The sequence below is a fragment of the Zalophus californianus genome, chromosome 8 (genome assembly GCF_009762305.2).
Source record: "Zalophus californianus isolate mZalCal1 chromosome 8, mZalCal1.pri.v2, whole genome shotgun sequence".
Taxonomy (NCBI): domain Eukaryota; kingdom Metazoa; phylum Chordata; class Mammalia; order Carnivora; family Otariidae; genus Zalophus; species Zalophus californianus.
In genome coordinates, this window is record NC_045602.1 from 123,967,871 (window position 1) to 124,211,663 (window position 243,793).

The 243,793-nt window shown below is 49.2% G+C and overlaps 2 protein-coding genes across 12 annotated transcripts; one reads left to right on the plus strand and one right to left on the minus strand.

Annotated features, from left to right (window-relative positions):
- Nucleotides 1–36,967: 36,967 nt before the first annotated feature.
- On the plus strand, nt 36,968–170,131 carry TOX2 (TOX high mobility group box family member 2). Of its 8 annotated transcripts, none has more exons than XM_027620428.2 (10): nt 36,968–37,117; nt 88,573–88,638; nt 123,313–123,558; nt 161,563–161,802; nt 162,783–162,953; nt 164,242–164,469; nt 164,920–165,000; nt 165,669–166,064; nt 166,752–166,882; nt 169,151–170,131. In XM_027620428.2, the coding sequence occupies exons 1-10, from the start codon at nt 37,019–37,021 to the stop codon at nt 169,185–169,187; spliced, it is 1,695 nt and encodes a 564-aa protein (XP_027476229.1). In that variant the 5' UTR covers nt 36,968–37,018; the 3' UTR covers nt 169,188–170,131. The 8 variants fall into 8 exon arrangements, with proteins under 8 accessions (XP_027476229.1, XP_027476230.1, XP_027476231.1 ...); XM_027620429.2 differs by having other exon boundaries at nt 169,213–170,131; XM_027620430.2 differs by having other exon boundaries at nt 169,237–170,131.
- Nucleotides 170,132–176,072: 5,941 nt separating this feature from the next.
- Nucleotides 176,073–243,550, minus strand: JPH2 (junctophilin 2). Of its 4 annotated transcripts, XM_027624159.2 has the most exons (7): nt 243,235–243,550; nt 241,138–241,824; nt 220,162–220,957; nt 183,805–183,923; nt 180,806–181,512; nt 179,899–179,993; nt 176,073–178,568 (listed from the first exon to the last, which is right to left on the minus strand). In XM_027624159.2, the coding sequence occupies exons 2-6, from the start codon at nt 241,514–241,516 to the stop codon at nt 179,913–179,915; spliced, it is 2,082 nt and encodes a 693-aa protein (XP_027479960.1). In that variant the 5' UTR covers nt 241,517–241,824; nt 243,235–243,550; the 3' UTR covers nt 176,073–178,568; nt 179,899–179,912. The 4 variants fall into 4 exon arrangements, with proteins under 4 accessions (XP_027479960.1, XP_035584943.1, XP_027479961.1 ...); XM_035729050.1 differs by lacking the exon at nt 243,235–243,550 and having other exon boundaries at nt 241,138–242,021; XM_027624160.2 differs by lacking the exons at nt 176,073–178,568; nt 179,899–179,993; nt 180,806–181,512; nt 183,805–183,923; nt 243,235–243,550 and adding an exon at nt 204,957–206,313 and having other exon boundaries at nt 241,138–242,015.
- Nucleotides 243,551–243,793: the final 243 nt, after the last annotated feature.

Consider the following 243,793-nt stretch of genomic DNA (forward strand, 5'->3'; position numbering starts at 1 on the left):
CCTCTCTCTCTGCCTGCTGCTCCCCCTGCTTGTGCTCTCTCTCTCTGTCAAATAAATAAATAAAATCTTTAAAAAACAGTATCAGTGCAGCAGGGAATATTCTTGAGCCCGTGTATGAGAGTTACTCTAGGGTATTTACCTGAAAGTGGAATTGTTGGGTTATAGGATCATAGGGCATACATATCTCCAGCTTTACTAGATATTGCCAAATTGCTCTCCAAGGGAAGAGTATCCACACCCAGATTATACAAGACTTCCTGTTTTTCCCACCTCCTCTGTACTGTTAGATAACCACCCCCCACCGGTCTAGTATTTATGAAACTTCTCTTAGTTGTTTTAATTTGCATCTCTGGTCACCAGTGAAGCTGAGCATATTTTCATATATTTATTGGCCTTTAAAGTTTTTTCTGTGAATGTCTGTTGATATTTTTGTCTTCTGATTGCTTCTACTTCTTCTATAAAATAACAAGCAAGGTCAGCAGCCTGTGAGTGAAAGGTGGTGGGAGTTGGAGATTTGAGGGGAGGGGACATGGGGAGAGTGGTTTATCTTACTTTGGGCTGCTCAAAAGCAGACCCTGAGACAAGGATGTAGTGCATGTAGTTTATATGGAAGGTGATCCCAGGACACACAGGTGGGAGAGGGGGGAGGTGGGGCAGGGAAGAGGAGAAAGCCAGTAAGGGGTTCATGGTCAAGGTCATTACCATGGTGGGCAACTGAAGGTCAGTCCTACTGGGGAATTCTGGGAGCTACCCTTGAGGGGAAGAGGCTGGAGTATCTATATATCAACTCAGGGTGGCTTTTACAAGAAGGCCACTCCTGTTTGGGGATTCCATGCGTCCCCAGCACTTAAATGGCTGCAGTGGTGGAAGGAGACGTGTGGCCGACAGAGAAAGCCCTTAGGCAAAGACATGCAGATAAAGGCAATTAAGAGTTGGGTCAGCACTGAAATGGTCACTGACCCGGACTCATGGATAGGAGAGTGAATTAACCAGCAACAGGTAGTGGGCTGGCTGGGCAGTACCATAAGGGCACTTCAGGGCTAATGGTGGTAGTTTAAAGGGAGCCATGGGATGCCTGGCTGGCTCAGTCGGTAGAGCATGAAACTCTTGATCTCCAGGTTGTGAGTTCAAGTCCCACGTTGGGGGTAGAGATTACTTAAAAGTAAAATCCTAAATAAATAAATAAAGCCAGAGAGCATGACAGGTGCCCAAAAGGATCTTAGCCATCACCAACCCTCTGGCTTACAGATGAGGAACTTAAGGTCCCCCAAGGAAAAGGGACTCTCTCAAAATCACAAAGGACTCAGTGCAGGAAAGTTAAAATAGCTTTTATTTTACAAAAGTAAAGCATGATTATTGGAGAAAACTCAGAAAATATAAACAGAAAGAAAAGTAAAAATCACACCGGTAACTGTCAACAACGTGGTTTGTATCTTTCTAGGCATATACATATCCATATAGGGTTTTTTTCCATATAGTTTTTCTTCAACAAAATTTCTTTTTTTAAAGATTTTATTTATTTATTTTATTTTAGAGGGCGGGCGAGGGAGAGAGCAGCACAAGCTGGGGGAAGGGCAGAGGGAGAGGAAGAGAGAGAGAATCTCAAGCGGACTCCTGGCTGAGCTTGGAGCTCAACTCGAGGCTTGATCGCACAACCCTGAGATCATGACCTGAGCTGAAATCAAAAGTTGGATGCTTAACTGACTGAGCCACCCAGGAGCCCCCCACCCCAAATTGCAATCACATTATACATGCAAAACATACCTGCCTATAACAGGATTTTTTTCATATTATGGTATATCATGTATGTCTTTCCATATCATTGAATATTCTACATAAATATTAAGTGTTCCACAATATTCTATTGTTAAACACTTAAATTGTTTGCATTTTTTTCATTATTATGAACACCATTGCAATAAATTTCCTGGAAACTAACTGTGAGCATGACCATGATTCCTAAGAATAAATTCCTAGAAATGGAATTGCTGGTTAAAAGTGTAAGCACTTTTTAAGGCTGGTACTACATATTGCCAGTTTGATAAACTTTGTTAATTTTGGGAACTGCACAACTATTTGCTCAGTTGCTTAGGCCAGGATCCTTGAGTCTTGCACGTTGTAATTTTTTACTTTCTTTTTTTTTTTAAAGATTTTATTTATTTATTTGAGAGAGAGAATGAGATAGAGAGAGAGATCATGAGGGTCAGAGGGAGAAGCAGACTCCCTGCTGAGCAGGGAGCCCGATGCGGGACTCGATCCTGGGACTCCAGGATCATGACCTGAGCCGAAGGCAGTCGCTTAACCAACTGAGCCACCCAGGTGCCCCTAATTTTTTACTTTCTATAAGATTTCTGTATGGTCCCTGGAAATGGGTTTGCTGAACAAAAAGTTATGCTTGTGGGCGCCTGGGTGGCTCAGTTGGTTAAGCGTCTGACTTGATTTCAGCTCAGGTCATGATCTCATGGTCTTGGCATCAAGCCCTGCATGGGGCTCCGTGTTCAGCAGGAAGTCTGCTTAAGTATTCTCTCCCTCTGCCCCTCCCCCCGCTCTCTCTCTCTCAAATTAATAAATAAATCTTTAAAAAAGTATGCTTGTTTGCCATTTTGATATACACTGCCAAATTATCTTTTAAAAGTATTTACACCAATAGAATATTCTTATCCAAAGACATGCTGTTCTTCTCCCTTTTCTATTAAGTATTTGGGTAGAATTAAGTAGTTGTTCCTTTTTCGGTACAGATCATGTACATTTTTAAAAGTTAATTTTAGATCTGTCTTTTGCTTTTTACTGCCGGAATGAATGCAATTTTTTAAATCTGCTATATTTTCTAATTGGTCATTTCTGGAAATCTAAGAAAACAATTGATTTTAGTACATTTATTTTAAACCATCTACTTTACTGAATCTATTATTATTTCTAGTAAGTTTTTAATTGATTTTCTTGTTTTCTTTCCCTAGGTAGAAAATTATATAATGTGTGAATATTGATCATTTTGGTTTTTTTCCCCAAATATCTATACCTCCTGTTTTATTCTCTTGATTTCAGAATAGAGGGCAAAATGCATGGTAATAAGTTGTCTCTTTGTCTTTCCTCATGATTTAAGGGGGATGCTTCTGAGTGTCTTCCCATTGAACATGATGCCAATAGTCATTTAATGTGCATGTGTAATTTTTTAAAAAAGATTTTATTTACTTGAGAGAGAGGGAGAGTGAGCATGAGAGAGAGTGAGCCCCAGCAGGAGGAGAGGCAGAGGGAGAGGGGGAAGTAGACTCCCCGCTGAGCAGGGAGCCCGATGTGGGGCTTGATCCCAGGACCCTGAGATCATGACCTGAGCTGAAGGCAGACGCTTAACGGCTGAGCCACCCGGGCGCCCCTGGAATAATTTAAATGGCAGTAGACTTCTATGATATTTGAATGTTTAAGAGAATTCTGCTTTGTCTGATGTTCACATTGTGGCTATGCTTTTTTCTTGTTTGCATTCCCTAGAACCTCTTTGCTTTTCTTCTTACTCATAATCTTTCTGAATTATTTTGTTTACTTAAGTGTTTTGTAGGCATTCCCGAGCTGTATTTTGTGTTTTAATTTAAGTAAGTTTTTAAAAATATCTGTGTTTAACCCTTTTTCATTTATTGTCATAATAATTTCTGTTGTTTAAAAATGTTCGATTATTGGGGCGCCTGGGTGGCTCAGTCATTAAGCTTAGTCTGCCTTCAGCTCAGGTCATGATCCCAGGGTCCTGGGATCGAGCCCTACATCGGGCTCCCTACTCCACGGGAAGCCTGCTTCTCCCTCTCCCACTCCCCCTGCTTGTGTTCCCTCTCTCACTGTCTCTCTCTCTGTCAAATAAATAAATAAAATAAAAATCTTTAAAAAAATAATAAAAAAATAAAAATGTCCAATTATTTTGTTTTTTGTTGTGATTCACTGCGGTATTCTCGCTTTATATCTTTTGCTGTAACATTCACAATTTTTGAAGAGTTTAATAACTGTAGATTGTTTTTTAGATCTGCTAATAATTGGATGATTAATCCTAGATTCTCTAATCTATCAATTTTAGAAGCAAGACCTTGTCTTATGTCTCCCTCTATGAAAGGGGAGGACAATTACACGTTTTTACTTCTCTTTACCCCCTCCTCTGTCGATCTCAACTCCAAATCTACTGCACCAGACTAGTGTGTCCTAAATTTTTGTCCCACTGTATTATAATGAAATTATTATTGATAATTATATGATGTGCCTTTCTCTATTAAGGAATTGAATATTTCCATTCTGTTTTATAACCATATTTCTTGCAGTTATTAAGTCTTAATTTCTATGCTTAGAATTGGGGTGGATTTGGCTCTCTCCGATGACACAATTTCCATGTTCAAAAGTATTTATGTATTCAGCTAGTTCTTGGGAAAAAAGTGTTTGTGATCTCCTCCTCAGATTCTTCAGTGTTTCATAACATCTTGTCTATTTCCTTACTGGGTGATTGGCACCTTGACTGGACTTAAAGTCTGGGGCCATGTTCATTTTGTTCCTTCAAACCTTGTTTTGTTTCTGGCAGTGAATTGTGTGGCAGAAAAGTCAGGGTCCTGCTTCTACATGGATTCTTTTTTTTAAGATTTTATTTATTTATTTGAGAGAGAGAGAATGAGAGAGAGAGAGAGAGAGAGCACAAGGGGGGGGAGGGTCAGAGGGAGAAGCAGACTCCCCGCCGAGCAGGGAGCCCAATGCGGGACTCGATCCCAGGACTCCAGGATCATGACCTGAGCCGAAGGCAGTCGCCCAACCAACTGAGCCACCCAGGCGCCCTCTACATGGATATTTACATAAAGTTTTATTTATACATAAAAATGAAATAATTTTATTAGAATCTTCCTTGTTACTGTTTCTTTGACCAATTTGTTCTGGCCTCTCCTTTAGGAATGCCAACCATCCTACACTGAATATCTGTTGTTTTTCCTAAATGGGTTTTTCCATTCTTTTGTTCTTTGCCCCCATATCCTGCGTTATTTTTCTCAAGTCTATTCCCCACCTCGCTGGTTTGGGTTTCTTCAATGATGAGTCTGTTTTTCATTGCTTTGTATACCATTTTTTTAAAAAATGTTGGAATAGCATTGTTTATTTCCTTCATGATTTTTCTTAGCATCACCTATTCTTTTGTTAACCTGATCTGTTGTTATAAGGATCTCATTTTTTATCCTTTTTTCTATGGAGTCCTTGATGATTTTTTTCCATTCCACTAAGAATGGAAAGTAGATTTACTCCAAGTTTTCATCTGTTTTATGGGTTCAGTTTTCAGAAACATAGTCTTCATATCTCCATCCTGCTGTGTTTACTTCATTCTCTTTTGTTGGCAAGTTTTGGCTTATGTCCCCTTTTGTCATCTTTGAATAGGATTCTTTTTAGGATGTTTATTTGCCTCAGACTAACATGGACAGATTTTCCTTGATGATTCCCCGTACCTCACACTTCACCCCTAGGTATTTGAGTAGCTTTGGCATCATCTGACTAGAACCATATAAGTGTCTGTATATTTTGGATGCATTTGGAGAAAGATTTAGAAGGATATAAAACTAACAGAAAATATTCGTTACTTAAAGGTAGGTTTGGAGGGAGAGACTATTAACTTTTTCTTTAAAAATCTCTTTTTAAAAAATGGACAAACACTATGAACATCAGATAAAATTTATGTGACTAAATTACCATGTAAAAAGATGCTTAACTTTGCTGGTATCCAGTGAAATGCAAATTAAAGCAACACTGAAACATCATCCCTTACATATCAGATTGGAAGAAAACCATTAAAATTTTATAATATTTAATTGGTTAAGATATGGGAAGAGATGAACTATTTCAAAAAAAATTTTTAAAAAGGAAACTTGGTGACTGTATCATAATACTTAAAATACTATTTCAGGCATTTAAAATCCAGATAGAAATGGGGCTATGGACAGAGTGGGTTAATTTAATCTTTGTGTATTTTGACTAAAGAAATATTTCATATCCTTTTAAGAACACTATGAACAAATTCAAGATCAGACTTTATTTTGCATTAGGATTGCCTTTAGTTTTTCTGAACTGTTATGTTTTGCCTAAAATGGTGATTTCTCCACTGCGTTATCAAATACCAAATACATCAACATTATAAAACAGATATATGCAGAGCCTGAAGACTTCAAGTTGTTGTCAAGGTGACCTTGTAGCCCAGGTTGATGGCTCTTGCCCTCAAACTCTACCCCAAAGAAATGATAGAAATGGGAGAAAACATGGATTTGAGGAATTAATAAAGAACTGATAGAAATCCTTGGGGAGTCTGCAGGCTGCCTTGAGCTGGAGTGTGTGTATGCACATGTGCTGTGTGTTTGGTGTGCTGATGCATGTGATGTGTGTGTGCACGTGTGCTGTGTGATGGTGTGTGTTTGCATGTGGTGTGTGTGCGCACATGTGCTGTGTGATGGTGTGTGTTTGCATGTGATGTGTGTGCACACGAGAGCTGTGTGATGGTGTGTGTTTGCATGTGATGTGTGTGTGCACGAGAGCTGTGTGTTTGGTGTGCCATTTGCATGTGGCATGTGTGTGCACGAGAGCTGTGTGATGGTGTGTGTTTCCTTGTGGTGTGTGTGTGCATGCGTGCTGTTATGTTTGGTGTGTGTTTGGTGTGTGTATGCATGTGGTATGTGCATGCACATGTGATATGTGTTTGGTATGTGTGTTTGATGTGTGTGTGTGCATGTGTGGTCTGTAGTGGGGGGGTATGTGTGCATGTTCACGTATGTTGAGGGGTAGGGAATAGGCAAGCAAAGGCAATGGTGGGAAGATAGATTAGAGTGGTGGTTCTCAAGCCTGGCTGCACGTTAAAAATCATCTGAGAAAGCTCTTAAAAATATTCACACCAGATACAATGATAGGTAGGAGATTTGTGTTGAAGTACTAGGGATGAAAAATTATGACATCTGCAATTTACTTTCAGTGGTTCAGCAAAACAAACACCCTCACCCCCACCAGAGAGAGAGGAAGCGACTGTGGCAACATTTGGCAAATCAAGGTAAAGACCACACCAGTGTTCACTGTACTATTTCTTTCAACTATTTTATAGGTTTGAATTTTTTTTTTTCCAAAATACGGTGTTGAGAAAATCTATGCTCACCTCTGGACCTCATCCCAGGTATCCTGGTGAGGTGGCATTTTTTTTAATCTTTTTTTTTTTAAAGACTTTATTTATTTATTTGACAGAGAGAGACAGCGAGAGCAGGAACACAAGCAGGGGGAGTGGGAGAGGGAGAAGCAGGCTTCCCGCGGAGCAGGGAGCCCGATGTGGGACTCCATCCCAGGACCCTGGGATCATGACCTGAGCCGAAGGCAGACGCTTAACGACTGAGCCACCCAGGCGCCCCTCCATATACAATTCTAATGCTGAACCAGGATTAAAACCTGTTGGGTTGGAGGAAAGCTTTGAAAAGTTCTGCTCTTACTTCTCCTCCTGAAATCCCCTGATAGTGTCCCTGACTGCCATTTCATAGATGTTGGAAGGAACAGCCCAGACCTCCAGTGTCAAGGAAGTAACAGAACAGCTGGGTGCTGTGCTGGCCATTGTGGAACCTTGAACTCACAGGTTGAAGTATCTAGACACTGGAGAAGTACACCTCTCATGAAAGGAAGGCAAGAAACAATGCATCCCACCTGAAGCAGAATTATTGAGACCAATGGATCTAGAATTTAAAATATACATCGCAAAAACCCTTAAGGAAATAAGGAAAGATGTTAAGAGTATGAAGAAAAAATTTCAAATTGTTTAAAAGAACCAAGTAGAAATGTTAAGCATGAAATATATAGTAGTCAAGATAAAGAGATACAAGACGGAATTGATAGCAGGACGGAAACAGCTGAAGAGCAAGTTAATGAAATGGAAGATTAGTTTGAAGAACTTGCCCGAGAAGCAGCAGTAAATGATAAAGAGAGAAAATATATACTATTAAAAATGCTTTGAAATATATGAAGAATAGAAATAGAACTGCCAACAGTCAGAAAATAAGAACTCTAGGAGAAGAGGAAGAACGGAGGGGATAAACTATTTGGAGAAATAGTAAAAATTCAACTTTCTAAAATTAAAGACAAAAGGTCCTGGCTTAAAAACGCTTATAAAACACCATGCAGAAGAGATAGGGAAAAGCCTACACCTGCTTTACAGTGAAACATGAGAGCATCAAAGACATATTCTAAATGTTTCTGGAAGTGAAGCAGACTGTCAACAAACAAGAATCAGACTGAAATCAAGAGGACACTACAAGTAATATGTAAAACGAGGAGTAGATATAAATATTGTCAAGTTCAGGAAATAAGGGAAATTCAACATGAGTATAGGCTTTAAATTAGAGGCTACATAGTGGTTACTACTAACCATAACAAAACCAAAAGCAGAATATATAACTTTTGAACCAGCAAAAGGAAATTCTGCCTAAACAATGGAAACCAGGAAAGGAAGAAAAAAGAATCTTTATCAGCTGTGAAATATGTTTTTTTTTAAAGATTTTATTTATTTATTTGACAGAGAGAGACACAGCAAGAGAGGGAACACAAACAGGGGAGTGGGAGAGGGAGAAGCAGGCTTCCCGCCAAGCATGGAGCCTGATTTTGGGCTCGATCCCGGGACCCTGGGATCATGACCTGAGCCAAAGGCAGACACTTAACGACTGAGCCACCCAGTCGCCCCAGCTGTGAAATATGTTCTAATAAAACAATAATTGCAATAAATGCAAATGAACTAAGCTTACTTTTTATTAAAAGACACCTAAGATTAGACTTTTTAAAGAAAGAGTCAATACAGGGGCACCTGGGTGGCTCAGTCGTTAAGCGTCTGCCTTCGGCTCAGGTCATGATCCCAGGGTCCTGGGATCGAGCCCCACATCAGGCTCCCTGCTCGGCAGGAAGCCTGCTTCTCCCTCTCCCACTCCCCTACTTGTGTTCCCTCTCTTGCTGTCTCTCTCTCTCTGTTAAATAAATAAAATCTTTAAAAAAAAAAGGGTCAATATTATTTTTTTAAATAAGAAATATACTTCATATGAATATGAAAAAACATAGAAAGTGGGACAAAGCCTGGATTCCAGGCAAATATCAAAAGAGATCTAGGATAGCAATTTCAGTATGAGACAAAATAACATTTAGTGTAAAAGTATAATAATGCAAGAGGTTGTATACTAGTAAAAGGAACAGCATAAAAGAAAATATAATGGGAAAAATCATGCACTTAAAAGTATACAAATATATCGAGCAACAATTCACAGAATTCCAGGGAGATGTTTGATAATCATAATTCGTCATTGGACGTTTTATCATATTCCTCTCAGAAATGGACAGATTAGTTAGTGGTTTAAAATAATTAGAAATATGTTTTTTAAATTTTATTTTTTTTAAGATTTTATTTATTTATTTGTCAGAGAGAGAGCGCAAGAGGGAACAGCAGAGGCAGAGGGAGAAGCAGACTCCCCACTGAGCAGGGAGCCTGACGCAGGGCTCGATCCCGGGACCCTGGGTTCATGACCTGAGCCGAAGGCAGATGCCTAACTGACTGAGCCACCTAGGCATCCCAATCCAAAATATTTTTGGAAAAATCTCTTTGCTACTGGTGTTTTGAAATTTCATGATGGTATACTTTAGCATGAGTCCATTTTTTGTCTATCTTGCTGGGTACTCATGGGCCTTTTCACTGTGGCAATTGATGTCCTTCTCTGTGGGGGAAATTGTGATTATTTTGTTGCTGACATACTGTGATACTGTGAATTATAATAAGAAGGATATATTTGGTCTTCAACCAATTCCTGGCAATGAGCTCCTAAAATCCTTGACATTACTGGTGATTGGAATGTCTTATCATGTTAATGAGGTGGCCTTTAGAAAGCCCTTAGGTAACCTAAGGATGGGGGCTGGTTGTGGGGGGACCAACCATGTGATCAGAGGTTTGGAACTTTTAGCACCCCAGCCCCCCAACCTCAGGGAAGGAGACAAGGGCTGGAGTTTGAATCTATTGCCAGTGGCCAATGATTTAACCATCTTGACTATTGCCTCCGTAAAAACCCAGAAGGAAGGGGTTTGGAGAGCTTCCGGGTTGATGAACACGTGGAGATATGGGCAAAGTGATGCTCCTGGAGACATCCTGGCAACTCTGTGCCCCTTTCCTAGACCTTTCCCTATGCAATTCTTCCATCTGGCTGTCCCTGAATTATATCCTTTTATAATAAACCAGTGATCTGGTTAAGTAAACTGCTTCTCTGACTCCTGTGAGCCACTCTAGCAAATTAATCCGACCCAAGGAGGCATCATCAGAACCTCTGATTTACAGCCAGTAGGTCAGAAGTACAGGTTACAACTTGGGCCTGTGATTGCTGTGTGAAGTGAGGTAGGGAGCAGTCTTGTAGGACTGAACCTTTAACCTGAGGAATATGATGTTGTCTCCAGGTAGGTAGGGTTGGGACTGAGTTGAATTGTAGGACAGCCGGCTAGTGTCCAAAAGTTGCTTGTTGATGTTGGAACTGGTACCTGAACCTATTTACATACTGCCCTCTGTTTCTCTGGAACTCCTTGATTTGGACGTGGTATCTTCTGGATAGTTCTTATCTTTCCTTGCCTATTTTCTCTATCTTTATGATTTGATCTACTTTCTGGGAAATTTCCTCATCTGTAACTTCCAACCCCGCTATTGATTTTTTTAAAAATTTCTCCTATCTTGCTTTTAACTTCAAGAGCACTTTTTGTTGTCAGAATGTTGCTTTTCTATTTATCTATTTATTTATAATATTTTATTTATTTGAGAGAGAGAGAGAGAGAACGTGCACGAGCGGGGGGGGGGACAGAGAGAGAGAGAGGAAGAAGCAGACTCCCTGCTGAGCAGGGAGCCCGACATGGGGCTCGATGGGGGGCTCGACGTGGGGCTCAGTCTCAGGACCCTGGGATCATGACTTGTGAATAAGGTAGTTGCTTAACTGACTGAGCCACTTGGGCGCCCCAGAATGTTGCTTTTCTTGAAAGAGAACCCTCTGCTTGCAATACTTCATTTCTTTGAGATATGAATGCTTTAAAAAAAAAAAAAGATTTTCCTCTTCCTGAAACATACCTGTTTCTTGAAATCCCTCTGTATTTGTTTTTTATTGCTGCTATAACAAATTAACACAACTAAAATGTATTGTCTTACCACTCTGTAGGATAGAAATTCAGTATGGCTTTTACTGGGCTAAAATCACGGTGTCTGCAGGATTATGTCTCCTTCTGGAGGCTCCAGGGGACAATCTGTTTTCTTGCCTTTTCTAGCTTTTAGAGGCCACCTACCTTCCTTGACTCATGCCCCCCCACCCCCCCTTCATCTTCAAAACTAGTAACTCACATCTCTCTTTGCTGGTTGTCACATGTCTCTCTGACCGTGCCAGGAAGAGTTCTCCATTTTTAAGGATGCATGTGATTAGACTGGGCTCATCCAGATAATCCAGGATAATCTCATCTCAAAGTCTGTTGATGAGTAACCTTAACTGCATTTGCAGCCTTCGACCTGCAAAAGTGCCATGCAACATAATACATTCAGGGGTTCTAGGATTAAGACGTGGACATTTTGCAGAGGCCATTTTCCTGCCTGTCTAATCCCCCCCCTTTTCTTTGTTTTGTTTTGCTCTCCGATTTTCACATTAGAGAATTTCCTCAGATGTCTGGCAGTCCTTAGTTATCTGAACATGGTCGTCATCATTCACCCTATGACCATGGCCTCAGAATGCTGCCTATGTTGGGAAATGGGTCTCTGATTTTCTCATGGCCCATCCATGTCTTTCTCCTCATGCCTCCAAATTGGAGATAGCGCCATAACTCTGTATTTTATAGCCATAGGAATATCCAACAGCATATATGCTTAAATCGAGGGCAACGCAGAATATAAAGCACCTCCAGGGGTGCCTGGGCGGTACAGTAGGTTAAGCGTCTGACTCTTGATTTCGGCTCAGGTGGTGATCTCAGGGTCGTGAGATCGAGCCCCATGTTGGGCTCTGCGCTCAGCTTGGAGTCTTAATTAAGACTCTCTTTCCCTCTCCCACTGCCCCTCCCCACCTCTGTCTCTCAAATAAATAAAAATTAATCTTAAAAAAAATAAAGCACCTCCATTCACTTTCCAGTTTAGAATAGCCTCCAAATTCTTGACCAGCTTACATATAACAACCACTGGGGCAAAATTGAAATAGATATTTACTTCTAGATTTTATTGGGTTAATTTCATTACATATACACATTTACAGTGATATAAAACAACTTAGTGTACTGTTTTTTTCCACTTATATTTTAAGAAACAACGGTAATCAAACTCTTCACCAGCATCTTGGACATTGGTGTCTTCACCATCAGTAAAGCCATGTTTTGAATCATCCCGAAGTTTTCCACAGTCCATTGTCTTTACTCCCATTTGAGGCATTTGAGATGCATTAATGTTTGAATCTGTATTTTTGCTGTCACCGAAATTTGTATCCCAAGCCACAATAACTCATGTCAGGACAGGGTTTTGGTTGTTTAATTTGTCCTAGTGGTATATGTGCCTGACTTCCTAGACAGCCATTCCTTGTATTGATTTTAAAGTGAGCTTTAACAGGCTTGTTTACAAAGACATCTGACACTTGCAATTGTGAGGAGCTACCTCCAGCAATAATTACTAAATCTGTGTCAAATTTCTTTGCCTTCCTTATTTACTGATTCTGTCAGGTGCCATCCCTAATCATCCCAAACCAACATTGATTGAGGTCATTTCAGGTTGATGTTTCTTCCCCAAACAGGACTTTTGTTCAAAATAAAGAAATTAAGAATGTATTCCCATAATGTGAGAGATTTTGTAAGAACTCAAATTTAGGACAATTCTTTTCTGGGTTAATGTTTAGAAATATATGATATTTGGGGTGAATTCCATACAAAATCAGTTTTCTTGCTTATTCTCACTTCCCTTTCATCGCGATCTTCTCATTTCTGGTCCCACACTTTGATCCAACAATTAGCGACCTTTAAGGATAGGGGTTTTAAATATCATTTACACACTCTGTTGTCTATCTCGAGTCCTGACATACCCTTCATGTTCAAGTATATATTCTCCCGGCAACTCAACACCTCCCACTGATGTGATTGATGTCTCATAGGCATCTACAACTTAAAATGTCCAGAACAGAACACGGAAGTAGCAATGGGCTTCCTCACCCCCTTCCAGGACTGTTCCTCCTTCTGTCTTCCCATTTCAGTTAAGGACTCCATCATTCATTTTGTTGCTCAGGTTCAAACACCTAAAAGGTATCCTTGATTCTTCTCTTTCCCTCATCAACTCCCACACCTGATTCTTCGCAGTTCTATTAACCCCCTTCAAGACCCACCACTGGCCTGACCACTTCTGACCTCCTTCACCACCCCCACCCTGGTCGCAGATCTCTCTTTCTTTGTCTCTGGGACTATTGTGAAAAACATCAACACTGGCTTCACTGTTTTCACTCTTGACCCCAGACAGCTTACATGCCACGTAACAGCTAGAGGGATCCTTTTAAAAACATAAATCCTTTGCTCAAATCCCTCCTGTGGATTCTTTTCACTTGTAGAATAAAATCCAAAGCCTTCAGGTGGCTGGAAACAGTGCCTCTCCATTTTTAACAGGCATACAAATCATCAGGGGATTTGTTAAAATACAAATTTTGATGGTATAAGTCTGGAGCAGGGCCCGAGATTTTGCATTAAGCTTCCATGCCCGGGCTGCTGGTCTACTGATGGCACGTGGAATGGTAGTGGTCTTCAAAACCGTTCACAACCTGGCCCCTGTCTTGCTGATTTCAACCTACCACTCTTCTTCTTCCTCAGTTTGTACCAGCGATCCTGGGCTTCTTCCTCCTGCATGAAAATGCCTTTTCCTGTGCTATTTCCTCTTTCTGGAATATTCTCCCTCCAGATATGCACAGGACTCTCACTTCATTCAGGTCTCTGCTTAGATCTCGTCTTCCTAACTACAACCTGTCATGTTTGCGTTTTTTTCACATTGAACTTTTCTGTGACCTTTTATTTTAGATCTATCTCTTGTTAAAGAGCCTATAAAAAGAGTTTTATACTTTTTATATAGTCTATATTTGTCTCTTATTTTGGTCATTTAGCCCAAATGTATTTAATGTAATTGTGGGTATACTTCAGTTTATATCTACCATTTTACTATGTGATTTGTCTTTTTCTCTTTCTTATATGTTTTTTTTTTTCTGTTGGATTTGTGTATGTATGTGTTCTCCCCCTCTGTTATTTTAGTAATTATACATTCTTTTACTGTTCTTTCAAAAGCTACTGTAGAGATTATAGCATGTGACCTTGACTTATCAAAGTCCAATGTTAGTGGGTACTTTTATCTTCTTCCCAGTCAATGCAAGGACCTTAGAACATCTTAGCACAATTTATCTCCTCCCAGCCTAAATGCTGTTATTGTCACATATTTTTTAAAAAGATTTATTTATTTGAGAGAGCGAGATCATGAGTGATAGAGTGGGGAGGGCCAGACGGAGAGGGAGAGACAGAACCTCCAGCAGACTCCACGCTGAGCGTGGAGCCTGACACAGGGCTTGATCCCATGACCCCAAGATAATGACCTGGGCAAAAACCAAGAGTTGGATGCTTAAGCCACTGAGCCACCCAGGTTCCCCTTATTGTCACATATTTTATTTCAATATATATCCTGAGCCCCACAAGCCATTATTATTGTTGTTGTTGTTATTATTATTTTATATTGTCAATAATTTATTTCAATCATCCATATATTTATCCTTTCCATTGCTCTTCTTTCTTATATCTCTGAGCTTTTATCTGGGATCATTTTCCTTCTGCCAGACCCTTGGTAATCTCATTTGTGTGAGTCTACTAATGACAAATTATCTACATTTTGTGTTTGTTAAGACTTCTGAGGGGCGCCTGGGTGGCTCAGTTGGTTAAGCATCTGCCTTCAGCTCAGGCCACCATCCCAGGGTCCTAGGATCAAGCCCCTCATTGGGCTCCCTGCTCAGTGGGAAGCTTGCTTCTCCCTCTTCCACTCCTCTGCTTGTGACCCCTCTCTCTCTGTCAAATAAATAAATAAAATCTTAAAAAAAAAAAAAGAAGACTTCTGAGACAGAATTCTATGTTGGAACTTTTTTCCCTTACAGCATATTGAAGATGCCATTCGACTTCCTTCTGCTCATATTGCCAGTTTTAAGAAGGCAGTTGTAAGTAAGTCTGTCTTGCTCCTTTGAAGGTAATCTGTCTTTTCCCCCTTGCTGTTTACAAAAGATTTTCTTTGTCATTGGTTTTCAGCAGTTTTAGTCTATTGTGTCTAGGTGTGTATTCTTTTTATTTATCCTGCTTTGTGTTTGGAGTCCTTCTTGAAACTATACGTTCATGTCTTTCATCAGTTTTGGAAAATTCTGAGCCATTAACTTCTCAAATATTATTTAAGCCCCATTCTGCCTATTTTTCCTTCTGACGCTCCACTTACACATATGCTAGATCTTCTCGCTCCATTCTCTGTGCTCACTCTTCTCTTTCCTGTGTCTTTCCTCCATTTTTCTCTCATAGAGTGAATATACTTCACTCTGTGTATTTTCTTTTGTTGTATCTTCCAGTTTACTAATTCTGTGTTCAAGTGGGTCTATTATGTTCTTTAACCCCATCCATAAGGTTCCTCCTCTTGGTAACTGTCTTTTTTAGGTTCCAGTATTAATATTTAGTTCTTTTACAAATATTTTATTTTTAAAAATGTTCAGTTCTGTAATGAAATTCTTCACGTTTCCTTTTATTTTACATTTGTATCTGATTACTCTAAAACCTGGAGCTGTTGTGGGGCCATTCCTTTGTCTGTTGTTTCTGCTGGTTTTATGTATGTGTATTATTGCTCAGCTCTTTTAGAGGTCTGGGTTAGCACCAAAAATCCATTACACCATTGTTCAAAAACCTTCACTGGCTTTCCATTGCATTCTAAACAAGAGCCTGAGTTTTGGTCTAGCATCCATATCTCTCTAGAATTTGGTCCCAACTCACCTGTTCAGTCTCCTGTGTAATCCACCCCCCCAGCATCTACTATCCTTCTTTGGTACAGCTGGCCAAACTGTACAGTTAACCAGGACTTCTCCTTTGTGCATCTAACATGCCATTCCACACAGTGCAGCAGAGAGCATGGATTCGGGATAGAGGGAGACCTGCCACTGACTAGCCACGTGACCTTTAGAAAGTCACTTCAGTTTTTCAAGTCGTAGTTTTGTCATCTGTCATAATGGTGAATAAGTCCACCTATCTCACTCAGGTTGTGAGGCTGAAGTGGAATAGGGTATGGGAAGAGCTCCAGAGGACAGATTTTGCTTAGTCCTGCATTCCTTTTGTTGGGGGAGAGGCTTCCCACTCTTTGGTTATGTTGGCTGTCAATCATTGCGGCTTACTTCCCTGGACCAATCAGAAGCCTTCCTGGGAGTTTTTAAATTAGAGTTGAGGGAAGAGAAGTAGCATCTTCCAGATGGGAGAGCTGGGAAATGTGAAGCAGGGAGTGGGTGGTGTCCAGGTGGCCCAGACAGCCTGTGTAAGAGTGAAGCCTAGAGAGAGGTCTGGTGGCATTTAACTTTGGGTTCTTGTTATTTCTGAGGCCAGCTGCAACCCCTTCCATATTAAGCAGACTCATCCATTGGTTTTTCTTTTTTTTAAGATTTTATTAATTTATATGAGAGAGAAAGAGCAAGAGGGTGGAAGGGGCAGAGGGAGAAGGAGAAGCAGGCTCCCCACTGAGCAGGGAGCCCAGCGCGGGACTCGATGCCAGGACCCCGGGATCATGACCCGAGCCGAAGGCAGACGTTTAACCAACTGAGCCTCCCAGGCTCCCCACCCATCTGTTACTCTTTTTGCCCAAGCTGGATTACTCTAAGTTTCTGACTCTTGCATGAAGTCACTTGATGAACTCAGGGGTCAAGGGTCAGCGGACCTTCTGATGAGGTCATTGTCCTCCTTCATTCTCTCCCTCCCTCAGGCCCCCTCACCACACCGGTTTTGTTTTGTCCTCTCTGATTCTTATCTTCCCTCCAGATCCAAGGCTGTATGTGAGCAGAAAAATAGTCATCTGACTCGGTGTTCCTAGTGAGCTAGCTTGAGGTTCAGTCAGTGTTTGTGGATGAGTTTGCTAACTCACAGGCTCAGACAACAACAGGAGGGCATCAGAGTCCTCGCCAGGGGGATATTTAGAAAGCCCCATTATGGTTGCCCGGACCTTTGCCAGCTTCCAAAGAGGGCTGAATTTGGATTTCTATGAATCTCACTGGCTAAACTACCTTCATTTCCACTCAGACTCACCAAACCCAAGTTTCTAGAAGTGGGGCTGAGAGTCTGCATGTTTGCAAGCATCTGGGACATTTTAATGCAACCAGAACTAGAGAATCTCTGAGCTGAGTGTTTTTCTGATGCCTTGAGTTGATAGTTTTACTTCTTCAGACTCCTGAGCAGAGCAGTTTGGGGAAAGTTATGACCAAAACAAGCCAGTGAGCATAGTTTCTTATATTAATGGTCATAGAGGCCTCATAATTACAGGACAACAGAAGTGTCCCATAATTAGCGTCTGCTCTTCTGTTCCTGGGGGTCAATTGTTCTGCAACAATGGCCATGCTCAGCCCTGGACAGCCCGCAGCTCAGTTCACTCCCCTCCACATTCCATTCCCGTGACAGAAGAGTCCCTGGGTTCTCAGGACTTTAACCCTCTCCTGCCAGGACCCCAAGGACCAGCGCCAGGTGGGAGAAGTTCATGATCTGGCCTGGGCATCCAGGGAGGTGGGAGAAAGATTTTGCAGAATGACTATTTTCGTGTGTTCCTCAGACCCAAGAAATTCACTTTTATGATTGAGGCCCAGGGATGCTCTGGCTGTGGCAGGATTTGAGACACGCTGATCAATTCCCTACCTCTTCCATGCTGAAGAGCTGGCTGAAAGGGCAGGGTCTCACTCCTGACATATATCTGTCACTCAGAGTGGAAGTGAATAGCCTTCCCCCTTCTCAGCGGGGTTATGAGTGACTAGCAGCAGCCTGGTGCCCTGCCCCTAAAGCCCGTGTCAATTCCTGGCTGCCAGCCACCAGCTGCGTGATTTCAGTAAAGTACTTTAATCTCCGAGCTGCAGGTTCCTCATCTATAACACGAGGCTAAGAACACTCATCTCTATTATTTGCATATTGAGCTTGTTTCCATTTTTTTCCCTTCTTTTACACTATTCTGGCATCATCAGTTTAGCATTCAAAGTTCTGGCCGATGGGGTCCATGAAAATCACCTGGGGAGATTTACAAAAGAAAGACCTAGGTCCATTGAGTTGAAATCGATGAGGACACAACTAACTCAGGAATGGGTCCTTGGAGAAAGCTCTGCAGGTCCTCCTGATGGACACCAACTGTCGAAACCCATCGGACTGTGGCACGTAGAAAGTGTGTGATTTTGCAGAGGTGCTAGTTTAAATTGTGCACACTCATGTTGGAGCAAATTAGCAGGGAGTGCGCCTAGTCACGTGCCCAGCATTGGCCTGTCTGTCTCTTTCCAACACTCACAGTGGCTTAAACACTTTACTTGATTCCCTTAATCTAAAATTTCTATTGCTGGTCTGGGCCACTCCCCCGAGCTCCTAACCCTTGTATCCGGCTCCCTGGCTGCTCTCTCCACTTGGAAGGGAACAGACGTGTGCAGTGGAGTTTGTCTCAGCAGAATTCCTGATCTCCCCCAAACCTGCTCCACCCTCTCTCTCAGTGACAGCTTGCTTCATGGCAATTCTTACAGTCTCTAAGGCCGAACATTCTGGTCTTCACCACACTCATGGTAAGGTATCTTTACCATCCTCGTGGCTCCCACTCCATCCTAAGCCACCATCACCTCTCTCCTGGAAAAGTGCCATAGCATCTGAACACTCTCCCTGTTTCTGCCCTTGACCTGCTCCGGTCAAATGTCACCTTACCAGGAGTCCGTCCATGAATACTCCACCTCAGATGCAACCCCCTTCCTCCAGTCCATACTCTTGCTTTATTTTTCTTTTCTGCACCTACTACTAGCTCTTATAATTCTGTTTATTTTGTGATTTTCTTTTTTTTTTTTAAGATTTTGTTTATTTGACAGAGAGAGAGAGAGAGAGAGCACAAGCAGGGGGAGTGGCAGGCAGAGGCAGAGGGAGAAGCAGGCTCCCTGCAGAGCAGGGGGAGCCTGATGTGGGACTCGATCCCAGGACCCTGGGATCATAACCTGAGCTGAAGGCAGTCGCCTAACCAACTGAGCCACCCAGGCGCCCTATTTTGTGATTTTCTCAACTCTCTCTAAGTTTCACAAAGGCATGGATTTTTGTCTGTTTTATCAGCACGGGGTCCCCAGTATGTTAAACCATGCCAAGTGATAGACACTCAATATATATTTGTTGAATGAATGAATAAATGAATTGCCCGCAACATCTAGGCATTATCATCTGCATTTTATTGACCGGGAAATGGAGGTTCAGAAGATAAGTTATTTTTCCCAAGGCCACACTGTCAGTTGAGAGAAAAGCCGAGTTTCGAAATTAGGACTGACATCCTCCAGAGATCATTTCTCCACATGTGGAGGAGGGGCCATTTTTGCAATCTACCACAATTTCCTTCTAAATGTAGCTCCTGCTTTTGCATTTCAAATCAAGATTGCTGTACTAGTAGAGCAACGTGAAAGCTTAACTTGAAGACAAAGGGGTGTTCTTGCCCCAGTCCCCTGAAGCTCTCTGCGCTGGGCTGAGCTAACCCTGCAGGCAACCAGACAGCTGTTGTCAGTACTGACGTGATAAGAAGGTGGACCCTCCATGGCTCTTGTGCCCCCTGTTCCCACTGGTGAGGAATCATAGGGAGGAAAATACACCAACCATGGGGAGACCCATTTGCACAACCATATTTACCACTGAATTACTCAGAATCCTTGAGAGTTTCAACTCTGAGCTCCAGGGTCTAATGCTAAGAGGTTCTGGGAGAAGAGAAGGCGCCAGAAAAGATACCAAAAAGGAGTGACGCGGGAGGCAGGAGGGGGAGCAGGAAAGTGTGGTATCCTGAACGTCAAGTAAAAAGTGCCTCAGGGAAGATCCTAGAAACAAGATCAGGAAATGGTCTTGTGTGGAGAGAATAGTGAGTTTGCACTGAAGGATATAAAATAGGACTTTAATAAATATAATAATAAGTAATAGGACGTCCTATCCTGGATAAGATTTAGTATAGCAAGGATGTTCATTCTTCTTAGATTAGCCTTTAATTCAATGTAATCCCAATAAACACACATGCACACCCTCAAATTGATGGGATTTAATAAGATTATTATAAATCTGGAATAATAGGTTATGAAAGAACAGAATGAAATTTTCTGAAAAGGAAGCATAATCAGTGGGACTTACCTTACCCTTTTTCCAAACCATGTTGTAAAGTAAAGTAATGAAAACCACAAAAGAGATGCGGAATCTGAGAACAGGACACAGAGTGGAGGTATAGACCTGAGGACCCTTGGCTGGTTGGCATACAGCGAAGTTGGTGTTTCACATTTGGGAAGGAAATGATGAATTATTCAGTAAGTTGTATCTAAACTGGCTAGTCGCTTGGATTAAAAAAGTCAGGCTAGAAACTATCCTCAGGTTTTTACTACCAAATAAACTTCCGAGCTAGATCAAAGATGAAAAGAGAAAAAAATTGATCTGTAAATCCATGCAGTATGGAAAAAAACAAGAGGCTATTTTAGCAAACTTTAGAAAAACTAAAGGAAAACGCAGGCAATTTAATTGCCTAAAGATAGATTTCTATACAGCAAAAGAAGTTGTAAAGTTAAAAGATAAGTATCAATGTGGAAGAAAAACTTTAAAAATGTGTATGAGGGAAAGGGTTCATATCATGACTTTTAATTTGGAGTAGGGATAAGCTTGGGGGTTAAGTAAATACTTAGGTGGGGGAGGAAGCACCTTAGATTCTGTCCACTCCCATTTCCTGCAGGTGTCCACCTCTCTGAACCCCCACTAGACAGCAGCTTCCAGGTGGGCAGGCTGTGCCATGGGGATGTGCCCAAGTACCAGGAGCTGAATGCTGCCCCCCCCCGCCCCGCCGCCCCAACCAATCTACCCCAGAGGGCCCACCTTGGACCCTCTGGCTCTGTTCCCTCCCCCAATGGTAATGATGGGGACCAGGAGGAGTCCTGTGAATCCTCTTCCCAACAGACGGTGCTCCTATGGAACTTGAGGCCATCCTGGGCATCTGAGCTTGAGGGGGCGGGGCTAGGCCTGGTGGGTGGGGGATGAGATGGGGTGCAGAGTCCCAGGGTGGGGCGTGGTGAGGAGACCTGGAAATCATGAGCAGCATCTAGGAGGGGAGTCGAGGGAAGGAAGATTTGCGGGTAGGGGCCCCAGGCAGGTAAGATTCAGGAGCAGAGCAGAGGTGGGGGGCAGAAAGGGGTGTCATAGGCCCCAGAGCTGTCACTTTGTACTTCCAGTCCTCCAATTGGCAGTGAGTTCCCTTTGCTATGGGGAAGTTACCCTCATGTCCTGTTTTTAGGAAATAATGTGATGTGTGAAAGCCCATCTTGAGACATTACTTACTTCTTTGGTTCATTCATTCAACAAATGATGTATTGATTATTAACTCTGAGCCACAGGGAGCCAGGCTCTGGGATAGTCTCCATTCCTTTGCATTTATAAATTTTAAGGCAATGTGAGAATGTTTGGATTTAACATGGAAAAATCACAAATAACAGTGTTCTCTGCCAGCTCTAATTTGCTGCCTTTCATGGCGGTCAGACAAACGCAGGGTGTGAATTTCCATCTTAAGTTTATTGTACCTGCTGTGTGTGCCAGATGCTGGGTGAGGCACTGATGATCCTTAATCCTCGCTTATTAATTTAATATGAGACCCCCCAAACCAGGGTCACACAGTATCCAACATGAAACAACCTTTGGAAGACACAGTCTGTTCCAAAGCAGCTGAGATCAGTTGCCTTTTTGGTATTTGATTTTTGGTGCTGGGCCAAAAAAAGGGGGGGGTTTGGGGAGACTCTTACCATAAAGGCAGCTGTTTAATACACTGTCACTTTGTAAGGGTCCCACTGAATTTTTGATGGAGAAAATGTTTTTGTCTGGGTCCAACTTCAGGACAAAGGGAAATGTACCAAATGCAGGGCAGAGTTGAGATAGTGTTTAAAAACATGTTCAAAGATCTTATACTTTGTAACTGAGTTGATGAGCAATAATGGAGGAATTCCTGACACAGCAGGGTGAGCCTGGCTAAGCGGTACCCACTGACAACTGGGAGGAGGGGCCTTTATTCCCCAGTAGAATGCAGGCTGGATTTCAACTCCGCTCACCTCCTTTATGCAGTACACAACCTATACATCTGTGCATGGTCGCCTTGGCTTTGAGCCCCTAAGTCTGGGTAATGGGGTCCTCCCTCAAGCTTTGCCTCTCCAGCTGTATCCAGACTCTCTCTGCCATGCCCTATATTTTCTACCAGTAACTAACTTCATGGGGCACTCTGCACGTAACAGGCTACTTCCCACCATTCTACCCTTGCAGGGAGGGTCTTTATCCTGAAAGTCCATCTGTACTCCTTCCATCCTCCCTTCTTGCCTCCTGCAGCCTCCACCTCCAACACCTGCAGCCCCTGGGCAACCCCCTTTGGCACTCATTGCCCTCCACTGTTGTGTCTGCCCCACACATCAGTCTAAACGCAGCCACTCTGTGGTGGGGACCACATCTGCCATCTTGGTAGCCTGCCCCAGCCCTGGACCTGGCCACAGAGGAGAGCAGGAAATAGAATCGGATGAGGGAATGGCTTCAGCCTCAAAAAGTGGTTGATAGGATGGAATGAATCCCTACTGATAGATTCATTCAGCATGACTTGCTGGTTCAACAAATGCTCTCCGAACACATGCACTGTGTGCCAGGCCCCGTGCTGGCCCCTGGTGCACAGGGAATAACAAGACACTGTTTCTGGCTCTGCCGGAGCCCCCGGCCTTAGCTTCCACACACATCACTGGAACAGAAAGAGAAGTGTGAAGAGGTGGTTCTGGTTGGAGCCGTGACAAAGGGAAGAAAAAGGCCTGTAGAGCCTCCAATGGACCTAACCTGGCAGGTGCGGGGTGAGGAGCCCATGGCTCTGGGAGCAGAAGCAGCAGCCTGGGCCTGGGGCCTTCTCTACCCTCCGGGAACCTTTCAGAGCCTAGGCCTTGGTCTCAGGTGACCAGCTCAGCCAGCTTGGGCCAGGCACTGCACCCCCACACCCCCACCTGCCAACTTCACCTTTGAGGAGGAGGAGCCTCCAAGGCGGAATGACACTGGAGCCCCAGATGTGGTCAGAGTACCTGGGGGTACTTGCTGTCAAGTGCAGAGGCTGAACCAGAGGCAGGGGCAGCCAGGATCACTTTCTGGGCCAGCGCTAGGCTGCTTGCTAAAATTTGAAGAGCCCATCTGCTCACCCACTGCTGCTAGAGTTGTCATTTTAATAACCAAGTTTAGGAGATTCAATTAAGATTGGGAGCCTCATCCCTCTTCCAGGTAGGCCTTACAATTGGTGTTTTTCTTTGCGAGAGCGCGAGTGGGGCCCTTTGCAGGGGTTTTTGTACAGCAAGCAGCGCAGAGAGAGAAAAAAGAGAAAAACAACTTTGGTTCAAAGATGCCAGTAATAGGGGATTTCTTCTCTCGGGCTCCCCATGGAAGGTTGTCAACAGTGCAGGCGTAATCAGGCCAGCGGCTGCCCTGCTCAGAGAGGGGGACGTGTGCTCCTTTGTTATGATGGACTGAATAGGATGTCCCTGCACCCAGACCTGGCCTCCCGGCTAACAAAGGGCCCCTTTGTCACCCCGGGCAAAGAGTGCTGCAGAGGTTGCCACAGCAACTCAGGGACACAGACTTAACGTGCAAGTGACATTTCAGATGGGAAGCGGGTATTCAAAAATTCAAATTTCTTTATGTATAGTGGTTTCCTTCTCTGGGTATTTTTAAAGAAACCATATAGCAAATGGAAAAAAAACGCCAATGATAAATATAAAACCAAGCAAACAAACATCACAGCAAGTCAGCATGCTGGTTCTTCCTCTCTCAAAGGGTAAAAAGCCATCACTGGGGCCCCTGAGTAAGCTGTAAGTTCTTCTTACCCAAAAGACAATTGGACATCATTACAGAAAGTTTGAAGGAAAAAAAAATCATCTGGAATTCCATCTGCTGGACCCAGGACACTTTTTCCTTGTCTTTGTGTGAGTGTTCCCTAAGTGACTGTGGATGATCCACTTCACGCCAGGCCAAGAGCTGGGGCAGGAGATGCAAAGATAAACTGGGTTCTTGTCTGCAAGGCTGACGGTCTGGTGGGGTTCCTGTGTGCATGTGATCTCCATACAAGTCTACTCTCCTCGGCCCTTAGTTGGGGTCCAGACGGTCCCCATCAGAGGGAGTAACCAATGCTGTATGGGGAAAGGGGGTGAGCAGAGCTTGCAGGAGGAGGAGGAACCTGAGAAGTGATTTGCTGCCAACAGGCACTTTGTTGCTATTTGCTGGATGAAATGAGGGAGGAGTGGGGGGAGGGAGGAAGAGGGGGGAAGGGCTTTCTCTGCATTCTGTTAAAGGGGAAAGCATACTAAACAGCAGCGTGTGGGCAAAATTGTCAGACACAAATGTCCTCTCAGAGTAGCCACCACGATGCACAAGACATTTCCCAACACTTTATTATGACAGTTTAACAATGTTGAAAGAGTATTACAAGTGAACACCTGTATATCCACCCCTTGGATTCAGCCATTAGCATTTTATTCTCCTGGCTTTATCATCTATTCATCTATCCAGCCATTTCTCTATCCATCCATCAATTCATCTCATTTTTTTTGATACGATTCAAACAATTATCCTTTAACCCTAAAACACATCAGTATGATGTCATTAATTAGAGTCCAAAATTTGTTTACATTTTTTCTTTTGATTTGAAATATACATGCAATGAAATGTACAAATCTTAAATGTACATTAACTGAGGTTTGACAACTGCATCTGCCTATGTAACTCAAGTCTTTATCAAGATATAGAACATGGTGATCACTCCAGAAAGTTCCCTCAGGCTCCTTCCCAGTTAGTCCCTGCCAACACAAGCTCTCTGTCTCTCACACACACCATTTCATCATTTGCTTTTCATTTACTATTACAGTGCAATTAATTTCCATGTTGCTTCCTAGTCTTCGTGGTAATTCATTCTTCTGTCCATTCACTCCATCCTTAAGTCACCCAGGGTCTGCTCTGTCCCATGTGCTGGGGACATGAGCCCATACGACCTGGTGTACAAGGGCCCCAGAGCCAGGTTGTTTGAGTTTGAGTCTCAGGTCCAGAGTTGTCTAGGGCTAACCTCACCTAACCTCTCCAAGTTTCACTTTCCTGATAGCCTAGCAATGGGGAGAGCAACCTCCCACAGGTGGCTGGGAGGATTAGGGCAATAATTCTTGTCAAACACTTAGTATGTAGTAAGTGCTCAATAAACAGTTTTCTTGAGCGAGTCCACAGTGGGGTGGTTGCTGTCAGCACATCAGGACTATTGAAACCCTTCTTTTCTTTTTTTTTAATTTTATTTATTATTCTATTATTTATTTATTATGTTATGTTAGTCACCATTCATTGTGTTCATGATTCATTGTTTGCATATAACACCCAGTGCTCCATTCAATACATGCCCTCCTTAATACCCATCACTGGGCTAACCCATGCCCCCACCCCCCTCTCCTCTAAAACCCTCAGTTTGTTTCTCAGAGTCCATAGTCTCTCATGGTTTGTCTCCCCCTCCGATTTCCCCCCCCTTCATTTTTCCCTTCCTACTATCTTCTTTTTTTTTTTTCCTATAATGTATTATTTGTTTCAGAGGTACAGGTCTGTGATTCATCAGTCTTACACAATTCATAACACTCACCATAGCACATACCCTCCCCAGGGTCCATCACCCAGCCACCCCATCCCTCCCACCCCCCACCACTCCAGCAACCCTCAGCTTGTTTCCTGAGATTAAGAATTCCTCATATCGGGGCACCTGGGTGGCTCAGTCATTAAGCTTAGTCTGCCTTCAGCTCAGGTCATGATCCCAGGGTCCTGGGATCGAGCCCCGCATCGGGCTCCCTGCTCAGCGGGAAGCCTGCTTCTCCTTCTCCCACTCCCCTTGCTTGTGTTCCCTCTCTTGCTCTGTCTCTCTCTGTCAAATAAATAAATAAAATCTTAAAAAAAAGAATTCCTCATATCATTGAGATCATATGATCTTGTCTTTTTCTGTTTGACTTATTTCGCTTACCATAATACCCTCTAGTTCCATCCATGTTGTTGCAAATGGCAAGATTTCGGTTTTTTTGATGGCTGCATAATATTCCATTGTGTAAGTCAGGAAATGACAGATGTTGGCGGGGATGCGGAGAAAGGGGAACCCTCCTACACTGTTGGTGGGAATGCAAGCTGGTGCAACCCCTCTAGAAAACAGTATGGAGGTTCCTCAAACAGTTGAAAATAGAGTTACCATACGATCCAGCAATTGCACTACTGGGTATTTACCCCAAAGATACAAATGTAGGGATCCGAAGGGGTACGTGCACCCCAATGTTTATAGCAGCAATGTCCACAATAGCCAAACTGTGGAAAGAACCAAGATGTCCATCGACAGATGAATGGATAAAGAAGATGTGGTATATATATATACACATTGGAATTTTATGCAGACATCAAAAAGAATGAGATCTTGCCATTTGCAATGACGTGGATGGAACTGGAGGGTGTTATGCTGAGTGAAATAAGTCAATCAGAGAAAGACATGTATCATATGACCTCACTGATATGAGGAATTCTCAATCTCAGGAAACAAACTGAGGGTTGCTGGAGTGGTGGGGGGTGGGAGGGATGGGGCGGCTGGGTGATAGACATTGGGTAGGGTATGTGCTATGGTGAGCGCTGTGAATTGTGCAAGGCTGTTGAATCACAGATCTGTACCTCTGAAACAAATAATGCAATATATGTTAAGAAAAAAAAAAGAAGAAGATAGCAGGAGGGGAAGAATGAAGGGGGGGAAATCGGAGGGGGAGACGAACCATGAGAGACGATGGACTCTGAAAAACAAACAGGGTTCTAGAGGGAAGGGGGGGTGGGGGGATGGGTTACCCAGGTGATGGGTATTAAAGAGGGCACGTTCTGCATAGAGCCTTGGGTATTATGCACAAACAATGAATCATGGAATACTACATCAAAAACTAATGATGTAATGTATGGTGATTAACATAACAACAAAAAAAATTTAAAGAATAAAAATATTCCATTGTGTATATATACCACATCTTCTTTATCCATTCATCTGTTGATGGACGTTTTGGCTCTTTCCATAGTTTGGCTATTGTGGACATTGCTGCTATAAACACTGGGGTGCACGTACCCCTTCAGATCCCTACATTTGTATCTTTGGGGTAAATACCCAGTAGTGCAATTGCTTGGAAACCCTTCTTTTTCAGGGCCATTAACCAAACTGCTGTCTCTGTCCAATTTAGGACATTATAAGTCCCACTCCTCTAGACTAGGAAATTAAGGCTTCTGTAGAATGATTTCCTTGAGATCCCAGGGAGGAGTTTTGGAGGGGAGTGATCAGAAAGTTGTACATCTTTTATTATAGTGTACTTGTTCTGATGTTTCCCATAAGGCTGAGCCTGTTTACAAAGCCACCAGTGGTCGGGGAGTAGCTGTCACTATAAGGAATTTTGCCACCTGTCTTCCTCAAGGTGAGAAGTAGCAACCAACTCTATCTTTATTCTTTTTGCCCAGGTCTGTACACAGCTGAGGCCCCTGTAAGTGATGGAGAATATCAGGTGGGTCAGCTGAAGATGGGCCCAGGGGTGGAGCTAAGAAACACCCATCTTTTTCACTTGCATAACTCCTACTCATCCTGCAGTGCCCCGCTCAACTTCACGTCCTTCAGGAAGTTCTTCTTTGTGTTCCCATTCTGCTTTGTACTCACTTCTGTTGTGTTCATCACATTAAATGACTATTTGCTTGTCTGTCTCTCCAGGTCAGCTGTAAGCAACTTGAGAACACAAATTATGTCCCAGTCATAGTTGAATCTCTAGTCTCTGGCATGTGCTCAAAAATATTTTTCATATATTAACTTAATGAGTATTTACCAAATCCTAAGTGCCAGGTACTTTACAAATAGTATCTTTGTTTTAAAAAATGTTACTATTTTAAAAAATCCAGTAACTGTAGAAAATCTGGAGAGTAGAGAAGAATATAGAAAATAGAAAATATAGAGAAAAAATATAGTGACATAGACAAACCTTGAGTATAATTGATATTTTAAAAAGGGGAAAAAAGCATTGATAATAGAATAGAATTTTTTTATTGAAGTATAGCTGACTCACAATGTTACATTAGTTTCAGGTGTACAATATAGTGATTCAACAAGTCTACAGGTTATGCTGTGCTCACCACAAGTGTATCCACCATCTGTCCCCATAAAATCCTATATGATACCATTGACTCTGTTCCCTACACATGCCTTTTATCACTGTGACTTAATCATTCTATAACTGGAAATGATACAGTAGAATTTTTAAACCTGTAAAATAATACTAAAAACACTTTTACACCAATACATTTGAAAAGTTACAGGAAATGAACAACTTTCTAAAAAAGTATAGTTTACCAAAATTTACTGAAGAAAAATATAAGGCATAATGATCCAATTTTAATTTAAGAAGCTGAATCAGTTATCCAAATTCTTCTTCCTCAAGTCATTAGGCAAAATAATTATAACCTTGACACACAAAGCTTAGCAACAACAGCATAAAAAAATGTAAGTCCAATTTTGACTGTTGACATAGTTATAAAAAAACCTAAATGAAATAATTGCAAATGGAATTTAGCAGGATTAAAAACCAAATTCCAGCCAAATATAAGTTCTAACAGTTTTTTCCAGGAATTCAAGGATGGTTCAATACTAGCTTTGAAGATAAAATCCAGATGATTATTTCAACAGATGCTCAAGAAGCTTCATAAACCATAAATAATGCCAGAAGAAAATCTCTTAACAAACCAAAAATAAAAAGAAACTATTAATTGATAAGGAGCATTACCAAAAACTTACAATAAGTATCTTACTTAATAGCTTCATTGTAAATGTAAGCAATGTGTTTACTGAAGTAAAAAATAAGACAAGAATGCCTGATACCCACACTTTTATTTAATTTTGATCTGGGAGGTGCTGGACAATGCAGTAAGAAGAAAGCAAGAAAGTGGTAAGATGATCGGAAAGGAAGAGCCGAATCTCTCTCTCCCTCTGCAGATTACATGATCATTTACCCAGAAAATCTACAGAAGAGAAACCATTGGCACAAACAAGACAATTTGCTAAGTTTCCTTTTTTTATTAAATATTTTTATTTATTCATTTGACAGAGAGAGAGAGAGAGAGCGCGCGCCAGAGAGCACAAGCAGGGGGAACCGCAGAGGGAGAGACCAGCAGAGGGAGAGGGAGAAGCAGGCTCCCTGCTCAGCAGGGAGCCCAACACGGGGGCTGATCCCAGGACCCTGGGATCATGACCTGAGCCGAAAGCAGATGCTTAGCTGACTGAGCCACCCAGGTGCCCCAATTTGGTAAGTTTCCTAGGTACAAGATAAGCATTCAGAGTTTTAATAGTATTCCTATACATCGATATATGTGTATATACACACACACACACGTGTATCTATATAAATTTATGTAAATCTATGCAAAATGTATATTATATTGGATATATATTAAACATATTATATTAAACTTACATTATATAAATTAAATATATATTATATTAAATATATTAAAATACAAATTTATAAATATATATAAAATCTCAATGGATTGAAAGACTATTAAAAGTTTTAATTCTCCCCAATTTATCAATTAAATGTGATTCCAATAAAAACACTAACAGGGTTTTCTTTTTTGCTTAAGCTGAAATTTGTATGTAAGATCAAAGAGGTGTAGTGAGGTCTAGTGGTCATGGGTGTGGGCTTTGGAGCCAAACTGGCTAGTTCCAAATCCTGGCTATACCACGTACCAACTGTACGTAAGTTACTTGGCTTCTCTATGCCCAATTTTCCTTATCTGTAAACCAGGGATAACAGTAGTACATACCTCATGGGGTTGTTATTGAGATTAATAGAGGTACTAGATGTCCAGCACTTAGCACAGTGCCTGCCACATGTGTAGCCCTCAGGAATTCTTAGCTGCTAGTAGTGCTTCTTTTTATTTCCTCCCAGATAGCTGGACATGGTGATTTCTAATTTCTTTTTTTTTAAGATTTTATTTATTTATTTGACAGAGAGATAGAGAGCACAAGTAGGCAGAGTGGCAGGCAGAGGGAGAGGGAGAAGCAGGCTCTCTGCTGAGCAGGGAGTCTGATGCGGGACTCGATCCCAGGACCCCAGGATCATGACCTGAGCCGAACGCAGACGCTTAACAGACTGAGCCACCCAGGCACCCCTCTAATTTCTTTTTTGAGTGGGGTTTAGTCACATTTAAGGTTTTTAATTTTTCTCCTTATGTAACCAGCACACACTACTATACAGGTTGTGCATAGGGCCAACAAAGGTAAGCCCTTGAGAGTTCTCAGGGAGCATGTTCCAGATAACTCACCCATTACAAACTCCTTGAATTGTAAGGCAGTATGCACCACATAATTTAAGCTCGAGTGGAATGTGGGGTAGAAGGAGCATGGATTTCAACTACGAATCCCAGTTCCAAGACGTCCTGGCTGTTACAACAGCGATGTATTGGGACAGACGACAGCTGCACTGTGGTGAGCATAGCAGAATGTGTAAACTTGTGGAATCACTATGTTGTACACCTGACACTAACGTAACGTTGTGTGTCAACTATCCTCAAAGAAAGAAAAAGAGAAGAAGTCTTGGCTCTGGCCGTGTGACTGGGGCTCTGGGATGTGTCCCTAGGGCTCAGTTTCCTCATTTGTAAAAAGTGCTTTGATAATAATGCCCACTTTGAAGGCTGGTGAGAGGACCCCAAAAGCTCAGGTGCCGGTTCTCAGCAGGTGCTCCACGAACTTCCCGTGGACTCTCCCACCCTCCCTCCTTCCATCCAGCCCCCACTTCCTCTCCCCAGGGAACCGCAGGGAGTATGAAGTCTCCCAGATGGACCTTGGCACTGCCTCTCTGGAGAGATGGAGAGGGATTCAAGGGGCATCAGGGAGAAGCCTCCTCCTTTTGTGAGGGGACTTTGGAATCCTTCACTAGGAAAACATCATTTAATGACTCACAATTTAATAGTGCTTCAGAATTTTAGAAGTGCTTTGCTATCTCATCATTGCTTGTCACAACAAACCCATGGAGTAGGCATTACCACCCCATGTTGCAGAAGTGGAAACTGAGGCTCAAAGAGGTGCAGTGATTTGGCTAAGGTCAAACAGGATGTTGAGCAGAACTTAGGACTTGAATTCAGAGCCCATGGCATCTGCTTTTTTCTGTGCAGGGGCCTGAGTGAATCATCTTGTGTCAAAGCCTTCACCACACGTGCATTGGTCCATTTGGTCTTTGGTCCAGCAGACATTTGGAGTGGAAGCTGTGGACTGACTTGGCTGGTTGTCAGAAATAATGGACAGGCTGGAGTGCCATTGTGAGAATACAATGGCCAGGGCACTAGGAATGCCCAACTACTGCCCCAGACAATAGTCACCCACCTCAACCAGGTTCCCAAAGGAGATGCATATGTGCACACACACACACATATATAGAGTGAACGTGCCTAAGGAAAGCAGAGTTCTGCCCTGTTATGGGATGGATCTGAGCCCTTTTGCAGACACTCTGGTGCTCCACCCACATCCCCACAGATCTTACCATTCCAGCACACGACACCCCAACTGCCGACTGCCGGTAGCTGCGTCTCTTTGTCTAATGGCTTTCTCTGGTTTCCAGAGCCCCATTCTGCCGGCCAGAAGGACCTAGGAAGGTCCTTCAAAGCTCTGTCTCCCCTGGAGGAGGGCATGGCATATCCATGCTGTCTTAGCTCCTGTTCTAGTCATTGGAAGCACCAAGATCAGTGAGACATTGTCCCTGCCCTGGAGATACTCATGGAACAAATGTATTACTAAGGTTTGGTGAAATCGTTCTGTGTGCAGTTATTGGAGCAGCAAATTTGAAACACTGAGTTGGAGTCTTGGAGAAGTCTTCACCAAAGAGCTGTTACTTAAATTGGGTCTTAAAGGAGGAGTTGGAATTTGTTAGGGTTTTCATGGTGGACAGAAAAGAGAATAGAGTAAATTATGCCCAGATCCTTAAACTTCCTGGCAGGAAGTGACAAATAACATTTCCATTTATGTTCCCTTGGCTAATGCAAGTCACACTGTCATACCTAACTTGAAGGGGAGGGGAAGTATAATTCTACCAAATACCCATAAGACTGAGACATAATATTAATGATGAGACCGAAGGACTTCCACAGTTGAGTATTTAGCTCCTTGGCCACAGGTGTATCTAGAGAGTTGGCCATTTTGATTTAAAGCCAGGACATTCCTCAGGTGTAAAGGGGCCATAGTTGGAGCAGGACTCATTTCTCTCTGGGATCCCATGGATAAGTGAACATGTCTTGTATTAACCATGTCTTTTCTGTATTTGATGCTTTGATAATCTGGGGCCTTGTAGACCCTGGACGGACTGCCCCTACTAGAGTTAGCCAATTCCTAGAGATAGTAAACAGCTCTCCTGTGCATGTGCTTTTAAATGTAAACCAACCAATCTGGAGCCCATACCAGCAACCACCTCCTTTACTGAGCTCTCACACTCCAGGCCACTCTCCACCTGCCCTTGTCACCCAGGGCCAGTACCAGACAATTAACGTCAGTCCCTAGGCCTGGAGCCCGCTGAAATTATTTGAACTAGCCTATCCTAAATCTGCTTACCCCACCTCGTGTATTCTTTTCCACAGAAACCACAGTAAACACTTTTGCCCACATTTCTCCCCCCTCCCTCTGCCTCTGAACAACGCATATGCTTCTCTGTGTGCCCCACCCCCTCCCACCTCCATGACATGGTGTGCCTCCTTCTCTTGGTAACTGTGAGTAACAAACTATCTTTTCGATGGCAATTGTCTCCTGATCTGTTTGCCTCACCATATCTAAATAATAAGACATATTAAGACATATCTATATTCTGATATCTCAGCTGTTTATATGATACCAGAAGCTGAGAACTGGAAGATGCACAGGCTGATATTCTGGGTCCCCAAACTGGGTTGAGCCAGCTGGTCACTGGCTAAGACCTGAGACTCCCCTCTCACAGATTCTGTATGGAGTCAAGAGGAAGAGAGGAAGGCTCAAGTTCCACTCCTATCCTGAGGACAACAAATGAGGCTGGATATTTCTTTGGAAGTCATAAACTTCCTATCTGGTCAACTGCCAACATGAAAGGGCAAGTCCAAGCTTTGGATCTGCATGGCTTCCTTGCAGGGCTCCCTGCTGGCCTCCCCGGAGACCTCCTTGGTGCCCACCCTCTCCTCAGGGAAGGGAGTGGACATAGGTAACAGACAGTGCTGGTGTTGCTACTGCCTGCAGCTGACCCATTGCACATGGGCCGCCATACTGTGGTGGCTGTTGTTATATAGCTCTGGTCAGAGTTAGTGGGACCAGGACTGTGGAAGTAAGGGAAGTAAGTGGGAAGTGCTCCAGGTGGGATTTCTAGGCTTATGTACTGCTAATGAGCCCTGCTATTAACACTGTGATGTTGAGCATTCCTCTCTGGGCCTTATTCTTCTCATCCGCAAAATGGCCACAGCAGTCTTATTTCCTGACCCACAGGATTGCTGTGAAGATTGACCTCCCCAATCCACAGCAGAGGTATCGACAAAAAGCAACGAAACAACATAATGAAGTTAAACAAAACACTATAGCAAGCACTATAGTCAATGGTGAAATGCTGATAGCTTTCCTTCTGAGATCAGGAATGAGACAAGGATGCCTGCTATTATTACTTCTTTCCAACATTGTACTGGTAATACTAGCCAGTGCAACAAGGCAAGAAAAAGAAATAAAACGTATAAGGATTTGAAAAAGAAAAACTAGAACTCTCATTTTTACAGATGAGATAGAATATGGTGTATTTTTTAAAAAGCTAAAGAATCTACAGATGAATTGTTAGAATGAGTGAGTTTGGCAATGTTGCTGAATACAAGGGCATTGTACAAAAATCTATATATGTTCCACATCTATATTGCCAAGTAACAAATCACCCCAAAACCTCATGGCTTAAAACCACAATAGTGTTTTATTATCTCTCATGGTTTCTGTTCATTTTGGATTCAGGAAGGGATCAGCTAGGGTTTTTCCAGGGTTTTTCATATGGTTGTAGTCAAAGAGTAGATGGAACTGGAACAGTAGGGGGCTGATCCAACTGGGGACTGGTGAGTCATCTTACTCTTTTAGTCTCAGGGTCTTTGCATATGGAGTCTATGTGTAGGTTACTTCAGACTTCTTTAAAGCACAACAGCCTAGGACTTCTTACATAGTGGCTTAGGGTTTCAAAGACAAATGTCCAAAAGAAGGAGCCAGGCAGAAGTTGTATCAACTTTTACGACCTAGACTCAGAATCCAAGTGTCATTTCCACCATATTTTTTTTATTAAAAACCATTCACTAAACCCATCCCTTTTATAGGGGAAAGTTATTAGATTTCACTCCATGTAAGAGTGAGGGAATTTGTTGACTTGTTTTAAAACTACTGCCCTGTACTTACAACAAACAGGAAGATAAAAAGCCATATAAAGAAACCATTTATAATAGCATCAAAGACTCAGGACTAAATCTAATAAAAGATATGCAAAGGCTCTACAAAGAAACTTAAAAAAAAAAAAAGTGAGGCATGTGGGTGGCTCAGTAGGTTAAGTGTCCAACTCTTGATTTCAGCTCAGGTCATGATCTCAGGGTCATGAAATGGAGCCCTACATCAAGCTCCGTGCTCAGTGGGGAGTCTGTTTGAGATTCTCTCTCTCTCCCTTTGCCCCTCCTCTCGGCCCTCTATAAATAAATAAATAAATAAATAAATAAATAAATAAATAAATAAATAAATCTTTAAAAAAGAAAGAAAACTATAAAACATTGCTGAGAGAACTTTAAAATGAAAAAATCTAAATTAATGAAAGGACATACCATGTTTATGGATAGCAAGACTTAATACTGAAAATGTCGATTTTACCCAAATTGATCTAAAGATTCAATGTGATAGCAATATAGCAATCAGAATCCCAGCAGGATTGTGTGTGTGTGTGTGTGTGTGTGTGCGTGTGTAAACAGAAGCTGATTTTAAAAATGTCAGTGGAAGTGCAAATGTCAAGAATAGCCAAGACGGTCCTGAAGATAAAAGTGTGTAGACCTCTTCTATTGGGGCACTTATTATAAAGCTACAGAAATCCAGACAGTATGACAATGGCACAAGGAGAGAAATATAGGCTAATGGGACGGACTTGAGAATTCAGAAACAATACACATATGGATAACTTGATTTATAACAAAGTTAACACTGCAGAGAAGTGGGGGGAAAGGTGATCTTTTCAATAAATAGTGCTGGGTCAGCTGGATGTCCAGATGGAAAAAAAAAAGTAGAGGGGCCAATGGGAAATTCCTTCTGATGAGATATGGCAATGTATTTCTAGACACAATGACTGCTGAAATCTATTTGGAAGTTCTTTCCTTTCTGAGCAGTAATTTCCCTCTGTTGTTCCCAAACCTTTAGCAAAAGCCTGTTTCCCACACCAGTCTTGTATTAGTGGATCTTCATGGTCACAAATAGTGGGTCATAGCTCGAAGTCAGGACCAACAAAGCTCAAGTAGCAGTGGGAGCTAAGTTCCAAGCTGGCTCCTGAGTGGGCAGAAAAGGGAGTGACCCTTTTCTCTGAATAGCATCGTGTCCAGCTGCCATCTACCAATCCCATTCTGACCCACTTCTGCCTCCTGGCCTCCTGGCACTTCCCAGCTAGGCATCCCAGTGTGCCAGAGCCAGGAACCAGAGGGCGGTGGTGCAGCGGTCAGTAGAGGTGAGGGAGTGGAGACTGCTAGCGTAGACAATTATGAGAAGGGGAGGAGCAACAGGTCAGCTGCTGCAGGTGATGTGAGGAGTTTGGGGGCTCTTTTCCTGTGGGAGAAGGAGCCTGCTTCAGTCACCTTTCTGCTCCACCATGGGAACCATCCCATTTCTGTTCTTCTCTGTCTCCAGGAGAACTTGGGGGTAGGGGTGGTGAGGGTAGATTCCGGACCCTCAGAACTTCAGTTTCTAGGCCCTTTCTATGGCCCTCTCTCTCCCTGTCATTAAAGGGGTCAGGGCCCTCTGACTGCTCCCAGTTGTCTCAGACCTGGATCCTCTGGGGGCGGTGGGCCCACTCACTTGGAGCTTCATTACTGAAGTGACTGTCCTTGCCTCAGTTTCCTCACACGTAAAGTGAGAGTTTAAGCTCAGCAACTCCCAGAGCCCTTCTCAGTGATTCTGATCAGTGGGACAAGGAGGGAGGGCCTCCTAAGATCAGCCGCAGGCGCTGGGCCGTGGTCCCCCTGGGCAAGGCAGCACCCATCTTCGAAAGTGTTCCTGTCACCGCCCTCCTCCCCCGACCCCGCTTTCTAAATATTCAGGGTGGGCAGTGTCCCACTTCTGGGAAGGGGTGTCAAATGGGCTTCTCCCTCCCCTTATCCTTGGTGGGGAAGGCGGGACGGGAAAGGGCCGTCTGGACAGGCGCGCACCCCTCCCGGACCCCCGGGGGTGCAGAGCCCGGCGAGAGACGCCGCGGCGGCCCGCCTCGAAGGAGGGGCCCCTTCCCCTGGGCCCGGGCCCCCGGCTCTCCGCGGCGCCGGAGGCCGGAACAATAGCACGCGCGGGCGGGGCGGGGGCGGGGGCGGGGCGCTCCGCCGGGCCCCGCCCCCGGCCCGCCCCCCGCTCTCGCACACCCGCTCGCACACTGGCTCCCACCCGCCGCCCGCCCAGGCACTGCCCGCGGGAGCCGCCGCCGCCGCCGCCGCGCCCGCCATGGACGTCCGCCTGTACCCCTCGGCACCCGCGGTGGGCGCGCGGCCCGGGGCCGAGCCGGCCGGCCTGGCGCACCTGGACTATTACCATTGCGGCAAGGTAGGCGGGGGCCGGGGGTGGGCGCCAAGGCGGGCGCGGCCTGCCTGCGCCTTCGGACCCCGCGCCGCGGCGGGAGCGTCCCGGGCTGGAGTGCGGGACAGGAGTCACCTGGCGGCTCGGGACGGGACACTCTCGGAGGCCCACGGGGGGAGGTGCCGGCGGTGCCAATGCGCGGGGACCCGCACGCATCAGCCCCGCCGACGGGCACATGCCACTCACATAGATATCCTCGCCGTTACACTCACGGCTTGAGTTATTCCGTTCACAGGCAGAAGTCACCTCGACAGTCACTCACACGATGACACAGTGACACGCTCGGCCACCTCCCCCGACAACCCCACATTCATTCACAGGCTGACACATAGTGACCCACTGTCACACACATAGGCGGCCAAGCACCTACTTACACTGTCTTACCGTCCCACACAAGTCACCCTAACAGTCATTTATACACAATGACTTGCAGTCACTCGCCCACATACACTGTCACATCGCCACATACAAGTCACCCATTCACACAGTACGATGCCTCACACTCCGTTACATGCCCCCCTCGCCTGTCACACCCAGTCGCAGCTGGGGACGGTCACACAAAGAAGTTGCTCCGACAGTCACACGCTCACACCATCACTCACACGGGCGCACAATGTCACGCATGCACAGCCACCCATGTACGGTGAACCTGAGACACACTAATCGCCTGGCGGTCACACAGCCACACGCGGTCACACCCAGCCTCCGCGCCGCCCCAGCCCTCACCCTGGTCACCAACTCGCGCGTCGGGGCTTTAACTTTCCGGCGCCGAGGCGCACTAATTGGCCGTTCACTAATTGGCCGTCACTGCCTGCCGGGGCCTGGGATTCCGAGTTGGCAATGGCCAATCGAGGCCTGTCCCCTCCCGGGAACGGTGAGCGGGCGTCCCTCCGGCCTGGGGCTGCAGTGAGGGTCACCGGCCCCCTCCCCCCACCCCAGTCTTTTCCGAGATCGCCGCCCCCAGCCTGGTCCCAGCTGCGCTGCCGCGGCGCGTCCTCCCGGTGGAAGCTCACGTGCCCGGCACCCCGAACAGGGACCGGCCGACCCCGGCTCCCCACGCCGGGGCCGGCCCGGGACGCTTAGGTGCAGCTGCACCGTCCGCGTCTCTTCCCTCGCTGGGGAGGGAACTTTCAAACTTAGTTAGCAAGCCAGACGGGGGTGAATCCGGCAGTAGGCGCGGGGGTCCGGGGCTGGCCGGAGCCCAGCGCGGCTTTTCGTCACTCGGAGCCCGGATTGAACGGCGCGCGTGGGTTTCCCCGCGGCCCTGGCGCAGACGCGCGGGCTCCGTGGCGCTACGTGGTGAGTGCGCGTCGGGTGGTTGGATGGGCGGCCCTCCGGGGTCTCAACCTCACCCCACCCACGGGCTTTACGCGAGCCCCTTGCTGTGTGGATGCTGCGGGAAGGGGGCGTCCCCGCCCGGAACGCGGGGCCTAGGGGCTGGGCCTCGCTGAATGCGTCCTCAGGCCCTGGGGAGCGGCTTCTTGGGTCGCAGGGCAAAGCCCTCCGCAGTTCTCCCCGGGTGGGGAGTGGGGTCCTGGGCCAGTAGAGCCTGGGCTGCATGCGGATGAGGTGGGCGGCAAGTGAGGTCTCGCAGCGGGTGGGTGTGATTATCTTTGTCCGGAGACTGGCAAAGTTAGAAGCTGAAGAGGGGGATGGTGTCCTGAAGAGAAGGCGGTTCTCGGGCTCTTTCCGGTGTGTTGGAGGGAAAATTGATTAAAAGTAGCAAGTGGAGTCTTGAGGGAGAAGATCATTGGGTGCGGGGGCAGCAGGACTGTCTTCTGCCCCTGGCTTTATTTTTTGTTAAAATACTAAGTTGGCAAGGTTCCAGCCTCTGGTTTGGGGACGTGCGTGGGAATCGGGGATTTGTGCCTCAAAGTCTGGATCGGTGGGTGGGTGGCCTTTAGCCCGGAGTGTTCCTTTTGCTGGTGGTGTTTCTGTAAACCCCGCCAGAGTGGGGTGGTCCCACATGTGGGCCTTCTGGGGGGGGGCACTCAGCTGAGGCCCCTGCTTTATTCTGATGCTCTGTAAAGCTCTGACTCAGCACCAAGAACTAGTGTGAAACCTGGCCAGGGAGGGACCCACTCGGGGAATGAGAAGCTGGTGATTTCTGGTTTCTGTCTGTGATCTAGAACCCCTGGCCCAGAGCCGAGGGTGTGTCCAGGTGGAGGAGGGTGGCTGCTGGGCCACCAAGGTAGGTGAGAGAAAGGTCTGACCTTGTGCTTGGATGTGAGACCTGCTTCTCAACCTTCAGGCTTGTGGCAGGATGGGGCAGGGGAAGTCACTTGGCTCAGCTAGGGGTGGGTCAGATGCCTGTTGGTGGCAGATCCCAAGTGGGCAGTCATCTTTAGTGCTGGTGGTTGGGAGGTAGGGCACATTGTTACCAGGGTCTGATGGTGAGGGACTGGGGAGGGAAATGCCCATGCTCCATTCTTACAACTGATCACTATCAGAACTGGAGCAGAAACAGGCCCAAGGTGCAGCCATGACCACAGCCCAATTTATAGGGCTGCAGAACCAGGACACAGCCTGCACACTGGGGGCTTGGTCCTTGCAGTCCACACAAGAGGCTTGTCCCCACAGGGACCTAGGCCTGAGAAACAAGGGCAAGCATTTGCCCAAGTGATGCCGGACAACTGTGGGACAGTTGACCCGAAAGGGCCCTTGGCGACTGTTCCCTTGGTGACTGTCCCCTTAGTGATACTCTACACAGAGATTCCAGCCACTTTAAACCAAAGTCATGATCAGTGGCTGTTCTTTTGGTATCTTTTGTTTGAGAAAATACATAATGGCAAAAACTGCTATGGTTTCATTTTTGCTTTGAAATAGATGTTATTTTATTAATCACAATAATATTAACATGCATTTGAAAAATAGCTTCCCAGATATGAGGCAGGCACGTTACTCATTTCACGTAATAACAGTGCCTAGTGAGCATAGGAGCTTGTGGCCCTGTGGCTCCTAGGATCTGTGGCCCCATGCTGGGAACCAGATCCTCTCCTTCTTCGTTGCTTCACAGAAGGGGAAACTGAGTCACAGAGTAGTGTACTCACAGGTTACATAGCGTGTGAAGAGCAGAGTTGAGGCCTGAACCCAGGTTTTCTTGACTCCCAGCTTGACACTTATATGCCCTCCCCTCAAGTCTCTGTCATGGTTTAGGGGCTAGGGGGAGATTGTGACACTCTTCCTTGGGTATCTGTGAAGTCCCTTCATTCTGGCTTTGGTAAGGCACTTTACCAGGCTCAGGGCATTGCCGGCCCCCCCCGCCCACACTCAACTACGGCAGGCTAGTGTAAACTGGCCATTGGAATTGGGCAAACGTGGGTTCAAATCTCCAGTTGTGGCTTTGTGATGTAGGGCAAATGATTTGTGGCTCATTTTTTTACTGAGATATGATTGACAAAATAAAATGCAAATTTCAAGTGCATAGTTCCATGAGTTTTGACAAATATAAACACCTGTGTAACCACCGTCCCAATCCAGATTTTGCTCATTTTCCATACCCCAGAAAGTTCCCTCGTGCTCCTTTCCAGCCCAGAGTCTCCATCGCCGCCTCTACAGGAAACGACTTATCTGATTTCTATTATCAATGCTTTATTTAAGTTCAGTTTCAGTGTACTAAGTATACTTAAGTTCTAGAATTTCATACACAGCATATACATCTTTGCATCTGGTTTCATTTTGCTCAACATAGTATCAAGATTCATCTGTGTTGTGTGTGTGTGTATATATATATATATAGTTCTGTTTTATTGCTAATATTACATTGTATGGGTATAGCTCAAGTGGTTTATCTGTTCACCTGCCAATGGATGTTTGGGTTTGTTTCCAGGCTGGGGCCATTATAAATAAAGCCTCTGTGAACATTTTTATACAAGTCTTTTCGTGAGAATTTGCATGTCTAATGAGCTCCCGGATGATGCTGCCGGCGTGGTCCAGCGACCACACTTCGTGTAGCAGTGGTTTGGTTGTTTGTGTACAGGTTTCTGTGGGCTCCCAACACCTGGCACAGTGCCTGACCCAGAACTACTCAGGAAATATGTGCGTGGGTAAGTGATGCAACTCCCCACCCATACAGCTCTGGGCACAGCATCTTGTATCTTGATGGGGATCAACACAAGCTCGGCTAGTGAATGATTGGAGCCTCCTTGGTACGAAAATCCAAGAAGTGGGAGTTGCTGTCCCCACCTCACCTGTACTTGAGATTTGTGAGGCCTCCTTAGCATTTCTGGTGGGTGAGGTCCCCACTGGTTCTTTCTGCAGGGGCACAGGTGGCTGTAGGTGGGACCTGTGGGTGGACCTGGGCCAGGTGAGCGCTGAGCTGAGATGGCTGGTCCCGGGGACTCTGGAGGATGTGAAGAAGCTCTTCTTTACTTTCCATCTAAATGTGTTTTCCATAGCCCCTCCCCTAGTCTGTCCTGAAGGGTCCTTACGACCAAACTTCTGTACCTTATAAATGTCAGGAGCCACAGCCCAGGCCTGGCACTGCTGCCTACCCCCCCCCCCAAGTCTGCTGGGCAACCTTAAGCATGACAGTGCCCTCCTCTGGGCCTCTTTCCCTCTTGGGAAAGGGAAAGCAAATCAGTGAACATAGTCTAGTGAGATGGGGAGCTAGTGTGGAGATACAATGAATGAAGCCTCGGCATATCCTTTATAACTGTAAAGTGTAATACACCCAGGAAGGTTGAGGATGATGCTTTTAGAGGACTTGTGCCCTCATATACTTCAGAGGGCAGGAACCACTGTGTCTACCTTTACTTTTGTGTCTCCCCCCCCCCCCCCAGAGCTGGCCTGGCACATAGGTACTCAATAAATATTTGCTGAATGAATGAATGCATGAATAAATTCAGGGCTCACCAGTTTTCCAATGTAGCTTGAGGAACTTAGCATCTCTTTGGCTGTTATAAGATTTTAGTGAGCACATCAAATCCAGGGCAGAGCTGGGGCCAAGAGTCTCTTGGCTGACCTGTCATTCCTAGAGGAGCTTACCCAAGCAGGCCCAGAGGACCGAGCCCGCACAGAGAGCAGCCAGGAAGCCTGGAAGAGCAGCTGAGTCTGTGCCTACAGGACAAGGAATCCCCCTGCAGGACTGCCAGCCCGTGTGATTCCGTAAGGCCAGCTATTTTGCTTCTCTGATTTCCTAGAACTAGTCTCAAGATACGAAGGCAGTATAAGTTCTGGAACCTGGCAGAACTGGGTTTGAATGCTGCCTTCACCATCATCAGCACAGGCAAATTACTTAACTTCCCTATGCTTCTGTCTCCTCTGCAAAATGGGTACAGCAACACCTCCCCCATGGGGTTGCCTTGAGGTTGGAAATCATGCATATATAGCATGTGGCCCCAGCAGGAAACGCTTTCATTTCTATTCATAAAGAGCTGCACAATTGAAAGTTACAAGGCAGGGGAAACTGTTTCAGCCCTGGGTGCTGGAGGACTGACCATCCCAGCTGGTGCGGGGGAAGTGTCCTCCTAATATCAGGTGTTTCCATGCCTTGGTCTCTGGATCTGATTTTTCCCGAGTCCTGTTGGAAGCAGTCTCTAGTTGGACCGTTCAGCCTAATGAATTAACAAAGAGCTGCTCATTTCCTTGGCGTCTGTTTCCTTCTTGAATCTGTGTGGGAGGGGAGTTGGGTTTATCAGGCAGAGAAGAATGGTTCAAATTGCAGCTGCACCCTTTGCTGGAGTGGGCTGGTGACCTTGTGCACATCATTTAACCACTCCACATCTCCGTTTTCTCATCTGTGCAAGGGGACAGTAATGCCTTCCTTATACTGTTGCTATGAAGCTCACATTAAAGAAACATTTATGGACGTTCCCTTTGATCTAGAATAGTGTTTCCCAGCCTCGGCACTGTTGACACTTTGGACCTGATAATTCCTTGTTTTGGGGGGACGGGCTGTCCTGTGCATTATAAGATGTGTAGCTGCATCCCTGCCCTCTATTGATCAGGTGCCCGTCACGACAGCCAACAAAGTCTCCAGACTTTGCCAGGTATCCACTGGGGGAGCAAAAGTGCCCCTGTTTGAGAACCATTGACCTGGAGAATGTGGTGCAGGTAACCTAGAGAGTCATGGGGATGAGTGTAGTGGAGCTTTAGAGCTTGTGCTTTCTGTTCAATATTTTAGTCCCGCGTCTCCCTGTCAGTAAGTTCTGTATCCACGTGGTTGGTAGTCATCCTATTTAGATGGACCAAAAACCTGCACAGTGATTTTTCAGTGTGGTTTGGGAGCAGCAATAAAAACATATGGTAAGTAATTATTAACTTAATGAGTCGTGGTAAATTGTAATTTTATCTCTTAGTGAAAACATGCTGTATAAACACGGGCTAATAAATTTTGATCAATTATCCTGATGCTTCAACTTGCTACTGTAGAACAGCAAACTTCTGGTGCCTGCTAGAATGAGCAACAAGACTGGGGTTTTTCAATATGTAATGACCTGTTTTAAAGCTGGGCTTCTCAGATGTTCGGCAGCTTTTTATTGAGTGCCTACTGTGTGCCAGGAGACCCAACCTTGTCCTGAAAGCTCAGCCACTCAATGGGAAACTTCTATTTACTAGATGGAAGGCTATGTGGATTTGTAACATGGCTCAAAATGGAGAGTCGTAATTAAATATCTAATTGTCTGGGACAGTGCCACGGGTGTAGGAAGGCCTCACGGGGCAGAGTGTTAAAGGAAATGCCGGGTGGGCTATGTGGGGGCATGTAGAATTCCTGGATGGGTGTCCTAGGCAGAAGGAAGAGCCACTTCAAGGGCCGCTGGAGGGTGGTTTGGGGATCCTATCAGCCTAAGGCAGGGAGGCCTGCCTTCAGGGGAGCTGGGACACCAGCAGAGATTGTCATAAAGAGTGTCACGTCCCAGCTGGTTGGGTTATAAGCAGAGGAGTGCCTTGGAGCCAGATGTGTGGCGCAGAGTACAGAATGTTTCACGTTGCTGGATCAGACTGCTGTCAGCAGCTGTCTGTTGGTCTTCTGCTGATGGAAAAGTTTAATGTCTTGCGTTTGATTTCACCCAGTAGTCAGGGATGCTCTGCTTCTCAACCTTCAGAATCACCTGGAGGGCAGTTGAAACACAGATTGCTGGGTGCCCTTCGCAGAAGTTCTGACTCAGTAGGTCTGGGGAAGGGCTGAAAAGGTGCAGCGCTAACAAATGATGCTGATGTTGTTGGCCCGGGAAGTACATGTAGGAGAACATGGCTCTAGACTGGGATGTGGGAGGGTTTTCCCACCTTGGCTTAGGACAAAGGGGACATATTGCTGGCCTGGGCTATGTAGCCTTGGCTCAGATATGGTCAGATATCTCAGAGACCCCCGAGTTCTTCAGGCCCCCCATAGGTTATGGGGAGAGTCTTCTTCACCTTGGAGAGAGTCTTACATTGGCTTGCTTGGAAACAGACTCTGAGATGGAGAGTTGCCTGTGGAAGGTTTATTTGGGGGGAAGTTCCCAGAAAGTGTACCTGTAAGGGAGTAAGGGAAGCAGAATTGGGCAGAGGGAGAAGCTGGCCTGGAACATGGTTACCGATCTGGGCTGGCTCTTCAGAGTTGTCCCAAACTGGGGCAAGGGAGCTGCTTGTGCCTTTTGATTCTCGTGACATCCAGTCATTGGCATCAGGGCATCTCCTTGTCCCAGGTAGAGAGGTTCCTGTGGCAGAGAGGTTCCCAGTGCGAGGGTATAGCAGTGACTTTGCCAGCAGCTGGGGATGAATGCATAGAAAGGGGAGCACCAAAGTGCCTGTTTCAGGGAGCTGCATCTTAGGGAGAAAACTCATCTTCCCTTTGGTTCCCAGGAAGTCAAGGGCCGGCATGTTGATGATTTTTAGAGTCTCCGAGTCACTTGCTGAGGTTTCATCCTTATCTCATGATGTGAGAGAGAGCTGCAGGATAATTGTTTCTTAGGTCGGAGTGAAGAAAAATGATAATTAATGGAATTTTCTGGGGCCCAAGGAATTTTTCTTACTTGAAATGTCACGCAATTCCTTGTGTGGTGGGGAGGACTCCACACTGATTTCTGAGAAGCTGCTGGGCTGTGCCTAAGAGAGTTGGCTCTGGGCAGGGGACCGTGGCTTTCTCCTTGGGCTGGAGTCCTGTCACAGCTTCAACAAGAGGCTCTTCACCTGGTCCCTGCCTCAGTGTTGGCCATTGTCCATGGCTGTCCTATCGCCGTTGTCTTCAATGGCTCCCAGGAAGCTTGGAGGTAAATGAGTGGGTCCCTTGTAGCTATAACATAGGATATCACGCATATCTTTTGCTTGTTAACTTCCAATTTCATTTCAGTCTTCTGTCATTTTCCCACTTTATCTTGAGTCCTGCCATCTTTTTTTGAAATTTGTTTTTATTCTTTGTAAGATACACAGAAATATAGTAGGATATAAAGGAAAACGTGGGGGGCCCACTTATTTTCATTTCCTCTCCCCACTCCCCAGGGCTAACCCCTGAGGGGAGTTGGGTGGGGGCACTTCTAGTCATAACCATTCTTCAGTTCATATCTAGTAAGTTTATTGTGACTTTTTCATTTCCCAGAGTTTTGTATTGTTTCTTGATTGATCTGGTATCAGAGTATCCCATTCCTTTTGTCTAGTGGATATGTGAATGTCTTGAGTCTTTTTGAAGATTATAATACAGTTAAAAAGTTATCTTCTGTTTCCTCCATTAATTCTGTTTTCTTGGTGGTTAGTTCTTCTGTTCACAATAGGCCTCTTTTTATGCCGATATTTTCTACAAATGCCTGGTGATTTGTGATTGACATTTACTTGTAAACAGAGGTCTAGACTCATCTGCCCTGTAGTTATGAGTTCCCTTAGTGCCTGTGAGATCCACAATTCTGTGGGTAAGCAATGTGAATGTTGATTTTGGGTGCCCTGGGTATGGTTTGTGGGTGGACACTCGAAGCTGGGGACTTCTCTTAGCACATGGGACAAGCTCACTTGAGGTTGGGGCATCTGTCTCTCATGTAGACCAGCAGTTACCCAAGGGCACTGGTGCACTTTGTTTTTCCTGCCCCATGCCTACCCACGGGGGGGAATCCCTGAGGCACATCTCTCATTTAACTGGAGTTCTTCTCCCTGGCTTTAGCCTGGAGGCAGATCCAACAGTCAGCTTCCCCGAGGTCTGTAGGCTAACACAAAGGTCCAGTCACGTTCCTGGCCCACGGCTTCCTGCTGCCTCTCTTTGGGGATGTTCTGGGGTTCAGCTAGGATAAGAGCTTCTCCAGAGGTCTTGGGTTGTTGTGCTGGTGGCTTGGAGCTGATAGGCTTCTTTGGCAGTGTGACTGCTTACTTCCCAGTACTCTTAGGATTTCTGATCCCCAGCCCTTTCTTGTGTTTCTATGGGGGCTTTCTTGGAGTTATTCCATTTTAATCCATCTATCTGAATTATGGATATACATGTATGTGTATGTTTTGGTGTGTATCTTTTTTTTTTTTTTTTCCGTTCTAGTGTTGTTTAGAGGAGGGGAGAGGCAAAAAGTCTATGTCTGTCTGCCATCTTGAACAAAAGTCCCCTCTCACTGATTTTTATTTTTAAATTTTGTGCTATTTTGTGGAGAAAAGTAGGGTGGAAATAAGCACAAATTTATTTGCTGTGCACTTACTGATCTTAGGCTCATTCTCATATCATCTCATTAAGTCTTCATGAGAACTCTGCCAGACACACGTGTCCTTGTAGGTGAGAAAACTGAGGTCCAAGGAGGTCATGTACAAAAGGCAGCAGAGAAGCTGGTTGGCTGAGCTGGCGTTCAGAGTGTGCTCTCTCTGCTCCTCTCTCCTGCAGCCTCTGTGGTGCCACGTGGAGCCCCAGCCTCTGCAGGGATGGAAGAGGGGATCAGCTTGCCCCTTGGTTTTACTGTTAATGCATTGGCTCTTCTAGAGGCCAGGGAATTCCCAGCTGGGCCTTCTGCCTTGGTTTTCAACTTCAAACATCACTTGGAAATAGAACGCCTTTATATTACAGCTAATTAAAACGTGCTTATCTCAAAGTTGGGCCTAATTTGCAGGAATGATTTAGAAACTTGTTGGAAATGAATCCAACTCAGTAGTATAACCCAGGGTCAATCTCATGCATAAATTTTATTGTTCCATTTTGCTGTTTTGACTTGAACTGAACTTTTTAATGTGGAATATGGGCCCTGGGCCTTTTGTTGCTCATTTATTTTGCAAATATTTACTGAGTGCCTAGTGGGCGCTACCTACACTATTTAAGGAGGTCCTTTCACCCCAACCCCCATGCTTGGTTCTATTCTATACATTCACCTGAGCTGTAAGTGAATTTTTTTGCAAAACCAGATAGTGGATTCAAATGTGATTTTGAATTCAATGAAAGTGCCTGGCTTCATATCCTGCCACTTAGAAGCTGTGTGACTTTGGACCTGTCACTTAACTTCTCTGATCTCCAGTGTTCTCACGTGACCATCATTGCATCTCAGGTTTGTAGTGAGGCCTCTGGGAGATCATATAAGTCATGCCCTCCCTCACTCCTGCTGCCGGCTGCATTTAGATCACCTGGGCCCTCTGTAGCATAGGCTCCATCCAGGTTTTTGGTCTTTTATAAATGGTATACATAGTAGAGTCTCAGGAGCTTTCCAGTTCAGAATAGGGTTACTGGTGGTTTTGGTTGGGATGGTTTCCTTTCTCTCTGGATCAGTTCCCTTATTTCTCATTGTTCTCCCACAGGGACTCTGTGAGGTTCATTTAAACATTCAGACTCACAAGACGCACATGGGCAACACTTGGTCCCTGTGTCCTTGAAAGAGGTGGGGAGTACCCAGCACCTGCCAGCAGGGCACAGGATCGGCTCCTCTTCCACGGGAGGAGTTCCAGCCTCAGCCCTGCCTTAGTCCACAGAGGTGGCCACCAGCTCTTCTCTTGCCTGCCCCCCCCCCCCCCGCCGAAGATTTTAGTGTAGGTGCAAGGGAATGAGCCCCACGATGGGTGGGTTTGGAAGCCACCCTGGCTCAGAAGCCTTATTCCCCAAAGGACCCGTAGCTCCTGTAGCAGTTCTCTCTTCCAGGGTTTCTTGCAAGGGGCATGTCAGTTTTAAGAGTCACTACACTCAGGAAAATCTAAAGTTTGGTTTCTTTATCAGATATTTATAATTTATTGAGAGTTACCTCCTGTCCAGATGCAGCTTACCAGTCAGGGGTCATTTTTACCATAAGCAGAGTTGCCAAGTAACGTAGTTAACATCTTACCTTCATCAGGTTTCCAAAGGAGTTGTGCTAGACAATTAACATAGGTGAAATTCTCTTGCAAAGGGGAAAAGGATTTGCTTAACCCTTTACCCCCACAGACAGCATCTTGTTTTCCCCAGAGAAGTGGGGATCTCTTTTAGAGGGATGAATAAAGTCCTTGGTATGGTTATACTATATTCCATGTTTGTTTATGTTTTCTGATTGATCTGTGTAAGACACAGACATAAACTCTGGCCAAGAGATATATGCTGTGGAGTCATATTGGCTTGGGATCAAATCCTGGCTTTGCAATTTATGAAGAGTGCATCCATTCATCCAGCCATGCAGAGAACATTCACTGCCTGTCGTATGCAGGGCTTTTTTTAGATTCCAGGGAGGAACAGGTGTTTCAGACCTGGTCCTTGCCCTTGAGGAGCCACAGTCTTAGTAGAGAGGTAGGCAAAAATAAGCAATTCCAAATGGGTGTGGGATTACCAGACCAGGCTGGGGTAGTCAAGGAAGGCTTCCCAGAGGAGGGTACACCCGGTCTGTGCTTGAAGATGAATTGGCCAGGTGAAGAAGGTAGAGAAAAGCATTCCAGGTGGAAGGGACAACGTGTACAAAGGCATAGGAGAGGTCCAGAGTGTCAAGAGATGAAGCTGGACAGGGGAGCAAGGGCGTTTAGAAAGCTACTTAATACCTCTGGGCCTCAAGTTTCCTCATCTACAAAATGGGGCTACCAGTGCTTACCTGCTTATGAAATTAAACGAGATAATAATGTATGTTTAAGCACTTGGGAGAGTTATTTTAATTCCCTTTCCAAATCTGTTTGTGGATGCCTAAGAGCCAAACTTGGACTTTAAATGCGAGACAAGAGACAAGGAGTAAAAACAAACAAACAAACTGGAGGGCTTAGCCACCCACCTGTGCGATGCATTTCCTCCAGTGGCTCTTCTGTTGGTTGTTTTACCTCTTTTTTTTGGATGAAGCGCTAAATGTTTGCACTGTGTCTCAGATTATGTCTTAGGGTATCAGTGAAGCACATAATTGTGTTTTCCTAATGGCTCGACATTAACAATAAGCCACGACCCTGTTGAGGCGTTCTCTGGGACAATTTTCCATCTGCCAACAGCCTTGTGCCCATCTGATGCTCTGTCAACACGTCCTGTCATTTGCTGCTTTGTCTTGCTTTCCTGAAAGGCGGCCCCCTCCCACATGCCAGCTGGGGATGCTTCGCTTTTGGGGACATTTACTATCCAGTGACCACAAGTCACACATCAGGATGAGCCGAGGAGCTATCCCGGCCAAGATCAAGATCTTTCTGATGTGTAAATTGGATCCTGTCATTTCTCTGGGCAAAACCACTCAATGGCTCTCTGTTATGGCTTAGTGAATTCTTACCAACTTAAATCAGATCTCTGCTTAAAACCTTCCAATGGCTTTCCCTGGTGTGTAGATAACATCAAATGCCTTTTCTGGCCCATAAATCCGGGGTGATCTAGCCCTTGCGTTCTCTTCCAGTCTCACTCCCAGCTGCTCTGTCTGAGGCGCCAGTCTTCATGCTGGGGGTACGGTGGTGAGCAAGGCCAGCCTCCCCCTCCTTGGCCCCATTCTAGCCACCCTGGCCTTCTTGCTGTTTCCCAGCCCCCTCTCCTCCCCAGTCTTCCCTGCCACGCTCTTTTTAAGCTGAGGGGCTTTGCACATGCTACGCCCTTTGCCTGGAATGTTCTTGCCTTCGTCCTTCACGTGGCTGGCTCCTTCTCATTTTTCTTTGCCTTCTCAAAGACTCTGACCTGATCACTGTGCTTACCCTATTATTCTCCATCACAGCCTCGAGTGTATTTTTTCCCCATTGCATGATGTATCTATGAGGTGACTCTCCCACCTTTCCGACCACTGGGGGTCATGTTTGTTTTCTTTACCACCGAGTCCCCAGCACCTTAGTATGGTGTCTGTGTAGTAGGTGATCAGTAAAAAGTTGTTGAAAGAATGAATGAATCAGTGTGGAGGCCGCTATAACCCGTCCTCAGCTGTTGTGTCCGAGAATAAATCACTCATCGTCTCTGAGCCTTCCTTGTTTTACTTGTATATTGCTGTCAGGACGATTAAACATATAAACGTGAGAGGCAGTGTCTGGTGCCTGCAAGTGTTTTGTTTTTACATTTGTATTTGTTTATTTAAGTAATCTCTACACCCCACATGGGGCTGGAACTCATGACCCCAAGATCAAGCATCGCATGCTGTATGGACTGAGCCAGGCAGGCACCCCGGGCCTGCAAGTGTTAATAAATCTGAATTCCCATTGTTACAACATGCCACCCTCGCCTGCAGCAGAGCCCAAGAAAGAAAGTTGAAGTGGATTTTCATCAATGTTTGGCTTCTGGGGTGAGGGCTGGCAGACCTCAGCCCCCTGTTTTGTCCACCTCCCGTCTCCCTGCCAGTGGTGACCTTGCTGTGTTTAGGAGGGAGGTGTCGCTCCCAGTTGCCTGTGTTGGGGTATCTGGGGCACAGTCGGTCTGGCCTTCAGAGATAACAAAATCTCCAGCTCGTGGGAATATTTCTGTTGAGCAAGCAGGAATTTTCTGGTGACTTCTCTCCTGGAGTTATTACCCCTTTCTTTTTATTAAACTGTAAATTATGAAGATGATGTTACCTGCCAAAAAGTAATAGGAGGGGGGGCTGGGTGGGGGGCGATCCCCTGCCACTATCCCACGAGGCAGACTCAAGAACAGTGTTGATTTGGGTACTTTTCTTTCTGAAGATTCAGCGCCACAAATTGTTCTGCCCCACCCGGGTCCCCCGGAAACCCCTTGCCTGTCTTGTCTTTTCTCTTTTCATGGGGTATAATATGCCTGTTCATGATGTTTATTGTTTATGTCCCACCCGCACAGCTAGAATACCGGGCTTCACAAGGGCGGGGGGTCGATGGGAGCACCTCGAGCTGCTCTGCCTCTGGTCTGGGCGTTCCCCACCTACCTGGCAAACTCCGACACACGTGTCTTTTAAGTTTTTCCTCACATGCCTGGGCCTCGGCGAGGCCCTCGCCGCTGTCCCCTCCGCTGCTGTCATTGCTCCTCCAGCACCTGGAACCGCTCAGGCGCCCTGAGAGCTGGGGTGCTTTCTGTCCCCAGGAGGTAGGGCCTTGAAGGCCATGTCCAGGTGCTTGGACTTGATCTCAAGGGCAAGGGAAGCATTTTTAGAAGAATCTTGGTGGCTGTCTTATGGGGAAAACATTGGAAGCGGGGCAAGAGTGGATGCAGGAGGACAGACAGAGGTGATGATACGGTTTAGGAGAGAATCCACGATGGCTTGCCGCACTGTCCAACATGATAGCCACTAGCCACGTGCGGCTATTTCAGTTTAATATCAAGCCAAATAAAATCAAACTTAATTCCTCAGTCACACTAGCCATATTTCCAGCCCTCTATAGTCACTGGGCTTGCAGATAAAGAACATTCCCAACCATTACAGAAAGACCCAGGCTGGTGGCTATGGGCCAAAGTAGAACCCCTGGGTCCAAAGGAATGAGCATTTTTTACGGCTCTTGATTCAGGTTGTCATGCCACTTTCCAGGAGGGTCATCCATGTTCCCCGGCAGCACGAGAAAGTGCCCATTTTGTCACACCCTCCTGACGTGGCTTATTGTTTTTTGAAGAACCTTCAGTTGTGTATGTGCCTCTTGTCAAATCTGCCTTCGCTTAGGGTCTAACATGTGGACCGTGAGGTCTTTGTGATCAGGGAATTATATGTATATTAATGCATATTTCAATAAAAAGAGTTATGTTTGCCATTGTGGTACGGTCTGATGCTGTTTAAATGCCTTTGGTAATATCTTCAATCAGATGGCAAATAGAGAACAGGAAAGTTAGTAATAAAAAATGAATTAGGACGATTAGCAAAAGGTGAGCCGCTTCCCTCCTCAGGCAACAGGCAGCGTTGACCGAGCTTTGCAGGGTGCTCCTGTCCAAACACACGTCTGGATTATCGCAGCCTCCAGGGCCGGCCCTGGGGTCCGTTCAGCACATAGGACTTGGTTATTGCCTTTAGTTTTGCAAAGGTCATGGACGTCCCCTTAGAGGGACTTTGAGGGGCTCACACCAGGATGAGGGGCTCATACCCTGTGATGGGTGGAGTGGGGCCTCTGAAGAGGGGTTTCTGACCCAGGGCGGGCCAGCAATTTCTTCTTCCAAGGCAGAGATATCTGCATCTTTGTCCCCTCCCTAGATCCCCCAGGGCCCTGGAGAATCCTGACCACCCCTCTTTCTAGCATCTTCTCCCAGGGTGCCCTTGGGGAACCTTTCCTAACTGTCTGGTGTTGGGGGTGGGGTCTCCTCCTCCAGAAGGGGTAGAGGCAAAGGCTTTAATTGACTAATGCAGACGCTGGACTAGTTCCAAAGTGAAAGAGAATTCTGGTGACCGAGTAAGGTGTGTGGGGTTGGAGCTCAAGCCCGAAGGACATGGAACTTGCACTCACCAGAGCATGGGCCATGGAGATGACACACTGGTGTTCAGGGTGCTTATGTCCACACTACCTGGCTCACCTCCGCATTCAGTAATCAGGGTTGGATAACGCCCACATTAGTTGTGTGATTGCTGCAACAGATGGGCACGTTTTGTTACTACCTTGCTCACTGGATGGTCGCCACAATTGGCCGGTGACAACCGACTTTAAGCCAGAGCTTCTCAAACTTTAACATGCATGCAAATCACACAGGGCCTTGTTAAAATGCAGATTCTGATTCAGGAGACCTGGAGTGGGGCTAGAGAGTTTGCAGGTCTAACAGGGTCCGGGAGATGCTGAGCTGCTGGTCAGTGGACCACAGATCGAGGACCAGGGCCTTTGTGTCAGGCTGAGCTCCCTAGAAGCAGAGCCTGAAACAAGGATGCTCATGAGAGAGTGCTCTCCTGAGAAGGGGCATGGGGACCCCAGGGCAGGGCTGGGGGAGGAGGTGAGCAAGGAGGTGGTCTCAACTGGAGAACCTGCTTCAACCTGATCCCACGGGGGGTCCTGGAGCAAGAGAGGTACTCCAGAGGTGGTCCCATCTTGAGGCCAGGGCTGGGGGTGGCCCTTTCACACCCTTGTCAGTTGGTCCCTGGCCATGGCTTCCTCAGGGAGTGTTGGGGGGAGAGGTGTCATGCTTCCTGTGCTTTTCTCCCATCAGCCAAGGGCATTTCTGCAGAGGAGGGGGCATTAGCACCCCCAGCCACTGGGGGGTTGGATGCACAGTCTGCAAAGGGGGATCTGGGTGGGACCCCCGTCAGCATCCACACACCGTATCCTTGTCTGAGAATAGCCTTGAGAGTGCGGAAGGGGACGCAGGACTGTTGACTCTCGTTTGAACTCTGCTGTGTGACCTTGGGTAAGCCATTTCTGCTCTCTGGGCACTGTTTGTGCTGCAGCCTCCCACGGTTCTGGTCATGATTGGTCCTTTGTCCTGTCTTTAGGTTGTGATGGAGCCTGCATATAGGGATGGGTGGATAGGTGGGGGTCTGCACAGGGAGGACAATTCTTACTTCAGAGCCTAAGGAGGGGGAGGGGAGAGGGGGCAGAGAGAAGAGGAGGGAGAAAGGAGAGTGGGGCGGGGGGAGAGAGGGAGAGAAAATCCCCGAGACCTGCAGTGTTCAGGGAGGGCTTCGTGGCAGACAGGTATTTAGGCAGAACCTCAAAGGGGAGCAGGATGGGGACATATAGGGGAGGGGAGAACAGAAAGGCCGTTAACTTCATGTCTATCATGGGATGGGTGTTTCGCTTATGTTATTTATTTAATCTTCACAACCACACTTGGAGTAGAAGTTGATCCTTCTGTGCAGATAAACCGAGGCGCCGGAAGTCAGGTGACTGGGCCATGGTCACACTGGACTGGAACCCAAATCTGTTTGCTAGGACTCCCATTCTCGACGTCCATGACCTCATTCAGCAGGGAGGGGGTGTGGCCAAGGCCAAGGGGTGGCGTGGGGAATTGGGGCACAGCTGTCTGGATGGGTACAGGCTAGTGTGGAGGAGGGGGCAAAGGCTGCAGCTTGGGAAGGGCACTGAGTGCCAGGCCCTGGAGTTTGGGTCCTCTAGTGGGGAGCCCCGGAGGGCTTTGGGGCAGGGGAGTAATCCAGTGTTGCACGCCTCTGCTCCGGGGCCCTTCCCGCCCCCCCACTGAGCCCTCTTCCCCACATGTCTGTCTTCCCTGATCAAATTCTTCTTCTGTGTGTGTGTGTGTGTGTGTGTGTGTGTGTGTGTGTGTGTGTGCGCGCATGCGTGCTAGGCTGGGGGCTGGAGTCCATCCTGGACCATCTCTATAGACCACATTCTTGGCATTTTGGGTCCTTGGGGCAGAGGGGCTTCCACTTTTGCTGTAGGTGCTTTGTGGGACAGAGGCCCTGGAATCACGCTGCTGTCCAGCAATCTCAGCGTAGGTAAGAGCTGGTTACCTTACCCCCGCGCTGAGCCCACCTCTCTGCCTCCCTCCTTCCTGCATGCGGGGGCCTTGGAGGTGAAGGGAGGAAAGGCCGCAGTTATCCCAGATGAAGCCGGATGGGGGCTTGGGTGTGTCAAGACTTTGAGGCTGAGGGTTCAGGTCTGGATCATCTTCACTCTCTTATCCGTGGCCTGAAGTTTTCTCGTCCATCAAAGCTGGCAACATCCTGGGCACCTGGGTGGTTCAGATGGTTAAGCATCTGCCTTCGACTCAGGTCATGATCCCAGGGTCCTGGGATCGAGTCCCGCGTCGGGCTCCCTGCTCCTTGGGAGCCTGCTTCTCCCTCTGCCTCTCTCTCTCTGTCTCTCATTAATAAATAAATAAAATCTTAAAAAAAAAAAAGCTGGCAACATCCAGGTCTTTCTCATTCTTCAAGTGAACCTCCTCCCCCCCCCCCTCGATGTTATGTAAGCTACAGTCACAACCTGGCAACTGGCAAGATGCTGATATCAAACTTGGAAACTGTTACTGCCAAGTGGGGGTGGCGGGGCTAAGATGGTGATGTGAGAGGTCCCGCTAGGGAGGCGTGGCCACGGAGGAGGAGCTGCTGTTTATTGAATACCTACGATGTGCCACGTGTCTTATGTACACTGTCTTCTTCAACCCTCACAATAGTCCTGCAAGTTACATATTATTACTACCATGTCACAGACACCTGACACCTGGTCAGGTGACACCAGAAGCTCAGAGAGGTTGAGAAACTTGTCTAAGGTCACACAGCGTGCAGGTAGCAGAGTGGATCAGGAACTAGAATCTGTCCAGCTCCAAAGTCATGATCTTTATTCTGCAGCAGTTTTCTTCCCACGTACAGAGGGTCTCTAGCTTCCTTTGGGTTGGGGCAGGCCTTTCACACATGTTCCCTGTTTAGACTCAAACCATCCCAACCTAGAAGACTTGGCATAGGATGTGTTACTCCCACTGCAGACAGAGGTGAGTGCCTGCCTCGTCCAGGCGGAAGCCAGAGTCATAGGCCAGTAGGGTTCAAACCCACGGGCCTGGGCCTCACCCTTCAGTGGCTTCCCACCGACCAAGAGGCTTGTATTGTTCTCAACTTGAGGTTGTATAGACCAGACGCTTGTTCTTCGGCGGTGAGCGTACCATGGCCAGTGTTCTTCTGTTAGCTCCTGTTAGTTGCTGCATTAACAAGCCACCCAAAATGAGTTGTTTAAAGCAACCACCATTTTATTTAGCTCACAATCTGTGGGTGGGCTGGAGGCCTCTCTGGGCCGGGCTGGCTGGTCTCTGCAGGTGCGATCACTTGGCTGGTTCCCTGACAGCTGGGTGGTGTAGGATGGCCTCACTCACCTGGGTGGCACTTGGCCGGCTGCTGGCTGGGGGCTGGCTGACTGTTGGCTCGGCTTTCCCCCAAACCTCTTCCTCCAGCAGCTAGCTCCGGCTCCTTCACTTGGTGTTCTGGGGCTCCTGGCGCAGCAAGGGCGAGACGCTCTGGCGCACGCATGCTTTTCAGGCTTTTCCTTGTGGCCCATTTGTTGCTGTCTCAGTGACCAAATAAATTCACGTGGCTAAGCCCGGCTTCAAGGTGGGAAGAAAAAGACTCCATCTCTTGATAAGAGGAGCAGTGACATCACTGTGCAGAGGGCACGCAGGTAGAAACGGGGGGACCTGTGGTCATCTTTGTAATCTACCATGGCTGACAGGGAATACTGATGGAGCCCCCGCTGTGTGCTAGGCACTGTGGTGGGAACTCCAGGGTGAACAAGAGACGTACAATGACATAATGAAACACAAAATGTGAGCATACCAGGGCTGGTTAGGAGAGTTGCACAGGTACTACGAGGCCAGTTAACGGAGGGTCAGAGGGAACTTCGGGAGTCGTAGGAAGACAGGTTGCTACGTGGGGCAAGGGAGGCATTCTAGATAAAACAGCATGTGCAAAGGCCCTCTGGAAGGAGAGGCTTGGCACACTTGAGCACCCGTTGAAGTGCCAGTTCCCTTTAAGTGTCAGCGTGCTTGGTCTGAGAAAGGAATTTTGGTTCATAGATGTCCCCTGAGCAGTCCCCATGTGACCTAGTCTCAGGAGGGAGGTGGGGAGAGACCTTTCCATGGGCAGCTTATACACAGGGTGGCTGGGCGTGGTGGTCTTTGGGGCAAGGGAGAGATTGATGCTCACGTGGGCACCCAGGAAATCCTTGTGGAAGAGGAAGGATTTGAGCATTGGAAAGGGGAGGAGGCAGTGAGGGAGAGGTCAGATATGTAGAATTCAGGGGCGGGTCTGGGGTGCTGGGTTGAGTAAGGGGTTTGGATTTAGTTCTGTTGGCCAGTGATCTTTGAACCATGAACTGGGAATGTTGTCAGATCTCGTGTGGGGATCTGAGTTTCCAGCCCCCTGGGGAACTGCCTACTTACTCCCGTGAGCTGCCTCTGATGTCCCCGAGCCTTCAGCAGGTTCCCTCAAGGCATCTCAGGGGGGGCCGTTTTAGAAAAGGCCTGAGGTCTCTGGGAGCCAGAATAATGATCATAAACGAGCCAGCACAGAATTGGAAAAATAGGACAAGTCAGGCAAATTCAAGTTTGAATTCCTGCTCCTTGTGGCATTGCCATGAAACTCTGGGCAGGTGCCGCGAGCCTCAGACCTTGGTTCTCTCATCTGAAAATGGGGCCTGGTCCCCGTCCACCCCGGGTCGGGTGGGGAGGGGCCCGTGGGGCTGAGTTAATCTGAGTGCCTCTCTTCTGGGCATGTGGGCTCCTGCCTGTGTGCAACCCAGCACAGTGCAGGGACCTCAGCGACTGCAGGTCGGAGTACAGCAAGCACTCCTCTTTGCCAGGACCCAGAATAAACAGAAACCATGGTAACCGGAATGCATCGCATGGGCCGGCAGCCCATCCTGCAGCTGATGGCCTGGAAATGTTGCAGATGCCCCTCCAGCGGTGGGACAAGCCGTGGGGACTCCCCTAGCCCCTCCCTCCCTGCCTGAGGTAGGACTGAGCAGTTCTAGCAAAGTCAGTCCTGACTTTGGGGTTCTATTCAACCTCACATTTCATTATTTAATTTTATTTTTCTGTCTTGTCCCAGAAAGCATGTCCCGAATGAGATAAGTTGGAGCAAACCTCCCTGCTCTTTCCTTCTTCCTGTCACCTCCTGATCGATGCCCTGGAGGGAGTTGCCAGGATGATGCTGGAGGCAGGCACTGGAACAGCACCGCGTCTCCTCTGGGAGGGAGGGCACAGGGCCGGTGGGCTCTGCGTCTCCACGCAAGGTGGTGGCATCAACACCCCGCTTTGCAGAGAGGCTCACCCTTCCCTGGGGTTCACGGCTAGTAAGTGGCAGAGCTGGGATTTGAACCTGGGTCTTCACGCTTCAGAACTCATTTCCATACTGCCTTTGGCTGAACTGGGGGTCAGACAGCAGTGTGGCTAGGAAGAGTGTGTGTTTGTCAGCTCGCCGTGTGGGGCTGGCTGGCTTGCAACACCTGTCCCACCACGCAGGGGTCCAGGGTGGTCGTGGTGGAGGGCCAGCGGAGGTGGCCTTGGAGACCCCGAAGGTTTCTGCCTGGCAGCCTCCTTGTGTACCTCTGGCCGGAGTGGTCTTGCATCCTTGCCTAGAAGCATGGCTTTGCCTTGGCTGGACCTTGAGAGTGGGGCTTCCTAGAGCCCTTGGCTTCTCCATCTACAGCTGTAGCCATCTAGAGCTGATAGTCAAAGTCCAGGCTTGGGGGAACACCATGTCTCTGGACAGAGCACGTGCTACTCTTAGCGTTACCTCACGTTGAGAAGTGAGTGTGGGTGTAGCAGGACGTGTTCCCTGCTGTTGTGCTTGGCAGGAAGCGAATGTGCAGAACCTGCTTTTGGTTGAGGAGGGGCAGAAGCAGCTGGGGCCAGACAGTAGTAGGAAGAGCACCGCTGGGCCTGCTGTGGGGCCTGGGGACACCACCTAACCTCCCAGAGGTTGGTGGTTTTGGTGGTTGCTCATTTATTTTTGGTTATTCAGTGACAGGAACACCTATGAAGACAGAAGTGTATGTAATACGCTACAAAATTAGAGCTGATGAAAACATAAAATAGAACGAATTCTAGGTGAAAAATGAAAGCAGATATGTTGGCCCTGGGCTCTGCACTTATTGAAGCTGGCCTGCGAAGCTGGCTCTGGGCTTCCTGGCAGATGAGTGAAAAGGGAAATAGGTTTATTCCAGGGTTTCTTTGACTAGGGGGAGGAGGCTTGGCAGCTCCTCACGAGAAGGGCAGCCTTAACTGGTCTTTGGAACTGAGAACAGTTCCTCTCACCAGCCTCATGGAAGGCCTCAGACCTCAGTTTCCCCAAATATAAAACAAGGGGACGCGCCCCTGCCCCCTTGCTGTTGGCTGATGGTGGGGATTACATGAGTACCAAGTACCTGGTGCGCGCCCGGCCAGTAGTGGGCGCTCAGAGGGCACAGTCCTCACCCCTCTGCTCCTGCCAGTTTCTGGACAAAAAGTGAGGTCTGCACAAAGTCAGGCCAGACAGGCGTGGCAGCGCCCGGGAGTACAGCTGTGCTGGTGGAACCCGGTCAGGGGGAGTCGTGTGTGGGGGAGGTGGGGGCTGCTTCATAACAGGACAGATGCCAAGGCCAGTGGGGGCGCCGTGACAAAGGGAGGCTGGCACGTGGTGTTGTGCTGAAGCCCCACAAAAGTGCACCTGCCGCACCGTGGGAGGCCGTGTGGGGGCCATTTGGTGAGACTCTGCGCAGTCAGACATGAGTTCGAATGCTGACAGGGCTGTGGGAGGGGTGGGGGGAGCGGGAAGCACCTACAGAGGAGGAAGGGAGGCAGGGCGAGGAGGCGCGTGGGGTTGAGCAGCCACATCGTCCCGGTGGGTGCGAGGACCTAGCCAGGCCCCTCTGCGGTGCAGAGCGGTTTTAATCACTTCCCTTGGGTGAGATTTACTTCACAGCAGCCGGAGCTTCTCAGCACTTATAGGTGCTGACGGGGGCATCACAATATTGTGAAACGAAGCGGGGAGCTGACTTCATTACAGCTTACCTGGCACGGAAGCCCCCGCCTTAGTTAGCAGCGATGGTTGGACGTGACAGAGCTAAAATTGAACTCGGCAATTATGCTCCAGAGAGGTTCTCGGCGCTGTAAAAGGAAGTTCCATGGAAATCAACCCTGGTAATCACAGGGTTTACAATTAGTCAGTTACTATTAAGGTTGCCCTGTCAGCATGTCCTTCAGGGTGAAGCAGGGGAAGGGGATGGAAAGTTACATGTGTTAGCCTGCATTGGCCTTTTTTTTTTTTTTTTTTTCATTTGTTCCAGGACAAAAGTTTGAGAGACCCTGTGTTCATGTCCTGATGCAGGGTGGCCATTTGATGACGGGTCATTTTAAAGTCCTTTTCTTTTTTATTTGCCTGAGCTTACGCCTCTTTCTCATTTTGGGGTTTTCGCCTGACTTGTGAGGGTGTTTTCCCAAACAGCTTCGTGCCTGTCCTTGGGGTATTGTACATGAAGAGCTCGGTGTTTTGTTGACGCCTTGTCCCAGAGGAAAGAGTGATGTGATGACATTGAGGGTTTCTAAGCACCTTCATGGCATTATTTTTATTAAGCCGTGACTAGACTATTTCAACAACCTCAGAATATTGTCCCCATTTTGCAGATAAAGGCGTGAGGAGCTGGTGTGCATTTGGCTGCTGGTGCAGAGAGAGTCAGATGGGAAGAAAGAGCTTGTACAGATTCATTCCTAAGTCAGCCTGGTGTGTGTGCACTGACCCTCTTGAATGGGAAGATGGAAACACAAGTCAGCTCAAATGAGCCCCAGTTGATTCACCCGCAAAATGGGACCTTGTGCTTGGCAGTGTGTAAGGAGTAAGTGAGATAATCCAGGCACAGGAGAAGCTCAGGATGGGGCGCTGTCATTACTAATAGGGATATTTACTGTACGCTCACTTTGTGCCAGGCATGGACTGGACCCTTTCCATGAGTGATGGTGGCTTGGCACAAAGACCCCGCAAGGCAATCTTAAGTAAACACGGGCTCAGAGAGGGTATAACTTTGTCCAGATCTTCTGAGTGAGTAAGGGGTAGCGCCAGGATTTGGACTCAGGCAGTCTGGCCCCAGGAGCCCGGCCCTCGTCCCTGGGAACAGTTGAATGTCAAGAAAACAAGGCAGCCTGGATGAGCTGCCTCTGTGGCCGAGAAGAGAGAAGCATTCAAACGGAAATATCTTTTCCAAAAGGCTTCAGCTCTCCACATGAAGCTGAGTCATCTCTCTTTGTTTTGAACCATAACCATCAAGCTGCCTCAAAATGCCCCAAATAAAAGAAAAAAAAAAAAACTAAACTAAAAAATGCTGAGTTCCGTCAGGGTGCAGCAGTCCCTCCCTGGCTCTACCCTAGAAGGAGTTGACTAAGCAGAGGGTTTGTAGAGCTGGGACCCCCTCCACCCTGCACTGGGTACCAGGGCTTGATCTCATGACCAAGATCAATGTTTAATGGGGCAGGCACTCTGAGGGTGAGTGAGTCAAGGTCGGGAAGCTGTTCTGTGACCACACACACCAGGGGACAGCATCGTCACAATCCCAGAATTCCTCTTTCTAGCTCATGAGTGGCAGAATCAAGTCCAGAATCTTCTGGACCCAGGCTCAGCTCTCAGATCCCCTTTCCCACCCATGGTGGAGTTCAGTGTTTGATGGAGAATGCAGGGACTTTCTGCACCTGCCCCGTGTTGCCCCACCTCTGCCTCTCAACATGCTTCCTCCCTTCTGTATACCCAACAGTGCCCCTCCTTCCATCCCCAGCTCGGATGACACCTTTTCTGGGAAGCCCCCCTGCGGCCCTTAGCCATGAGCACTGTCTCCCTTATGTACTAGTTTCTCACCTACATATTTGAGCTGAGCTGTCTTTGAGGACAAGGACAGTGTCCTGATCACACACAGCCCTTCTGTCTGGAACCCTGCCCTACATAGAGTAAGGACGAGGCACAGGGAACAGAGAATGCTGTTGAGTGAATGAATTAATAAATGATAATTGAAGGCTTTTAGCTTCACACTTTCTCTGTAACAATCAGTTACACCTTTTGCTTATTGGAGCCTCTCATTTCCAATTAGAAAGTTCAACATCCAACAAGCAATATGGGCTTCTTTCCATATCAGAGAATGCAGATCATTTGTCATGGCTGCATAGTATTCCATTGTACAGAGAGTTGTGATTTATTTAACCAATTCCCTATCAAGGGATTTTACTGTTTTTTCAAACAGCAACAGCATGACATTTATAGATTTTTATTTATTTATTTGAGAGAGAGAGAGAGAAAGTGAGAAGGGGGCAGTGGAGGAGGGAGAGGGACAAGCCGACTCCACACTGAGCATGGAACCTGACACGGGGCTTGACCAAGATCCTGACCTGAGCTGAAACCAAGAGTCGGATGCTCACCTGACTGAGCAACCCAGGCACCCCTCAATGGATTTTATTCTTGTTTCCATTTTCTTATAAATAATGTTGCAATGAAGAAATAAATGTCTGTGTGCAAATGAATTTGGGCCTAGAAAGTCCTTTCCCATCTTAAGCCTATAGAAGCATTCATGGATGGGCTTTTCTAGCACTCTCCCAGCTTTGTGTGTGTGTGTGTTTTCACATCTTCAATATGTCTGAAATTTCCATCTTTCTGTCATAGTACAGAATCTGTATTTTCCCTTCTTTCACACAAGCTCCATGTGCTGGGATCTGGGCCTTTGATCTACAGATTGTGTGTACTTTCTATTTGTTGGGCATCTGCTGTGTGTCAGGCCCACTGCTAGGAACCAAGACCCAGAGATGAGCAAGGCTCTAGAGGGTCCTGGTCATCACGGAGCTCACAGCCTATTGGGGAAGATGAACAATAAACAGAAATGGAAGCCATCGAAACAAATAAGCAGAAACCATTGGCTGGAGGGGTGTGCTATGAAGAGAGTAATCCAGTGTGGGTGATTCAAAGGAGCCCTCGCTGGGGAGGAAGGAGATCTCCAAGCAGGATGTGAAGTCAGTTGTGTGAGGGTCTGGGCAAGCATGATCCAGACAGAGGGAAGAGCATGGGAAAGGTGCAGAGGCACAGATGCAAGGCTCTTCCTCTCTGGAGCCCTTTCTGATCCCCCCGCCCCCTCCTCATGCAGAAATCTGGGCATCGGTCCCCTATGTCACCGTTACCCAGGTCCTTCTTGTCGCTTAGTTTATTATTGCTATAAATGTTCAATAATGGGATGATTCTCAGAACTCCTCTCACTGAGTCCTGGATGTCTTCCTCTCTGTGAGCCTTCCTCAGCAGTCTCTAGTATTTCTGAAATGTCCAAAAATTAAAATTGGTTTAGCAGTGCCCAGCATGGTACGTGGCACTTAATAGGTACTGCCATCCTGATTTACAGATGAAGAAACTAAGGTTCAGGGAGGCTAACCATTCCAGCAGGCACAGCTAGGATTTGAACCCAGTTCTGTCTTATTCCAGAGTCCACATTCTTCATGGAGCCCTAAGTTAACTGCACCTGTGTGAAAGCTAATGAGCCTGCAGGGGGATCCATAGTGCCTCCAGCCAGCCCTGTCCCAACCTGATCCAGCCTTGGGGTGGGTGGCCTTGGCCCTTAGTCTGCTGGTGTCAGAGGAGTGGGAAGGAACCAGGGAGGCTCTTCTGTTTTTTTTTAAATTACAAATGTCATACTTGCTTGTGGAAGAGAAAAGAAAAAAAGAAAAAGAAAAACAAGACAAAAAAGAGAAAAGTGGCAAATGAAAATACCCCCTTCTCCTACTCCGCAGGGTGACCACTGTTCACAGTTTGGCATCTTTGACAGGGCATATCCAAACACACACAGACACACACACAGAGTTATTGTTTTTATAAAAATGGGGATCATGTCCTTGACTTTTTCTCCCAACCAGTCCCAAGGCAGCACCTGCAGACCTTTCTCATTCCGTCATATTACACAGAATGTATATATTTTAATCCATTCACCCCGACCGTGGTTTTAGACATTGAGCATGCCCCTCATTCTTGTCTGTAATGAGCAACATCTGTGGGCATGCACCGTGCACACCAGAACGGGGATGTCTGCAGGACGGATGCTAAGAAGTCTGATTGCCAAATGAAATGGCATGCAACTCTCACATGTTGACAGGTGCTGCCAGCCTGCCTTCCAGAAGCCTTTCCAGCTCAATACCTGCTCCTGAGGCAGTGTGCTTGAGTGGGGAAGGCTGCCTCCCCTTTCGCTCCCCGAGACCTGGTGTGGAGACCAATGCCAGGAGCTCCGAACACTCAGGCCCAGATTGGGATGGGAGATAGATTTTGATGAAAGAGGTTAAATAACAGGTTTTTCCATTTCACCTTATAGGAATGGGATGGGGGGCGGGGGTGCCGGGCCTCCAGCCAATAGAGGACCAAGACTTGTCAGGAGGGCTTATAAAGCTTGCTATTTCTGGCATTTTTTTCTCTTTCTGTGCTGATTATGCAGCAGAATCGCACAGAGGCTGTCGCGGGCGCGTTCTCTCACTGCCAGGGCTTCTGTGGAATGAGACTCGGGCTCCTTCTACTTGCAAGACGCTGGTGCATTGCAGGTGTGTTTCAGCAGAAGGTAAGCAGCGGGTGGTACCGCCACCTCCTGCGGTGGAGGTGGTCAGGACGTCGCTGCGGGACGAAGACAGACGGTGCCTCGTGGGGGGGGGGGGTGCAGGCCGGGACCTGGACTAGTGCTTGTCTCCTTGTGGAATGAAAATGCTCTGGAGGGTCCAGGAGACCGGCAGTTGGCAGCCCCTTCTTGAAAAGGAATTCTGAAAGTGGCTGGGATTGGTCCCTGGAGGGGCAGGTCTTGGCGCCCTGAGCCTCATAGGTGCCCAGTGTGCTCTGGAAGCATTTGTTCATTCATTCATTCATTTATCCATTCAGCACCCCCTGCAGTGGGCCTGGCCAGGTGTGGGTGGGGGGTCTGGCCAACTCAGACCAGAAACAAGGATGGGGCTAGCACATGGTATGGTAGGAGCCCAGAAGATACCTAGGGTGAGGAGTGGGGAGGGCTTTTCAAGGCAGGAGGGATGAGGAGTAGCTGGGGCTGTCACTAGGAACAAAGTTTGAGCTGCCTCCTTCCACTGGATTTTTGAGTTTGTGGAATAAATAAAACTTCCTCTCCAAATTTGCAAGTACCACCTTTTCCTTTTGTCCATTAAGAATATGGAAAAATAACCAGTTGGGATTGCCAGTTGCCATCCTGTTGGAAAAGCAAGGACAGCCAAAGATGAGGGAGAACATTGTCACAGACTTAAGGGCAAACACATACACACATAACAGGTGACAGATTCTGAATGCAGAAACCTAACACTGATGGCATTTTCTAGCTGTCGCTGGGGAGATGGTCTTTGTGGAGGGAGTTGGCTGAGTTGGGGGTGGGGCTGGTTGCAGGTGACAGGGCTGCACCCCGATGAGCAGGAGACCTGACCTCTCCTGGTGCTCTGATTCATCAAGGTCATTGTTGAAAAACTGGCTTTGTGCACGTGTGTCCCAGAAACGGAAACCGCCCTCAAATGCGTGCTTTCCCTTGCTTGGAATGTCCCAGGTGAACTGAGAGAGACCAAGAAACAGAAGCTTCTGTGCCCCCTGCATGATCTCCAGTTTCTGCATGCTGAATCAAAGGCAAGAGGTCACAGGCCCTCAGTCTGCTGAGGGAGGCTTTGGAGCCAGCCAGCCACTGAGGAAATGGCCATGGCGTGCCTTCTGTGTACCAGAGTCTGGGCTAGGTACTGATTTCAGATCTCAACTCTGCCACAAATACAATCTGTGACATAGGGCAAGTTTCTTGAGTTTGCAAGTCTCAGTCTCCTTATCCATAAAATGGGGACACTGATACTTCCTTCCCTGTATTGTGATGATTGTGTGTGTGCATGCACACACACACTGCCTATAGTACTTTGCCTTTTATGTGGTAGGACCTCCATAAATGTTGAGTGAGTGAATGAACAAATGCTCCAAACCCTTAGCCCTGCTCAGGAGAACTTCATGGCTAACACTGTGTGTGTGTGTGTGTGTGTGTGTGTGTGTGTGTGTGTGTGTGTGTGTGTGTGTGTGCGCGCGCGCGTGCATGCAGACGTGCCCATATGGGCATAAGACCTGAGGAACTCTCCCCCTTGTGTTTACAGCTAGAGGCTCTGTGTTCTGGTTCCCTTCTTAGGGAGCTTGGATTCAGAGCCACATTCTGCTACATAGCCCTGTCTGGGACCAATTTCTCTATGTCTCTGGTTACATTCACGGGCTCTTGACTGGGAGAGGAGTTAATTACAGGGACTTATTGGCTGTCTTGAAACAGAACCGACTCTTATTTTTAACGCTTCCTGAACAGCTTTCTGAATACTAGCCTTGTGTTGGTGGGGTCTCGGCACAACAGCCAGCCAGTAGGCCAGTGCTAGCTGAGAGCCCAGGGTCGGAGAAAGGCTTTGGAAGGGCGGTGGGAGTGGTCTTAGAAGGGAGGGTGTGGCTGGAGTATCACCACCCCTGAATCCCCCCCTGGACTTGGAGAACAGGAGCTGAACCCAGGTTTAAGACTTGACTTTGAGTCCTGGCTCTGCTTTGTGTTTGCTGTGTGGTTTCTGGCAGGTCACTTTACCTGTCTGAGCCAGTTTCCTTACCTATAAAATGGCAGATTATTAGAATTAAATGGGGCTAGATATATAAAGCACTGTGTTGGCGCTCAGTGAATAAAAATACTCTCCTCTCTTGGGGGAGGACCCTGGGAGCCTTTGACTGGGGCCCAGGGTATCTGCTGGCTCATGGAGTCTGACACACAGCAGACACCTAATGAATATTTATGGAGAGGATGAAGGTGCCCAGGGAGTGGGAAGCCAGAGTTATATGTTTATATTCTTCTATGTAATTGTTTTGCGATCCTGGGTGAGTTTCTTTGCCTTCTTTTGGTCTCTGATTCCCTTAGAAAAATAGTTCAGGCTGGTCCTCCCAACTCCTACTCTTCTATTCCATGTTGGAAATCAGGGCTGTATGTGGAACCTCCAATGGAGGATGAGCTTCATGTTTGAAATTAATTTCCTTTCTGTGATTAGTGGCACCCATGATGACTCTCTCCCTCCTGCTGCCTCCTGTATGCACAAACCAGTAATTAACGAAATTGGGAGCAGAGGCAGGGATGCGAGGTTTCCCGAGGAGGCAGCTCGAGCATAGCTGGGGCTCCGTCTGTGGCACCCGCTGTGATTGCCTCAGGGGGCCCGAGGGCTGTCCAGGATCACCATCTCTGTCCAGCCAGGGGGCCTGGCAAGTGTTCACATGAGTGGATCACAAATGAAGCCCTGAAATACCGTAGATGGGAAGTGAGTTCTCCAGCTTCTCCCAGACCCTGGGGTGCCATTTTCCAGGGAGGGCGTGGGGGCCCTCTGCTTTGGGTATCTGTCGAAATGGGCATTGATACAGAAATCAGTTGGGCCTAGATTTGCAGGCTTCCCTCTCTTGATTTTTGGCTGGGACTTCAGGCCACGTACTCACTTTCCCTGGGTCTTACTTGCTGTGCGGAGCAGTTGAGGCCGTGGGAGCAGCCACCTCTTATGAATGGGGGGACGGTATAGAGAAGCCGCTTTGGTTTGCACACCTTTGCCCCAGAGGGTTCATCTGAAGGAGACGGTGACTCTAAATGGTCCCTGTCTTGATTCATCCGCCCCCACCTCCACACACGCCCATCTTGGTAAACACTGTGCTGTCTACTCCTTGGCTTATATCATCCCTGGCCTTTCTCTCTGCCTCACTCCTGGGTGGCTGCCCCCGCGGGGTACAACTCCACCTCCCCACTTCACTATTACCTGGCTGATTGTCTGGGTGATACGCGAGCCTCCGCTTGGGCCTTCCTGACTCCACCTTCCTTGTGGAGTTTGCTCTCCTCACACAGCTGGCAGGATCTCTGTGAACCACTCCCCTGCTGAAAGCCTTTTGTTGGATGGTTGCTTGGAACCTGTTGGATCTGTTCTGATACCTTAATGTGGCCACTTGGGGGGCTGGGGCACCTGTCTGATCTCATTTTTTGCAGTCAGCAAGCTAGCTTCTGCCTCCTCCCTCCCAGGCAGAATCATCACTTGCTGGGCAGCTTTCTGAAGCCCCCTCCCGGACTAACCAAGCTGTGGTGCTTCTGGATTTTATACATGCAGACCTTTTTGTCCAGAATGTTTCCTTTACCCCTTGAACTCCTGCTCATTCTTGCAGACAGAGTTGTAGCATCATTGCTTTTCGGAGGCCTGCTCTGATTGCTCACTCCTCCCACCCCCCCAGCAGTCTGGGCCGGGGACCCATCCCTGCAGCCACCCCATCGCAATCTTCCGCATCAGTGCTGTGATGCTCTGGGGGGACTGACACCGGGTATGATGCACCTGTATCCTCATGCTCTCTGGAAGGACGTATAGCACAGAGCAGCTGCTTGGGAAACATTAATTTAGGTGCAAAGGCAAATGACTCCTTGCAGATTAGGGGCCTTCAGACCTCAGAATCCTCAGCCTGTGGTTTGGTTTGGCTGTGTTACCCTGGATAAACCATCTAACCTCTCTGATCTTGGAGGGTCATGAGGACGGACACAAGGACACGTATAACAGATTTCCTCTTCTTTCCCACCTGCTGGACAGTAAATATCCCCAAAGACACTTGGAACATTTAGATGGCTGAGCAGAGCAAACCCAAAGAGGGGCCAGGCCCAGCAGCCCCCAGTACCAGGCACAGAGGAGCCCTGCACAGAACCCCAAACAGGAGCAAAAATAGCCCCCACTGGGGCAACCTGCGTTGCAGAAGCCACAGGAAGAAGCCGCAGGCCGAGCGGATGTCAGCTGCTCTGGGGCCCCACTGAGGCCCCTCGGATGTGTTGAGCTGTTGCAGCCCTCACGCCTGCCCTTACTTGCTCCTCTGACCGCAGCCATCAGATAAGGCCGCGGAAAAAGTGATGGCTTCCTCTCTCTGGGGAGGAGTAATCTCAGTGCCATCTGTGGGGTACACTCCATCCTCTGTTGCCCCACCCCCGGGCCTTTGCACGGGCTGTCTCCACCCCCCCCACCCCCATACTTGTCTGGCTTAGTCTCTTCCCTTCTTCCAGTTTGCCCAACTGTCCCTTTCTCAGGGAGGCCCGCCTCTGACCACCCTGTTTAAACTCGCATACCCTCCATCCCGCTATTCCTGGTTCATCTCACCCGCTCACCTTTTTCTTCTTTCCATAATTCTTAGAACCTTCTCACATACTAAATAAGTGACTTGTTTACTCTGTTGAATGTTTGTTTTCTGTCTTCAAGGTAATCCAGCCCAGCAATCAGAAGAGGGTCAGGCTGGATGTGTTTGGATTCTTGTTTTATGTGCACACTCACACTCACACGTGTGCTCACACAGATGTCCTCAGCTGCTTTTTGAGCCTCTCCATGTTCAAGACAGAGTTGGCGTGGAGTAGGTGCTCATCAAATGTTCATAGGAAGGAAGGGGGGACTAACAGGGCCAGTGTGAAGGAGGCCTCGTGCTTTAGGGAAAGGACGTTGGCGCGTCCCAGGAGTGGTTCAGCTGGCAGCTCGAGAGAGGTCCAGTGGGAGATGATGGGGGATGGGGCTGGAGAAAGTGGCAGGAATCAGGTCAAGCAGGACCACAGAACCCAGGGAAAGAGGTGGGAGCCTCTGAAGGATTTTAATCAGGGGAGTGATTTATGGATGATTTAGGACTGGGTTCTCCTGGTTTGTGATCAGGTGGGAAAATCCAGTCTTTGCTCTAAGTCAGCTGTATGCCAGACACCTTTGGCTGTGCTTTTTATGAGGTTTCTCATGAACCCATGATGTAGATGAGAAAACTGAGACTCATGGGAAGGAGCCTCACAGAGGCCATCCTCTTCCTATGACAGCCTGAGTCATCTTTTAAAATGTAAATCAGAGCATGTTACTCCTTTGTAAGAACTTCTCCCAAGGGCTTCCCATTTGGGATAAAATCCAAATCCCTGCTATGGCCCCAGGATTTCACCTGCTTAGGCCCCTGCCGCCCACTCTGATCTCAACCTTGTCCCTCCCCTGAGCTCTAGCCACATTATTTCTCCCCTGTGTGACATTGACAGCTTTCTGCTTGCTGACCCCAGGGACTTTGCACTTAATGCCTCTGCCCGCAGGGCTTCTTGTGTGGCAGGCTCCTTCTCCTCCTGCAGGGCTCCCCCAGTTTAACCCTAGAGAGAGATCTTTTCAAGTCTTTCCATCTTCTCTCTCTGTAGTTCCCTTGTTTGCTTCACAGCATTTATCACGATTGTAGCCATGTTTGTGTGTTTGTGTGTTTGTTGCCTGCCACGCCCAGTGGGCTCTGAGGTCTGTGGGGGCAGGGGCTGTGTCTGTGGAGGATGCGGGGAGCTCTGGGCCTGTGTGGCCTGGTTGGCCGCATGCCCCAGACTTGTGTGAGGAGACAAACGTGCCTTCCCCCACCGAGGAGGAGCAATTCAGTTCCTGTTGCACCTGATCTTGACCCCACTCCCAGTGCTGCCCACATTCCCCGTAATGCTAAATGCTCTGCCTGGCATTTCAGCCACCTGGAGAATCCATGAATACACATGGAAAGATGTCAAGTCTGGGCTCGAATCTCAGCTCAGCCACCTAATAGCTGTGAGACCTTGAGCAGTTTCCTTTACCTTTCTGAGCCTCGCTTTGTTCATCTATAAAATGGGCACGTGGAAGGATCGTCTCTCAACAAGGGCCTAGCACCTGTGTGCCCCATGCTTGATTCAGCTCTAAACTTCCTTATCTGAAATCCAAAAAGCTCCACCACCAAATATTGGTCTGTAAATATGCTGCAAACTCATTTGGCCCCAGAACCCCATCTGAACTGACATGAAGCTCTTCCTAATTTTTATTTTTATTTATTTTTATTTTTTATTTTTTTGGATTTTTTTCTTTAAATTTTTTTATTGTTATGTTATTTTTTAATTTTTTTTAAAGATTTTATTTATTTATTCATGAGAGACAGAGGGAGAGAGAGAGAGAGAGAGAAGCAGAGGGAGAAGCAGGCTCCCAAAGAGCAGAGAGCCCAATGTGGGACTCGATCCCAGGACCCTGAAATCATGACTTGAGCCGAAGGCAGACGCTTAACATCAGAGCCACGCAGGCGTCCTATTGTTATGTTAATCACCATACATTACATCATTAGTTTTTGATGTAGTGTTCCATGATTCTTTGTGCATAACACCCAGTGCTCTACACAGAACGTGCCCTCTTTTTTTTTTTTTTAAAGATTTTATTTATTTATTTGAGAGAGAGAATGAGAGATAGAGAGCATGAGAGAGAAGAGGGTCAGAGGGAGAAGCAGACTCCCCGCTGAGCAGGGAGCCCGATGTGGGACTCGATCCCAGGACTCTAGGATCATGACCTGAGCCGAGGGCAGTCGCTTAACCAACTGAGCCACCCAGGCGCCCGAACGTGCCCTCTTTAATACCCATCACCAGGCTAACCCATTCCCCCACCCCCCCTCCCCTCTAGAACCCTCAGTTTGTTTTTCAGAGTCCATCGTCTCTCATGGTTCGTCTTCCCCTCTGATTTCCCCCCCTTCATTCTTCCCCTCCTGCTATCTTCTTCTTTTTTTTTTTCTTAACATATATTGCATTATTTGTTTCAGAGGTACAGATCTGTGATTCAACAGCCTTGCACAATTCACAGCGCTCACCGTAGCACATACCCTCCCCAATGTCTATCACCCAACCACCCCATCCCTCCCACCCCCCACCACTCCAGCACCCCTCAGTTTGTTTCCTGAGATTAAGAATTCCTCATATCAGTGAGATCATATGATACATGTCTTTCTCTGATTGACTTATTTCACTCAGCATAACACCCTCCAGTTCCATCCACGTCGTTGCAAATGGCAAGATCTCATTCCTTCTGATGGCCGCATAATATTCCATTGTGTATATATACCACCTCTTCTTTATCCATTCATCTGTCGATGGACATCTTGGCTCTTTCCACAGTTTGGCTTGTATGCATAGTCATAGGATTCACTGCAGAAATATGAATGTGTTTTACTGCACGTGTGGCTCTGGACCCCTACTGAAGGTACTATGTAATTGGTGGGATTATCTCTTCCTCTTCAGAAATCCAAACAAATTCCGAATTCTGAAATCCCATGAGTTCTGGCTAAGGGGCTTGAACCTGTGTGTGTGAGCTGGCACTGAGGACCCTCTTGGGGCACGGGCGGGTTGGGGGGCTTCTGACAGCTGTCACAGCACTAGAAACCTCTTGTTTCCTCTCGGTTTCTTGGCAGCCAGTGTCTTTTTAGCTGCTTGGGGTTAAGTTGGGGTTTGTTTGCTCAGGGGCAGAGGTTATAGCTTGGGCAGGGTGAACTCAGGTGCTCAAGCATTTCTGGTTTGAATTTAAAAGGGGAAATTTTTTTCTTATGAATCATCAGAAAAAGAAATCAGAAGGAAGTATGTGACCAAGGAGAGGAAATTAGGGTTTGCGACCTGCGTGAGTCACCCCCTTTCTAACTCCTGGGTGATCCCTTGCTCTTGGCAGTTTTCATTCATCTCTGAGACTCTTGGTTCTGTACTTTGGGAAACACACTGGGGACTGCCGTGGTTTTATTCTGGCTCCAAGCCCGCTTCCCTTTCTAGCCATCAACATAAATGTCTCTTTTTGAATCACTGCCACACTGGTTTACTTACTATTGCTCCATCAAATGTTTCTTCTCTGCCCAGGCTCTGCTCAGGGTCCTGCTTCCTGGTCCCCACCCCGCCGATCATCACAGCAGCTTCTGCCTGGCTTCCTGGACAGGCTTCAGTCTTACCTTTTCCAACCCATTCTCTGTCCCGAAGCCAGAGGCCAGCTTTCTAAAATGCAGCTTCCGTCGCAGGCTTCAGCTGCCTAGTATAGCCCTGAAAGCCCCATCATGACATTTCAGCTTGCATTTCAGCTCTCACTGTCTCCCTGCTAGGTGCCTGGGCCCCTTCTCCAGCCCCCCAGCCTTGGTGAGGGTTGTTCCTATGCTTTCTCCTTTCCATCAGGTGCCTTCTCTCATCACCTGGCCAATTATGCTCATCCTGGGCAGAGAGAAGCCATCTCCTCTGTGAAGTCTTTTTACGTGGCCCTTCCCTAGGCTCCGATGAACTCTGGCTCCCACCCAGTACACACTCATCACCCATATTACAATTCCTGGTCCTGTCCCCCTCACTACAGTACAAGCCCAGGAGGACAAAGACTGTGTCCCACCCATTGCTGGTACCATCTCCAGCACTCAGAACAGAAGACCACTTTAAGCAAGAGTAGGTGTACTCGAGACAATGGGCAGGTATGGTGAGGGGGTGACTCCTGAGGCAGGAGACAGGGGTCTTGGGTTTTCATCTACCCTGCTCCCAGCTAGCTGTCTGCCTTGGGAGTGGCTGCCATGTTGCTTTCCAGGAGGCTGGAAACTGTTTTCCTTGTCAGCAGTGGTGTGAAATATCCCTTTCATTACAGTAGGTGTGTTTCATGTACATTTCTCCCCTGTCATCCAATCGAATATACATTTTCCCTATATATTTGTTTCTTGGTAAATTGCCTCTTGCCTGACTTTCCTGTTTGTGTCCTGTGTTCTTTTGTCTATCAGCATCTTTCTGTCTCTTTAATTTGACTGAAGTGTTTCTACATTGTATATATTAACTGTCTCATAGTTGGTGCTGATATTTTCTTAGTCTGATGTCCTTTTCATTTTGGTTTTATTATGCTTCCTTCTACAGAAGATATTAATGCATATATATTTGAATCTGTCAATCTCCCTTCCTCTGTGATTGCTTCAAGGGCTGAGGAAGTTACCCTGCTGCCATGGATCTGATAAACATTCTGTTCTGTTTTCTGATATTTCCCTATAACGTGACTTTTTACACTTAACTGTTTAATCTGTTTAGAGTACATTTTGGTGGGTGGCTTGCAGTGGATATCTAGTTAAGTGGTCCTAAATAGGAACAGGATAACCCTGTCATCCCCATTCTGTTGTTGTTGTTGTTGTTGTTTAATAATTGGTCTTTGTCTCTTTGTTTTCAAAAGGAGAGACAAAATAGAATAGTTGTTATGAAGGTGAACCTTGGCAGAGTGAAGATTCTGGCTTTGCCACTTTCTAGCTGTGTGACCTTTGAGCAGTTGCCTAGATTGTGCCATGCATTTTCCCCTCCATAAAGTGGGATAATATCTCCCTCATAAGCTCGAGTGAAATACTCTATGTAAAGCATGTCACGTGGTACCCAGCATATCGTTAAGTGACCTCCTTCACCATACGTTTTCATACAGAGTCGGGTCTAATTCTGCACTTTCTCTTCCGTTGCACTGATTTTAAGTTCTTCTTTGACATCACTATCACACTCCTTCAGATGTTGGCCGCACAGAAAGTTTTAGTCTCTGGCCAAACGAGGCACCCCTCCATTACTCTTCTTTTAAGAATATTGAGGCAAACTCTCCCCATTTTTTTTCAGTGAATGTTGATTCCTCCTGTCCACTCTGCACTGCAGTCCCCCTCAGTGGTTTGTAGACAACCCCCTCCACCACTGTGCACACACACCCAGGGTTTTTTTTTACCCTCTGCTCACTCTGGTCCCTCTACCTAACAGGTGTGCATCAACTGTTCTCACCTGGCTTATCTCCCCCTAGCGCCTTGTCATCCCCAGTGTCATCAAGTGCTGGTGTCTGTATTCCCTCTGGACCCCAAGCTTCCCCGGAGGTCACTTCTGTGTCCAGTCCCCAGCACGTGGCTGTGTACATCATAGGTACTTGGGTTAGAGATTGGGGAAGACGGGATGCTCCCTGTGACCTCCGGCTTTGATGGCAAGTGGGCTAACTCTGGCTTCTTTTGGAGGCCCAGCAATGTGGTGGTTGTAACCCTCACTGTGCTGTTGCCAATAATTGTGGGTCATCTCCCAGCCTGGGCCTCAGTGTCCTCCATGGGGTAATGAGAAGATCTCTGAGCCCCTGATTTCTCTTACCCTGGGTGGCTTTAAAGCAAGGATGAGGTAGAACTCACTGGCCTGTGCTGAGCCTCAGAGTGCAAGCTGTTCTCTCTCTGTGTTCTGGGGAGAAAAGTTCTGTTAGGACCAAGGTTCCTCCATTGCACTCCTGGCCCCTGTGCTGCAGAGTCCTCAGGGAGAGCCCAGACTCGGGGCATAGTGGTTCGATTATCAAGAACAGAGGTGTGGAGGGTGGGAATCCACCTCACACAGGGAGGTGGCATGCCCAACACCCCCCCCCGGGGGTTCCATTCCCGTTTTCCAGGGGAGGAGTCCCAGGATCCCACAGGCGAGGACCTTGCCTTGGCCACCGGGCCACACTGGGCGTGAGCAAGTCCAGGTCTGCGGGCTTCCAGAGCTGCGCTGAGCTCCCAAGTCCAAAGGCTGGTTTTAAGACAACATTTAAAAATATAGCAGCAGTGTTTACAAATATTATTTCCTGTGTTATCTGGCACTGACAGAAGGAAGTGAACTTGGTACTTTGTGTTAGGTTTTGGGGTTAGATGCCTAAATGCCAAGTTCAGGTGACCTAGAAAACCTTTCTAGGTCAAATTACTGTTTCAAAAGATTTTTTTTCTTTTCTTCCTTTTTTTTTTTTTTTTTAACTGTCCCACGATGGAACGCTGTCGTTGACATATTTCCCTCCCAACAATGCAAGCCCTTTGTGGCATGATTGAGGGCTTGTTTTGTTGCGCTGGGAGAAAATATCTCCCAAATCATCTGCTGCTCATTGTCTCAGGCACTGGCTCACCCCGCCCCCCACCTCATGCCACAGTCCCCCCCGACGCTTGCTCGTGTGGCCTTCGGTTAATTGTCTTTGGCAAGGATCAGTTTTGGGACGTGTTCCCAACGGCGGAGGATAGAGAATTGTTAAGCACGAATACTTGGCAGTCCCAGCAACCTGAGGCTCTAGACCGCTGACCGCAGCCCGGCCTCTGGGGGGGGCGGGCGGCTGGGATTGGACAACTGTCTTTCCTGACCCGCTGTGGCCCCTCTCTGCCAGATCACGTCTCTGCAGGGTGGTAGGGCCAGACCGCAGACGCAGGGTAGCCCAGTTGGAGCAGCGCCCCTGCCGGTGGACTTCTGGGTTTGAGTCCTCACTCTACCTCCTACCATCTGTGTGGCCTTGGGCAAGCCACTTCACCTCAGTTTCCTCATCTGTACAATGGGGGCCTGAGTAGTAGTCACTTACCTCGGGGTTGTTGAGAAGATTATAGGAGCAAACATTTACAAATCAAAAGGAGTGCCTGGCTTTTATGCAAGCACGGTGTACATGTTGCACCAATTAGTTAAAATGAAAAAATGATCGCAGCGGTAGTGGATGCTATTGTGTCACCCAGATCCCTCCTCAACTGAGACACTCATCCTGCCAGCTGTTCAGAGTGTTGGCTGCTGTTGGCTGGCACTGAGCCTCTCTGGGTATTGCCTTTGGTGGAAGGAGAGGGCCTTTCCCAGGTTATCACCGCCCCCCCCCCCCGGGGGTCTGGGTCACGTGGCTGGCCCACCTGGGAATGCAGTGGCTCCTTGCCTTAGTCTGGGACATGGCTCCAGAGCTGCCACCTCTGATGTGACTGTATCACAGCTCAGCTTGTCCCTCTGCCCCTCCTGCCTCCCGCCTTTCCTGTAGTGCAGCCCCCTGAAGTGAACTTCCCACCTTCACTCTCAGAACCTGTTCCCAGGACCCTGCCCTAAAACCACAGGAAGCCACCAAATGCTGAATGGATCTTGACATCCATTTTTAAAACACATTTATTTCACTTGCTTGCATTTCCAGAAGCTCGTTGAGGAGCAGCCTTGGGGGTTCTGCACCATCACCATCCCCCCATCTCTGGATGCACACCATAGACCTGCCTTGGCAAACTCCCCCTGCTCTGTAGGGTTGTGGGGGTTTGAAGGGGGGTTGGTGATTTCAGGACCCTCTTCTGGTGGGAAGAGGGAGGGCTAATTCTGGGACAATCAGCAAAACTTAAAACTGACCAAATGGGGGTGCCTGGGTGGCTCGGTCAGTTAAGTGTCCAACTCTTGGTTTTGGGTCAGGTCGTGATCTCATGGGTCGTAGGATCGAGCCCTGTGTCGGGCTCTGCACTCAGCGCAGAGTCTGCTTGAGTTTCTCTCTCTCTCTCTCTCTCTCTCTCTGTCTACCCCTCCCCCCGCTCACTGTCTCTCTCAAAATAAATAAATAATCTTAAAAAAACAAACAACTGACCAAACCGCTAAAGGACCCAGAGAGCCTCACCCATTCAACCTCTTCATGCACAAAAGAGGAAAATGAGGCCCAGAGTGAGGAAGGTATTGTTGAAGGCTACGCGGTGAACAGGCGCCTCTCATTTTCCCTCCCAGAGGAGATAGTGCTTTGGGGAAAGAGCGGGACAGGCTGGTCTCAGGAGTCAGACATGCGGCAGGCGGGTATGACGTTATGGTCCAATAAATGCTTTCATGGTGCCCCCAAGCGGAGGGACAGCCAGTCTCAGCAGGGGCTTCCTGGAGGGGGCAGCATGGAGGGAGTGGGAGTTAACTGCAAAGAAAGGGAAGGGAAAGGGGGTGCGCAAGGGGGTGGTGCAGAGCTGCCCAGGCCTGGATGTGTGTGTGTGAGACCTTTTGGAAAGGCAGAGCAGGAGGGGAGCCTAAGTGAGGGACAGGAGGCCACCAAGAGAGTTGGGTTGGCTGGGGGCAGGTTCTCAAGTGCTTTCCAAGACTCTTCCCCAGTGGCAAGGATGGGACTCGAAGGAGAGGGTCCTGGGCAGAGCCAGACAGGTGCCTTGTCTTTCCTGACCCACTCTGGCCCCTCTCTGCCAGATCAGGTCTCTGCTCAGGAAATAGTTGTGGAATCAATGAGTGAACAGATGAGGGAAGGGAAGATTGTCCTGGAGAAAGACTGTTCCACTGCAGTGTCGGGGGTGGCAGCAGGGACAAGCTGGAGGCTTTGAAGACACCGGCTCCTGGAGGAGTAGGGCTTATGGCTCGGAGCTGGGAATGTAGGTCCCTACCCTCCCTCTTCCCACCCCGGAGAGGCCCATTGGCGCCAGCTGAGATGAGACTGTGGGTACACTAGGGGTGCAGGTGGGACCAGCTGAGAACACACATGCTGGCGTCGCCTGCCATGGAAGCCCGGTGGAAGGCCATCAAAGTCTGCGCCGGATCTGCTGGGGTCCCTGCTCTGCTCCTGGACAGCCTCATTGGACCACACCCTGACCCACTTCCCAGCCTGCTCCCTCCAGCCGCAGGCAGCGTCTGCAGTCCCCTTGGAAACATTCCCCCTCACAGCGGCCAAATGAAAATGTTTGTTGAAAACAACATGTGCATAATTAAAGCTTAATGAGCGCTTGTCTGTTTGGAATGTGCAATTAGATTTATAATCGGGGATGGGAGCGAGCTCCAAATGGCTTTAAATGGAGCTGAGAGAGAGGATAATTTTTGCCATAAATCTGCGGTAGTGTGGATGGTACATAAGCTGCCACCGACCTGCCAGGCAGCCATGCTCTGCCCACTGGGCTGCCCTGCCTATCAGCCTCTCTTGGCAGCTGCAGCTGGCTAATGGCCTGTGTGGGACTCACCAGGGGTCTTTGAGGTGGTTCTGCTCTGGGTTGGAGTGGGAGCTCACCTGAGCTGTGTGATCCGAGCTCACTGTGGGGAGAGGAGGGTTGGTGCCGGGTCCAGCTGTGTGGGGGCCTGGTCAACAGGGAATCCTGCATCATCTCCGTGTTCCCCCTGGGCTGGGAAGTGGCTCCACATTTTGTTCTCCACTGCATCCCAATACCTAGAACTCAAGTAACATTTGTCCAATGAGTGCTGTGCCTCTGATTCAACCTCTTGCCTCAAACAAGTCACTGTCCCCCTCTGTGGGCCTCGGTTTCCCCATATCTCTCACAGAGAATTCTTCTATTCGCCTGGGACCGCATCTCAACCAGTGCTGTCCAATAGAAATAGAATGCAAGCCACATATGTAATTTTAAGTTCTCTAGCAGCCACATTAAAAAAATTTAAAAAGAAACAGGTGAAATTAATTTTAATAATATATTTTAGTTAACTTCATATATCCAAAATGTTATCACTCTGGCATGTAATCAGTATAAATCTATTGATAAGGCATTTTACATCCTTTTGTTGTTCTGAGTCTTTGAGACCTGATGTGTATTTTACACTTAACACACATCTTAATTTGGATTAGCTCTGTTGCAGGTGCTCAGGGGCCAAATGTGGCCGATGGCCACCCTGCCGGACAGCACGGGTCTAGAAGGAGAATGGCTGGAGCCAGTTGAGAAGGTTCTGCCTCCCCATCTGTAAAATGGGGATCATGACGCCTGTCTCCCAGAGGAGGCAGGTGCCTGGTAGCACTCCACTGCGGGAGCTGTGGTGATCTCTGTCTTTTTACACTCCCTCTCAATGTATTTTATGACTAAAACAGGCAGCACCGTCCACACCAACTCTTGTCAGCAGTGGGACGGAGGATCCTACAGTAGCCATAACACTGGGCTTGTTCACAAGGCCTGCTCCCAGCCCCACGGGCAGGCATTGCTCCCCCGTACTGGTCGATGAGGCCCCAGGAGCAGAGTTGTGAGGTCACCTGCTCTGGTTTGCAAAACTTGGAAATGGTGGGGGGTAGGAAGCCAGTATAGGCCTTTAGGGGACCAGCAGCCTGGACTGCAGACTCAGCTCTGCCACATCGTGGCTGTGTGGCCTTGGGCAGATCCCCTAACCTCTCTGGGCCAGTCATAGCGTTAGGTTTCTCAGCGGGCAGAATAAGAATGTGCATTATGCATGATAAAGCAGGTGCACCAATAAAGAGAAAAGCTCTTTTTGGAGAGAAGTTGGTATTTGATATTTAGGAACAAAGCATGAAGGTCATCATCATGGGAAAAATCTGCTCTCACTTGGACTCTTATGAAGATTTTAATTTACAAATTTTATTTCAAATTATATATGGCAGGTAGAGGCATCGGGGTCTTTCCCGTGTGTAAGACCTCAGAGGTTTGCATGAAGGCCCACTCAGTTTCTTCACCTACGGAAGAGGGGTAGTTATAGTGACCGAGCAACCTCTCGGGGTTGTTGTAAGGATTCAATAATAATATAAGTAATAGCTAACAATTATTGAGTGCTTGCTGCATACCAGGTGATGTTCTAAGTTACCTTCTGTTTATTAACTTATTCAGTCTAAATGGTAGTCAAACCCATTTTCCAGATGAGGAAACTGAGAAATAGTAACTTAGTTAAAGTGTCACACAGCCTGAGAAGCAAGGCTGAGATGTGGACCTAGGGAGCCTGGCCTCAGAGCCGGTGTTTGTAACTATCATCCTTCTCTAAGTGCGCTTGCGCCTGAGGCTCGGTCCCTGGCCCCCGTCCATCTGCGCAGCGCCTCTCTGCCCCTCCCCCATCACCCCCTGCTCCTGATGTACTGCTGTCTGTGACACCGCCACATAAAACCGCACTCTCGGCAGGGCCCAGGGCGCAGTTGCCACATTCACTGCCTCTAGCCTTTGAGCCGTGTTTTATCTGTGCAGGCATGTTCTCACAGCCCGACGTGGGGATAGGCAGGCGCGGTGTATGCTGCTTTGATTGTTTCCTCTTTAGATCTCTGTGAGGTGCATCTCTCAGTGTCAGACACTGGCTGCGCTGGGGGCTGTGCATCCTTGGTCTTTGATCTGTGTCTCTGTGCCGGGGCGGCGAGTAGGGGAGGGGGGAGCAAGGGGAAGCAGATTCAACAGAACAACTGTTGCTTTGGTACCAGGAGTCAAGGCCAAGCTCAGAACTGGCTGGGTGGATTCAGGCAAGCTCTCCAGCCACCCTGAACCTTGCCTTGCTCATCTCTACAATGGGGCTGGTCCTGCAGCCTTGGCATTTCTGGGAGGGTTCCAGTGAGATGACCAGGCACAGCTCTGGGATGAGGTCTGGTATATGGTAGGTGCTCCCTGGCCTGAGCTCACAGCAGCCTTGAATGCCCTGCCCTTTGTCTGGCCAGCCTCCTGTGTGTCCTCCATCATGGGGCTTCCAAGTTACCTTTTCAGGATGCCTCTCTTGAGAGGCCCTCCTCCTTGTGTCCACGCCCCTGCAATAATCTTATCCTGCCATTGTCACATTTGTCAAAGAAGAAGCCATTATTTGATATCTGAAATGCTAAAGTCATTGCTATACTTTGCAAAGCTGGTCTCTCCAAATCAAGCATGAACTGAGCTTTGTAGGGTTTGGGAGGGGCGTGGAGTCCTAGGGTAGAGGGACTTTCAGAAGCAGGAGGTTCTAGGACTGGCTGAGCCCCAGAGGTGGACATATGGCTATTGGAGTTAGACTGTTATTGATCGCTTGACTTTCAGAGGCTTGAGTGAATGGGGAGCTGTCACTGACCAATTGGGACGGGCTTTGAACAAGTTTTGTAGTTACTTGTTTCCATCTTGGGACTATGGCCAGAGAACTGCTTGTCTTTCTCAGATGTGGAGAATAGGAACATTTTATTCTCTGAAGCTTCTCCATAGAACTGGGGGCTCCTTGAGGGCAGGGACTGTGTCATAATCATTATGCCTTGTGTCAGTACGATGTTGGGCACACAGTACACACTTGAGATATTGTTCAGTAAACAACAGTTGCCTTCTCTGTAACCTTTGCTTTTATGTTTCTGTGCCTTGTGACAAATTTTATTTATTTTAAATTCCCAGTGGTTGTGAGTGCATTACTGGGCACGTTGTAGGTCTTTAGTAGGTCATATCCAAGGGCATGGACTGATTTCATTTTGCTTCTGCATATTTAAATTAGATCCTAGACCCCAGATGGAGAGTGAGAGTGAATGAAGGGAAGATGTGAGAGGGGTGGGGTCAAGATAAATGGGTTGACCTTGGGAAATATCTCAGGACTGAGATGTTTCAGCTTTTCAAACAAAAGGGAAGGAGGGCAGGATGGGTGTACTGTCGACAGTGTAGGGGAGGGGAGAGATTTGAAGGGATAGCTGACAACCTCAGTGACATAAGAAACATGGTCCTGATGGAGAGGGTTGCCAAGGCTGATGTGGGGATAAGAGTTTAGCACATAATAACAATAAGAGGTTAAATCCAAGGTCACTCACAACTGTTACTGGTGGAACCAGTACTCTAATTCATGAATCCATGCTGTAGCCCAGGACATCACACTACATGTAGAAGTTGAATTGAATCCAGAGCCGATTTGGGATGGAAGCTTTAAACTTGGGCCCAAGAACGCAGGTCTGTAGAAGCAAGCAAGACTGCCAATGGTGCATCACATAGCCATAAACAAAAGACCTGGGGAGAGTTGGATTTCGGTGGGTAGAGAAGGGGAGGAAGATGCTCCAGGCTGATCATGGGACCATGTGTGTAAAGGCAGGGGCGCTGGAGGTTCCTACAACCTTGATGTATGCCGTGGGAGCTGAGGCTCAGGGCCTGTTGTCATGGAGGGTCCTGGATGCCAAGGCTAATGATGTGGTGTCACAGCAGGGTTTTGATCTGAGCACTGAAGTAATCACTAGTGACGGTCAGGGTAGAGGATGGATTGGGGGGAGCGGGAGCTGAGCACAAAGCCTCTGTGGGTGTTTGGGAGATGTAGGAGCGATGGGGTTGAGTCATTCTGGAGGTACTGCCTGGGTCCTGTGTAGGTGACATCTTCTCTCATGATGGCGGACCCCTGGAGGAAGAGCAGGTCCACGCATGTCATGAGTTCAGTGTGGGGTATGTGAAATTTGCGATATGCATGGACCAGATGTCCAGGGAGAAACTATACATTGGAATCTGGATGTAACTTAGTTGAAGATGAACATTTGAGAGTCAGTGATATGTTGTAACCCTAAGAAGCCGTGACATTGTCCAGGGGAAGTGTGACTAGAGCAAGAAGGAAATATCAGATATAGTTATCCACTCACCTGTCCATCCCACTCACCTACGCAACCCACTGCATCAACCCAGGCATCTCACCCATCTGTCTGTCTCACCCACCATTCCAGTCATCTTCTCATCCATCTCTCTCTTCATTCTCATCCAACCATCCCATCCATCCATCCATCCAACCATCCATCCATCCATCCATCCCACCTTTTTTTTTTTTAAGATTTATTTTTTTATTTGAGAAAGAGAACATGTGCGCATGCAAGTGCGAGTGGGAGGAGGGGCAGAGGGAGAAGGAGAGAGAGAATCTCAAGCAGTCTCCTCACTGACTGTGGAGCCTGATGCGGGGCTTGATCTCACGACCCTGAGATCATGACCTGAACCAAAACCAAGTGTTGGACGCTTAACTGACTGAGCCACCCAGGCACCCCCCTGCCATCCCACCTTCTAAACCTGCTATCCAATCACTGAGTCATCTGTTGATCTACCTACTGGCCCATCTAACCCATTCATTCCTCCAAACCACTTACCTTCCGCACCCACTGATGTATCATCCATCCGTCCATCCATCCATCCCATCCATACACCTACCTACCATTCATCCACTCATTTTACCCATTACAACTATTCCCTTCTTTATTCACTCTGTCAACCACCAGCCACATGTGACTTTTGAACACTTGAAGTATGGCTAAACCTAAACTGAGATGTGCTAGAATGTAAAATACACACCAGATTTCAAAGACAGTACCAAAAAGAAAAAAGACATTAAACCATCTCATTCACAGTTTTTCTGTTGATTACATGTTGCAATCATAATGTGCTAAAAATAATGGGTTAAATAAAATATGTCATTAAAATTAATTTCACCTGTGTATATTTGCTTTTTTAACTGTGGCCACTAGAAAATTTAAAATGACATATGTAGCTTGCATTTGTGACTTGCATTATATTTCTGTTAGACTGCACTGATCTCTACATCGGTCACCCGTCCATCTAGCCATTCATTCACCCATCTGTCTCATCCTTCACTCCCTCCCTCCTCCCATCCATTCATCCATCCAGTTACCTCATTTGTCCATCCCCCAGATATTTAATTTACACCTATTATGAATCAGTGATTCTGAGGGTCGTAGGAATGAGGAAACCGAAGCATAGAGCAGCTAAGGCACTTCTCACAGTGGTGCCCATGGAGCTGGCATTGTCTGATTCTAAGATCAGGGCTCTCACCTTTCACCTTGGCTACCTATTTGCTAAGTTTCCTTAAAGGTAAAAATGGGATCTAGGTTGGGAGGGCCGTTGGAATAGGGGTCCAGGAGCCCCTTTTGCCAAGGGGACCACACGGCGTGGGGGAGAGACAGACCCTTCAGAAGCCTCTGTGAGCAGGGTCCCTGGTGGCCGTCATGAAAGGGTTATCCCCACACATTCGGTATTTGCAAAAATGTGGGTTCTTTCAGATTCCAACACTCATTTCCATGACAAAACTCTTGGGAAGAGAAGATGAAGGTCTGGCTTTTGCAGAACAATCTTCCAGCTGTAATGAGTACTGAAGATGACGATGGGAAAAGGAATTATAATTAGAATATGAAATGGGGAAAATTAATCTATTCCAGTCAGTGGTAAGAGGATGTTCTCCTGGCATTTCACAGAAATTCTTAGGCCCTTGTTTCCCCTGCATTTTACCGCCCCCCCCGATTTTAAAGCATACAGAAGGTTGTGTGGTGTGAAAAAATATTTTTGGCCGAGGGACTGATAAATTGTGAGATATGCATGGAATTTAAGCTCCTGTGTAGGTCTGGACGTGCTCCTGCCATACATGTTTGTGGGCTCATTTAGGTGAGTTCTGTTTATGTAGCTGCAGAGGAGTGGTCATCCCTTCCTTTCCCTGTGCGTATGCTGTGGGCATTGTGAACCAGTCCCATAAAGGGTCTGTGACATGTGCATACTCAGGCTTGTGCTGTGGACGCCTTTGTATTGGCTTGTGTTACCCATAGGTGTGGTGTGTGTGTGTGACTAAGTGCTGTCATGGTCCCCCACTGCTTTGTGGTGTGTATGTAGTCACCATGCTTGGGCACATTGCATTTGTCATATACATTTGTGTCCACATACACACTCAGCATTCGCTGTGTGGTGGGTACAGATGTGGGCATTTGTGATCTTCGCTGTGCACATGGAGGAGGAGGGGGGGGCCCTGCTTTGATTTGTGACTTCTCCCCTTGGCTTACAAGTTCTTTCCTCCAGAAAGCAACCTCCCCAAAAGGGCTGAGGAGGTAAGCTCCAGGCCTTAGGACCCTGGGGGCCAAGCCAGGGGAAGCCTGGGACCCTTAGGGTCACCCTCTCTCCCTCCTTCCCCTGGCAAGGGCTCTGTTATGGTGAACAGAGAACAGACCCCTCCTCCCCACCACCACCACCTTGGGTTCATGGCTGCTCAGTAGCCAGGTCCCAAACCCAGTGTGCTCTCAGGACACCGTGTAAGACCCCTGGGAGTAACCAATCAGAGGTTGACTCAGGCCTGGCCTTGGGAACCTCTGCCAACTTCTCAGGTCCTCCTCGAAAGCAAGAAGCAAGCTTTACTCCATTACATGGCAGCTTTTCTTGGTTGAATAAATGAGTGAATGAATGAGCCCACTAGAGGCAGTCTCTGGTGACCTCATGTGGTCACACTGGCAGACCCCCTCGTGTCCTCCAGCATACACACATCAGAATTCAGAATTTTCTTTTCTCATATCCCCAGAGCCATCCCCCCGCTGCCCACCGCAGATAATGCCTCCCTCCCTGAACCGCTAACGCATACTTACCAAACACCTATTATGTGCTAGCCCCAGGCTAAGGGTTGGTTCTATAGTGGGGTGCACCAAAGCCTTGATCCCCACTCCTAAGGGGCTTCTGGCCTAGTGGGAGAGACCAAACCAAAGAAGCAGGCAGCCCACTCTGAAGCCCAGCCTGCCTGTAAGTGTGCAATTTTGGGCAGCTGCTAATCCTTTCAATCTGTTTCCTTGGTTTTAAACAGGGAAAATAATAGCTGCTTTGCTGGGTTGCTTTGAGGCTGAAATGAGATCTTTTATGGCAAGCATTTTGCTCAGTGCCAGGTATATTCATTCATTCCCCAGATATTTGCTGAGTGCCTGCTGTGTGCATTGGAGAGAGCAGACAGGGGTCCTTGCTTTTGCAGTGGTTCTGTTCTAGCCAGCAGTTGATCGACGGGCTGTAACAAGGGGTTTGGGGGACATCTTTCCATCTGCTTCTTTGATACATGTTCCTATATTTTTAACCTATGCCATACTGTTTGATTACTATTGCCTTATAAAATGTTTCAGAGACCTGACTAACATAAGTCCCCCTCCATTCCTAGTCATTCTTTCTTATAAAACATATAAATTATGTGTGGCTTTTAAAAAGGTTTTACTTTTATCCAAGTAATAAATGGCCACGGTGACACATCAAATAATACCCAGGAGTTTTTGTTGAAAGCTCCCCACCCTGTCCCATTCCTAGTCTCATTTCTGATGCCAGACTGTTCCAGGTGCTGGGGGGGGGCGGTTGGAAATGACCAGGACACAGTTCTGGCCTCCATGTTGCTCCCACTCTGGGGCAGAAGACAGATGTGAAGATAATCTGTGTTGTAAGAGGGGCAGCCAGAGAAGGTGAGAACATGGCAGCCTCTTGGAGGAGGTGGTTTCTGAGCAGGGCCTTGAAGCATGATGAGCTCCAGGCACAGTGTGGTGGATGGACCCCTGCTTTGGGGGCCAGTGCCCAGACTCTAGGCATGGTGCCACCTTTTCTTTTGTTAATACAGCAGTCACTGAAGGCCTCTGCCCATCCCTGTGCTGGCAAGGTATTTGGGTATAGCCATCAATCCTACTGCCTTGATGGGAAGACTGGCCTAGTAAAAGACAATGTGAATGGTGTCATGCTTGCTTCATTCATTCATTCATTCATTCACTTAGCCAACAAGCAATTATTGATTATCTGCTTTCTGCCAGGCACTATTCTAGGTGTTTGGGAGGCAGAGAGACTGAGATCCCTGACCTCCAGGAGCCTCCGTTTTGACAGGGGAAATCCACTCTAAGCAGTGAACGTGGTAAAATAAGCAAAGGATTTAGAATGCTAGGAGGTAAAAGGGCCTATGGAACAAAGAACAAGGTAGAGCAAGGCAAGGGAATCGGGAAGGGTGGTGGGGGTGGACCCGCAGAGGGGGTGGGCTGGCATCCGAGCCTCTCTGTGTGAAGAGGTTCTGGATGAACAGACATCTTGTGCATGATCATGGGAGAGTGGATTTTTACAACCTCCCTGAGGATGTTAGGTGATGCCTATCAAAATTACAAATGCACGCCCGTCTGGACCCAGCGATTATACAAACTAATCCTACAGATAAACTCACACCCAGGTGAAATGATGGACGTACAAAAATGTTCACGAGAGCAGTGCTGGAATAGGGAAAAGACTAGAAACAACTCAATTGCCCATGAACTCAACTAGTTAAATATATCTGTTACATCCACACCGTGGAATACCAGGTACCAGAAGACAGAATTATGTTCTGATATAAAATACTTCCCGAGATGTGTTGCTAGGAGAAAAATGAGGTGCAAAACAGGGTGTATAGTATGTTGTCATTTATGTGAAAGAGACAACTATAAAATGTATATATGTGGACCGTCTCTGAAAGGATATAAAGGAAGCCAGTAGACTCAGTAGTTGCCTCTGGAGAGAAGCAATGGATGGCGGGGAGGTGGGGTGGGAAGGAGAATTTTCACTCTGTTGCTTTTTGTGCTTTGGAAATTTTGAATCATGTGAAGATAACCTAATAAAAAAAATTAAATTTTCAATTAAAATGGCCGGCTGCCACTGGGGCTTCACCCAGATCCCTTTACTAGCCTCTACAGCCAGCTCCCATCTGCTAGGACCACTGGCTGCAGATGGCACACAGTTGGCACAGTTCTCTGGGGAACTGTCCCTGGCCGGATGGGGGCCACCCTGCTCAGAAGGTTATGCCTCCCCTTGTCCCCTAAGGGCAGCCTGCAGCCAGTGACTGACTGAACTCCATGGGGCAATTCATGCCCCATGGCTCCTCATGGGACCAGGCTGCAGCGGGTCCCCAGCTGAGATCACATCTTCGCTGAGCTACTCCCGCTGCCCTGTCCTGCTTCCCTTCCTCCGTTACAGATTTTCCTAAAGAGCGCTGTTTAAAAATCACACGCATTTGAAAATCCTGGTCTCACACTCTGCATTTAGGGAACCTGATCGAAAACACCTGTCTCAAGGGAAGAAAACTTACTGGAAATGAGCTGAGTGCTCTACGTGTTTTGGTACAATACCCCATGGAGATGGGACCACCGTCATTATCCTCATTCAACTGATGAGGAACCTCAGAAATTCAGACACCAGCTCAAGAATACACATCATGGAAAAAAGCCAGCGACCCCAAAGCCCAGCGACCCCTTCTCCCATAACACCTGCTTCCTACTGCAGGGAGATCTTCCTGTATCCAGACTGACAGCTTATCAGAACACAGGATTGTGTGTCTGTGCATGGTTTCTACCACAGCCCTCCCTGCCTGTGGCCAGAGGTGGCCCAAGGGGCAAATGTGAGGGGGCCAAGCTTCTTAGGATGGTAAGACCTGGAGGGCATGTCTGGGGCAGGTGTCCCGATCCCAGGGCTCTGAAGATCTCAGCCTCCCTCCATCATGTGGAATTCTAGCTCTAGCTGATCATCTGATGGCCTTTTGGCCAGGAGAGATCTTTGCATACTTCCAGGGTTGGGGAGCCCGGTATCTGACAAGGACCATCTGCCACATCTATGGACAAGGCATAAAGGGCAGGAAGGTTTTCCTTTCCTTGCCCTGTGATTAATGGTGCTAATCCAAGCCCACAGGGGCCACAGGACAGGGGCTGCTCTGTTCACCCTAGAGGGAATCCTGCTGAAGTTGGATTTGGGCATCTTGGGCTCGAGCTTTGCTTCTCCGGGCCCCGCAGACTTTTCCGCTCAGTGCGTTCAGTCTCCTGACCTCCTCGGGCATCTCCTGGGGCCTTCTTGAAAACACCTTACTCAGACCCGCTTCTCTCTCTTTCTCTGTTCTAGTTTGATGGTGACAGTGCCTACGTGGGGATGAGTGACGGGAACCCAGAGCTGCTATCGACCAGCCAGGTGGGTGCTCCGTCCTCCCTGTGGGGGGTCCAGCCTGGAGCTGGCTGGAGCTGAGCTGCTTCAAGGTGGTGCTGGGATGGTGCAGAGCAGTGGGCAGGGCCCACTACTATCCTCTCTCACAAGGATCAAGAATATCAAATAGTCCCTTGAAAGTGACAGTCCAACTGGGACCACAGTGTTTTCTGTAAAGCACCTACTTGGCTACAGTTGGCTGAAAATGGGCACCATTGAAAACTTGGTAAAACTGCAAATGTGTTGCCCACATTTCCCATGCGCAGAGGACAAATTTTCAGCAGCAGTGAGTAGAGATGTCACAAGCTCCCTGGTACTCTCTGCCTCTTGCCATCACATAGCACCCATGGGATCTACACTGGCACAGAGGCGTACATGCCCGTGCAAAGGCATGCACAGTTCTCCTGCCCATCTAGAGTTGTCTAGTACCCCTGCAGAGGATTGTGGATGTGGCATACAGGGAGGAGAGCAGAGGCTTCCTGTGCGGTCCTCCCTGAGAAGAAGACTGGATCATCCCTGGGCAAGACTATCCCGGTCCCTAGCCCTCTGGGAGTCCCTGATGCCAGCTAGAATCTGAATTTCCACTGAGAGCCTGGTCTCCGAAAGTTAAGTTTTCTTTCAGCTGGGAGCATCCTCACTGCAGATTGGAATGCTGGGGAGGGTCCTCACTGCAGGCCGGGATGCTGGGGAGGGTCCTCGCTGCAGGCCGGGGTGCTGGGGAGGGTCCTCGCTGCAGGCCGGGGTGCTGGGGAGGGTCCTCGCTGCAGGCTGGGACGCTGGGGAGGGTCCTCACTGCAGACTGTGGCAACCTGGAGGACGGTTCCTTAAGGCAGGGGTGCCTACAGGGTGGCAGTAGCTCAAGGTGCAGAGGAACTTGGGGAGCTGGAAGACAAGCCTGTCCCTGGAGCTGACCTCCATCCCCTGTCTGTGCAGTCATGATGGTTGTGGCAGTCCAGATTGGGTTGCTGGGCCCACATTTTCCAGCTCGGGAATCAGAACCCTATTAATTCGCAAACACTTACGTGCCCTTCTATGTGACAAATCCAGTGGTGGACATAGATGAATAAGGCGTGGGCCTGTGGCCCCCTTAGGGCGCACTGCCAGTGAGGGCAGATCCTGTACTCTCAGTGCAGTGCGTAGGCTCCGCTGCGGGGTGCTGCACCCCCCTCCCCTGCTGCTGCAGGGGTGCTCGTGCTGGGGCCCTCATGCCACCCACGCCCCTTTGCTGGCCTGTGACCATGTGAGCATCATGATGCTGCTACAAAGCTACCTTTCTATGGCACTGACTCGTGCCAGCCCGAAAGACACTCTGGTGGGCAAGACTCCAGGTCCTGGAAATGCTCATTTTGGAAGAGACCACTGAAGTCGTTAAACTGTCCTTAATCAGCTTGGACATGTGGTGTCTCACAAGACCAGAGCTTCCTCCCGAGCATCTCATCTGAGCTCTTTCAGTGTTTAAAGTGCATTTTGTTAACATGCTGAGCCTGGCTCTCAGAACCGTGGCAGGTGGAGTCGGCGTGGCTCAAACCGTGATGGAGAGTGTGGCCACCATACTCCAGGGAGAAGGGAGGGTGGGGCTTGTGGGGCTCCGTGTCTGCCCACAGTCCTTTGCAGAGGAGATGCAGGGCAAATAAGCGTCCCCACAGGCTGTTGGCCGCAGCGCCCTCACCTGCCTACCCAGCACATCCCCACAGTTGTAAAGCCTTTTCCTCAGTGGTTATTTCAGCTGATCTTCACCAATCTTGAGAATTAGTAGGTTGCCACTAATCCCATTTTATAGATGAGAAAACTGAAGCTGGAGGATGTTGAGTGGCTTATCCAGGCAGGGGAACAGCTGGGGCTCAGAGCTCCACACATTACTTTGCTCCGTTCCCACCTCAGGCCTGCCCCCGACTTGCTTCAGCCACGTGTTCCTTTGTCAGAGAGCTGTTGGTGACCCTGAAATCCAAATTAGGTCCCCTCCCCTTGATTCTCTCTCGTGCCACCGTATCCTTTTAATTCATGGCATTTGTCACTGTTTGGGGTTGCCTGCTTATCTGTGTGAAGACTTGGTTAGCATCTGATTTCCACACTAGAGCAGGATCTGGTCCCTCATTCGCTATTGTGTCTCCCAGTGTGTTACAAAGCCTGGCATGTGAAAGGCACTCAGGAAAGACTTGCGTAATGGGTCATGTGGCCCCTTCTCTTCTCTGGACTTCATTTTCCTGGCAGGGAAATGGGGCAGTTGGATTCCCCAAGGGTCCCTTCAAGTCTCTTGTGCTGTCACTCAGAGAGTCTCCCTAACTTAGCACTTTATAAAGAAAACATCAGGATTCCCTGAGATTGACCAGGCGTGAGCCAACCTGGATGGGAACAGATTTAGCAATTACAATCTAGACTTCTTAACAAGGTACCAGTTGATTTTTGTTGCGTAAGAAGCATGTCAGGGGGCTCCTGGGTGGATCAGTTGGTTGGGCGCTAGACTCTTGATTTGGGCTTGGGTCATGATCACAGGGTCATGAGTCGAGCCCTGCATCAGGCTTTGCACCCAGCACGGAGTCTGCTTGAGATTCTCTCTGTCCCTCTCCCTCTGCCCCAATCATGCTCTCTCTGTCTAAAATAAATAAATAAATAAATAAATAAATAAATAAATAAATAAATAAATAAATAAATAAAATCTTAAAAAAATAAAAAACCCAAGCAAGTCAAAACTTAGTGTCTTAAAACAACAAGTATTTACATGGTTCAAAATTCCACGGGTTGGCGGTTTGGTTGGGTTCAGCTGGGTGGCTCTTCTGGCCATAGCTAGGACCTCTGTAAGTGGCCACTGTAACCTGCCAGGTCAGCTGTGGCCTGGTTGGTATGGGGACTCGCTTCTCTCCAAACAGTCTCTTGTCCCCCAATAGGCTAGCCTGAGGTTGTTCACATGGTGGGAAAAGGGTTCCCAGGACAGCAACAGCAGAAGTTGCAAGACCTGTTGAGGTAGGCTTAGAACTGGCACATGAGTACTTCCAGCACATTCTGTCACTCAAAGCAAGTCAGAGAGCCAGTCTGGATTCAAGGAATGGGGAAGTAGACCCTGTTGTTGGGAGGAGCTGCAAAGTATTGTGGTCTTTTAACAAACCCACGGGAATGTGGGATGTTGTTCATGCTGATTTTTGTTGAAGAATAACAGACGTGTCTAGGACATGCAGCCCCTAGTGGCTTGGTGGGGCTCCAGGATCCCTACTTCTTGTTTTTTTTTTTTCTACTTTTTTATCGTTATGTTAATCACCATATATTACATCATTAGTTTTTGATGTAGTGTTCCATGATTCATTGTTTGTGCATAACACCCAGTGCTCCACACAGAACGTGCCCCCTTGAATACCCATCACCAGGCTAACCCATCCCCCCACCCTCCTCCCCTCTAGAACCCTCAGTTTGTTTTTCAGAGTCCATCATCTCTCATGGTTCGTCTCCCCCTCTGACTTGCTCCCCCTCATTCTTCCCCTCCTGCTATTTTCTTCTTTTTCTTTCTTCTTAACATATGTTGCATTATTTGTCGCAGAAGTACAGATCTGCGACTCAACAGTCTTGCACAATTCACAGCGCTCACCATAGCACATACCCTCCCCAAGGTCTATCACCCAGCCACCCCATCCCTCCCACCCCCCACCACTCCAGCAACACTCAGTTTGTTTCCTGAGATTAAGAATTCCTCATATCAGTGAGGTCATATGATACATGTCTTTCTCTGATTGACTTATTTCACTCAGCATAACACCCTCCAGTTCCATCCACGTCGTTGCAAATGGCAAGATCTCATTCCTTTGGATGGCTGCATAATATTCCATTGTGTATATATACCACATCTTCTTTATCCATTCATCTGCCGATGGACATCTTGGCTCTTTCCACAGTTTGGCTCTTGTGGACATTGCTGCTATAAACATTGGGGTGCACGTACCCCTTCGCAGGATCCCTACTTCTTAATGTTTTCTTCCAGTCTTTTCCCTGAAGTGCTTGCCTGAACCCCCTTCCCCGCCCCACTCTACACACACATGCACATTAACGCCCTGTCATGATGTGCTGCCCCACCAACCACAGGGATTGTATTTTCCCAGTTCCTGGGGGGCTGACATAAACATCTGGGCAAAATGATGGTCTCCTTGCCAACAGAGGATTCAGAGTACAAACACTCTATATGTTTTTTTTTTTTTTTTAAGTAGGCTCCTTGCCTAGCGTGGAGCCCAATATAGGGCTTGAACTTATGACCCTGAGATCAAGACCTGAGCTGAAACCAAGAGGCAGACACTTAATTGAGCCACCCAGATGCCCACAGAGTACAGTCTAAATGGCATAAAATGCATTTTATAAATACAGTTAAATATGATATTCACCTATTGAACAAATGGGCACCTATTATGTGCAAAGCTCTCGATGTAAGTGGGAAGCCATTTCTGGAAGATGTTTGCTTCCAGAACATACCATTTCATCGTATTAAAAACCTGCTCTTGGGCGCCTCGGTGGCTCAGTTGGTTAAGCGACTGCCTTCGGCTCAGGTCATGATCCTGGAGTCCCGGGATTGAGTGCCGCATCGGGCTCCCTGCTCAGCAGGGAGTCTGCTTCTCCCTCTGACCCACTTCCCTCTCGTGCTCTCTATCTCTCATTCTTTCCCTCTCAAATAAATAAATAAAATCTTTAAAAAAAAAAACAACAACCTGATCTTTAATGTAGTCTTCTCCTGAAACACCATCTTCTTTATCTAGAAACTTCAGTGGAGACACAGGTTCCTATGGGATATATACCAGCCAACTGTGCCCCCTGTTAAAAACTTTCAAACCAGCTCTTATGGGCTTGCAGTTTCTTTTGCAAATGCATGCTTTATTGTTTGGTTTTTACAAGTTTCCACAAGATTCCTGCCTGGCTGCCTTAGCTTTCACACAGAATCCCCTTTCCCCCTCCCTGGACCTTGTGTTTCTTTTGCACCAGATTTGTGTGGGTGGTCCAAAACCGAGATGCAGTTCTCAGACATGGCTTCTGGCCCATCAGCAGCTTCTGGGAGGGGAGGGCCTTGTAGAGATAAGCTCTTCCCCCTGTTGAGAACAGACCCTGGCCAGGAGTTACAGGGATAATATTTCCTGGTTATGTGACCCGGGGAAGAGTCTCCTTCTTGCTGGGATGGGGCTGAAGAGGAAAGGAACGAGGCCGTGGGCTCAGCAGACTTGGATTCAAATCCAGCTCTTGCACATCCCATCCAGACGCGCACTCTAACCCCGTGCAAGTTGTGTCAGCTTTCTGTCAGATGGGAGGAGTAACGTCTGCTGCCCAGAGTATGACGAGTAACCATAGGTGAGTGGTGTGGATTCCCGTCACCAGGCCAGGGCACCCGTCCTCCAGCTGTTGTGAGTGCTGGCTGCTAACGACTCACAGCTGCCCCTTCTCTGGAGAACCGGCCTCTGCCAAATGAGAACCATGAATGGGGAGGGGTGTGGGGGATGGTCCAGAAGGCCAGGTGGGCATCTTGTCTCAAGCGGGGAGCAGTTCTGCAAATCTCCACGGAGCGCCAGCTGACGCGGCACCCTTGCTCAGCTCCTTCCCCTGCCCTGTTGCCTGTCCTTCCCTTCTGAGTCACTTCTCAAGGGGAATGCCAGTGTCATAGGAATCCCCATCTCAGGCTCTACCTCACGAAAGTGTAAACTAAGATACTGTATAAACCACCAGCACGCCATAAAACTAGCTGGGACTTATTTCCATATTTTTCTTATCATAAATAATGCTTTGGTTACGCAGATGACTGACTCTCTGGTCGCCTCTTGTGCTCATTTATAGTTCTGTGCCTTTGTATGCACTGTTCCTTCTGATAGGAATCCCCTAACTATTTTCACCCAACAAATGCCCATTTGTCCCTTCAGGGGCAGTGCAGATGTCACCTCCTCAGTTTATCCTTCCTGGCTGTAGGTAGAATGTTCCACTCTCATAGCTGTAAATACGCCTTCTGCTGAAGATTTCTGACTTTGTCCTAAGGATTATTGAAAGGGTGTGTGTGTGTGTGTGTGTGTGATAGAGTGAGAGGGAGGGAGCGAGGGAGGGAGAGAACTGGCATATGCCTACTTCCATCACATTCTGTTAGTCAAAGCAAGTCACTAGGCTTTGTCAGTGAGAAAGAGAGAGATTGAGATTGAGTAACATGATCAAATAGTACAGTTTTAAGAGCTCTCAATGGCAAGAGCAGATACAGACAGACCACACAGGAGGGTAAGTGAAGGATGGTATTGTCCTCTATTGTGGTAGAGGCAGAGGCGATGGAAAGAAGTGGATGGATCTCAGATGTGTTTTGGAAATAAAGTTGGTAGATCTTGATGATGGATAGATCTAGGGTGAGAGAGAAATTAAGGAGTAAAGGATGACGCCCAGGCTTCCAGCATAGCCCATTCTCTCCAGCATGGTGGTATCAGTTTTCTGAGTTGGGGAAGGCCTGGGGAAGTGCAGGCTTGATGAGGTCAGCCTTGGACCCATTACATTTGAGATGCTCATCCAAGTGGAGATGTCCAAGTGGGGAGATGGCTATACAAGTCTGGAACTCATTGGGGAAGTCAACTTAGAAGTTCTTAACCCATGCTATTAAAACCGTGCGAGGAGGAAATTTGCGAAGACAGAAAAAACAGTGAGAAGAAGACCAAGAAGTCTTAAATGTTGAGCTGCAATATCTGGAAGCAAAGTGGAAGAGGAGAAGACCATGAAATAGGTTGAGAAGCAGTGACTAGAGAGGTAGGAGGAGAACATGGAGTCTTAGATGGAGGTAAGGGATCTGGGGGAAAATGATGTTGGAGCCACAGCTTCTTCCTTGTCAAAGGATAACTTTTAAATAAATCAAAGATTTATATGTACTCATGGGAACGATAAAGGCACCAGAAAAAAAAAAAAACTTTAAGGTATATTTTACAGGGGCGCCTGGGTGGCTCAGTCGGTTAAGCGGCTGCCTTCGGCTCAGGTCATAATCCCAGGGTCCTGGGATCGAGCCCCGCATCGGGCTCCCTGCTCAGTGGGGAGCCTGCTTCTGCCTCTCCCTCTGCCTGCCTCTCTGCCTACTTGTTCTCTCTCTGTATCTCTCTGCCAAATAAATAAAAAAAATCTTAAAAAAAAAGGTATACTTTACAGCTTTAGAGTGGGAAAGATATTTCTATGACTCAAAGTCTTAGAAGAAAAGACTTAAAATTTGACCACAAATAAAAAAGAAAAACAACTTTTGCATGGCTAAAACAGCATAAGCAAAGTCAAAAGACAAATGAGTAATTGGGCCAAATTATTTTCAACTCATAATATTAATCTCCCAAATATATAAAGAGTTCCCAGAAATCAGTTCAAAACCCTGGTAGGAAAACAGGTGGGAGACATGAACCAATAGTTTCCAGTACAGGAAATGCAAATGGATTTTAAGTTTGTGAAAAGATGCTAAAATCAGTTCCTACAAGAAACAAAACTACCGTTTTCACCTCTTAGATTGACAAAAATGCAAAGGTTTGATAGTAGACTCTGTTGGAGTCCCTTTGGGGAAATAGGCATTTTTGTACATTGCTTGAAGGCGGGGTAAGTTGGTGCAACCCCTATGGAGAGCAAATTGGCAACATCTATCAAAATTACAAACTCATTGACCTTTAACCCAGCAATTTCCCTTTTGGAAACATATCCTACAGATATATTTGCTCACATGAGAAATGAGAAATGAGTAATCTTCAAGATCACTCATTTTGGTATTGGCATAATGGCAAAGAATTGGCAACAACCCAAATATGCAACAATGTGGGACTAGTTAAATAAATTATGTATATTTATCAAGTGGAATACTGTGCTGCTTGTAAAGAAAGAATGAAGAAACTGGAGAGAAACAGAAGTTCTTTAGCTACATTGTTTATTGAAAAAAGGAGGGTGGTTAACAAGTAAGTATAGTATCTTACCATTTGTGAAAAAAGCTAGGGAGACTGTTTCTTTCTAGGTGCTTGTATTTGATTAAAGCAACTCTGGAAGGATATACAGGAACTAATAACAGTGGCTTTGTACATTGTGTGTGTACATATATGTGCGTGTGCATGTTTGCGTGTGTGTGTGTGTGTGTGTGTTATGGAAACTGGGCAGGTAGACAGGGATGGAAAAGAGACTTCTCATTGTACCTTTTTATGTTTTAGGGGTTTTAAACTATAGGGATTTATTATAACTTCAAAAAGTTGACTAAAATGTACACAAGAAGGAGAGGGTCAAAGGCTCCTGACAGATTGGTTGGGATAAAAATTGAAATGTGTCCAATAGTTTTAAGAAACAGAAAGTCATTCTGGATCCCAGAAAAAGTGGCTTTGGTGGGGAGTGGACTTTGTGCAGGTCTTGGGGTGGATCCAGAAGGGAGTGTGTGGTAAGGTAGACAACTTGTGACTTGTGTGTGAAGTCTGGCTGTGCAGGACAAGGGCCAGGGCCATAGCTCAATGAGATGGGGACTCCAAAGGAGGGATTTTTTTTTTTTTTAAGACGAGAGAATCTTTAGGATGTTTAGTTGTCGATGGAAGGCATCCGAGAGAGAGGATAAAGCATGGGGTTCAGGAGAGGGAAGGGTTAAATGATGGTTTAAGGTTTGGGAGGGGTTGGGTCCTGTCCAGAGATGGAAGCTCTGGCCTTAGCCAGGAGTGGGGACACAGGGGGAAAGGAGTGTGTCACTGTAGATTGTGCCCCGGGAGCAGAGGGCATCTGCACCTGAAAGCATCTGTCTTCTCCGAGGGTTGGTGGGCAGGTCACCTGCTGAGTCAGGGCACCAGAGGTCTGACGGGTGGAGAAGGTCTGGGATATTTGTGTGGCCTGTGGGAGACTGAGCTCTTGGTGCAGGTGCTATGGGGGCAGACGGTTGGATGAATCCACGGTAAGGATTTGCCAGGCAGGTGTGCCAGAAGGACGCTCAAGCTTTTTTGTGCAAAAGAGAGACTGAAATGAAGAACCAGGGAATCTAAGCTGGGTAAGGAGAGAAAAGAGGGGGACCAGGCCCTGAGAGTCCCCAAGTGGGGTGCTGGGCAGTGAGGACACCTTAGTCATGGAGTTGGAAGTGGGTGGTGATTCTGAGAGAAGCAGCTGTGGGCACTGATGGGGTCCTGGGTGCATCCGGAGAGTGGGCAGCTGACACAGTGCTGCAGAGCCCAGCATCAGCGTGGTGGCTAAGTTGTAGAGACCCAGAATGATGCTGAGGTGGGGTGGATGGGAAGCCAGAGCCCAGAGCCAAAGGCTGCGAGCATGGAGGGGTAGGGGGAAAAGCACGTGGGGCCAGACGCTGATGGAGCTGAGTAAGGTGCAGTGGGAATTGTAGGAAAAACGGACAGTGGTCTAGGTGGGGCAGCGGAGAGGCAGGAGGATGTCAAGCCTGCCTTCCATCATGAGATATGTGAACAGTGGGGGAATGCGCAGCTCATCCACAGAGGAGACAGGAAGTGAATGGAAGGCATGTTCTAAGGAGCTCTGGGGAAATAGGGACTTTTTTCTTCTTAGAGTAGGAATCCCAGTGGGACCAGGGACTATTTGCGAGGGGAGAGGTTCAGGGGGCTCACATTTGAGGTGCTCCTTGGGGAGGAGCCTAGGGCCTACAGAGCATGATCAGCACCACCAACTAGGAGCCCTGCCAGGTGTGAGCAGGGTCCAGTGTTTTTGCGTCCCTTGCTAATGTAGCAGCAGAACGTGGGCTGGACTGGAGTGATAATCATAAAGGCCAAGATTCCCATACTACACAATTCCCTCTCAGTGCCTCACACCACACCTGGCATGCACAGGCATGCAAGGACTTGGAGTTAAGCAGATTCTTGCTGTGGGGTCTGCACACCACTGAGTGTGCAGCGACCTTCCTTCATAGATCCCCAGGGATGCCTGGTCTATTTCTCTTACCATTGGTTCAAGCATTGTCCTAGGGTGTGTGGATGGTATAACCAGGAACCCAGAAGCCCAGAGCTGGTCAGAGTCACACCTGCAGTTCCTGGGCACTGTCTTCGCGCCTTGAAGATGCAGCCTCCTTCCAGCAAGGGACCGTGTAGGATGCCCAGAGTGGGGAAAAGCCCAGAGTTCTGTGTTCCAGATTCTGTCTGCTCCATTTCCTTCACCTGGGTTGGTATCTATGCCAGCCTATTCCTCATGTGAATTATGAGGGTAGATGATCTGTTGGATTTTCCCAGCCCAGATACTGATGATAATGGACATCTACAGTGCACTTCCTTGGGCTCCGACACTGGAGCTAAATGTTTCCCATGAACCCTGTCAGGTAAGTACTGTTGTTGTTCCATCTTACAGATGAGAAAACTGCAAAGCAGAGAGAGAGAGAGGTGGTTGAGTCTTTATGAAACAAACAAACGGTGCACTGGGGATAAATGCATAAACAGTTAAATGCACCGGGAGACCGGAGGCCCTCCTGTCCTTGCTGCAACCAAAGATTCTGGGCTTAGTAACTCTGGCCTCTGAGTCTGTGTACATCGCAAAGGGCAGGGACGACATGGCTTTTATTGCTTTAATTAAAACCTGGGTGAAGAGCTCGCGATTCATATTAAAATGAAATTGTGTTTCGCTGGCCGTGGTGCCTGGAAGGGAATGGCAGTGATTACTGCTAAGATTACCAACAATCAAAGAGAAAAGGCCTTTTGCAAGCATTTCCTATTAAAGCCACAAACATCACACTTTAAAAATAATTATGGTTGTGTTATCCGAACATGATTCATGAATTCTGAATAAATATGAGGGAGCCTTGAAGGAAACTGTTTCAAGACCATAGATTCTGTTCAAATCTGATGATATTTAATATCATTTCACAGCTGGAGAATAAAATGCAAGGAGGGAAAAAAAAACCCATCCTATGTGTATGGAGAGAATTGAGTATATGTCAGACGGAACTAATGAGCTTTCCTTCATCAGTCCTACACACGTGCTTAGAAAAATGGACGATCTCTCTTGTTTTCATTGAGAGAAAACTGCTGAGAAGGAGTTGGTACTTACACCTCACAGATCTTCATTTTGCATTCCGGTGGCTAAAAATATATTCACTTTAAAGCTCTACGTTCCTGGCTGTGAGATGTTTAAATGTTCAAGGGTGCAGGCATGGAGGTGTTGGGGGGATGGATTTGGGGGTGGGGGATCTTGGTCTGCGTTAGCTCCACCTCCCCTGTGGTAAAGATCTTTTCCATACAATGCAGCGAATGTTTACAGCATATAGTTTTGTTTCCTTCCAACTATTATGAGAGAAATTGAATCCCTGGAAACGTTCCCTCTCTCTAAATGGGATGGAAACAATGAAGATGATGCAGGAAGTTTATGGGTTGGGGGAGGGGACAGCAGTGGGTTGGAAATGTAATTGCAAGGATTTTCTTTACAACAGTACCCTTCTTCCACTCTCAGCCACCTTGAACTCAGCATATTCGACAGGGCCTGGGTCTTTGCTGGGGAGTGTGGGAGAGCCGTCTGCTTTAACACATTTGTTCATTGCTACATGAAAGGTAGCATCAAGAAGTAGAAATGAAGCCAGATGTGGGACCTTTCCAAAATGGTGCTGGGTCCTTAGCTTTTGGAGGGTTGTGAGCCTGGGTCTGGCCCTTTTCAGCCTCCTTCACCATGTACCCTTAGGTAGGTCATTTGCCTTCTCTGAACCCTGTGTATTTTTTGGGTTTTTTTTTTGCACCTGTGAGTGGGGGCTGAATCGGTGTCTCTGAGAGACCTTCTGGGTTATAATCTGTGGCCAAGGGGTTGGTTTCATTCCCTACCCCCACCCCCCACCCCGCCTGAGTCTCTAGGAAAGACAGTAGTCTGTCCAACATGCCAGAGACTCATCTCCCCCACATAGCTGAGTTGCCCGCAGTGCTGAGGGGGCCTTAGAGGTCAGTGACTCTGAGTGAGGTTCTAGCCCACCACTGGTGACAGTAAAGAGATGCCAGTGATCGGTTGGGTAATAAGGGTAATGGCATGAGAAGACAGACCTGGGCTCAAATTATGGTCTTTGGGTTTTTTTTTTTTTTAAGATTTATTTATTTGAGAGAGAGAGAGTGCACACACACTCTGGACGGGGGTGGGGGCAGAAGGAGAGGGAGAGAGAGTCTTTTTTTTTCTTTTTACTATTTTTTTTTATTATGTTATGTTAATCCCCATACATTACATCAGTAGTTTTTGATGTAGTGTTCCATGATTCATTGTTTGCATATATCACCCAGTGCTCCACACAGAACGTGCCCTCTTCAATACCCATCACCGGGCTAACCCATCCCCCCGACCCCCTCCCCTCTAGAACCCTCAGTTTGTTTTTCAGAGTCCATCGTCTCTCATGGTTCGTCTCGAGGGAGGGAGAGTCTTAAACAGACTCCTCACTGAGTGTGGAGCCTGACACGGGGCTCAGTCTTACAACCCTGAGTTCACTACCTGAGCTGAAACCCGAGTCGGATGCTTAGGCGACTGTGCCACCCAGGTGCCCCTCAAATTATGGTCTCTGTATATCATGACTGGGTGACCTTGGACAAGTGAGCAAGCTTTCCCAAACCTCAGTTTTGTCTTTAAAAGTTCCTCAAAGTGATGCAGGGAGAAGTAAATAAGATGCATTTATATCCTAAGTTTTGGTACATGGCAAATGGCAAAGTTACGTGAGGTGCTATTAAAGTATACATTTTACAGATGAAAAAACTGATTTTCAGGAAAATAAAACAACTTGCCCAAGGTCATCCACCCAGGACGTGATGGGCACAGGAGTCAATGAGGCATCAGAAATACTAGCAAAGGGAGGCCAGTCAGCTATTTTTTTAAAAAGGTTTTGGGTGCCTGGTGGCTCAGTTGGTTAAGTGACTGCCTTCGGTTCAGGTCATGATCCTGGGGTCCTGGGATTGAGTCCCACATTGGACTCTCCCTGCTCTTCAGGGAGCCTGCTTCTGATTCTCTCTCCCTCTGCCTCAGGCAGGCAGAGGGAGAGAGAATCTGAAGCAGACTCCTCGCTGAGCATGGAGCCTGACACGGGGCTCGATCTCACAACCAGGAGATCATGACCTGAGCCAAAACCAAGAGTCCAAAGCTTGACCGACTGAGCCAGCCAGGCGCCCCAGCAGTCAGCTGTTTTACCTGATGCAAATCAAATTGTGTGAAGGATTGGAATTGAAAAGATGATATTGGAACTATCTTGTTTTTAAAATGTGCCAAGAAATGTTCCCCCTCAAATAACAAAAATAGTAGAAAATGCCTCCTGCCAATTTCCAGCTCGCTGAAGATGGGCAACCCCTTCCCAGCCCCCTCCACTAGACGGACCTCCAGCCCAGTGCTCCGGGGAACAGTGGGGGCTGTCAGGCCTCCTTCCTTCACACTAACATTAAAAGGCCTTCATGGGGCCCAGACAGCCCATTTCTCTGTCTCTCAGATACTCAGAGCCCACGGCTCTGGTGGGGAACAGAAGTCCAGGCGTGAGGTGGTCGCCCCTGCCGGGCCTGCCAGCCCCTGGGAGAGTGTGAAGCACAAGCGACTGGGTGGGAGTGAGTGGCAGGTCGGTGGTCCGTGGGACCCCTACCTACTTCTGCCTTGTTCTTGCTCTACGACCTTGACCCAATTACTCACCCTCTCCTGGCGGCGCTTTCTACCTCTGTCAAATGGGACTATTATTACCTTCCTGGCAGTTTAAGCCAGAAATAGGTGTAGCTTCGTTAAGTAGTTTAGTGTAGTTAGACTAGTTAAGTGGGTATAAGCTAGTTGAGAGGACTGGTTAAGTGGTTTTGAGGTAACCAACTTGGCCAGGGCTGATTATGATAGGCGCTTGGTAAAGTTTTTGTTGTTGTTGTTTTTAGAATTTACAGTTTGGAGAAGAAAAGCAAAACAGTGAAGGAGCTAGGAGAATGTTCTGTAGCTCTATTACGTGAATGCTTGTTATGTAGACTGGTGTGGAATGAATAAGATGAGGTTTGTGCTTCAGGTAAACAGAAACAGAAATCTCACCTCAGGCCAGCACCGCGGGCCCCCGCGATGCACCTATTTGCCTGGTGGCACAGTCTGAACCACCACCCAGGGCCACTGAGCTGTTGGGAGGGTGGTTCACAGGAGCCTGGGGTAGCTGGGGTACATGGCCTCAAGTGGAGCTGGGTCAGGCTGGGCGAGGACGGGGAGGTGGGCCACGTGAACGACTGTTGGCTTTGGAGATGGGGAAGGAGGGCCTTGGGGAAGTCTGCCTTTGCTTTGTGAGGTGGGATGGTCTTTGGAAGTCCCCTTGAGGAAACCTTAGAGTTCTCTGTAACAGCACAGGCCTTGGAAGCCGATCCGGGCTACTTTTGGCTGTTTACCGGGCTAGGGTGGCCCTCAGGGATGGGTGGCTTGTGGCTAGAGGTGGTGCCTGTGTGCGACATAAATGGGCAGCTCTAAGCTTGCTGCTGGCCTTCATAAACAATCACCAGAGACAGCAATGCGAGCCGGATGGCAGAAGGGATGAAGAGGCATTTTGAAATTTGTTAAATACTTCCCCCATGCCACCAAATGTAGAAAATGGGAAAGACAGGAAATACCAAGTTAGCCAGAATGTGGAGGAACCAACTTAGCCAGAATGTCTTCATATGTTGTTGTGTAAATTGGCACAGCCACTTTGGAAAACCATTTCTTGGCATCTAAAGCTCTGTGACCCTGCCATCCAGCTACTAGGTGTTCACTCAACAGAAATGCATTCATCTGTTCACCAAAAGACACCTGTAAGAATGTTCATAGTGGCCTTTTTCATAAACACACAAAACTGGAAGCAATCCAAATGCCCATCCACAGTAGACCGATGAACGATGGCAGGATATTCTGACACCATGGAATAGTATGCAGCAACAAGAAGGAGCAGTTTATCACTGCAGGTGGTAATACCAACGAATCTCACAAACCCCAGGGTGAGGGGAAGAAGCCAGGCCCCCAAACAGAACATTCTGGATGATTCCATGCACTTAAAGCACATGAACAGGCAAAACTAATCTATGAAAAATCTGAATCGTGGTCGCCCTGGTCGGGGCTTGGGTCATGAGGAGTTGAGGGGCTTTGGAGGTGCTGGTATGGTTTTCTGTCTTTATTTAGGTGCCGTTTCCATAAGTCTATTCACTTTGTGAGGGTTCCTCCTTGAGCTGTATACTTATGACTTGTGCACTTTCTGTTGGTTACCCTATGCTGCAATAAAGAGTAAAAAAAAAATTTCAAGGTATTTGCGCAGATGTCTCCATTTTTAGAGACGTGGCAAGATGGGGAGGGGGACCTAGCCAGATGTCTTGTGTCATGTGTTCCTAGTAGGGGTGTGGGCAGACTAGCCCTTCATAGCCTGGGCAATTTATTTAACTTGCTGGGAAGGGAAGGACTATTTTCGCCTCGTAACGGATGATGAACTGTGAAATTGCTCCAGCCGTGGCTCACCCCAGGGAAACAGGTGGTATGGGCTTCCCCGGATCAGCTCAGTTCTGCGGGGCCCAACCTTCACTCCTATTTCTCTGTGGACAGAGCTTTAGGAAATGATTGAAAATATGAACACCTGAAAAAAGAAAGTGTGTGTGCATGTGTGTGTTTTTGTGATGCTGTGTTGTGGTGCCAGGAAATCTTGTTTGTGGAATATTTGAATATGTCTGGGCACATGCACAGATACACACATGCTTGAATGCACACACGGTCATGCACAAATACAAACGTGCACATCACGCTCATATAGGCATGCTCACTGACATACACCTTTTCACGTATTAAGCATCACTTTGTGACTCTGAGCAAGCCACTTAACCTCCCGGTGCCTTAGTTTCCTCAATGAAATGGAGGTAATGATAGTATCTAGTTCTTGTGGCTGTTATAAACAACACACACACACACACACACACACACACACACACACACACAGAAATTAGATTTTTATTTGTGTTTGTTTGATGGCTGCCTCCCTCCTAGACTGTTGGTGTCCTGGGAGCAGGGACCTCGTCCAGAGTAGGAGCTGAGGGAGTGAGGGAGGGAATGAATGAAGGGACAGCTCTCACAAATCCACGGGCACATGTGCTGATGTGTAGACCTGTTGACGCACACATGGGTGCATGTCTGCAGACATATCCATTCACATGTGTAGATGTGTATAGGGATATGCACACACACACACACACCCAGACAGACATGTCCAGACCCAGAGCTCAGGAGGGTAGGTTTAGCTGCAGTTTTAAGACTCTGGACTGGAAGTCAGAACACAGGGTTCTGTTTGGGGCTCCAGGTAACTGTCATTTATTATCTGACCTTGGGTAGGTCTTTCCACCTCTCAGAGGTTAAGGACTTCTAGCCAGGATGTGACAGAATTGGAATTTGAACCATGGTCTGTCTTGGTCCAAGTCTATGCTTTTAATGCCTAAGATTTTGCTGTCCACAGGGTGCCCACAGACCAGTGGCCTCACCTGGAGCTTGTTGGAAATGCAGCCTTTCAAGTCCCACCCCAATCTCCTAAATCAGAACCTGCATTTTCACAAGTTCCACAGGTGATTTGTGTGCACGTTACAGATTAAGAAGCGTGGCCTGAGGTACGCTACCTTCCCCAAGCATTAAGAGGAATTCGGGTTCATAAGGTGGGTGGAGCGCAGGTACATGCCCACCCTGGGAGCAATCAGAGGACAGGAGAGGGGGGCAGCCAGGAGCTGCCTGTGGAGACACAGTCAACACGGAGGCTCAGCATTGCTCATAAGGGCGCCCAGTCCCTACTGTTCATAAAGATGCAGAATCACATGGTCATTAAGGGTGCCAATTCATGAGCTAAACTTTTAAATGTAAAAACAACACATATTAATCATCTTGTAGTTCCTGAGGGTCAGACACCCAGGTTTGGCTTCACTGGGTGCCTCTGCTCAAGACCTCTCACGAGGCTCCAGTCTGTGTGGTGATCAGCTCTGTAGCCTCACCTGAAGGCTCAACTGAAGGGAGATTTGCTCCCAAGCTTATGGGTGGTTGTTGGAATTCAGATCTCTTGAGTGTGACTTCTGAGTTAGAACCTGGCTCTGTCCCTTCCTAGCTGCGCGACTTCCATTGAATTTCACCTCAGTGCTTCTGTTTCTTTCCCTGTGAAATGGATATAATAATAGCACCTGCCTCATAGAGTTATTGTAAAGACTAATAAATTCATATATGAAAAGTCCAAAGAACAGGGATGCATTTAGCACATGGTAAGCACTATATAAATTCTTGCTGGTATTATTGTTATTTGAACAAAAGTGCAGAGAAGCAGGACTGCCCAAACTTGACTCCCAGAGGTCACTCAATAAGCCTTAGGGGAGTGGATGAGCTCTGGGTTGCAGTTTCCTGTTGGGGCTTTGGGGCATATTAACAGGAGTGTGGGGTCTAGGCTATAGGAGGAGGCTTTGCTCCATTCTGCTCAGAGTAGACTTAGAGTACTGAGCCCAGTCCTTGGTCCTACCACCTCGGAAGGCACAAGGGTGTTGTGGTGATCCTGAGCATGAGCAGATGTCACCTGGGGGGGGACAGTGGCCCAAGCAGAGGGTCTAGCACATCCAGGGGCCTGGTGATACCAGAGTGTGTGTTGTCTGGGCGGGGGTGGGAGGGCGGGAGGGCAGTGCAGTGCAGTGGCCTCATTGTGCCTGGTGTTAGATGATGTTGCAGGATCTGGTCCAGGAGGTGTCATGCGCTAGACAGATACTGGGACCCTACTCTGAAGGCAGTGAGCCTTGGAAGGGTCTGAGCCAGGCAGTGTCCCTGGAGCAGCATGGACTGGGGGACTTGCCTACTTAGCTGTATGTCATGGGACCTCAGAGCACTCACAAAGGCCAGGCTCTGAGGACTTGGGCATCTCAGCTGGCTTTGCCCCTTTTTTAGATGATGCCACTTCTATAGTTTTCAAAAGGTAGAGATAGAAAAGAAAAAAGACTGCAAATAGACAGTTCCCCCTCCCCCCAGAAGCTATTTTAACACAGAAACAACCGGAGAGCCTACTTATCATTTTAAAATGCTTTTAAAATTAGTACTGCCTCATATCCGCCCGTGTACCTGCAAACCAGTGGTACATACATGGATTAAATTTGGGTTTAAAAATCCCTTGGTCCAACTCCATCTTTTCACATGTGGTGTAACTCAGGGCTAAAATGGGGTAGTGATTTTCCCAAGGTCGCACAGCCCATCCGGGGCAGAGCTGGGACTCTAGCACCTTCATAGGAAGATGATTTCTAAGATGAGAACAGGGAACCGGGAGACCCTCACAGGTGAGGTGAGAATTATTTCATCCTGAGAAGCATTTCTAAGGGGAAGGCCACTTCAGACGTTTGCTGACTTCTTAGAGCTTACAGGGAAGGTGGTGAAGAGCCCAGCCCTGTATATGTAACAGCAGGCCATCAGTAAATTCTTGCATGCGTGCATGCATTCAAAACAATATTTACTGAGTAGCTAGCTGCCTTGTGTCAGGCAATGTTCTAGGTGCTAGAAATACAAGTGTGAACACAGCAGTCCAGTCCCCTGATTCGCATTCATTCATGTATTGTTTCATTCAGCAAATGTTTATTGAGGGCCTACTATGGGCAAGGCAGTCTTCTTGGTCTTGGGATAATCAGTGACCAAACAACGGAATTTACATTCTGGTGAAGGGAATAGGCAATGCGTATTGTTTTTAAAGTCACGGATGTTGTGTGTTAGATGGGAGAAGTTTGATTGGTTCGAAGAAGAACCAACTCTAGGACAGGGCCCAGCAAACCATGGCCCATAGGCTACAGTTGGTGCTTCACTTGTTGTTTGTAAATAAAATGGAACACAGCTGTATTTGTTCGTTTAAATACCGTCTTGTGGCTACTTCCATGCTACAGCAACAGAGCTGAATAGTGACAGAGACTGTATGACCCACCAGCCAAAAAGATTTATTATCTGTACCTTTGCAGAAAAAGTTTGCTGACCTCTCCTCTAGCATACCCAAGGGAAGGTGTCAAAGAGGCAGTTGGGTATATGATTACAAGAGATATGTTATTAAAATAAACAAAACTCTGCCACTTATTGGAAAAGTGGACTTCCTTATCTGTAAAATGGGGTGGTGCCCGGTGCTCAGGCCGCCCCCTCTCACTGGAATGCTGTGGCCCCAAGTTATCCTCAGCTTTGCTACTTGCTGGGATTGTTTCCTCCTAAAGGGGAAGGGAACTCCACCACTCATGGCTCATTTTTCCAGAAACACCGCCCAACCCCCAGGTGTATCAGTCCAGAAAGCTACCTGAACCTTAGAGTGACAGAATTTCCCAAGCAAAAACGCATGGGAATAATCATCATGTTTGTTCCCAGGTATAGTTTTAGTAAACAAAACTCACGGCTAATGTGACTGGCGGCCCTGGTCCCATTGTGATACCTCCGGCTGCTATTATCTAGGCTTTTCGGGGTCCAGGCCACCAGCGGGGCGTGTCTACACTCCCTCTTCCACCCCTGTTGCCGGGGCTTGGGAACTCCGCTGTAAAGAAAGGCTTCAAATGGTATTGCATTCCTCCCATTCCTCCCCAATCCACATTTAACTTTAACTATATGGCTTTTTCATTTCCATTTTGTTTACATATGGTGTGAGCTTTTATTGTTTGTTTGTTTGTTTGTTTTGAAGAAGCATTGTGAGTCCAGGGAAAATGATAGCCCAACAAGAAGGCATAATTGTACTGATTTTCAGAAGTGCCGCCCGTACTCCAGCTCTGATGTACTGCGAGACATGAATCAGAAAGATTCTATTACACATCTCGGGGGCGGGCGACACAGGGGTGTTATCCAGGATGATTAATTTGACTTGGTCAGTATGGACACAGACAAGCCTGACAAAATTGCATTTCATTCCCCACTGAATTCATAAAATCGCTGTCCACATAATCAGTTACGGCGCTGGGTGCCCTGCGCCAGTCGATGGGATTTCAGGTTTGGATAAGGTACCATTTTCCTTGTTTCCTTGTTTTGAAAACAGAGCCAGGAAACACTGAATTGAATGACAGTCTTTTCACTGAGATGTTCTCACAGGGTGTGGATTTTACTTGCGAAAATGGGAGGGTGGTAAGGCGGCTGTATCATTTACTGTCCCGACCAGGATAATTTTAGAGTAAAGGAGGGTATGAAGACCCTGAGTAGTACCCTGGGACATGAGGCATAAACTGGGACTGTCCCGGGCTAGTCAGGATTAATGTGTGTGCTGGGAGGGTGCGAATGGTGGTAGAGCATGCGTTGGCTCCAGATAGGGCATCTTGTCCTCGTTCCCATAAATGCTGCCTGAGTGACCCTGGGTAAGTCATTTTGCCATTTTGGACCTCAGTTTCTTCAGCTGTACAGTGGAAAAGATATTTAACACTTGTTTTGCTTTACCACCTGACTTTTTTTTCCCCTCCCTGTGCATGGGGGAGGGGGTCGTGTTGATTTTCTGTTCGTGTATTTTCACATCTGTTTCCTTACATCATTCTCTCAGCTGTTAGGTGGAGTTTCACAGATAAGGACACTCAGGAGTAGACAGTTTGGATAAACTGCCAGAGATCCCTTAGCCTGTAAGTGGCGGGACTGGAATTCCCCCAGGTCAGAGTAATTTCAAGGCCAATATTCTGTCTGCAGATCAAAAAAAAAAAAAAAACAAAAAACAAAACAAAAACCCAGTACTCCCTGATTATGTGTTCCAAGAAACGGGAAGCCTTTTTTGGGAAAAATATTTGAAATACATAAAAGCATCTGGAACCCCGAAGTCCTGTGTCAACATAAGGTACTATGCTGTCCCTCGGGTTATTTATTCAGCAGCCTGGATTTCTACAAGAAGGCAGAGGTCCATCCCTTGCTCTTTCCTCCCGGCTCATGGCCTTGGGGGCCGGCAGTGGGGATGAGGGCGGTCTGTCAGCTCTGTCCACCCCCATTTCCTCTGCTGCTGCTGGAGACCCTAAGGTTGGGCAGGATGAGGTGAGGTTAAAGGAGTAGAGTCAGAACCTCTTCCTGAAGGATGTCCTACCATCTGTGGCCCCTGATTTAGCAAATTTTTTACATACTGGTTCTTTTCCATGAGGCACCTGAGCTTGGACTCAGGCCACAGCTCACCTGTTACGGCCTGCTCCACAGCTAGTCTACCTGTGGTTGGAATTCCTGCTGCCGAGGCTTCTGTGTCCTCCTAGGCCACTGTCTTGGGTGGGACCCTTTTAGATACCTTCAGCTGGCTGCCTTCCTTAGCTTTCACTTGCTCCCCGGGACCGCCCATGCATCCTTGCCTTGCCAAACCACGCACATGCAGATTGTTCTCTCTCTCTGTCTCTGTCTCTCTCTCATGCTCTCTGTCTCTCTCTTCTGTTCTCTCAGTCTCTCCTGGCCCTGCCAGTTCAGGCAGCTCCAGCTATCTTCCCATCTCCCCCAAACCTACCAGCGCCAGTGTCCTCCTGAGCCTCTCAACTCTGGGTACACGAGCTGGGTCCCCCTGAGAGCTCTTTCTCACGGGGCTTCCCCAGGGAGGGAGGTGGTGCTACCTCCTGTCTTGTGCTGCACCCTGAGTCCCAACCAGCTGTGCCACTGGGGCTCGAAGGTGGGGCTTCTCTACTCCTCTGGTTCCCCTCCCTCTTACACAGCGTTGGGGTGGGTGATGGAAGTGGAGTCCAAATGTCAGTCTGAGAACCTTAAGGAAACATGAACTGGATAAAGTAGGAAACCATCAAATTGTGAAAGGTATGCTTCCCCAAGAAGATATCATTAACTTGTAAATACTTAATGACATAGCTCTGAGATAGATGAAGCAAAAATGAACAGAAATATGAGAAGAAATGGATCAAATCACAATCATGGTAGACGTTTTTTACCTCTCTCATAAACCAAGGATCAATCAGAAAAAGAAAACTAAGGTTATTTAGAAGATTTAAACAACATAATTAAGCTGGAAATAATAAACATGGATGAAAATTAGCTTTATACTATATTACAAAGGAATATGCATTGACTTTCAAAGAATCAACATATTTTTCATCCCCTTTTGGGTATTCTCTCTTTTTTTATTTTTCTTGTCAGTGGTTTTGGCATTTGTTAGCCTTTTAAAATTCATTAGCTGTTTTATTACTCTTTCTTCTACTGACTTTTGGTTTATTTTGTTTGTGTCTAGCTTCTCAAGTTGAGTATTGAGTTTATTTTTTTCTTTAATAAATTCGCTTAGGTAAATCGTTACAAATTTTCCATTGTTCACTTCTCACGGGTTTTGTCAGGTAGTGTTCTCATTGTCTGTGATTTCAGTTGCAATTGCCTCTTTAACCCAAAAGTTATTTAGAAGATTGCTCTTAAAGTGTCCAAGGCTTTAGGAGCCTCTGCCTACCTCCATTTTTTTTTCTGCTCCTCCTTCCTCTACCTTCTTTGTTTTTCTGTTAAAAACTAGGCTTGTGCATTTAGACAGTAGAGTGTGGTCTATATCATTTCTTCCTTTTGAGAAATTTGAGATCATCTATGTAGCTAGTACATGGTCATGTTTCTTAAGTGTCCTGTGAACATTTGAAAAGAATGGGTGTCCTTTATTCCCCTCTTTTTTTTTAAATTTTTTTATTGTTATGTTAATCACCATATATTACATCATTAGTTTTTGATGCAGTGTTCCATGATTCATTGTTTGTGCATAACACCCAGTGCTCCATGCAGAACGTGCCCTCCTCAATACCCATCACCAGGCTAACCCATCCCCCTACCCCCCTCCCCTCTAGAACCCTCAGTTTGTTTTTCAGAGTCCATCATCTCTCATGGTTCGTCTCCCCCTCTGACATACTCCCCTTTTCTTCCTCTCCTGTTATCTTCTTCTTTCTCTTTTTTCTTAACATATGTTGCGTTATTTGTTTCAGAAGTACAGATCTGTGATTCAACAGTCTTGCACAATTCACAGCGCTCACCGTAGCACATACCCTCCCCAATGTCTATCAGCCAGCCACCCCATCCCTCCCACCCCCAACCATTCCAGTAACACTCAGTTTGTTTCCTGAGATTAAGAATTCCTCATATCAGTGAGGTCATGTGATACATGTCTTTCTCTGATTGACTTATTTCACTCAGCATAACACCCTCCAGTTCCATCCACGTCATTGCAAATGGCAAGATCTCATTCCTTTTGATGGCTGCATAATATTCCATTGTGTATATATACCACATCTTCTTTATCAAGAATGGGTGTCCTTTAAATAGCAGAAGAAATCAAGAGGGTGACTTGTGTTTTTCAACTCTTCTACGTTACGGATGGATTTGTCAATTTTTGAAGAGAGGTGTTAGTGTGTCATTGTATTTATGGTTTTGTTGAATCTTCTTTGTACTTCTAAACAGTCTTTTACATTTTATATTCCTGTGGTTTATCAGCCTACATAAAAGTTTACATATGTCGTTTCTTCTTCATGGGTTGTTATCATTTATCAACTGAAGTATTCTTCTTAGTTCCTTCAGTGCTTTTGCACTGAATTGTACCGAATTTGTTATTAATTTTGCCACTTCTGCTTTTTATTTGCCTGATATATCGGTTTACTTTTAACCTCCTGTGTCATTTTATTTTGGGCATGCCTATTATAAATGTCATGTGCTGGATTTATTTATTTTAACCAAAATATTGATCTTTTATCTTTTAATAAAAGAATTAAAATCATTCATATTTATTGTGATTAGTAACATTTAATTACTACCGTCATCTTATGAAGGTTCTTTATTATCAAGTTTCATAGTTCATCCCTATTTTATTTTTTTCTTTTCAGATTTTTGTTAGGTTGATCCAATTCTAGTTTCTTTTCCTTTGTTTTGGTTCCTCCAACAGTGTGGAATTTCTGCTTTCCCTTAAAATTATAAACAAAAATAGCTAATAAATGAACTCAGGAAACTTTCAGTGTAAGATCAACACACAAAAAGCAGTTGTGTTCCTATATACAATGCAATGAACAATCCCAAAAGGAAACCAAGAAAACAATTCCATATATAATAGTGTCCAAGAGAAGAAAATATGTAGAAATAAATTTAGCAAAGCAAGTGAGAGACTTGAACATTGAAAACTACAAAACATTGCTGAAAGAAATGAAAGAAGATCTAAATAAATGGGAAAGACATCCTGTGGTCATGGATTGGAAGTCATAATTTTGGTAAGATTGCAATATCATGCAAGCAAAGCTACAGATTGAGTACAATCTCTCTATCAAATCTCTACCAGCCTTTTTGGGCAGATGTGTCATAGCCAATCCTCAAATACATATGAAATTGCAGGGAACCCTGAATAGCCACAAAAAATCTTACAAAAGAAGAACAAAGTTGGACAACACACAATTCTACAAAGCCACAATAGTTAGAACAGTGTGGTACTATCCTAAGGAGAGATATACAGACCAATGGAATAGAATTAAAAGAATCTAGGAATAAACCCCTACATCTGTAGCCAAATTGATTTTTGACAAAGGTGCCAAGACCATTCAGTGGGGACAGAATAGTCTCTTTACCAAATAGTACTGAGACAACTGGAGAGCCATGTGCAACATAATGAAGTTGGACTCCCAACTCCTGCCATATGCAAAAGTTAAGTCAAAATGGACCCATGACCTAAGCCTCAGAGCTGAAAAAGTAACAATCTTAGGGGAAAACATAGGGGTAGCCCTTCCTGACGTTGGATTTGGCTCTGGATCCTTAGGTATGACATCAAAAGCATGAGCAACAGAAGAAAAAATAGATGAATTCGACTTCATGATAATTACACACTTCTGTGCATCGAAGGACATTGTGAGGAAGGTGAAAAGACACTCTACAGATTGGGAGAAAAATATTTGCAAGACATATATCTTATAAGGGTCTGTATCTAGGAATACGTAAAGAACTCTTTAATACAACAACAAAAAGACAACCTAATTTAAAGATGGGCAAAAGACTTGAATAGGCATTTCTTCAAACAAGATGTGCAAGTGGCCAAGAAACACATGAAGAAGATGCTCACCATCATTAGTCATTAGGGAAATACAAATCAAAACTGCAATAAGATACCATTTCACACCCCCTAGGATGGCTATAAAGAAAAGTAGTGGAACATAAATGTTGGTGGTGAGGATGTGAAGAATTTGAAACCCTCATACGTTGCTGGTAGGAATGTAAAATGTGCAACTCCTGTGAAAAATAGTTTGATGGTTTCTCAAAGTTAGACATAGAATCACCATAGACCCAGCAATTCCACTCCTCGCTATATGTGCAAAAGATCTGAAAACAGGGACTCTAACAAATATATGTATACAAAGCAGCACTATTCACAATAGCCAAAAGATGGAAACAGCCCAAATGTCCGCCACTTGATGAATGGATAAACAAATTGTGGTATTTACATACAATGGAATATTACTGAGCCGTAAGAAGGAATAAAGTGCTGATACACACTACAATATGGATGAGCCTCGAAAACATCATGCTAAGTGAAAGAAGCTGGAAACAAAAGGTCACATATTATATGGTTCCATTTATATGAAACTATCCAGAATAGGTAAATCCACAGAGACAGAATGCAGATTGGTGATTACCAAGGGTTGAGGGGCCAGGGAGAATAGAAACTGCTTAATGGGTATGAGGTTTCCTTTTGGGGTGATGAAAATATTCTGGAACTAGATAGAAGGGGTGGTTGCAGAACACTCTGAATGTATTAAAAGCCATTGAAGTGTTAATTTTTATTTTAATTAATTTATTTTTAATAAATATATTTGTTAAGATTTTACTTATTTATTTGAGAGAGAGAGAGCACAAGCAGGGGGAGCGGCAGAGGGAGAGGGAGACAAGCAGACTCCCTGCTGAGCAGGGAGCCCGATGCGGGACTCGATCCCAGGACCCTGAGATCATGACCTGAGCCGAAGGTAGACGCTTAACAGACTGAACCACCCAGGTGCTCCCTTCTCAAACCATTCTCTAGGTTTGAGCTTTGAGTATTTGTTTCAGAAAGGACTATTTAAAAGAATATGTATGTATGTATGTATGTATGTATGTATGTATTACTTTCTATGGATGAATTTTTGATTCGTTTGTCATTTTATTTTGTTGTAGTAAGTGAAAGAGTATTTTTTTTTAAGATTTTATTTACTTACTTGAGAGAGAGAGAATGAGAGAGAGCACGAGAGGGAAGAGGGTCAGAGGGAGAAGCAGACTCCCCGCTGAGCAGGGAGCCCAACGCGGGACTCGATCCCGGGACTCCAGGATCATGACCCGAGCCGAAGGCAGTCGTGCAACCAACTGAGCCACCCAGGCACCCGAAAGAGTATGTTCTGATAATTTCATAGAACATAAGCTTATCCCTGCAGCAAGCTTCTGGCCCATTGGATACTCTTAGATTCCTTCCTCTCTGTCCCCTCCTCTGTCCCCTCCTCAAGGTCTAGGGACCTCCCTTTTGCCCCCTGCTTACTCCCCTGCCTCAAGGAGTCATTACCTTAGACGTTTAATGAAGACCTTTCCTCCTAGAAACTCCAGGAGAAGGCTTAGGCCTCCCTGACCAAAAAGGGCAAGCCACATGTTGGAATCAGCCTAGCATTCTTCCGTTTCTGGTGCGCGAAGAGCATGGCAGTCTGTCCTTCTGCCTGCCCCTTCTACCCCAGCCATATTGCTTTGTTATGAATTTCCATTCCTTAGTTATTTGGAAAGAGAAGCACAAATGGAGGAGTTGAGGAACAAGGTGATTCTAGCAGCCTCATAATCCACCTCTGCATGGTTGGGGGGCTCTACCCCTTTGCGTGTTGCTAAACTCCACATCCTGGCCCTGCCATTTGCCTCGATGCTTCCTACCTCCACTTCTCCCTCGAAAGGACAATCAGTTACAGTTTTTCATGCACCACTTCTGGGGAGGGAGGAACGCTGGACTGATTGAAACCACCTGTCCTACCCTTGGGTCCCAGCTAAGACAAGCCTTCTCCCAGCAGGGGGATCTTCGTGGTCTGCCAGTCTGTTCATTTCCTTCCTACTCTTGCTTATGGCATTTGATGAGAAGTTCATCTGTTCGGGGCGCCTGGGTGGCTCAGTGGTTAAGCGTCTGCCTTCAGCTCAGGTCATGATCCCAGCATCCTGGGATGGAGCCCCGCATCGGGCTCCCTGCTCAGCAGGAAGCCTGCTTCTCCCTCTCCCTCTCCCTCTCTCTGCCGCTCTACCTACTTGTGCTCTCTCTCTATCTCTGTTAAATAAATAAATAAAAATCTTAAAAAAAAAAAAGAAGTTCATCTGTTCATTCTTCCATTCATCCATTTACTTTTTGAACACTCATTACTGTTGAAGAAACTGGGGATACAGCAGTGAACAAAACAGATGAAAATCTCCTCCTTCGTGGAGCTGGCATTCTAGTGGGGTGAGATAGGTAATAAATCAATAAAATATGAAGAATGTTAGAAGGTGACAAACACACAAAAGTGATAAAAACAAACAGAAAATGGAGCATGGCTGGTGGTTTGTGATTTTAAGCCAAGCAGTGAGGTCAGAACTCCTTGGGAAGGGGATATTCGAGTAAACATGAGCAGCAAAGGAATGAGTTGTGTGAGTATTTGAGAGAAGAGTGTTCCAGAGAGTGGAAACAGTCAGTGCAAAGTCTCTGAGGCAGAATCATGACCAGAGTGGCGTGAACCAGGAGAATGGTGGGAGATGTCTGGAGGTAAGGGAGACGGAGGTGGGAGTGGGGGCACTAGACCACACAGCATGGGGTAGGAAGCCATTGTAAGGGCCCCGTTCTTACTCTGAGTGACAAGGGGACCGCCGAGGGTGGTGAGCAGGGGAGTGACGTGATCTGACATTTTCACAGGATAACTCTGGCCCCCGAGGGAGAAAAGATCTTAGCAAGAGTGGAGGTGGGGAAGCCCATCTCTTAGGGGGAGTGAGAAAGGAATCTTGAAGAAGCCTCAGACCCAGTGTGGGAAAGTGCTGGATTCGGAGTCACGAGACCTGGGTTTGAATCCCGTCCAAGACTTCCTAGCTATGTGACACGCCCACTTCCTCAGCTTCATCTTCTTCCCCTGCAGAATGGAAAGAATAGTCCTATGAGTTCTTTGCAGAACTGACGTGGGTTTGATGGAGGACGCGCTTGGGAAAGCCGGCTCCAGTGGCTGGCGCGCGGCAGGTGCTCGGTCAGAAGCAGTAGCAGAACGGGGTGGTAGTCAGGTGTCGCGCATTTAGGATTTGATTGCGTTCGAGGGAGGCATGTAGTGTTTGCATGTTTAGTTATTTTTAAGTGTGCTAATCGCCTCTTTAAATGAATTGTCATAATTGTGTTATTCCAATATTTTGATACAACAGATGCTCCTTTTTGCAAAAGGCTCTGGTTGGTTGGGCTGGTTCCAGTGTGTTGAGGTTTTGGTTTTTAAACGAAAGGAATGGACTCGTGTAGTCATTTAGCATTGGGCACCAGCCCCTGCTCCGGGAGCTGGGGGTGGGACAGGCAGGGAGGCAGTGGTGGAGAGGCACAAGCTACAGATTCCCTGAAGGACTTAGTCTGTCAGGAGGGACAGGTACAGACCCACCTAGGTGAGCTCTAAACTTAAAGTCTGGCACAGTCCCCATCTTGTGTGTGCATTCACCACATTCTGCGCATCTACTATGTGCCAGGCACTGTGCTAGGTGCTGGTGACCAGACAGTCTTACCCCTGCCCTCATAGAGCCTGGGATCGGGGGTGGGGGTCAGGGGACACAAGTAGAAAATAAGTAGGAATCAAAAATAATTGGAGGTGTTGTGATACTGGGGGCTACAGAGGGGGGATGTGAGGAGGGGAGTCTTGCTGCAGGATGGGCAGGCGAGCTGGGGGAGGCTTCCTGGGACCCTGCTTTCTGGGATGATATGATGGCTGTGGCCAAGTCCCACCTAAAGCCAGTCAGCCCCCAGCCCATCCCAATAGTCAGGCGCAAGACAGACCTCACCCCACGGCAGGCAGGCCTGGGGTGTGAGGAGTTCGGAATGCTCCCAGTGAGGTTACCGAGTGCGTGAGCTGCTGTCTACTTGCTGTGTGTTCTTAGGAAAGTTCCTTAACATCTCTGAAACTGAGCAAGAGCAGCAGGGGCAACAATGACAGCCGCCACCGAGGGGGCTGACTCCGCAGCAGGCAGTGTCCTGAGCAGTCCCCATATGTTGATCCAGTGACTCTTTACAGCTGCCCTGTAGCACCTGCCATTATTACCTTCTCCTCACAGATGAGGAAACTGGGGCACAGAGAGGTTAGGAGTGTGCCTGAGGTCACACACCTAGTGTGTGGCGGAGCCAGGATTCAAACCCAGGCCCTCTGGCGCTCGACCACACACAGCACTCCTGTGCCACAGGGACAAATATCACCCATGTCCACGGCCGCCACGAAGGCTGAGTGAGATGTATGCTCATGGCGTCTGCCCTGGGGCCTGGCTCATCATCCATTCAGCTAATTATTTTTGAGCTCTTACTTTGTGCCAGGTTCTGGGAAACAGGACCAACAAGGGCTGTCCTGGCAGAACTCAACAGTAAACATTAAACAAATAATTATGCAAGCAGTTCGCTAACTACGCGTTCGATGAGTGCTTCAGAGGGGAACGCAGAGCCACCTGAGGGGTGTGTAATGGGCTCTGACCCACTCTAGAGAGTATCAGGGAAGTCCTCTAAACCAACCTATTGCTGAGGCACGAGTAGGAATGAGCCAGATGAAGGGGGGATGTGTGGTGACCACAGCATTCCCGCAGAGGGAACAGCCCGTTTGAGGGCCTGGAGGCAGGCAGGGTCACTGTGGCTAGAAGGGTCATGGGGGGCAGCCATGTGAGGATGACAGGGCCATGTTTGAGACTGCGGACTTTATCCTCAGGACAGTGGGGAGCCATCAAAGCATGGTAAGCATGGGAGTGGCGTGGTGAGGTGATCATCTTTCTAGAGACCACTCTGCCTACGTGAGGGGGCTGGGTTGTGGGGGAAAAGAACAGGAGACCAGGACAGAGGCTGTGGCAGTTGTCCAGGTAGCAGATGGTGTGGCCTGGACCAGGGTGGTGGTGGTAGGAATGGAGAGAAGTGGGTAGGTTTAAAAGATAGTTCAGAGGAGTTTCACTGCATTTGAGGGGTGACCGAGGGTAAGCCCCAAGTTGGTGGCTTCATTAACTGCATGGAGGACCGGATGAGGGACACACAGGTGCAAGGTTGGGGAAGGGCAACGTGACTGCAGCTTTGCACATGTTTCCCTTGAGATGCTTGGGAGACACCAGGTGGGAATATCGGAGGGGGGGAGGTGTTTAGATGCTCACATCTGGAGCTCAGATGGGTGCCAAGACTGGAGGTGGAAACGTGGCACCTAGCTGGGAATTAAAACTGAGCCTGAGGTCCAAATGGGGAGAGGGTGTAGAGCAGGAAGGGAGAAGAGTCAGGACTGAGGCTGAGAAACTCCAGCGTGGAAGGTTGGGTAGAGGAAGAGGAGCTGGCATTGGAGAAGGAGAAGGGGGAGCAAGAAGGTGGGCAGCGTGAGGTCCTGGACGCTAACGGAGGGGCGTTCTCAAGAGGAAGGGAAGGGATCAGTTGGACCGCCATCGCTGAGGAGACAGTGAAATGCGGTGTGAAAACAGCTGATTGGATCTGGCACCATGGAGGCCCCTGGACGGTGGAGGCAGATCCCAGTGGGCTGTGTAGTGAGTGGGAGATGAAGAAGAGGGGCTGAGAGGTGACGACAGCCTTTTTAGGAAGATGGGTGTGGACTGGGGAGGAGGTGGCGGCAGCTGGGGAGGGGTGGGGGCGTGTGCAAGACCAGAGAGAGGTGAGCATGTTTCAGTGCTGAGGAGAGTGGTCCAGCGGAGGGGGAGGCCAGAGAGCCAGGAGCAAGAAGGGTTCATGGGATGCCCAAGGTCCTTGGACAGAGGGGGAAGGTGAGGGGGAGGATCATTGCCTACATGGGCAGGGAGATTGGCTTTAGGAAGGAGGGATGGCTCTTCTGGCGTCAAAACAGGAACAAGTTGGGTACCAAATGGGCAAGTTTGTGGTTCTGGTGTCAGGATGCTGTTAGGGTTATTTTCTGTTTTCCCTGGGAAGTCGAGGGTGATTGGTCATCGGCACTGGGCAATGGCGCAGAGAGGGTGCTGGAGAATGAGGAGAGAAGACAGGCTGGGTAGAACCACCATGGAAATGAATAAGCTGGGAGGGAGTGGATCCCGGAGGCATGAAGACATCACACAGCTGGTGACCATGATTTCTGGTGAAATTTGGCCAGAGCTTGGCTCAGCTCTCTTGGTGATGGTGAGAAGGGGTGGGTGGTTGGGTTCATATCGTGGTGGGGGTTTTACTAGCCAGGTGCCAGGTGTAGAGGAGCAAGAGGGGCACAGCGTGCTTTCTCTCCTCCACCCATTTCTGATTACTCAGGGGTACTCTGTCTCCTTCTCCACTGTGCCCCCATATAGCTGTCTCCCTTCACCAAGCCCTGTACCACTCATACCCTTAACCACAATGTTATACCAGTTCACCTATGGACCCTGTCTTGGAGGAGATGCACTTAAGGGCAAAATTACATTAACACCCACATATGTGCCCCAAAGTGCATCAAAATACAACCTGAAAAATCATTTTCATCCCCCCCAGGGTGCCCATGTTAAGATGTTTGGAGGGTTCTCTCTCTCTCTCTCTCTCTCTCTCTCTCTCTCTCTCACACACACACACACACACACACACACACACACACACTCTTTCTGTCTCCCTCTAGCCCCCTCTCGCCCATTCTCCAGTAGAGACATACTAGTCTTTAAGCACAGAGTGTTCAGAATGTATGTATTTGGAGGGTGGGCACTGGGTGCACAGCGGACAGAGTCTCAACGTGGAGGACTGGTGCCTGGAGACTCCTTGGAGACGCTGCTGTGTCACAGGAGAAAGGGGTGGATCAGACCCAGTTCCCGCCTACTGTTGAACCTGACCGAAGCCTCTAGATCTTGATTTTCTGATCTGTCAAATGGGGATAAATATAGGATTCTTTTAAGAATTAGAGATTAATTATATGTCAATTATATCTTAATAAAGCTGGGAAAAAATCGTTCAACTGGGGAACCCTGGAGACATTCATGTCAAGGTAGACTTACCTGGAGAATTAGGGAGATAACTCACACCAGGGTGAACACACTTGGGGAATTAGAGAGACATCCCAGGTCATATTAGACACACATTTGTAATTAGGAAAATACAGGAGGTCATTATAGACATGCCTGGGGTATTAGGGACACATTCCATAAGAAATGTGTCCTAGGAAATTATGGAACAAAAAACAGATTTAGAGATGGTGCCCATATAAAACACCCTGCATCATGGCTGGTCAGGAGTCAGGATGGTTATTATTCTGGGTAAGAAATGGTAAGGAAGAGACTTGGTTTGGGATCCTGTGTCAGATAAAGTGCTTTTGATCTTCACAGTTTAGAGGGAGGTGTTAATTTGCCAAGCTCATCAATATCAAGGCTGAACCAAAGCCTATTTCTTGGTCCCTGAGCCTTCAATTTGGCAGTGACTTGGCCCCTACTCTAAGGATTATGAGGACCCAGATTCCCAGCATCTGTGTTACAGACAAGACGTGTCTTCCTTTGGCGACAGTGTAAATTGGAGGAAGAGGGAGGTAACTGGAGTGAGGCTTCTTTGTGACTTTGGGCAAGTAAATAGTTTGTAAAGTGCTTGTACCTGGCACATACTATATGCTCAATAAATGCTAGATATTTATATTCCTTGACTGAAAAAAAAAAGGCTTGAGGAAATTGTTTTCAGCAGACCTGAGACCTACCAGGACATGGTTTCCACCTAAGTGTTGAGCTTGATCAGGAGGGACTGAGTCTTCCTTGGGTCCCTCTCCTGGCCATTCTGTTAATCTCGGGCACCAGCTGTGGGTCTTCCATTGAATTAGATTCAAATCCCACAGATACTGATTCAAGAAATGCAAGGTTTTTTTTTTATTTTTTATTGTTATGTTAATCATCATATATCACATCATTAGTTTTTGATGTAGTGTTCCATGATTCATTGTTTGTGCATAACACCCAGTGCTCCATGCAGAACGTGCCCTCTTTAATACCCATCACCAGGCTAACCCATCCCCCCACCCCCCTCCCCTCTAGAACCCTCAGTTTGTTTTTCAGAGTCCATCGTCTCTCATGGTTCATCTCCCCCTCTGACTTACTCCCCTTCCTTCTTCCCCTCCTGCTATCTTCTTCTTTTTCTTTTTTCGTAACATTATGTTGCATTATTTGTTTCAGAAGTACAGATCTGTGATTCAACAGTCTTGCACAATTCACAACGCTCACCATAGCACATACCCTCCCCAAGGTCTATCACCCAGCCACCCCATCCCTCCCACCCCCCACCACTCCAGCAACCCTCAGTTTGTTCCTGAGATTAAGAATTCCTCATATCAGTGAGGTCAAAACAATGACTCTTGATAAGAACAGTGAGCTTTGTGGCATTTTAACTTGCCCTAGTCCTGTTCCCTGCCCTCCAGCCCTTTCTCACATCCCCGCCAACATCTGTCGTTTCCTGACTTGTTAATTTTAGCCATTCTGACTGGTGTGAGGTGGTATCTCATGGAGGTTTTGATTTGGATTTCCCTGATGCCGAGTGATGTTGAGCACTTTTTCATGTGCCTGTTGGCCATTTGGATGTCTTCTTTGGAAAAATGTCTGTTCATGTCTTCTGCCCATTTCTTGATTGGATTATTTGTTCTTTGGGTGTTGAGTTTGATAAGTTCTTTATAGATTTTGGATACTAGCCCTTTATCTGATATGTCATTAAGAAATGCAAGGTTGTTTTAACATTAGAGAAACCAAGTGAAGAATTTACCATATTAACTGAATTAAAGGAGCAAAGTCGCTTGGTTTTTCAGTAGATGCAGGGAAAATGAGTCCAATAAAAGTAAAACAAAAATAACAACAAACCACGCACAACTGAAAGAAAAATAAACACCTTCTTTTTTTTTTTTAATTTTTTTATTGTTATGTTAATCACCATATATTACATCATTAGTTTTTGGTGCAGTGTTCCATGAAATAAACACCTTCTTGACAAACTAGCAATGCCCTCACGCTGTTCCAGAACGCCTGTAAGAACCTATGGCAGACATTGTACTTAGTGGTAAAACACTGAGATCTTTAAGTTAAGGAAGAAAGCAAGGCTGCCCACTCTCACCATTTCTATTCAGCATTGTACCGGAGCTTCCTGATCAGTGCAGTGAGGGGGAAAATGAACGAACAAGGATTGGAGAGGAAGGTGTCCGGTATGGCTCCTAGCTTGTGCTTCTGGAGGTGTCTTTGTACCATTTACCGAGATGAGAAAGACCAGGAGAGAACCCAGTTGGGCTGGGTGTTCAGGGCACACAAGGGAAAGGTGTCCAACTGCCCTGGAAGACCACCAGGCAGGGAATCAGAATACTTCAGCTCCATTCCCAACTCTGATTAACCTTGGATGAGCCACTTTCCTTTTGGACCTGGATTTTCCCATCTGTAAAATGGGTGGGTGTGGGAAGATGGACTCGTGGTGGGCTGCAGTGTCCAGATCTGGTGGGAAAATGAAGAAGACAGGAACAAGAATGGGTCCCACTCTCCAGGGCAGCAGGTTTTGTATACAGACCCTCTAGTGGGAGGGAGCACCCATTTGGAGATGGGGCAAGAATCTGACCAAGTCATAGGGCCATCGTGACTGTCTGCCTTCCAGGGAATCATCCCTTCTTTCCTTTGTCAAGAAGTTGTTACTATTTTGTTGCTCTTATTGGTCCTATTAAGCATGTTCTGCGGTTGTAAGACACTGACTCCCAACAACATGCCCTTTTGATGTTTTAGACCTACAACAGCCAGAGTGAGAGCAACGAAGACTATGAGATCCCCCCGATAACACCTCCCAACCTCCCTGAGCCATCCCTCCTGCACCTGGGGGACCACGAAGCTGGCTACCACTCGCTGTGTCACAGCCTCACGCCCAACGGACTGCTCCCTGCCTACTCCTACCAGGCCATGGACCTCCCAGCCATCATGGTGTCCAACATGCTGGCCCAGGACAGCCACCTGCTGTCGGGCCAGCTGCCAACGGTGAGTTCCTGTCACCCCCCATGGTTCAGCTGGATCCAGCAGGGAAGGGGCTTGAGAGGGGAACAGAATGCCAATGTTTTGATGAGGACCCTCTGCTTGTGTGCAGGGTGTGGGCTCGGATGTTTGCGTGGGGTCTGCAGAATATGAGGGGTGGGCATGGATGGTAATTTGTGTCTTCACACGGGTAACTTCTGGAGCTCTGTTTATAGTATCTTGGTAGTATTTGTTTTATTGTTATTTCTAATAGTATAATCTCATTTTTATTTTATAATGGCTTTATTGAGATATAATTCTCACACCATACGGTTCACCCATTTAAAGTGTACAGCTCAATAGATTTTACACAAGGTTGCATGACTATCAGCACAGTTCATTTTGGAACATTTTCATCACCCCCCCCAAAAAATCTTATACCACTTAGTCCTCATTGTCAACCCCCCACAACCCCCAGCCCTAGGTAACCACTAATCTACTTTCTGTCTCTAGATATTTGCCTCTTCTGGACATTTCATATAAATAGGATCATAATATTTTTAAAATATTGTACCTTGTTTCTTGTTTAAGCTGCCAGGGAGAAGGGTGATTGCTGAGTTAAAGTTTTCAGGATAAGTAGAAAATCAGCAGGCAGGTTAGGACAGGAAAGGACCTTCCAGTTTGGGGGAACAGCATGTATGAAAGCAAGAGGCAGGAGGGCTCATGTCATTCTTGGGGACAGCATGTGGTTCATTCTCTTTATAGGGCAGGAGAAAATGGACCTGGAGCCCGAGAGAGAGAAGGAGGTGAAAGAGCTAGTAGCCCCTGGATCATAAGGGTCCTGAATCCCATGCTAAGGAGATATATGACTTCTTAGCATAATGGCTGATTTGAACAATCAAGAGCTGTAGAAAACTAGTAGAGCATTTTTGGTATAATAGAAAAAGTCCCTTAAGGGAATTCTAGCACTTCTCCTGAATAACTATGGTTATTTTTGTTTGTATATGATATTATATACTAGTCACAACTCTTTTAAGTTCATTCCTAAGTGACAGGAACCAAACTCAAACTAGCTTAAGCAAAAAAGACTGAAATATCCAGGGGTGGACAAGGGGTTTCAGGTATGGCTGGATCCAGAAACCCCAGTAGTGCCATTAGGGCCCTGTCCCGTGCCCATTTCCACACAGCAAGCATGATGGCTACTGTAGCCGACATCTTCCCTGACATCTCTGGCAAGTGACCGTTTGGGTCTTCCAGGGAGGACCATGCTGGAGAACAGCCGGACCAGCAACCACTGTGTCCAGGAGGAAGCAATCTTCGATTCTGTCAGCTTGGGTCACAGACTTACCTGTGGCAGGGGAGGAGGGACTGCATAGCTGATTTCCTATCAAAATCACGTGGTGTTGGGTGGATCATGTTTATCTCTGCAGAGAATGCTCAGAGGCCACAGATGCCTGGGACCTTCGGACATACAGTGTATACTGTAGCAATCTTGACAGTGTTTTATTTACTGTTTACTCTTATTACCACCAAATCTCCTTGCTTAAAAAAAAAAAAAGCTGGTATCCTCTATGTATTTCTGTAAGCTACATCACATTTTTTCCTTCTTTGAATCCAGGTGAGAAATAAAAGGAGGGAGGGGTGTTCCGGGTCAGGCTAAAGTGCTCAGTGGAAATTGATACTCCGTTTCTTGAGGAATAACTTTCTTTGGGGCGCATCAATAATGCAGGCCCTCCACTTCCTCTTCTCTAAGAGACCTGAAGATTCCAGAGCCATACGGTTTTAATTCCACTTTGTTAGAGTGATGTGCTTTAGCCATCTGCCCAGCTCATCGCTCACAAAACGTCACTACTCGACTGTCCCTGTTGGGGGGTTATGGTAGCACAAGCAAGGGAGGGTCAGCGGACACCTCCGGTGTGTGCCCTAGGGAAGGCTGGGAGTGCAAGCGTTGATATGGCTGCTGTCCTGGGCCCCGGTCCTTCTGGCCTTTGGTGCCGGTGGGCAGGAGAGACTGTGGGGGTAGTGCTTCGTGTGTGGGCTCTTGAGTCCCGCAGACCTGCCTTAAGTCCTGGATCCACCTCTGGAGCTTCATTCCCTTGCGTTGGGATCCTGACAGTACGCACCTCAAGACTGCAGTGGAGTGTATTTGAGATAATGTGTGCAAAGTCTTAGAAAAATGCCTGGCAGAGAGTAAACAATCAGGGAATCTTTATTATTTTGATTATTAGTAATAAAAGTGAATTCCCACTGTAACCAAATAGGGACGTTTTCCCATGAGTCTCATTTACCTAAAGGAACAGATTGCAGATACGCCAGGTACCTTTGTAGGGTCACCTGGTTATAATAGCTCTGATAATTGCAAAGAATGTTGTCTGTATGTCAGAAATGACCTTCTGATCACTCCTCCTAGGATACCTTTTGGTTGGGCTTGGTCCAAATAGGCACTTTGAGGTCATTTTCCAGATTTCTTTAAAACTAGCTCATGTTAAAGACGCTTCACAAATTCTTCCATTAATCAGTTGTCAAGGGCTCACTGAGTTTTATATTCCCTCGTTCTATAATGAAAGAGAAGCCAAGCTGTTTTGTCCAGGGGAGGGCTACTGGACCAAATGGGAAACTCGATAAACACATGTCCATCATGTCCATCTGTTGGGACTCTCCGGTGAAGAGACACAAGGCAGCCTTAGAGATAAGTTTTTCAAGTGTGTCCGAGCGGTAGGAGGCAGGCGTGTGTCTGTGCGTGTGTGGACGTGCATCCTGAAGGTGGTGCTAGAATTTGTGTCGCCACCTGCTAGGTGTCAAGCACGGTGCAGAAGTCTTTACAAACTGTTTACACGCTGCTCCCAAGAACGGAGGGAGGCAGGGATCATTCCACTGGGAAACGGAGGCTCGGAAAAGGCAGGCAATACCTGCTCGAACAAATTGTCCCAAACGTGGTAGTTTAAAGCAACCAGAAATTGGTTCTCTTAGAGCTCTGGAGGCTAGAAGGTGTCAGGAGGGGTGAGTTTCCTCTGGAAGCTCTGGGGAGAATCCCTCCTTTGCTGCTTCTAGCTTCTAGAGGTGGCTGGCTATCCTAGCTCGTGGCCACATCGCTCGGACCTCACGTGGCCCCCTCTCTCTGTCCGTGCAGTCTCCTCTGCCTTTCTCATAAGGACACGTGTGATAGTATTTAGGGATAATCCAGGATAATCCGGCCATCTCAAGAACCTTCACTTAATCACACCTGCAAAGACTCTTTTCCCAAATACGGGTTCCAGGGATTAGGACCTGACATAGTTGGGGGGCTGTTTTCAACCTACTGTGGTGATCACCTGTGCAACAGTCTTTATTACGAGCCTCCTAAGTCCCAGGCAGTGTTCTGAGCCCTGGCTCTACAAGATGCCCTTGAGGAACACCTGGTGCAGGTGGAGAGACAGGTGAAGTCCCCACTTCTGGAAATGTAGTAAATGCTCTGAAAGAATCGGTGCATGCTGTTGTGTGTGCCCAGAAGAGGCACCTCTAGGAAGTGATGACCTGATACATAGCAGGTTCTAGACGTAAACACGTTATGAGTAAATGAGTGAAAGAATGTCACACAGTCATTAAGAAACCAAAGCAGAACTCGAGCCCAGCTCTATCTGCTACCGTGCGCCTCTCAGTTTTACCAGGTGCCTGAGAGATGGAGCAGGGCCGCAGGTGGCCCAGAAGGTGCTCTGGTGGCCAGGAGGTCACAGATGCTGTTTGCACAGACTGAGATGCGTCAGGGATGTCATCCCTGGAGAGGTGGGTGAGGCCAGGGCGTCTTGACGACCATCTCATGTGTGCCAAGCCCTTCTGGCTCTGGTCCCAGAGGCCACCGATTCCTCTGGTCCCCTGTCCCGGCCTGGCGGCCTCCTGACATGCATGGCAGTCAGCTTTTCTGCTTTTAAGGTATGGCTGCTGGCAGGAATCCTGTGCAATATTGGAATTGGGCCCCTCTTACAAAATTAAATATGCTTAAAGCTTCTCCCTCGACTTCAGAGTCTTAACTGATTAAACATTCATTTCCAAGACAAAAAGAGTCAATTTAGTATGAAAGATACATTTTGCCGGTTTAATTTAAAGCACTGCACCTCCATCTGACCCCTATTTTCATAACTCAATAATTTTATCCTGTGTTGATTGTCTCATTTTGAGAGAGATATTGTATGTATAAATCAGTTTCTAAAATACCCAAAGAAACTAGAAGAGTGGAATTTATTAAGCAGCCTCTGTTAAGTCTGAAATAATTTATTTTGGAGTCGTCCTTGGGAAATGTTCGAGCTTATGGTCCCGGCATACCCAGGAGAGGCATTATCCTGGGAAGGGACAATGCTGGGTGTTGCCAGACCAGTCCCGGGGAACCTATACCTCCTGCGAGATCAGAGAGAGCCCGGGGAGAGCCTCGAGTGGGTGGAGGCGGGCCCAACGGGAGAGGAGCCCTGGCAGAGCTGTCCCCACTCCAGCCGTCGGTGCTGGCCATTTGGGAAGTCGGGGCGTTTCCCCAAGCCGAGCCCGGTGGGTGGCTGGAGCTGGGTGGTGCAGTTTCGGGCCTCGGTTAGCACGGGCTTGGCATGCAGCTGGCATTCAAGTGTTCTCTCCCAGAGTTGACTCTTGATTGCTTTCTCTGGGGCCTCGGACAAGTCTCTTCTCTCCCAGCCTCAGTTTGCCCATCTATGAAATGGGGATTGGGGTGCCAACTGTGGCGAACTCACAAATGGGAAAAGCGGAATAGTGGCTCTGTCAGCTATGACACCCTGGACAAGTATATGGCTTTGAGGTTGGATAGAGCCTCCGCCAGCACCACCACCCATGCCACTCGCCCGGGGGGCTCAAGTCTTACCAACCTGGATCAAAATCCTGAGTGCTAGACTGGTAGTTTTAGATCTTTTGTGTTCTGGGTCCCAGTCCCAAAGCATCTTGCTAGGAGTGGGCTAGGAGCCATGGCGCAGGGACCCCATGCCAAGGGAAAGGTCTTTCCAGGCTAGTGTCCTGGGGCAGGCTTTCAGGGAGGCGGCTGGGCAGTCCTTGGTTGCCACTTCAGCCCCCTGCTTTAGAGGTGGTTCCCATGAGAGAGCCTGCAGTGCTGAGTTGGGCCTGGAGGGTGGGGCAGGGCTCAGAGCTTAGGAGCAGGGCCTGTGTACTGACTCTGGGTAGTCCTTGATATACTCCTAACACCCACCCCCCCATCTTCCTGTTCTCTGTTCTTCCCCTCCAGTCTCCTCTCTCTCTCCTCCTCCCTTCCCTGCCTTACCCCTCCTTCCCCGAGGAGATTTGGTCTACCTCTGTGTGACTCTCACAAGCTGAGATGTAGGGGATTCCCCTCCTGAGTCCGAGGAAAAGGGACCTAAGACACCCCCCTCAACCTTGTCTGGATGACTGAGCTACAGGGGGCAATGGAGACCCTCCCAACCCAACCTATTTGTTTTATTATCCTTAATGCATTTAATTTGTTTTTTGTTTTGTTTTGGTTTGGTTTGGTTTGGTTTGGTTTATGATTGTTATCAGTTAGTTTTTGCTGTGTAACCAGCCACCTCAACACTTAGAGGCTTAAAGCAAACAATGAACTCTTACTAATTCTTGTGATTCTATGGGTGAGTAGGTCTTCTGATCTGGACTGGCTTGGCTGATTCCTGAGGTCAGCTTGCAGGCTTGGCTGGGACCGCCTGGTTGAGGACGATCTTGTTCACATCTTGGCAGTTGACCCGACGTCGGCTGGAACCAGTGGTCTCTCATCCCGCGGTGGCCTGGCTCTGCTCACGTGGCAGTGGCCACAGGGTTCCCAACAGCATAAAGGAAGGACAGATCGCAGGGTGCAACCACTTTTCAAACCTCGACTCACATCACATTTGCTGATGTCCTCTTGGCCAAAGCCAGGCACATGGCCATGCCTAGGTTCAAGGAGTGAAGAAATAGGCCCCACTTCTTGAAGGGAGAAGTGTCAGCGTCATGTTGCAGAAGGGTGTGGACGCAGGGAGGGCAGGAATTCGTGGCCATTTTCATGATCTATTGTGGTATCATTTTGTTTTGCTTATGTGCTTTTGTTTTCTTGACGTTTGGTATCACCTGTGAGTTAGGAGCATGGGTTCTGGAGTTAAGCTAACCCAAGTTCAAAACCCAGCTCCACCATTTGTTTCTTTCCACACTGTGACTCAGACCAAGGGGTTAATCCTCCGTGAGCCTCAGTTTCTTCAGTTTCTACCTAAAACGGAGGTAATGTTACTTGCCTCATAGGAATGTGTGAAGATTGAACGATCGGATGTAGGAAAAGTGCTCAGCCCCGGTGCCTGGCACACAGTAAGCACTTATAATAAATGTGAACTACTCTATTAATTATTCATTTTGCTCATGGGGTTTGGGTGGCTTCAGCCTTGTATCTACGGTTGTCCAGCCAGAACTGCTGGGAGTCGGCTTTGTTGGGGCAGGAAGCAGTCAGGCTGGCTCACCTGCCAGGGCCCGGGCCCAGAGGTGGGTGCCGAGAAAGGCAGGTCAGAGGCTGAGGTACAGGGGGTAGGGAGAGGGCCCCAGCTGGAGAGTGGGCTGGAGGAAAGCGTATTACCTCCGCCAAGACCACAGCTGGGGCCCAGAGCTTGAAAGCAACTGAGAAGTGACAGTCCCACTGCGTGCCAAGAAGGCGAGGGCCCCAAACCCAGCTTCTCTGGGCTGCTTGACCAGTGGCACAATCCATCTCAGTAAGAACAAGGGGTTCATGGGGATACTCCAGCTTGGGCTTTTCCTGGGGGCCGTGTTTTTATCTAATTCCTCTCTGGGGGTGGGCATGGGGGTGCAGATCTCACAACAGGCCCCTGAGGATCCTTAAGTGGGGGTAACCAGAGGCCCACGGGTTTCTTTATATTTAGCCAAGTCCGGATGCAACTCCCGCCCCCTGTTTTTTCAGAGGCAGTAAGCGAAAGAAATATGTCTTTTTACATTTTATAAAACTCAGAAAAATGGCTTTAAACAGCTTTTGCTCTCCTGCTATAATTATTTATTTTCAAACACCCCTGCAGGGGACTGCTCCGTTTTCTTATCCTGCACTCTGCTTTCTCATAAATGAACCATCACTTCAATAAATCATTATGAAAACAGAGACTAACACCAGCTCTGAAAGGTTGAAAGATTTATGTAACACATTTATGTTTCCCATTTTCTCATTCTGGTACTCGGCTGCAAAAGCTAAGCTAATAAAAGCCGCTATTAATATTTCTTGTTGCCTAGCAACCCCAGAGCGGGAGTAATAGCTTCAGCTAGAAAAATAGATGACCGATAAGGAAAAATTCAATTCTTTTATTATCTCAGGGGGAAATGGCCTTTTACTGGAACATTATGATGTACGAGTGTGAAGTTGAACACAAAAGATTTTTGTGTGTTTGTTTTTCTATCTTTAATGAACATTATTTTACCTCCACTAACTCTTTTAGGGCACTTCTGTTTTCCTCCACCCTCTCCTGCCCCCCCACCCCATCCCTCATGCTTAATTTAGCAGCTATAGTAGTTAAGAACCTGTCAGCATTTTTTAGTTTAAAAAGGTTTTTGCAGAGGTTTATAACTCGGTCATAAAAATTCACTCCCTGTTAAAACTCAGGCCCCTGATAAGCCAATACACAGGCTAGTTCTCTGCGAGCAGGCTCCCGTTTGTTGAGAGATAAGACTCGTGGTTTTCACCAAGAGAAAGGTCGGAAAAGAACAGAATGTGTTCTTTTCCGTGTCCCAGTTTTCTTTGGAACCCAAGGACGCTGTCTCTCCTGAGGACTGTTTGCTCTAAAGCTTGAGGCGTGTTCAAAGGGGGAAAAGAGGGCTCGTAGGCATTTATTGAGTACCTGCTGTGTACAGACTTGGTCCCCTTGCCTCCTCCCAGCAATCTGTTAGTATCCCCATTGTTCAGATGCAGAAACTGAGACTAGAGGCCAAGCAATGGCCAAGCAGTGTTGCCACGATGTCTCACCCCTCTGTGCTCTAGCGGAGGGTTTCTCAACCCAGCACTACCACCATCTGGGATGGGAAGGTTCTCTGTGGTGGGGGGCTGCCCTGGGCATTGTAGGATGTCTGGCAGGGTCCCTGGCCTCTACCTGCTACCCCTGGCCTCTGGTAGCCCGCCCTCAGTCAAAATCACAATCAAAAATGTCTCCAGTCAGTGCCAAATGTCCCCCGGGGAACAAAATCAGCCCTGGTTGAGGACCCCTGCTGGCTGTTTCTTTGATTTAGGAGGATCCACCCCCTTGTCAACCCGCTGAACCCCTTTTCCTGCATTCGGATCCAGCTCAGAAGTCATCTTCTCTCTGAGGCTGTCGGGATGCTCTGGGCTGGGAGTGGGTGAGACCAAGTGAGGCACTTGCCTCAATCTAAACATTGAAGGGAGCACCAAAAATCTCAGTAATCAAGAGAAACAGTATCTTACTGTGATAGTTTTTAAAATCAAAATTACCACACACACAAAAAAAAAAAACACTCTATGATGAACAGTATATGAAAAGTACAAATAAGGGTGGGATCAGTCTGCGTTCATGCAGACAGGGGGCTGTCCATTCGAATGTCCGTCTGTGCTACCAGCCTGGGACAGCCTGAAGGCTGGGTCAGTGCGGAGGCCTTTCTCTGGCACCAGCATCTGGCAAAGGGCCTGCCTTAGCGGATCACCCTCAATGTCTGTTCATTGACGGAATGAATGGGAGAAGAGAGATTGCGTGTCCAAGGTCACAGAGTGAGAAGAAGGGTGGGGCTGAAACTTGAAGGTGAGCCTCTGACTCTGAGCTCCGTGCTCTCTGCACCCTTCAGGCTGTGCACAGGTGAACGGAGGTTGCCTGAGGAGTGAAACCTAAGCCACAGAGGATTTGAAGATGCCCCCGGAGTGCTCACAACCTGGGGGAGGGGCCGGGCCACAGCAGCCATGATCTTACCGTGCTGTCCACTTGGCTCTCCCTGTGGCTCTCATTTCAGCCTTACCGCCCCGTTGGCAGGCAGGAGAGCATCGCCAAGAACGGAACCACGATGGCCAGCCCCTGGGCACGCTCTGCGTGCTCACTGTGGGCAGAGATTCCTTATCTTGGCCTTTGGAGGGCAAAGACCACATCTGGTTTGACCCCAGCTCCTCTTGGCAGACTTTTCTCCTACATAGTGGCTGAATTATCTCTGACTGTAGTCTGCTAACATTTATTTAGCACTTATGCTGTGCTTGGCACCCCCTTAAGCCCTATTTGTTATCTCATTTCATCCTTCAGCCCGAGAAGGAGGTACTCTTATTGTTGCCACTTTACAGATGAAAAAACAGAGGCACAGAGAGGCGAATCACTTGGCTACCCAACTGTCAGTGGTGGCGCCAAGATCTGAGCCTGGCAGGCTGACTCCCTGGTGTCCCAGTATCCACCCTGACAGCCTTCAAACGAGTGAGGGAATGAATAAGGGAGCGGGCCAGCCAGGATTGAGACCCACGTTATCTATTTGACTCCGAGTCAAGCCATTCATGTTCATAAGGAAGCATAGCATGAAGTATGAAGTGTCAGCTTGGCATTAAGGAACAGATGAATACTGAGGAGTTCAGAGGAGAGTGGGAGCGGGGAGAGCTTCCTGGAGGAGGTAGCCTTGGGATTGGGCCTTAGGGGCCAGAGAACAGCAGCAGAAGCCCGAAAAGAGGAAACTTCACACCTGTCCAGACTTCCTTGTTCACATCCAGTCAACACCCCTTCTGTTGGGATTTGCAAAACAGTTTGTGATGTTTTATGACCACTTAGGTGCCCTCTGGTGGCCATCCTCACCACCCCCCGCCGGGCTCCTAATCCGAGCCGTGACCCTCTGGCCGTGAACGGTTGCAGGGGCCAGGCATTTAGCTTCCATTCTGGGCGAGATGCCAAGCTTGGCAGACTACCTCTCCCTCTGAGACCTGCTCCTGAATCATGAGGGAGAATTCAGGGAAAATCACAGCAGCATCCGTCAGCTGCAGCTTCAACATTACCCAACATGATGGCCCTTTCCTCCGAGTGCATATTCAGTACCATGTTTGGGAAAATGAGCTTTTAATGTACCATCGGCATTGCTGAGAAACCATCTCTGGCTCTGCGGAATGTCTGGAGCACATAAAACTTGAGATCTATTGGAGTCATTTTCCCCCTGCTCTGGCTGGATCATAAAAAGTCAGTCTCCTGCGCTCTTTCTCTCATCTTGTGGCTTTGTCCATTTAGAACTCGGGTGTCTTTAGAAAAGGCAGCAAGACAAAACTCCTCTAAATGTTAAGGCTCCAGAGGAGAGACGCGGAGCCAAGAGCAGTGGGAAGAGTCCGCGGGAGATTTCAGCACCCCAGTGGGGTTGGGCTGCAGCTGCGGCTGGGATGGGGCCTCCTGGTGTCCAAGCAGTAGCACTTAAAGGGGAGCCTGCAGTCCCGGCGTCTCTGCTCTGCCCTGCTGGGTGGTCTGAGGGAATTACTCGCCCTCTCTGAGCCTCAAGTAGTTGGGAGCTGATGCTTTTTACCCCACAGGGTGGTTTTTGGACTCAAATGTGCTAAGAAAATACTCCTGGTGCTTAGCTTTACATGTGGGATGGAGCCGTGTCTGAGAAGGGTTTGTCGAGTGACTGGCAGACTGACTGACTATGCAAATGTTGCCTGTGTCAACACTTCCCCAACTGTAGAGCGCTGTCTCTGTTGTTGGCGAGTAAGCCAGGTGGGGCCCCAGTAGCTTATTCCGTCTTACGGTCCAATCCACCTCATCTCATCTAACCCTCCCGTCGACCTTGGAGGGGGATGGAATTATCCTCATTTTACAGATGTGTCCCTGAGACTCTGAGGGCAAGTGGCCTGACTGAAGACACACAGCCAGGAAGTGGCGGAGGCAGGACGAGAACCTCTTTCCCTTGACCCCAAGTATTTTGTGCCGTCAGTGTTGTTCAGAAGCACCCCCAGCCCTGGGCCTCTGGACAGCGGCGGGGGAGGGGGGGCGGTTCTCGCCCCTGTGCGTCCCCGCCGTTGAGGGACTGTCAGACCTCTCACTTAAGGCAGAGTCATGGGAGGGGCAAAAATGGCCCCAGCAGCGATTTCTCCAAACTCTTGGTAGCAAGGCCAAAGGAAAGGAACTCCGGGGTGAGTAGTTCCAACCTGTCGTTGGGCTGGGTCTGTCGCATGGAGCCGGGGGCCTGTGATGCTGGAGCCTAGAGGTGTCTCTTCCGAATAAGCCAGGGTGAGTGTTTCCTGTCACCCCAGAAACTGAATGAGAGACCCGGAGTCCAGGCTCCCTTTCCTACCTCTGCCACTGGTGGATTATGTAAGGCCAGCCACTTTCCTCCCGGCCTCACGTTCTTCGTGTGCTGAGTGGACAAACCTCAGATTACAGAGGGAGTCGAGGAGAGGATGTAGGGAGGGAGCATCTCTGAAGCATCCTGTGAATGGGCCCTGCCAGGGTTGTTGTCACTGGGGCTGCGGGTCAGAGCCACAGGTCAGGGAGCCTAGGGCTCAGGCAGCTGCATGTGTAACCAGCTGTGTGACCTTAGCCAGGCCACTTAACTTCTCTGTGCCACAGTTTCCTGATGGGGCTGTCGTGAGGAGTGAATGGTAGATGGTGTCCAGATCTGCACTAGAGGGAGGTCCGCGTGGTCCCACAGGGGGCTCCCAAGTGTGAATCAGACCAGAGTTGCCAGCTTTGGTGCCCCTGGGTGAGGTGTGAGTCAGGCACTGGTCACAGGGGTGGGACTCATGCATAGCCTAGAGAAGGGGGCGGCTGCGTGCAGACCTTTGGCAGCCAGTACACCCAGGAGTCCGTCTACCTGGGGCTCGGGCAGCCTCGGTGTCTAAAATGAGTTCCCAGTGGGATCAACATCACCTGGGAACTTGTTAGGTTCCCTAGCCCCTCAGCCTGTGATTAACCAGCTTCTGATCCTGCTGGTACCACTGGTCTGCATCATCCTCGGTGGGGGCCCAAGTTCTCCGTTGTTTTTAGTGTACACAGAACTGTCACTTATGTGTCAGTTTGCCCTGAGGATTGCATCACACTTGTGACAGTTGCAAACCCTTTCCCCCAGAGAAAGCAGAGAATCCACACCTCTGTGGGTGGTTCCAGACTCTTCTCAGCCCCTTGCACCTCCCATTGGCTCAGGCCTTGAAGCAGACCCTTTGGCATGAGGACCGTGCCCAGCCTGAGATCTGAAGGACTCCAGGCCAGATCTCCTTAGACTGTAGAATGCCTCATCCTTGTGAGGTTCGTGGGTAACTGTGCACCGGGGGCCCACGCTGAAGTAGAAACAAAGTGCAGTAGGGGAAAAGAAGGGGAACTTCGGGCAGGGAGACCACCAGGACCTCCGTGCGACTGGGAGGTTGGGTTCTTCCAGCTGCTTATGCGGACTGTGCCTGTGTGCTGGGTACGGGGCAATCAGTGAAGCCTGTTCTCAGGGACCATGAGGGGATGGAGTGTGAGCAGTCTAACAAGCAGACTCAAGCTAGACACCGCCAGCACTAGCAACAGCTGGACAAGAAGAATGGGGCCTGGGTCAAAGGGAACAGCAAAGCATGGGCCTCCCTACCCCCACCCGCGATCCAGGGCCCAAAGGCTCAGCCTGAGATGGCCACTCCCCATCCCAGAGGACTCCTCCTCTCCCTTGGGAACCCCAGACCTTGGGCCCCTATGCCTTTGCACGGAAGACCCCTCCTCCCCGCTCCCTTTCACCTGCCTTGGGAACTTGACATATTCTTACTCGCTGTGTCCCTGCTGAGGAGAAGCAGGATTCTAGCCACTGAATTGGCAGCACCCTCCTCTGCATATCTTCACCATTGTGACTTTGGTCAGACTGAACTGGAACTGTGTCTTCCCATAGCCCTACATGTCGTAGGGAATAGGCTCGCTCTGCCCCAGCACGTGGCGGAAGCCTGCCACCCAAGAAGGCATCCATAAGTGCAAGTGACCAGCGGCTGGCCAATGACACTGGAGACAAAACTGTCTTCTGGGAATAGGGGCTTAGCCTCTGCTGTGGCCCCTTAGCCTAGACACTCACACCATGTCTCTGTACCCACTGCTCACTGCTGTGCTGAAAGGGGGTCAGCACTTTGCCAGAAATAACATCACTGGCCTTGGACCTCGCGAGACATGGATTTAAATCTGAGTTCCTCCAGCTGCTTGCCATGTTGAGCAAGCTCCCCACCCCCTCTGAACTTTAGTTTTCTTATGTGTGTAAAATGGATATGTTAATAATTCTTACCGTATGGAGCTATTTTGGTAATTAAATGCTATAATGTTTATAAAATGCTCAGCATGATAACCATAATAATGCTATTAGTCTCTAAGTGCTTTGCGTACAAGCTGCCTCCTTTTCTTCTCTGCCCACCCACACAGAGGACTCTGTATCCTTTCTAGATCTCCCAAGAAATTCACCTGCCCAAGTATTGGTGGACAAAGTTGGCTCCCTGGAGGTCTTACGGGGATGCCCACCACAGACAGCAGCACACATCTGTGCTGCCGAGTCCCTGTTTGGTCCCACAGATGCTCTGATGACCTCTCTCTCCTATCCCTGCCCGCATGGCAAGTTCAGTGTTGGGCTCCCCTCCGTTCTGTCTGCCGCTGGGTTCCCCTCAGCCTGTGCATCTACCCCCACAGGCCTACAGATCCAGATGCCCCGCTGAAGTCAGCCCAACGAAGGCTCCTCCATTCCCAGCACCTGACTTCCTTAGAGGTTAGGTTAGGGCCTCTTTGGTTTGAATTGCGCATCCTTGGGGGTCACCCTCCACCCAGAGCAGGGCATAGTGCATCTCTCAACACAAGTGAAGTACAGTCTTCTCCCACAGAGGGATTCTGGTTGCATTAGTTTGAATCCCCCAAGAAGCAGCGCTAGACAGGATCAGGCAGGTAAGAGATTTGTTGAGAGGGAGAAAGATAAGGTGGGGGGTGGGGGACACAGGGCTGATGCCTGTGGAAGGGGGCAGTAGGAGGGGGGCTGGGTATGAAGAGTCTTAGGGCACGATTCCCAGAAAGGTTTGCCCAGGCCAGTGGGGAGTCCTCAGACCAAAGTCACCCACGGGAGGAGCTGCTTGTCTCACCAGATGGTGCTGCCTCAGTATCCCCCGTGTGCTCAGCTGCTGGCTAGGGGTTGCCTCAGCTAGAGCATGTTCATGGAGCCAGGCAGCAGTGGGGTTCCCACAGCAGGAGGGCTGACCCGTGCATTTGACCATGGCCCCCTGTGCCACACAGGTCTGATTCTCCTTGGTTCCCTGGGCCCCTGTTCCTGAAGGAAACTTAGTGGAGCAAATGACAGTTCCCCTCTCCCTCGGCTATCCCCTGGATGGATCTGGTGGCTTCTGTGTCTTACCTGCTCTGGAAAGGTCTGAGTCCTTGGCGCTTGTTCAAGGTTGCTGCACCCGTGCATTCACAGTTGCGATGGGGAAGGGAGTCGCAGGAAGCGCCCAGGTGGGTCACCTGGGTCACGTGTGTATTACACTCTCTGCCCCCAGGGAGTCACAGCCGCCCTCCCTCCTCCTGCCGGTCAGGATGGATTCCCCTGCTGTGACGGGGAGTCTTCTTCTCACCTGCTGCTCCCTAGACATAAGCCCCAAGGCCCCTGGCAGCAGCCGCACCTGTTGTGTCCTCTGGCAAGAACATGCCCCTTTGGGGGGCCAGGTGCTCCAACCCAGCTGAGCCCAGAGTTGCAGAGCCAGGAAGCACAAGATCCCCCGGTGGGTCTCCGGGAGGGATAACGTGTAGGGCTGTTGCTGTCTCTGCTTCCACCCCTTGACTCCTGGACCCGTGTACTCTTCACAGAACCACACGGAGGTCTCCACTGTGACGCCCATACCACACCATGGACGACCGTACCCTGTCCTTTCAGTGTTTCCATGCTAGGGCTTTGCCCCTGTAGAAGGCTCTCCCAGCATTCTGTGAGGATGCTGGCTTCTGGCCGGCGAGACACGTGCTATGGCCAGGAGACCCCCCTGACGAGGGTCTGTTCCCACACCTGTCTCTGTGAATGGGCCCCCTGGTTGCGTACCGTGTCGTGTGGGATTCCATGCCTGTGGCCCGTGCTTTCGGTCGGCCCCCAGAGAGCAGTGCTGGCTCAAGTCCTGCAGGTAGAGAGGCAAACCACGCCCAGAGTATCTATTGTTGAGAGGATGCACTGCTGGCTCGTCCGTAATGGAAGGGGCCAGGCGTAGTAGACGTACCATCCAGGGGTAATGCCACGCGTGGGGCTCAGCGTTGGTCTCTGTTGTTGACAGGGTGGACATTCAGAGGTGGCAGCAGCTAAATTGGCCTTGACAAGGGGGAGTTCCTGTCACTGGGTCCATAAATAGCCTCCGTCTTTGCCGCCTTGGCCGCTACATCCAGGCGCTCAGTGCCATTTGGGGGGTGGTTGATGGTAATGGCTGGCTAATGGCAATGGGCCAAGCCATTTTGTCCACTTGATCGTTCAGCGCCTCTTCTATGACGAATGCCTTCTGGTTGGCAAAACATGATTCAAAAATCACACTTTATGCTCACTCTTGTACCTCCATCCATACACCTCTCCCCCAGACCTGGCTTGCCTCCAAGCTCACATTTCTCTTCCTTCTAGGCCCCTGACCGACAGCCAGGCCCTTGGCCGCTGCTGTGAATCTGTATATAATCCATCCTCATTATTGGCGGATTTCTCTATTTGCCACTTCATCTACTAGCTAAAATTTATTTTTAACCCCGAAATCAATACTCACGGTGTGTTCACAGTCATCTGTGGACACGCAAAAATGGCAGAAAATTCACATCACTCCACGTGCACGTTCCCAGCTGGGGTCAAACAAGGCAGTGCTGTGCCTTCTTGCTTCCGTTTTCCTTCCGTCAACAAGGATCTGTTTTGCAGTTTGTGTAGTGCCACTTTTTTTTTTTTTTTTTTTTTTTTTTTTTTGCGTTTTGTGGCTTATTTCACTGTTTAAAGTGGTCCCCAAGCATAGTGCAGACATGCCGCCTGGTGCTTCTAAACTCAAGAAATGTCTCACAGAGAAAATAGGTGTGTTCAGGCATGAGTTACGGTGCCTTGAATTCAATGTTAATGAGTCAACTATATATCAAATAAGGCATTTTTAAACAGAAACACACATAAAGCAAGGTCATGTATTGATTGGCAGATGAAAATGTTGTGACCAGAGGCTCCCGGGAACCTAACCCTGTATTTCCTCTAGGAGCAGTGGTTCAACATTCGCTAATCAGAACCCAAATACCGGGGCGCCTGGGTGGCTCAGTCGTTAAGCACCTGCCTTCGACTCAGGTCATAATACCAGGGTCCTGGGATCGAGCCCCACGTCGGGCTCCCTGCTCCATAGGGAGCCTGCTTCTCCCTCTCCTGCTCCCCCTGCTTGTGTTCCCTCTCTCGCCGTCTCTCTCTGTGTCAAATAAAATCTTAACACACACACACCCAACTACCGTGAAGGATGAGAATTGACTCTAGTCTCAGCTGCTCCTCCTTCCACACAAAGTGAGTGATCAGATGCAGGGCTCACAGCCCCACCCACTGGGAACATCATTCTGATCTGTTCCCTTTTATCCTTTTTTTTTTTTTTTTTTTTTTTAGAGAGAGAGAGTGCATGCCCATGCAGTATGGGGAGGGGCAAAGGGAGAGGGAGAGAGAATCCCAAGCAGGTTCTATGCCCAGCGCCCAGCACGGAGCCTGATGCCGGTCTTGATCTCACAACTCTGAGATCATTACCTGAGCCAAAATCAAGAGTCAGACGCTTAACCTACGGAGCCACTCAGGCGCCCCTGCCCTGTTCTCTTTCAAGGCCCCCCACCCCCATGCATGTCACTGCAATGGAGTCACCACCCACTTTTTGGCTCGTACCCACATGGGGAACTGACCCATCTGGTAACTGTAGTTGGGCCTTTCCTTCTTGTTTCGGCGGGTTGTTCAAGACCTCTTCCATTTATCAAATGTCTACTAAGTATATATTGAGATGATCATATAGTTTTTCTTCCTTAGTATGTTGGGGTGATGAATTTTATTAATAGATTGCTCAGTATTAACATATTCTACTTGGTTATGATATGCGTGTATACATATGCATGGTTATGATATGCATATATACATACATATTTAAACGTACATACGTACATGTAGTTTTTTTTAATGTGAGGCTGGATCTAAGGCACTATTATTTTACTTAAGGTTTTTCTTTTACATTTTTTTTAAGTAGGCTCCACGCCCAGCATGGATCCCAATGCGAGGCTCAAACTCACAACTGTGAGATCAAGACCTGAGCCGAGATCAAGAGGCAGACACTTAACTGACTGAGCCACCCGGGCACCCCATCTTTTACATTTTTTGCTTTGTACCTGTAATTACATCCCATTCCTATCCCTAAAGTTGTATATTGTAGTTTTTCTCTTTTTTTTCATGCTCATCTTTATGGGGGGGCTCATTCATGTTACTGGTCTCTCCACTTTGTTTCATTGGTTTTATTCAGAGAACCATCAGAGCTGTGTATTAATTCTATTACTTTTCTTTTTTCTTAATGTATTCATTTCTTCTTTTACATCTATTAATTCCTTCCTTTCTTTCTGTAGATGTTTCACTTTAGATTCTTTAGTTCATTTACTTTTCTTGATTATTGTTGAATGATTGAAAAGGTGATGGCTATACATTTTTTCTGAGTATGGCTTTGGCCGTATCCTGTTCTACATTTTGAAATGAGGTATTCCTACGTCTTCTACCTCTTCCAAAAACGTAGCTTTATTGATTTTTATAAAAATGGTACATGGTTTGTTGTAAAAAAAAAAAAAATTACACGCCAATACGAAGAAGAAAGAAAAGATCATTAAACTGCACCATCCACACATAACTATGATTAACCATTTGCTGGTTAGGTATCTTTTCACATCATACACATACAGTTTACACAAATAAGACATAATATGGGGCCTTTTCCTGGACTTTGTAGTCTGTTCTGTTGGAGCTGCTCTGTGTGGCCTGACAATTCCCTGCAGCAGTAGCCAAGGGACGTATTTCCACGTCCGTAGTTACAGGCCGCACCCTTATGTCAGCGGCTGCGTAACGTTCTGTTGTGTGGCTGGTTCACTGTGAACATAAACAGTGTTCTGTTGGCATCGAGGCTGTTTCTGACTTTCCTCAAGTACAAAACTCTCTTGAGATGGGTTCCTTCAGCATTGGGGAAACGGTTTTTGGAGGGTGTGCTCTCAGAGAGGGAGGAAAAGAGAGCTCTTCCCCAGGCAAGCTTCTTCGTCCTCCGAGCCTCCTCCGTCTGACCTGCAAACCTGGGAGTCATCAAGGTGCCCACCTCATAGGAGGGAGATGAGAATAAGTGAGGGGCCATTTGTGGAGGCTTCAAAACTATTGCAGGTTGTAGGGGCCCTAAAAATCACTGCAGGGAGAGGGGGACACAGAGTCCTCTGACCTGGCCATGGAGGGGCGGGAACTCTGATTTTTAAGGGTGGAGCCAGCCCAGATTGCAAAACAGCCTGTGGTCCTGAGCCACTTTGGCAACACTTGGCCATTGCCTTTAAGAGGCTGGATAGCAGGCAATGCCTGGCTTCCTCTGCGCTCCTAACATCGTCTCGGAGCCAGATGTGTCCCTGGCTCCCCCTTTGCCGATTACTTTATGGCAGTTTAGGCAGTGGGAACTGCCCCAGAGCTCTTGAGTCCTGTCTGTGCCTTGGATGTGCTGTGTTACCTGAGGACCAGTCCTTGCCCTCTCTGGGCCTCCTGTCCCTGGACCCTTCCAGCCTGACCTGCCGCTCTTCTGAGAAAGAGTGTCAGAGGCTTGGCCTGCCGCCTCCAGCCCCTCCCAGGCATTTCATTCTTGGCTTAACCAGGGACTTCAACAGGCAACGCTTTTCTCGAGAGTTCATAAAAACATGTAAACACGGATGAGGATACAAAATATTGAGCAGCAAGGCAGTAAAACACGCCAGTGTTTGTTGTGTTGATTGAATATTCATGAGCTGACTGTTTAAATTACAGTTCACAACTGTTGCAGGGCCTGATGAATAATTTAAACGAGGGTGGCCAAAGAGATTTCAACACCGCATTAGCAAACTGCTCAGGATCAGCTACAGAGAATTTATAATTAGCTTGGAATATCCTATAATAAATTCTTTGGAAAGATGGTTTTAATTAGCACGTGTGCTAATTCAGAATGTAGACCTTTCACGTTAGGGAGGAGGGGTGAGTAACCCTTCGCTTTCCTTGTGCCTCCTCCCTCCGGTGGGTCCCAGCCACCCGGAATCTCTGAGCCATGCTGAGCCTGCCTCTTGAGTCACTCCTACCTCCACTGCCCCTGCCTCGGGGGAGCCCCACTGCCCCATCCCAGCTCAGGCATCCAGGTCATGGCCTGGGCTGCCCGGAAGCCTGTGAGCTTTCTGAAATGCAAATCTGGTTCCACTTCTGCCCCTTTTAGAGCCCCTCCATTGAGGAAGCCCAGAAGGTGAAGTGGCTGGTCAAGGTCATTCAGGTCATTCAGGGTAAGGTCTTCTCACCCTGAGCATGCCATTGGACCACTGGACTCCAACCAGGCTCTGGACTTGGAGGAATGGTATGGAACAGCATAAGCAAAGGCAAAGAGGCAGGACTGCCAGTGGGGAGCAGACGAGACTTGAAGGAAGCAGGAACCCAGGCGGGCATGGCTCCAGTGTTGGAGAGGGTAGAGTAGGTGGCAACGCCTGCTCAGGGGCTGGGTATCAACTGGGCTGGCCTGGAGCTTGGGAAGGCTGCCACTCTGGGGCCCAGAGCACCCAGGTCTACCTGGCTCATTCCCTCCACATTTCCTGAGGGCCTGCTGTGTGCCATGCCTGGGGCTAGACACTGGGGGGAAAGCCCCGAGCAAAGCAACAGTCCCCAGTTCATGGCTGGAGCACACCACCAGAATCATGCACACAGGCAGGGCGTGTATAATCACAACCATGACAAGGCCAATGAAAAAAAATAACAAGGTGCCATGAGAGGTAGTCACTGGGGGACCCTGGTGTAGGTAGGAGAACCAGTGAAGGCCTTCTGGAGGCATGACATTTGAGCTGAATCCTGAAAAGTAAGTAGGGGCTAGGAAGGCAAACAGGGCTGCAGGCCCAGGGAGCTGGGCCAGCAGGATGTCACAGCTGCCCCATCCTCAGAGGCAGGTGCTGAGGACAGGGGTCGAGCAGAGTCCCTGGCAGTTGCCGGGCGTGGGGGTGGGGGTTGGACTGGTAATGGGAAGGGGGCATCTGTCCCTGGGGAGCTTTTGCTGGAAGGCAAGAATCCCCTTTTCTGGTCCCAAATCCTGGCTCCAATGTTTCAGGCTGTAAGACCTTGAGTAAGACATGTGGCATTTCTCAACTTTGTTCCATTGGACTCACTCCTGCACTCTTCATTCATTCTATAAACTTTTATGGAGCCCCTACTGTGTACCAGGCACTCTCTCAAGCCCTGAGCAGATGACAGTCGTGATCCGTGGAGCTTACATTCCAGTGCGGTAGCCAGACGACAAGACAAGGAGGTAAAATACACCCTTCCCGACACTCAGATGGGGAAGCAAAGGTTGGATGCCAGATAAGCAGGTGCATCCTTGCAGAACGCGGCTCGGCCCTCATGTTGCTGGCAGGGACGTCAGGCCCCCTTCAAAACTGGAACTGAAGATCAAGTTCAGGAAGACAGAGGATTCACAGCCTGGACAGGTCGTTTTGGTTATCAGCTCCCTGTGTCCAAGGTCACTGGCTCCACCTCTCAGCCCTCTCCTGTCCATTACATCTGCCCCGGGTGCCTCCTGACCCCTACCTCCGGGCTCCTGCCCTGAGCACAGGAAACCTGCTGGGCCATCCGGGCTCCCCAGAGCCTGCACGAGCAAGCTCTCACCCCTGTGATCTGCCCTCCGGGTTCCCCCAGCGTCTTCACTGCCTGGGCCCCAGTGCACCCCGCGTCCTAGCAGCCCCCTGACACTCAGGGTGACCATCCTGTTGACTCTGGACCACAAGCCTCCAGTTCTGTTGTAATCACAGCAGTTTCCTGGTGGTTTTCATTGCTTTTGTCCTGCAGGCACTCCCCAGGCCCCCGTTCTTCACAAAGATACAGAAGAGTTCCGCTGTAGTCAAAACCAGACAGCGATGCTGTGCCGACTACCCTGGATGCATAGCAGAACTGTGCCCTCTCGGGTGTTCTGTGACTGTGGCCCAGCCAGGCCCGCGATGCACCCCTCCACCCTCAGTAGTGGGAGGAGCTCAGATTGTGGGGTCAGGCAAACCCCAGGGTGGGATCAAGGCGCAATTGATGTTACTGCTCTGGGACTCCATGTGCTCATCTGTGAAGTGGGCGCAGCAGCATCTACCTCACAGGACTTGTTAAAAGAATCACTTGAGACTGAAGATAAGAACGTGGCCGGCAAGAGGCATGGTGGTGTTTGGCCCCTCAGTTCTGCAGTTCGTGTCCTCGCGGGGGCATTTCCGGGACAGCAATACCCAGCCTCCACGACTGCACTTTCCCCTTAGCGTCTGCATAGAAGGTCATCCTTGAACATCTGCCCACTGTCCGGTTTCTCTCCTGATGGTCCCAGTGGGGCTCTCAGGGAGGGTCATCGACCCTGGTTGTCTGTATTTCCTCTCTCCCACTCCCTCTGGCCTCTGCCCTTCCCCCAACTACAAAACTGTTCCACTTAGGGGCGCCAGTGGCCTCCACATTGCCAAATCCATGGGGCACGCCCTGCCTCTATCATACTTGACATTCAGGGGCCACTCCCTTCCTCCTGAAATGCCTTCCCTCTCTGCTTCCTCGATGTGACTGTGCCGCTCCTGGTGTCCTCCGCAGCTCGCACCACCCCTTCTCACAGCCCCCTCCCACACCTCCTTCTCCTTCAGCCTGATTTCTCCACCATGGGGGTTGGGTACCTCCGGAGACCCCAGGACAGTTTCCATTGCTCAGTCCCCACCTCTAAAGAGCAGACCATGTAGTTGACCATCCCCACCTAGAGGCCCCACTGGGATGCTCTGCCCCCCTGACCCCTCCTCCCCGCCCGGCTGCGCGCATCTCTTCTCCCATGTGACCAGCCTGTGAATATCATTAGTGATCTGGTGTCATCCTGGACCACCTGCCATGACCAGTCCCAAATCCCGCCCTCTCTTATCTCCCCTTGGCCTCTCTCACAGCCATCTCTTCCTTTCCATTATCCGAACCTGCCACAGTGACTATGTCACTTCTCACCTGTTAGCTGCCACCTGCTAGCCGCCAAGCTGGCCTTCTAAAATTGAAGTCACTGATCTGCCTAAAATCTTTCTGGGCTCCTGGTGACCCTCAGCATGAAGTCTGAACATCTTCACCCGGCCCCTTCCTGGCTCTTTAAGCTCCTCCTTCCTGTCCTTCTCACGCCCCCCCACTAACCTGCTCGCTGAGGCCTTTCCAGAGCCCCCGTCTGCCCCTCACAAGCTCACGGTGGCCCCGTCTGCCCCTCACAAGCTCACGGTGGCCCCGTCTGCCCCTCACAAGCTCACGGTGGCCCCGTCTGCCCCTCACAAGCTCACGGTGGCCCCGTCTGCCCCTCACAAGCTCACGGTGGTCCATGGCTTTCCTTCCAGCGCTCATCACCATTGTGACTGCATGTTGACTTGGGTGTGGAATTGATTGATGCCTGTCTCCCCAACAAGACCATCAGCTCTGTGGGGGCTGGGACCGCGCCCGTGTAACTCACCATGAAATCCGTGCTCTGCAGTACCTGGCACATAGCAGATATGTAGCAAATACAGATGTTTCCGCTATGATAGGAGAGACGCAATTCTACAAAACCTGCAAAATCCTAAAAATGACAGAGCTTATGGGAAAAACAGGGCCAGGGCAAACCTCTCAAGGTCTATGCAACTTTGTAACCACAGCATTAACGGAAAACCATAATGATTCTAATGCTCATACCTGCACAACTAAAAAATATATGTTCAATTCTTACTAAATAAACTCTCAGGAAGAACTGGAAAGGTAACTTCACGGAAGGTGGGGAAGGATGACTTTTTTGCTGCTGGGTGATGGGGGAGAGGGACAGCCTGCACACAGACTGAAGAGAAACATGCAGAAAGTGCTTTCACACCAGAACCTGTGGCTGGGTGGGAGGAGAGGAGGGGGGTGGGGGGCCATCGGGCGCAGGGAGAGCGCTCACCCCTCCACTTGCTGCTGGGTTCCGCTGGATTAGCATCCTCTGTGGCCAGAGGCGGTTCCTTGGTGGCACACAATAGTAATGTGCTGGAAGAACCTCGTAGGCCTGAATACGACAGCAGGAAGCACGCTGCATTTGGCGTGTGGGTGAGTGCGTCCACGGTGCATTAACGGTGGGTGCATTAATAACGTGTCGCACTCTGTGACGTGGTTGGCTCACTCATCTGTCTGTCCCCCTGGACTTGGTGGCCGTTCCTGAGTGACAGGGGCTCTGCCTGCCTTCTTTGTCTCCGGGTCTGTGGCTCATGGGCTGTCACCGTGAGGGCCCCGGGGCTGTGGCAGATCACAGGCCTCCACTTCTGCCCTTGAGGAACTGAGCGTGTGCCAGGTGGCACTCCGGAGTTACCCCCAGAACACTTGCTAGACAGATGCCTAAGCAGCATGGGCTCTGTGTTAGTGAGGGCTCCCCAGAGAAACAGAACAGCATATGTAGACATACATATAAGAGGAAGTTTATTATAGGAATTGGGTCCTGTGGTAATGGAGGCTGAGAAGTCCCATAATGTGCCATCAACGGGCTGAAGAGCCAGGGGAGCTGGTGGGATGATTTAGTCCAAGTCCAAAGGCCTGTGAGCCTGGAGCTCCAAAGTCTGGGGCAGGAGAAGATGGATGTCCCAGCTTCAGAAGAGAGAGAATTTGCCCTTCCTCTGCCTTTTTGTTCTCTTTTGTTCTATGTGAGGGTCCTCAGTGGATTGGCTGATGCCCACTTGCTTGGCTGATGCCCACTTGCACGGGTGAGGGGAATCTGCTTTACTCATTGGCCAATTCAAATGCTAATCTCTTCTGGAAGCACCCTTCCAGACACACCCAGAAATCACGTTTTACCTGCTCTCTGGGCACCCCTTAGCCCAGCCAAGCGGACACACAGAATTAACAATCACTGGTGCTGAGCCTGGGCCAGAAGAGGTGGACTTGGCAGATCATGAGGAGGTGGCATTGCCCGACCTGGAGGCCACGTGGACGTAGGACGTGAAGGAGGAAGGAGTCTGAGCAGATAATTCATTCAACAAGCATTCATTGAACCCCTGCTGTGTGTCAGGCGCTGTTCTGGCGCTGGCAGTCCGTGGGTGAACACAGGAAGATGAGAGCCCGTGTGGAACTCACACCCTGGCAGGCGGAACAAGATAAGAAATAGTAAAGTAATAAAGAAGTCAGGTAGCGTGTTCACAGGTGATCAGTGCATTGGAAGGAAGAAAACGGCAGCATGAAGGGGGTTGGGCGCCAGGGGGGCAGAGGGCAGTTTGGGGAGGATGGTCAGGGAAGGTAGGAAAGGGCGGATCTGACCAAGATGGGCAGGAGGTGAGGGTGTAAGTGGGGTAGGTATCCCCCCTTGCTGGGGAAGAACATCCCCTACAGAAGCAACAGCTAACTTCCAGGGTTTCCCACCCTTGGCGCTACTGACATTTTGGGCTGGGTCATTCTTCGTGGGGGGAGGCTGTCCTGCATAGTAGGATGTTTAGCAGCGCCCCTGGCCTCGTACCCAGTAGATGCCAGTAGCATCTCCCAGTCGTAACTGAAAATGTCTCCAAATATTGCCGAATGTCCCCCGCGGTGCAAAATCACACTGAGCTAGAGAAGGACCCTGAGCTTCGAGCACGCTTCGAGCACGCGTGGGTGTCTTCAAGGGATAGCAGGAGGCAAGCGTGCGGGAGTGGAGTTAAAGGGAGAGAGGGGCAGGCCAGAGAGGTAGCAAGCTGCTGCCGGTGCTGCTGGAGGGGTTGCTCTGGGAGCCTGTGGCTTGTAAGGACTTGGGCTTTTCTTGGACTGCGGTGGGGAACTAGGGCAGGCTCTGAGCGGGGGCGTGAGGGCCGCAGCTCCCACCCCAACCCAAACAGAAACCGCACACCCCCAGCAGGGCAGTCCCAGACCCAGTGTCTCAGAATCCTTGTTCTGCAAACCTTTCTTCCAAGACAAAACCAGCCCTGAAGGGGACAGATTGCTTTCCATTTACACCCTTCCCTGCTGGTGCCTTCATATTCGTAACAGGATGATCAGTGTATCCAGGAACGGGGCTGTTGCCTTAAAAGGATAAATTAGTCTGACTCTTAACTCAATAATTAAAACTATGATGGCGCACGGCCTGCAGGGATAATGTACTATTATTATGGTCGTTTGTTTCAATTAAATGCTTACCGATTTTACAGTAGCAGCTGGGCACCTGTGCACTATATATAGCTATTACTCTGAACAAGACATCTCAGATTTCAGGAGAAATTTGTCAGCGTGCAAGGGATCTCCCACCAAGCATGAAAGTTTATTAGAAATACTTAACTGACAAGGCTTCCGGGCGAGAGGCAGGCACTGGGGAAGGCTTCCTATTGGCTTTCGTTTCCTTTCTTTGGTGCTGGAGTGTTTTTTGTTTTTTTCGTAAAAGGAAATAATTTTCAAGTATCTGACTCTTAAAGCCCAAGGAAACCTCAGAGAGCTGATTTGGTTCGTTGAGGAGGAGCTTCGGGCGTGACTTCCCACATCACTGATTCTGGAGTGTGGCCAATGAAATAATACCCTGCCCTGGAGGTGTCCCTGGAGCCTGTGAATATGTTACCCTATATGGCAAAAGGGATTTCGCAGATGTGATTAAGTTAAAAATCTTGGCATGGGGAGATTATCCTGGATTATTTGGGTGGGCCCAGTGTTGTACTCATGAATCCTTATAAGGGAGCCCAGTGGGGCGGGAGGGGCCAACCCCCTGGACTAGGTGGTGTGACAGTGAAGCAGAGCGAGGAAAGGCCACATGATGCAGGACCACAAGCCAAGGAGTAAGGACAGCACCCATCCTAAAAGAAAAAATAAAGCAAAGAGAGAGATTCCCCCCTGGAGCCTCCAGAGGGGACCTCCCCTGCCAGCACCCTGACTGTAGCCTGATGGGGCTGATTCTGGACTTTGGGCCACTGGAACTTTAATAAGGGGATGAGTGTGTGTGTGTGTGTGTGTGTGTGTTTTAAGATTTTACTTTTAAGTCATCTCTACACCCACTGTGGGGCTCGAACCCACAACTCTGAGTTCAAGAGTCACACACTCCACCAACTGAGCCAGCCAGGTGCCCCAAGTTTGCGTTCTTTTAAGCCACCAAGTTTGAGGTAATTTGTTAGAGCAATAGGGAACAGCTACCCAGGCTCTCTGTGTTGCTCGGAGTCCTGAGACTCTTGTTAGTGTCCCCAGGCAACTTTCCCCAGGCAGGCGGTTCTGCCACGGATCCCAGGACTCCCTGGCGGCTGGCAGCACACAGATCTGGGTTCTGACCCTCCTCTGCTTAAAGCCTGTGGCCATCCCCTTAGCACCTGCAGGCCCGATGCCTGCATCTCGGTCCCCCGGTGCTAGACTCCAATGCTGCTTTGTCCTTGCCTCCCACTCCCCCCAACGGCCCAGCTATGCCAGGCTGTGGGCAGCTTGTAGAGCGCATCGTGCCACGCGGGTCAGTCAGGGTTCTCCTGAGAAAGAGGATGTCCCAGCACTCGGGCTGGTGATGTCCCCTCTCCCTCAGCCTTTTTGTTCTGGTCAGGTTTTCAGTAGATTGGATGAGGCCCAACCACCTTAGGGAGGGCAATCTGCTTCACTCAGTCTACTGAGCGAGATGTTAATCTCATCCAGAAACATTCTCGGAGACACACCTTGAATAATGTTGGACCAAATGTCTGGGTAGCCTGTGGCCCAGTCAAAGTGACAGATGAATTGGCCATCGCGTTACTCCATGCCTCTGTGCCCTTGCATAGGTGGTCCCTGCTCTCGGGCATGCCCTCCGCACCTCCTCGTCCTCTGCAAACTTCCCCTTCCAGAGTCCGCTCAGCGTCTTCCCCTGGGGAGATGCTTGCTGGCTCTCCAGGCGTTGGAGGGGCCCCTCCTCTGACCCCACCCATGTCCCTCTGCTGCTCTGGTTAAAACTGTGTGGAGGCATCTCTGCCTCCCCCATCAGACTCTTTGTCTCCTGCACCTATCCCAGGGGCCCAGACACAGCAGCCCTCAGGGCATGTTTGTTGAATGAGTGAGTAACAGGAGCAGGCTTGGGACCCTGGGGACTAGAAAGGTAAGACGACCACAGAGGTGGTTCTGCTGCGGGCAGCTCAAGGCAGAGGCCTAGTTGAGGACCTACGAAGGAGGTTCAAGACAGTGATGGAAGGCCAGGGTCAGGATGGGGACTGACTACCAGGTCTCTGTGGCTAGTCCGGGCCTGACTTTAAAGAGAGGCTGCAGTGCAGTTAGAGCAAGGGCCCAGGTGGTGGCCAGGGCAGGGTTTAGCTGAGGGACAGCACCCAGTGCTTGTTTCCTGGGGTAGGGGCCGGACAGGAGGGTGGGCTGGAGGTGTAGTTCCTGAGGACACGGGCGTGGCAACCAGACAGCCTTGATTTGAATCCCATCTCTATCATTTACACTAAATGACCTGGGGCATGTTACTTCCCTTTCTGAGCCTCAGCTTTCCTGTCTGTAAGATGCTAATGATAAACACACCCTCCTCCCAAGACTGGGTGAGAATTAAATATGCTGAGAAGGTCTGTGCCTGGCAGATGTTAACTGCCACCGGAAGGATAGTGCTTCTACCACTATATCTGTTTACTTAACATTCAACTAAAACAGAGATTGGCAATCTATGGCCATAGGCCAATTCTGGCCCTCCACTTGTTTGTTTAAATAAAGTTTTATTGGAACACAGCGATGCCCGTTCATTTATATGTTGTCCAGGGCTGCTTTTGTGCTACAATGGCAGAACTGAATAGTTGCAACTGAGGCCACCTGGCCTGCAAAGCCTAGCATATTTCATATCTGGCCCTTTGTAGAAGAAGTTTGCTTCTTCTGATCTAACCAATATAACCAATTAACCAATTAACCAACCACTCCTGATCTAACCAATATTAACAAATATTTGTGAAGCACTACCTCTGTGCCAGGCCTTGGGCTGTTATTTTTATTTTCTTTGGAGCCTCCTTCCTGGCTTCTCTCATACTCCAGAAACATCCATTTTTCCAGCCACTTCTTAGCCCAGTTGAGATCTGATTCAAACTTCAAGCTGATACTTTCAACAAGTTCATAAGGCAATGAAGGAAAGGAACACCCACCACGTGCCAGGCTCTGTACAAAGCTATCTTTTCATTGGATCTGCACGCCTGCCCTGTGAGAGCAGGTTCATTACCCTGCACCCATACTGGAGCCTTTATTTTTTTTAATTTTTATTTTTTAAAATATTTTATTTATTTATTCATGAGAGACAGAGAGAGAGAGGGGCAGAGGGAGAAGCAGGCTCCCAAGGAGGAGGAAGCCCGATGCGGGACTCGATCCCAGGACGCTGGGATCATGACCTGAGCCTAACCATCTGAGCCACCCAGGCGCCTCATACTAGAGCCTTTAAGATCTGAAAAGATCTCAGTCTCAGAAGACAACCCAAATTCTGGCTGTGTGACCTTGGGAGAGTCACTTAACCTCTCTGAATTTCAGTGTCTTTATTTTAAAACAGGGGTGATAAGAGTGTTTTTGTTGTTCATGCTGCCCCTGGCACAGTGCCTGGCACACAGTGAGTACTCACTCGGTAAAATACTGAGTATTGTTACCATTATCACAATTGTTACTGTCCTCTGTAGAACAGGGAGATCAGTATCAGTTGGAAAGAGCCACTCTGGGGCTGTGGGAGGGATTGTAAAATGCTGGTCAGTGGCTTGTTAATTTTCCTTTGGGGTCCCACTAGAAATTCAGAAGTTTCTGGCCCCTCTGGAGCCAAGGCAGAGGCTTCAGTGAGGGAACAGAATTGAGCTGAGCCGCTGTCGCCTCCAGAAAAAAAAGTCCCAATTCCCCAGGCAGAGTGTGAGGCTTTGTTTAATGACACCACGTCCCTGCCTGGGAGGAAGCAGGTGGGGTGTTAGTTCTGTGAACCAGCAGAAGGCGGGAAGGAGGAGGTGCCATTTCTTATCCTCTCCCCCGCTGCTCCCCCGGGTGGGGGCACCCCCGGCACCTGGGGCTCTTCTCTCCACGGAGGCTGCAAATGGGGAACTTGTGAAAAACACCTCTGTGTTCCTGCCCCTCCGAGACTCTATTAAGCCAGGCGAATCTAATTACGTTCACAACGACGCCTCCTTACTGTTTCCTCTGTTCACCTTCCCAGAGAGGCTGCGGATGTGGCTCCTGATGTGTCCATATGTTCCCATGAGAGAAGCGGGGGGAGTGGAGCCTTTGGTCGCCACATACCTCCTAAGTGTCAGCCGCGAGCTGGGCCGCCTGCCCGGGGCTGGGGAGGCCCATTCTGCATCTCTGCCCAGAAGCAGATGCTTGACGCCCACCATGCTGAGCCCTGGGAAAGCTGGGGAAAGCGGTGTGGCCAGAGGAGTGGGGCGGGGGTGGGGGGGCGCTGGAGAGGGAGGTCAGGGAAGGCTTGTCTGAGGAGGTGATGTTTCAGGTCTGCCTCGAAGGATGATGACAAGGAGGGAAGGACCCGTGAGCCACAGGGGGAAAGTCTCCATTTAGAGGGAAGCCCACACGTCCCTGGGGAGGTCTGGGAAGGATCTGGAGAGGTCAGGAAGACAGAGAGGGTGCAGATCTTTGTTTCACAGGGCTAGGACAATGCTAGCAGGCCCTGGAGGAGCTTCTGAAAGAATCTGAGCAGGGAGGAGACCCTTTATACTCAAGAGGGTTTGCTCTGGTGGCCAGCATGGCACCTGAGAGGGGGCTGGTATCTTAATTTGGGATCCCCCTAAAATCAGACTCTGACACAAAGGTTTGGGCACAAGTATTTTGTGTTGGGGTGAGGCAAGGAGGCCCTGCAAAGGAGAAAGGGAACTGATACTGGAAGGGAAGAAAGCCAGGGAAGGGCGGCCTGGTGAGTTGCGACCCTGTGGCCACGGGAACGCAGCCCCGCTGCGGACCCTCTGAGGAGAGCATGGAACACACCTCAAGGGGTGTGCCCTGCCAAGGGGAGAGAAAGCCCAGGCCTTTCCACACGCTCCTGACCCTCAGGGTTGAGGGGCACACTTCAGGGTGCTCAACTTCCATTCTGCCGTCGGCAGAGGATGCTCTCAGGAGACAATAGACAAATAAAGCAACAAAATAATCGTAGCTGGAAATAACCGCTATGAAGGAAGCAGGCAATATGATGATGCAAAATAACGGTTGTGGGTTAGGATTTTAGACAAAGTGGTCAGGGAAGGCTTCTTTGAGAAGGTGACATTCAAGTTAAGATCTGAAAGACAAGGAGCCACACGCAGAGACCAAGGGGAGGAACGCTCGGGCACAGAGAACTGAGGCTGGGGAAGGCCTCCTGCACTTGAAGATCTGAGAGACGGAGGCCAAGGCAAGCGAGGGATGCAGTAGGTGGCGGGGACAGTTTGCAAGAAGGGCTGGAGCGTCAGACGGGCCTCCATAATGCACATCCTTGAAGACCGTGGAAAGGGGAGTGGAATGCGCTCTAAGAGGTTCAGGATGCCGAGGAAGGCCTTAAAAGGAGGGGAGTAGTGTGGTCTCATTCATGTATTTTAGAGATCCCTCCTGTGAGTGTATGGGAAACAGGCTGGCGGGAGGTGGGGAGAGCAGCCGAGGAAACAGGAAAAATGAGAGCTGACAGTGCTTGGGAGGGAGATGTGTGAGAGGGACGTAGGGTTCACTGTAGAGGCAGAGCCAGCAGAGGTGTGTCTGGGGGGTTGGGCTGTGCAAGGAACACGGAGAAATCAAGGTTGGTGCCCCGGCGTGGGGCTTGGGCAGCTGCAAGACTGGCAGAGCCATTCAGTGTTTTGGTGAAACAGACCGAAGGAGAATGGAGTTCGATTTCCAACATGTTGATGTGCTTGTGGGGCATCCAGTGAAGAGGCAGCCGGGCAGGGGAGTAGAGGCTTCAGGGCCCAAGCTGGCGCTCAGGGGAGCGACCACCCCTTATTTCAGGATGCATCACATAGCCAGCTAAGTGGTGCACATGCCAGCTGCCTTCCCGGGCTTCCCAGAACCCGGCACATTCAGCCTCCACGTGATGCTTGAAGAGCCCTTGCTTATTATTATTAATTATTATTTGCTTTAGATCTGTTTTTGAAAAATTAAAATATTACAGATACAAATTAGGTTGTCTTTGTATCTTTCCTGAGGGTTTTTTTTTTAATGCTTTTACTACATTTTTATATGTCCTTAAACACTTTGTAGTAATGTTTTATGTTTGCAACATGCACCTAAAGGTATCATACTGCATGTATCCTAAAACTCTTTTTACTCATTACCGTTTCTGAGTCCATCCACGTTGGCAGGTGCAGCTGTAAGTCATCCCCTTTAACTCTGTACAGAACGCTGTTATGCGGATAGATCACAGATTTCACCATTTCACTAACTGGTGAACATTGACATGATTTCCAGTTCTTCTGGAATTTGGAAAACACTGTAATGATCATCTTTGTTATCATGTATGTTTTGAAAGGTAACACCATAACTCTGGTGTGAATATTAAATGAAGATGTGTCAGTTTATTTAACTCATTCATTAATGAGAAAGCCAATAATACATTACAATTGGCTCAAAGGAGAATCTGATGAATACACATAGGTATCAGCAAGCAAGAATGTTGACATAAATTTTCTAATAAATGCAAAACTGGTTGATATCTATAGACCCAGAGAATATAGTGTTTGGAATCTTCTTTTCTACAAGGTGGGATCAGTTGTACCTCTACCAGACAACATTTATTTGCATTTTCATGGACAAGAATCCCTTGCATTCCACCTTACACCCATCAGGGTGGCTACTATAAAAAAAACTGATAAGTTTTGGCCAGGATGTGGAAATGTGCACTATTGGTAGGAATGTAAAATGGTGCAGCTGCTATAGAAAACAATATGGCAGTTCCTCAAAAATTAAAAATAGAATTACTGTATGATCCAGCAGTTCTAAGCGTGTATCCCAAAGAATCAAAAGCAGGGACTTGAAGAGGTACTTAAACACCTATGTTCGTAGCAGCATTATTCACTACAGCCAAAATGTGGAAGCAAACCCAATGCCCATCAATAGAGGAATGGCCAAACAGAATGCAGTGTACACAGGCAATGGAATTTTATTCTGCCTTTGAAGGAAGGAAAGCCTGATGTAGGCTACAACATGGGTGAACGTTGAGGACATCATGCTTAGTGAAATAAGCCAGTCACAAAAGAACAGACGCTGTATGATTCCCTTTACCGGAGGTACCCAGGGAAGTCAGATTCATAGACTAGTGGTCCAATTTCACAGTAGTCAAATGGTGGTTGCCGGGGGCCACAGAGAGGGAAGAATAGGAGGTTACTGTTTAATAGGTCGAGCTTCAGTTTTCCAAGATACAAAGAGCTCTGGAGATGGATGGTGGTGATGGTTGCGCAACAATGTGAATGTCAACGGTACACTTAAAAATGGTTAAGATTAGGGGCGCCTGTGTGGCTCAGTCGGTTAAGCATTTGACTCTTGTTTTCGGCTCAGGTTGTGATCTCATGGGTTGTGGGATCGAGCCCTGCTTCCCTTCCTGCTCCCTGCTCAGTGGGGAGTCTGAGGATTCTCCCCCTCTGCCCCTCCCCCCACTTGCAAGCGCTTGCTCTCTCACACTCTCATAAATAAATCTTAAAAAAAGTGTTTAAGATGGTAAATTTTATGTTATGTGTATTTTACCACAATGAAAAAAATGTTTTTTTTAAGTAGGCTCCACACCCAGTGTGGAGTCCAACACGGAGCCTGAACTAATGACCCTGAGGTCAAGACCTGAGCCAAAATCAAGAGTCAGACACTTAACCAACTGAGCCACCCCAGTGCCCCCACAATGAAAATAATTTAATGATAAAAAATAAGATGCACTAATTTCAGTTTTCTGCAGCTTACAAAGTTGGACAATAGCCTAATCAAAGACAAAGACACACATTCCTATAGAAACAGATAACCCCAGAAGTCCACTAGCCAGCGCTCAGCATTCCACCGAAAGCACAATCATTTGCCCATTCTAATGTCTTTAAAATTTATCCTGCAGTACATGTCTTCTTGTGCATCTGGGAAAGTTCTTTATAATAAATGTCTTGGAGTAGAATTGCTAGGTTACAGGATTGCACATCTTCACTATACCTGGGTATTAATCAGATTGCTTCCGGAAGCGTTTACCTTACTTACTAGCTTTACACTCCAACAGCTACATAAATAGAAACCCAAATGACCAGTAAACTTATGCAAACGTGTTCAGCCTCTCTAGTAATCAGGACAGTGCAAATTAGAACAACTTTGAGAGCATTTCATACTTTGCAGATTTGCAAAAATTCAGAAGTCTGCCATTATCCCATGTTGGCAATATATTAAATTACAGAGTCAGGAAGATCTGGTTGAAGAATTCTAAGCACACTGCTGGGAAGGGGAAAAAAAAAAAACAACATGAGTCCTAAACATAGAACCCCAAGGCCATTTTGTCCTTGAAGAAATAATGGCAGATTCTTGTTTAAGATTCAGGGAAGGAAGAGTGTGTACATGTTGAAATGGAAAGAGGGATCTTTAGAGGAGAGATTTTCTTCTTATTTTCTTGAGAGTTAAAATTTTTTCCAGCTTTATTGAGATATTACTAACATTTAACATATGTAATTTTAAGGTCTACAACATGATTTGATGCAGCATATATTTTGTGCAATTATTATTACAGTAATGTTAGTCAATACTTCCATTCCCTCACATAATTACCTTTGTGTGTGTGTGTGTGTGTGTGTGTGTGTGTGTGGTGATAATTTTTAAGATCGACATTCTTAATAGCTTTCAAGTATATAATAGGTATTGTTAATTAGAATCCCCATGCTGTACATTAGATCCCCAGAACTTATTCATCCTGCAGTTAGAAATTTGTACACTTTGACCACCTTCACGCATTTTCCCCAGCCCCTGGCCCTGGCAACCACCATTCTCTCTCTCTTTCTTTGAGTTTGGCTTTTTTAGACCCCCACATGAGTGAGAAACTACAGTCTTTGTCTTTCTCTGCCTGACTTACGTCATTTGGTATACTGCCCTCCAGGCCCATCCATACTGTCGCAAAAGCAGAATTTCCTCCTTTTTTATGGTCAAATTACAGTGTACATATGTACCACATTTTCTCTATCCATTCATCTGTTCAAAGATACAAGGTTGTTTCCATGTCTCGGCTATGGTAAATAATGCAGTGAACACGGGAACACAGATATCTCTTGAAGGTAGTGATTCCATTTCTTTTGGATCAATACCCAGAAGTGGTATGGCTGGATCACATGGTAGTTCTATTTTTAATTTTTTGAGGAACCTCCAGACTGTTTTCCATTGTAGCTGCTCCAATTTCCATTCCCACCAACAGCACACAAGTGTCCCCCTTTTTCACAGCCTTGCCAACACTTTGATCTCTTATCTTTTTTTTTTTTTTAGTAGTCTCCATGCCCAGCATTGAGCCCAAGATGGGACCAAACTCACAACCCTGTATCTCTTATCTTTTTGACAATAGCCATTCTAACAGATGAGAGATGGTATCTCATTGTGGTTTTGATTTGCATTTCCCTGATGATGAGTGCTGTTGAGCACCTTTTCATGAACCTATTGGCCACTTGTATGTCTTCAAAATATTATTCAAGTTCTTTGTCCATTTTTTAATCGAATTCTTTGTAAAATCTTTTACTCTTTGAAACAGTGCACTTGAAGTCTGTTTCTTGGGTTTCTCTATGATTTCTATAATAATAAAATATATATTTCACAAAAAGTGCTCAGAACCAAAATCTACCTATACACTGTTTACAAGGTGTACACTTAAAGTGATGCAGAACAATAATAAAATGGAAAAATAAAGAGATATGGATCACAGGTAAAGTCAGATCTAACATAAAAACATTAATTGAGGCGAAGATGCTGGATTTTTTTATTAAGAAGGAGAAGCCATCATGAAAATATAGCATTCTGGAACATTTATAGGAATGAATAATGTCACATCAATATATGTGAGGAAACCTGTTTAAATTCCATAGAGAAACGGGAACACAGGAGCATGGGAGCTGCTTTAACTCATTTTTCTTGAGATCTCACAGCTGAAGTAGTCAAAACAGTTTATTGAATAGACACAGAGAGAAATGTGTATATTACAGCATAAACATGATTTCAGATGCAGAGGAACATTTTACCAAAAATGATCATACCCTAAGCCATAATGAAAACCCAATACCAAAAAGATAAAATTCTAGGAATCAGGTTTTCTGACCATGATAACAAAAGGATACGTTAAATAAAGACTCTTCTCCAAATAACTTTAGGTTAAAAAAATAAAATCTCCAGTTCTAGAATATTTATAAAAATATTTATATGATGCAGTTAAAATGCTCCCCACGGGGAAAAAAAATCATAGCTACAGAGCAAGGGTTCTCAACTTCAGCACAATTGACATTTTGGGATACATAATACTTTGGGGTGTGTGTGTGTGTGTGTGTAGGGGGCATTCTACAGCCTGTAGGACATTCAGCAGCATCCCTGGCCTCTACCCACTAGATGCTAGTAGCACCACCTCCACACACACACCAGTTGTGAAAGCCAGAAACGTCTCTAGACATGGCCAGGTTCCTCGGCAAATGGTCCATGTTTGAACCTCTGCCCTAGATACTAATATTATTAGAAAAGAAAATGTGAAAGTATAAAAAATTTTTTTAATTTGAAAGCTACATAAAAAGCCACTGATGATACCTGAGGTCAACATTCAGAGAAAAGCAAAATTTAATTCCTAGAAAACTTGTCAAATTGTTTCTTTTTTTAATATAAGAACTGGTTCTTTGGGTAGATAGTTAAAACATATAAACCTTTGAGAAGGAAAGTTTTCAAAAACAACAGGCATTCACAGTATTGCAATTGGAAATTTAACTACAAAAAGCATAGAGCAGGTTAAAAATATGATAATATTATCCTAGGTATATGCTATTAGTGCTAAAATCTGGATGAAATAGACAGTTTAAAAAGTATGTATTTATGTAACTAACTTATATATGTAACTCAAGAAAGTATGGGACCCAAAGTAGCCATGGAAAATATGAAAATCAGTCTTTCAAAAAGCACATAACACAAATGACAGCATTTGCCAAAGATAACCCCCCCAAAAAATGGAAGTGAAGAGAAACCTATAAAAGAAAGTTCCTCAGAACTGAGGACACACCAGACAAATTCAAACAAATACATATCCAGGCAAGGATGGCGATGTTCAGATCAGACTCCGCTGAATTGAAGGCAAAAGGAAGGTGCTTTATAATAATATTAACATTTAATCCATAATGAAGGCGTAACTGGAGTTTTCCTTTTGCAATAAAAAACAACATCAAAGTCCCCAAACAAAACACTTTAAGTGTTGAAGGAAGATTGTGATGGAAGCAGAAAAGTTTCAGGCAACTTAGACGTGCCAAAAAAGTAAGGAAGGAATCAAAATCATTCCACGAGGCTACTAATGGAGCAGGTTAATCTGCACACAAGCTCACCCTGTTCCTGAGGCCTGTGGAGCAGATACAAAGTATAAACATATTTCGGTCCCAAAGGAAACCTTACCACAGTCTCAAAAGTACAAGTGGTACAGACGATGTCCTTTGATCACTTGTGTTACTAGAAATCAGTAGCAAAGGGAAAAGAAACAAACAAAAAATGAACCTCTTACAAATTTCAAAACTTTCTTTTTCCAAAACGTTTTTTAAACAACTCTTGGATGAAAGAAAATAAAAACTGAAATAGAAAATAAACACACAGAAGAGAACACTAATGAAAATCTTTCATGGTGAATTCTATGAGAAATGTCAAAGTCATGCCCAGAGGCAACTTCGTGGCATTAGACATATTTCTAAACGTAGAGAATGAAAAGAATGAATTAGAAACATGACCAAAATCGGGGTGGGGGGGCAGAAACAACAGTCACCCATCTTTTAGAATCAGAGGACGAAATTAATAAAGATACAGAAGATTAGATATTAAGGAATCAGAAAACGGAGAAGAAGTGATAAACAAATTTGAAATTTGATTCTTTTGAGGAGGAAAAAACCTCCCACATAAGAAAATGGGAAAATCCATGAGCTTGCCTAATGAAGAAAACGTGCGAGGAAAACACAGCTACTCGGCGTCAGAAATAACAAAGGGAAAATAAACACAGGTGCCAAGGCAATAAAAATAATTACAAGAGTATGCAGATTGGTATGCCTCACTCCACAGTGTGTGTGTGTGTGTGTATATATTTAAAATATTTAGGTGAAAAGGACACACTGTTCCACATAGGTGTTTAGTGTGAGCACTGCTTGTATGTAAAAATCAGGAGCTTTCTTATATTCCCAAAATGACCAGTTAGAAATATCATAGGGAAGATTTAACACGAAAATTACTGACTTAGAGGAAGAGAAGTACATAGCTTTATTAAGAGATTTATTTATTCTATGTGTTTTACAAACCCTTACACAATATATGGCTTACTAGGTGCCAGGCACATTTCATCCTAACCAACCCTTGAAGGTAGGTTTAATTATTATCTGAATTTTTCCGATGAAGAAACTGGGGCACAGAGAGGTTAAGTAACTTAGCCAGAGTCACCCAACTTATACGTAGCTGGACCAGGCTTCAAAACGCGGTCCGCTTTGAGCCTCTGCACTCTTTGCTGTTGGCCCGCACAGTGAGTAAATGAAGAGACACACATGTTCCAGGAGGGAGGATTTGATGTCACAAAACCATCAATTCGCTGCTGGCCTGAGCTGTCTAGCAAGGGCTGAGCTGCTGACCGGCTGTCCGGGGTGACTCTCAACAGAAGGCAAACTGTCAAGGAGCTGTAGGCCGCCCCCAGGTGCTCCAGTCTCGCAGGGGTCAGAGTAGAAGGGCCACACTCACCCGGGCCTGGGAAAGTACAGCTCACGTGGAGCTGGCCACCCTTCTCCTCGGCACGTCCCTCCTCTGAGTCCCGCCGTGTGTGGACGTGATGGTGGCGGGCAGGTCCTCTCTAACTCACCATGCCCCATTCTCCTCTCTTAGATCCAGGAGATGGTCCACTCGGAAGTTGCCGCCTACGACTCGGGCCGGCCAGGGCCCCTGCTGGGCCGCCCAGCGATGCTGGCCAGCCACATGAGCGCCCTCAGCCAGTCCCAGCTCATCTCTCAGATGGGCATCCGGAGTGGCATCGCCCACAGCTCCCCGTCCCCCCCAGGGAGCAAGTCAGCCACGCCTTCCCCCTCCAGTTCAACTCAGGAGGAGGAATCAGAAGCGCATCTCAAGGTAGGTAGGGCGGCTACGCAGGGCCCTAAGATGCCCTTCCGTCAGCAGGTGCGTGGGCCCTGCGTGGCAACAGGCATCACCCGCGTTGAGACCAGACCGCAAGAGCGCAACTGTGTCCTTTGCTGGAGGACACAGAGGAAGAAAATCAGCAGGTAGAACAGGGCCCACCGGCCGGAGCCCCTGGGCAGTGGAGAAGGCCCTGCTTGGAATTTGGGATTTCTGGCTGCAGCCGCTAAGTTAGCAGCGTCCTTGCCAAGCTGTGTCCGTCCACTCCCACGGCCTGTGTATAAAGCAGAGATGACACTCACCCACGGCCAGGGGCTGGATGAGAGAATCCTGTGAAAACGTGAAGTCTTATTCCTCAATGGCCAGTGGGTCATTTCAGTGACATTGATGGCATCGGCAGGATCCTCAGGGTCACGTCTTATGGTCACTTTGGCCTTTTAAGAGAAGATACTCTGACAGAGCTGTGCGGCCCAGCAGAGGACACCTGGGCAGCACCGAAACTGACCCCTCCCCCGGCTGGGTACATGCCCCCACCCCCAGCATCCCTAGAGTCATGGGTGATCCTGCCTCTGAAGAACACGTCAGGGCTGAGAGGTCACCAGCTGTCCAGGCTTGTCCTCCTTTCGCACTGACAACTCTCCCTGGCTCCGGAAGGCACCGTGTTTTACTGGGGCAGAAAACAGAGGCCGGAGAGCCCAGGGACGGCCTCGCTCACAGCGACTCTCCCAATGAGCCTGTGGCAGAATCTAAACTTGATCCCCCAACTCCCAGCTCCCCTTCTGCTTCCTCAGGGCTCTCACCCCTTTCCACGCGGTGGCCCTGCAGACGCCGGGGTGGGCAGTTTGGACCTGGCAGGGGCCCTGACTGCCTGGGCTGGGTGGGTGCCTCTGGGTCTGGTCCGGCTGCATCCCCAAAACAACTTGGTCTCTACAGTAGGCCAAGCAGGAGCGGTTTTTATTTTCTTTTTCATTTAGCAGACACTGTTGGTGCCGAATACTGTTGTAAGCACATCACCAGCATTAACCCATGGGATCCTCATGACGGCCCTGTGTGGTCAGGGCCATTGTCCTCTCCGACTGACAGATGGGAAAACCAAGGCCCCAGAGAGGTTACGTCAGTCTGGCTGCAGAGAGAGGCAGGAACAGGTGCAGCATGGCTACCGGCTTCCCCTCGCTGTCCCTTAGACATGGAGGCCTGAATCTTGCCCAGGGGCCCACGAATTCCCTATCAATTCCTGGTGTCACCCTCATCTGCTTGGTGCAGAAAGTGACCGTCTTCACTGTAGGATCCAGGACCTTTGACCAAATTCCTGGTCCCCGTGGGGCCTGAGGGTCCTACTGGTGACCCACTGAAGTCTGTGGCAAGCATCCCTACATGGTTCCCATCCCGCAAGCCCCGAGTCGCACACTCACAGGATTGTGGTCCTGCTTCCAAGGCCAGGTGTCTCGAGTGAGGCCTCACCCACCGAGTCACATAACCTCTTTCCTGTCCAGTCATTTCACAGGGCCCCGGGCACCAAGCCCCCTGCCCCAATTCACACACCTGGAAGTTGGTGGAAGACACCGATCTTCTGTGACTAAGGATCATCTTTGGGGATTATTTGTGATCACAAGAAGGGAGAATGGTTAAGAAAAATTGATATCCTCAAAACTCGGAAATAGGGCCGTGCACAGGGTTGTGCACGCTTTCAATGGCCAACCGCACGCTGTCTGCAGGCTTGCGCGGGAGCCCCCAGATTCTCTAGGAGAACGTACCTTTGTCGGGATTCATTACTCATGACCCATTCGGGGATTCTACACTCTGTAAAGGTACATGTTACCTTGGGAAAGAAGCGGCAGAGAAGTAAACAATTTTTGTCTGATTAAAAGGCAAATTAAGTTCTCCCTGTAGAGGTGCAAATGACCTCTGCCCAGGAGAAAAGATTAAAAGCCCCAAAGGTGATCGTTTCATTGCTCTGTAGGGCAGTTTCTCTCATATTTCTTTGAGTCAACTTTGCCACCTTGCTGATTTTCATTCATGAGTTAAACAAAAACTCCAGGGTTCCTAGCTCCTACCCAGCACGTGTGCGTGTGTGCTTGTGAGCGTGCGTGTGTGCATGTGAGCGTGTGTGTGCATGTGAGTGTGCGTGTGTGTGCATGTGAGCGTGCACGCGTGTGTGCTTTTGAGTGTGTGTGTGCATGTGAGCACGCATGTGTGTGTGCACGTGTGTGTGTGTGTGTGTGTCCTTTGCCTCCCTCACCAGGGAACGGTGAGCATGACAGTGTGGCCCACGTGGCCTGCTCTGGAGTCCAGGGTGGCCCATGCACAGAGCCGGACAGACAGGTGGTGGGAGGAAGATCTGAGGAAGATCCCCTGAGCCTCAGGCAGGGGTGGGGAGCCCGTAGGGGGAGGCCCTTGGCGTCTCTGCTTTCCTGACTCCTCTCACCTGTGCAGATGTCAGGAGAGAAGAGACCTTCAACTGACCCAGGAAAAAAGACCAAGAACCCAAAGAAGAAGAAGAAGAAGGACCCCAACGAGCCGCAGAAGCCTGTGTCAGCCTATGCACTCTTCTTCAGAGACACTCAGGCTGCCATCAAGGGACAGAACCCCAGTGCCACCTTCGGGGATGTGTCCAAAATCGTGGCCTCCATGTGGGACAGCTTGGGAGAGGAGCAGAAGCAGGTGAGTCTGGCCCTTCCAGGGACCTCCCCTTGGGGCGTTGAGGCCCTGGAGCCAATGACAGACTTGGAATGTCTGAAATCAGGAACAGCCTCCTGCGGGGGGGGTGGTCTCTCCTGGACTCAGTTTGCCCATCTGTAAGCTGGGACGCTAGAGCCCTTCCGGGTCCCCTCTTTGCCAGCAGAGTTCACTAGCGGCTTAACCGTTCTGATTCCTGCTTCCTCTTCTGTTAAGCAAGAATAAGCATCTCTGTCTGTCTTGTCCGTCCAGCCGTGCCAGCCTGGAGTCCAGGCTTCCTCTCCCACTGACCGTGTGCCCCTGGCCCCTCTCAAGGGCGTCCAGGGAGAACAGGGAGCAGAACCAGCTCAGAGGCAAATGCTAGCTACCGGCGGCGGGACCTCCGGCCGATCGCCTGACCTCTCCCCAATGTTGCCCATGTCTTGGATCTTTCAGGCCTACAAGAGAAAGACCGAAGCGGCAAAGAAGGAGTATCTGAAGGCTCTGGCGGCCTACAGGGCTAGCCTCGTCTCCAAGGTAACACCCTGGCCCATTGGCCCAGCCCTGATAAGGGGGGTGCTGAGGCCCATGGGAATGGTCAGCGCCCTAGTTCCTGGAAAGGATGAATAAGCCCAGTGGGGTCACTTCTCTCGTGCACCTGCTGTATGCCACGCTCATGCCGGCACTTTACGTGCATTTCGTTTCACCTCATTCTTCCAGCGAGACCCCGGCATTCAGTAGGGTTGAGCAGCGGGCCTGAAATCCAGAGGAGTGTAGGTGCATTGTCTGGAAGCTGTCACAGAGCACAGGGCATGTGGGTCAGGCCGCAAAGGGCCAAGAAGGGAGGGCGTTCCAAGTTGAGGGAACAGCACGGGCAAAGGCATAGAGGCTGGAGAGGAGCATGGAGGATGGCCCGGCTGGATGAGGCCGGCCTCACAGGCCAGGCTGAGGAGGCTGGGCTTCCTCACAGGCAGGGGAGCCCCAGGAATTAACGCAGGGGGTGGTTGGATGGTCAGAGCCAAGTGCACCGAGGCCCTGGGATTACCTCTGGTTAGCCCATAGCTCCCCGCCAAGGGGCCAGAGAGCCGGCCACGGACCATGTCAGCGGGTAGCAGACCCAGCGGGTAGCAGACCCAGCGGGTCTCACGGCCCAAGTTCTGGCTTCTCCGTCTTCTCCAGAGTGACCGGTGTCTGTCTCCTTGCAGAGCTCTCCAGAGCAGGGTGAGACCAAGGGCACTCAGGCAAACCCGCCGGCCAAAATGCTGCCACCCAAGCAGCCCATGTATGCCATGCCGGGCCTGGCCTCCTTCCTGACGCCGTCGGACCTGCAGGCCTTCCGCAGCGGGGCCTCTCCGGCCAGCCTGGCCCGGACGCTGGGCTCCAAGTCCCTGCTGCCGGGCCTCAGCGCGTCCTCGCCGCCGCCACCCTCCTTCCCGCTCAGCCCCCCACTGCACCAGCAGCTGCCCCTGCCACCCCACGCCCAGGGCGCCCTCCTCAGTCCACCTGTCAGCATGTCTCCAGGCCCCCAGGCTCCGGTCCTGCCCACTCCCATGGCACTGCAGGTGCAACTGGCTATGAGCCCCTCACCTCCAGGGCCTCAGGTAAGCAGTGCCCAGTGGGAACGTGCTCTTCAGGACCCTGGGTGGGGAAGGCAGGCAGCTCGGGGTTTCGGATAGCAGCCCAGGCCCTCACCGGCAGCACCACCTCAGCGCCTTACCTCTCTGAGCCTCAGTCACCACATCCGTGAAATGGGTCTAGTACACCTTCCCTGAGGTGTACTGGCTGCAGCGAACAGTTGACAAGTTCCCAGACAGTCTTCAGAGTCTTAGGATACCCCAGGCCCTCCTTCTCCTATCCTCCGTCCAGTTCTGCTCTCTGGCCCGAGGCACTGAGGCCATGCAGCTTCTGCCGGATCAGCCCCGGCCCCCGGCTCTCCCCAAAGCCTTGGAGGCCTGACCCACTGAACATTCCACAGACTCACGTGGCTCAGCACAACAACTCCATTTTGCAGACTGGGAAACTGAGGCCAGAAAAAGAAAGACCCTGAAAGCAGAGCCCTCCACCCCCCAGATGCAGCTAGGAGAAGGGTTGAATTTTCCAAAAGGTGCTCTGCAGGGAAAAGGAAGAAGCATTCCAGGCAGAGAGGCAGAGGGGAGGCTTTATAGAAGCCAGAGGAAGTGTCCCTATGAACTCCCGCGGACACGGAGAGTTCCTGCCCCCTGCTTGCGGCCTGCGCTGTGCACCCCATCATCTCTGCCTTGCTCACCCGCCTCCTTCCCCCTTGGCAGGACTTCCCTCACATCTCCGAGTTCCCCAGTGGTTCAGGCCCCCGCTCACCTGGCCCGTCCAACCCCCCGAGCAGCAGCGGGGACTGGGACAGCAGTTACCCCAGCGCGGAGTGTGGCGTCAGCACGTGCAGGTGGGTCCTCCCCCCATCTCCGCCGATGCCGCCCGAGCCGAAGAGGGGGCACGGGCCACCCAGGGGTGGGGGGAGGCGAGGCCCTGTGGGTCACGGTGGCCCCGCGACCGTGCCCCATGGGGGCTGGCTGCCCGCCGTCTTCACGAGAAGATGCAGAACAAAGCAAGACCCCAGAAGGACTCAGCCGGTCTGACGCCAGGGCTCTGCTTGGGAAAAGGGCCCAGCTTCAGTCTGGCTCTCTCTCTTGCCGTCCTGGTTTTCTCCACAAGGGTCGCCTTGTGACACTCACGGATGGGGCCTCTGTCTTCCGTCGGGTTCCCTAGAAGCGGAGGCTGGGCAGCAGGATTTGGGCTCCCTTGATGATGTGGAGAGGAGAAAGGGAGGGAGGGAGGGAGGTGGGACAGGGCCAGGGAAGGAGCCGGGGGGAGGGTTGCTCAGCCAGAGACTCGCTTCAGCCTGATTCCACCAGAGCTTGGTGCCCATGCACCGCTGACTGCGTCCGGCCTTGAGGTTAGGGCTTTTTGTTCCCCAGCTCAGTCAGCCACTGGCTGTGGGCTGCCCCCGGGGAGTGTGGCCCCTGGAGGAGGCAGCTCTCATCCAGCCCAGGGCAGCTCTCTGGAGCAGAGGCTTCTGGGAGGGCAGGAAAGGGGATCTGGGGGAGGCACCTGCGGCATCCACCGCACCCTCGGCGGAGGGCCAACGAGCCGACACCAGGAGCCACACACCTTACTGGGACCCCCACTGCTACAGCCCAGCACCCCCTGACACACCAACCCCCAGGCCACTTGGCTTCTCCGTGGTCCTTATGTGGACCTCAGCCTCCGGGCCTCCCCACCCATCGTGCCCTCTTAGCCTCTTAGCCTTTCAATGACATGCTGGCGGCCCTTCCTCTCGAAGGTCTTCCTGCTCCAAAAGTCACTGACCTTTCATTTCAGCAGCCGAAGAGGGAAATGGGGCAGAGAGGGCACCCAATTCCTTTCCCCGCCAATCCTGACTCCCATTCTCCTGGCAAGGACCAATCCCATGGCCACCCCTGGGGTCTGTAAGCCCCAGCAGCGGCTCCACAGCCTGGAATCCGTGACGTGTGGGGGACAGGCAGCTTCGGCTGCCCCTAGCCCCGGCCGTTGGCCTTTCTGCCCCTCACCAGCCCGCCCGCCAGTGAGCCAGCAGACACGGCATGTGGCCCACGGCTGACGGCCGGTGCCCGGTGGGAGTCTACCTGCGCAGGTGGACTCGGCTCAGCCGGAATCCCCGTCCCCAACCCCCCGCAGGTGCAGACCCTCCCACCCCACCCTCCTGCCGCAGGCTCCCTTCCCAGTCAGAGTGTGGGGCTGGGGGCTCTTTAATGGACATTATGGAACGTGTCCGAGCTTCCCCCCAACACGGAGGGCAGACCACTGCAGTGCCCTGCTTTACTTAATTTTTTTTTTTTAATGAGGGAGAACTGGCGTATTAGTTGCAGGTGTACGGCATACGCTCTGCAGTAGGCTGGTGTGTGCTGGGGACTGATCACCGCCTGAGTCTAGGCAGCATCTCGCTTACAGACGGTTTCCTTGTCCCGTGGTAACTTGTAAGAGCTACTCTCTTAGCAACTTTCAAATACAGAAACTTACAAAAATGCAGTATTATTAACTGTAGTCCCAACGCTGCACATGGCATCCCCGAGGCTTATTCATCTTCTCCCTGGAAGTTTATACTTTTGACCCTTCCCCCATTTTACCCATCCCCCCACCCCTGGCAACCAGCATTCTGTTCTCTGGCTCTGTCAGCTTGGTTTGGGGTTTGCGTGGGTCCCACATGTAAGTGAGATCACCCGATGCTCTCGCTACTCGTCTTCCTCGGACTTACTTCACTTGGCATGATGGCCTCAAGGCCCCCGTGGCTCTCGATAAGGGAGCGCCCTATTTTAAAAACACAAAAGGCGCCTGCCTTCCTGTGATTCTGTGTGAAGTTTGCAAATGACTAAGCTCGGACCCGGAACCGAGAGCTGGGCAGTGTTGGGACCACCTTCCCGCAGCGCGGAGGCCTGGGGATCACCTGGGGTGATTCCAGGAGGGGATTCCAGGAGGGGAGCTGGGCTGGTGGCTTATGGCCCGACCGTCGGGGAGGGACCCGCGCGCACCTGCTCAGAGGGGCGGCGGGCGCCTCCGGGCTGGGGCTGAAGGGGGCACCTCCAGGGTGGGGCTGAGGCTAGTGAGCAGGTGGCCTGGCGCCGCCCCCAGGCCCAGCTGGGCTCCCAAGGCTCTGACAGCCCTCCTCTCTCCCCAGCCTGCTCCCCAGGGATAAGTCGCTCTACCTCACCTAATCCCGCCTCCCCTGTCCTCCCTGAGGCTTGCTGGAGGGGCACTGCTCAGAGCCTGAAGGGCCCACAGCAGGAGGGAACCCCGGGCAGGAAGCAGGATGACCGGGAAGAAAGCAGTGACACCACGACGACGCCCCAGGGCCGAGTCTCCTCCTCGACCTCCCAGCAGACCCTGCACAGGCGGCCAGCCCGCCCGCCCGCCCGCCCACAGCACCCGCGGGAACCTCCTGCCCCCCCCCCACCTGCCTGCTCCAGGGCTACTGCGGACCCCGCCCCTCGCCCTGCACTCCGTGCTCCGTGTCTGGACGTCCGGCCCCAGCCCACGCTCCCGGGGCTCCCCCGCCCAGAGGGGCCGCCTTCTGACCGAAACGCACCCCAGAGGCATGGGCCCGGCCACCTGGCCGAGGACATGCGAATGCGGCTTCACCGAGTGAACACAGATCACCAAACCTCTAAACTGTTGGCTCCATGTAAGTAGTTGCCTAAGTGTTTTAGAACCGTGCTGAAGACGTCGTCGTCGATAAGATGATTTTGTGGGGGAGGGGAGTAGTTTCCTTTAAGGTGAAGAGCATTTTATATGACCCCTTAGCACATATTTTTTTTTTTTAAGTTTTCTCTTGGGGATGAGCACAAAAGCGGCTGCCGAACTGTGTTCGTCCCTGTAACAGGGAGAGCGGGACCGCTTAGAGCCACGCTTGGAGACGTTGCGCTTTTTTTTCTGGTTTTTAACCCCGTGTCTGTCTATTTAAAATTGCCAACAACGACTTTTGTCTATTTATGAAGCAAAGTTGAGAAGAGAAATGCAGTGTATCATAACGTGTGTGTGATTTTCGGGTTTGGTTTGGGTTTTGGTTCTTAACGTTGTTTGCAGCAGTTTCCTGGCCCTGGCAAGTGTCCGTCCCGGTGCCCAGTGCTTCTCTCGGTTTCTTTATAATAAAACTTCTGAAAAGTTGAAAATCCGTCTGTCTCTTCGTGCCCTTGGCAAGCCGGAGCCAGGCCTTTGGACAAGGCGTTTGGTGGCAGCTCCGTGGGCTGACAGAGCCCTTGATGTCAGCGGGCTTGGGGTCCAGGCTCACCTGCCATGTACTCTCCCCAACGATCTGCGCAGACGGCAGGGCCACCCCGGCCTCAGTGTTGTCGCCTCCGGAAGTAGGAGGACGGTGGCACCAACACGCGCCAGTCTGGTGATGAGCAGGGGTTATGGGCACAGAGCACTGGCCATGCAGGGGGCAGGCTCCCCGTCTGGTGGAGGCGAGAGGTGGGTTCAGGGAGCCTGGGGTGAGGGGGCGGGGGGCTTCTCCAAACCTGAATGTAAGGGGCAGCCCAGACAAGGGACTCTAACCCAGGTTTCCTGGCAGATGTTAGGTGGTGACACTTACACAAAAAAAATGTAATAAATAATTATGTGACGATTTTAACTGCATCTGGAAAAATAACAGTTCTTGGTATGGAGGAGCTTTTGGGAGCTGCCCCTGCTGGGCCTCGTTACATGGCTGCTTTGGGGTGGGGACCAGTGACCCAGAAGGAGCCTCTCCCTCCCCCGTCCACTCTCAAGGCCTCTCCCTCTGTGATCCCAAAACCTCCCTTCTCCCAGAAAACAGCCCCAGGGCTGGCGCACCATCTCTCTGAGAGCAGTTTCCTCACTGGAGGGCATTTTGTAATCCACTTTGGAAAAGAAAAAAAGAAAACCAGACCAACAACAAAAACAACACGCTGCCCGCAGCATCATTGCTATGTGAAGCATAAATATTTCATGTGGTTACAATTTCCTTTCCTGCTCGGAGCTTGTCAGTAACACAGTGATGACTTAGTTTAATATTCGACTCCTGCTTCGACATGTGAGAAAACAGCATCCTTGGGATCCATGCAGACAACCCAAAATAATGAACGCCAGGCTATCAGGTGTTCGCCTCGGAGCAGAGCCCCCCACCCCGGCCCCCCACTGCTGCGCCGGCCTCTGGAGGCGTCTGCGTGCCGAGGCTGGCCTCTCGGTGGCAAGGGGGGCTCCGAGATGCCCAAGTGGAGTCTAAATACCCTGCCTGCAGGTGTCGGGGGTTGTGGCACCCCCAAGCTGCCAAGGCCAGTCTGTGCTCTGGACCCGCCACACTTCGAGGCCACGTGTTGTTGCTTTGACCCTAGAGCCGTGCCCCTGACACTGTAAGGATTGGCAGCCCCTGCAGCCCACCCCACTCTCCACGGAGCCAGCCCTTCCCAGGCCCACGCACCTGCTTCAGATCCCTCCACCCCGCGCCTTCTCCCACAAACACCCTGGAACCGCAGCAGAGGCACGGCCTGAGCAAAGGCCGAGCCTCCGGACCCAGAAGGGGTGGCTGGTCCCAAGATTGTCCAACACTAATTGCTCCCCGGAGGGCCCACAGGAGGTTCCACATTCGATTGGAAGATGGGCAACACGGCACGGAGGGGCCTTCCGTTACTCTCAAGAGTACACCGTACTGAAATTCCATGTGTTCATCCAGCACGACTACAAACGGGTGAGCAGTTACTCTCTGCCCCAGCCAAGCACCGGTGATGCTGGGGGAGTCTTACACAGATCCCACCCCTAGGAGCTTAAGGGCTAACTGGGGAGGCAGAGAAGGAAAACGGTGATATTGAGTTATAAAATTATAACTTTATATTATAAATCATAAAAATCTAAAATTACACTCTGTGCCAAGTCCGAAAGGGGGAGGGGCCAGGAGAATGCAGTAGAGGGGCCCCCAGCCTAACCAGGGGCCACAAAGTCTTCCAGGGTGAGGCGATGTTGGGACTGTGCCCCGTCCAGTGACTGGGGGTGAGCTGGAGGACTGACCTGGGGTTCTAGGACGCCCTGCTTTTCTGATTTGGGACCCCCAGACGCTGTGACTCTGTGATTGTGATTCTCATCCAGAATTTTGGGAGAATTCTCTCTGGAAGAAGCTGCGGCTGGGTCCAAACAGCATGCGTGGGGATCTCTAAGTTAGGAACAGAGACAGTTACCCTCAGGTTGAAGGTGAGCCGCATGGCAGTGCGTGTTCTCAAACCCTTGACCTCAGCATCCACATCCTGGGTCAGGGCCAGCCCAGGCTCCCTGTGCTCTGGGGGTGGTTGAGGGTGGTGTGTGTCTGGGTTTACCGTGTGGTGCGAGTGTGGGTGTACTGTGCGGTGTGCCAGTGGGTCATGTGCCCGTGTGTCGTGTGTGTGCGATGGGTGAGGTGTGCACGTGGTGTGTTTGCACCTGCACTTGTGTGCATGCATGTGTGTGCTGTGCACCTGTGTCTGCAGCGTGCGTGTCTGTGCGTGGTTTGCGTGGTGCACATAAGATAAATATTATGTGCATGTGGCGTGTCTGTGTAGCTGGTGTGCATGTGGGGGAGGTGATTCAGGTAAAATGAGGCCATTGGGGTGGGTCTTCATCCAACTGGACTGGTGTCCTTACAACAAGAGGAAATTTGGTCATAGTGGGGCGGCGGGGGGGGGACACGAAGAGCTCTTGTGCACAGAGGAGAGACCACGTGAGGACACGAGGTAAGGCAGCCATGGGCAAGCCAGAGAGAGGAGCCTCAGGTGACCCCAACCCGGCCGACGCTTTGATCTTGGCCTTCCAGACCCCAGAGCGTGAGAGAATGTCTGTTGTTGAAGGCCAAGATCACCTCTTTGCAGGACCTATCTCTAAAGACAGGGACATTCTGAGGTACCGGGGCTTCAGGCTTCTACATGAGTTACCGGGGAGAACCAGTGCAGCCCTGACAGACAGGGTGGCTGGTATTGATTAGAAAGTCTGCAACGAGGCTGAAGTCCAACCACTGGCTCGTGGGCCAGGCCAAAGGAAATCGTCAGTGACCCAGTTCTGGAAGGATTCGCCTGGGTGCATAAAGTCGCCAGATCACACCGCTGGGAGTCAAAACAAGCCACATCTGCCTCCAGCCCACCACCGGCTGTCCCAGGAGGCCCACACATCTGGCACGGGGCCAGCACGCTGGACCGACTCGGAGAACGTTCTGTTCCGGGACGCGTCAGGGGAGAGCGCAGGACAGGGCTGCCTCCCCCATCCCCAGAATGACACCAGCCACAACCATTTGGCATCTCTCTCGGGTGCCTTCCTAAGCCTCCAAGCTCCCCTTTGGTTTTTTTCTCTAGATCAGGTTCCAGTCCCTGAAATGTCATTAGCATAAATGGAGTTGCAAATTCAGATGACCTCAGAGTTGGGCAGGTAACATAAACAAAGGAATGAGACAGATGACGACAGGGCAGGGCGTGGTTGAGTGGGAAGTGTGAGTGGCAAGTGACGACCCTGCCAAAAGGCATTTAAATTCAGCATGCTTTAAAACACTGCGCTGCTGGGGCACCTGGGTGGCTCAGTTGGTTAAGCGACTGCCTTCGGCTCAGGTCATGATCCTGGAGTCCCGGGATTGAGTCCCGCATCGGGCTCCCTGCTCAGCAGGGAGTCTGCTTCTCCCTCTAACCCTCCCCCCTCTCATTCTCTCGCTCTCAAAAATAAACAAAATTAAAAAAAATTAAAAATAAAACACCGCGCTGGCCAAAGCAAAACCAGCTTGCCAGCCAGTGGCAACCTCCAGGCATCGAATTTGTGCTTTCCATGGAGGATGTGGCTAAGAGATGGGCTTTGAAGACAGACAGACAGAGCTGGTTTGGAATCTTAGTTTCTTATCTGCAAAACACAGTGGTGTTTCAAAATCATAGAGCTGGGGTGTCTGGGTGGCTCATTCTGTTAAGTGTCGGCCTTTGGCTCAGGTCATGATCTCAGGGTCCTGGGATCGAGTCCCACGTCGGGCTCCCTGCTCAGTGCGGACTCTGCTTCTCCCTCTCCCTCTGCCCCTCACTCCCCTGCTCCAGCTCTCTCTCCCTCTCGCAAATAAATAAAATCTTTAAAAAACAAACAAACAAAAATAAATCATAGAGCTGGTGTGATGAATATATGAAATAACGCACGTGAAGTGCTCAGTGCAGGGCCCGGCACATAGTAACTGCTTAATTTATAGGAGCTGTTATTATTGTGGTAAGTCAGAGGAGAGCGATGGTGATGAATTTTTTACAAAAGTGGCCTTCCTTCTCAGGAGCGAACTGATGAGACCACTAGTGTGTGGAGCCATCGCGGCCCCCAGTGGTCATATTCGATAACTGCAGAGCAGTGTAGCAGGCGGAAGAAAATGGTTAGGAGCCAAGTTAGGCTTTGGGGTCAGACAGACAATGGATTTGAATCCAGTTCTGCCGCGTGCAAGTAGGCGACAGGCCATTCACCTCCATCTTACCCTCCATCTATCCATCTCCGACAATTACAATCCCATGGAGTGGCTCTGACAGCTTAATGAGACAATGTAATATCACCAGGCAGGCAAGTGACATTAATGGCTGTTACTAAGGGCTGGCTATGATCCTAGCAGGATCCTAGCATGGTGCCAGCACGATGGCAGCGTGATCCTAGCACTCAGAACACCCCTGGCCCCACGCCGCCAATATCCTCCGTCTCGTGGGAGGAGAAACAGATGGATGCCCCGTTGTTACTTCTTTTTTCTTTTATTGGCTGGAGCTGAGGAGGGGTTACTCTGCCTTGGAGTCCCTGACCAAAAAAACAGGCCCCCTGTGGACACCTGAAATCTCACTGGAGTGAAGTCCTCCTTTGATCATGCATTCCTCTATCCAGACTTCTCTTTTACAGTGAAAATTCCCCTGGAACTTTCAAACACCCCGGTGAGGATGAGTGCATCAGCTGCTTTCCTCCCAGACAGGATGGGCCTGGGGGTGCCGGGGGTGGGGGACACTGTGTACTATCATTATCTCCAGCTGGACCCCACTCCACACACACCCTTCACCCACTTGTGTTTCTGCCCAGAGAGACGACTTCCTTCCTCTTAGGGACCAGAAGGGGATGAGGAGCCCACTGAGGGAGGCCTTCCTAGGGTGGGAGCCCTGCCCTCCAGCTGCTGAGCTGTCCCCAGGAGCTGGAGGACCCGAGGCCAGGCCAGAGTTCTGACTGCAGGGCCCCCTAACCCTCTGGAGCAGCAAGCCCCACACCAGCCCCACTTCCCCTCCACTCTGCTCACATGCCTCCTTACAGGGTCCTGGGCTCTTTTTTCAGCAAACTGAAGTTCCTTCTGTCCGGATACCCCGACAGAGGGACCTCTGCTTGCTCCTTGAGTGTCCTTTCCCACTGCCCTGGAAGCTTCCTGCCAAGACCCCAAGGTAGCCGTCAGTGGTCATAGGCTCCGGCAATGCCCATGGGGTGGTTTCAGGTTCCCCTATGGCACAAGACACCTTAAATGAATGCTGGACATGGCAGAGCACGGGCCAAACTTCCCAGAGCTGGCACTGGCCAAGACTGGGACAGTCTGCGTGCACACCTGAGCCACCAGGGGGCACCTGACTCTGGCCAACCTTCCCTGACACGGAGGCTCCCGGGGGCTCAGGAATGAGCCTTCTTTTCAAACCATCCAAGGTGATTCTGACGCACCCCACCCCTCACTCCCATTTCCTACACACACACACACACACACACACACGCACACACACACACACACACACACACACACACTCTACAGACCCTCCTTCCCTCAGTGGGTTTTGTTAGAACCCCTGCCGATTTAAGCAGCTCCCTCATTCCTATCCTCGCCACCCCTCCAGTGGTCCCTCCAAGCCCCTCCTTCTTCCTGGGATTCCTGGATAATTCCAGGGTTTCGAACACCTCTTGACCACCCACAATCCCCCTCATCTGGTTCTCACTGCACTGCCTGTGAAGGAAGCCATGGGCAGGGATTCTAGTCTCTTTGGCAGAAGAGGAAACTGAGGCACAGAAGGAAGGAAGGAATGACACACAGCGAGTCCGTGGTAGCACCGGGGAGAAAAAGGGGAGTCCTGATCCCCCACTCACTCTGGGCGCTGCCTGTGGAGGGGTGAGGTGGAGGGGCGAGGGACCCGCCCCTCCAACCGTCACACGGGGCAGCCAGCTGCAGGAGAACCTTCACCGGAAGTGCTTCTTCACACACAAGTCGGGACAACTGCTTTCCTGCCGCTGACTTGCTGTGTGACCCCTGGCAAATCTCTCCTCTCTGGGCCTCTGTAGAGAAGGAAGGTGGCCTCTGGGCCTCTGAGACATTCTGTGACTATCTGACTGTGACCTGGGTCGTCTCCATGCTTTTGGGGCTTCTGGGGTCCTCAACCAAAATGCAAGAGGTACTGGGGTGTTTGGCAATCATGATCCAAGTCTCCATGTCTCCACTGCTTCCTCAGCCGGGCTTTCCTCCACGAGCATCGACACTTTGTGGAATCCCCACCAGTCTCAGGAGGGAGGGAGGTACCATTATTTTCCCTGTTTAGAGGTGGGGAAACTGAGGGTCAGAAGAGACATAAGTGGCTGAGCAGGACAGGAGGCCAAGAGGACCTAACTTCAAAGGGCAGCTCTTTCTTCTAACACACGCTTCTCAGGGAAGGTTCTGGAAGTCTGCTTTAGAAATCCAGGGTTTGCCTTGGAAGGTCTCTGATCTGCACTGAAGCCCTTCGGCTGCCCCGAAGGGGTATGATAGGAACTGTAAGAAAAAGACCGGACCCCCAGCCTCTCCTGCCCGCTTCAGTCAGCCCCTCAGGCTGGGCCCACAAGCAGACCCTGCAGCTCCTCCAGAGCCTGCGAGCAGATGTAGGTTTATTATTGTACAGACAGCAGCATCCAGAACCCTCACCCCAAGCACCAGCCCTAACCCTAGGCCCGGGAGCTCTGGTACCCAGAGGCTTATCTCCAGCACTGGGCCAGCCCCAAACCTGGACAATGCTCTCAGAGCCGAGGCCTGGGGCCCACCAGCCCTGAGCAGTGCCCCCAGCCCAGCCCTGTCCTTCCCTCGGAGTCCAGAAAAGCCCAAACACAGACGCAGAGCCACAGGCTGGCTGAGGACGGGAGAATCCGCAGGCTCCTCTCCACAGAAACGCAGTCCAAGATTCCAGCCCCGCCATGAGGCCCCAGCGGCGCCTGAAAGAGCACACATGGAGCTGGAGGAAGGTGCCCAAGTACCGAGGGGGAAAGGCGAGGCCAACTTCATCAGAAACAGACTCCAGGTTGCGGGGCTGCCCTGAGGAGGCTGGATCAAAACACCAAAGCCCCCAAGGTCCACAGAAACAAGCAGGAGAGCGGCATCCCCACGGTTCTGCTTGGATGACATTGCCACAACCTTCCCTGGGCTTGAAGGGGCCTAGAAGCCCTTTCCTCTGTCCTCCCAGGTGAATGGGCCCGTGAGCCCTCAGCCTCCACCCAGCCCAGCAAGCACAAGGGACTGGAGATCCAGTGTGGTGCAAAACATCTGTAATGAGCTACATGCAAATACCATCTTCTGCCAAGCAAGCCAAGGGGCTCATTATCCAACAGACTGCACCCACTGGGGACCCCAGACTTGCTCTTCTCTCCCTGGCAAATGATCGTTGACAAATAGCCTGTCTTCAGCACCTGCCTGAGAGTCTGTCCCCAGGGAAATCTGCCTGGGCTTCCACGGGTTTCCATGCTCATTCTCCCTTGAGGCTGCGGTGGGCCCTGGTGAGGGAAACGGACAAACCAATTCGCAGGACATCCCGCTAGTGTTATCCTGGCAGCCTCCGGGGCTCCTGCGGGGTGGCCCTTTAGCACCCTGGGCACACGGGAAGCCCCAGATGCGAGGCAGCCTCGGGCTCAGGCACACTCAAAGACAGGGGCCATCCCTTGGCCCTTCTTCCCACCCCAGGCTCCAGGGCCTCACATCTCCCCCTCTTCTACTGGTCCAGGAGGGAAGCTGACCGAACCGGTGGGAGGAGGCAGGAGCACTGTATCCTGGGATTTTCAAACTAAGCATGTCCATTGCCTCTCTTGTCATCCAGAACATCTGTAAGCAAGGGACAGAGTGTGTGCTGCACGAAGCCCACGAAAGGCACGGCCTCTGCCCCGTCGGGGCGGGGAGGGGGGGCGGGGTGGCTCCCTGGCTCACCCGCCGCGGGGATCTGTCACTCCCCCCATAGCCAGACGGTTAAAATAAATCAGGGCAGGGGTGCAAGGAAAGGGGCTGGGAGTTCGTATTACTACCTTGGTTTAGTGACATCTCCCAAAACACACAAAAGCTCAGGGAGGGGGGACCCTAGCAGCAAGGCGAGGGAATGGGTGAGGATGAGGGACAGGCGCGCTCAGGAGACCAGGGCTCTTCCTTTGAGGCTTCCCCTGCCGCCGGGCACAGAGCTCCCGGAGGATCCCCAGCACATTCCATTCCTCTGGGCACCACTGCCACCCAGCGCAGGGCCACGCGAGGCCTCCTGAAACGGATGTGGGGTGGATGTGAGCTGGACCCCAGGGCTCCAGGTCCAGAGTTCAGTCCTCCTTGGCCACCCTGCCTGGTAATGCAGAAAGATGGGTCCTCACGTCCTCAGCAGGGACTGCTGGCTCTGCAGAGAGACAGCAAGAGGCTCAGGTGAGAGAGGGAAGGAGGGAGGGAGGGAGGGAGGGAGGAAGGACGAGGCTGAGCCAGGTTCGAGGCGCGGTTCAAGCCTCAGGCTTGATGTGTTTTGGGGCCAGGACCCACCTCTCCCAGCCTCCTGGGCAGCCCTGCCCCTGGGCTCTGACTGAACAGGTTCAGAGTCAAGTCCGTGAGGCCTCTCCCAGCCTTGCTGTCCCTGTGCCTGATACTCTCTTCCCGGCCCTCCTCCTCCTGTCATCTGGTTCACCCTTCCACCCTTCAGGTCATAAAGTGTCAGCTCCTACAGCCAACACGCCCAGATCCCCTGTGGAACACAGGACCCAGCGGAGCCCAGCGCTCACCCCCAGGATACCACCTACCAGGCTAATATTGTCACTGGCTATTTACTGGGTGACTGAACAGGGAGTTCTTCTCCTGTCCTGGGACTGAGTAGGAACCTCCAGCCCACACTAAGCTGGGATTGAGGAGGGGGGCTGGGGTCTTCGGTTGGGGGCAGGGCAGGACGCAGAAACTCTGTTAGCATCACCAAGCACAGGTTTTATGGTGTGAAGGCTGGTCCTAGCAGGGAAAAGATTTTGTTTTGTGGATACTTCACCCTGAGACCCATGAGAGCCACTCTCCTTCAGCTCAGCACCGCCCAGCCCAGCTCATTTTCACTGGTCTTACCAAGCCCTCCCAGCTCCAGCATGGGACACCGAATGACTGACGGTGGGGGTTTCTGGAAGGGAGGACTGGGGGATGGGGAGGCCAGGGGCAGAGGGATTACAGACTGAAGTGGGCAGGAGAGAAAGGGAGGGCCGAGAGAAGAAGGCCTGCCCGTCTCAGGCAAGCTCAGGTGAGACTGGGAGTCTGGGGAGAGGCTGTTTTGCCTCACCTCTGCATGTCCGACTTCTGCATAATAAGCTGTAAGTTAAGGGTTTACTGTCATCTTCACCCCATTTCTTAGGGCAGGAGTGGGTCCCTGATGTATCCCTAGATCCCAGCAGACCATCTGCCCAGTAAATGGTGGTCAAATGAATGAATGAATGAATGATGAATGAGTGAGTGAAGCCCCCAGGGCTCACCTGACAGGGTGCAGGTGCTCTGCACATGTTGAGCTAACAAGGGGTGTGTGTGTGTGTGTTGGGGAAGGCACGATCTATCAAATCCACAAATCCGTCGTCCCTCCCTCTGCTGGGGGCTGGGCCTCAATTAGCCACAGGACAGATGCCCAGTAGACAACATCCTTCCTCCATCTCCCTGGTGCCCAGAGCTCTCTGCAGGCTCACCTTCCTCCCTCCGCCCCCCAGGGGACGCACCTGGTAGACAAGGGTCAGGTCAGGAGGTGAACGAAGAGGATGGCCAGGCCGATGTTAAGCAGGATCACCATGCAGATGAGGACGGTGTTGGGGACCTGGGAGCGGTGGAGAGAAGCTGAGTTCCCATGGCCTCTGAAACACCCCCCACCCAAGACCCAACAAGGCTGGACAGAGGAGCAGGAACTTCTGAAAAACCCTCCTGAGAGCACCCCTTGTTTTGCTCACTGCTGTGTCCAGCACCTGGACAGCAGACCATCAGAGCTAAAGGATTCTGGGAAATGTTAACCAAACCATCTAGGGTCCAGAGAGGGGCAAGGATGTGTCCCAAAGCACACAGTGGCCAGCGCTGGGCCTGGAAGCCAGAACATGCCTTCCTTTCTGCTAATCCCCCCCGCCCCCGGCCCCCGGACGGCATCCATTGGTCCCACACAACCTTGCCTCACTCTCGGTCCCTGAGTTTCCAGTTCCCAGCCCCCTCTAATAAGCCCTACTGGGTCCTTCCTCCAGGGCCAGGAAGCCCTCCCTGCTACTACACCTTGTAGCAGATGCTGCTGGTGCTCAGCTCAGATCGTTCTGGTTCCCCAGGTGCACTCACTCCCCCCCACCCCACCTGCTTAGGGCTCCCAGCAGCCCCTTCTCCAAAGCACTGCCCCCTGCTGACCTGACCGCAGGCACAAAGGCCTAGCCCCCTGCCCCAAGGTGGGCGAACTCTACGCTGTGATTTATGCTACCAAGTCCTGATCAGGCCACCCTTGACTAAGCCCACATCCCTGCGGGGGTTTTCCCCTGACCCATCCTGTGCCATCACCCTCTGCACGCCCAAATCATCCGCACTGGAATCCCGCCTCGAGCCCAACCAGCCCCGGGGGACCCGAGCTGGGACACGTCCTCCCGCCCCCAGCCTCACCTCGTCCACCTCCACTGCGGCTTCGGCTGCCTGCGCCGTCTCCTTCCGAGCCTTTTTCTTGGCCCCCGCCTTGGTCAGCCCTCGGGCCTCAGTCTTGCGGGCCTTGGCCTTGGGCTCGGCCTTGGGGACGATGGGCTTTGGCTCCAGCTTGGCCGGGGACCCGGGCGCGAGCTCGGGGGCCCGCGGCGGGGCGGCGGCCGGCGACGGCGGCGCGGAGTCGGGCCCGGAGGCCTCGGGCTCGGGCTCGTCCTCGAAGGGCGGCGGCGCGGGCGGCGCGGTGCGCACGGCGTAGCTGTGGTAGCCCCGGTACAGCGCCACCTCGGGCTCCTGCGCCGGCGCGGGCGGCGGCTGCAGCGCCTCGATGGCCATGTGCTCGGCGGCAGGCCGCGCGGGGCTGCGGCGGCCCGCGCCCTCGGACGGCGTGAGCGGCCGGCTGCCCTCGGCGCCCGGCTCCCCGTTCCAGGCGCCCGGGCTGGCCAGGCGGTCCCTGGTCGCCCCCGGGCGGGGCCGCTTGGGCTGCGGGGGCGTCCCGGCCGGCGACGGGGGGCCGCCGTCGGGCCCCAGGGGCTCGCGCTCGTGCAGCTGCGGGCTCTCGCGGGAGCGCGGTGGGGGCCCCGCCGCCCCGGGGCCCCGCTCCGGGGGCTCGAGCAGGCTCTCTGAGTTCTCCAGGATCTCCTGCAGCAGCCGGCGCTTCTGATACTCCGGTCCTGCGGGGGACAACCAGCGAGGCTGGCCTCGAACCCGGGTCCCACCTCTGGTGACCCTGGGCGAGCCGCTTAATGCCGCCCAGCCTGCTTTATTTACTCAGCCGGCACCTTCCCACCGTCTAGCGTGGGCCCAGCAGTTTCCAAAGAGTAGCCTTTTAACCACCCTAAGAGGTCCGTGCTATTATTGGCCTCTTGTGTCCAGAGGAAGAAAGGGAGGCTTAGAGAGGTGACATCACTTGCCCAAAGTCACCCAGCTGACAAAGGGCAGAGCCAGGACCAGCACCCAGTCCAACTTCTTCACCGTGACACTGGTTTCCTTCCATTCCCTTATTGGAAAAATGGCCTAATCGTACCTATTTCATAAATACTAACGGAAGGGGTGGGCACCTGGGTGGCTCCGTTGGTTAAGCGACTGCCTCCGGCTCAGGTCATGATCCTGGAGTGCCGGGATCGAGTCCCGCATCGGGCTCCCTGCTCGGCAGGGAGTCTGCTTCTCCCTCTGACCCTCCCCCCTCTCATGTGCTCTCTCTCATTCTCTCTCTTTCAAATAAATAAATAAAATCTTAAATAAATACTAACGGAAGGGTTAATGGAAAAAAATGCATGAAAAATGCGGAGCTCAGGGCCTGGCACGTGGTGACTGCTGTTGCTATGACCACCCACGGTGGAGGCCCTTCCGGGAGGTGTCATAAAATGTCGCTCTTCCTGGGACCAGCAGGGGGAGCGCTGTGCCGGGAGGCAACCTAGCCCCCCAGGTACACATCTGCTCTCCACGGTCCCCCGACTGGTCCCCTGTGGTGTCCCTGCTACAGCCAGGTTAACATTTAGAAGACCCAAGTCTAATCATGCCACTCACCATAAAACCCTTCAGTGCGGAGAACAGCAGTCTCCCACCCCCTGGACGCCCCCGGCTCCCTATCCCCCTGCGAGTCTCTATCAGAGACTCTTGCTCTGCAGCTTTCCCCACCAGTTCCTGCCTGTTTTGCTATCCCACCTCCGAGCCTGCCACTCTGCTCCAAGTTTCTGCGCCTTTGCACCCGCACTCCCTTCCCCCTGGTTTGCCCGCCCACACAGCACCGCGTGGGGCCGCGATTCAGGATCGCAGTGAGTGGTCCCAAACCAGCAGCATCCGCGTTGCCTGATCTTGTGAGAAAAGCATATTCAGGGGCGCCTGCGTGGCTCAGTCGGTTAATCCTTCGACTCGATTTTGGCTCAGGGCACGATCTCGGGGTCCTGGGATTAAGCCCCGCGTGGGGCTCTGTATTTAGCAGGGAGCCTGCTTGTCCCTCTCCCTCTGCTCCCTGCCCCCCATCTCTAAAATAAATCATAAATAAAATATTTTTTTAAAAGAGCAAGAAAAAGAAAAAGAAAAGCACATTCCGACCTAGTGAATCAGAAACTCGGGCTGGGCCCAGCATGCTGTGTCATGTTCGAGACCCACTGAACCGGTGAACTCTCGTTCAGCCTCCAGGACTCGGCTCAGACGGCCTCTCCTGAGGGCGGCCTTTGCCAACATCTCCCTGCCTGACTGGGTGAAGTGCCCCCCTGAGCTCCCAAAGCCCCTGCTCAAGCCACACAGAACTGACGCTGTGCACAATTTAATCATAACCGTGAGACAAGAGCCAAGAGTTATCAAGAGCTCACTGTGGACTGGGCCATGTGCTCCCCACCTGACATGCAATGGACCCACCCCCCAAAAGTAAGTATTATTCTTACTCTCATTTTACAGATCAGAAAACCGAGGTTTACAGAAGTTAAAGAACTTAACAAGGTCGCTGAGCTGGTTAGCAGCGGAGTCAGGACGTGAATATGTGCCTCACTCCTTGATAGGTTGTCTCCATGACTCTCGGCTCCTCTAGATTCTGGACCCAGAATCCAGGTTTTATAAGCAGAGCCCAGCACAGTGCCTGACATGTGGGCAGCACTCAATGCCAGACTGAAAGTGATGAGCAAGAGCAGCGGGGCTTTTTGCCTCCTCATCCACAGAGACCTCTCCCTTCGCTAAGCTTCATCAGCTCACCTGTCAGCCCTGTGTGCAGCCTGGGGTGGGTCCAGTCCGCAACCGGCAGCCTCTGATGCCCCCACCACCATCTCAGCATGAGTCCCCTGGTGTCGCTCCCAAGCTTCTCACCCAAGCTTTCACCATACCCGCCCCCTAGTTGCTTGAACTCAGGGGCATTTGTGAAGCCACTTGGGCACCTCAGTTTTCCAGCAACCAAACAAAAAGAAAAATGGTCCAACCCAGGCCTGCCCTCACCCTGTGCCACCCGTCCCCTCCCGGGCTGGCCCTACCTGGCTGGTAGAAGTCCGGAGCCAGCTCCCTGGCCAAAGTGCGGGCAATGTTGGACTCCTGGTTGGCAGCGAGGGCGGCCTGTTCCGCTGCCTCAGCTTTGGCCTTGGCGTGGCTTGTCCTGAAGAGACAACGTGGTAGAGACTCAGGATCCCTCCAGAAAACCAGACCTCTGCCCACCAAAGACACGCCGGACACAGCTTTCATTCACTCAGGCTGCCAATGAAGACGTATTGAACCCTGTGGGCCAGACTGCTGTGCATTCCCTAGACCATTCCCTCTTCCTTCCGGCACACAGATGGACTACATTGCCCTTGCAGTCAGTGTGGTCAGGTGACTGAGTCCTGGCCAGTGCACTGTGGGAAGACATGATGTATGCTGTTTCCAGGCCTGGCCCATTAAAACCTCCTGTGTGATCCTCTACACCCTCTCCTTTCCCCCTGTTGCTGGTTGAACGGAGGGAAGGCCAACACCCCAGAATGGGGAACTGAACTTCTTTTGTGTCACGGACCCCTTTGGCATCTGGTGACACTTATGGACCCCTTCTCAGAATGATATTTTAAAGTGCATAAAATACATAGGATTACAAAGGGATGCAATTATATTGACACACTGTTTCCAAAATATTACAGGAACGAATCTGTAATAGAATGCATTTTCTTCATTAACACATTGAACAAAATATCTAGCAAGTGAACTAACCACAATAATTTTAAAGTACAGATTAGCAGAAAGGGTATTTCAAAGATATCCACAATAGGGGCGCCTAGCTGGCTCAGGTGGGGGAGCGTGCAGCTCTTGATCTTGGGGTTGTGAGTTTGGGCCCCATGTTGGTTGTGGAGATTACTGAAAAAAAAATAAGATTTTTATAAAAAAAGATATCTGCAACAATAATAATGTGACATGAAAGTATGTAATTTCCACTGGTGACAAAGTCACAGATGCTTCTAATACTACTATGGTTTATTGCCTACCTCCATAACTGAAGCAAATGCTAAATTTCAGTAATAGGTTAGTAAAAACAAGATAGTTTTTCCATCTGTTGAAGACACTTTGGGTGCCCTGCCCAGGACACTTCGCTGGGCAAATGCACCCACCCCTAGCTCCTGTATAGGCTGCTAATGCTCACTGCTATCCCAGAGAACGGCACCCACAGAAGCCACGCCCCCACTCCAGCCAAGCAGCCCACACCTAATGCCTGATGACACCCACCAGTCCCCCTCTTGCCCCAGGAAGAGCCAGCTCCGTGGTACAAGTCAGGCTCCAGAACCCCGACCGTGGGGCCAGGCTGAAGCAGGACTGCAGGTAAGATCACACCCCTGCTCGGTGACTTCCCGGCCCTACCCTGCTTCTGTCACTCTCCTTCTCTCCCGAGAGTGTCCCCTCAAAAAAATCATCTGAGCAAGAATCCCCACCTCAGGGCGCCTGGGTCGCTCAGTTGGTTAAGCATCTGCCCTCGGCTCAGGTCATGATCCCGGGGTCCTGCTCCCTGCTTAGCAGGGAGTCTGCTTCTCCCTCTCCCTCTGCCTCTCCCCCAACTTGTGCTCTCTCTGTCTCAAATAAATAAATAAAATCTTAAATAAAAAAAAATCCCCACCTCAGGCTCAGCTAACCTAAAACAGCATCCAAGTTCACAGACTCCCTGAATTCTATCCACAGAACCCCCTGTGGACACAGAAACACAGCGTCAGGAACCTAGGTCCAGAAATTACTGCGTAGTGCAAAGTTCCCACACTGGAATGTGGAACATTTAGGCATTACATTTAAGCACTCAATGTGGAACATTTAAGCAAACCTTACATGTTTGCGGTGTTAAGCACCTGAGATTTGGGGGATGTTTGTTTCAGCTGTTAGTCCAGCCAGGAGCGCCTACTAAAATAATAGCCCTGTTACGAATGGGCCAGGCACCGTTCTAAAGGAATCATGCAGATTATCTCATGCACTCATCATCATGCCTTAGGAAAGCTGGTGCCCTGACTATTCTCCTGATTTTGTAGGAAAAAAACAAAACAAAACTGAGGCACAGACGGGTGAAATAATTTGCCCTGGGTCTCAGGGTCCATAAGGGCAGAACCTAGGACTTTGAACCCAGGCAGGAGGACTCCAGAGTTTGTGAGCTTGAACACGACTCTGGAAAGGTGCCACCCTTGGCCAGGAGCTGAGGACAGAGACTCCCGTGGGTAAGACAAACCCCGTCCCTGTCCTCACTGTCAAGTGAGGGTGAAAGGTGGTAAACAAACAACAGAACATTTTTAATAAAAGGTGATTAAATAAAAGGTCCTCAATTGCAATTGTGAGAAGTGCCATGAAGGAAGAGTTGAGAAGGCAGTGACCACGTAGAGCAGGAAGACAACACAGGTCAGTGGCAGGGTGCGGTCAGGGAAGGTTTCTTTGAGAATGTGACAGTTAAGTTGACATGAAGACAAACAGGAGTTAGGCCCATAACAGGAGACGTGGGGACAGCAAGGCAGGGAGAGGAGAGAGAGTTAAGAGTTCAGTGCCTTTGGGGAACTGAAAGGTCAACTCAGGGTCCACACTGCAGATGAGTTAATTCCTCAGGGAGTTGATGTGTGTCTTTGTATCTCAGTCTCCAGCATATAGAATTGGGCCTGAAATAAGGGAGAGAGCTTTTATTAAGCTCCTTCCACAGGAGAGGCCCTTTACCTACGTTATCCCCTTCAATCCTCAGAACAGCCTGGGAGGTGGTTCTTCCTGGTCATCCTTCACACATGGGGAAACTGAGGCTCAGAGAGGTATCTCCTCAAGGATGAAAAATGACAGTTAACACTTACAAAGCATTTACTACTTGCCACGGGCTTTACAGAAATGAACTCATTTGATTCCCCCAATAATGCTGGGTAGCAGATGTTGGTACCACCATCCCTCTTTACAGACGAGAAATGCAGGGCACAAGGTTTTAAGGAATTAACGCAAACTTACACAGTCAGCAAGCGGCAGAGCGAGATTTCAAACCAAGGCCTTCTTGGCTCCAGAGTCTGTGCCTTGAACCAAAGGCTATACCCTCAATAATGAGCAGTGGAGTTCAGATCCAGAACTGTCTGCTTCCCAAGCCCTGCCCTCTACAATGCCACCTTGCCACAATTATGGTTAATGAAGGAAAGAAGACACAAACGTGGGGCGCCTGGCTGGCTTAGTCAGTAAAGCATGGGACTCTTGATCTCAGAGTCATGAGTTCAAGCCCCACACTGGGTGCAGAGTTTACTTAAAAAAAAAAAAAGAATACGTAAATAAGCTCGCGCACGCACACAGGTATAAGGAGCGGGGCAGAACAGCGACTAGTCCAGAGCCCAGCTTTGGATTCCAACTTTGGCTCTGCCAAGGCTGGCGCTAGGGTGAGCTATGAACAAAATTTAAATAAAGCCTGGATCAGACCCTGCCCTTTTGCATGACCTTGCTCGCATCACCCTAGTCCCAACCCCACAGCGACTCTAGGACTGTGGCTGAGTGGCTCTGCCTCTCTGTGGCCCGGTTTCTTCATCTGAACAATGGAGGTCGTAATTCTCCCCTCTTGGAGCGGCGGTGAAAACTAACAATTTAAGAGGCAGTGTATGAAAGTGTTTAGGCCAGGATGGGACTGAGTGGAGGTGGTGGTGACGGTGGTGATGGTAGTGACGGTGGTGGAGGAGGTGGTGGTGGAGGAGGTGGTGGTGGTGGTAATGGTGGTGATGGTGGTGGTAGTGATGGTGGTGGAGGAGGTAGGGGTAGTAGAGGAGGTGATGGTGGAGGAGGTGATGGTGGTGGTGGTGAGTGGAGGTGACGGTGGTCGTGGAGGAGGAGGTGGTGGGTGTAGGTGATGGTGGTGGAGGAGGAGGTGGTGGGTGTAGGTGATGGTGAAGGAGGTGATGGTGGAGGAGGAGGTGGTGAGTGGAGGTGATGGTGGTGGTGGAGGAGGTGGTGGAGGAGGAGGTGGTGGTGGTGGAGGAGGAGGTGGTGGAGGAAGTGAATGGTGGTGGAGGAGGAGGTGGTGGGTGGAGGAGGTGGTGGTGGTGGAGGAGGTGGTGGTGGTGGTGGAGGAGGTGGTGGTGGTGATGGTAGTGGAGGAGGAGGTGGTGAGAGGAGGGGATGGTGGTGGAGGAGGAGGTGGTGGTGGTGATGGTGGTGGAGGAGGAGGTGGTGAGTGGAGGTGATGGTGGTTGAGGAGGAGGTGGTGGTGGTGGAGGAGGAGGTGGTGAGTGGAGGTGATGATGGTGGAGGAGGAGGTGGTGAGAGGAGGGGATGGTGGTGGAGGAGGAGGTGGTGGAGGAGGAGGTGGTGAGTGGAGGAGGAGGTGGTGGAGGAGGAGGTGGTGAGTGGAGGTGATGGTGGTGGAGGAGGAGGTGGTGAGTGGAGGTGATGGTGGTGGAGGAGGAGAAGGAGGAAGATGAGGTTTATGACATCAAGACGGAGTGTGGTACGTACGTATTATATTTGCCTGTACACAGATGCGTGTGACTCAAAGTGCTACACTTTCCAGAAACAGTTCCCTGGAAACCTGAAACCCCAGGTTGGGGGGAGGAGGGAAAGGGCTGGGCAAACCTTCAAAGGGGGAAAATAGCCTTTTTTGGTAACACAAGCTGGATGGAACTTGCTTGTTTCCTGGTGCCCTGGGAAGTTTGTTGCAGGACTCTTCCTAAGGCCAGAGCGACAGCCTGCACACAGAGCCCCAGAAGAATTGGGGGGTCAACCATGGGCACCCCCCGGCCCAGAGCAGCCAGAACAGGGGTGAAGCAAGGGGAGGCCACACAGCCCAAGGCAATGAGGGCTGCTATGTTCAAAGGAAGCCCACTCCCCTTCCCTGTGTCCATCAGTCAGGCCGATGGAACCCCTTATCAGCGCTCCCCCACGTCTCTGGTCTCAGAAATGGCTCCCAGCCTTGGAGCCAGGCACCCCAGTGTCCTCCCGCACCCTCCTCCTGATCTCCTTGCAGCAGCCAAGGCCATGACTCACCAGGTCCCTTCTATTCCTGCTATAGCTCCAGCATCTGCGGCCTCTCCCTCCTTCCGTCACTGCTACTCCAAGCCCCTGACGTGTTCCCTACAACTGATCCCAGTGGGCAGGCACTGGCTTTGTCCGGTTGTCCAGCGGCCTCAACTCTTGCTTAAAATCTTTGCAAGGCTTCCTACCACACTCAAATCAAGCCCAGGGCACTTAACACAGCCTTCCAGGCTCTCCGGATCCTCGGGCTGGGGCGTCCTGATGGGTGTATCACCAGCGGCCTTCAGGGCGCAGCCCGGGGCAGCTCACATGGTGAGGGCGGGCCCCACCCCCCCACCCCGCCCCCCCCACCCCCGTGTTGCCCAGAGGCTCTCCTAGGCCAGGGCCACTCACAGTGTGGCCCATCACCCTCCTGGGAGCTCGTCGGAAATGCAGGTTCTCAGGCTCCAGCCCAACCGGAGTCAGACTCTAGGGGAGGAGCCCAGGAATCTGTGTGTTATAAGCCCTCCCGAGGCTCCCACCCTCCCTGCAGTTTGAGAAGCTCGTGCTAGCAGACAGAGAAACCAGCTCTATGTTGGGCAGCTCCCAGCCTGCCCAACTCCCAGAGGAGCTTGGAGTGTTTCTCCTCAAGCACCAGGATCCCTCTCTGAGTTCAGGTCCTGCTAGGGAAATGCTCCCTGTGTCCTGGCTGAAGCCTCTGGGGGAGGGTCCCCTAGGATGGCTCTGACCTTCAGGAAAGGAAAGCAGCAGAAACTGGGGCAGTGGGAGGGGCAAGGAGCAGTCACTCTTCTTGATTTCATTTGGATTATCTTTGTCAGCAGGGTTAAAAATAAGGCTGGTGGTTCTGGGCTAGGGGCAGGGTGATAACACAGAGAGAACCACTTCTGAGAGCATCCCCCTACCCCAGCCTCTTTCCCCCACCCCCAGGCCCCTAACTCCTGCTTCCAGTGGGGGGGGGCGTGGCCCCTAACTCCTGCTTCTGGAGGGGGGGGGGGCGTGCTGCCCGGCCCCCTCCACCAGACATTGATGGCTTCACGGGCCAAAGGGGATACCCGCTGGACTTACCCCTGACTCCATACCTTCACTCGGGCTGTTCCCCCACCTGGAACACTCCTTCCCCTCTGTCCACCCTCCCAGTCTTAAAGGGCCAGCTCAAGACCCACTTCTACATATTGATTCATTCATTTAATACAACTTTCTGGAGAGCCTACTGTGTGCTAGGCACTGTTCTGAGTACTGTGGGTACCACAGCAAACCAAGCAACCAAAAGCCCCTTGCAGAGCTCACGTTCTAGTGCAGGGGGTGGGAACTGCAGTAGCAGGCCAAATCTCACCCACTGCTCCCTGCTCTATTGCGTGAGCTAAGACTGGGTTATGTATTTTTGAGTGGCTGAATGAAAAAAAAAAGTAATATTTTCTGACACATGAAAATTACATGAAATTCAGATTTCAGTGTCCATATAAATAAAGTTTTATTGGAACCCAGCCACACCCATTTGTTGACACATTGATTAGAGTTAGTAGTTGCCGCACAGACTGTGTGACCTGCAAGGCCAAAGATATTTACCATCTGGTCTTTTACAGAAACAGTTTGCTGACCCCTGTTTTAATGCATTCACTCAATAACTGTCTCTTCTACTACTACTATTAAAACAATATTAATCTGTTATTTGTCGAGTTCTTTGTGCCCAGCTCTGTGTCACCTTAACACAAATGACCTCAGAGAAGTGCAGTCCCTTTTTCAAGGTCACACAGCTAGAAAAGTGAATCGGCCCAAGCTCTTACCCATTACACCAGGCTGTCACCCTCTTCCCACTGACTCTGGGCCAAGTCCTCCATGTGCTGAGACCAGGGATGGCGATGATTAGGACCCCGCAGCCACCCAAGGAACTCACAGCCTAACTGAAGCCCTGCCGAGTCAACCACACCCCATCCCTGAAAACCGATGATGAACAGCGGCACAGGGCAAAGCCTCAAAACTGCTTGGTAGAGCATCCAAGAGGGGGAAATTATAGCTGGGTAGCTTGGGCGTGGGGTCCTAGCTCTGCCCCTTACACCGTTCGGCAAGTCTGAGCCCCCTGAACCCCGATCTCCTCATCTGTAACATGGGGGTAATAACAGCACCTACCAGAGAAATGATGTAATGAATGACCAGTCATCTGGCCCTTGGAGCAGGGGCCAGGACACAGGAAGTGCATGTAGTGCTTGTTAATAAAATAAATAAGCACACTTTTTTGGAGAAGACTAAAAATCCTGGATGGACTACATGCCACTGATTTGTTAAATAAAAATTAAAACGATTTTTTCATTTTTAAAATGAAAACAAAAATCTTCAGAACAAGAAACCCATGCTGTGTGTGGAGGACAGAGGCGGATAATGAGAGTCCCCAGCTCAAACCTCTGCTAGCCTCTCTGGAGGCCGCAGAGGTGGCTGACAGGGACCATGCTGCCAAATGTCTTCCTGCGGTGGGGGTTGCTTCAGATGCCACTGCCCTGCCCTCTCCCAAAATAGCCCCTCGCCCACAGCTCTGGCTGGCCGTGGCCATTTCCTCCAGAACAATCATGGTCAGTGATCACGAGCAGGAACCACAGCTGGGCTGTTCAGACTGCCCCCCCACCCCCGCCGAGAGCTCCCTGGAAGAAAGCCCCCCACCCCCCAAGCATGTAGGCAAGGGCACAGTCAGGAAGTCCTGACTGATGGGGGAACCTCCTCCTGACCCCACCCCACCCCCCCAGGACTTCATGTGGCAAACAGGGCTAACTAAGCACCTGCTGGGAAGCCCCTCCCCAGAGGGGTTAAGGGCAGACACTCAAGTCCAAATAAAAGCCCCACCACATTCGACGTATCTGACCTCTCCTCCCTGGTCTCAGTTTCCTCAACTGTGAAATGGGGATAATAATACTTCACTATGCTACTGAGAGTCTGAAATGAGCATTTAACAAATACTAGCTTTCATTATCATGGTTTTTGTTACTATTATAACAATGCTGACCAGCAATTCCCTTTGGAATTCTATGGCCTGCCCACAAATTGGGATATAAATATGTGTTCTTGTAGAAGGACACGTCATCTGAACCCTGTCTCAAGGTCCACCCATGTTGTAGCACGTGTGCGTCCTTCATTCCTCCCTACTGCCAGGCATAGTCCACCGTGTGCAGAAACCAGACTGAGCTCACCTGTGCCTCAGTTGGTGGAAGTTTGGGTTGTTTCCACCACTTGGTTGCTATGGACATTTGTGCACAAGTTTTTGTGTAGTTGTATGTTTTCATTTCTCTTGGGTGCACACCTAGGAGTAGAATTTCTGGGTCATATGGTAACTCCACGTTCCAGGTGAGGAACTGCCAGGCTGGGTCCAAAGTGCCTGCACCATTTGACATCCTCCCTGTAGCATATGAAGGCTCCTGTTTCCCCATTAGACCCACCTTTTAAATTTTATTCCTACTAGTGGTTTGTGAGGTGCCATCCCAATATGGTTTTGATTTGCATTTCTCAGATGGCTAATGATATTGAGCATCGATTCATGGGCTTCATGGCCATCTGTATATCTTTTGAGGAGAAATGTCTATTTGGATCCTTTGTCTTTTTTAAATTCGGTTTTTGTATTTTTATCATTGAGTTGTAAAAGTTCTTTATATATTCTAGATATAAGTTGCTTATCAGATATGTAGCCAATCACGTATTGCAAATATTTTCCATCTTGTGGGTTGCCTTTTCACTTTCTTGAAAGTGCCCTTTGAAGCATAAAGGTCTTTAAGTTTAGTAAGTCCAGCATATCTGTTTTTTTTTTTCCTTTTGTTGCTCATGCTTTTGGTGTCAGATCCGAGAAGGCTTTGCCTGACCTATGGTCACAAAGGTTTACTTCTGTATTTTCCTCTAAGTCTCCTAGTTTTAGTACCTACATGGAGATCTGTAAGTGTTGCTTCTAATAAGAAAAAAATGAGAAATAACCTAAGGGTTCATGCCGCCCTGTGAGGTAGGCACTACCACCATTGTACAAACGAGGAAACTGAGTCACAGCTTAAGTCATGTGCCCATTATTACCATAATGAACGCGGAGCCAGACATGGAAGGAAGTAGAATCTGGTAGGAGAGATGAGACAAGATGAAAGGTCCTGAGATCAGAACAAACAGAAGGCTACAGAGTAGCAGTAAGCCCATCTGGTGGTTTACCTGTTCATAATTTGTCTTTGGTTATTTTTTATAGCATATATTATAAAATATAGAGTGTAAAATGATATGGCTTCATTGTAGAAAAGTTTTGAAAATAAGCAGGTTTCTTTTTTTAAAAAAGAAAAAATGCTATTAATGTTTTGGTGTTTTGAGGTGGTCAGGAGCACAGCTGTATGGTTATGGATGACTTAATGGGATCTCTGTGCTTTGATTTTTCCACCTGTAAAATGGGGACATGAGTAGCCCCACCCTCACTGGGTGGTTGGGATTATAGAGTGCATTACTGTAGTAAAGCATTTGGAACAGGCTCTATGCAAGAGTTTGAAAAATTTCGATAAAGTGGTTTTGTTCTAGTTGAAGTAGGGGGCTGTGCCACATCCTCAGGCCCTAGAGAACCTCCCCACCTTGGAAACCCAGCCTGAAATCCCCAGGCCATGGAGGTGACCTCTTCCATATCACATTTCATAGCGACCTTTCTCCCCTTCTTAAAGAAGAGCCTCCAGCCCTGCTGGAAAGTCTCCTCTACATGTGAGCAGGTGTGCGAGACCTCCCCGCTCCCCGGCCAAAAAGGCAGAGGCAAAGTAGTAAGAGTTCCTGTTTACTGAGTGCTAATTATGTGCCAGACACTTGACCTATGCGGTCGGCTGAATAATGACCCCAAAGATATCCCAGTCCTAATCTCTGGAACCTGTGAATGTGAATTTATATGGCAAAAGGAGCTTTGCAGATGTGATTAAGGATCTTGAGATGCGGGGATTATCCTGGATTATCCAGGGAGGCCCTAAATGTGATCACGTGTGTCCTTATAAAAGGAGGCAGAGGGAGATGGGAGCATCTCCCCAGAAGGGGAGGTGATGACAGAAGAAGAGTCTAGTGAGGTGTGATGTGAAAACAGAGAGGGGCAGGGGCGGCTACTAGAGGCTGAAAAGCCAGGGAATGGGATTCGCCCCTGGAGCCTCCAGAAGGAAGCTCTGGACCTTGGCTGTAGTGTGGAGAGACTGATTTCAGACTTCCGACCTCCAGAAGCATAAAAGAATAAACCCATGTTGTCTTAAGGCCCCACGTTTGTGGAAGTTTGTTATGGCAGCAACTGGGAACTAAGACAACTTGTGTGATCTCATCTCATCCTCAAGGCAACTCACTTTACGGGGGAAGAAACGCAGGCTCAGAAAATCATTTGCCCAAGGCTCATAGCTGGTGAGTGCCAGAGCCAGCTGGAACATGCTTCCAGGGCCTTCTGGCAGCAATGCCTTTGCTGACCCATGCGTCCCCTGTGCTGCCTCAGTTCACGCCCACTTTCCAGAAGGGTCCAGTGGCTGCCACCCAGCCTCTTCCCGCAGGGATGGTGTGAGCCCTGCCGTCTGAGAGGGCCCAGGGCTAGTGGTTACGAGCAGTGATAACCCTACTTCCCCAAAGAAAGGCTGGTCTGTCGGGGCCTGAGAACTGCCCGGCTGATTACATATGACTGAAGACTGGCCGCACTTCGGTGACTAGCGCCATGACAGGGCGGGTACCTCAGGCCTCGCACCCCTTCCCCACACAGGACTGCCCTGCAGTCCCACCTGGAGACTAGTCACCAGCAGGGAGGCCTCTTCCGCATGGGTTGGCAGAGAACTTCAGAACCGCACAGAGAAGTTTCCTTTTTAAAAGGTTTATACCAAGTTTGAAAATCACGTTTTAGAAACTATGAAAACACTCACATTAAAGCAACAGCGTTGTGACTCCACTGAGCTTCCGTGGACACAACCCCCCTTCAGCAGGGCTCTGAACACAACAAACATTCCATGTTGAGGGACAGTGCTCAAGAGCCTGGAACCCGAAGCCACACCAGCTGGGTCTGAATCCCCGAGTCATACACTAGGCTGTGTGACCTGGGAAAATTGCTTCACTTCTCTGTTCTGAATGACAAGCGTGGCAGGCAGATTTCTCACACAGCTGCTGGTATCCACACCCTGGTGCCATCCCCTCCCCTCGTGCGTGGGCTGGACTTAGGCTTCTAAATAAAAGAACGTGGGAAAGGTGATGGCATATCATTTCCACGCTTCACTTATCAAAGACAGTGACTTTTCTCCTGCGAGCAGTTTCTCTTGCTGGCTTTGATGGGGAGGTACACATAGCAAGGACCTGAGGGCAGCCTCCGGCCAATGGTAGTGAAGAACTGAGGCCCTCAGTCCAAAGGCCCGCAAGAACAGGTCTATCTACGGTATTGTGATTTATAAGAAATACAGCTGCCCTTGAACAACGTGCAGAGGTTAGGTGCGCCAACCCCCCTCACAGTCAAAAATCCAAGTATAACTCTGATTCCCCACAAATTTAACTACTAATAGCTCATGTTGATTGGAAGCCTTACTCATAACATAAACAGCTGATCAACACCTATTTTGTATATGTACTATATACCATATTCTTACAATAAAGTAAGCTAGAGAAAAGGAAAGGTTATTAAAATCGTGAGAAAAAGAAAACACATTTACAGTACTATGGTGTATCTATTGAAAAAAATCCATGGGGTGCCTGGGTGGCTCAGTCGTTAAGCGTCTGCCTTTGGCTCAGGTCATGATCCCAGGGTCCTGGGATTGAGTCCCACATGGGGCTCCCTGCTCGGCGGGAAGCCTGCTTCTCCCTCTCCCACTCCCCCTGCTTGTGTTCCCTCTCTTGCTGTCTCTCTCTCTGTCAAATAAATATTTTTTAAAAAAGAAAAAAATCCATATATTTAAGTGGACCCATGTAGTTCAAACACATGTTATTCAGGGGCCAACTGTACATATTTAGTCATTCAGATGACCAAAATATATGTTTCATATATACTTGGTCTTTGTCTTTGGTTCCTGTCTTGCGGTTTCCGAAACTCTTGGAATTTCCTGATAAGAGCAATAGGAGCATCTTTTGTTAGAATATTTGGGCTCTTGTCCCCAGTTCCTGAAATCACTTCAGAGCCATAAAAACGAAATGGGTGTCTTGATATTCATAACAAACCCCTTTCCAACACAACTGAGTTTATGATAATGAGGTGACTTTGGGAAAGCCCCTAAGGATGGAGGCTGGTTGCCAGGGGAACCGACCAAGAAGGGAAGGTTGGAACTCTCAGTCCCACCCCATGATTTCAGGGGAAGGAAGAGGGGCTGGAGGTTAAATCAATCACCAATGGCCGATGGTTTAATCAATCATGCAGATATGACAAAACCTCCATACAAACCCAAAAGGACAGTGTTTGGAGAGCTTCCCGGTTGGTGAATAGGTGAAGGTCCAGGAAAAGTGTCACACTTAGAGAGGGCACAGAAGCTGTGCGCCCTTCACCCTATCTTGTCCTACACAGCTCTTCCATGTAGCTGCTTCTGAGTTAGATCCTTTTATAAACAACTAATCATCTAGTAATAAGGAAATGGTTTCTCTGAGTTTGGTGAGCCACTCTAGCAAATTAATTGGACTCAGGGGGGTTGTTGGAACCTTCTCTCTACAGCTGGTCAGTCAGGAGCTCAGGTGACACTCTGGACTTGCAAATGGCACTGGGGGACCTCTTGTAGGACTGAACCCCTAACTCGTGGGATCTGATGCTATCTCCCAGTAGATAATGTCAGAATTGAGTTGAATTTTCAGACTTCCAGCTGGTGTTGGTGAACTGTTTGGGGCCTTGGGGGAGAACCACAACCCCTCTCCCCCGCCACATGTTGAAATTGGGTGGGGAGACCGCTTACCGCCTCCTAGCCTTGTTATGAGAATTCAGAGTTCCTATACAGAGCAGCGGCTCACAGAGTGAGTACTAGGGGAGTGTTAGCTTCCACTACTACAGATTTTTCACTGAAATAATTCTCTGTATTTCTGTATGTTTGCATTCATCATTTCAAATTGCTCTGCGTTTTCCTTTAGAAATTTGGCATTGACATTTTTTTCTATGCCAGTGATCCCTCTTTGGGGCATCTGGCCGACAGGCTCAAAATGCCGCATGTCCAAACGCATTTATGGCAACATGGTTTGTAATCGCAAGACTGGAGACAACCCCAAAGATAGCAGTGGGGAACTGGTTAACTAAGTTATGGTATGGCCAGTTGAAGAACTTGATGCAGCCAGTACTAAGAATGAGATAGATCTTTAGAACAGAGTGAATCCTGATATGCCAAGTTAAAGAGCAAGGTGTAAATTACTGGATATTGTATGCAACACTCATGTAGACAAACAAGTGTGTTTGCTCCTCTGTATATGGGCTATTTCTGGAAGGATAGGTATGAAATTGGTCATACAGGCTGCCTACTGAGATGGAAACTAGATGACTGGGGAGGAGGTGGAAAGGAGGAAGACATCCACACATACCCCCTCTGAGCTGTATGCCTCATCTCCGCCCCCTGCCCCAGCACATCATCCTCCACCCTGCTCCGTGCCCTGGGAGACTGTCCTCCACGGTCTGCATCCACAGTGCCCTTGCTCTCTGGCTCCCAGCTGGCTCTGGCCCATGGGGGCACCAGCCAAGAACTGGAGGATGGAGCGGTCAGGGTATTTATTCCCTGTCCCTCTTCCAGAGGGCTCTCTCCTCCACAGCTTGCACCCACGGACTCTAGTATAATACCACTTCCTCCCCTGGTCCTTCAGACCCAGGACACTAATGGCTTCCCATCATCGCTGGCCCTGGGTAGCTCAACATCCCTTGTTAGTTTGCTGCCCACAGGGTACCAACTCCCAGTTAGAAGATGAGTAAATCCATTCTGGGGACCTAACATACAGCACGGTGATTACAAGTAAGTATACTGTATTACATACTTAAAAGGTACAAAGAGGGCGCCTGGGTGGCTCAGTTGGTTAAGCGACTGCCTTCGCCTCAGGTCATGATCTTGGAGTCCCGGGATCGAGTCCCGCATCGGGCTCCCTGTTCGGCGGGGAGTCTGCTTCTCCCTCTGACCCTCCCCCCTCTCATGTTCTCTTTGTCTCATTCTTTCTCTCTCAAATAAATGAATGAAATCTTTAAAAAAAAAAAGGTACAAAGAGAATAGGTCTTAAATATTAACACCACAAAGAACTGGTAATCATTTTGTAATATATAAGTGAGTTATATCAACACATTGTACAGAGTGTTATGTGTCAATTACAGCTCAATAAATTTGGGGAGGAAAACCCAGTAGCTTCATGAAACTGTCTGCAGTTGAATTCTCTGAATATACCCCTTCATGCCAGGACTCTGATTTGTACAACCCTTTTAGATCTTTCCAATGTGCATACAGTATGCCTATTCCAAGATAAGCAAATAAATACATTTTTAACAATCTAACATCTATGAGTGCTAGGACTTTTAAAGGTACGATTTAATTTATTCCCAGAAACAAACCTAAGGGCTAGTACTATTATGTCCACTAAACAGACAGGGAGCGCCACATAGCCAGGAAGTGCTCTAGACCCCAGGTTGGCCCGATTCCCAAGCCTGTGTCAGCCATGCAGGATGAGCCCTAGTGGGTATTCCAGTCTCCCCTGCGTACCCTGCAGGAAGAGAGCAAGGACCAAGACCAAGTTTCCTGAGCTGGTCCTGCCCTATCTGATGTTCTCCAGTGCCTTCTTGGAACTGGAAGACTGACTAAGATGTATGCGGCAGAGTGATACTAAACATATGGAGCCACTGCTATAAGGGGTGGGCGCCGACCAGCGGAAGCGGCGTGCCAGGTGGTTAACTGTATAGTTGCCGGGTCCTGGAGAAGTCCGTCTCCTGGGCAAGAGGCCAGGTGTACAGGGCAGTAAAGGGAGGTGGGGAGCACGTAGGGAGCTCGGGGCAGCTGCTGGTTACAAACTGGTATAAACCAGAATATTTAAAAACTTTAACAACTGGCATGGGATGTTCCTGGAGTGTCCAGCTGGATACTAACCCTGAAAGTAAGTTTTCCTTCTTATACCCCACCTACTTCAGAAAGCCTTCCCCAGAGATTACCCTCAGTAAATGTGATCTTGACCCTCTGCGGAAGCCTCCTCAGTGTCTTTCCCAAGCCTGGAGGATAACATAGAAAGGCATTATTACTCTATGCATATGACCTCATGATCTAGCCCCTGCCACCCCTCGGGTCTTAAAGCAAACCAGCCCTCCAGACGGGCAGAAATTTCCAGGTCCCCACATGTGCCCTACTATTTCCACCACTGGGGCTTGTACCCAGGCTGCTTCTATTCCTGAGAACACTTGCTCCCCCCTTCATCCTTCTTCTCTGCATCTGGCGAACTCCTACTCATCCTTCAGGACCCTTCCTCAGGAAAGCTTACCCTGAATGTCAGCTCTCTGCTCATGCAGTCCCCTGCACTTAGCTGCTAGGTCACTTTATCTTCCTCCAATCAGCCTGTGAGCCCCCCAAAGGGGGCAGAAGCCTCACTGTTGTGTTCCTACCACAGCAGAAGCAGGCATGTAGCAGGCGCTCAGTAAGTACGCATCAGGTAAATGTGTCTTACGGATTACATATTTGACTGAGACTCACACAGCTGGAAGGACCCTCAGAAAGCATCTCTTCTCATTTAATAACAATACAGTAAGCAGATGGAGGAACTGAGGCCCAGAGAGGCCTATGTGACCCTTTTCAACAATTGAAAATTAATCATGGTGATTGTTACCTCGGGTGCAGACATGTTAGAAGGGTCACTTACTATGTGACAGGCTCTGGTCTAAGTGCTCACACATATCACACCACTAAACATGAACAACTGGATGGGAAATACTTTATTATTATTCTCTTCGGTGTACAGATGAGAAAACTGGGACTCTGGACATTTCAGGAACTTGCTCAGGGGCACACAGCCGGCAAGGGATGGGAATGCTGACAGTCTGGCTCCAGGACCTGTGTTTCTCCAACGCTCCACTCTGCTGCCACTCCCTAGTGTGGCCACAGGCTCCTCGAGGGATGGCAGCAGCGACCAGCCCAGACCTGGGCACACAGTAGGTGCTCACAGAAACCTTGGGCAATCAAGCTGACATAAGGGCAAGATCGCATATAGGTATTAACAGAGGGGAAAACCCAGACCCCGTCCCCTCTCTTGCTCTGGGAATCTGAAAGGCTTCAGACAGGCTGGGAATGGCTCCCTCCAGAGGGCATGATCATCACGGCGCTCCAGCAGGGGACAGAGCCTGCTGGGAAATGGCGCCACCTTTTGTTCACTCTACTTGGGTCCAATCCAGCCAGGAGGATGCTGAATCCCCTGAGACGGATCATCATCACCACATTACTAACAGACAATACATGTTGAGCACCAACTGTGTGCTTACCACAATGCTAAGACACCTGCATGTGTTACTCCACCTAAGCCTCACGATATTCCCCGAGGTAGGTATCACTATCGATTCCTGTTTTACTGGTGAGAACACTGGAGATGGAAAGGTTGTATAATGGATCCTAACTCACACAGTCAATAAAGGGGGAAAGCCAGGAATCCCAGTGTGGCCGGCACCAAAATAAGAAAGAAGGTGGGAACATTAGTTAGTGTTGGAATCAGAGAACCTGGCTTCGAACCCCCGCAACCCCTCTTCCAAGTTTCATGACCTTTGCCAAATCACAGAACCTTTGTAAATCTCAGTCTTACCACCTATAAAATGGGTTAATAATGGCACTTAGCCACCACTAGAATTACTGTAAGGATCAAGGGGACTGTGACATGGGAAGTGTATATTCACTCAATCGTAACAAGTATTTACTAAGCACCAACTGTGTGCCAGGTCCTGCGCTAGATCTGGAGTATGGCCATGAGTAGGAGAAATTCCCCACCTGGAGCTTACAGACTGGCCTAGCCCAGTGCTCCATGCATAGTAGGTATCCATGAACCGTAACTGCTGTTTTGGGGATTATTACTTAGAGAGTGATTTTTCTCCCCAAGGGTTGGACTTCTCACCGGGATTGCCTGCCCAAGAGCCCACTGACTTGGCTCCAGGAGTGCTCTGCACACCACCCCCCAACCCTGTGTGGTGAGCCAGCCAGCAATAGCATCGCACAGGCCCGAGTCAGCAGACCTCTCCTGCCTAAATAAGGACAAGGCGCCCAGGAGAGCTTTCTGTGAGCCTGAGGAATGTGACAGCTGAGGCCTCCCTGCCCAGCACCCTCCCCCACCTCCGGCCCCTCCCCAGGTGGGGCTCGGGCTATGGCATTCCAGCTTTTTCCAGAGCAGCCCCCAGTGTCCCCAACACCCCCCTCATCCTACTCCAGGCTGCTCTGAAAACTGATAAGGAGCCTCGGGAAGGAATTCCAGGCAGCTACAACTGTTCCTGAGGCCTGGCATCTCTGCCACCACAAGGATGAGGAGGAGGGAGGGGCCAAACCCAGCCCTAGAGAATCACATCCCTTGGTTCAAAAAGCATTTCCAGAGATTTTATTTGGTCCAGGCGCTGTGCCAGGCTCCAGAGGGGAATCTGACCCTGTAGCTGTCTTCCTGTGACAAAACTGTGTCACAGCGGTCCTGACTGGGATAAGTCTATGGGGTGGCGCAGGGGTAACACATCCAGCCCAGAGATGGGATCAGGGAAGATATCTTAGAAAAGTTTGTGCTCACGCAGTAGTTGAGTGGAAACATTCTGGCCACCGATGACCCGGGATCAAAACCTAGCTCTGCTTCTTCCAAACTGTGTGACCTTGAGCAAACTCCTTTATTGCTCTGTGCCTCAGTTTCCCCATCTGTGGAAAGGGTGAATAATAACACCAGCCTCATAGAGCGGGGAGGGTGACACGTGCGGGTATGTGCAAAGCACTTAGAGCAGTGAGAGGAGTCGTGTCCTCAGGCTTTGTTTCGGGTGACTGGAGAGCTTATCCAAACCAGGGAAGCTGAGGGTGAAGGGGAGGCTGCTAATCATTGTATCTAGCATGAACCAGGGCTGGCCCAGGCACTCCAGGCTGTGTGATAGTTCCAGGCTTGGCCACACACCAAGGCGCCAACTGAGGCTGAAGATTGGCAACTGTGTCTGTCACTCTGTGAGCCCTGCAGCACTGAGCACCATACCCAGCACACCGTAGGTGCACACAAGGGCTGCCGAGATTTAACAGATCTGCCTTCACATTTCCCAGGAAGAAAAAATCACCCATACAATGAAGGCATTTAAAACCGAGACTTCATTCAGAATCCAAAGAAAAATCAAGGATTTCTAAGAACTGTTTATTGAGCTTTTCATGTGGGTCCATGCCCGGGCCCTGGGGTGGTGGAGTAAAGGGGGAAGGGAAAGAGGTGTCTCAAGGGAGCAAAATAAAGCAGCAAAGGATTCCATTCCTGGTGGCCAACCGCAGTTGGCCAGACAAGGAGGATGGATCTGGAGACAAGACCAGAGATAGAGAACAAAGGCTGTCAGGGAGGAGTCAGGTTGCAGGTGGCCTGAGGGATGTGTTCACGGGAACAGATCCACTGTGGAGAGGGCGCACTGGGAAGGGCATAGGGATCTGCCTGAGCAACGGCAGAGAGGTTGGGCCGGAAGGGGGCCTGCGGGGGGGGGGGGAGGGCATGTGGCGATGGCTAAGAACCAGGTCCTGGGACCGGACGCCAGGGTCCAAGTCCCATCTTCACCCTCTACACACGGGCTGACTTTTGGCAACTCCTGCAACTCTACTTCACCTCACTTCCTGCAGCAATAAAAGGGAGCTAACTACACCTTTGCCCTTCAGGCTTGCCGGAAACCGAATGAGATAGCGCCTGGGAGATTCCACTCAGTAGGTGGCATGTTGCAAATATGGAAGCAAGCTCCACAAAGAAGGGATTTTTGTGTGTTTTGTTCATTACTGAATCCCCAGCACCTAGAATAGGGCCAGGCCCAGAGTAGGTGCTTCATAGCACTTTGTCGAACAAATAAACGGCCGCTGTTACTACGATTACCATCCTCATTACTATGCAGCGGTAGGCCTGCCCCGCCGGGGTGGAGGAAGATGAAGGAGCCTTGTGTACAGAGGGGGAAACAGGCACGGCCAGGTGAGGGGGTGTGCCTGCCGTCACACGGCCAGCAAGTCACAGAGCAGGAACTGCCTCCCCGAAGGGGCTCTTCAACCCCACCTGTTCTACCCGTCTCTCTGCCCGCCTTCTGGAAGCATTTCTGGGGTGCCTCCTGAGTGCAGGCCTCCAACAATGCAACAGGGATACAAAGAGCAGAGCCCCGGCCTTAAGAAGCTTCCAGACTAGTAGAGAAGACTGACAGGAAAACATTCCACTTTGGAGTTTTCAGGCTTCTAGACTCGGGAGCCACGAAGAAACAAGGAGCTGACAACAGCCGGGCTACTGCTACACGGTGAGTGAGATGCGGGATCAAGCCCTGGGTTAGTTGTGCGCGGGAGATGCTTAGCCACGCTCTCGCTCCAGAGAGCCAACCTTGTCACCGCTCTTCCCGGCTCTGCACTCAGGGACAGCACTTCGGTAGCAGGAAATGGGCCACAGTGGTGGTGGTTACACCACAGAGGTTGGCAGACTCAAGGAAGCGGGTTCCCCACCTCCCCCCACCACCCGCCCCTCCAAGAGCTACTTCATCCACATGCGACTTCTCGGATTTGACATGAACTATAAAAAAGTTAACTGAGCAGATTTAGACCCTTGCAGTTCACCTCCTCCCCCGGACAATTTCTGTGACCCCCCTTTGAAAAACAGATTACTAGCTTTCTTGACAAAAAGCTCTTGAAATCTGTCATCCCTGACTACGGATCCCCCACCTATTGCAGGACAATTCAAGGAGGGGCGTCTTTGTATGAAAGGAAACCTGCAATCTGCTCTATGAAGGAGGTGGGGGAGCGGAAGAGGACCCCTCCAGGCTGTGGACAGGTGTCCTCTCTTCTCCCTGAGTGTAGTCATTGGGAAATGACAAAGTCTTATTTTCAACTCTGAGGCTGTCGTCTTAATCTCCACATCCTTGTGAGCTGGTCCATCAGAGAAGACAGGAAAGAAATCAGAAAAGGCTGTTCTGAATAGAGGGAACTGCAGGAACCAAGGCACATGAGCTGTTAAGACTAACACACACACACACACACACACACACACACACACACACACACACACACACACACACACACACACACACACACACACACAGTTTAAGAAACTGAGAAAAGTTCAGCCTGACAATGTCAATGTCATGAGTGAAGACCTAGGACGGAGGCAGATGATAAAGGACCTTGAATGCTATGGTCACTATGCATGGCTGAGACCAGTTAGCAGTTCGTCAAACCAGTTACTTCTTCCTGGGCACACACCTGCCTGGATTGTTCCCCAGCCTCCCTTGCAGGAAGGTGTGGCCCTGGGACTGGACTCTGGCCAATGGAAATTTAGAGGACATGATGAGCCCTCATTCCTGGCCTGGCCAATAAAAACTACCCACCTGCATTTATTCTGGGTGTTTTCCCTTTTCACTGGCTTGATGCAGAAGAGCATGACGACCTTGGAAGCTGAGTGTTGAAGATGGCAGAGCCATAAGATGGAAGGAGGCTGGGCCTCCGAATCGCTTGAGAGAGCATTGCCCACCAATGAGGGCACTGATTTTGAACTTTACATAGTGGGAAGTAATTTTAGGCTTGGTCTGTTCTACAGCTGCGTGTGTGTGTGTATCCTACAAACATGTGAAGGAATGGCAGAAGTTGAGGCTGGTCCTGTGCCCCTCCTGTCCATCTGGGTGGTTCCTATTCCAGTGCTCCTCCAGCAAGCCTCAGCTGTGAGGTAAACCATTTGCCACATGAGGACAGAGCAAGAGGAAGGCATCTGCTCTTAGACAAGATTCAAGAAGGCACCTGTTCATCTGAATGCCCATCCTTTCTTAAGAGCCCCTCAGGCCCACTGAGACGTCAGTCACTGACAAGCATTTAGTGAGTGCCTACTGTGTGCAAGGTTGTCTTAACTTGGGTGCATCTCACCCAGAACTCCACAGAACCTAGTTCCTAGAGCACAGACCCTTCGAAATCGGCTTTCCCCCTCTATTTCTCTGAGGTTCTGGGAAGACGGAGAGGAGAAATCCGTCTCTTTAGGCCAATGTTTGTAACTGTGGAATACTTAGCACTTGGGACCAAAATGACAGGTGATACCAGGACATTCATCAGATAACACTGTTCTTTTATTTTTTTTAAGATTTTATTCATTTGACAGAGAGAGAGAGAGAGGGAGAGAGAGTGCCCACACAAGTTGGCAGAGCTTTAGGCAGAAGGAAAGAGAGTAGCAGACTCCCTGCTGAGCAGAGCGCCAATGTGGGGCTCAATCCCATCACGACCAGATGTTTAACCAACTGAGCCACCCAGGCGCCCCAACACTGTTCTTTTAAAATTAAAATTCAACCATCCTGATTTCATCAATGAGAAAGTCTCCTTTGGGGCTTATATGTTTTTAATGAGTCTCTTTTATTCCATTGTTTAGCAGAGAGAGAGCAGCAAGCAGCCTTGATCTGAGTTTTTCATGAGCGACAATCTGAGGGATGGTTTAATGATGTTTTTTTTTTTTCTTGTGTGTGTATGTGCCTTTTTTTCCCCCTAACTTTTTATCTGACACTGGATTTCTATTTACAGTAATGATGTAAAAAGTTCCTTTATAAAAATAAATGTAAGTTTAAGTTAGAAATATTTTTAAGATAGTAAAGAGATAAATAACCCAGGCGGTACGTGGATACAGCATGGCTTAGGAAGGTACATCAGCGACTGGCATTTGGGAAACCCTGCCTCAGCCCATGCTGCCGCATCTCTGTGCCTCTGACCATGGTGGTCCCTCTGCCGGCTCTTCCATGCTGATCTCATCGGGCTGCCGTGGCCTCGGGTGGGGCTGAAATCATCTCCCAAAGGAGCTGTGGCAACAAAAGCTGCACGTGGCAGCTGCATGTGGCTGGGGCGTGGGAAAGATCATGCAAGGAGACGAAGCTGGGTCGGCTATTTTTCCCAAGGACAAGTAAAGGAGAGCTCAGTGCTCCAGGAAACAGAGACCCCCAGAGGCAGGGACTTGCCCAAGGTCATTCAGCACGGCAGTGGCGGAGGCCTCTCGCTCTCGTTTCACGTGGATGGGAAGATAAAATGGGACAAGCACTACAGACAGCCTTTGATCTAGTCATTGCCCCTTGGGGACCTTATCCTAGAGATATACTAGCCCACGGATGAAAGGATGAGTGTCCAGCTTTATTTAACATACCAAAATTCTGGAAACTACCCTAATGATCATGTTCAGGCAAGAGGGTCCTGATTCAATAAATTATGATCCAGCTATATAATGGAATACGATGCAGGTGTTAAAAAAAAAAAGCTGATAAATGTCTTTACTGGGGAAGATATGGAAAGATCTCCAATGCAGACACAGCAGAGAAGAAAGCAAAGTTCAGAATAGTATGTGTAATATGCTACCTTTTGTGTAAGAAAGAGAAAATAGGAATCCAAGTAGGCATTTGCTTGTGGTAGGTGGAACTGTATGAAACTGCCATTTTGTAGGTCGGACACGGTCAATTTCCTGGGATGCACCTTCATATATACACAGCGTAACTGGAAGGAAAGGAAAGAAATTGCAAACAACAGTTGCCCATGGGGTATGGAGGTGTCCTCATTGGAGGACACGGAGGGGAGGCGGACTCTACATTTTTATAATGGTGGGGTTCTGAACCATAGGAATGTGTAACCTATTTAAAAAAAATAAAGGAAGAAATAATTTGGGCTCCAGGATGGCTTTTCTGCTGCACGAGGAGCCCAGCAGGGCTGCCCCAGGTTAGCCTCTGACAAATCCCCTAATGGAGGACCCGATCTAAGGTCTGACCCTCTACCAGGTGGGTCTGGCCAGGCTTCTGGCAAGGCTGCAGCAAGTCCTATAGAGTAGAGTTTAGGCAGCAGGCTTCCGTGACCTTGGGGTAACACCCCCCTTCCAGGTAGGGCTGCCTGAGCCAGGGCTGATGGGAACAGCGCTCAGCAGTAATGTGATAGCCCCCACAAGGGATGTGGTTTGGCCAAAGGTGGCTCCAGAGACGGATCCCTCTGCACCCCTCCTTCCCATCTGCGGTGCCACTCCACACCCCTTCTCGAGACGTCAAGAGAGAGGTTCTCCCCGGAGTGACTGCTGGAACTGTGGAAACACCTTGGCAATCCCAGCTGGTGGAAAAGCGGAGCAGACCCTCGAAAGCGGAGGCCAGAGGAAGGGCCTGCATCAGCTTAGGTCGGAGAAGAACCGTGGGGTGGTTAAGACAGTTTTTAAGGAGCAGGCATTGCTAGTTCCTCACCAAATATCCGTTTTCTCCATCTTCCCCACTCACAGAAGGCTTATCTTGTTTAGGAAAACAACATGTTTGGCTAAAAATATTCATCTTCCCAGACCCCTTGCATGCAGGGAAGGCCAAGGGATCCATCCTGGAGAGTAAAATGTAAATCTCTGGGGTGGGCTTCACACCCCCATGAAGGGAAACTGTTGTTTTGTGGCCTCTGCCCTGGGATGAAGACGTGAAGCTAGGGGTGCGGTGGCTGTCTTGGAGAATGACAGAGACCACACTTGCAGGAGAGCAGGAGGGAAAGACAGCTTGGAGATGGGTCCCTGCAGGCATCCTGGGGCTGCTGCAACAGCCTGGCACTGCCTCCCTGATCTTCCGTGAGGTCCGCCCAGGGGTTAAGACACTAGAGGCAGGTTCTGTCGCCTGCAGCTGAGCGCCGTTCTAACTAACCCAGTCCCGGAGCTAACTGGGCTAATGGGACCGGTGCTCAGAGGCTGCAGAGAGGCAGAACATTCTTCCGGTTTTAGCAAAGCCAAACGTCAAAGTTGGCCCGGACCTTCTCAGGAGGGGTGTCTCTTATGCCCAGAGGTACAGAAGCGGTGATTGCAGGGCCGTCTGGCACGGGTGATGGGGAAGGCACTCTGACACTGGCTGGGGCTGGACCAAATGGCCTTGCCTGCTTTAATCATACCCACTTTGGGAGGTGAGGAAAGGACCCCAGGATGTGTGCCCAGTTATGTTTGGGCGAGGCCGCTGCCCTACCATGCCCTGCAGGGCCCTCCCTATAGGACGGTCAATGGGGGAAACGGGCTCCATCTGCACCGTCCCAGGGAGGTGGCGGCTTTCGGGCACTGGACACGTGCCTACTGCAACCAAAGAATGGAACTTCCCATTTATTTAATTTCACCTCATTTACATGTAAATTGCCACATGTGACCAGGGGCTCCCATGTTGACAGAGGGATCTGCCCCCACCCCAGCCCCACACTCGGTCTGGCCTCTCCCGCTGCCATCAGCCGTGCTGCCCTCCCTGTTGCTCCCAGAGCACGCCAGGCATGCCCCCACCTTGGAGCCTTCTCCTCGCTCAGCTCTCTGCTGGGCTGCTCTCCCCCCCAAGACATCCCACTGGCTGATTCTTTCAACTGCTTGGTGTCAACTTCTCAGTGAGGCCGACCCTGACCACTTACGTGAGAAGGCAGCTTGCCCCCTCCCACATGCTCTATCATTTACTTATCCTGTCGGCTGTATTGTCTCCTCAACTAGAACTTCAATTCCACGAAGGCCGGAATCTTTAGCTTTTCTTCCCCCAAGAGCCTAGAACACTACCTGGCCCAGAGGAGGTGCTCAATAAATATTTGCTGAATGTGTGTGAAGGCTTAAGTGAGTCGAATGGAGGGTGCTTCCTATCATGACATGTTTGGGACCTAACATTACATCCTGAGCCTCACCCCGTGCTAGGCACTATGCCAGGCGCTGGTACCTGGCAGTGAACATTGGCAGATAGGGTCCATACCCTCAAGGAGTATGCAACCTAGGGAAGATGGGATGAGTAGGGACAATGGCGGGGCACGGGTAGCAGTTGAGGCAGGAGCACCTACCACAGGGAACCCAAACTAGAAGGGAGCTCTGAGGAAGAAACATTTGCACCGAGTGAGGCCTGATGAACGACAAGGTGTTAGCAAGCTAAAGATTAAAGGAAGACCATTGCAGGCATATGGAACAGGATGTAGAAGGACCATAGGCAGAAAAGAGAACAGCCCTTTGGAGGAACTGTGGCTGAAGGCAGGTGATGGGGAGAGCAGCTTGAGATGGGGCTGGTGGGGCAAGCTGGAGCCAGACAGGAAGGGTCTTACAGGCCAAAGTCAGAAATCTGAAATTTCTCCTAGAAGCAGACGTCACTGACCCCACGTCACATCTCCTCAGTCTTCTCGTAATCTCACCCACTGCTGTGGAGGCAAGTTCCCTGTATGGTAACGTTCTCTTGGCACTGCTGGTGTCTCACACAAGCACGGTCTTCTGCTTTCTGCCCAGAGCCTGCTCTGATGCTACAGGAGGCCCATTCGGCCCCACCCCAAGTTCAAACACACCAGGGAGTGGAGGAAGATTTATGTCCCCAGGGGAAGTCTTCAGTGAATGGGGGACTGGAGTGGGGGTGGGGGACAGGGCTTTGTCCATCCACCCTCCATCCTCCAGGTGCACAATCTGGGGGGTGTTCTGTACCAAGGTCCCAGCCCAAACCACTCCCCGCAGCCTACAGTGATGCCTCCATAACATGCACTTAGACTGGCTTTTCCTTCTTCCCTGTTTCTACTCTACCCACTCACCCCCCTCACCCTCTCCTTCCTGCATCACCTCCCACATCAGCTACCTGCACCCAAATCCTTGCCTCAGGCTCTGCTTTCGGGGGAACCCAAACTAAGAGCCCCAGGAAAGTTTTGCTTACCAGAGTGCATGCTCCGGCTTACATTTATAAAAGCTCACTCCAGCTGCTGTGTAGAGGAGAGTACAGGGAGGCAAGAGGAGTGAGGAGCTGCTGAGGGGCCCTTACAGTGGTGCAGCACGAGGCGCTGATGGCCAGCACTCGGCTGGTGGCAGTGGAGATAGAGAGAAGGGGCCAGAGACACTTGCATCCCCCTTGGGACCAGAGGCTCGGTGACAAGTTGGGTGATGTGGAGGCTTGGCCTGTGCCTGCCTGGCTGTGAGAACCAGGCCCGCCAAGTTCCATCCCTCAAGTCCAGCCTGGCTCTGGAGCCCAGTTGCAAAGGTGCTATTTTTAGAGAGCTGGGTGTTTACTTGAAGGATTTGAAGCCTGGGCTTTATTTTTAACTCCTCTCCCAATGGCAGGACTCACTGGTGTGGACTTAGGAAGTCAAGTGGAAGTTGGATTGGGCTTTGGAAACCCAGGGGAGAAAAGTGGCTTGCACTTGGCTCACCAAGGATGAGCTTGGAGGAAGAGCCTGCTGGCCCCTCCATGTTCCACTTGCCTGAGTTTCTAATGATAAAACTGGCGACAGCCTCTACTCACCAAGCACCTGCTGAGCGCCAAGATCATGCAAGCCCTCTATGCACATCACCTCATGGAATCCTCACTGTAACCCGGGAGGCAAGGCTGACACTGTCCCCATTCTACAGATGAAGAATGTGAGGCTCAGAAGACCAAGAACATGCAGCCAAGTAACAATGTGGGATTCAAACCTCAATTTCTCCATCTCCCCAGCCTATGCTCTCACTGCCCTGCCATACAAAAGGACGGCCAGGCACCAAGGTCCAGGCACAGAATATCAGACTGGCAGGATAATGACTTGAAATGTTCAAGTTGAAGGACTTCTTCCAACCGTGGTTAAGGGGGCGGAGTCTGGATCTGAGAATTCAAAGCCTGGTTATATCAGTTACGTTGGGCCTTTGGCCTAGTTTCCTCGCCTATGAAATGAGTTGTTTATTACATATAAAGAGCACCTCACTCATGAGGACTAAGTGAGATGACGCACATAAAGGGCATCAGCACAGAGCCTGGCACGCAGTGGTGAGAACAGGCACTGTCCTAAGCGCTCTCCTCTCAATGCCTCACAAGGCAGGTGCTCCCATGATCCCATCTTAGAGACACAGCAAGGGGGGTACAGAAAGCTTCCGGGGAAGTCACTTGCCCACGAGGCCAGCCAGTGTCTTGGACTAGAACGCAGGCAGCGCACCCCGGAGCTGAGCCCTTGAGCACTCACCTTATGACAGCCCCCGTCATTCTCATTCTGTCACTGTGATTCCAACACCCCATATCCTGGCCCTTCTGGTGCAGACCTCTGAGTCCCTTGTGCTGCTGGAGCTCAGCTCAAGTATCAGGGTCAGGGGCCAAGCACTGGCTTCACGCGATCGGACTTCCCGTTGCGATGTGGGGAAACACATTGACAGAAAGCGCCATTTTTCTCCCGAACATGCAGGCTATTGGCCTATCTATTCTCTGACTCTGCTACTGAGGCTAAAAAAATCAAGCTGGAAAGGTTCTGGAGTGGGACCGTAAGCCCAGTTTATAGGGCTAAGGCTCGGGGAGAGAAAAACATCCCTTACCATCTTCCAGAGCCCTGTGCTCTTCCTAGCTGATTTATTAAATGTGACCCAGAAGTCAACTGAGGTTTCACCAGAGCCCTCCAGACATGCCCCTCTCTCTGCATGACCCTGGCTGGGTGGCCATCCCTTTCTAGACCTCAGTCGCCCCATCTGTGAAATGAGCACATTGGGCTGCATCTTCCCTGAGGTGCCTTCCAGTTCTGAGCAGCTTCTTCTGAGGAGTGACAGGAGCTCAGTGGGTCTTTTCTCGGGTCTTCCACTCTCCAAGCTTGGAAGGTGTGGCTCCCGCAAATACATTGCCCCATAGTTTGAACATCTTCTTGCTGCCAGGGGCCCAGGCAAGGTCTCCTCTCTCTGCAGACCACTCAGCTCAGAAACTGGCCTTGGAGTCACAGCTGGCTCTTGTATGTCACAAGAGTCTGGCTCTGACAACTCAGGACATTCCATTCACCCCAGTCTTCATTCTCTGGGAGAAAAGGGATTTTGTCCACTGGCCATTCTCCAAGGAGGGATGTGATGGAGGGCAGGAGTTGAGTGTCAGGGGCCTCTTCAACATTTCAAGGCCATCCTGGGGAGTTTAATCCCCCTCAATGGAACCCCATATCCAGGAGGAACCAGGAGGCAAGCCAAAGACAAGCTTTTGCCTCTATGAGCATGGGCAGTTGATGGTGGTCATTGGGTTTATGGAACACCTGAATGTCCTCAAATAATTTGGCAAAGATGCAAAAGACTGATAATACATGGTGTTGGTAAGAGTGTGAGGAAAGCCATCCTCCTGGGCACTACTGGTGGTGAACAGAGGGTATAAATTTGGTGCAACCCTTTAGGAGGTTAACTGGGGTTCTGGTAATAATGAAAACGCATGTTCTTTTTGACTTGGCAATTCCACTTCCAGGAATTTAACCCATAGATGTAGATCTATGCAAGCAAGGACAGGCAACAGGCTAAGGATCTGGCCCCCCTTGCAACACTTATTCTTAAGTATCTATTGAACGTATGTGGTGGGGGGACATTAGACAGGGGTGGTTTGGATTTCTACTTGTTTGTGTTAATCCATTCAAAGGTACTTGAGTACTTGAGTACTGGAGGAGAGAGACCACCAATTTACCTTTTGACAGTGAATACCAAGAGTCAGTCCCTTGCAAAGACCCAGGTGGACTGGCATCCTATTTCCAATGCATTCGAAGGATGTTCGGACATCGCTGATGGAATAAGGTGCCTGGCTGAGCCATTCCTTTCACCAGCATACTCTTCTGCGAGCAAGAGTATGTGTCCAAGGATGTTCACCGCAGCTTTTTTGTAATCGTGAAAGCATGAAATGGTTTTAATCTCCATCAAGATAGATCTGGTTAAATAAATCACAACACTTCCAAACTATGGAACAGTATGCAGCTGTTAAGAACAGGGCAGATACATGTGCATAAGACAAAAAAAAAAAAAAAAAACCTCAAAACATTTGAAGTCAAAAGAGTAAGCTAAAGTACATTATGTAGGTAATCCTAGTTACAAAAGAAAAGAAAATCAAAAGCTCAGAATGGATAAGCAGAAGAGGGCTGTAAGTGAGCTCTTAACAGTGGTTATACCAGAGCTGTGGCTGAAACCAGAGTAGGAGAGGGGTTTGATTACTTATCTTTTATTATTCTGAATTTCACTGAATTTAAGTATGTTGCGCTGAACAATGGAAAAAGAGAAAAAGAAGAAAAAAAAGAAAAGAAACGAGAGAGAGAGAGAGAGAGAGAGAAGCTCGCTATATGTGAAGCAGCAGACTGTAGTGGCTGAGAACACGGATTCTGGGGCCGGACTCTCAGCCCAGCATGGACTAGCTGTGTGACATGGAGCATGTTAAAGAAGTCTCTGTACCATCATTAGAATGAGCTGAGAGAACGCAGCCAGGCACCCAGAACAGTGCCTGCACACAGTACGTCTGATACTCCTCAAACTGGCATTCACTGCCCATCCTAGCCTGGCCCTCGGCGGCCTTCCCAGCCTTATCTCTAGTCTCTTCCCCACCCGCTCCAGCTCCCCATGACTCACTGCTCCCAAAATATACCACACACATTCCTACTGCCATGCCTCCTACCTGGAACGACCTTTCTTTCCCTCTCGTCCATCTGGCAAACCCCCAACCAGCGTCACCCACCACTGCAGGGAGCTTTCCCAGACCACCCCTGGGGCAGTTGGTTGTTCCTTCCTTGGGCCTCCCCCCCACCCATCATGGGCTGTGTTGAAGCCATGTCTGTCTTTTTGCCGCTAAGCTCCGAGTCCCCGGATGATGCTGACCACACCGATGTGCTGTGTGCCGCATGCCCAGGCACGAGCCTGGCACAGAGTAAGTGCTAATCAGTTTGTGACAGAAAACCTGCCAAAGGTCAGATAATGGTTAAGAGCATTCTAGAACCAGGTCCCCCAACTCTGTCATTACTCAGCTGAATTATTTGAGATACTTAACCTAGCTGTGCCTTGGTTTCCTCATCTGTCAAGTGGTAATAATTTTACCTTTTTCATAGGGTTGTTTTGAGGATGAACTAAGTTACTACATGTAAGGAACTTAGAATCCTGCCTGGCTCCCAGAAATAAGGACTATATGGATGTCAAACGACAATCAAAGAAACAGGCTCAAACATGGGCAACTGCCACGATCCCCACTTACACCTCGTCCTAGGCCAGGCCCTACCCCCCGGCTGGTCTGCATACCCTGGTGGGGCTGGAAATGAGCGGTAGCAGTGCGGAGCCCCAGCTCAAAACAGCGCCAGACCCCTTCTTCTTGTTGGTTGAGGACAAACCTCGGCCAGGTGCATATAGGTCTTTCATACCTGGCAATCTCTTGCCAATGTCTCTTTTTAACAAAAAGAGAGGAGACTTTGGGTTTAGAACCTTTGGCATTAATAGTCTGACTTCTGTTTCAGAACATGATACTGGTTTCCCACTTTCCACAGGGATTAGAAAGTCTTCCTTTTCAATAAATGTGCATAAGTACTTTTAAGTAAGTTGATTTAAAGATAAGAGACTAAGAAAGTAAGTAGAGGAAGTACGTGATGTAGCAAGAATTGGGAGATGGCATGCAGAAGAGGCAAGTTTGGGAAACACAGTTGTAAGGACTGTGAGAGAAGACAGGTCTTCCCTCTGGGCAATTTCATTCTCAGGGCAGATTCTTAAATCACTACAGATAAAGGATTCATAGTAACAGCTTATACCGCCTTGTTTGTTAGCTTCAACGATAGCTGGTTCTTTTTTTTTTTTTTTTTTTTTACTCTCTTCAACACTACTTTGAAGAAGGAATTAATTTAATTCTCATTTGACTGGAGGAATGTGAGGCTCAGAGAGGTGAAGTAAGTTTGCCTAGGGTCACCCAGCTTATAGGAAGTTGAACCCAGATTCAAACCTGGGTCCACCCAACACCACAGCCCAAGCTCTTAGCTAATGTAACACACACTCCTGCCCACCTGAGAAATCACCTCCCAGTAACCTGCAAAGCCAACTCTAACCCTACACTCAAGTTGGGAATTTCCAGGGCCAGTCTAAGGAGGAAATAGGGAATGGGGAGGTAGAGGAGCAGAAGACAGACCAATTCAGTGGGTCCTGTCTTCAGGGCCAAAGGATGCCATGCCGGCACAAAACCTGAGATGTTCCAAACCTCAGGCCCTGGGGTAGCTGAGAACTCCTGCAGGCCAGCCCCGGCCTCTGCTGTGCGGACATGACAACAGAAATACTACAATGACAACAGCAGTTAACATTTACTGAATCCTTGCTGCTTCTAGCCCTGTGCTGAGTGCTTCATGTGCAGTTTCTGATTTATCCCTTGTCATACCATTATTTTCCTTTCAGAGAGGGGAGAACTGAAGTCTGGAGATAAGACAAGATATGACAAGCAAAAAGCAAGGGCAAAGCAGCACTCTTAACCACTCCCTGTGCTCCTTATGGAAGGGAGCCATTTATCATCACAGTGTTGGCCTGACAACCAGAAACATTCAGGCCCTCCCCAAACATCCAGCTTCCCTCCACCAGGATCCATGACCTTAAAAGGCATCACAGAAAGAGTTTTTAGCCACAAAATCAGAAGATCTGAGGCTAGCTCCCGCTCAACCACTTAGTGGCTATGGATATGTCTTTGTCCCTTTCTGTATTTCCATTTTCCCATCTGGCTGGGGAAGGAGTCAGACTATCTCTTAGAGCCCTGGATGGGTCCAGAGCAACACTGCCCCATAAAAATACAATGTGAGCCACATGTATAATTTTTAAATTTTCTAATGGCTACATTCAGAAAACTAAAAAACACAGATAAAATTAATTTAATAATTATGTTAATATTATTAATTTGACAATTATGTAATGATGTTTTATCCAGCTCAACACATCTGAAACATAATCATTTCAACATGTAATCAATATTAAAAAAATCAATGTAAAATTCACAGGTTCCTTTACACTTTTTTCTTGCTAAGTCTCCGAAATCCAGTGTTTGTTTCACACTTAACAGCACATCTCAGTTCAGATCAGCCCCATTTCAAGAGCTCGGCAGCCACTGAACGGCTACCATAATGGACATTGCAGGTCTAGAATCTTTTTTAGGCCACAGCCCATTTTAGGAGGATATGATGCCTCAGCTTTCTCTCTTCCCCCTGGGAAAGCACTCCTGATCCTAGACTCTGAGCTGACAAGTCCCATGGAAGCCCAGGACCAGGAGATTGAGGCCACAATGAAGAGAAACCCCAGGTCTGCCTGAGCCAAGGAGGCTGGTGGCTGCTAGGAACGCTCCCTGTTCCTCTGCAGCTTGACTACTCACCAAAACTCCTGCAAGGGAGACAATCCTGCTTTTCCTCCTAACCCAAAGATTCCCTTAATTGGAAAATCAGTCTGAGCTTAAAACCGAGCCAGGGAGCTGCCCCCCACATGGTGAGAGCCCTGCAGGCATACAGGACGTGTTCCCTAGACACATGAGGAATCCAAATCTCCCCTGCTCTCCCCTCCTGGCAGATCTTGTGGAGGAAGCTGGACACCTTCTCACTCCAGAGATTCAGTTCCCAGCTATGGGCCTGGTAGCCTTCTCAAACAGAGCTCAACATCGTCATGTTCAAGGGCACAGGCCTTGGTGGCAAGGACAAGGAGGTCAGGGAAAGCAAGGGGGCAGAGAGGGGCAAGATTTTGCCCCCACCAGGTGAGAGCCTGGGGAAATAAATCCCTCCTTCTTCCCAAGCTTCTATTTCCTCACCTTTAAAATCGAACAGGTTAGATGATGACAATGACCGCTTTTGCTGCACCAGGCATTTCCTAGGCATTAGCTCATCTACTCCTCAAAACAACCCTAGGAGGAATTCTTTCCTGATCCAGGGTTCAGAGTGGTGAAGCCCCTTGGTCACACAGAGGAGCAAGAACTCTAACTCATGATCTTCTGAATCAAGAGCCTAAGCTCTTACCTGTTGTAAGCTCTGCCATGTCCCAGGGTGGCCCAGGACAGTCTGGGCTTATGCCTGTCACAATGATAGATGCTTGGCCTAATAGTGAAAAATGTTCCCTTTGGAAGAAGGGACAAATCTTCCTTCCAGAAGAATTCCAGCTAATGTATGTTGATACTCCTCCCTCTGGAGCTTAATTCCAGACCTTTCTCCCTCTTAAGTGTGGACTGAACTTAGTGTCTGGATTCCAAAGAACAGAGAATGGGGAAGGGGAAATGGTAACTTTATAGCAGAGAAACCTGGCAGATATCAGGTGTTCAAGGTTAATGTCATCTGTGATGAGTCATGTTAAGACCACATGCCCCTGATATGATATATGATATGATACAATATGATATGATATGATATGATATGGTATCTTACCTCCTGTGGTCTTCTTCCCCCAAACCTATAACCTCAGTGTAACAATGAGACAAACATCAGACAAACTGAGGGACGTTCTACAAAATGCCTGGCCAGTTCTCAAAACTGTCAAGGTCATGAAAAATAAGGGAAGGCTGAAAAACTGTCCCAGACCAGAGAAGACTAAGGAGATATGACCACTGCATGCACTGTGGGATACCGGATGGAATCTGAAACAGGAAATGGATAGAGGTGGGAAAACTAGTACAATTCAAACGAAGTCTGGAGTTAACAGTAATGTACCAGTGTTGGCTGTGACCAGTGTATTATGGTAACATAAGAACTCAATGCTAGGGGAAACTGGGCCATCTTAATGATACTAACTGCTCACACATTCACACCATTTTAAAGTTTACAAAGTTCAGAGATAGCAAGATGTGCTGGTTAAAGCTTCAGAATCAGAAATTTAGGAGCGCCTGGGTGGCTCAGTTGGTTAAGCGACTGCCTTCAGCTCGGGTCATGATCCTGGAGTCCCGGGATCGAGTCCTGCATCGGGCTCCCTGCTCGGCAGGGAGTCTGCTTCTCCCTCTGACCCTCTTCCCTCTCGTGCTCTCTATCTCATTCTCTCTCTCTCAAATAAATAAATAAAATCTTTAATAAAAAAAAAAGAATCAGAAATTTAGGAGCTGGAGCCTTGGTTCTCCCACTTGCTTGCCAGGTGGTCTCGGGGGATATTACATTCTTTCTCTGGGCCTCAGTTTCCACATCTGTATAATGAATTCATTAAATGACGACAATGACTAGTAATGCTTATTGAGCCTTCGCTAGGTGTCCAGCACTGTAGCGGGTACTGTGACATGCCCCCCAGTTTCCTCTTCAGGACCCAAAGGCTTATTTCTCCTCTCCTCCTCCCCCAGCTGGTCAGAGGGGCACCACCTATCAGCCCTGCCCAGGGATGGCCTGTGGCTGAAGAGAACTGTCCAGCCCCAGGTCACACTCCTTTCTGGAAGGTAGCTGCAGCCAGAGCAGAGGGTATAAAGATCCAGTGCCCTCTCCTCAACTAGGGATGACTGTGAAGGTCATCTCCACTGCAGCACACCTCTTGTGGTTGGCTGAGGCCTTTGTGGAGACTGCAGCCCAGCGTCTCCCTCTGCCCAACCCAGCTTCCTTCCCTTCCCCACAAATGTTGCTCCTGAGTGTTCCCCATAAACTCACCTCATGACAGGACTGTAAACCACGGGACCTGTACTACCTTTCTTAACCCTCAGACTAACTCTATTTTTATAGATGACACAACTGATATTGAAGACGAAAACCGATTTGGCCAAGAACATACAACTAAGAAATGGAAGCACCCCAGGTGGGCAAACTGAAGGTTGGATAGGCAAACTGATCTTCCCAGGTCTCTGAGCAAACAGATGATAGAACCAAGATTTGGTCCTATGTCTGCTTTACCCTGAAGACCACGGTGCCACAGCTCTAGCCCAGGTCATTTAGAGCCCCCAGCAGGATTGCTACGGGCACCGGAACAGACGAGTGCTTTTCACCACTGTCCCACCACACCCGCTGCCCTCCCTGCAGCTCACCCCACATTTGCAAGATGGGAATAATAACAGTACCTACCTTTTTTTGAGATGTTGTAAAGATTAAGAGAGTTAATTTACGTAAAGGCCTCAGAACAGTGGGGCATAAAAAACCCTTTATAAAAAGCAGGTTGAAAACAAATCACACAAGCAGCGTAAGGTTGAAATGTGAGACACTGTAAGAAAATGTCCATGCAATCCTGTGAGGTCAGCCTGTAACAGGGGGCTGGGCTCCATCAGCCCCCCAAGGGAGTCAGGCTTTACCTGAGCTCTGAAAGAGGAGTAGGAATTAAATGGGCAGCAAGGCGGAGGAAGAGCAGTCTAAGCAAAGAACCAGTAGGAATAAAAGCTCTCCGGCAGAAAGAACTAAAGAAGGATGATAAAAGGCCAGCATGACTAGCACACAGAATAAAATTCAAGTCCAGGGCAAGAGTGGTAGAAAATGAGGCTGAATGGGAGTGTAGAACCAGATTATGAAGGGCCACTCACTACCTGGGTGATTTGGGACAAGTCACTTTATATCTCTAAGCCTCATTTAACCCATGTGTAAAATGGAAATAAAACCAGAACGGGTCTTATAAGGAGATTAAATGAGTCAATATTTGTAAACTACTAGAACAGTGCCATGTACACAGCGAGAACTATAAATGTTTGCAAACAACATTAAGACTTTTTCTGAAGGACAATGAGAAGACATGGAGGGGTGCTGAGAAGAAAGGGTGGGTGCTGAATGGACAGGAAGGTGGATGGACACAGGGCTAGTAGGTGGATGGGTGACAGTAGCTGGGTGAGTGGAAGAGAAGAGGGATTGTTGAATGGAAGTTATGGTTGGGCTCTAGAGGTGGCTGGCTGGCTGTATGATAGATGGGTGCTTGCATGAGCTGGGTAGGTGGGTAGAAGTGTGTTGTTTCAGTTGATGGAAGCATGGTTGGGTGATGGGAGATGGGAGCGACTGGGTAAATGGAGGAGACTGGGTGAATGGAAGTGGTTAGGTGAATGAATGCATGGATGGATGTTAAGACTTGGTAGATGGAAGAAGTAATTGAGTGAATGTGGGTGGTTAGTGAATAAGGGGATGCGTGGGTTGTTGAATGGCTGTCTGGATGGGTGTCTGGGTGGCTGGGTGGATAGGTGGGTAACTGGAGGGTTGGGTGGGCAGAAGGGTGGAAAGTTGGATGGGTGGATGGGGGTGGATGAGGTTGTGGTTATCCAGGTTGAGGTCAGAAAGGCTGAGTAACGAGGTTGTTGTCCTCATGGAGGGGTTATTCAGGAGGTTAGTTAGTGCAGGAGTTAGGTGAATGAGGGGCTGGGTGAAGGAATGAATGAATGGGTGGCTGGATGGGTGTCTGGAGGATGAATGTGTAAACAAAGTGGAGTGGGTAGGTGGGGTGAACAGATGGTTGTTCAGGTGGCTATCAGAAGGCCTGGAAGAATGGAAGGGTTAAGTGAATGGAGGGCTGGGTGAATGGGTGGGCAAGAGTAGTTGAGTGGATGGATGGGTGGACAGGTGGATGCATCGATGGACAGACGGATGGATGGACAGGGGACCAAAAGTGCCTCCAGTTAACGCTCTAAAGGTCAGGGGGTACCCCTGATGGTGAAAGAAGCAGAACAGGCTCAGAGCCTGGGCCTCCCGGGTTGCCCTGCCCGGAACCCCTTCCCCAGCAAGGCCCACCCCGCCTGCGCCCAGCCCGGGGCCTACCTGGAGGCGGCGATCTCGGCCTTCTGGCGCGCGATGGCGGCGGCGCGCTGGGCGCCCTCCACGCTGTGCTCCACCTTCTGGCGGACCTTGTTGCTCTTGAGCGGCAGCACGCGGCGCTTGGTGCCCTTGACCAGCACGTTGTGGCGGTACTTGCCCTCCTCGCGGTGGCCGTCGGGCAGCGTGGTGCAGCCGTAGCCGTGGCGCAGGTTGTCCAGCCACTCGCCCTCGTAGCGCAGGCCGCTGGAGCGCTCGCTCACGCCGAAGCCCGAGCGCTTGTCGTTCTTCCACTCGCCCATGTAGGTCTCGGTGGTGGTGGCGTCGATGTCGGCCTCGAAAGGCGCGGCCTCGTCGGCGCCCTCCGCGCCCTCGGCGCCCTCGCCCAGGCTGGCGGTGGACGCCGCGTCGCTGGCGCCCGAGCTGAGGTCGCTCTTGAGGAAGCTGACGCGGCTGCGCTGGCTGCCCAGCGACGTGCGCGACTCGGCGCGCCTCAGGCGGCCCAGCAGCGCGCCCCGCTGGAAGAGGCCGCCGCCCTTGGGCGCCCGCGCCGCCTCGGCGTTGGCCAGCAGGCTGAGCGCGAAGCCGCCGCGCGGGATGGCGGCGGGGGGCAGCGTGGGGCCGTCGGGGGCGGGCGAGGCGGGCGAGTCCGGGGCCACCGTGCCGTTGCTGTGCTCGCTGCGCAGGGACGAGAGCGACGTGCGCAGCGGCGAGCGCACCACCACCGCCATCCCGTAGGGCACGCTCTGGCGCACGCCGTAGCCGTGGCGCATGCCGTTGGTGAACTGGCCCTGGTAGGTCCCTGCGGGCGAGGAGAGGGCGCGTCAGTGGCCGGCTCGCGGGCCCTGCGGGCGCGCGGCGGCCGGCCGGGGCGAGGAGCGCGCAGGTGGGAGGGCCGGCGAGGCTGCGGTGGGGATGGGGGCCGCCCGTGAGGGTGCGAGGACGTCAGTGGGCAAGCCGGGAGGCGATCACGCAGGGGTGTGAATACTCCCGGCGGTGGGAACGCACAAGGTCACCGTGGGCGAGGCAGAGTGAGGTCGTGCGAGGCACGTCAGCGTGCGAAGCTGTGTGAGCGGGCCAGACCCCGGAGTGCATGCGGTTAAACGAGTGTGTGAGGACACAAGTGGACGGCCAGGAGTTTGCGCGCGACGGTGTGACTATTTCCGGTGGTGGCCACATGGCCGGGTCACAGTGGGCGAGACAGAGTGAGGTCGTGTGAGTCACATCAGTGTGTGAAGCTGTGTGAGCAGGTGAGATCCCAGAGTGCATGCCGTTAAACAAGTGTTCCAGGATATGAGTGGGTGGCCAGAAGCAGTTTGCACAATGGTGTGAATATTTCTGTTGGTAGGAACACAGCTAGGTCACAAGTGTGCAAAATAGGATCTGTCAGTTTTAAAGTGTGAAGTTGTACAAGCAGACGAGGTTTGGTGAGTGTGAATTTGAATGAGTGCACAGATTTTGAAACACACAAGAGAGACTGAACATGCAAGAAAGTGAGTGGGCAAGACAGTGAGTTTGTGTGGTAAGGTGAATATTTGCATGTTTGGGAGTGTGCAAGGTAGTGGGAGCATGTTGAATCATGAGTGTGCAAGGCAGTGTGCACACAGAGGTTGACTGAGATCACATGAGTGTGACATAATGGGATGTAACATAAGGTCATGAGAGTATTTGAGGTCTTGAGTATGTAAGGAAAGGCAAAGTTGAGTGAGGGTGCAAAACCATTAGAAATTCAGAGTGTGGAGTGGTGTGAGCAGGCACATCTGTTGGTATGTGAGGTTAAATGCATGTGCACAGTCATCCTATTGTGCAAGGTGATGTGCATGTTCAAGCTCATGAAAGGATAAGACAGTTCGCAGAGTAGTGTGAATGCTAGAGAGCATAGGATTCTGCTGGAAAGCATGTGAGAGTGTGTATCTGTGCAAGGCCATGTGTATAGAAGACTTTTATGGACATGCATGTCAGTGTCTTTTGATTATACAAGACCATGAGTGTGCAATACAGTGTGTACACAGTGGGGTAAGTGTCCAAGTTCCTGGAGGTGACATTATGGGTGTGTGAGAGGTTCTGAATGTGCAAAGCTGTCTCACTGTTAAAGCACAGAGTAATATGTAGCACTTGAGGCTGAGTGTATGAGGTTGTGGGCATTAGGGAAACTGAGACTGTGTGAGACCATGTGTGTGCAGGATAGTGTTGTGTACAAGGAGATACCCGCAGTGGAGGCCCTGTGTGTCCATTAGTGTGAGCACGTGAGCTCCTGGGAACAAGAGTCTATGTAAGTAGTCCACTGAAAGCCAGGTCCCTGCCTTCATCTTCATGCCTTCAGCATGTAGAACAGTGCCTGCCATAATGTTCACTGAGTTGAGGGAGGAAATTCAGAGACTTTGTTTTAAACACAAGCTCCTATTTTACCCTGGTTAACCAAAAAAACCCCAAATGGCCTTCTTCCCAGCAAATGCCCAGCATGGGTAGGGAACTGAAACAGTGAGCCAGGTAAGGGAATTCCTAAGCTCAGACCAACAGGTGTGCTTTCTGGCCTTTGCACCAGCTGTTCCCTCTGCTTGGAACTCTTTTCCTCCAGATCTGCCTGCACTTGCACGAGCACCCAGGTATCCCTGATCTACTTCTGTTTCCTATAGTATGTAGCCTTTTCTAAGATATCATATGACTTAATTATTATATTCATTGCTTTTCTTTCCCCACTAGAATAGAAGCTCCATGAGGGCAGGGATCTTTCCTGTTTTGGTCTCCAATGCAGCCCCAACAGCTGGAATAGGGCCTGGCACATAGGGGTGCTCCATAAATATTTGCTGATTGATTGGCTGAACTTGTCTGGAAACTCCATCTCATTGTGTGACCTTGGGCAACTCTCTTCCCTTCTTAAGGCCTTAATTGCCCTGTCTGTCAATGATGTGTTGGATATGAAGCTTTTAAAGTTTGGCCTAACTTTGAGATGCTGGCTTTCTAGGAATTGGGCACCATGACTCTGCAGGTGAAGGACAGTGCGTCCATTTGACTCCACACTGCCCGGTCCCTCCCAGCACAGGCTGCTCCAGCTCAGGCCTCTAGTCCTGTCCTTCCCCCAGCCCTTTCTGTGTGAAGAGACCCCATTAAGAGTCACATACAGTGCCCAGGGCTCATTGAAACCTCTCAAAGGTCCTATCAGGTGGGTCCCAATGATGATGCTTATTTACAGAAGAGGAAGATGGTGGTCTGAGAGGTTAACTGACTTCACCAAGGAAGCAGAATCCAAACCCAAATCTGTCTCATGCCCAAAGCTCACGCTCTGAGCCCACAGTTTTCTATACTGGCTGCCCTTCAGAAGCTCTAAAAAATACCAATTTCCGGGCCTCACCCCCAGAAAATCTGGTTTAATTTGTTGGGGAGGGTCCCCAGTTCTTGCAGTCTCTCTGTACAGCAGGCAGGAGCAGCCAGTGGGGAGAGGGACATCAGAGCTCCCTTCAATGACCAGCCATGAAAAACCATAGAATATGAACTGTAAAAGGGCCAAAGAGAAGTGGAGAGAGACAGAGAAAGGCAATATCACTGGGCATTATCTCACAGAGGAAGATATTAATATGATCTCCATTTCACAGGTGGAATGGTGCAGAGAGGTTATGTGACTTGTCCAAAGTCACCCAGTAACAAAGGAGCAGAACTGGATTTGAAACCAGTTCAAATGGGCATGTGTGGCAGGTGCAGAGAATAGAGAAATGAGAGCATGGTGCAGGGGATGATCAAATGGGCAGATGGATAGATGGAAAACTAATGTGTTCCCATTTCCAAGCTCATTCCCATGTGGTCACGTTGTATGGGAGGCAGGGGGACAGATAGAGATGTGAAGTCCAAGACAAACTGATCTCAGACATCATCTAATCTGGAGAACCTTGGACAAGTTACTTCTTCTGATTCTCAATTTGCTTTTCTGGAAAATGGAAAAATAATACCCACTTTTTAGAGTTCAGGGGAAGATTAAAAAGGAGACAACAACAACAAAGAAATGAAAACAACCCAAATGTCCATCAACTGGTAAATGGATGGACAGGTAGTCAGCCACACAGTGGAATACTGGTCAGCATTAAAAAGGAATAGACTGATTATACAGCATGGATCTCAAAAACACACTAAGCGAATAAAGCCAGAGATGAACGAATACAAACTGTGTGATTCCAATTACATCAAAGCCTGGAAAAATCGAATGTAGAGTGAAAGAAAGCAGATATCCAGGGCTGTGGCTAGGAGGGATCCACTGCAAAGAGAAGTACAGGAACTTTCTGAATTGACAGAAATGTTCTATACCTTGACGGTGCTGGTAGTTACACAGGTGTATACACTTGTCAAGACTGTACACTTGAAATGCATTTTATTGCATGGAAACTATACCTTGATTTAATAATTAATTAATTTTTAAGGAGGGAAAAAAAAAAAAACGCAAACACCCCAGCACAGCATTCTGCAAATACCCATCAGAAAATCCTGTCAACTCTCCTTTCCAAGTGCATCTGAAATCCAGCCACTTCTCACCACCCCCACTGCTACTAGATGGTAGCCCAAGCCACCCTTGTCTCTCGCCTCCAGGATTTTCATAATGGCGGCCACGATGGTCTGTTTCCACCCTGTGCTCCTCTATCCATTCCTAGCACACCTATCACGGGGATTCAATTCAACTGTAATAAAGTCAAAATCATGACACTGCTCTGCCTCTTCTCATTCAGAGGAAAAGCTCAAGTCCTTAGTGATCCATGGACCCTACCTGATCACATCCCTCTCACTCCTCTGTCCTCACTCACCTCCCTCGGTTCTCCCCTTTCCCTCAGTCCACTGTAGCCACAAAGGCCTCCTTGCTGTTCCTCCCACACATTAGCCACGGTCCTGCCTCGGGGCCTTTCTATTTGCTGCTCCCTCTGCCTGGAATGTTCTTCCTCCAGAAATCTGCATGGCTCACTCCCAGAGAGGTACTTAATGGTTCCTGTAAGACTCACTCAAGGCAACACAGTTAATAAATACACCAAAACTCATATCCATGTTTAGCTGTGCTCCTTCCACTGTGCTCAGAAGAAAGAAGAAAAAAAAAATCTATGAAAGGGAAAAGTGAACAAGAATAGAACAGAGAAGTTGGTAAACTGGGAGAAAGACAGAAGACATCTAATCTCTGGGTTGGACAAGTTTGTGAAATTAAATCAGACAATCTACCTTTAGCTTAAAGTTGGCATGAGATGGGCTGACATGGTCCCTTTAAGCCCAAGAAAAATTGAGATTGCAACAGGAGAGCGGCTCTTGGCCACCAGTTGGGGAGGAAACGGCCAGGCTATATTAGGAAACTTACAAGCAAGTGGCAAGAGGCACAGACACCCAGGGGAGGCTGGGAGTGATGGGGCCCTGGGAAGGGGGAAAAGCCAAGTGCTGGGGCCATCCCCAGCCTGACTCTCTCTAAGACAGGACAGTTCTCCCTGGGGACAGGAAGAATGCATCCGCATCCGAAGAGAGGGAGCAGAAGGACCCCGCCCGCAGCCATCTGGCTGAGAGGAGCTTTCTGTGGAAGGAAGTGCCTCCTGATAACCTTTGGGCTGGCCCCCTCACTTGGCCTTATAGACTCTGTGAGACTTCCCACTGCCCTCAGGGTGAGGGGCAAGATTCTCAGCAGGCTACAAGGCCTGGTGTGGCTACCCCTGGCCACCTCTCCTGACTCATCTTGAACAACTCTCCAGTCACACTTGCCTTTCCACCTCAGGACATTTGCACATGCCCCTCCCCACCCCAGCATCTTCTCCTCTCTTCCCTTGGCCAACTTCTATTGATATTTCAGCTTCAGCTTAAATGTGACTTCATCTGGGAGGATTTCTTGAGCCCTACCCCCTGAGTACTGCTACGTGATGTCATGTCACCCTGTACTTCTTCTTGGTACTTCTCCCAGTTGCAGTTAAATAATTACTAAGATCATCTGTTCACCATAAGCCTTTCCCACTGGACTTTGGCTTCCAAGAGGGAGGGAGCCATGTCCAGCTTACTCCTGCTACGATTCCAGCTTTTAGCATAGTTCCCACAGTAAATGTCTGATGAATCTGCATCTTCTCCTCAGTGACACCTTCCCATTCTTCCAGGGGCAGGAACCACATTTTCTTTTTTCCCTCATAACTCAGCATGTGATAGGTTCCTCAGTAGTGACTGGCAGTGGCTGCCAACGTGTTCAGGTCTAGATTTAGCAGCCCAAACCCCAGGAATTATTGGGGTACGTGTAAAAGTCTCATGAAGGCCATAACAAAGTTCTGTCCCTCACACCAGGCTCCTAAATTTTATAAAACCTGAATATCACCTTCTTCCTGCGGTTGCCCTTCTGGTTTAGTATAGAATACCCTGGGTTTTAACCTTCACTCTGACACCAAATAGTTCTAGAACATGTGTGAACTATTTAAGCCTACTGAGCCTCCGTTTGTCCTTCTGAAGATGGAGGTAATGATATCTACTTCAGATTATTGTTCACTCTTTTATTCAAATTCAGTATTTGCTGTGGATCCTGCATTCTTGGTGTTAGATGCTGGGGACACAGTGGTAAATAAGAGACACGATCTCTGCCCTCACAGGGCTTGGAGTCAAGTGCCAGAGAGACTGGATTTAATCGACCCTCAGAAATAAATGTGAGGCAGCCATAGCTGTGGTGCAGAGGACCTTGGCCGGTGGGGGAGGATTGGTTGACCACAGACTTAGTGAACCATATGTGAGGATGCTGGCACACGGTAAGCGCACCATAAATGTTAGCTTTTTGCCGGGCCAGAATCTTTGCTCAGAAACCTGGCCCAGACAGGATTAACTGGAGAGATGAAAAGGAGCCAGGGAGGACAGAAAGAACTCAGAGGGAGAGAATGAAACCAGTTCCATTTCCCGCCTTGGTCTGCTTGCTTGTGAGAAAGCAAGCTTCTCCCCTGGAATGCCCAGGCTTGGCTGACTTGGGCACCTCTCTGACTTGGGAGGCCTTAAAGCTTCTGTCCTTGGGAGGAAGAGAATTTGGGAAGTCTGTTCATCAGTGAGACCTACTTCCACACCCTCTAAACACACATGACAGTAGCTTCTGGAAGCCACATCTATTGCACAAGATCCACCCTCCTGGCCAGAGAGTATGATTTAAATTATGTGGACACTGGAGTTTTTATAAAGCACCTCTGATGGTTTTAATATGCAACTTGAGTAAGAGCTGTGAAACCTCTCCGCTGACCTCCAGTTAACCAGTGGGCTCCGTTCCTTCGGTCAAACCTGTAACTTGCTGTGCCTGGCGGGTGTTGTGCAGATCCTGGTGGTTACCCAACTGCAGACCTCTCCTTTGCTGATGGAACCTCATTCTGTTCTGGGGCCCAGCCTTCCTCCCTGGGCCTCAAAGGCTCCCTATGCAGGGGTAGATCCTGACCGCTCTCAGACTTCCTGTCTACCCACCTTGCCAATGATTAGATTCAATGCGAGCATTTGATGAAATCCAGCATCGAGATCAGAGGGGAAGCAGAAAAGAGCTCCTCATTCTTATAAAGAGAAACATGCAGAAACATAGTCTTCTGCTGCTGGGTGTCGCTGCATGTGGAGGCGACCCCTGGAGCTGTGGTAGTCGACTTGGTACCATGAGGGGAGCTACTGAGAACAGAGCTGACGCGATGGATGGCAGAGCAAAATGTGGCAGGAATCTGGGCCGTTGTTGACACTGTTGAACCTCCAAGTCAACCAATCCTGAGACTGCCCTATCTCTGGATTCTTCTTTACATGAGATCATAAATATCCTTACTGTTTTAGTCATGCTGTCCAATATGATAGCCACTAGACATAGGTGGCCACTGAACACCAGATTGCAAAGAATTAGTACCCCGCCCAAAAAAAGAATGTAAAATATCTCACTGATAATTATATATTGATTACATGTAGAGATGATAACATTTTGGGTAATGGGTTAAATAAAATATATTATTAAAATTAATTTCACCTTTTTAAATATGGCTACTAGCAAAGTTTAAATTGCATATGTAGCCCACATTATATTTCTATAGAAAGTACTTGTTTAATTCACTTGGGGTTAGGATTTTCTATTACCTGCAGACAAAAAAAATATATCCTAACAAGTATAGGTGTCATCATTCTGATTTCATAGTTGGAATAATTCAAACTAAGAATTTAAATGACTTAGTTTGAAAGGTTTGAAAACCCTCACCCAAACCTCAGCTCTGAAGAAGCCAACCATTTCAGAAGCCCAAGGGAAGTCTAGGAGATCCAGAGTCTACTTTGAAATAGAGAAGAGACATGTGGGCCAGATCAGGGATTCTGCCTCCAAATACAGAATGGACACTAAGAACACCACCCCCTCTGGCCAGTGACACCTGCCGATTTCTAGAAGACTGTCTAAAGTCTGCACATCAGTGTCCCTGGAGGACTGAACAGAGCTGGAGAGAGAAGAATCATGACTAGCTCCTCTCCAATGGGGGGGGGGGGCGGGGGCTGCTGCCTATGGAAGTCCTGACCTGACAGTCCAGGGTCTTCATGACCTCGTCCCAAGTCACCCTCCTAGTTTTGTCTTCCCAGATCCACCAAAGCCCAGCTTCAAAGCCACCTCCTTCAGGAAACCTTCTTGGGCTATCTTCCTTCCTCCATACCCTCGTTGCTTGAGACATTTGTCACTTCTTACCTCCTATGATAGCTATCTTGTCTCTATCGCATCTATTTGGGCTAATGGCCATCCCCAGTCCTTCTCTAAGTTCTCTCACATAGGGTCAGATCTTAGGACAAGATCTTTGGACAGGACCATGGAAGTGTCATCAGCAGATTTCAGACAGGGTTTCAGATGGAGAATGGCAGGTAGGGGACTGAGCACCAGAGAGTCCAGGGGTCAGTGGCTCTTGTCCAGGTACACCAGAACTGGACCAGGTAAACCAATGCACATGGTGGTGAACGGCATGCCCATATGCCACAGATACCTATATATAGATACATAGATGCTCCTGAGTATAGGGGACCCACCCCAGCTTGGCTCTAACCCACCTTGATAAAGACCATGGACCCAGTGTCCCTGAGAAAGCAAGCCAGGCCTAAGACGTCTTTGGGGGCAGCAGAATAATGGAAATTGTTTGGGCTTTGGAAACAGACAGGCCTGACTCTGCATATTGCTTTAATTTCCCCCACTTCTCTTTATCTCCACTCATCCATCTGGTCCGGGCTACACAATTCTCCCCAGTTTACTACAACAGCATCTTCCCTGATCTCTCACCTCCCCTGATACTTCAGTCCACCCTTTGCTTCTGCCAGAGTCGTCTCTTTAATAAGATATAGATCTGACCAGGTGACCCCACCTAAAACCCTGCAGTGGCTTCTGAGTGCCTTGAGGATGGTCTTGGGTCCTCAAGCGAAGATTGTATGTGAATGATTTGGGGGGAATGCTCTTGGGATGAACATCTATAAGGAAGCAGGATTCAAGAGCAGAAGAAGCTGAACTGTTGCAACCAAGTCTTCTACTGATCCCATGGGGATCTCTGGAGCTGCTATGGCCCTTCAGAGTTGTCCAAGGAGGCTGGGTCTTTGAACTCCTGTATCAAGCACTCATTAGCTATAGGTTGCCCACAGAGCAAGGCAACTCCTTTTGACAGACAACAGTGCCCCACTATGAGCCATCAGCAACCAGTGCTCCTGCCAGCAGGTTGGGGGGAAGGAGGACCCTGCTCTGGAGCAGTATCTGAGGGTGTCCGGCAGTATCTACCATAAGGAGATCAAACTCTGCACTGCGACCCACAAAGCCCTCATGATCTGGGCCCTGCCAACCCTCCAGCCTCACTGACTCCACTCTTCCTCAGTCTCTGTGCTCCTGCCTTTTCCTTGAACACAACAGCCTGTCCTTGTGCCCACCTCCAAGCCTTTGTACTCACTCCTATTGTCTGGCACAGTGTAGCTCCTGTTACCCAGCTATCCCCTGTTCATCCATCGGATCTTAGCGGCGACACTACTTCCTCAAGGAAGCCTTCCATGATTACCAGACCAGATCAGGTTCCCATTGCACCCATACACTCTTCTACTCTCCCTCCAAATTGCTTACCCCACTTGTAATTAACAAGCTGTCCAATGCTTGTCTCTGCTGTTAGAACACAAGCTTCTGAGAGCAGGGACCAAGACTGCCATACTCACCATAGCAACCCCAGCACTCAATGCAACGACTGACACATAGAAGGCATTCAGCAGATACTATCAGATGAGTGCACATGTTCATGGCCTTGGGCACGTTCTCTTTGAGTCTATCTCTGGTCAGTAAAGTAAGCAGTGCAAGTTTACTTTGCAGGGTTGCTGGAGGGTTTACATGAGCTCTCTGGCAGAGATATCAGATTCTCAACAAATGTTGGCTCCCTTCACTTCATGGCAAAGAATTGCAAGGTGACCCAGTTTGCCTTAGCTTGAAAGGCTTCCCAAGACATAGGACTTTCAGTACTAAAACCAGGACAGTTCCCAGGCAAAGCAGGATGGTTGGTTAACTTCAATCTGGATGAGAAGGAAAAAATGAGCATTTCATATTAGCACAATGTTCAGTGGTATGCTAGTAGAATAGCTCTTCGGAAAAATAAACAACCCTAATTTGTAGTGCTAGCCAAGTTCCATCATGTATATATACCCACAGTGGCTAGTCAGGCCACAGTTGAACAGCTAGCTTGCAAAATTTCTGAAAATATAGTGATGGGCTCTCATGAGATGGTAGCAGCTGGTGCCAGACCCCACATGTAACATAGACTGTCATGTTCCCTCCCGATATCTGCAAATGTGTAACACATTCATAGACAACCTCAACTCGGGGTAAGTGAGACTATTTCAATCCCAAGAAGGTCACAGGTTGGAGTGGCCCTCCAAGACCATCTAGTTCAAGGAAACAAGTAATCTGTCATATGGGCCATCTCTTACCCACCCTGTGACCACAACAGATATTGCTAATCAGTCATGATACTGAATCCTAATGCCTTGCTCTCTGGCTTGCCTGCGAGGTGGCACCATAGTCCCTTCCCATGGCTCCCAAATGCTGCTACCTATCAAAGTTCCACTGTCCCTGATTTCCCAGGATCGCTGAGAAGTAACCCAGAGCGGAGTAGTTAGCAGTGTTTGTGACCAGCTCCTGGGAGCAGGGTCAGGTTACAGTGGGTATATGACAAGTCCCCGTAGCCTGCAGGGCTCCACCACCCCCACATCCAGAGGCTGCTACCCCAGATGATACCCCACAGCTCATACAAGAAACGGGATTAAACAAGTGACATCACCTGGGTGCCGCCAGTCCTGGGGACCTGTGGCCTGGGTGGAAGTCCCTTCACCAGGTTCTGAGTCAGCTCAGTAATCCTGAGGGCCTTGGGAATCAGAAATGGGTGTAGGAGAGGTAAAAGAAATCAAGGGAGAGAGTCTGGGTTCAGAGGACCCCACACGGGTCATTCAGGCCTCCTTTCTATGCTCAGGCCTGCCCACAGCCCTCATGCCCACATGGCATGTGCAACAGGCATCTCTCACCCATAATGTCCAACACCAAGCTCCTGACCTTCCCTCTTTGAACACTTGGCCCATCTCAGGTCAGGGCAATGTCATCCTTCCGTGGGCTTAGGCCAAAGCCTTGACTCCTCTTTTTTTCACTCCCCCAGTCCAGTCTATCAGCAAAATCTAATGACTCTACCTTCAACATAGATCCAGGATTTACCTCCTTCTCTCCACCTCCGCTGCTACAAGGTGGTGGCCCAAGCCTGTATTCTCACCCGTAACACTGCAATAAACTCACTAAATCGCTTCCCTGCTTCTACCATTTCTGTACCACCTCCTCTTCCCCAGTCTCTCAACACAGTAGCCAAAGGAATCCCTTTAAACAAGGTCAGATCATGTCACTCTTATAGGCCTCATTTTTCTCAGAGGAAAAGCTAGAGCCTTATGATGGCCTACAAGGCTCTGCATACACAGCCTGCTCTCCATACCTTCCCAGCAGGAATAGTGGATGTTGTGCCCTTTTCCCATCAAGGGCCTATATTCTAAGGCTGTCCTGTCATCAACGATGTGAAATTTGATCACTTTGTTAAGATGGTATCCATAAAGGATTCAAATTAAAAATAAAAGTCATAGGGGCACTTGGGAGGCTCAGTCGGTTGAGTGTCCCACTCTTGGTTTTGGCTCAGGTCATGATCTCAGGGTTGTGAGATCAAGTCCCACATCAGGCTCTGCGCTCAGCGCGGATCTGCTTGAAACACTCTCTCCCTCTCCCTCTGCCCCTCCCACCCTGCACTCTTGTACTCTCTCTCTCTCAAATAAATAAATAAATCTTTTAAAAATAGATTAAATAAATTAAAAAATAAAAGTCATAGGGACGCCTGGGTGGTGCAGTTGGTTGACCTGATCATCAGGTCATGATCTCGGGGTTCTGGGATTGAGCCCCATGTTGGGCTCCCTGCTCAACAGGGGAGTCTGCATGAGGGTTCTCTCTCTCTCTCCCTCTCCCTCTGCCCCTCCCCCTGCTCATGTTCGCTCACTCTCTCTCTAAAATAAATAAATAAAACTTAAAAAAAAAGAAAGTAATAAAAACATTGTATATACCAAACAGAACATTTCCTGCAGGCTGTGTGCAGCCCTCAGGCCTCAGTGTGTCACCCCCACTATATGCTGTCCACATGACATTCGGCAGCATATGCTTGAATACCTCCAGGCACAAGGTGCTCTCTACTTGTCTGGAGGGAAGGGGTTCTAGAGTTCCCACAGCCCCTGGATCATTCTATGGATTTTCCCGGTGGGTCTGGGCCAGTCAAGTCTCAGTTATAGAGGAACAAGTAGGGGTCCTGGATGCTTCACTTGTGACCAGACCTAACTGTCCACCTACTCTGTGGCTCTGGCTTCAGAAGGGATAGGAGATGACAAGCACAGCCCTCTGCTCTATGGCAGGAAGCAACTCTGTCCCGCTCAGCCTGCACCCCAACCTCAACCAGGGCCCTCAGAAAATGAGACTCAACATTCCTCACAAGGGTGTGGCAGCAAGGGCTGGTCCAGGGAACAGCTGCTGGGGACACAGAATTAGCAGTGTCTGGAAACAAGCAAGCTTGATGAATCGCAAGGGCCTGGTCTCGGACAGGAGCATGTGTGCGGAGATTTGGCCAATTGGACGCACGCATCGCAGAAGGTAAGGCTGCAGAGAAGAAAGACTAATTGTGTCTACTTCCCTGTCTCGCTGAGGGTCCGCTCTGCTCCCCTGGGGTCCCAGATAAAGCCAAGAAGCTGCCATGACAGCAACTCAGCTGGCTGTCATGCTGGCCCCCTGGCTGTGAACTGGGACATGAGATTTTCAAGATGAGGTTAAATTATGCTGATTCTACATTCGAAATGGAATCGTGCCTGGCATGAGTTCCATCTACACTGGCAGGACTCAAGGCAGAACTAATTGAATCAAAGTCTTAGCTTATTAACTGCTCCAAAGTCAAAAGCTAGTTTCTGTGCCGAAACAGTCTCCCCAAAACAGCTGTGGTTCAGGCCATCCTGAATTAACTCACCCTCTAGACTGTGAAGGAAATGCAGAAAGGGGAACAGTTTCAGCACTTTCTAGATGCCAGGCGGTATGTGAAATGCTTTATTTTTTTTATTTTTTAAAAAGATTTTATTTATTTGACAGAGACACAGCAAGAGAGGGAACACAAGCAGGGGGAGTGGGAGAGGGAGAAGCAGGCTTCCCGCGGAGCAGGGAGCCTGATGTGGGGCTCGATCCCAGGACCCTGGGATCACAACCTCAGCCTAAGGCAGACGCTTAACGACTGAGCCACCCAGGCGCCCCTGTGAAATGCTTTTTATGTATTATCTCATTTCATTGTTTCAACCATATTTTGAAGATTTTGACATCTCTAATGGAAAAAGAAATGGGAGCTCAGAGACGTTACGTATGTGCCCACATTCATAGAATTAAGAAGTGGCACAGCTGGGATTCGTACCCAGATCTGGCTGCTGTAAGCTGTGAGTGCCCCTGTCAGACTCTCTTAGGACTTCTACACTTGGTTTTTAATAGCAATCCAGAAATTTTAAATTAAAATGTTCCTTTTAAATCCAAAAAAGAACAAAGAAATCCCACTAGAACTAAGAAATTAATTTAGCAGTGTAAAAGGATTCAAAGTCAATGTACAAAAATAATTGCATTTCTATAACCTAGCAATGAACAATTGGAAAAATGAAATTTAAAGTTCCATTTACAGTATCATTTTAAAACCTTATGAATTTTATTCAACAAAACAGATGTGCAAAACACTGAAAACTCCAAAACATTGCTAAGTGAAATTAAAGACCTAAATAAATAGGGATATATACCATGTCCATGAATTGGAAGGCTCATTGCCATTAAGTTGTCCATTCTCTGCAAAATTGATAAATGGGTCTAATGCATTATTAATCAAATTCCCATTGGGCTTTTTAGTAGAAATCAATAAGCTGATTTTGTAATGTATATGGAAATGGAAATGACCTAGAAGAACCCAGTTAAAAAAAGCGAAGTTGGAGGATTTACTCTGATTTTAAAATTTACTATAAAGCTCTAATAACAAAGGCAGTGTGATACTGGCATAAAGGTAGACAAACAGATCAATAGAAAAGATATTCCTTTGGAGAATGAATGAGTGAATGAGTGAATGGATGGATGAATGAATGAATGAATGAATGAGTGAGTGAATGAATGAAGTTGCTTCAAGGAACACATATCCCAGGCCCAGATAATGTGACACTAGGTATTGCTCAGGCCCCTATCCTGGCAAATTCATTTTGCTCCCATGTTCACAGTCAGTTGGGTTAAAATGAGCTTAAGTCATTTGGGCAAAGAAAGAAAATTGGATCCAGAGAGCAGAACCTTGGGTTTTTTACCCAATTGTCATAGTTAAACATAAAAATACCATCTTTTCAGCATGTAATAATAATAAAAGCACTAACCACACGGCAAGCCCTGTTGTAAGTGCTTTACTCTATCAGGGCAGCATTTAATTCTCTCAACAAGATAGAATAAGAGAAAAAATAGCAAGTACTGCATTTAGGAAGGGAAATATTATTTTGTGATGATTTATTTCAGTTTTACGTTTTTGTGTGTTTATGTACAGAATTACGATGTGAAATATCTAATTTATAGCGGGTTGCAACTGCAAAGGTTTGAATGCCACTAGTGTAGTCAATGAGAGTTATTAAGAAGCCTGAATAATATAATGCATGTAAGATTCTTAGGTATAGAGTAAAGACACAAAAAGTGGTAGATGCGGTTGTGACCACTGTCAAGGCCCGCCTCACCAGCATCCACCTTTGTCGTTGCTCAGGGCTCTGTGCTTAGAAGGCCTTGCACTTGGTTTAATGCTCTGCTGTCATTACCTTGAAATTCGTCATAATTTTGAAGAGGGGGTCCTGCATCTTCATTTTGTACTGGGTCTCACAAATCATGTAGCCAGTCTTATTTTGTATAGCTGTTTATCACGTATTAAAATAATTATACTATGGACTATTTTTTAAAGATTTTTATTTATTTGAGAGAGAGGGACAGAGTGAATGAGAGGGAGATGGAGAGAGAATTTGAAGCAGACTCCGCACTGAGCACAGAGCCCAATACGAAGCTGGATCCCACAATCATGACATCATGACCTGAGCTGAAACCAAGAGTCTGATGCTTAACCAACTGAACCACCTAGGCGCCCCATAAACTATGAACTTTTTAATTATTACTTACTACCATCAAATTCAATCTCTGCCTCTTACTAGTTAGAGGACTGTGAGAGAGAATACAGTATGGGGCTCCATTCCAGGACCCTGGGATCATGACTTGAGCCAAAGGAAGACGCTTAACCTACTGAGCCACCCAGGCACTCCAGTTGTGAAGGTTTAAATAACACATGTTCCATGCCAAGAGTAGCACCTGGCACATAGTAAGCACACCAAAAATCTATTATTATTATTATTATTATTATTATTATTATTGGCTTTACGAAAAAAGTCTACCTTGGGCCTGGGTTTTTTTTTTTGTTGTTGTTGTTTTGCTTTTGAGAGAGAGAGAGCAAGGGGTGGGCAGAGGGAGAGGCAGAGAGAGCATCTTAAGCAGGCTCCACACCCAACACGGAACCTGACGCAGGGCTCGATCTCACAACCCCTGAGATTATGACCTGAGCTGAAATCAAGAGCCCCGGACGCTTAACCGAGTGAGCCACCCAGGCACCCCTGGGCCTGGTTTTACCATTGCACATTTTGGGGAAGGGATTACTGACTAGCTGAGTGCTTCTGGAACTTAGCACCAGATTACTTTGAGAATCCAATGGCTATCTGAGGAAAAACACAGACAGTCCATGCACATAGGCACCCATATTGCCTACACGCTGATGGGCCTCTGCGGCCAAGGCCGGGGCTCCAGGTCAAGGACCTCGGAAAGCAAAGATCACCAGTGGCCCTTCCAGTTCTGGAATCTGTGCGTCTCTGGGGTGGGAACAGCTAGGCAGCCAAAGGAGCATTACTACTTAAGGCCTGGGTGTATGCTTGCTTTGGCGATTTAGGCCTGCAGCTATTTTTACTTTGGCTATATATGGCCAGGGCAGGAAGGGGGCTATAGGCGGGGGAGGGGTGCCAGGCGGCTTACAGCAGGGTTCAGGAGCTTGGGAGTGGGAGCTCCTTGCCTTCACCACCTTCCCCTCCCAGGGGAGAGCTGGAGAGTGGAGGAGAGGGAGAGGCTGTGGCTGTAGGAGTGGCAGTGGCTCCCTGAAGTCACTTTAGAACAGTGATTTTCAAACTTTTTTGACCATGACCTGCAGTAAGAAATACATTTATACACACATCATGTAAGAAATACACGATGCGTGTAAACACAGAGGTTTTTACACACACACACATTATGTATGTACATGCATCTTCAGCTGAACAAACAATACCCTGACGCTCTGTGAAACACTCTGCTTTTTCTCTTCTTGTTCTTTCATTTTTTAAAAATGCAGGTCACGACCCACTAAATTGAGGTTACCACCTGTTAATGGGTTTGGAAAACCGCTGTTTCCTTTGGCTGCAAGGTAAGGTGGAGAGCGGAGGAATGGCACTTACTGTCCCTTTGATCAGTACTTCCTGAAACTGGGGATAAGATGCAAGTTTCAGCTTCATCTCCTGGCTGGCAGCACGTTCTAGACTTCCTGGCTTTTGTGCACTCTGTTCTCTCAACCTGGAACACTCATCCTCCACCCTTGTCACCTGCCTCACCCCGTACTCCGGAGCCCAGCTTGCCACTTACTCCAAAAAGCCTCCCTGATTGCCTCAGTCTGGTGAGTTGCCCGTCTCTTCCTCCCTTAGTCCCCAGTACTTTCCTGCGTAGCACCCGACACCCTATAGTATGATTTCTTGTAGATTCTATGGAAGGTGGGGACCCTTTCCATTCTGTTCATTTCTACATTCCTCCCTCCCAGCACTTATACTGCTGGCTTCATAATAATCACTCAGTACATATTTATTGAGCGAATTCATGAGACTTCATGGTAATTATAGCAACTGCCATTTATTGAGTACCCATTTTACCCATGAGAAATCTTAGGAGAGATTAGCATAAGTCCATTTTATTGGTGAGGAAACTAAGGCTCCATGATATGAAATAATAGGATAGGCGAAGGTAATAACCCAGGGCTGCCCGACTCCCAGCCGTTTCGAATCACAGGATCTTACTTGTCTACATTCTCTCCAGCACTACTCAGGATGGGGCAAAGGGCAGGTCCTTAACAAACCCTCAGGGGACTGATGACAGGTTGATTAAAGAGATTTTCCGAAGCAGTGGCCACATCTAATTTTGGAGAGTTGCACCTCGTGTGTGGCTTGGGAGAGATCTGTGAGGTTTCCAGGGCCCCTGGATGTGGGACTGTCTCATCTGGAAGAAGAGTTTGGGCCTCTGACAAACCAGAGGAGCAAGTCTTCTGGTTAACCTGGCCTGAAGACCTCCCGCGCACACCCAGAGTCAAACCCAGGGCTCTGCAAAGCCTACGTGATCTGGCGCACGCCCACAGCTCCACCGTCAGCCCCTGCCTGTTCCCTTCGTCCATCCACTCCATTCCTGCCACGCTGGCGGTTCTGCTGTTCCTCAAGCATGCCAAGTCCAGGTCTGCCTCAGGGCCTTTGCAAGTGCCACTCCCTCCCCGCCTGGAAGGTGTTTCGCCCTCCGGAGGCCTCCCACCGGCTCCCCAGACCACGCTATCCAAAAAGTCATCCCCTTCCTTCTCCTCTATTTTTTCGGACCTTTGCTTGCTCACTGCCCTGGCTCCTGGAACTTGCTGTGGCATGGTGCCCCACACGTAGTTGGTGCTCCGTAATATTGGTTGCATGAATGAATGAATGAGTGAATGAATAGGTTTCCCCCCTTTAAGACATATTGGGAAATCAGTCCATGGTTTCTCAGAAATGTGTGTCTCTATGACTCACACCCAGGCCCCCAACACACACACCTTGGTTTGGAGAGAGGAAAGAGGGAAGGAAGGAACATTGGGCCTACTGTGTACCACTTTGCATAGGTAACCGACACCCCAAAGCACTCAAGGATCATCTCCATGTTCTAGCCAGAGAAACTGGGGCCTGCTCCCTACTTGTCCCCAGTGCTCAGCACAGTGTCCAGCATAAACATCCAGGGAATTGAGGTGCACCGAACTGTAGAGGTTCAGCAAACGGCTGAAGGTCACCGAATTAGGAAGTGTGGAGCCAGAATTTGTCCTCAGCGCTGTCCGATTCCAGCCAGTGCTGTGTCACCACCACTGTGCCCACAGAAACTCCGGGGACGCAACCTCACCCACATCCAGACACATTTGAGGTGGGCCCTCGCCAGACACCCACCAGGGGGCAGCCCAGTAGGGAGCCCATGCTGTACCTGAGGCCCCTCTGGATAGGCCCACAGGCCTCAGCTTGAGCATAACTTCCACCGTGGGCTGGTTCATGCTCCTTCCTTCCTGCTCCACCAGAAACCCACTCCCAGACTGCCCACTTCCTGCCCTCTGTCCTAAAGAGGGGAGACGAGTGGCAAATATACTATGAATGCCTTCTGACAGACGCCAAAATATTTTCTTTAAAGCAGCTATAGTTTTTGAGTTATCTGCATCAGCTCCTCTTCCCAGTGGGGCATGTTAAGGAGACTTCAGAAAAGTATCCTGAGCTGGAAGGAAACTGAATGACCATTTAAAGCAGAGCCAGCCAACGTTCCTGTAAATAGCTGAATAGTAAATATTATAGGCTTTGTGGGCCAAAAGGATATTATGTAGGGACTTCCATATAATTTCCACATGTCACAAAGTAGAGTTCTACTTTTGATTTTTTCCAAATATTTCAAAATGTAAAACCACTTTCAGCTTATAAGCTGTACAAAAACAGGCATCAGGCCAGTTTGGCTGGCTAGCCATAGTTTGCAAGTGCCTGATTTAAAGCAATGCTACTTAAACTTTAATGTATATAAAATTTTCCAGGGGAGCTTGTTAAAACAAATGCCTGGGCCTACCCTTAGAGATTCTGATTCAGATTCAGTTCTAGGTGGGGCCCCTGAGTTTGCTTTTTTAACTGATGGACAGATGATGTTGATACTGCCTGTCTAGTGACTGTATTTTGAGCAGCACCTGACATTCTAAAGCCCATTTTGTGGATGAGGAAACAGAGGCCCAACTAAGTGATATATGCAAAGTCATGCTCAGTGGATGAGGCGATGATATCTTCTCTGCCACTTCCCACAGCTGTTTTGCCACAGAAAATTCCTCTTCATCTCCTTAACTCACCGGGCAGGCTCATGCTTTTGAGCTTCTTACTCGTTTCTCTCCCCACTCACACCCTCTCTAAAGCAATTTTCCCAACAAGATCCAGCTCAGATGTCACCTGTTCTAAAGCAGTCCCTGACCTCCTCAAATCTAACTTCTCTGCCCCAGCACTCTGTACCTACTTGTGTATAATTGTTTGTCTACGAGTCTATCTTTGAAGCCTTGGGCTGTATCTTATTCCTCTTTAAATCTAACTCTTTTTATAATACCTGGCAAATAGGAGGTACCACAGAAATATGCTCTAAAGAAAACAATGGATGGATGGATGGATGAGTGGATGGGTGGGTGAATGGATAGATGGGTGGATGGATGGATGGATGGGTGGGTGGGTGGGTGGGTGGATGGATGGATGGGTAGATGGATGGATGGGTGGGTGGGTGGGTGGGTGGATGGATGAGTGGGTGGATGGATGGATGGGTGAATGGATGGATGGATGGATGGGTGGGTGGGTGGGTGGGTGGGTGGGTGGATGGATGGATGGGTGAATGGATGGATGGATGGATAGCTGGGTGGATGGATGGTGGGTGGGTGGGTGGATGGATGGATGGATGGATGGGTGGGTGGGTGGGTGGGTGGATGGATGGGTGGGTGGGTGGGTGGGTGGGTGGATGGATGGATGGATGGATGGGTGGGTGGGTGGGTGGGTGGGTGGATGGATGGATGGATGGATGGGTGGGTGGGTGGGTGGATGGATGGATGGATGGATGGGTGGGTGGGTGGATGGATGGATGGATGAGTGGGTGGATGGATAGATGGGTGGATGGATGGATGGATGGGTGGGTGGGTGGGTGGGTGGATGGATAGATGGGTGAATGAATAAATACTTCATGATCTATTGCTTGAAAATAATTTTCATGGCAAAGTTGAGATTAGAACCAAACTGTTCTAGAGCACAAGCCAGGGTATATTCCATGGCTGTTTGTCATCCTAGCATGCAAACAGTAGTAGTTAGGTTTTACTGAATGTGCGTTGAGTGTGTTACAGCAGGTCTTGTCCTAAACTCTGCTCAATGGCCCTGTTATTGGCCCCACCTTTACTAACGAGGAAATGGATGCTGAGAGAGGTAGGCAGCTTGCCCAACGCCACACAGCAAAGAACATCCTGGCTCTTCTGATTCTCTGTCACCTTGCCCCTCCCTCTTCCCACCCTCCACCAGTCTTCCTCACTGGTCTGGCTCCTACTAGCTCTGCCGGCCCCAGGCTGGGCTCACCTCCATCTGCATAGGTCTCGGTACCATAGCCGTCCTGCAGGCCATTGTTCCAAGTGCCTTCATACTTGGCCCCGCTGCTGCCACTCTGCCGAGTTCCGTAGCGTCCCTTGAAGCCGTGCGTCCACTCGCCCTTGTAGAGCCAGCGCCCCTTGGTCTCTATGCCCAGCCCATGCCGTTTGCCCTGGCTCCAGTATCCCTCGAAGGTGTTCCCACTGGGCCAGGTGTAGACGCCCGCCACTTCGAAGCCAAAGTTCCAGGAGCCCGAGTATTCGCCCTGGCCCTTGGGGCCCGTGCACAGTCCATGTCCATGGGCCTTTCCCCCCTCCCAGCCCCCACAGTATGCCCCACCATCATCAAAGTCAAAGCGGCCCCCACTCATCTCATCGTAGCCCCTGACAGCCTCACCGTCCTCCAGCTTGGGGAAGAGAGGGCAATGGGGGGTGCCAGCGACACGCTCCAAGCACACTCAGGGCTGGCGCCCCTGACTCACCACTGTGCCCCAGGAGGGAGAAAGCGAGATGCCACCAGAGGCTGAATGAGCCCAGGAGCCAAGTCAGCACCGGGTCGGCTGGTCAGTGCCATGTCTGGGAGGCCCCCACTCAACCAGCCAGAGGAAGGCTGCCAGTTGGGAAGGAAGCAGGAGGGAAAGATTCAAAGTCTCCATAGAGTGTCCCAAGTCTGGCTTCCCTGGAGTCAAAGGAAAAAACGGTGTGATCCCTTTAAGAAGCACAGTGAAAGGGGTGGGGTGGAGGGGTCCCCAGTCTGTTTCGAAGAGGGTAAATTCTTCCTTGGTGACAGCCCCCAGCCCGAGGCTGAATTCCTGAAGCCAGCTGGCCCCCTTCTCCACCCAGTGGGTGTGCGGGGCTGTCGATCTCCCTGCCACTGCCCCGCCCCTCTGGATCCTGCCCTCCTCCTGGGACGGAAAGGTCAGTGTTGCCCTAACAAGGCCATTGGATCTCAGAAGCTGCTCCCAAAATAACCCCTGGCTAGCCCAGCCTCCTTCAAAGCGGGAGGGGTGTTTCAAACTGGGCTAGTGCTTCAGACCCAGGGAGTAGCTGGAGGGGCGAGGAAGGGCAGCTGAGAACCAAGTGTGGGCAGCTGGCGCAATTGGATGGCTTTTCTTCCCCCTGGGTAGGAGCTCCCTTCCACCTTCGGGGTCCCCTGAGTCTGCAGGAGGGGAAGGGGCAGAAGGGCCAGGGAGGGGAGGGGAGGGAAAATTGGAGTAGCAGAACAGCTAGTCCTGGAACACTTAAAATCCCCCAGAGCGCAGAGGTTGGCAAATCTCAGCCCCACCACCACTCACATGCCCTAACAGGCCCTGGGGCTATACACACTGCCAGTCCCGTGAAGGAATCTGGTGACCTAAAGAGAAAGGAACGGGCATGGCTTCACTTTGAAAGCAGAGGAGGGAACTCAGGAGAAGTGAGGTTCTGGAAACAGAGTCTGGGAGATAGAGAAAACCGAGTCCAGCGCTTATGCACAACCCCCAGTCCCTCTCCACACCCCCGGGGAAAACCTTGGAAAGATCCTGCAGAAGGCAGTGAACGCTCCCTGGCTCTCTCCTCTGAGGGGCGAGGAGCCCTTCTTTATCTCTGAGACACAGGGTTGCTGGTTACTTGAAATGAGGTTGTCTCCGCAATACTCGAGAATGGGGTTGTCTCCGCAGTACTCGAGGACTGTGATTTTTTTTTTAAATATCCCCTTTCCGAGTTTTCTTTTTCTCTGGTGTCTTCAGAGTCTGTGAGGCCAGACTTCAGAAAGCTCTTGGGGCAGGGACAGGAGTGAAGGGCCTGGGTGGATTCCCAGCACTCAGGTTCCCACCAAACTTCAGGGAAAGGGACAAATAAATCTCTATGACATGAAGCTGTGGCCAGGACTAAAGGTTGGAAATCCCAACTGAGCCCGGGGTTAACAGGAGCATGGAGTAATTCTGGGAAAGGTAGGAGCCATCAAGAACCGGAAGCTGTTGTGGGGGGTGGGGAGCGGAGATGGAGAGATACGGAGGAGAGGAAGGATAGAAATCACTAAAAAAGCAAGCGCAGAAGGCACTTGAGAACTATTGGACTATTATCTGACTTCAGACTTAATCTGACATACTCCAAATCCCACGATGACTCAGGCTCCTTGAAGTCGCCGCGGAAGATTTGTTCTTGTTTCAGAAATGGACGGAAATGTTCTCTCCCTTCATCCAGCGGACTCCCAGTCCTTCCTGGTTCCTTCGCTGTTAAAGAGCCGCTTCTGGGTCCACGTTTCACCCCCAGGCAGAAACACGCAGCCTCTGAGCTCACTATCGCTGGCTGTTCGCCAAGGGGACAGGCAGCAAGCAGCAGCGGATAAACACTGCATCATCTAGGTTTGGACTCACCATCCCGCCAGGTGGATGGACTGAACTGCTTACACAAATTCACTTCTAAGATTGCCTCGCTGCCGACCCCAGAGAGCTCTGCTTTTGCCACTTCTCACCGAGGTCTCTGGAGAATCACACGTTTCTTTCCAGCTCTGCTCTCAAGAGGAGAGGAAAGCAACATCTCCAAGCGGAAGTTAGAGGAGTTTGAATTGCCCAAGTTCAATAAGCTTTGTAGTTAAATGCTGGGCGAATCACCATAATCCCGTCCTAAAGCGGGGTGGTGGCTGTGTCCTTCTGAGCTTTTCCGCC

What these genes read in the sequence shown, in the direction of transcription:
- JPH2 (XM_027624159.2), bottom strand. Translation starts at nt 241,516, where the DNA reads ATGAGTGGGGGCCGCTTTGACTTTGATGATGGTGGGGCATACTGTGGG. An exon ending in GCCGAGATCGCCGCCTCCAG is followed by an intron (nt 183,924 to 220,161) that starts GTAGGCCCCGGG and finishes TTGTCTCTTCAG; the next exon opens with GACAAGCCACGCCAAGGCCA. An exon ending in CCGCAGTGGAGGTGGACGAG is followed by an intron (nt 179,994 to 180,805) that starts GTGAGGCTGGGG and finishes CACCGCTCCCAG; the next exon opens with GTCCCCAACACCGTCCTCAT.
- TOX2 (XM_027620428.2), top strand. Translation starts at nt 37,019, where the DNA reads ATGGACGTCCGCCTGTACCCCTCGGCACCCGCGGTGGGCGCGCGGCCC. An exon ending in ACTATTACCATTGCGGCAAG is followed by an intron (nt 37,118 to 88,572) that starts GTAGGCGGGGGC and finishes TCTCTGTTCTAG; the next exon opens with TTTGATGGTGACAGTGCCTA. An exon ending in TGGGAGAGGAGCAGAAGCAG is followed by an intron (nt 164,470 to 164,919) that starts GTGAGTCTGGCC and finishes TGGATCTTTCAG; the next exon opens with GCCTACAAGAGAAAGACCGA.